Raw genomic sequence first — 205,996 nt, forward strand, 5'->3', positions numbered from 1 at the left:
TAGTGACGAGTTTGGATTTCCTTCCACATCAAGCGATATAACTGTTCATATATAGTTTATATACATTTAAATCATTTGCAGAAAGTAGACCGACTGCAAGATCGCGCATCAGCGCACTGCAATTAGTCGTCTGATATACTCCAGTGTCCAAAATTAAAGCAACAAACAGAAATCCTTTCCTCGTGTGATTTTTTTTTTAATATAAATTTTCCAAGTTTAACCTGTTGCTATCGTGATTTTTTTTTGATAAATCCTGGCACATTAAGGTTAGTTTAGTTTATATCTTAAACCAGTTGTCTGTGACATCATAAATATTACTATCACCTGATCGTATTATATGGTCAAATGGACACACGGGAAAGGATTTCCGTTTGTTGCTTTAATTTTGGACATTAGTCTAGAATCAAGAGATTGGTAAGTTTTACTTCTCTCCTTACGTTTTCTTTACTAATTTATATTTTCTGTGTGAAAGGACATAAGAAGACGGGACTAGAGACAGACAAGTATCGTTCCGATACACCATCAGTTCTCTGCCCTTTCGGGCTTTAACGCTGCAAACTTTGGAGTGTATGAACTACCTCCTCTCGCGGGAAGGGAGGAACTTTTATTTCTTGGCCATTTAGATTTAATAAAAGTTTACTGTTTTATTTTAAACGTCATGTTTAGGGCTGATGGCTTAGTTTTAGATCTCAGAGAGAGGTAACACCGTTCATTCTTATGTTCACGGGTGATTTATTTTTACGTTGGGGGGTTAGTTGTAGGTGGCAAGGTCGAGGCATGATCGATATTCTAGGCTTCTCGGGGTTGAGGGGTTGTGGGGGGGATCGCCTTCAGTCTTAGGTGGTTCTCTCAAATCTGAAACATCTAAAAGGGACCATTGATCTGAAAAGACATGTAAAGCTCAGACTGATTTCATTCAAACACAATACCAAGTAGCTACGAATAATTACAGATCAAAATATCTAATTTTAAAGCTGTTGGCGTAGCGTGGAGACTTGCCCCATATTTGACACCTCGGCCCTCTCCAACCATGCACTATATTTGAAAGCCTTCGTTGCAAAACTTTTATCCTAGAAATACTCTAAAATTACTGATAGTTTCATTTCTTAATCTTAATCTCTGAATACCAAATAAAATACCATATTGCCCCAATCTCATCGACTACCCTCGCGATCAGCCAAAAATTTGGAAAAGTGAAGTAAAATAAACTAAATCTATCATTAAATTATTTCCTTTTAACTCTTCCATTCATGTAATTCTTCTTTAGTATGCGACGTTTTTGTTAAAATTATACGAAAATTTATTACTTAAATGATGAAATGGTAAATGAGAATACGACCACGGGCAACTTTCTTTTTAACACATCAATCAGAAAGCTTCAGAAACATGGATTTTCTCAATACGTTTGCACGTGTACTTTCGCACCATTTTAGAAGTAGTGCCAGGGACGTTGGAACTTATTTCGGAGTGGGGGGGGGTGTAAGTTCTTAAATCCACCAACATTTCTCTAAATCTCTTTTCATATACAGGGTGATTGGCAATTCAACCTATTCCTGGAAAGGGGTAATACTAGAGCACATTTGCAACAAATTTGACGCTATGCACCGGGGATCGGAAATCAATGGGTTTCGAGTTATTGCAGTTTGTAGATTTTCGTGACATATTCCGACTTGCGACCAAAAAACTACTACACCCTGGGCACTTAATCGACATGTTGCTAACAGCTGACGAATGAGTGACTACTAGGGAAAAAATTCATGGGCAAAATTCCCATACCCACAGAAAGAAGCAGTCATTGGAGCACACGTCATGAAGAAATATCGAAATTATCGTTTAAGTCGAAGAGGATTACTCAAAAAAATGGTAACACACTTACCGTAAAAATTACGGAAAAAACTTCCTCGTTTCATAAGCGCTCCAAAAATATACAAATGTTGTCAACCGGCGCAGAGAAGGTCGGGCCGCCTCGACCAATCCATCGCAATCCATGGTAATTGTCGTCCAGCCACTGTCGCACACCCCGAAAATAGTCGGCTGGGTAGCCATCATGTTGGTAAATCATACCACCTTCTTGTGGCGAGCGACACATCCTCCAGCAGCGTCGTCAATTCTTCCCTTAGTTTTCGTAAGTAATGCCGTTTAGGTTTTGTGGCAGATAGAATGGCCCGATCTCATGATTGTGGATGATTCCCATTTAGCGAGAATTTTCTCTGGTGAGCCTTTTCTTTAGATTTTCTGGGGTTATGAACCTTCGGGGACCAAAAATGCGCATTATGAAAATTCGTAATACCATCGCGGTCGAATTTGGATTCGTCCGTCCACAGAATTCTTGTCGGATGATGGGGGTCTACAAAGCGCCTTCTCTGCTTTTTATTCAGATTTTTTCCCCAACCCGTGTGCCAGTTGACAACATTTGTATATTTTTGGAGCGCTTATGAAACGAGGAAGTTTTTTCCGTAATTTTTACGCTAAGTGTGTTACCATTTTTTTGAGTAATCCTCTTCGACTTAAACGATAATTTCGATATTTCTTCATGACGTGTGCTCCAATGACTGCTTCTTTCTGTGGGTATGGGAATTTTGCCCATGAATTTTTTCCCTAGTAGTCACTCATTCGTCAGCTGTTAGCAACATGTCGATTAAGTGCCCAGGGTGTGGTAGTTTTTTTCAGAATTAGTAGTTTTTTGGTCGCAAGTCGGAATATGTCACGAAAATCTACAAACTGCAATAACTCGAAACCCATTGATTTCCGACCCCCAGTGCATAGCGTCAAATTTGTTGCAAATGTGCTCTAGTATTACCCCTTTCCACGAATAGGTCGAATTACCAATCACCCTGTGTGTATATATATATAATTAATATAAATTATATTTATAATCATATATTTTATTTTTATATATTCATGTAATTTATATTACATTTTAGATTAAATTATAGATGCTGCTCCCATCGTCCTTTCCGCTCTAGGTAATACAATTGCACAAACAAGCGGTGATAAATACATTAACCAGCCAATCGATGCTCTGTTGACGTATTCAATTCCATTTATTCTTACTAAACTGTGATGGTATGTATACATTGGGGCAATACCAGCTTCATTGAGGTCAAATCACGATCTAGAGTGCTCCTTAATATATCAAAGTTCTTAATTGTTCAAGACTTTTTTTAATCATATCATTTAAATATAGAAAATCACCAATGGCTAGAACAAAGTTAAAAGGACGTAATGACTGAGAATAGAAAGCAACCATTTGAGAAGCCTTTGCATCGCGGGTTTGCGGGGTCGTTATAAAATATACTGTTCTGACTTCAACACGTTCATCGAAAGTGAGTTCCCTACCAAGACTAAGACCGATACAACTTAGAATCTCCATACCATTGCTTAAAGCTGATGCTAAGGACATAATAACAACACATAACCCCACAGAGGATGATACTGGCTGCGGGTCCAGGCGCCAGAGCCCTGATGGGAAAAGTACAGTAGAACCACAGGCAACGTAGACCCACGAGTCCGTACATCATACTACCGCGTGGAGGGGAGGGGCAGAGCGAAGCAAGCTTTGACAACTCATCAGTAAAACTGAAAAACTTTTCTCAGATAAAGAGTACAATTAAGAAAGTCCTCTTTTCAACTGCGGCTAGAAGAGGCAGCAAACTGTATTCTCGCCTTGGACTAAAAATCTCTAGATATGGATCTGTAGGTACATGAAACAATAATTGTATCGGTCACACGAACAATCAATGTGCTAGAATTCTGTATTAATAAGATGTGGAAAAATTATCGATCACTTAACGAGCTGATTGCATTACAATATTAAACAATTACAGCCCCGTAGCTGTGTATTTTGGCGCCCTAGACAGGATTGTGGTTTGCCCACCACCCCCTTGATCCATCTCATGCACTACCAACTACAGACATTTTATTTGCGTCCTTCGACATTTTCTTCTTACGCAAAACAAAGAAAAACTTATTAAAATAATATAGGTTGTATTTAGATTCGAAGTTTGGAGGGCCTCTCCGATGGCGCAGTGGTAGCGTCGTCGCCTTGTAATGAAGGGGTCCCGGGTTCGATACCTGGTGGAGGCCTTGATTGGTGTCCCAGTTTTCATCCCTCCCCTTCTTAGCCTATCCCTTTGCTACGGGTCTGACTGATCAATTACTACAAATGCATCGAAACATCAATTTATATTATTAATTAATATGAACGATTTGGGGGACTCCGTCCACGGTCTTTGCAGGAAAGGGATGGGCGCAACTGAACCATCTTGGTTTTCTGTCGCTATTTCATATGATTCACAGCAATAATAACATTAATTGGAGACATGCTGGACTGGGTGATAAATGAATGGAGGAGATGAAAATACTGATCAAATAATGACATAATTTAACTGTTTTCTATCCAACGCTAATTTCTCTACACTTTTGAAAACTTGTGCATTTGCATTGATTTCTCTCAACAGACAGCTTTGCATGCAGCAATAAATGCAGTTTTACACAATTTTGGTCATGCACCTGTCTGTCTATTTGCGATACAGGTTCCTGTGTTGGTATACTTGTACCTTGACTTTATACAAGGTGCGTCTGAAAAGTTCGGTGAATGGTCTCAGAAAATAAAGAAAACCAGAGTTTCAAACAAAATACCTTTACTGGCCTTCAAAGTAATATCCATTAGCTACAACACATGTCTGACATCGGTTGTAAAGCTGTTGAAAACTGGCAGCAAACGCTTCTTGTGTAATCGCTCGAAGCACCGTTGTCACGCGTTGTTGGATATCCGCAACGTCTGCGAAGCGTAAGCCTTTCAGTCTGCCGGCGCCAAATCTGGAGAATAAGGAGGGTGTGGAATAGCAGTCACCTGACGTTGAGCGAGAAAGTTGACCACGCGGATCGCAGTGTGCGGACGGACGTTGTCGTGGAGGAAAGTCCACCGTCCACTCCGGTACAGTTCTCGCCGAACCCGCCGGATGCGTTGCAGCAGCCGATTCAAAACTCCCTCGTAAACTTCCCCGTTGACAGTTAGACCCGCGGGTAGAAATTCATGATGGATCAAGCCCTTGCTGTCGAAAAAGGCGAACAACATCGTCTTAATCTTGGATTTTGTCAGCCGACATTTTTTTGGAGGCGGGGAAGACGATGAACACCATGCCATTGACTGTCGCTTGGTCTCCGGATCGTATTGGTAGCACCAGGTCTCATCTCCAGTAATGATGGTTTCCAAAAACTGCGGATTCTGGTCAGACATGTCGATGACATCTTGTAACGAGTGCACTCACGTTCCCCAAAATGACGTGTCAATCATACCCCGGCACGGGGCCAAACGTCGTTATGTGTACGGGAAACCGGTCGTGACTCACGGTCCAGTTATCAAGTTCGGTACTGAGACGGTCGTTTATTGTCATACTATTGCGAGGCGGAGATTAATACCTTGAAATGTTACACTGTTTTGTTTACCTTTGATATGTAGATTCGAACATTCATAAAACACTAATAGCATAATATCTGGTACCTGAAAAACGTCAAATAACAACACTGACGAACGGTAAAAAAGTGAATATATATTGTAACAACAAAGAAATATTGCAATCAACAACTGTTTACAGAGCCTCCTCAAACTCACAACATTCACTCAATCTCTCTTTCACACACATGAGGTATTTTTACATGTGAAGTATGGATACAAATCATGGATCTCATTAACATATCATTCCTTTTAATTTTTAAACCTTTATGTGAATTTAGGGCATTTGTCTGCCAGCTCCTGTGCTCTTTCAAATTAACTTAAGTGCCAGCCCTCGGAAAGCGGTTAACTAAGACAATTGGGTCGGCGTGGTTAAATCTTTCGTTCGAATGAACGTATGCGTTGACTCGTAAGAACGACATTATACAAGTTTCTCGGACGGGGGTATTACCTATAAGCCTCTCTCGTCCAATGAGAACAACTACTCAATTACATAGTGATGCAAAAACTTAATTGGCTCCAGCTGCCGGAAATACACAAATCAATCGTCGGCGCGAGCGAAAATTACATCAAAAACCACTAAGCAACAAATAATACTATTTCACGCACACGACCTTGCAATAAAAACAACTACGCTTTCCACAATTAAAAAGGACTCATCAGTCAACTATTGACAAATTAAATGGCGCGACGGGGCGGTCGGTTACACAAGAAATGGAGCACACTTTGACCATTTATACTAAATATTAAAGAAATGAATGGAGCTTCTAACGCTGAATGCAGACAATTAAATTAGAACATCTGGACATGAAATTACCCTTTTTTATAACAATACCAAAACAATTTTTAGACGCGGAAGTTAGGTTTGGGTTTTCCTGAGTAACTTTGCAAATAAGTGAGACTTCGGCGTTAACTGTACGGTGTTGATACTGGCGACGCACGTTTACATGTACATGAGACCCTCTGAAGTATACTGTACCAGACTCTGCTACATGGCGTGGTCATTCATCTCTCCTGGACGCGGGACTTGTACACGGTTCCTTTGTGGCGAAATTGTCCTCCGAGGTCGATCGCGACGAAGAATAATTGCGACGATCTGGTGTACTTGCACCTCCTTAGTACTTCGGGCGTTCCTCTTGCCACTAGCGTCGGGTGTACGTGGTCACGCGCCGGTTCGGAATATCTCTAGTGTCGGGCATCAATTGGACGTCGATCCGCAATCATCTCTCTCTGGTGCCGGGCTTCGTTTGAGCGTCGTTCTGGTATCATCCTTCCCTCTCTTTCTCTGGTAACTAGCTTTGGTTGGGACGTCGATCTGAAAGCGTCCTTCGGGCTTTGGGCAGTGTTTGGTTTTGGCGTCGTCTGACTGGCTTCGGCGTCGTTGCAGGCGTCAGGGAAGCGACGGCCTCCCTTCTCTATCTTCTTTAGCCCTCCATCCTTATGTAGTCCACGCTTGGCAAAAACAAATCACCGCGTAATCTTCACCAAAATAAGGCGCACACTGGTACCTCTCTATCTGCGATTCGCTCACGGTACGTAAGGAAACAAAGTTCACGGACACAAAACAATGATCACGCGCGAGTGTAGCGCGGAGATGCTCTCTCTGTGAAATCCGGGTCAAAACTGTGTTTGGGATGGTAGCACCGCCTATATATAAGAGATTCGAATTCTTCCGTTGAACAGGACGCTCTAGTGGCTTGGCTTCGCTTTCTCAGGGGATGGAAATGACCTCTCTCCATTGTCTTGAAACGCGGTCAAGTGCGCGTCGTCGATCCTTGCAGGCTTGAGCTCCAGCTGATCTCTCTGGTCATCCGTGAACATGGGTTCGAACGCCCGCTGCGACTCGAGCCCGGTAGCGGCGAAAATAATCTTTCCTTATCTCCGCGTTGGTGCAAATATGTCATGTTCTAAGCGGCGGCTGTCACTCAAGAAAGACCCGTCCCCAGTTTCCGACGTCTGGCTCGGATACGAGTTTATTCACAAAATAAGATCAAACCTCACACTTTCATGTTTGTGCATAAAATGAATCAATAAACAAAAAATAATTTATATCGAACTGCGTTTCACATGTCACTAGATACCGTGATAATCTCCAGACGTTTCCATCGGAGTTTGCTTCTGCTCGTCTGTCAGCGTGTGCGGAACAAACCGGGCACAAATCTTTCGCTTTTTCAAATGTTCGTGAACAATAATGCGTACACTATCTTTGCTTATCTGCAATTCTTGTGCGATCATTCTCAACGACAGTCGCCGATCATCCGCAAGCATCCGTCGCACTCGTTCGATGTTGTCTGGGATTGTGCTTGTTGACAGTCTACCCGAACGCGGCTCATCCTCGAGACCTTCCTTTCCGTCTCTAAAGCGTTTAAACCACTCAAACACACACGTTTTACTCACTGCTTCAACACTTTCACTAACATTCCATGAGTCTCCGTCGCCGTTTTCCCTAATTTGAAGCAAAACTTCATGTTAACGCGTTGCTCCATTTTGCGCTCCATGTTGCAATGACACGAGTTCGCACACTCACTCCGTTAGCTTGTTCGCAGCGTGCACCACTGGTTCACTTTGGTAATTTTCACGATAGGGGGCGCTTGTTGACATTTCTCTCAATGCGCACGCGCGGGCGCATCATCCTAACCAGCGCGGTTTTTCAAATATGGGACCATTCACCGAACTTTTCAGACGCACATTGTATTCAATGTATATAGAATATGTATGTATGTATGGATAATTTCACCAATGTGTAATAGCTGAACTTTTCGTAGAGTCAAGTATTTAGGTGTTACCTCCGTCAAACAATTACTAAAGCTGTTTTTTTTTAATTTGGTTAATATGCCACTTAAAATTCTACATAAAATATTAAACTTACCTTCTCTTTTTCCAGTATTCCTGTAAATATAGAGCTTTCCTCTTCTTGGGTTTCGCAGAAAGGTTAAGCCTGTTTTGACCTTTGACAGAATATCTCTAAGACATCCTGATGAAAACAGTGATAAGTGCCAAGTAAACGTCGTTTCAAGAGCCCCTTCTCCGAAAAACTAAAATCAGGAGGCTTTCGAATTTCCGAACAGATAGTGGCTCTTGTCCTTCTTGTCATGACCTTCGTGTCTGACCAACTTGTCAACATATCGTCCACAGATGTAACGAAATGCAGAATCCAGAGAGGAAATTACCCCACATACCCACTGAAATGCCTAAGGAAGGATCAATAATAACCAAAAATATGGTTAATCAGAATATCCGGAGATTCGGAGAATCCAGAACCAGATATTCGATAATTAGATAATTCACATACGTGGATTGCTATTTCCTTTCTCAAGTTCATTAAGTTATTGTGGTTAGTACAGTTTCTGAAATTGAAAAAATAGTTATGAAATAATGGTTGTATCATTCACAACAAGAGGTTGGGATGGTTTAAAACAGGGGTGGAATCATTATCATCCTGATCCCTCCTTTTAAATTACATCAGGCATTAAAATGGATACATGTAGAGGTAGACTTATATTTGTTCACAATTTCCATTAAATCCCTAATGAATGCAGAACGAGGCCCAAGATCTTCATATATTTCGGAATTATCTGTTTTTGAAATTATCAAAAAATCCTCAAAAATTAAGAAATAATAATTATAAATATTTCATTAACAAAAAGGAAATTCATGTGTGCTGTTCTAAAATAGAATTTTCCATGCCCCTACATTGTTAATCTTGTGCCCCCCAAGAAAAATATTCCTGCGGCGCTTCTGCTTGTCAGAAGTGCTTATGCAGTTGTTAACATTAAAGCAAGGAGTGAAATCTATATTAATCTAAAAAATAACCCACAAGAATAATTCCCCATACAAAGCGCATTTAAATACGTCAATTTAAATTGGTATTTTTTATAATAAATGTTGTTTTGAATTCATGGTGTGCAAAGAAATTTAGAATAATTTCCTTGCTCCTCACCACGTTCATACTTGACAGCATTGCAGTCTTAATACGAGGGTTACTATTTATATTTTGAGCCTAACAATGAAAAAACAGGAATTTGGCATTGAAAACTGCTATATTGTTTTTCCAAGTATTCTCCTTTATGGTCAATACACTTTTGCATTCGTTCGAACCATTTGTCAAAGCAGTTTTTCCAATCTTCTTGAGACACCTCCATAATATGGTTTTTGAACGCATCAACGGCGTCTTCCGCCGACGAAAATCGTTGTCCACGCAATTTATTCTTGACATTCGGGAACAAGAAGAAGTCATTGGGTGCCAAATCAGGACTGTACGGCGGATGACCCATCAATTCGATTTTTTGACTCTTCATAAAGTCGGTCGTTAGACGAGATGTGTGACAGCTGGCATTGTCTTGATGAAGAATGATCCGACGGCGTTTGTTTGTTTTCCGTATTTGACCTAAGACCTCTGGCAAACAAATTGTTGTGTACCATTCAGAGTTGACCGTTCTACGTTGCTCTAAAGGCACAGTTGCCACATGACCAGTTTTCCCGAAAAAACAGGCGACCATTTGTTTCGATGTGCTTCGAGCTCAAACAACTTTTGTTGGATTGGGTTCATCTTGAAACACCCATACAGTCGACTGCTGTTTACGTTCCGGCTCATATGCATATATCCATGATTCGTCACCTGTTACAATCTTATATACGTCTTTTGAAGCACCACGATTGTATTTATTGAGCATTTGTTTGCACCAATTGACGCGAGCGTCTTTTTGAGTTTTTGTCAAATTGTGTGGGATCCAACGAGAACATACCTTTCTCACAGCTAAATGATCATGTAATATTTTATATATACTGGTGGAACTAATGCCTATGTTTGCCTCAATCTCACAGTATGTCACATGACGATCTTGCAGTATTAGGTTTTACACAGCATCAATGTTTTCTTGAACAACAACTGATTTTGGACGACCTTCGCGAATCTCGTCGATGAGCGAATGGCGGCCACGATTAAATTCGTTATACCAGCGTTTCACAGTGGCAAAGGATGGGGCTTCATCGCCAAATGTGGAAGTAAGTTGATCGATGCACTCTTGTCTTGATAATCCACGTCGAAAATCGTAAAAAATCATCGCACGAAAATGTTCACGAGTTAATTCCATTTTATTGTTGTCGCGCAATCTCCAAGGCAACATAAACAACACAAATGAAGCTATTGACAAAACATTTGAAGTACGTTATGGTCAATAATGCCAGACGATTCCGTGCAAACATCAAATCGCGCCTAACTTCAATCAGTGTTGCCAAGGCTCAAAATATAAATAATGGCCCTCGTACCGCAGGTAAATTTTTTGCTGGGATGAAAGCAGGACTCGGTGTGTGTTTGTATGTGTGTGTGTGTGTGTGTGTGTGTGTGTGCATGTGTGTGTGTGTGTGTGTGTGTGTGTGTACACACGTGTTGATTGTCTTCGAACTAAAAATAGAACGTTTTATACAAGGAAGATAATATTTTATTCTTTACTTTGAGTTTCAACAAATTCATATAAATCGGTACGAATGTTTGAAACCTTCCCGCCTGAAAAGATTCTGCGAGTTCTGGACTTTCGAAGTATTTATAACTATATGAAGTAAAAAAGAAATGTCAAAATAGGAATCTCTGTCCCTTCTTTTCTACATTTTATTCAATTCGATTACTGCGTATATTTATTCCCATTATTGTGCTTAAAGTAAATATATAGAAACAAAAGTGAAGAGTTTTAATCACAATCACAAAGTAACTGAACGATGTAACTTGCCTTCTTCCTTCGGATCAGACTCATAAACTGCCGTAATTTGTGTGACTAATAATCTTGACGATTCACTGCTTCGACTTCCAAAACTGTCTGTCTTGTTTTTTGAAAGGAGCCTCTGAAGTAATGCAGTTCCCTGATTTCATAAAGGTCTGTCTCTGCCTGAACAACATAAACCCAGATGGCAAGAGTGAAACCTCCCTCCTCCCCCCGCGCTCTGAGGGGCACGTCCCGCAAACGCGAGTACCACAAGAGGAGGGTCACGTGTTGAAAAACGACAGCAGCGCTACAAGCGGAAAATCCTCGAACTTTCAGAAGGCGTGGGAACTAAATACCTGTATAAAATTATATAATTTTTAGTGAAAATATTGTGCAAACGCTTTGGAATTATCTATATAAATTCACGATACTAAGATCCACAATATTGAACCTAAACGGTATAGAATTTTAAAACTCTTCAAACTCCCCATTTAAAGCTGCTTTTCAGATCCCATTAATGCTGCTTCACTATTTTTTGTATGCCAAACTAGAACCCCAAATTGTTTTCTAAGAATCTACATCACTTCGTGTATCCTACTAGAAAAGCCTTGCAGAATATCACCGAAATTGGAAGCATATTATAGGAGATTTTGTCACTAGAAGGAGAAGCAGTTTTCAGCTGTTGAAATATCCAGCCGAGGCTTAAGCATTCAGGCTGCCGCGGTCCCATTACTTCCCCTGGGCGGAAAACCAAATAAAACCTGGAAGGGTGTTTAACAACAATGACGCAGGGTTGCCAACTTCCTAACATTTTTACTAGAACCTTTTGATTTTTTTTCAACTTTTCACGGTCTCTCTTAACGGTGTAGAAGTAAACTAGTCGTCTCGGTTGCCGAGCTCGCTATCGAAGGTCCCAGGTTCGAGTGTCATAAATAACATAACAATAAAATGCAAATAGTAGTAAACCTTTTGGTCCGGGCTTACGAAACAATACAAACAAAACCTGGGATTTAAGGAGTGTCCCTATTTGATGACGCCCAAATGTCTACCTATCTCCTCATCCATTCCATCGCATCTCGCGAATTGCCAAAAGTGGTAGATAAGCGATGTAAAATGAGCTAATTCAATCAATCAATCAATTACCCATCTCTTCCCCCCTCTCTCTCTCTCTTTCTCTCTCTCTCTCTCTCTCTCTCTCTCTCTCTGTGCCTTTCTCTGTCTCCTCTTGTATCACTGTCTATCATTCTTTCTTTCTTTTCTTTCTCTCGCTCTCTCCTCTTCTCTTCCCCCTTCCCTCTTCCCTTCTCTCTTGCCTTCCTGCCTATATTCTCTCTCTCTCTCTCTCTCTCTCTCTCTCTCTATCTTTCTCTGTTCCCTACTCTCTCTCAATTTTTCTATGTCCTCCAGTATCACTGTCTTTAAGCCTCTTGCAAACACCTATCCTGTCCTTCTCTCTCTCTCTCTCTCTCTCTCTCTCTCTCTCTCTCTCTTCTCTTTCCTTCTTTCTCTCTCCTCTCTTTCCCTCTCTCTCTCTCTCACTCTATTCCCTCCTCTCTCTCTCACTCCATTCCCTCCTATCTCTCTCTCTCTCTCTGTTCCCATCTCTCTCTTTTCTCCCCTCCCTCACTCTAGTCCATTCTTTCTCTTCTTCCTCTCGTTCTCTCTCAATCTATTCTCCTCACTTCTCTCTCTCTCTCTCTCCCTTTCGGTTGCCTTTTCTATTTTCCCCTCTCTTTCATTTTATTTCCTACTCTCTCTCTCTCTCTCTCTTTTCCCCTCTGTCACTTTATTCCCCCTCTCTTCCCCTCTCTTTCACTCTATTCCCTTCTCTCTCTCTCTCTCTCTCTTTCTCAATTATACCAAATTCAATTTCTCCTTCCCTTTCCTTTCTCTCCATTTCTCCCTCTCTTTTTCATTTTTCTATGTTTTCCCTCATTCCCTTTTATCTATTCCCTCTATTCTTCTGCCTCTTTTTCCCTATCTCCCCCCCCCGTCTTTCTAACTCGCACATTCAAGGTTTTTATTTCTAACGAATCCACTCTATCATCTAAACCTTTCAGAAAGGGCAAAACATTTTATACACTCTTTATTCTGAACGTGCGTCGACTTTGCATTCCAACTCCCGCTGCCACGCAGAACATTCTAAGACATTCTTGGCTGAAGGCTGTTCCTGAGAAAACTCATTTCTGTAAATTTACAGGATGTGCACCTGCTTAGAGACAAGATCTGTTCTACTATGCGAGATATGATTGAATGAATGTTGTCTGGGAAACAGTCTCTGCTCTTTCGAACGCTCTCAACAGAGATCGTTTGTTGCTGACGTTACTTGTTCGGATGGAGATTATTTGGTGATTATGCACAACAATAAGCTCCAATTTTATTTTATGGCAGCCAGTTTCTTATTTTCCTCAGCACCGCTCTAATCCTTGTCCTCCACTGGGAGGTGCTATGGGTTAATGATTTCAATGTTATTTACACACACAATCACACACACACACACACACACACACACACACACACACACACACACACACATATATATATATATATATATATATATATGTGTGTGTGTGTGTGTATGTATGTATGTATCTGTCTCTCTCTCTCTCTCTCTCTCTCTCTCTCTCTATCTCCCTCCCCTCTGCCATTGAATTTGTTTGACAGAATTTGAAGTTCACAGGGTGATTTTTCTCCACCAACATTGATTGTTTCATTGTCAATTGGTAGTTTAATTCTAAGAGGAATTGAAGTAGTCAGGAAGAGATATCGTCAAACAATATTTTCGTTCTTGGGAAAAACACAGATTTTAAAGTCAAAACGAGTCTACAAATATGCTTTAAACTGACATTTCTTCTGCCACTCGTACTCTATAGGTACAGCGCCTTGAATAACGTAGTGTGGAAAACAACCCAAGAAACTGGTTCCCGAGACGGATGAGAAACATAGATGGCAGTGCGATCAGTATCGGTGCTAATTTTCTCATGAAAGTAATGCGGCTTTGTTAGTTTTTGGAATATATTATTTAGATTTGTTTGTCTTGAAAGGCGGTACGTGAAATGATGGAAACAGTTATATTTGTGGAGTGATTTGCAGTCACGAAATAGCATTAATTTGGAAAGAAAAGTAAAATAAAATGAATAAATAAATAGGATGCGTGCGTAACACAAGAAGAAACATCGCAATGTGATTCCGGACGTCAGGTCTTGGACTGTGTATTAGAGTTTATTTTTCTATGTTATTAGAATATAAATAGTATCCTGAGAGATATTTCATACAGAGGTGACAAACCACAAGTGCTGCTTGGAAGCGAGCAGTCCGTAATCAATGCAGCCTTTCGAACCGTAGGGACACAAGCTCTGACTGCACCGTTTCCTCAAGGAGATTTTACACCAAAGCGACACGCGACAAACGATACGATGATTTCACACCAAAGCGTCACGGGTCCTTCGGTCCAAGGCAACTTTCATACCGAAGCGAGACGCGACACATGTTGCTTGGAAACGAGCCAATCAAGAGCAACATTTCACATTGTAAAGGCATGACGGGCAGCACAGGCCAGCGTTCGGTTGGTGAAATCCTCAAGCGATAAGCGTCGCGTGCCGCTTTGGTGTGCAATATCCCTAAAGCAAGACACTCATTGCATTGCGCATGCGCGAACAACAAACCACTGCAAGACGTTGCAAGCTATTGAGGAAATGGCCCAGTTTGAGCAACACACAGAAGCGACAAAGCGACACGTGTGGCTTATCGTGTCGCCTAGATCTGTTGTTCGCACAATTAGCAGCAAATGCTTGCTAATAGACTGAAGTGCAGCTTCAAGGCTGTCGCTTGTCACTTAGTTCGGAACTCCCCCTGTAGCGCGTCGCTTCAGTCTGAGCACTCTTCCTTTAAGGAGCTTTCCGACCGAAGTAACGAGTAGCATGCGAATACGACATATGAACGTGTCGTTTGCTGTTTCGACCCTCGTGCGCAATGAATGCTATTTTACAGTCTGGAAGTGTCTGTGTCACTAGTCACATCAGTGTAAACATCCCGTGTCGCTTGTCCCATTGGTCTGAAAGTTTCCTTACACTCATGTCGATGGCATTAAGGACGTTTTGTGGGTTTCCCCTTGTCGTTTCATGCAATCAGTAAATATAAAAAATATAAATGCTTCAGTGTGAATATCTTTAAAAGAAATGATGATGATGATGATAATTATGAACGTAATTCATACACAAAAATTTAGTTACCAAGAGCATTCCACGCGTATTTTTTCTCATGTATTATTAATGAAAGTATAACGATAACAGGACGTGGTCGACTGCATAGAATGTTCGTCAATATCTTCGCGACCACTGTACGAAATATCATATCAATTATCACATTCATAGAAATGCTTCATGTAAAACAATCAGACGTTGCATTGAAAACTCCATTTACTTCCATTATAAGCAGACGAATACCATGCACCGAGACCAACACCAGCGCCTCTAGCGGTATCATATTCAAGCGGAACCAGCCAGGGAGTCCAGAACCGTGCCGTTTTCCACACTACCTTATTCAAGGCGCTGTACTATAGGCTAAATCCATGGAAGAAAATCTGTCTTGAATGTCTATTAGGATTTTCATGCCATTTCATCTGAAATATCTTGGAAGTGCTTGATGGAAAGAAATATGAATTTGCAATATATCGCACCGACCCTTTCTTTGTTTCCATCATAGTAGGTGTAACACTAATGGTAACTGCCCCTTTAAGTGAATTCACACTTGACAAGGCTCTTCCTACTAACTAACTCGATACCTGGTGGAGGTACAAGTGGTTCGGATCCCACTTTAAATTGTAGGTACAGTCCCGATTAGCCTTACTGTGCATAAAGTGGACTTAAAACAACAAATACATTAAAATAAAACAAAATCCTACTAACAAACATAAAGCATTTTAAAAGTAGATATTTTGTGGATAAAGTTGGATACACTGGCACAAACGATGGAAACATTGCTTAAATTGAATAACAAGGGCCACAGCGAAACCCACTGAAAATAATTTTGGTCTTCCAAACGTGTTGCTAGCGGGGAAAATACGTCTCCCAAACGTCACGTAGAAAGAAGAAAGTCTTTCTCTGCTCCTCCTATCGCAGTTTGGGAGGAAGTTAAGAAAGGCCAAAGTTAAACATCTCGTTAAGATTCTAATGGGAATTCCACTGCTATCCAAGCTGCTGGGTACAAGTTGCTGCCATATATCTCTCAACTCCCGACATTTTTATGTGATTCCGCACATACTGAAAAATGGAGAGGACTTAGAGACACAAAAAGCAATCCTAAAGTACTGCCCTCACTTTTTTCGCACTTTATTCCCTCTCTCTCCCTCTCTCTCCCTCTCTCTTTCTCTCTGTCCATCTGGTTTCTGACCTTATCTCTCTCTTTTTCTCTATCTCCCTCTTTCTCTCTCTCTATCTCTTTCTCTCTCCTACTTTCTCTATTATATACCTTCCACTCCCTTCGCAATTTCTCTCTTCTTTCTCTGTCTGTATCTTTATCTCTGTCTCTCTGTCTCTCTCTCTCTCTCTCTCTCTCTCTCTCTCTGTATCTATCCTTCTCTTTGTCTATCTCTGTCTCCGCTCCTTTTTTCTCTCTCTCTCTCTCTCACTTACTTCAAATTCTCCCTTCTTTCTCTGTCTTTCTCTATCTTCCCTCCTTTCTCTTTCTCTCTCAGCTCTTCCTATCTTATCACAATTATCTCTGTATTTCTTTGTCGTTCCCTCCTTCTCTCTCTCTCTCTCTCTCTCAATCTCTCTCTCTCTCTCTCTATACCTCCTTTCCTCTCTCATCTCAATTTCTCTCTTCTCTGTCTTGACTCTACCTTCGCTCTGTCTTTCCCTCTTTTTTTCTCTCTCTCTCCGTTCCTCTATTATCTCGATTTCTCTATTTCCCTCTTTCTTTTGTCTTTCCGTCTTCGCATCTCTCTCTCTCGTTCTTTTCTCTCTCTTTCACTCTTTCTCCCTCTTTTTCTATGTGTGTTTGCTATCCCATTGTCTCTGGCTCTCTCTGATTCAATCTCCTTTCCTCTTGTCCCTCTATCTTTATATCTCTCTATCCCTTCATCTTTTTTCTCTCTCGCTCTCTCTCTCTGTTTCTTTTTCTCTCTTGTACTCTCTTCCACTTTGTGTCTGAACCCGATGGCGCAGCAGTACCGTCGTTGCCTTGTAATCAAGGGGTCGCAGGTTCGATACCCGGTGGAGGCACATAGTGGTTCGGATCCCACTTTAAACTGTAGGTCCAGTCCCGATTATCCTTAATGTGCAAAAACACCAAATCAATCTGTGTCTCATCTATTTATGTATTTCTGTCCCTCTTTCTATTTGGCTCTCTCTCTCTCTCACACACAAACACACACACAAACTTTCTCTATTTCTATGCTTCTCTTTCTCCCCTCCTCTCGCATCACTTTTCCTATATTACTCTCTTTCTCGCACATCTCTCTCTTCCTCATACACCCCTCCCAGCTCTCTCCTTTCGTAATTTGTCTATTGTTCTCTCTTCTATCGAATAATTGGCATGTGTCATCCTTGAATCCCTTCTTGTGTTGAAATATTGCGAATAATTGTATTATCAATATTACTGTATATCGCCTTTATAGCACTAGTTTCACAGACCCAACGTGAATGAATTGTCATATCAAGGAGTGTGCGAGAATACAACGATCACAAAATACATATTTTACATATTTCTAGGTTTCTTCCTAGAATTCAACATCATGTAGGAACAAGGACTATTGTCTTTCTTTTAAGGTAAAGGTGCAAGAAAGGTACATAGGGGGATATGTCCATCTCGGCCATTTTTGGAGGTGGTGTGATCAGTAACCCAGATATCAATTTATTTTAGGTTTGGTCGAACCCAGGAGCCTCTTTATGCAGGGACAAGGCCAGAAAAATGTCGCCCTTAGATCGTCCACGCCGGAAATCAAACTGTGGTATACCACGTGACAGTCAGTCACCCTACTACCACAGATCCCATTATATTCATGTAATACTTTATATTTTCCATCACCTTTTTTTGACTTCGGTAAATATTTATTCTGTCTTTAAGTAGCCACTATTATTTAATTGTCTGTGCAACATGCGTTTCTAATTTTCAAAACTCATCCTTTGCATAATAACTATGCTTAGCAAGCAATAAACACATTATGTTAAAGGTAACAGCTCGAAATTTTAAATTCTCTATGAAACAAGTTTAATTTAAAATACTTAAACAAGTTACCTTTCTCGTAATAAAGGTGACGCCTTAGAAAAGAAGAAAAGCAGTTGAAATGGTTCAACTCGAAACCAATGTAAAATTTATGTACAGTCAACGACAATAAAAAATGGAACTCTTATATCCTGAAATACTCGCTTCCCTGCAAAACGTCAAGTTTGTTTTTCCATTCAAAATTTGCTATTAAAATCCACTTATTGCCGTATAGTTAGGCATCACTCATAAGGGCATTGCAGGGAAGTGAGTATATCAGGATCTAAGTGTCCCATTTGTATTGCTGGTGACTGTACATTATACTGATAGAATCAATACTTGATACAAAGGATGGATATTAATAGACTACCATAATAGTGATATTAATAGTGATTTGGGTTTCTTTATCTTTAATGTTATAAAGAATTTAATCGTCCTTTTAACTCTTACGCAAATATTTCCATCCTCTTTATGGCCTTGTAGAGCGTGATTAGTAAATATAATTAAGTCATGTACTACTTTTGTAGGGTATGCTTTGACATTTACTGTAAAATACGGCAACCGGGGGTAATTTTAAGGCGGGTTTGCACTTAACACTAGAGTTCTTCACTGCTTCAATTTGAAAATGTTGATTTTCTCAAAATTTGGAGGGGGCTGTAGCCTCAGTGACGTGCGGTGACGTCGACACTTGGGGTAGCAGTCAGTGGCGTGCTCAAGGGGGGGGGGGTTGGTGTGGGTCACACCCCTCCTCCCTTTAGGGCCAGTATTCCTACAAAAAAGAAGAATGTCAATAACAGGAAAAGATTGCAAAATTATGAATGAGTACCAGAAAAAAGTACACGTAACCCCCACCCACATTCGAAAGTAAAAAACTATTTGATTTGACTCTAAGCCAGAGATCCTGGGTTCGAATCTCGGATTGGCCATTTGTGTTCTTTGTGTGTGTTCCTTCATCTATTTTGTTGTACCAAAGGTGGCGGAAAAGCGAAGTAAAATGAACCAAATTGAGCAATCAATCAATGATTTGATTTCATTTTTGTTACTTAGCGTCGCTTTTTTTGTCACATTTGGTTAATTGCGAAGATACGATGAAATTGATGAAGGGACGAGCACAGGGAACGCCCATGCCTGGGTCGGGGTTCGAACCCGGAAATCCTGGTGTCGTAGCGCGCTATGATAACCAGTCCCCCACGCTTGGTTGATTTGGTGACAGGTAACAAAACACAACACACTTTTTTGTAGTTTCTTCAATGATATTCATTTGACTTTTTGAGTTCTGAGATACATTTTTTATTCCAAATTATTTCATTATTCACTGCAACACATAGGACAAGAATGCGCACTCATCACGGGTTCGAATCCTGGCCTGGATTGTTCATATGAGGTCCCTTAACCAATTTCATCATATTATCACTCAATCCCTCATTTTCGCGATAACCAAATGTGGCAGAAAAGCGAAGTAAAATAAATCAAACCAACAACAATATGAACACGCGTTCTCTTGCCCAAATAAATACATCCGTATTTATGACTGTTAGAGACCAAGAGTAGTATATTTAAATAAAACACTACTAAAACGAGAGTCAGATAGAGCCTGAGCATATATTTGTAATTTAATCATTATATATTCCATATTTGTAAAAGAAAAAAAGAAAGAAAGCATAACATCATTGTCTGCACATAACACGTTCCCATTTCATAAATAATAAAACTACATCACATATTATACATACGCACATATTGTACAACGTGTAAAAGGTTGTGTAAATACAGAGAACATAAGTACTGCAGAAAATTTTACCCTGAGTTCTTTACAGGATTTACAAAAAATCTATGAGAAACCAATCCCCTATCTGTCCTATAGGAGATAGACTGGGGGACCTGAAAGCCTGGGCTTTCAACCATTGCAGCGGGGGGCGAGGGGACAAGAGAGGTAGAGGTAGAAATCTTCCTTTTCCTTGGGCCGGCCGTTTCTACCTGGAAACTGGTCAGGCGGAAGAAGAGCGAGCTAAAGTATCCAGCCAGCTTTGCCCGCGGAGAACACCGATGGGCGAGAAGAGCTTGGAAAAAAAGGTGTTGCATATGAGCTGTGGTGGCTTTAACAAGACAATAAATATTGTGATTTGAATATAATTCGAGATGTGAGATTGATTGATCTATCTCTGCTAGACTAGCTACTCCTCAGTGCACGTCACTGTGTAGCCTCTTCAGCCCCCCTTGCGTACGCCAGTGTAACATAGCATCATGGGATTCTGCTTAATTTAAGCCTGTTTGCATGCAACGATCCTGCGTTCATTGGCGCACAGAAATTTTTCATTTGGGTTTACAAAAATTCGTCCTCCATACATAATGTTGGGGGCATGGGAAATTGCATTTTACCAGAGGATACACGGATTTCCTGTTTTTTAATCGAAAGTGTACGTAAATATATATTATTCAGTATCTTTCAAAGTTTATATAAGGTACCTGAACCCAATATGGCCTACCTAAGGTTTACGACTGTTTCTAATGGTGTACAAAGTCAGAAAGGTAAAACTAATTGCAAGATTCAAAAGAGCGAACATTTCCGGACGTTTACTGAAAATTGGAGCCAGTTCCAAATAATAACATGGGTGCAGTGAAGATTTTGTGAAAAAGTCATGTTTAGGCTCTATTGGGTACATAGTATGTACCCAATATGGCCTAGTAATATATTTTGTTCTTTCGCATAAAATAATCCAACAGAAATTGTAAAGAAAGTATCACAATGTTATTTTTATAGGTAGATATTAATAAACTTACGTTATATTTACATAACGACATAATGAGATTATACAAAGAAATAACATTGTTTACTAACCAATAAACAAGGAAGTGACGTGTCATAACTTATCACCAGAAGACCATGGATTACACATCACAGTCTGAGCAAATGAAAGGTCCTGGCGACAATGGCGTCGCGTGCGATTCACATACGGGTGTTCACAATAAATTTACTCCTCTTCCTTGTAACTTCAAGTAAGAATAACAGTTCCAACTTATTTTCAAAAATTTCCCCCCAAAATCACGCTATATTTGAAGTAATACAAGATTTTTTATTCAATTAACAACCTTTTAATTACGTAATTTAGAATTAGTAATGGCTAGTGCTAACTACGTAATTAGTATAACATGCAATCTCAGGTATGTACAACGCAAGACTACCATACTTCGCAATATACTTTCTATTACACCGACCATATGTTAACCAACGACATTCATTCAGCGTTGACAGCACGTGCATCGTTATAGGGACAGAGGGGAGGACGCGTCCACTCCAGAAAAAATGGTTTTTTTTTGTGTATTAAGATATTTGGGTATTATACAGAATGTCCTCCCACTCACAATAACTCGGTTGCTATGCTTATGATTGAAGTATCAGTCAATGTGCCATTGCTCATATTCCTTCTTCCCTCGTGTTTCGTATTTTTCCTCCTAGCATTATTTTGCCATGGCTCAGAGAGATTGATTTTCGACCATTTAAAGCAAGGGTTCCCTAACTTCTTTGTCTCACGGCGCCCTTAGTGTTTCAAGATTTTTCCGCGGCGCCCAGAATGTAGCCCTCTCTAAAACTCAGTTACTTGTAAGATTTGTTACAAACAGTATATGTTTTTGTTTCTTTTTTGTGTTTTGTGTATAACTCTGTATGCTTGGGTTTCTTCCATGTTTCAGTGTAGTTTAAAAGAGCCAATAAGATTTGAACTTTCAGCCCTCCCCCATGCGACGAGAGAGGAAGTATAAATATGGCCTCTGACAGAGAACAGGACACGGTTTGTGTGAAACGGATAGAAGAAGGGAGAGTGATCTTCGGTCTCCAGTGGCCTCCCGAGGCGGTTCCGCCGATGCTTAGCTTCCACTTGGCAGTTCTGCCGTGGGGCTCAAGTTAGAGGAATGTAAATAATGTAAATTAGAGAATTATTGGATGAATCCGAGCCTTGTTTTGTTGAATTGTAAATAAATGTATAAAGCCAATTTCTGCGAGTTTTCAGCAATCCCCCGGAAACATTATTTCAGTAAGTTCTTGCCTGTGATTGATTCTTTGGTTCCGAGCGCTGTGGCGAGGAACCGGATGGGAACCCAGGACTAACGAGCCTATTTAGTTGTTTATTGGGGTTTTCCTGCCAGAAGCGGCCCGGTAAGGGTGGAGTGTTGCGGAACAGATTGCATGCCTTAAGTTAAAAATTAAACACGCATTTCAAATTCAGAAGCATTTCATATGTAAAAATATACTAAATAAGCACATATTTGAAACATTCATATCATTGACTAACAATTTAGTGAAAATATTGGAACATTTCGCAGCGCCCCATCTGTAAGTGAATCAGGGTGCCCCACGGTGCCGCGGCACACACTTTGGGAACCACTGATTTAAAGCGTATAGTAACATCTGTTCATCGTTGTCATTAACATGTTTACCCGTCGTGGCCTTGTAATCGAGGAGTCCCGGGTTCAATACCCGGTGGAGGCACATAGTGATTCGGATCCCACTTAAAACTGTAGGTCCAGTCTCGATTAGTCTTACTGTGCATAAAATGGACTTAAAACACCAAATCAAACATACGAGGTTTAGCTAGAAAAAACCCGGTCTGATGCTATGAAATCTTTTATTCGGCATTTTGTACAACAGGAATTTTATCTCCTTCAAAGTACTCCTCTGCACGATCTGTACACCGCTCCATATGAATTTTCCATTGCTGGAAGCAGTGTTGCCAGTCATTTTCGGAGATCATGTTCATTACATCCGCCGCTTTTCTTTGCACAGCTTCTACTGTCTCAAATCTGGTTCCTTTTAGGGCGGACTTCACTCTGGGGAATAAAAAGAAGTCACAGGGAGCAAGGTCCGGCGAATACGGCGGATGTTCTAACACTGGGATGCCATATTTAGCCAAAAATGTCTTCACTGACAGGGCCGTATGGACAGGAGCATTGTCTTGGTGCAGAATCCATGACTTCCGTTGCCACAAATCAGGTCGTCGTCTTCTTACTCGCTCACGAAGGGTTTTCAGCACATTAATGTAAGGATGTTGGTTTACAGTTTGACCCTCGGGTACCCAATGAACGTACACAATGCCTCGAATGTCGAAAAAGACAATCGTCATGGCTTTGAATTTGGACTTGCTCATGCGAGCTTTCTTGTGACGTGGCGAACTCGGGGTCTTCCAATGCATTGATTGGCGCTTTGTGGCAGGGTCGTACGTGAAAAACCACGATTCATCAAAGGTTATCACTCTCTCTAAGAATGTAGGGTCTGTTTCAGTGTTCTTCAAAGTGTCCGTACAAATGTTCACTCGAGCTTCCTTCTGTTCCAATGTCAGGTTCCTTGGCACGAGATTTGAACACACTTTACTCATGTTCAAATTCTCGTGTAAAATTTGTCGAACTCTTTCTTTGTCTATTCCTGTGATTTCAGCAACTGCTCTAATGGTCAATCGACGATCTTTTCGAATCACATCACTCACTTTTTGAATGTTTGTTTCCGTTTTCGACGTGCATGGTCGTCCTGAACGTGGGTTGTCTTGGATCATTTCCTGTCCTTCTTTAAACCGTTTAAACCACTCAAACACTTGTGTGCGTGATAAACACTCATCCCCGTACACAGATTTTAACATGTCGTACGCTTCTGTTGCGGATTTCCCCAGTTTGTAAAGGAACTTCATATTGACACGCTGTTCCATTTTAATACTCAGCATTTTTCCGACGGAGCACAGACGCTCGTTCCGCTTTGTCCAAGTGCCACAGCGAAACTGAGAGGCCTGCACCCAGGGCAATTAGTCATTCTGTAGGCAGGGTATGGTAGTACAGAATCATGCATTGCTCAACCTTCGCGCATTCGTTGTTTGCCAATAGCAACATCAATCCGGTTTTTTTCTAGCCAAACCTCGTATCTACCATCCTTGATCTTATGCATTGCAGGAAACGAACCGTTCCAGAAGCAGTGTTTTGGAAGCGAGTCGCTTGTATATGTGCAAATGGTAACAAACTCCCAGGATGTGTCTGTCCTTTGCCCGTCCATGCATTCAAGTGAATTGATCAATTACAAGAACTATCCGATGAAAAAAGAATAACAATTCTCTTTTATATATATTTATATTTTTTTAAATGTATCTATTGCAAACAAGACTACTTACTGATTTGCCCGAATAAGTGGCTAAAGAAGGTGCATGTTTAGTGTGTGTTCTTTAGCCACTTATTCGAGCAAATCAGTAAGTAGTCTTGTTTGCAACAGATACATTTGCACACGAACTCGCTCCTGAAGGATGACCTGCCGAAGCCTATAATTGAGCTCTAGATATTACACAAAGAATACATTTTTTACTGTGGGTCAAGTAATTGAACGCTACACACCGACGCACAATGCACTTAATAACGATAGCAAGAGAAATAATTAAAATGAAATTCTACATTATATAATGCAACTATGTAGCGCAGACCGTCTCGAGTCCCCCTAGACATCCCTTGTATATGCTGCGCTCTGGTGCCAAATGCAAGAAGTATTGCCGCTTTCATCAGGGCTCGCACCATCATGTGTTCGCACAGCTCAGTGAACATTTTCGGAGCATAGCACGGCCAGCTCCATTACAGGCCGGAATCATGAAATGTGGAGCGCTGTCTCGCCGGCCTAAACATCAAGCTACGTACAGTGATGGAAAAAAGTTCTTCCCCATAAGACTTTAATGGCAGTAAATAATGCCGGAAAGGTAGGCAACACACATTGCACCTTTAGGTGATCGGGTGATTCTGTCTGTCTCAAGGAGCAACTCGTCTTTCATGCAATAGCCAACAGACACAGGAAATGTAGGAAAGTCACGTGACATCAGGTGGAATGTTGTTCGTCATAAAATCGCCTTTTCTCAAGCCAGGTCGAAGAACCGACAAGAGTAATAACCTATGTCCGAAAATCATTCCCCTAAAACCATTGAACGAAACGCTAAAATAATTATTGCCTTAATTACAAAGGCTACTATACTATATGTGCCGCGGTAGCTCGGTCGTTAGGGAGTTTGATTACCATGCGAGAGATCTGAGTTCGATCTCCGACTGGGGAGAATTGGAATTTTGTCCACCTGTTCAAGTGGCTCCGGCGCCCACCCAGCGTCGTATAAAGTGGGTACCTCTAGGAAACTTGGGGGGGGGGGGGGTAAAGGCGGCCAGGGGCGTGCTGTTGATCACATTATCCCCTCCTTCGGCCGTAACAAGAAAGTGTGGGACCCTAACTCCACACCCCCTACACGCCTTCATGGCTTGCTGTAAAGCACAAGGTAGCATTTTGCTTTTTCATTTACTATACGTCCCGATTTTGTCGGAACAGAACTTTCTAATTTCTACGTGGACTTTCTTCCAAGTACCGTAGGGATGTGAATAGGCTCCAGTTTTTCTTGACACAATTCATCCATGTTATATTTCGTTATAAAAACCACGGCCGATATCCTGTGTGTGTGGGGGGGGGGGGGCTATAATTAAAACATGTGAGGTGATACTTTTCTCACTACTCCATTCTCCTAGTCTCCGTATCAGAAATAAATCTTAATTCCACACACTGAAAATGTAGCATTTCCTACATCTTAGCATGCAAATGTCTAGCAGCAAAGAAATGTGTAGGCACATAGTGGTTCGGATACCACTTTAAGCTGTAGGTGCATTCCCGATTAGTCTTACTGTGCATAAAGTGGACTTAAGACACCAAATCAACCAACCAACATAATCACGTTATCGTCCAGATTATCGAAACCAGAAGCTTTGTCGCGAATAACATAAGCAGGAAGACAATGTGAAATTACCGAACAGAAACAGAACCTAGAACGGCTAGATTAGATTAAATCGACGATACAGCACGCGTTCTGAAATGAAGAAGAATACGAGAGTTGAAGGACCTCGATACACACACACACTTTTCCTCCCCTCAAAGGTAAGATATCTTTCTTGCAGAGAAGCCTTTATGTAGGCCTTCAAGGCCACGACGAGAAAGTGTTTTACATGCAATGACGGAACCAAAATACAGGTCTAGTTTGATATGAAAGCTGTGTTCCTCCTTATTTCGTACGTCATTGATAACAGGAACACGGGCCTCGTCTGCTAACCCTAGTTTCGTAGAGCAGACGCCTGTTTGCCACACTTTGGTTCCGTGACCTTCGCTCGTAGTTAGCAAGAGTGAATGACTCACCAGATACCTGTTGCCTGTGAGCTTATACAAGAATAGATATTTCGTTAGAGTCTGTAAGTTTTGTTTCATCTGGAGTTATATCAGTTAACGTTCGAATTGTTTCATAATGGTTACGTTATTTATAAATTAGTTCTCGAGAGTGAGCTTTCTATCTATTTGTATGTGGGGGGGGGGGGGTATCCAGACTGCATGTATTATTTTTTTCCTGAAACAATAAGAAATTCCAAGACAAAAAAAGAGTAGTAGAAGAGTAGTTAACAAAAAAGTAAGAAGAAAACGAAAATGTAAATGTTTAAATAAATTATTGTATAGATCGAGTGAATAATATTTTCTCACGGGGCCTCCTCGATGGCGTAATGATAACGTCGTCACCTTATAATCAAGGGATCCCGGGTTTGATACACGGTGGATGCACGTAGTAGTTCGTATGTCATTTTAAACTGAAGGTCCAGTCCAGATTAGCTTATCTGTGCAGAAAAACTAAAAAAGAAATTGTCACAGTGTAAGAAAAATTCATGTTCAACCACATACAAAAGGGAATAATTTATTCCATGTTGGAGTTCACATTTATAGCATCTAACCAACACAATTATGGATCGCAACGTATTTTCTCAGATCCATTTTAATTATACATGCATGATAAAATAACAGGAGTTGAGGACAGAGAAAGCCAAGCGAAACACAGATGCCTTCTCCAGAATTTCAACTCTCGTTACGTAAGGTTCTGGGTTGAAGTCCCGTCCACGCATGACTCTCTTGTTCTTGCCCTTTTATCTGCTCTACTGTATTTCATCATAAATCGTCGTTATGGTTTACCTACAGGGGAGGAATAATGACAATAATTGCCAATACAAAGCAAATAACGAACAGAACAACAACTCAATTAGGAAGATGTCAAGAAAGAAACAAGACTTTACAGTGTCTCCGTCTGTCGGTTTCTCGAATTGAAAATTGCTCTCCCGTTCTCGGTCTCGGCTAGTTAAATATAGAAATCGAAGAAGTATGTGAAGATACATATATTTCATATTTCCCGGTTTTATAGGAGATTTCGTGAGAGATGAAATAAGTACTCTTCGATCATGTTTATTTTTATTAGTTTTGTTACGTAACATCACTTTTCTTCCTTGTCGCGGACGAGTGACCATTACATGAAATTAATGACGAAACACTCAAACACCTGTGACAAGGACGGTACTCAAATCCGGGAACTTTGGTGACGAGATCGAAGGTTGACCACTTAATGAGCTTGCTCACCGAGTCTGCTTAATGTTGCATGTGTCAGGTAATTCGAAATAACTGTCAATATCCCACATTCATTATCATTTGTTTCATAATTTATCTTATTGATGTTACTAACCTGAAGTCGAAGAAATAGTTGAAAGGCAATAATGCAAGATTGAATTTCTATGATGTTACTTCGTGCCGAATAATATGACGTGATATTATGATATGAATATATTAATAATATACTATGCCTAGTCATTCCATTGATTGATCCCAATTGCGCACACAAAATATGGTATAATGTCCACTCCTAACCAACCTCCGTGGTGGAGTGGTTAGCACAGCGCGCTACGACAGCATGAGCCCCTGGTTCGAATCTCGGCTTGGCCATGGGTGTTCTTGGTGAGTGTCCGTTAATCAATGTCATCATATCATCACTCATTACTCATCTTCATCGTCGCTATTTGCCAAAAGTGAAAGAATAGCGACACTAAATAACAAAAATCCAATCAAATGGAACATCTTCACCGATTTAATTCTATACCGTACCAAATTCCCAGTTTATTACTGCTTCTTGCTTCATTTTACTGAATCTTAATTGTTTTCCGATTCGAAAAAATTGGAATGTTGAGCAGTTGATTGTGCATTGTTTCGTTGTTTAGATTGTTTAATTAACGTCGCATTAATTAGTTTTAGACCAATCGTGACAGAGGGAATCGAGAGCACAAAGGAAGGGGAAAAGACAAGTTAGAGACCACGGCTCTCTTTAGAGGTAGGATTCCTTGAACACGACTGAAGTGACTGCAGAATATTATGGATAAAATTTGTTTCGCTTTTTCCTTTTATTTCTGTTTCAGTTATTTTACTTCGCTTATCTTCTACCACTCGTGTTAATCGTGTCGGTGAGGAAGAATTATAAACTCGTGAAATGGACGATGGGACAAAAAAATATATGACTCTCCAACGGTTCGAAACTGTAACTACAAAATATTGTCTTATTTTTAAAATTTACGTCAAATATGGTTTCACTCGTCTCTTTCTCAATGCGTTCCATTGCCTCTCCGATGGCGTAGTGGTAACGTCGTCGACATGTAATCAAAGGCTTCCGAATTCAATACCAGATAGAGGAATATTTGGTTCGGATGATGAGAACCATCATTTCAGTGAACCTTCTTGACAATGACTAGTATCACTCGAAAAATATTTTCTCACGAGTAGATCTTGTTAAGAAACCAGTTGCTGAAATGTTCTTCTTGAGGCCACGTAGCACCCAGCTGTTGTTTGTTGTTGCTGGGGCATGAGTCATGTGATTCATGCTATCAATGCTCAATCCTTCCCGAGAACTCAGATCCACCAGACAAACTTAAGCGAATAATTTGTTATTTGGGTTGCATAAACAACAGGCTTTAAGACGTTACGAAATTCTAGGTCCCGTGGCCCAGGTAATTCTTTCTCCGACTGTACATAACATGGGCGCGAATAGCAAAATTGATGTTGACTCTTAAAGAAACAAGGAAATCTGTGTCAAATGTTTTTCTTTTTCCAAATCTGGACAGCAGATTGACATTACAATGTAAGTGGAAAACATACCTTAACAATAGAAATATAAATTGGTCTTTAAATAACTGGAAATAAGCAGAAAACGCACGGCCAACTAACTGTGCATTTCATAAGCAGCATGGGACTCTCCAATAATGTGTAGTTTGCCCTTATTTTATTTGCTACATTTCGGAATGACATTCGAATCTCTTTAACAACTAAATATTTAAATAACCTAACACACTGGCCTTAAAGTTCCAAAAGTAAGACGTACAAAGTAGTTGTGGATGCTGTGGAGGCGATCGGGTTCCAAAACCGTGGGGGCAAGGTGCAAAACTGGGGGCAAAGACAGTATATTTCCCTTTGTAGATAAGGTTTAGCATAATGTGGGGGCAAAAGTGGCGAAAATTTGGGGGGCATTTTCTCCCCTCACCCCCCCTAATCGCCGCCACTGTGTGGAAGTGATAAACATATACCCATGTCATGTATGTACAAGGCTAGAATAATGCCGAGTGCTGGTGACAATGTACTCCCTGCGAGAAAGTGGATAATTTTGTTAAATATCCAATACTAATGACATCAATATTGACTATTTATTATATTTGATGATTCACCACATGTGAAACGAACGGAATGCTCCGTGAAATGCTGGTATACGGCTAAAAAATGTAGTGTACATAGGCGCCGACTCCATGGGGCTTCGGAGGGCTCGAGCCTCCCAATGTTAACGATGTGGGGGCAGAGTCCCCCAAATAATTTTGCTTAATAGGATCTAATGTATTATTTTGCTTCTCTTGTAAAGTTTACTCTGAATTGTGCCACGTGAACTTAACTTTAAATACATATTTGAAATGTTCTAGACAATCAACTTTGGGGGGCTGAGACCGCCAAACCATCAACTTTGGGGGGGCTATGACCAGAGACAGCAAAACACATGACTTATTACTATATACTAAGTATATAATTATTAGTATTGTTAACATTTTTACTAAAAAGAGTTTCAAAAGACGATGTGCATGAACTAGGGGAGTGGATGGGACGTTCGGGCTACAAATGGCTCTCACATGACATTCAGAACGAGATCATTGATATAATAGGGAGATCTGTTTTGCGCTCCGTGGTAGCAGATATTAAAACTCGGCAATATTTTGCAACATATTATGGTTGACGAAACTTGCGACATATCCATCCGTGAACAATTGACATTCTGCATTAGAACTGTGAATGCAAATTTTGATATTTTTGATGAATTCATGGGCTTTTACGAGGTTCCGAGCACTGAGGCCAAAACTCTTTTTGACGTTGTAAAAGACATTCTGGTGCATCTGGACTTGCCCATACAGAATCTGAAGGAACAGTGTTACGATGGTTTTGAGAAGTTCTGGTAGAAAAACACAGAGAGCAAACCCAGCCTCGTTGATGAGCCAGTATTGCCCCGGCAAAGTCACGTCACTAAGAAACTTGAAAATTCTGATGCTGCCAAACCTCACAAGTTCTACACTCCAAAAGAGTATTAAAAATCGATATGCACTGACGTGTGAGACACAGTAAAATCATGTGTTAAACAAAGACATGAATCTACAGCACTACAAAAAGTAACAGCCGTAGATAAAGAATGCATCTCAGCTGTGAACAGTTGCACAATAAACTTTGAGCAAACGCGAGAATTCTTTCGCCAAGATTTGGATGCCGATAGGCTCTCCTTACACCTGTCCATGCTTGGTGATATTGCCAAACAGAAGAAAGTGGTTCTGACTACCATGCGTGACATAAGGAAGTTTCTTTTGGAAGACAGCACCCTCCAGGAGCTTGTGCCTGAAGTTGCCAAATTCATGATGGTCCTCCACACTGTGCCAGTGACGACAGCCACAGCCGAAAGGTCATTCAGTGCTATTAGCCGACTAAAGACATATTTGAGATCTACAATGGGGCAGAAGAGACTAAGCAGCTTAGCGGTACTCCACATACATCGAACTGTGCTTGATAATTTGGACCTGAGACCACTCGTTAATGAGTTCATAAAGAAATAACCCACTCCGTAGAGCAACTTTTGCTTTATTTTTTAAATCATGTTCATATGTTTTTGTTGTGTATGTCACTTTATAGCTTAGTGTGCATGCTATGTGTTTTTTTTATTATTGCAAAATTAAATTTAAAAAGTAAAATATTGTAGCAAGAAACTTGTGTTAGCATTTGTGTAAATAATTAAATAAAACTGTTAAATATTGTAAATATTCGTTATTCGTACGTCAACACTTAGGTTATTTGCACCCGTCACATATCCTTTCTTTACAGGTCTGTTGCGGACATTAAAACACCCCACGCCCTCGCCGGGACTCGAACCCAAGACCTCCGGATCAAAGCGAGTTGAGCCGACCACCCAACACGCTCGGCTGCCGAGGCCGGCACAAAACTGTTAGGTTGGCCTCTTAATGTAAATACATACTTTTCAATAAAAATGTTAATTGTTATCTAATAAACTAATGAACAGACATAAAAGACAAAGAGACTTTGAAACATTTTCTAAACGTTTCATGTTACATTTCATTTGCATGAGGAATATAATAGCTGCTTAAAAACTGCTATACGAAGACATAATTTTTATTTTTAAAAAAGGGAGGGACTGAGTCAATCATTCATTTATTTCAGTGATCAGAGCCCCCCAATAATTTTGACAAGTCGGCGCCCCTGGTAGTGTATACGCATAACATACTGCTTTACTTAGGAGAAATAACGTTGAATACACTAGCGAATACAATATGAGCGAATGAAGTTATTACGGGATGAATAGGCTACATAAAATTATAATTTTTTTACGTCTGTAAGTTCATCCTCTAATGTTTTTTCCCGAGTAACATCGACCGGCTGATGTCACGGTTTACAGGGTTGCCAAATTGAAGGCTCCGGCCTGTAATGGAGCTGGCCGTGGGTATAGTCGGTATAGTGGCCAACAGCCCCTGAGCTGCCAGTTTGATGCAACACCCACAGCAATTGTGTTCAACGCAATCCGTGTAACACCGTGGGAGTCAGTGTTACCAACTAGCTAAAAAAGTCTTCAGACGGGAAAAACGTCGTGTCAGAGTAAATTGTGTGTATATACTCGAACATCAAAGAAGGATTTTTCTAGTAAATATACTATGTGTGTGTGTGTGCATTTACTATGTACGTAATTTAAAACATATACATGAGCGTTCACGTGCTCATGCGAACATTATCAGGCTTGAGTTGGGATGGTGTTTTAAATGGTTGCCATGACGAAAATGCTATCTGGTAAAGTGAAAAATCTTATGGCATTTCCGATGCCATGGCATATTTCATGGCATTTCTCAAGGATAGAACCCGTCCTTGAGATACTTCGTTCGGGAACACCCCCCCCCCCCCCAAACCGAAACATATTTTTAGATTCGTGCCTAGTTCCCGATCACTGAAAACCAGAAGTGTTTGACCAATTATGTGCAATTAATTATACATCTTTTTGTATAATTCTCAACTACAAGAGCAAAATGCTAATTGCAGTAATGGTCAAATTACATATATACGAAACTAAAGTAGAAAGGAGTGAGTTCAGCTCGGAAATTCATGAAAAATCATCAATTTTGAATGAACCTTGAAATCAATGCAGTCCGTTTCGTTTCAGAGAGAACCAAAAAAACATTGTGTTCATTTTGCATTTTCGGCCTTTTTTGGCATTTACTAGAATAATTTCCATGTTTAAATTTTCTGACATGATCCCATTCATCGAAAGTACTGTCAATAGAAAAGCACAATATTATATTTAACTGAAATGTTTGGCAATGGATCAAATACCTAATTAATTGTGGTAAATTTAATTTTCCTCCAGCACACCTAAAATGCTCTGTGTGAAGCCACTTGCTCGCCACTATTATAGCTTTAGTCTGTGGTTTTAAAGTAAAATTAGTCACAATATTAAAAAACTATATTCTGATGTTCGCGAAACACAACTTTATTTTCAGATGATGGCCACTACTGTATCGTTTAAAGACCACTCTCATAGAAGGTGAAGATACACATTGAGGTGGATTTTATGTAGACTTGAAATAAAAGGTAAAAAAAGTACATTAGCACATGAGCCACGGTAACTCAGTCGTTGTCGACGTCCGTGGCGGAGTGGTTAGCACAGTGTGCTATGATGCCAGGAGTCCCGGGTTCGAATCCCGGTAATGAGAAACAACCGAGAATATAGTAAAACTTGTTGTGTGAAAGTTTAGACAAGGTGAATGACGGGATACTACCGCTTAGGGGTATTCCATTAAAAAAAAAGTCGTTAGTAGTCTGACTACCATGCTTGAGACCCGGGTTCGATCCCCGGAAAGGGATTTTTTACACCTGTTCAAGCGGCCTCGGCGCCCACGCAGCGTCGAATAAAGTGGTTACCTGGAGGAAACTCTTGGCGTGGGGAGTGGGTGTAGAGGCGGTGGCGTATTCCTGATCAGCGGTGATCAAGAAAGTGTGGGGCCCTAACTCCACACCCCCTATACGACTTCATAGCATGGTGGAAAACACAGGCGAACAATTTTTTTTTACATTAGCAAATAATTTCATTTTTCCCTTTGCTTCGGTAATTTAAACCACCAAACAACCAAACAACGGGTTTTGTAGAATTATTAAACTACTATCTTGTATGAAAAATCAAGCTTTCATTTTCAGAGTAAAAATTAATTTAGTTTACTTTTTACCATTGTAAGTCATTTTTAAATATTTTAAAGGTCATTCTATAGGTAAATTTTTCTTACATTTTTAGGCGATAAACTTCCGGGGAGTTAGGTTAACATAGAGTATGCAGCGTGTATGCGAATACCATCTCCCCATCCAACTGAACACAAAATTACCATGTATGCATCATTATAATGATCTTGAATGCAAAAGGGCATTTAAATCGGTCACGGGGTGCCGCTCATCATCTTAGTCAGCGCCGTCGGTTGCTAGGGAACAGGTCACGTGACCAGTGACGTGTGGTCAACCACGCGGTTAGCGGCCGGGTCGAGGAAATACAGATATTACAGTTTCATTGCGGACGCAGACGCGGCTACTTTGTATTTTTTCCACCTCTCTGATCCTTCGCTCCGTGGCAACAGGAAACCGCCCTCCGTTGGGTAGTGGTTGCGGAAGAACTTACGGTGTAGCAAGATAACGTCCAGTTCTCCCCACCAAAAAATCAGTGTGTTCCGTTCTCGAAGAAGTCACTACCTCTGGACACATAAATGGTGAGTGTCATGAATGTATATGTGTGTGTGTACGTGTGCATAGGTGGATCTAGATTTCTTTCTTGAAAAGGGTGCAAGAATTTAATACGTGACTTTGAAAATGTAGCTAATCTGCAGATTTTTCTAGATACAGTAAAACCTCGTTAATCCGGAGTAATGGGGGGATAAGTTGACCGGTTGAACGAAAGTCCGGATTAACTGAAACAACCTAAAAGAAAAGTAGAAAGTTCATTAAAACTCCGTTTATAGCAACAAAACACGTTTATTATGGTGTCTTTAAAGGGCATAGGCCTAAACACACTATACAGTACAGTACAAAGTCTGGCGGAAACAGAATTTCAACAGTGGTTGACTGCCTTTTCTTTGGGAAGTTCAGTTGTTCACTTCTAGCAACATTTAAAACCTTGCATTTTTTTAATTTTTTTAATTTTTATTTTTATTTTTTTGCCTGTCCGGATTTACTGTATTAAAAAAGCATCACGATGTTCGCAGGAAGACTTTAGGTACAGTTTGTGGTCAAATAAACTATCGGGACTGGACCTTCAAAGAGGAACCAGAATCACTCACTGTGCAATATAACTACCAGGAAACGAATCCAGGACCCTTTGATGATAAGATTAGAAGAATTTTGTGTAATGAAAATAGTAGTTCTACATTTATTTATATTAACAATGGTTACCACAGACGGATCTAGAAGGGGGGGGGGGGGCACGGGGTGCTGCAAGCATAGGAGATGCAACATTGGAAATATCATGTGTAGATTTTTTCGACACATTACAAAAATAATGTGTGTGTGTGGCTATATATAATATTCAGTTCAAGACAGTTGTAATGGTTTGTTTTAGATCCAATATTGTCAGATAAACTAATCGGGACTAACCACAAAGTAGAATCCGAACCATTGTGCGATGTAAATACACCAGGAAACGAACCTAAGGTATCTTTAAAGTGATAAGATCGGTAGGTTTGTTATACAAGTAGATAAACGTTTATTTGTATCAAGAAATGGATAAGTTTTCCTCTGTTACAAACGTGAGAATACTTGACTTCTCTTTCGTTGTATCCATCACTATTGCCTAGATATTCGCAATAGTTTCGTTGCTACGTAAGGGAATATCCCAACAGTAGAAAGAGCAAACCATGTGAAGATTCACATGAATGCTATGAAAGGAACTCTATAGAAAAGTAAATTAATAATTTGAATTTGTAGTTCAGACCAAACGTTTTAGTGCATCAACGAAAAAGGTGCATCAAAACTCATGAACTGATGCATTAAAGTGCATCTCGACTGAAAGAAATCCTTGCATCATATGATGCACTTTGGTGATTATTTTACGACGTACAAAAATGCACTAAAATGCATCAAATATGCTTCGCAGATGCCATAAAACACACTTTAGTGCATCAATCGATATGATGCATTTAGTTTTCTGTGTGTAAGCATATGCAATTCTTCAGAATTTGGAATATCATAGCGGTTTTCAAATTGTGTTTGTGATATAGTTAAGATATGATGCTTTCAATTTTATTTTGTTTGAGAGGGATTAAAACATCCGTGGCAGGAATAAAAATAATTTTCTTTTGATGGGTATAACACTTTTTGTTGGGGTTTCTGTAATGATTACATTAAACAAGAGATGGGCTTGAGATTTCATTTCCTCAAGCTAAACTGTTACAAACGTTTGAAATATCTGACGTAGAATATTCTCTCTTTATGTCCTCAGTTAACCAGGCAATCTTTTTGCATTGTAAATAACAAGTTTCATTCCCGGAGTCGGCTTATTTTATTGTCTAGTAAATATATTTCCGACTAATGCATTCGTGCTGAACATTGTTTATTCTTTTACTATCTGGAAAAGGATTCCTCGAATTTTTCTTTCAATTGATTGATTGATTGAATTTTTGTTTAAAGTCCACTTTATGCACAGAAAAGCTAATCAAGACTGCACCTACAGTTTAAAGTGAGATCTGAACCACTATGTGCCGATCCCGGGACCCCTTGATTACAAGGCGACGACTCTACCACTGCGCCATCGGGGAGGCCTCAATTTTTTGTTGTTGTAATATGATATCTATACTTATTATAATATTTTTTGAGAGGGGCATTTGCCTCTGTGCACCTCCCACTAAATCCGCCAATGTTCATGCGTGTCTCTGGTGCCAAGTTGCGTGTACCGCAGTGCTATTGCCAGCGCTTGAAATGTAAAGGTTAGCGATTGTGGGGGTTGGTCGAGCCTTGAGGATAACTGGGCGGTGCTCCTAAGGTGACGGCAATGAGGCAACTATGGGGATGCTCTGAGAAGATTTTGCTAGCTGGAATAATACCATCCTCCGCATCCCTCTTTCTTCAAACGCTGGATATTGCGAAAAAGCGCTTTTCCTTTGAAGATGGACCGGGGACTAGGAAGGATGATTGAATTCAGAAGCGTAAAGTACACAAGTTAGAAAATAGTGGTAAATTTATTTTGTTTAGTTTTTCTTACCACAAACAAAATTTACAGTGGCAGTTGGTATAGCATTGACTCTTATTGTTGACTTTTATTATTATTATTATTATTATTATTATTATTAAGTGACGCAACAGTGGAATATTGCTGGGCTTCATATCCGAAATGTGGCCGAGCGCGTTAAGTGGTCCATTTTCAAAGTTCCCGGGTTCGAGTTCCGGCCTGAGCATGGGTGTTCTTTGTTGTTAATCCATCTGATCATCACCCACCCTCATCGTCGTGAGTGGCCAAATGTGGCAGAAAAAAAGACGTTATATAACAAAAATACAAACGTTTACACTGCTTTTGCATTTATATCTCTGTCTTCTATCTACCTCTCTCCTTTTTAATTCTGTTGAGCCACCCTCTATCAGTGGCGTACCCAAGGGAGGTTAGCGGGGGTCTGGACCCCCTTTGGCCCAGTATTCCTAAAAAGAGGACGCCAAAGGCAGGAAAAAATGACAAAATGAAGACTGAAAAAAGGTATATGTAACCCTACCTTCACGAAAATCCTGGCCAGGTTACAACTCTGTCAATTCTCTCTCTCTCTTTCTCTCTCTCTAGTACTTTAATACTATTTCTAATGAAAGAGCATACACATGCCACTTTTGTTGTCAATAATATTAACTTAATTATGCCCATGGACGTCCACCTAAAAATTATATATTTCACACATAATTTCCTTGCAGTCACAGTAATTTATGTTAATTATTATAAATAAGTTGAAGAAACATGAAAATTTCAGACTGAAATAATGTTTTCGAGGGGGACATCACTAGTATGGGGAAAATATGCCTCCTTTGCCCCCCAGGAAAAGAATACCTTTCTTGCCCCTCCCTGGAAAAAACCCCTACGATCGTCCATGATTATGCGTCATCCCATGGATCCGCGCTTGGTTACTTAACTAACAGCAAAGCTACAAGAGGATCAATGGTAAAAGCCGAGGCTGAAAAAAACATTCAGCTCAGGCACTGGCAGCACCAGAGTGATCTGATCTATATTTTGCTATATTTTCCAGGGCGTGATTTCTCATCTTGGGGTGTAAGAGTAAATTTTGTCCCCAAATGAACAACATTTGGGTCTTTTTGAGAAATTATAGTGGGTGCTTGAAAATTTTAGTCGGTGTGGGATTATGGATAAATCATTGCCCTGCAATGTACTAAAATAAACCTTCAACGATTAATATTTTAATTTGAATAATGCAAATAATATTAATGGAACATGAAATGCAATTTCTTAATAACTAGATATCAACAAGTCGAATAACATTTTATTGATTTATTCGTTTGGATTATTTTACTTCACTTTTCTGTCACCTTTGGCTAATCGCGAGGATGACGATGAGTGATGATATGATGAAAGGACTCACATAGAACACCCTTGCCCGGATTCGAACTCGGGATCGCTTGCGTCGTAGCGTGGTGTGATAACCACTCAGCCTCAAATAATATTTCATTCTCAATAATAATTTAATAAAAAAATATTCCACTTTTACCTTAAAACGAATTCATTAACCCCTCATCATTTGGCAGAAAAATTAATATTCCCTGATACAAAATCTCTTATTACTAAAACTATTATTTCATATATTTAGTTAATTCCATCATTTGCTGAGTTTTATATCACAAGTAACTTGGTAAGTTTGGAAATGTTAGTTTCCAAATTATAGTTTCAATCTTCCAACTTATCAATTGATTCCATGCGTGAGGTTGACAGAACTGGGGCGAACAACAATACAAATTACACCGTGCGCTTATCTTGAACAAACCAATCACATCACATCAAAGTGTAACCGTTCCACTTAAAAACTGCCGGGCTAAGTTTTCGTAATGTGATAACGCCAGTCGATGCTCTCAATGCAGAGAGAAATTGGCCCAAACTCCTCAAAACAACACAAAAGATTAAGCAACTTCGGAACTTCTTGACCGTATCGTGTAATTTAAGGGTGCTGAGGGGAGAGGGGCCATTTCGCTTTGGCTCTTTGCATGACGAGCTCTTGCGAGAAAGTTGTCGGCGATTCGAGACGATGTGTGAACTTGCAAAGTCGACTGTTAATTGAGGCCCGTTATATGGAAAGTAATAATGCAATGAGAATGAAATTACTACGGTAATTATGCAGGAGAAAAGGATATAGACCACGTATCCATGTCCAGTGGAGCGGTTGCTGCTGACCCTTGAGAATTGCAACGTTCTTTTTTGCACCTTCTCCAAGTTTGAATTTGTTTCGTTTTTAAGGTTATGTTACGAACGATTACCTTTGTACGCAAATTTCTGTGTAGAAAATGCCCTTCTAGTAATTAGACCCTTTCTGAGGCAAGACACGTCTAATTACAACGGCTATCCTGCAGAAAGGCTCACTGCCACGCCACGATTTCTATAGAAAATGTAACTCCTTTGCCACTGTTTTCTGCAGAATCCATAGCTCTATTTCAAAGATTCCTACAGGAGAGCTTATCTTAATTTTAAGGATTTCTACAGAAATGCTTATCTCCATTTCACTACAGGAAAGCTTAGGTACATGCCACAGCTTCTGCGGAGAAGTTCACCCTCATTAGTATGAGTTCTGCAGGAAAGCTTACCAACATTTCAAATATTTCTGCATGGAAAATTATCAACACTCTATAATTATTTCTGCAGGAGAGCTTATCTCAGTTTCGAAGTTTCCTCAGGAAAGCTTACATCCATGCCGTAGCTTCTGGAGAGAAATTTAACTCCATTACTGCAACTGCTGCAGAAAAGTATAGCTCCATTTCAAAGATTTCTACAAGAAAGCTGATCAAGATTTCAAATATTCCTCCAAGAAAGCTTATCTAAATTTCAGGGATTTCAGCAAGAAAGCTTATCTTAGTTTCAAGGATAACGAAAGGAAATCCTAGCTAAATTTCTAAAGATCCTTGTAGTAAAACGTAGCTCCATTTCAAAGAGCCATCTAAACTGTTACAGCAACACAATTTTAATTTAGCTAGTTCTGCAATCACCAAATACTGAATGAACTGCGATTTGAATACACGTACTGGGTAGAAATGTTGGACTGCTTTATCACTGCTCGTAATTGTTATGAGAATATACAATGGAATGAGATCTTCAATGGTGATAGACATCGGCGTGCGCAGACCCTCTGATTAGGGGGAGGGGGGCAAAGTCCTGATAAAAGTTCAGTCGGGAAAGAAAACCCCCACTTTATCTCACTGTTTTTAGTTTCATTGCATTGATGGGTATATATATAAATCGCAGTTCATTCAGTATTGGTGACTGCAAAACTAGCTAAATAATGCATCAACATAGGCGCACCATAACGAATAAATAAATTGTCTTTTAAATGTGCCGCGCTCCTTTTCCTCCCAACAATTGTATTCATGCATTTAAGACAAACTGTTTAGCAGCAAGAGTCTAAAATAGTTAGTAGCTATAACTTCTGTCTCTGGTAATTTACAACGCATCCAGAAAACAATACAATTGAGAGCGAGCGAAGCGAGCAAGAAAATTTTTAGATCCAAATTTTTGCAAACTGAAAACAATATTGATTTTATATCACAACAAATATCATGGAGCGCCGTGGAATTCTCTATTACATTTTTTTTTCATTTAGATCGTTCGGGGCCCAGGGTAAACTCCCGCCGCCCCCTAACTAGGAAATGTAATTTTATTTGTATAAAATTTGATATCGAGGGGGACAATTGCCCCTCTGTGTCCAGCTGCAGGGACTCTTGGTCGTCTGGAAGAAATAATGCAAGAAAGACGTGCAAACTAATTCCATCTTGAGTATCTTTTGTCCTGCTACTCTTAGATTCTACTAGTCTTGCTTTCTTTTACCTCAATGTTTGCCCCCCTTCGCCCCCTTGTATTGAATTTCCGTCCAAGGTTGGGGAGGGGCAATGCCCATTGCCCTCTTGTGGTTACGCCACTGCACCACCTTCCCCGTAGTTGCTTTGAACTTTAATCGGCTTAAAAATACTTAATTTTCTTTAAGAGTATAATATCGTTTAATACCGGCGATAAGATTCCTCTGCACTAAATTTCTAGGTCAAAGTACGTATAATAATGTAGGAACATGGACGTCTGGAAGGGGGTTAAGGATGGCCAAACCTCCCCCTTAGAAATCGAATGTCAACCTAAATATATATATTTCACACGTATAATTTGATTTCAGTCACAGTAATTTACATTATTGCGATAGTTTCAAATTCAAGTGTTGTTTTTTGAGGGGGCAACACTATTATCTGGTTAATATGTATGCCCCATGGAAAAATATCTTGCTTGTCCCTCCATGGAAAAATCTGTTGACGTCCATGATTTGGGCGGGCAGTTGACTCCCCCCGTGCGCACGCATATGGTGATAGAATTTAATTGCAATATACAGTCCTTGTGTGATGAATGTGTCTCAGAACTTCGTAATTATCAACTAGCTGTTAAATAATCATGCAACAAGCACTTTAGTTTTGGTTTAACGATTTTCAGTAATTTTACCTCTAGTTTTGACGTCATGTTTCTCAGTTCTCATCTGAGAACAATTTATTCCGTTTCATGAACTTGAACATTCACTTAAGCTGTTCTGCATCCGAAATGTGATTTCGCCCAATGAATTTATAATCAGGGGACGTTTGCGTGAAATGCCAGCCTGCACGTTGCGCCTCGTCACGAATTGGTCGAAATGAAAGCTGATTGCAAGATGTCTGCCGCACCATCAAAAGGGATTCATTATTGGCTGATTTAATTAAGTTTCAAGGTCCTTCAAAAGGGAGGATGCACGATTTTCAGAACTATTTTAAGTTTCTTATCCTTGTAGCCTGACTGCCAGAATGACGCTGTTTCCTGTTTGTAACTTGTATACTGTCCTTACTTGTGCTGGTACAAATTAAATGAAATTTTCATGACAGTAAATGCATGGACGTCCGAAAGACCTTTACGTGGAGGGGCAAGCAAGGTAATTTTTTCCAGGGGATCAAAGGAAGGAGGCATATTTTCCCACACAATAGCGATGTCCCCTCAAGAAACCACTGCTACAGTCTGAAATTGTCATGTTCCTTCAACGCCCTTATAATAATTAACAAATTAATGTGACTGAAATGAAATTTTGTGTGAAATAAACATTTTAAATTGAGATTCATTTTCCAGAGGGGGACATGCCCCTCCCCCTTGCCCCAGCCATGAGTAAATGTGATTCTAATTGGTTGATGGAAATTCTGAGTCCGTCAACGCCTAGGCTGCCGTTAGGAAACCCAAGGAAATATGTTTAAAAAATTAAAAATATAGATAAATTCTACACTAAAACCAGCATTGTTATCAATATCACGTACGTAATTATTACGTATAGTTTATATATCTAGGTATACTATAACATAGGTTCTTGCGTCAGACGTCTACAAAATTTGGCACTGTGTGTAGAGAATGTCAAGGCAAACAGCTTTCCTTAGTAACTTTTTGTTGTTGAGATCTAATTTCGGCGCTACAAGCCTTTGAAAAGCATAATTTATCCTTAGTGTACGCAGTCATGCACTACACATTGTCGTTGCCTTTGACAATTATCTTATCTGTCGTTTAAAAGCTTCATTGATTGATTGATTTGGTTCATTTTCCGCCGTTTTTTGTCACTTTTGGCCAATGAGGATGAGTGATGATATCATGAAATTGATCAAGGGCGATTAGCGAAAAGTGGCAGAAAAGCGAAGTAAAATTAACCAAGTCAATCAAATAAAATACAAGTGATATGTGTCGCTTGTCGCCTCGGTCTGAAAGCTCGATAACATAACCAGGAAAGTTCTTTATGGTGGCAAAGTTGTTCCTACTCTTCATAAGCATTGCAATTGCAAGTCGCCAATGTTGGTGACCATATACATGAACATGCAATGTTAATCCATTGTCTGGTGTTTTAAACTATACTTATTCTAGAACTATGTTTCGAGAGAGCGCCTCTCCTCTCGTCTTCTGGTGAAGTTTCTTTTGCCGGAGATGTATACATACGTTACATCCCTGGGTTATCGGAATAGATAAGTAGGATTCGTTCAAAATCCCAACAGGAGGCACGAATTGGAATCGAAGGAGAATCAATGAAGCAGCCTTCATGATAATGGCCCAAACCCATTAAGTCATCTCTGTAGAATTCAAGCATGTAGGTCCCCTCTCCTAAAAAATTACAAATAGTAGCATAAAAAGAGCAAAAATTAGTACAGAATTCTGGGGGGCGCCACATTTGTAGTAAAAATCACAGGTCTGCCGTAGAGAATAGGTATAGTTTAAACCAGTAGGCAATGGAAATTGTTCAATTAACATTGCATGCTGCTAATTATTATTATTATTATTATTTATTATTTGAAGTAGGGTTACACTTACGCTTACAGTATTTTTACACAGATTATCTTACTATATAAACAGCTTTTTGCCCTACATGAATTAATTTGTTAAGCTATAAAATTCTGCTAAATGTTTAAAAATGTATAAAACATTGAAAAATATAAGTGTACCTATATAATTGAAACACACAAGGAATAAAAACACACAAGAAATAGGAATTAAGTAAGTATGTGTGAAGGAGGCAATGAGGCAAATGAGGCACGGTGTCAGTATTCATAGATTAGCATCTTAATTTGTTGTCTAAATTTGGGCAAATTTCTCTCCTTTCTCCAGGCTACAGGTAGTAGGTTCCACGCCTTACTTGCCAGCGATGATATGGATTTTGATCCGTATCTTGCCTTGTTACATTTTGGTACTCGGATACTATTGGTGTTATTGGATCTAAGATTGGGATAATACATGTTACTGCATATAATTACCTTTCCGCTAATGTAGAACTATTATCACTAACATTCAGGGAACTATCATATACATTAAGTTAGGGGTCCCAAATTACAGTTGCATTTCGGGACTTGCTGCTGTCAGGTTCGGGTAATGCTTTGATCTTGTATTGAAACGTGGGTAGGCGTAAATGAATCACTGGCCTCACACTCTTGGCCACACGACAGCAAGTGATAGACACATCTTTGTTACATCAAGCGGTGTCGTGCTGCGGGACATTTTGAGACTTGACGAAATTGCACTAATCTGCATCCAATCTTCCAGCGGTGAAATCCATCGGTGTTGTTTGCTCACATACACTTTCTTTCCGCCTGCCGCTGGGCGTGACGCTGTTCCATGCAGAGGTGACACACTTTCAAGCTCTCCTCCCCACCCAACTCGGAGCAGAAGCTTCATCCTTCCATCCCGGCAACCGAGAGCATTAGTTCGTGGTGTAATGGCGCAACATTTTCATACCAGAAGGGAACAACCCCTCCATTAGCACAGTACGCTGTGACGCAAGAGGTCCCCGGTTCGAAGCCACGGGATGTTTAATTTCGTTTCCTCCTCGCTACGACGTCAGGGGTCCTGAGTTCGAATCTAGGCCTGGGCATCCTTGTTCTTTGTGAGTGTCCCTACATCAATTTCATTATGTCATCATTCATCCTCATCTTCGCGATTAGCAAAAAGTAGCAGAAAAACCAAGTAAAATAAACCAAATCAATCAAGCAAGCATAGATTCTATTTCGGAAACTTCGAAAGTCCCCTACTCTCTCGACTTCTGCTACTACTACTTGTACTACTACTATTAATAAAACTGAATACATCATACGAATTATATTTATTTATTTAACGCTTCAGATACGGTACTGAATGACCATTTTACATTGAAACTGTAACAGCACGAAAATAACCACATAACAAAACAATACAACATGGCATAGAAAAAAAATAAAAGTTACAAATACATTCTCAACGCTTGCCAGAAACTGTGTTCTGGCATGAACAGAGAAAAACTCACTCACACTCACTCTCTCTCTCTCTCTCTCTCTCTCTCTCTCTCTGTCTCTCCCCCCTCTCTCTCTCTCTCTCTCCAATAAGTCATCATTGCAAATCGGCTTGGGATTGGACACATGGTCACTTGCTGCAGGAGATCAAAAAAGTTGACATTGTTCTTGAAAAACTAAGGATAAGAACTCAAAATCTGGACAACATGAGAGGAAAACATTGCAGAAAAGCTCAGATTCTTGAAAAATGAATCAAAAAGACTAAATCGGATCAGATAACCTGTAGCGAACTGGACATAACTTGCTAGAGCAGCACGTGTCCATCACTGGAAAGCAAGTCCCAAATCTCTGCGTAGGGCTAGTGTCCAATGTGTCGTGCCTGTAATGTCATTTCAAGTGTTCAGCATAACCTTATTGCTTTCCTCACGCAGACTTTTGATCTTCCAAACTGTTTTATCACCCATGTTGGGATATAATGATAGTGTTTGAAGAAGAGCATATCTCTTCCGCTGCCTGTGAAGAAGTTTTTAGTGTAACCTTACATTTTTTACATGTTGCGTATGTTCTGTGTAGACCTCTTTACAACCTTGCATTCTTGCCCTTTCTCAAGGGGCTCTTTACACCCCCTTTTTAAGGATTTTAGATAAGGGGATACTTCTCCACGTACATTGAAGGGTGCAAAATGGCGATATGTGCCGACGCAGGAATTAAGGATATTCCGAACAAGTATCCCCCTTGAGCCCCTTCCACAAAACCGTAGCCGATCAATGAGCAATGGGGATGAGCCGATATCAATGCCGATGTATCGATATCTGAAAGTATCGGTTGGCATTCATGTACCGATATCAGCTGATACTTTCCCGGCATTTTGGTCTATCACAGGGTCCGCAAAAATGCCGTTCGACATTTCGCGGAGTCTAATTACCCTGCAAGTTGTGCTAAATTAGAAGTTTATTTCAATTTTGTACAGTCTCGGTTGTAACAATTTCATTGGAGTTAATGGGATTGTTACAACGCAGTAGTGTCCGTGACTGTACCAGTTTGTATGAAAAGAATTAATTTTGTGGTAACGTAACATGTAATTTAACATTCTGATGTAATTCTCACATATTTTAAAGCAAAAATCTTGGTACATTGATGCATATAATTAGCAGGGTCGGATTAAGGTGGGTGCTATTGATGCTGCAGCATTAGGCCCATTTTTAATAGGCCCAGATGAAAACAGACGAGAATTTTCTGAAAGCTGAACAGTTTTCTTTTCTATATTAACCTGAAAATAAATCTTAGAATGAAATTTGGAGCCCAAATTTCGGACGCCTAGACACAGCGTTACTTATTATACAGTTACGATTATTCTTTGCGCTGTGACGTCACTATAACGTCGTCGTGTTCATTGTTCACCGAAGATTTCAAGCATCAGGCCCAATTTTGTCTTAATCCGGCCCTGCTTACACACTAATATCGGCATGGGTTCAAAAATGTTCAAAAAGTTATCGGCTTAGCCCTGAAGAGCAATGAGATTGCCGAAGCATTACAACAATCGTTACATTGTCAAGAGGAGAGCCACATCACTGCAAATTTTGTGTATTGTACGTTTCCGCGGTAGGTAGTCGTTGACCTCCGAATCAAAGCATCATTGTTCACCGTTCATTAAATGATCATCCAAGTCAACAGCCTCTTCCGTGATGCTTCCCCATCACTTCCTAGTCCGCTATCTCCCAATTGTCCAATTGTCACCCGTCAGTTCACTGACATTGGTGAACCGGGTGTAAATGACTTTCGATTGGGATGAAACGTTTCCCGCAGGATTTCCCATAACTAAATAGTTCTCGGAAGTCGATGAGAAATCATTTTTTTCCTGGGTCTTGAACACAATGCTAAGCATTATAGTAGTCCGTTTCCATTCATTTAACAAAAAAAAAAAATGCTTTTATTTTGGATTTTCCGGCCTGTTTTGGCGTGCAGGTCATTTTTCAGTATTTTTTGCTTTTTTGTTGCATTTTTTATAACTTTGAGGTCTCTGTTTGCTTTCTCCTCCTTTGTTTCGTGAATTTTAAATGGCTTTCCTTTCATAACTTACATATTTCAATTTCATAATCGAAAATATGATCAATGAAAATGCAATAATATTTTTAAATGAAATCTTTGGCAATAGATTAAATAATTAATTGTCGTAAATTTATTTTTTCCTCCAGGAAACTTAAAATATTTTTGGTGAAGCCTACTTTGCTGGCCACTATTACTGCTTTAATCTGTGGTTTTGAAGTAAAATTTGTCACAACATTAGAAAATTATTACCTGATGTACGCGAAACACAATGTATTTGCAGATGCTGACCGACTACTGTATCGTGCAAGGCTCAGGTGAATGACTTATACAGAAAAACCTTGCAGTGTGTTTTATGCAACCTTGAGGTAAAAATAAGGAAAGCAACATAAGCAGCTAATTGCCTTCTCCCCCTTTCTTCCGTAGTTTAAACAACCAAAGAACAGGTTTTATCGAATTATTCAACTAATCTCTTGTAATTTATAAAAAAATGAAGCTTTCATTTTAAGAGCGAAAACTATTTTTTGGTCATTTTTAATAATTGTAATTTTAACATCTAAAACCGTACTTCACTAGACTACGTTAGTTCAAGAAGGACCCGAACAATTAAAATATTCAATAACCTACCAAATGAAATATCTCTCTCTCTCTCTCTCTCTCTCTCTCTCTCTCTCTCTCTCTCTCTCTCTCTCTCTCTCTCTCTCTCTCTCTTCTGGCTCTACAGCCATTGGTGGGCCTTGGCCTCCTCCACAATCAGCCTCCATTCCAATCTATCATCTATTCTTCTCCTCCATCCTTTAATTTTCATCGTCAGCAAGTTTGCAGCGACATTGTCTATCCATCGAAGTCGTGGTCTGCCCTTTCTTCTTGCGTGGTGAAGCTTTTCTTTCAACATTCATCTTGGCAACCGGTCTTCCATCATTCTCTCCACATGTCTCAACCACTTTATTCTCTGGGTTTTGACAAATCTCACTATATCTTGGCCTTTTATTAAATCATCTAGCTCTGCATAATATCTTATTCTCCAGTCGTCATCTTCCTTGACAGGTCCATATAGCTTTCTTAATATTCTTCTCTCAAATATTCTGAGGACATTTTCATCTGACAGTTTCAAAGTCCAATTCTCTGATCCATAAGTGAGAACTGATCGTACCAGTGTCTTATAAATTTTAAGCTTTGTATTTCTTGTCATCAGTCTATTCCTAAACAACTGCTTATTTGCAAAATATGCACAATTGCCTACCTGTGTTCTTTCCTTTATTACTTTACTATTTTTATGTCATTTTTTTAATAATTGTAATTTTAACATCTAAAACCGTACTTCACTAGACTACGTTAGTTCAAGAAGGTCCCGAACAATTAAAATATTCAATAACCTACCAAATGAAATAAAAGCAGAAAACAAGGTTCCAAAACAAATAAAAGAAACCATTTTTAATTCAGGAATATTTCAGCATAAGTGAATATTTGGAATGTGAATTATAGGAATTTTGTAGTTAATTGTCTTTTATGAAGAGAGTAAATTTTACTGAACCCTCCAAATACCAATGTATATGGTTTATGTGGAGTAATGAATTCGCTTCAATCTACAGGTAATTTTTTGAAATTTTTAGTCGTCAACTTCCGAGACCTAACCATAAACCACCCTTTAACATTCTCAAAAAATAACAAAGGAAAACATGGGACGCCATTCGTGAGGTTCTGATGGCAGCACACAGAGGCGGCTCTAGGATTGTTTCTGGGGGCACAGATTATGCTGTAAACATATGATACACATCGTAGCACTGGAAAGATAAGGCGCAATTTGTGTATATGTGTGAGGAAGGGTTGATTTGTGAACAAATAAACTAATCAGGATTGGACCTTCAAAGTGAATCCAAAAGTTTGCACAATGTATCTTCGCCAGAAAACGAACCCAAGACCTTTTGATAATGTTGCAACATTAGTAGATTTTGAGAAATAGGTAGTAACTTATTTGCATTAACAATGATTACAGAAAGAGATAAGCTTGAGTATTAATTACCACAGGCTGTGGCGTGCCCAGGATTTTTGAACGGGGGGAGGAGGTTACGTATACTTTTTCTTCTTAGTAGACAGTCTTCGTCTTGCCATATGTTCCTGCCTCTGAAGTTTTTTTTAAGGAATACTAGGTCAAAGGGGAGGGGTTATGACCCCACCAACCCCCTACCCTTGGGAACGCCACTGACCACATGCGAAACTATCACAAGCATGGGATTTTTTTTTACCTAGAATGTTCTTGTTCTGTGTCCGCCAGTTAACGTTACGCCTTGTAACCAACAGGGCCCGGATTCTATTTCCGGACTCGACTTACGCCTAGTAAATCTAGTCCCGATTAAGTGTATTTATGCTGAACTTTGTTTTATTCTTTTACTGTCTGTAAAAGGATTGCTTCAACGTTGTTCGTTATAATACAATGCTCTCAATACGTTTCAAAATATTTAATGTTCCATTTTGGGAGGGGCACGTATCCCCGTGCCCCTCCCGCTAAATCCGCCTATGGTGCACACACCTCGCTATTTCTACGTCCGTTATAGATACAAAACAAGACCCGGTGGCCATCTCTGACCCAGGAAGCGGGAACCTGGCAAAACAAAAGCAGGAGGGCGCTGTACTCTACCACCCCATCCACATTCCACACGCGCGTTGTCCGCTACAAAAAAGGCTCTTTTTTCCTGCTTCCTGTGGCCTAAGCGGAACCTGTTAATAAAAGGTCGGGCATGACGGACAATCGCCGGTTCATCGCTTTGGATTTGGGCTCAAATATCCGGTGTTGTAACAGAGAAAATGCCGTGGTACTTCCTCCTGCTGAAAAGTATCCACATAAACAATGCTAATACTGAAGTCAAACTCTCTGTGTTGTATTGTACGCTGGATATTTAACAATGTTTGTCTGTACCTTTATATTAATCGCGACGATGTATGATTGTAACATGAATTAAACACCAGACATGCCTTTATTGGAACCTGAGCACTTGTCCACAGAAGCATTAGACACAAATGCCCATGGAGGGCCTCCCGTGGTAACGTCGCCGCATTGTAATAAAGGGGTCCTAGACAGGCACGTATCCAGAGGGGGGGCTTAGGGGACTCGAGCCCCCCGAAAGTTTTAGGTTTATACTAGATAAAATGAGGTTTTTTGTTTCTTATGGTATGAAATAAAATAATGTGACAATAATTTAAGGAGAGAAATAATTATCGAGGCAAGACGGAGAATGTTCCGTTACCCCGTTATTGATAATAGCACGTATCCAAGATGGGGCACAGGGGGCTCAACCCTCTCCCCAGGAAATTTTTCAGCTAATGTTAGACAAAATTAGGTTTTTGGCTTCTTGAATAATGTGAAAATAATTTAAGGGGAGAAATAATTATCGAGGCAAGAAGGAGAATGTTTTATACCCCTGTTATTGTTAATAGCACGTATCCAAGGTGGGGATGAGGTGGCTCGAGCCCCCCCAGGAAATTTTTCAATTTACACTAGATAAAATTAGATTTTTGGCGTCTCTTGAATAATGTGAAGATAATAAATGTATAAATCTGAGAGAAATAATTGTCGAGACAAGACGGAGAGTGTTCTATAACCCTATTATTGTCAATAGAACGTATCCAAGGTTGGAATCAGGAGGCTCAAGCCCCCTTCAGGAAATTTTTCTGTTTACACTAGATAAAATTAGGATTTTGTCTTCTTGAATAAAGTGATGATAATTTGGGAGAAATAATTATCGAGACAAGACGGAGAATGTTCTATAACCCTGTTGTTGATAATATTGCACGTAAACTTTTCTTGCGCTTTCGGTGTTGTCGGAGCGCACTTGAGCACTATGTAGAGACTTGTCACCATTTGGAAGCTACACAAGAAAGATAGCACCACATGTAGGGCGATTCAATTTCTAAAATCTGGAAGGCGGGAGAGGGTACGTTCTTGAATGAGAGAAGTAGTCAACTAGTGGCAATATTAACGAATCGTTTTATCTGCGGAACGTTCTAGAATATAATGAGGATATAAATACGCGGATTCAATTTTTCGCTTGATCTGTAAAAAGAATCGGTTAATGAGATTTCAGAGGTAAGTGTGACAATTCATACAGTCGATTAGTGATCAGTCAGCGTCCTCTGGTTGCTTTATAAGATATAGTGATTCGAAAATGAAGACATTGTAGTGCTAGTTCGGTTCGAGGGCCGAAGAGATCGAGGCCTCTCTCCCTCTCTCTCTCTCTCTCTATAAAGTGAATATTTCAGCAGTACTGGATATTGGAGTGGTTTATTAGAACAGAAATAAGCTGCATAGATCAACTGAAAATCAAAGTTTTGCCAGAACTAAATTTAATATATGCAGTCCGAGAATTTCATGGTATAGAAAAATACTTTTGATTAAGCCTACTGGGTTCGAAACACATTCAAACACTTAACTACCATGAAGAGACAGCCGAAAATTTTATGAATGTCGAGAAGAGAAAGCAAGAAGATGTTGCATATGTAGACATTTTAGGCGGTAATTGCAGGCTCTACCAGAACCCGAATCAGGGCTCTACCAACTGAGCCACCTAGCCATCCTTGACTTCAACCGATTTTTCGTTAAATGTCTTCTACATAGTACAAATCGTAAGGTGTTGCCTGTATAGTGAACAAGCACAGAAAATATAGTAGAGAGAAGAAAACTGAAGAGCATTCCCATCGGTTGAGGATATTTTTTTTCTTCCGTGGTCAATAAGAGCTACTACTTTGAGGTGACAATGACAGTGGCCTAATAAGGGAGATTTCACACCTTGTCGCCTGAGGATTTCACAAGTCGAAATTAGGTTTGTGAGGCCTTTTGTGTCGCTACGGTGTGAAACGTTCCTGTCTTTGACGTTTTTTTTGTTTTTTTAATAATATTGGTCAAATGGGTTTATGACCTCACCAACCCTCCCTTGGCACGTCACTGGAGATAAATGAGCAAGCATTTGATCATACTGGGAGACGAAACATTAGATGTTTTGGGAACGGAAGGGTTTTCATTGTGCATTAATTGTTTCGTGATCCAGCTGCATTCGAGAAGACTTCCTTTGTTTCGTGCCGATATATGTCAAGACAGCGGAAGCTGTGACAGGCATTTTTGAACACTTGTGAGTGCTAAGCCCTGAATCTGAACAATTTGGTGGGTTTCGGCTTTTATAAGAGCTACAAACATGGGAGGACAAGGCACGTCAGTGGTGTTCAGGCTCGAATCAGAGATAAATATTTGATTGCTGTCTGCGTCCAGTTCGCAGCCCACAATTTGAATCTCGCGTTGCCGAGTGGATTGTCCATCTCGTGCATGTGTAACAGCTTCGTAAAAACACTCAAAGACACCATAGATGTTTTTATGCCTAATGAGAAGAAATGGACAATCACACATACTGAGATGGTTCCGGCACACAATGTTAATGCATGGAAACATAGTCGTCGAGTGGTAAAAAATGTTCCGATTTCACGTTCTGATTAAAATCACAGCCTTACAGTAACGACGATTTAAGGGATAGTTGCTCCCCATTTTTTTGCCTCAACATTATGGCCTCTTAATGTTAAGCCTTGTCTACCAAGAGAAAGTAAACTTTCCTTGCACAGCCCTCTGCCCCCCCCCCCCCTTCGTTTTGGAACCCAAATGCCACCACTGGTCTAAAACATACAATTGTGAGGTTCTTACTATACCCCTTAAAAATGGTGTTGAGCCCCCCCCCCCCGAAAGGAATTCCTGGATACGTGCCTGGTCCTAGATACGATACCCAGTGGAGGCACAGTGTGGTTGGGCTCCCACTTTAAACTGTAGCCTATATGTGAAAAAAATGGATTTAAAATAAACCCAAACGAACGCCCGTGTAAATAGTATACATGGAGTTCATGTTTGTACCGAAGTCTTCTTTATTTAAGTTTTCTAATGATATCAAGAAGAGTCAAATGAAAGCCTTAAATAGTTTTTGTTTTTTTATCTAGTAGACCAGTGCTTCTCAAACATTTTTGTCGTTGTACCCATTAGTCGTAACTAAACTTTACCATAGGTGGCGAATAGTGGGTTTTGGGGGATTTTTTTTAGCTGCCCGATTGCTGGAGCGTTTTCAATATATTGGAGACCTGTATCTGCAATAGAACAAAATGGCATTCGGGCTATATGTGGAAAGATGTTAAACAAATAAACATTAGAATCCTACGTTTACATTCTTTATAATTAGTTACAAGAAAAAAATGTGAAACACATGTATTCCAAGAAGTATATAACAATTAACAAACTTTAGTTTTCATAATTTTTTCAGAGTTATTGAAAAAAGGTAAAGAACAAATATAGGCTAAGTTTGTAAACAAACTGTCAAGCACGATTTTGGAGTTTTTATTGTAAATCGTCATAGTTTCTAGTAAGAATGATGTGCCTGCATAACCTGACACGGTCTCTTGATGTCTGCCTGTACACTTGAAACTTTCAAGTGGAGATTCGGCTCCCAAATTTAGTCTATTGTAGATTTGGAATGAGTATTTTATTTCAAAACACATGAAAAAAGATAAGAGTGTCAGTGACAAAATCAGCGTTATTCTCCTGTTGAGTGTCAAAGCTGTGAAGTCTGCTCTACATACCTGCAGCAAAAATGTTGTCGTGTGGGTATTCTCTGATCGCGTACCCCTTCAAATCATTCATGTACCCCTGGAGGTACGCGTACCACAGTTTGAGAACCACTGTAGTAGATTTCTTTATGTAAATCTGCACAAGCTTGCTGTATTTTAGCCTACACCTGCTGCTGATCTTCATATGTTTTCATATCTGAGTTAGTGTCTCCGTTCTTCAACAAGAAGAATCTATGTTTCACTTAGCGACTGTCATTTCCTTTGAGAACTGAGGCAATTGTCGAATTTCCTCCTCCATTTGTAAACTTGCTGCTGTGGAAACGTGCATAGAAGAATTGAATGTTCCTTTGCCAGAGATTTGCTATACGTTTTAGGCTTTAGAACACTGTAAAGAAGATCACTTGAGAAATTACAGTCCGCTGCTATCCAACTACCATAAAATAATAATGATCATGACCGTCATTAACTATTAACTAAGTTATTTTTTCAAATGCTTAACTATAACTGAGCTACTTTTCCAAATGAATAATTTTTACTTTAACTGAGTTACTTTCTCAAATGAGTAACTTTAACTATAACTGAGTTACTTTCTGGGTACCAGTTGTATAAGCCGGAGACACATTAAACTCTTTTATTTTCAAATAAAAATCATTTCTACTTACTTCATATGCATACCGGAACATTTTTCAAGCTGGGGATCACTTTTTTTTCCATGAAAAAAGCGTTATTTTTAACATTATAATAATTTATTGGTCGTTGCTAATTCGGCGGGCAAATCTTGACTCACGTTGTCTATCGTCAGCTGATATGCAGTATCGTCAGCTGATGTGCAGTGTTTCCAAACTTATGAACCGATAAATGCCACACAAACTATTCACAAAAGGTTTTTAAGCGAAAATTGAGGCTAGACTCTACTTTACGTCCTTATCTGCATGGCGATTGCGGTGCGCGATCGTGGTGCGGCACCCGGCATCTCTTCGGGTAAGTAGTACCTTTTTCTTTTTACACTTTCTGTTCAAGATAGCCCCACTATCCATTCACGGGGTCGAGGTATGCCTACGAGGTTAGGTTAGGCCTGTTAGGTGAGGTTCCATTAGCACTCATTTCACCCCTAAATATGTGCTTCATCATCTAAAAATTCCTCAGTACGTTCAATTACGCATATCCGGACAACATCGGTTTTTCTCGATTTATACCTTACTTACAGGCCAAATAAGTTGCACGATCCGAAAAAACAATTTCCCCGGCTTCAGAAAGTCCTCAAGAACGCAATTCCGTAAGTACTTTCTCGTCTTTTCTCCTGTAAATTTGAAGAAATCCGTCTCCGACTTATACAATCGTTACCACTTTCTGAAATGAGTATATTTGACCGTAACTGAGTTTCTTTCCAGAATGAATAACTTTAACTGATTTACTTTCCCAAATGAGTAAGTTTAACTGTAACTAATTTACTTTTCAAATGAGTATCCTTCACTGTAACTGAGTCACTTTCCCAAATGTGTAACTTTTACTGTAACATTTTCCGAAACGAGTAACCGTAACTGGGTTACTTTTATAATGAGTAGCCTTAACTGTAACTGAGTAACTTTCCGAAATGAGTAACTTTAACCGTAACTAAGTTTCTTTCCGAAATGAGTAACTTTAACTGCAACTGGGTTTCTTTTCAAATGAGTAACTTTGATTGTAAAGGAGTTACACTTTCAAATGAGTACCTTCAACTGAAGCTGAGTTACTTTCCCAAATGAGTAAATTTAACTGTATGTGGGTTACTTTCCTAAATATATAACTTTTTCTGTAACTGGGTTACTTTTTCAAATGAGTAAACTTAACTGTACCTGTGTTTCTTTCCCAAATGAGTAAATTTAACTGCAAGTGAGTTACTTTCCCAAACGAGTAACGGGATTACTCTATTTGCGAAGTAACAGTCCAAACATTGGCCTTGATACCGGGGCTAAGGGGGAAAAATATAAACAACCGTTCGTGCGATGCTGAAGGTGACTGCCGTTGTCCACCGCCCAAGGACCCTCCATCCCCTGGACCATAAACACGGGAGATCAGAGCGCAGATGTGCGTGCGGCCACCCCATTAGATGCCACCGGCGACCTTCACATGATGCTAATTTCCTTCCTCCATATGAGGCCTGTCAGAAAAAATAGCATTGCGAGAACGGACATTGTTTTCCAGCGCTGGATGCCTTCCTGGACACTCAATTGTATTCCAGATGGCCCTGGAGGAAAGTGCCTTGGATTCCAGATCCCGTGGTGCAAAGAAATGGTTGGAACAATGGTAATTTACCGTCAATTATGCTCAACCACCTTACCGTGAACTTACTATGTTGTTAAGGTTGCAGCACATGCTACAAGTTGCTTAAGAGTCAAATGCATAGGTTGTTGGGGTATAAAGGATATCCTTTCACACAATTAAAACTGAGTATTGTAGGCTAACGAGGCCATGATGCCTAAAGACACAGGCAGGCTAATCATCTCTCAGTCTTTGGAAGTAACTTATTAACTATTTACTTTTTTTAAAATCAGTAACTGTACTATAACTCAGTTGCTTTTTAAATTACTTATCTTTACGTTTTCGTGGGGAAGAAATTTTGGATTTTTTTTTACCTCTGTACTTTGTTATGTTCCTTTCTAAGTAAAGTTTACTACGTCACGGTAATTTACAACATCTCCTTGCGCGGATAGGATTATGAGAATATCCTTAAAATTATGACTGCACTGAGTCTTGTCAGAGAGTGAAGACAAAGATGACAACATAATCTCATACCTAACACCCAAGGTTTATTTAGGCCTTATCACTATAAAACACACACTCATTTCGTATTTCAGCTTTTCGGAAACCGGAACTACGTTGAGCGTCTGGTGTAGATGCTCTGATATCTTAGACCCGAGGTCTCCAAACTCCCTGAAAGATTGAACTACTTCCAAGATTTGAAAATATGTGGCGAAGTACCACTGATTCTTTTATGATTATTTTCTGGCGTACAAAAGGTTTGAGATATACAAGACTTGGGCAAATATGAATTATAATTTATACCCTGTGCAACACTGCCATCTGGTGGGTACAAATATGGTATTGGGAGGTTGGCGACACTGTCCAAAGTTAGTTGCACCACCCTTCAATTATCGTTGTGCTGAGAGTTAGTCGTTTGAAACATGTGCATCATTGGGGGTCGAACCCGGTCCCTGATTAAAATGAAATCAAAAGAGATAATTTCGGTGGACTGAAATGGGAAACATTTATTACGAAGTGTAACGCTGTATGTCAAATTTTGAGATCCATTTGTGTCTTGCATTTTTTTTAAATTTCAACATGTGGATGTCGTTAGTTTTAAGTCTCTCTGGACAAAAATATTTGGTCAATAATCAAAGTACTCTGCTGTGTTTTCTCCATTTGTGTCCACAAGGGAGAGCAAGCATTCCCAGCCGAGTAATTCCAAAATCTTTCTCCAGATATCATATCAAATAGCTGAATTGCGGTTTGTAGCTATCTCCCTACGAGCTACTGGAAATGACCCAGCGAGCTAACGGTTTGGCGATCTCTGTCTTAGACAATCCATTGTTCGCATGACAAAATGGTTCTCACCAAAATGAATCTTTGGTTCAGATTAATAATTTTAACCACTTGTGTCAAAGGAAAAAGCATACTAAATTCATCTCAATGCATTCCATTCATTACGTTGCTTGTTGTACTTTACCATTTCATGGTTTGTGTTCCTTACGAAGAGTAATCCTACACTGAAGGTTAATTGGTATCCATGCAAAACTTATAGACCTGCAGACATCGAGGGGAGCATTCAATTTCTACTAAATTGTGAACGCTTCGCTGACAAATGAGGATCACGAATTTGCGATATGTCACGAAATGTCACGGCCAGAATCCACGAATGATGAGCGTCTTGACACGGTGTCCTTGAGGACTGACAACAGGGACAACCGTCACGCAGCGCCTGCCACAACGGAGCTGACTTATGCACCAGAAACATCGAGGTCAGCGCAGTCAGAACTCACGCTGCTGGCCAGGTTAATTTTATGGAATTGTCGATCGGAAAATCTAGAAGACATGCAACGTCGAAATCTGGAGACGTTGGGGCCCAAGTTTCGATTGTTTAATTCCGAACTAATGGTGCACACGCATTTTTTTGTATGGTTCGATTTCTATGTCTGTTAACACATATTTCACTGGCTTAATGTTTACTTACTGTGTGTTTTCTAAATATTTTTTCTTCCTTACTTTATACTCCTGTGCGTTTGAATGAATAAATTAATTAAAATTTTGGCGTGTTTCAGCATATATGCAACCCTTTCACCCTTCAGAGTATACGAGGAAAACTCCGTTTTATAAAATCCTACCCTGAAAGTTAAACCTTTTTAACTCTTAGGTTCGAATCCCGGCCTGGGCATGGATGTTTGTGAGTATCCATTCATCAATTTTATCACGTCATCACTCATCCCCATCTTAGCAAATTAGCCAAAAGTGGCACAAACAGCGAAGTAAAATAAAGCAAATCAATCAATCAATCAATTAACTCTTCGGCAAGAATTGTACATAATATTTCCCCGTATGCACTGAAGAGTGCAAAATGGCCACACATGCTAACGCACCCAAAATAATTAATATCAATCAATAGTAGCATACAAGCAATAACATTATACAGGGTGTCATTTTAATGGCGCCCACGGACCACAGATTCGTATAGAGGACATTAAAGCAAACAACTTTTCTCAATAACATTTTTCTCGTTGGTGCATCATTTCGGCGCTACAGTCGTTAAAAAAAAAACAGTTTTGCCGCCTGAATGCTGGCAACCACACACATCATTTGATTGCATTTGTGACGTCATATCCCGTCGTGAAGCGATGCGTTCCAGGGTTGCCAGCAACACATATATTCTCAGAAAAATGACATAGCCACAGTCAGCCACATTATGTACCGCAGAACAAAACCAGAAAACATGTTCTGTAACCTAACAGGAAGTAAACAAACGATACGAAAAATGGTAGAAGTGGAAGTGGTCATATCGAATTTTGTCTCAGCTTACATGTCAAATATTTGCAAATCTATTTACCAAGTTGGCATCTACAATTTAGTCTATCCACTTCGTCCTTCTGATACTAGTTGTCTGTGACACACTGAACAGATGACAAAATAGAAATGAAAGAACTCAAAATTCCAAAGGTAAGCAACAAATACTGTAATGTATATGCAGGGCATTATGAGGCAAGTGACAAAGTAGTAGTAATACAAGCTCCCCGACGATTGTGTTTATCTACGCACCGGATACACATGTAATAGTTTGCAACTGTGAACAGGGCAGTATATTCGCTATTGATTCATAATTAGATTGTTACTGTGGTTGTACATGTTTTAGCCGTAATGTAACAACGTGAACCTCGGATACTTCCGTTATCAGCACAAAAGTACCACAAGGCATCTGGACACAAACCTGTAGATATCAACCTTGCAACGAGATTTGCAAATATTTAACATGTAGCTGGGCGTAAACAGCCACATGTAAGCTGTAAGTCCAATAAAATTTACTGTTGTTGATATTTGACATGTAGGCTGAAATAAAATCCGATATTGACACTTCATTTTGAATACGTTTTTACTATTTCTCATATCGTTGGTTCACTTCCCCCTTCCCCGGAGATGACTGCTGATAATCTGGCTGGTAGGCTATGATGTTCGGTCTACTGGACGCGTTTCTCGCTTCGTTTTACAGCTAATAATGTAGTTGGTAGTTTTGTCATTTTCACAAAATTTGTGTGTTCCTTGCAACCCTGCAGTGTGCAGTTTCGCAGCAGGAAATGACGTCACAGATACGATCAAATGTTGTGTGTGGTTACCAGCATCCAGGCGGCAAAACGGTCTTTTTTGAACGGCCGTAGCGTCGAATTGACGCACCAACGAGAAAAATGTTACTGAGAAAAGTTGTTTGTTTTGATGTCCTCTATACGAATCTGTGGTCCGTGTCATTAAAATGACACCCTGTATAACCAAGCACACGTATCTTGGCCTTCTACTTGGTGAAGAATCACTTTTCAAGGAGTTAGACACACCACCTCAACCTAAATATTTAGCAACCGATGAATGGTCCGACTACCGGCTGACAGCGCACGTTGAAATATGTCCCAATCTCCCCTACACCCCACAGCGGAGGAAGAGTGTGAGATGCAATCAGCTGCTTGCCATGTAATCCTAGCCACTGAGTAGCCAGAATGTGCGGTGTTCTTTTACACATTGTCCTCATCTTTATTAAGTGTCTGTTTTTGATTGATTGATTTATTTATTTTGCTTTATTTTGCTTCGCTTCTTGTGCCACTTTTGGCTAATTTGCGAAAATGGTGATGAGTGATGACGTGATGAAATTGATGAATGGACACTCACAAACATCCATGCCCAGGCCAGGATTCGAACCCGGGACCCCTGGCGTCGTAGCGCCAGACAATGGAGTAGGGGAAGTTTGATTCAAGTTTTGTTATTTAGCGTAGCTTTTCTTGCACTTTTGGCTAATCGCGAAGATGAGATGAGTGATAATATGTTGAAATTGACGAGGGGACACTCAGAAAGAACACTCATGCGCAGTTTGGGTTTCGAACCCGAGACCCCTGATGTCACAGCGCACTGTGCAAATCAGTCCGCCACGGAAGCCAGCCATTTGTGTATAAGTACTGCCATGTTGATACTGACGGAGTACTTGTACCTTCACTTTAAAGTACGGGGTTATTAACTTGGCTAGCACGCGACGATTTCCCGAAAGTGGAAAGTATATTATTTTGAAGGCGTGGAGGTGATCGTGGCGTGCGTGAGGGTCGTCCGTTAAACGGCTGACTCCGGACGATTTTCCGATCCGTTGGAGCTCGCAGCGGCGTGAAAATCTCCCGATTAGCAGCCGCTGACGATTCGTTCCGAAGCGCGGTTTTCACTTTCGTAAAGGAAAGTGATTTCCAAGATTACGAACTGGTAATTGCTCATTGTTTACGCGCGTGGATTGAATATTAAACAAAACAGTGATAAGTCCAATTGTTTGGTTTTATTGTTGTTCAAAACTTGTCTTGTTACGTCAGCGCTTGTCACAGTTCCGTAGTTCAGCGCTGGCTTCGTGAGGACGCTGTCCGGATTTTTTTTCTTTCAAGTCGAACTAGTAACGTAAATTTGGCATTTTTTGTCCAACTTCCTCCTGTTGTAACTTTGTTATCGATAAAATATCAAACTAAAAATAATAATAATAATAATAAATAAAAATACAGGCACGTTTTCTGAGTACTCCTCATGCTGTAAATATCAAATTGTGAAAGAAAGTTAAATGCGAGCATTTTCAAAGAGTTATAATTAACTCAAAGAGAAAACCAGTAACAGAACTCAAATATTTTCTGATAAAACTGTGGATGTATATGTTTCCTCTAAAATAATTATAGCTTTGATATAACATCAAAAATTCCGCAAGGCATGAAATAAAAATGGCCGCCATTTTAAAAGGAAGTCATTTTTTAAAAAAAACAAATTATGGCTGTTTTGAACTCCCCTTGCGTAGGGGTTACAACAACAAACTATTATTTTCAAAAAATTACTAACCAACCACTTATTGTCTTTTGGGCCATTTGGTATGGATTGGTCCATTAGTAAAATTTCAAATATATCTAGCATTGTTGACAATTATAAAATTAGGCCTAAATGACTTGTCAACAACTAGATCTAATTAACCTTTCGTGGTCCGGTATAATTGATACTAATGTCTGGTATCAGGACGCGGGCCCGCGGTTGAGAAGCACTGGTCCGTTAGCATAATGCACTACTAGTAAAGGAGCTTTCAGACTAAAGCGACACGCAATAGGTGACAATGAACACGTGTCGCTTGGAAGGCAACCTTCAGTAATAAATGCAAACTTTCGATCCCAAGCGACACAACACGTGTCACTTATCGCTTGCGTGTCGCGTGCATCTCAATTGCGTGCATCGTGTCGCCCCCTTCACCAATTTCATGCAATCATCATTCATCTCCATCGTCACGATTAACCAAATTATCAATACAAGTACAGATAAGTTGATGAAAAGAGATGTGAAGGGCGGTGAAAGGCTAAGGGGGCTGAAATCCTACAAATATCTAATGTAAATGTCATTTTTATTGTCAATAACACAAATAAAGTTAGCTATAACCATAGAAAAAATTGCATTACATTGAAAAATGTATAGTGCATAATAGAGGAAGAAGGTTCTATTTAGCTATATATTCTACCATTTAATCCAAAGAATAAATGAATACACAGCTTCCAAAACTTATAGTTTTCTTTGTGAGAGGCCACAGAAACTTAAACTTTATGAGTAAAATTTACCACTAACTGTTAAAGCCTTTTTTGAAAGATTGTCTAAAAGTTAATAACAAAATACAAAAACTATGATTTTCAGTACACTAACTGTACAAAATATAAGAAAAATAATGGACAACAATTGTGTTAGTTATCACTGATACGGTGGATTGAGTAGCAAAGTATCTCCATTCATGTAATAATAACATTACATTTAGATTGCAATTGGTAAATTGTATATAACTTATAATAGGTATTATTGTAAAATAACAATAATTATTATTGCCATTATTGTTTGTACTAATCAATTTTATCAGACGCCTACCCCTCTCTACAAATATTTCTGGCGACTCCCGTGCTGATAAGGGAAGAGTCCTCCTCCCCGAAATAAAATCCTGGCTACGGGCCTGGTGAAGGGGAAGAGAGAGAAAACAGAGGACGAGCAACATAGAAACAGAGAAACTACGATAAAAGTGACAGAGAGTAAATGTTAGATATGAAATTATTTAGAAACGAGGAACAAATAGTAGTAGACAAAGCAAAATGGAAAGGAAGAGGGAGAGATAGAGAGAAGAATAGAAAGGAGGAGAGAAAGAAGAATGTAGGGGAGGTAGAAAAATAGAGAAGAATAGAAAATATAGAAAAAGAAAGAGTTGTAGAAATGATAGAAGAAGAGAGACAAAATTATTGGTAGAAAGAGAGAAAGAAGCATAAAATAAGGGGAGAGAGAGAGAGAGAGAAAAAAAATGACAGAGAAAGGGAGAGCGGAACACAGAAATAGCAGAGAGAGTGAAAGAGAATGATAGATAATATATAGAGAAACAACATAGATAGAAGAATGGAGAAAGATAGACAAAGGAGGAAGATGGAAGGAGAGGAGGGATATATATATATATATATATATATATATATAGAGAGAGAGAGAGAGAGAGAGAGAGAGAGAGAAGTATAGAATGGAAGAGAGAGAAGGATTGAAAGAAATAGAGAAAATAAAGATAGTAAGAGGGATTTTTGTATGCATTACCACGGAGACATTACAGTTGGCGGTAATGCTTAGGCAAATTATCCTAATGGGGGTATGCTGTATGAAAATATTCTTAAGTGGGGGATAGCGTTCTCCGCCACCCCCCCCCCCACTCCGATTCATTTGGTTTATTTTACTTCTGCCACTTTTGGCTAATCGAGAAGATGAAGTGTGATGATATGATGAAGGGACAGTCACAAAGAAAATTCATATTCATGCCGGGATTCGAAACCGGAACCCTTGGCGCGGTAGCGCGCTGTGCTACCCACCATTTCTCTTGGGGAAAGAGTACCTATTGGAAATACTTATTGCACATTGAAACATAACGTCAGCTTCAAATTCAGCAAGGGACTTATACCAGTACATATCGTCACCGGGAATTGTGAAATTCATTTCATGTCGCCTCTGCCATTGTCCGTCATGTTCCCCTGGTTGTGTCGCGATGAGCAATCGGCGCTTTTCCCACATTCTTTTTGGAGGAGAATGTGGGTCGTTGGAAATGTGGCAACACTGATGATCAGGAAAGCATAACGATTGTCGACACCCTGCCGTTGTTGATGCTTGCAAAACAACCACCGCATCGCAATCCACGTCCGAAAACGAAAGGCAAGCAGTGGGCGTCTCCTGAGGATATTTGTCACTCTTTATGAATTTCAATTTATTTTCTTTTTGTGCGAGCCATAGTTACGCACCACATAGTTTTGATTTTTTCTACAATATTTTGTTACATTTAGTTTTCTTTTAAGCTGTCTCTTACTTTGTCCCCTATATACATATTCTTCCCCTCCCTCGGCAGTTCTTCTTCCAGCCTTTCTTCCTTCTTCCTCGCCCACTTCTCTTTTCCTGCACTCCTGAGGCGTCTCGTGAACGCATGTAGTGCATGCTACACATGCGCCAATTGTGGGAAAAAGGACAGCTTGCTCTGCGACGACATTCATGAAGTGAAAGAAAGTAATATTTTTTTTTCCCACAATTGATGCATGCGTCACTTCAGATCCAAGAAATGTAATATGAGCTTAGTTCATCGCTTTCGTGTAAAATAAATACTTCTCCTATATGAAGAAATTAGAATGTAGAAATGCTCATGAATGTCGTCGCAGAGCAAGCTGTCCTTTTTCCTACAATTGACCCATGCGCAGCATGCACCGCATGCGTTCACAAGACGCCTCTGACTCTCACCAAAAACGCATACATTTTACTTTACACACACTTACTCTATAAAGATGGCTCGTCTGGAGCATGATCACTCATTTCGTTGCCTTCTCTAATAGCTTTCCCCCGCCGTTCTCTTACTTCTCCCAGGTATTTCCCCACTTGCTGCGCCTTTATCTTTATTCTGTCGTCTACCACTTCTATCACCTCCCTCCCTGTAAAGTTTGTCCCTTTGGTCACGTGTAGAAGGGCAGTTCAGTAGGATATGCTCGTCCGTCTCCTCCCCATCGCACGAAGAACATGTCGTTTCCCCTGCTTCGTTTATCTTTCTTAGTTGTTTCCATCCCCCTAATCAGAACCATGCCAGCGCGCCTCTTTCATTTTTTCCCCACAACCTGGATATATTTCGCTTTCCCCCATTCTCTTACTCTTAGCTGTTCCCTGATTGAGGTCTTTGTTTGGCAGTCTGATATTATTTCTTGTCTGTCTATGCCCAGTAACCTTCCCATACCCAACCCATTCCGCTATTATATAAGAGATTTTTCACTTCCAGACCTCAGCTGGAAGTCTGTATTTCAAAAACATTGTCCCCTCAGCGTGGTTTGGTCCTCTTGTGATAATCGCATCCAATATTTAACTACCCTCATCCGCGTCTCTGTTGAGGTCCAAATCGTTGAGAATCCCACAGTTGGCCGTACCTCTGCTTACGCCCATTACTCTCTTATAAAAGTCGGTTTGTATGCCAATTATTGTGTTGTCCCCCCTTAACCCCCACAGTTTTACTCCATAGTTTAATGTACCTAATATTATTGATGAATTGAGGTTTTGAATGACCGGGAAAGGCATTTGAGGTGCCTTATTTATTGTCGTTATGACTTGTTCTATTGCAAATTCTGTTTTAGTTTTTTCTTGCTCTTATGTGGTGTGCCCAGCTCCCTGTCATGTAGAGTGTTGCCCCCAGGCATGTGAAGTTTTTAACCCGCTCGATTAAATCCCCCCCGTTTGTCCATGTCTACTGTCTGATAAATATGTAGCCATTTTTGAAAGCAATGATTTTTTTTAATGTTTACATTCATTTTATATTTGATGCATCCCTCATATATGCTATCTATGCCCCTTTGTAGACCCTCTGTTGTCTCGGACAAGATGACTATGTCGTCTGCATACATAAGGACTGGCATACTTTGCACTGCTATACATGGGATAGAATCCTGGTCCATTTTAATTTCATGCGCTACCCAATCTATGAACAGTGAGAATAGCACTGGTGATATAATACATCCTTGTTTGAGTCCCCTGAGCGAAGGCTGCAGTGCCGAGACTTGGTTTCCTTCGCATCTTACTCCGAATTCTACCCTCGCATATATTGCTTGCAGTGCTCTGATCATGCTCGCGGACATTCCCTTCTCATGCAATTTCCCCCACAAAATGTCCCTATGAACTTTGTCGAATGCTTTTTCAAAATCAATGAAACATGCGTATAATTTCCCCCTTCCGTTTTATTTTCCTCTGTACGAGAGTTTGTAATATGAATATGTCGTCTAACGTGCTGTACCCTTTCCTGAAGCCCGCTTGTAGTGGTGAGATTTTGTCGAACATTTCTGCCCATTTCTGAATCTTTCCCGCGTAACATGGAAGAAGGCAGCTTAAGTTGGGGCCTATTTTCGAAGACCTGAAATATGAAATTTAGGTTCCAGGAGGTTATAAATTTTAATACATCTGGAAATTTGGGGGTGAGTGCCCCCTTTGCCAAGTTGCGCCAATGGTGGACGAGAGATGAGGAAGCCGCTTGTTGATATCCCAGGGGCAAGGCGAGATCCTTTTGACGACGTCCAACTTTTTGTAATAAAAATCACACTTAAAGCAACATGGTTATTATTATTATTATTATTATTAATAATAATAATAATAACATCATTATTATTATTATTACTGGTAGTAGTAGTAGTAGAAGAAGAAGAAGTATCAAAGTCGTTATTATCCTCGTAAATCACGCAAAAAGAGGATGAAAGTCGGCACTAAAACATTTGTGTAGGAACAAACGATTTGAAATAATAATTTCATATTAGCTAATAATGGAAAACAAGTACACAAACTGCATATTTGAAAGAGAGAAAATGCATGACGAATATAATTCTTTTTGTATTTCATGTACAACATACGTTTTACACATATGCAACATGGAGCGACGTAAAATAAGAAAATACATGTCCAACACGTTAACACTAAACTGTGTACGTATTCAAAGTTTATTTCGTTGATTTGGTGTATTAAGTCCACTATACGCACAGTAAGGCTAATCGGGACTTGACCTACAGTTTAAAGTGGCATCCGAACCACCATGTGCCTCCACTGGATATCGAACCCGGGACCCCTTCATTACAAAGCAACGACGCTACCACTGCGCGATCGGAGATGCCTCAAAGTTTCCTTAATACATAGATCATTTCATCCGCCTCGTAACAAACCAACAGCATTTAAGACCAAACTGTTTAGCAGCAACAGTCTGAAGCAGTGGCAGCGATTGGGTTCCAAAACGGAGGTGGGGGGCAAAGTCAGTATTACGCTTTGTAGATAAGGTTCAGCATAGTGCAATGACAAAAGTGGCGAAAAATTTGGGGGCAACCGCCCCCCCCCTCGCGCCCCTAATCGCCGCCACTGGTCTGAAGTACATAGTTGGTCTTACTTTTCTCTCTGGTAATTTATAATGCATTAGAGAAAGAATCATATTGCGAGCGAAGCGAGGTAGAAAATTTTTAGAACCAAATGTTTGCAAACTGAAAATAATATTGATTTAACAATTTCACGGGGCGCTATTGCATTCTCTTTGACATGCTTTTTATTTAGATTGTTTGGCTTCCAGGGCCGACTCGCACCGCTCGTTATCTCTGAACTTGACGAAATTGTAAGAAAAGCAGAAATTGCGAGCGAAGAGAGCAAGAAAAATTTACGAAATATATTTGTATCCACGCTGAGATACTTTTATCCTGCAACTCGTCAATTCTGCTAGTCTTTCTCCTTTCACTTCAATGTTTGCCCCCTTGGCCCCCTGAGTTTTCCATCCTAGGTTGGGGGCAATGCCCCTCTGCCCTCCTGTAGTTGCGATACTGTACTGCTTACGTCCCAAACGTTCAGTGTCATGCACCACATCACATTTTCATTATTTCGAAATGAGAGAGAGAGGGGACTGGATATCTGGAAAGGAAGAGAAGACAGAGAAATATAGGCACCTGCGCACAAAGACAGAGAGAGATGATTGACAGCTGGAAAGAAAGGGAGAGAAGATAGAAACCTGAAATGAAAAAAGAGGAAGTGAGAAAAGAGAAAACAAAAGAAAATGATGCTTGGCTAGAAGAGAAATAAGAGAAGAAAATATTTTTTCTTGCTCATTTAGTTTATTTTAGGTTCTTTTTCTGCCACTTTTGGCTAATCCCGAAGATGAGAATGAAAGGTGATATGATGAGATGGATGAAGCAGGCGCGTATCGGCGATGGCGACGGAGGCGATCGCCCCTCCCAACTGCCAGGTTTTTGGAAATATTATTATGCGTAATATTTTTAGAGACTGTTCGATTTTTTTATCACTAAGTTCAACAAGTTCTGGAACAAGTTCGTTTAAGTGGTAGCGTCGTCGCCTTGTAATCAAGGGGTGCCGGGTTCGATACCCGGTGGAGGCACATAGTGGTTCGGATCCCACTTTAAACTGTAGGTTCAGTCCCAATTAGCCTTACTGTGCATAAAGTGGACTTAAAACACCAAATCAATCAATCAATCGAAGTCCACGTTATACTCAGATAGGCTAATCGGAACTGGACCTACAGTTTAAATTTGAATCCGAACCACTGTAAATGTGCCGAGATCGAACCCGAGTCCCTTCTAAGGAAGGATAATAGATTTTTGTTTACATTGTTTATTCACTTAACTTCTCATAGCTGATCGTTCAGTCTACCCTGGCAATGGGAGGGATTATGACAATAACAACCATCTATTCCAGCCCTGAACATCAATTTTTGCAAAACAATACGCTAATCTCTGGAACATGGAAGTCAGCTTGATTCCTGTTTAGAATATTACCGGTATCACTATTCACATAAAACAGTGCAAGTGTAGGTTAGAATTTATTGCCAGTGAGGTGGGCTACGGGACAGAAATTTGTCCCTCCCAACTGGGATGAAGGAACAATGACAAACACACACGGACAGCACACAACATGAATCCCACATAAGATTATTCTGTCTGTGAGTCCAGACGGCAGAGTCTCGTTAGTCTGCAAATGCAATCCAGGGTGTGGAAGGGTGTCTTCGGTGTCTCTTCACAAAGGGCCAACCCATATGCGTAACTTGGTGGTGGCAAGGGGGGGGGCATTTGCCTCCCCACAAAAAATCAGGTTTGTTGAAATTTACAAGTTAAGAATACTTTTGTTAACATTCTAACACCTGAGGAGTAATAAATAATAATATTTACGATTTCGCAAATGCAACAGTTATTTAGCAAGTAATCCTGGACACTATTTTATGGGATGAAAACTTTTCGAGTCTGCCCCCGCCCCCCCAAAGTTAAGCCTGAAGTTAAGACCATGGTTCAACCCTTACACAGCAGATGAACATGCTAGCAGAGAAGCTGGCAGGATAAAACTGAGATTAACCCTTTCTCCCAATTGATGCATTGCCGAACGGTATTTGCAGGTAGTAAAAATTCGCCTGTGATTAGGGGCTGAAATCCACTGGTCATCGCTCCATTAATCCAACCGCTGACTATTTCCAACCGGAGACTCGCTCTGCTGGGCTCCCGCCCTGTGCATGCACATCCGCTGTGTTGCCAGAACGCGATGCTCGCTTGTCACCTCAGGTAAAACCACCATTCGAAGAGATTCCAGCAACCTGGGGTGAAGAACCCCTGCGTTTGTCCAGCACTTCCTCGGCATTCAACTTGCCCATACCATTGTCGCACACACGTACAATACCACCTGGTCATTGTCTGCGAAATTTCCACCACACAATAATGCGAATTGCATATGTGATTTCATTTTTGCATTTTCTCCGAGCATTGTTTGCAAAAAAAATTACTGCTAGTTCTATTTCTCTCTTCTCGGTATGCTTCTGCTGCTTTTATTTCGAGCTGAACTTTTCTGCATATGTTTTGCTCCTGTGAACTTTCTTCGCTTAGTGGAGGCTCTTGTTTTGCCTTCACGCTGCTCGAACGCGTATGCTTTTGTGCCTGCGAGGCGAGGAGGTGTGTAGATAGCCAAGAGAGTTGTCAAGTGTTTGTCCCACTCGCCTGCCGATAGGTAAATAGCGGCAGCGTCTCTAGTTGATATGAATTATTACGAGTTCATTGTGTAATGGAGTTAGCATTACATCTTTATTCTGTACCGTTAACACATTCCGGCATTGAGACGAAGTCTTTCCTTTTTTTTCTATTTCTCCAACATTCAGGAATGTAGCTAAACAGATCTCTCTCTCTCTCTCTCTCTCTCTCTCTCTCTCTCTCTCTTTGTGTGTGTTTCCTGATTTTATTTCACTCTCTCTTTGTGTGCATGTTTATATTTCTATTCTCTTCCATTTTCTATTTATTTTTTATTTCTCTTTCCCTTCCTTCGTCTAGTCCATTGCTTCTTAATATCCTTTATTTCAATTTTTCCATTTTTATTTCTCTTCTCTCTCCTCTCTCTGTCCCTCTCACTGTAATTCTCATTCTCTGTCTTTCTCTTTCCCTGTCCGTCTCTCCTTACCTGTTTCATTCTTTCTGTCTCTCTCTGACTCTTTCTCCTTGTCTGTTTCATTCTCTATCTCTCCTCGTCATTCTCCCCCTTCCCCTCTCTCTCTCTGTCTATCACTGTCTCTCTCCTTGTTGTTTCTCTCTCTGTCTCTCAGAGTGTGCATGTGTGCGTAAATTTCATATATTTCTCTTTCCTTCTCTCTCTCCGCAGCTTTTTTTCATGTCTCGTCTTTCCTCTCTTCAAAGCGTTTATATCTTCTGATGACAAATAAACATTACGTCTTTAAGGTTTTCAATTTTGACCCTCATTCGTTTTGAAATTTCTATGTTTCTTTTGCGTCACCTTTCTTCCACTTCTGGCTAATCGCGACGATGAAAACGAGTGATGACTGGATGGAACTGATGAACAGACACCCATGCTCAGGCCTTGGATTCGAACCCGTGACCCATGGCGCCTCAGCGCGCTGTGCTAACCACTCCGCCACGGAGGTTGGCGTCAACTGCAAGTAATGGTATTTTTATCTATTAGTGAACAGTGTAGCATTCAACTCGCTCAGTCGCCGTGGAGAACTCCACAACAGGTAAAACACAAGTAATTGTTTAGTGCATTGCTACCAAATTGTGACACTTGAAAGTAGTCTGCGTCAATCACTCATAAAATACGTACAGGATCAATCAAACCCACGTGTATCGTTGCAGTGGCTAGTATTTCTTGTCTCCCGAAGGCCAAAATATTTCGAAACGAAATTCATTCCTTTAACGTAACCAATAACCAGCAGCTATAGACACGGCATATACTCTTTCCCCAATAGATCCATGTCCAACTCAAGGTAATTGAATTCCTCCATGTCTTCGTGAACACCAAATCCGTGCCGGACGGACGGACAGACCGAGTTTTCCTGGGAATCCTCCAAGGTTATTTTCTTCAACATCCATTGGGAGATGAATGACTCACACGAACGAGTCAGGAGATTCGAATCGCGTGCCGAAAACGTTCTCGATTCGAAAAGAATAAAATATTCCTTCGACATTTCCTTCTGAGATTTTGACCTATTTGCCCTGCGGCTCTGACCTTACTTCAAAGGTCACCCGTTACCAATTCATTACTCTTCACGTTGTAAAGAACGAATCCACGTAGGCCTTCAAGGTTAAGCATGACATTTAACAGGGTAGCGAATAATTGATAATTTCGAGTTCAGAATGGCTATATATGGCCCGATTCTTATCGTATAACAAATGCAAATGCTTACCTCGCGAAATTAAATAATAATCCAACGTGGGGAATAAGGCAGTCGGTATCTAAAAAAATGAGTAAGGGTAATTCCACTTATTTTTAATGGTGGCCTTTTCAAAATGCAGTCAAGCGATTGTCTCCTGTCTCGCATTGCACCCTGGGAACTCTATTACTGCACAGTAACTGGGTTCTGACATTTGAATGCAGGATAATCATGTAATGTTTTCTTCATTAGGCTTTTGCCTCTGAAAGAGAAGGAAATAGATATTGGTAAGGGTCATATAACCATATGACGCCGATTTCTTCCGATATTTGGGGGGGGGGGTGGCGGGGGGCAAAGTTAGGTATAGCATAAAAACATATTTCTTTCCGTTTGCGGGGGGAAGTTTCTTTTTAATATTAAGGACCTGGAATAAACACATTTGAGTTAACCTTTGCAGAAATGTAATTACAATTAACTAGCTCTAAAGACACAAACATTGAACTTTTAATAACTGGACAAAAAATTCACTATATTTTGATTACATAATTAGACATCATACTTTATATGTAACTTTTGATTGATTTTTAATCACATTCTGTTTATAATACTGTATCATCCTTTATTGGAGTTTCATATCTTCACACACATACACACGCACGGTGGAGGCACATAGTGGTTCGGATCCCAGTTTAAACTGTAGGTCCAGTCCCGATTAACCTGTCTGTGCATAAAGTGAACGTACAACAAAAACGCATCGTTTTGAAACGCTGGTTACGCATCTTATAAATATATATAAAACACTTATAATTCTTTGTGAATGTCCCTTCATCAATTTCAACATATCAACCCTCATCCTCATCTTTACGATTAGCCAAAGTGGCCCAAAAGCGAAGTAAAATGAACAAGAATCAAACCAAACAAATCCAGCCACAGCAATGCAGACACAAGTAACGGACAGATGTTTACAGGTGTAAATATAGAAGTAATACTAAAACTAACAAGCCCGTAGCAAGAATCTTATTTCGGTGGGGAGCTCGTCCCTTATCAGCAAGGGCGTCGCAGAAATATTTGTAGAGGGGGCTAAGGCCATAGATACAACTTGATTAGTACAAATAATAATGGCAAGAATAAGTATTGTTATTTTAAAATAACCATTATAAGTTATTAAAAATATACCAATTTCAATCCAAATCTATTGTTATTACTACGTGAATGGAGATACTTTGCTACTCAATTCACCGTATCAGTGATAACCTACACAATTGTTGTCCATTATTTTTCTTATATTTTGTACAGTTAGTGTACTGAAGATCATAGTTATTGTGTTTTGTTATTAACTTTTACACAATCTTTTAAAAAAGGTTTTAACAGTTAGCGGTAAATTTTACTCATAAAGTTTATATTCTGTGACCTCTGGCAAAGAAAATTATAAGTTTTGGAAGCTGTGGATCCATTTATTCTTTCGATGAAATGGTGAAATATAAATATATAACCTAATTCCTCTATTATAAACTTTTTCGATGTAATTAACGTTATTTCTGTTAATATAAAAAAATACATTTAAATTATATATTTGTAGGATTTCGAGGGGGTTCTGCCCCCTTAGCCCTCTCCCTGGCTATGTGCCTGAATACTGATTAAGTAAAACAATGACATGTTTCAAGACAAAATTCTTTCAACGACTACCTTACTTTTCCGAAGATGATGGTTCTTCTATCGTAGCGTTCGATGAAATCCTTCATTATATCTTTACTATTGATATTATACAGCTTTTCCTTGTGTACGTGACACAGAGTTAAGACGCTTTTGGGTCACTGTACTTTCTAAATACCGTTTGAGGCGACACAAAGCAATGGAGCTACGTTCAGCCTCGCAAGAAGAAACAGGAAGTGTCAAAAGCAAGCACACTAGTCTCTAAATAGTTCTCTTACTTGAGAACAATAATATTGCAAACAATGTCAAGCTCAATAGGAAGCTAACAATGAGCTTCAAAGTGACTATGGACAAAGCTGCGATAATGGAATCCATAAGACTATGCTGGGAGTGTTTTATGAGAAGCTCCAGTATAAAGATGACTAAATTGCAAGTAATAGTGAAATAAAATATTCAAATCTATATATATATTGAGTATTTTTATTTGATACTAATTTGAGATGAACAAAAGACATAAATTAATCAGTAATATATTTTCCTTCATTGTCTATGACCGACTGCCAACGCTGGGGCAGTTTTTCAATTCAACGCCTGAAGAAATCAGCTGACTCGGGGTTAAAAGCGTCGTCAAGCCAAGTTTGAAGACCATTTTCGTCACCAAAGGAGCTTCCTTGAAGATCGATGGATTGAGAGCTGAAAAAATAGCAATCCGAGGGCACAAGATCAGGGTAGTAAGTAGGATGTGGACCGAACCAAGCTCGTGGATAGCAGCTCTTGTCATGTTAGCGGAGTGTGGGTGTGCATTATCGTGTCGCAGCACATGATGCTGTCTTCCTGGCCTACTCGCTGATTTGGTTGTTTTAATTTAAAGCGTGCGGTATGCTGAACCTTGCCCATGGAATGCAAATGTCGCACGATGGTTGAATGGTCACAGTTCATCACATTTGCTAATTCTCGAATCGATTGATGCGGATCCTCGTGGATTAAAGCGTTTAAACTGTCTTCATGAAAGCCCGATGGTCTTCCTGAACGTGGAGAAACGCTTAAGACAAAGATGCCCTCTTTGTAATGACAAAACCATTTTCTTGCCCTGCTTTTTCCGTTGGCATTCTCCCCGTACAAGGGACAAGTGTTTCGAGCCGCATTCGCTGCTTTGGCTCTATGTTAAACTCAGAGAGAAGAATATGTCGGAAATGTCCCCCGCCCCTTAAACTGGACACTTATTGTTCTATAGCCCATTAAAAAACACCGTCTTTCTTCAAATCTGTAAAATTCAATGTGTATTCACAAGCACAACAATGCCACTACAGTTGATGAACATAAAACGATAAACAAACTTTAACACCACAGTGTTGCCATACCAAACACAAACGCTACGAATTTATGCATCAACCCAATGTAAATATTACATACAGGGATCATCCTGATTTAGGGTAAAACCTCTCATGTTACTTATTGATATTTCAATTGTTATACTTTGCATGTAAAACAGTGGGCAAATTACTTTACCTCTTTAGCCTATCTGTGCATAAAGTGGGCTTGAAACAATTCAAACAAACAATTACTTTTCAAGTACCAATAATTGGAACTCAGTTACTCTTAAAGACAACTTTAAGACACTGGAGACAACCTAACATAATCATTTCGTAGTAGTCTTGTCGGTGGCAGAAATTTGACTAATGCGATGCAAATAGCCAATAATCCATCACGCGCGGAACGACTCTCCCTAGGGTGGAGAACTACCGGAAGTAGAGTTTCCGCCGTGAGCAATATGTCGTTCTGACGCTGAAATCAGCGAGGTCACAGACGTAAATTCACCCGAACTAAGCATAGCATCCATCACAAACGGCGACGTGAATAGCGACCGGGACTTGTCATCGGCGAGAGCGAAGGTCACTGTATTACGTGTCATGTTGTTTCAATGTGACGTGTTGAAAGTATGCCCACTTTTTTCTAAAGTGACATTTTCATTGAAGGTATCTCGTCTACTCATACTCAACTTCTCGACAATGTAGGGAGCTTGATTTTTCAAAACGCGATTGTACCGAAAAATGCTAATAACTGCAAGAAACGTTTATAAATATGTAGTGACATAAAATAACCCACAGCGCGACAGCCCTTGAGAGCCTTGGCTTACCTACCGACTGCTGGTCTCCCTCCCACACTGTTCCTCCGCCACCTGTTATAGCGTGGAGATCTTAGACCAGTATTGGGGTGACGGGTGGTCAGCCCGACGAACCCCCAGCCGTTGTAGGTCTTCTCGACCGGGTATGTAGTGACATGCTCTGATCAAATTTTTCACCCATTCGAAATCACGAAATAACGCGATGTTAACGTAAAATGCGAATTGTCGACTTTTTCGTAAAATTTCAACACATTTTCTGCCTAAACAACGAAATATACCGCGATAATCCAAAGTCTTGTGATTTAGCCTTTTTTTTAAAAAATGTAGATATTTATGTATATACAGGGTGTTCAAAAAGAAATTATATAAACTTTCAGGTTGCTTGAATGAAACGACGATAAAGAACAGAGAACTTTTATGCCTCGACAAATGCCACAAGTGAAAGGTTTGTGCAACACAATCAGTATGTCTCCACATGCGCACCGTTCGTGAAATCGAGGGGGGGGGGGATACAAGCAGAGGGAAAATTGTGGGAAAGGTTAAATATGCACAGAGAAAAGGCGAAAAAAATACAAAGAAATTCGGAAGAGAGGGAGGAGAGGGCGAGAGAATGCATGTTCGTGAAACTCGTAAACGTTATATCTGCCCACCCTAATACTGTATAACAGTATTTGTCTCCCGTCTACCCGGCCAAATTTTTCTGGCGCTACCCCTGGTTTGTTGCCCGTAGGATATCCAGACGATAGTCCAGTTCCATCTATGTACGCTGCAGAACAGTGGTGGCGCCAGGATTAATCATCTAGGGGTGCTGAGGGGGTGCGATGTTGAAAATAAAGGAAGAATGAAATATTCATGCATGTTTTAGCAGAGGCCCAACCACGAATTTTTGTCTGGGGGAGCAAGTACCAGGGTAATAATAACATTATTATTATTATTATTATTATTATTATTATTGGTAGTAGTAGTAGTAGCGGTAGTAGTAGTAGTATCAAAGACGTTATTATCCTTGTAAATTACGCAAAAAGAGTAGAAGTCGGTGCTAAAGCAATTGTGTTCGACAAACGATTTGAAATATTTTTTCAACACATTCAATTTCACATTAGCTAATAATTGAAAACAAGCACACAAACTATATTTTTGAAAGACAGAAAATGCATGACGAATGTAATTCTTTTCTGTACATGTGACATGTAGCCTACAATTGCCATGTACGTACAACATATGTTTTACACATATGCAACATGGAGCGACGTAAAAAAATGTGCAACATGTTAACACTAAATTCTGTACGTATTCAAAGTGTTTTTAATACATATATATACCATATTATTTAAATGAATTACATAATCAATTCATCCTCCTCATAACAAACCAACAGCAAAAATGATATAAATCTCTCATATGCGCGCGCTCCTTATCATCCAAACAATTGTTCATGCATTTAAGACCAAACTGCTTAGCAGTAATAGTCTGAAGTACATAGTTGGTCTTACTTCTCTCTCTGGTAATTTACAATGCAATACAGAAAAGAATGATATTGCTCGCTTTGCTTGCAAGAACATTTTTATATCCTTATATCCATTATTTTGCAAACTGAAAACAATATTAATTTAATAGGGCGCCGCATTCTTTTCTGCAACGTTTTAATTTAGATTGGTCGCCGCCCACTAACTACAGCTTTGAAATTTTACGAATTTAAGAAAAAAAAGTACGGAATGTATTTTTATTTGCATAAAATTTAAAATCGAGAATGGCAATTCCCTCTCTGTGACCCCCCCCCCCCCTGTAGGTGCCCTTGGCCTTCTGGAAGAATAAATAAAGTAATACATGAAAACTTATTCCAAGTGAGTATCATTTTGTCCTGATAGCCTTGGTTTTCATTACTTCAACGTTTGCCCCCTTGCCCCTCATAGAATTGATTTCCGACCAAGGTTTAACTTCTCAGAGGAGTCAATTTTTATCAAAAATTTTACGTTTAATCAAAATATATTTATGAGAGTCTAAACAGTCAAACTCTGAAATTATACTGAAGCCCAGTATCAAACTTTTTACAGATTTTTGAAAAAAATATTTCTCCCATGACTCCGTTGTGCTGATGGTAACGAAAATACTCTCTCATTATGACCTAGAATGGTAAGCCAATATTCAGCAATTACCTTTTAATCCAGGGTAGTTTCTAGTTCAATAACTTTGATATCTATACCCCTTGCTTTAGAATCAAACTATTGAATAAGAATGGAAACACCTTGTTCCATCATTATAAACCCTAAGGCAATAAATTCCACTCAGGAAGAAAATAATGACGTCATCAGATGCGACCTTAATGTTCTAGCAGAAACCTCTATTTTCTTTTTGGGCAACGACTGAATCAAAATAAATTTCACCATTGAGTTTGGTAGCGAAGTTCATAGACTTGTGCTTCAGTTTAACAGAGAGAAATCATGCAAGTTACGTTTTTCCTAATTAATATTACGTGACTCTCAAAATGTAGGATATTTATAATATTTTTCAAATTCCTCCCCGACGCCGGACATAAGGCTAAAATGTAGGACATGTCCAGGAAAAACCGGACGTCTGGTAACCCTAACCAAGATCAGGACGCCCTTCAACGTCAAGGAATGACGACAGTGTGGAGAAAATTCGTGCACTGGTTTTGATTCCCATGGACTGATCCACCATGAATTTGTCCCTGAAAACCAAACAGTGGTCGACTCAGAAACAGGATGAAGCGGGTTAGGAAGAATCTCTGTGATTCTGGCCAATGGTTTCTGTTACACGATAATGCTCGGCCTCATACCGCATTGTCTGTACAACAATACCTTGCTAAGCATTCAGAAACAGTGATCAATCACCCTCCATATTCTCCGGACTTATCGCCTGCTGATTTTTTCCGTTTCCCCAAGCTTAAGATGGCTATGAATGGGCGAAGATTTGACGACGTCGCGGACATTAAATTAAATGTTACGCGTATTTTGCAAACACTTACTGTCAATGAGTCAATGACTATCAGCAGTGTTTCCAAGACTTGTACAAACGCTGGTCAAAGTGTATTGCCTCCTCTGGTGATTATTTAGAAGGTGATAAAGTCATTTGAATATAATTACTTGTTTTATTTCCTAAAAGAAAAAAAGAGTTCGGTTTTTTATGGGCGGACCTTGTATGTATGAATTTAGGTATATTGGCAGTAAATGTACTGAAAGAAAAACGCGAATTTTGGCAAAAAGGAACACCAAAAAATCTATGTCCCCAGTTATGTGTCTTTGAAGTTCATCCTGTTCAGCACAACAGGAAAGATCTTGTTTTTTGTTGTGTTTTGGGTCAACATTCCGTATATAGCACATGTGTTCAAGTTTTGTATAAAAAAACATTACATAATCATTCTTTTAATTTCATCCGAAGGTACCTCCCTCTGTTAACTTAGGGTCCGATACCCGGTGGAGACACATAGTGGTTCGGATCACACTTTAAACTGTAGGTCCAGTCCCTGGGCAAAAGGTGAACAAAACAAAAACTCAAGATACTCTCTCTGTGTAAACTTAATCTTAATGATATTGATAATTGGTTAATTTTATTGTTGGTAGCCATTGGTGCAAGTCGAGTCCTAGTTCATGGAAATACATAGATCTTGAGGTGTTGGAAACGAATTGTGTACTTTGCCTTAGCAACTACATATGATAACAATAATTTTGTTAATTACTAGTAAAGCAATAAGCTATATCATGTCCACGATTTGTAGTAGTCTACAGTGGCGGCATTTACGGGAGGCGTGGGGGAGGGTAGTTACCCCCACCCCACCCTTTGCCGCTATTGCCCCTGCACTATACTAAACCTTATCTACGAGAGAAAGTAAACTGTCTTTTCCCCCCTCCCCATCAGTTTTGGAACCCAATCGCCACCACTAGTAGCCTGTATACTCTTATCATAGGCGTAACGTGGGGGAAGGGGGGCAAGGGGAGCACTCGCCATCTAAAATTTTCAGGTTAATTTAAATTTACAAGTTACTCTTATCTTCATCTTCTGCGACCTGAAATTCATGTTCTGATCAAACCCCCCCCCCCCCAAAGTTAGGTCCCAATTTCTGATCGTATATACGAGGGACAGTCAAATGATAAACTTAATTTGTTTTTATGTTTTCAATCTAGTAGATTTCTGCATGTAAAGTGTGCTGCATTTTAGCATAGACCTATTGCTGATCCACTTATATTTTCAAGTCTGACTTAGTGCATGTATACCTAAATAAGTAGAAAATTTGGAATCTACGTGCAGTCACTTATGAGCCACTGCGAAGGTCTTTTCACCCATCTGCGTGCAGACCGAGGCCATTGTCGATCTTCCTCCTCTATTTGTAAACTTTCTGGAATGATAAGCATGCATGCACTGAATTTTCATTTGTCGTAGAATGTCTATAAGCTTTAGGCTTCTAGAGAGCAAGAAATCAGTACATGCGTATGCAGGAGGCGCCATCTTTAAAATGACAAGAATGGTGTCGTGGAGTTCATTTGCTCAGTGTTGCAGCCTTGAGGTCCTTGGACTTTTAAGGTTTGCATTTGACTGCAATTTTTATACACCACCGTCTCATCTTCTTCATGTTAAACCATGGATCCAGCAAACATACACCTACTACTTTCACCTCAAGCGTTGCATCAATCAGTCAATATCGTGAACGTAGCCATACTTTTTAATAACAGATATTAAGTAGTCTGCCGGATAAAATTCCTACAGATATTTTTCAAGCTGCAATGTTCAGTCTTTCAAAATCATGCCTTGCGCTTCTAATAATAACACTTCCATATTGACTTTGTAAGACTTTAAATTTTAATGCATGTCTTTTTATTATTACAGGGAACGGATGTATTTGGCGGAACGGCGGTCATGTGGACCGCTCTTCTCTTTCTTGGCCTGGCAGGTATGTGATAGCTTTCTTAACGCCTTCTTGCAGTGTTGCTACAATCTGAGGATACAATTACTCTTTGCAAGGGAAAAAGTTTCCATTTTTTCCTTAATTAAAGAAATAACAATAATATAAGAAATAATAATAGTAATAAGTAGTAGGAGCAGTAGTAATAGCACTAGTACTTTCGTTGGCCCATGATCTTACATGTGAAAAATGATAAAACAATTCATCACGTAGGCCTGCATGTTTATAGCCAGCCTTCTTGGTACAGGGCCAGATGTCTCAGGTTCAAATTTCCATGAAAAAAGATAAATTTCTCTTCATGTTGCAGCACTGCTTCTTGGTTTCCTCTGCACTTTGATTGAACATTTGCACTATTCACTCGCAGAAACAGACTGTCGCAATCCATCAAGTCTGAATGTCATGTAAAATTGGCACATTGGAAATATTAGTAAACAAAAATGACGTCATTGTTTACTGACTGCTCCCAAGAAAGTAGATGTCGTACTATTGCCTTTCCAGTTCGTACAGTCACCGGCAATAAAAACATGATACACCTAGATTCTGAAATACTCGCTTCACTGCAGGGCGTGATGTGTAGAAGTTTCCATTGAAAATTTGCTATAAAAATCCACTTATCGCTGTAGCGTTAGACAACTCACAGAACGCCTTGCTGGGAAGCGAGTAATTCAGGATCTAGGTGTCTCATGTTTTTATTGCCGGTGACTGTACGTCTGAGTCTTCTTTCTTCTTTATCTAGTAATCCATCACAGGATGCGGAATCACTGCAGATTGGTGGTGGGAGGAAGGGGATGAGCAGACAGACAGATAGACACACATACACACACACACAAACACACTATATATCAGTGGCGTATACTGAGTCCAAGATCTGGGGTATCTCACTATGTCACATGGTCCTAGGCTATGAATAGAAATAAATTTACCAACTCCTAAGAAATCAGGTTGCCAACTCATAAGAAATTAGGTTGCCAACTCATAAGAAATCAGGTTGCCAACTCATAGGAAATCAGATTGCCAACTCACAAGAAATCAGGTTACCATCTCATAGGAAATCAGGTTGGCAACTCATTGGAAATCAGGTTGCCAACTCACAAGAAATCAAGTTACCATCTCATAGGAAATCAGGTTGCCAACTAATAAGAAATCAGGTTGCCAACTCCAGAATCAGCATCATCAACTCACTGATATGAATAATATTATTTACAATTTGTGATCGATTTTTCTCCTGAATTTTATTCTCTAGACTTCAGGCTTCGCAGGTAGCCTAGCTACCCTAGATATACGCTCCTGCTATATATATATATATATATATATATATATAAGTATATATAATGTCATTAAATATGTGTCAATTATTAAATAATGAAATTATATTATAAAATATACAATATATGATATCGACTGGCTTTCATTCAAAATGTAATTGCAAATTGAAGATTTTGATGTACTACTGATGCTATGAACAATGATTTGTGTAAGGGAGGAGGGACAAAAATTAAGAGACATTAAGAAGATAATAGTTTCTTGTATAAAATTCACATATAAGTGTTATTACGTGTTTTATTAATATATTTATATATATATATAACGAAAGGCGATGAGAAATGGAGAAGAAATAAGTCGGTCTAATTCCTGTGTTCAGTGTCCTAAGAGATGAGGCTCTTTGTTGTTCGTTCTTTTTGTATGTTTTCGATATTATTCCAGTCAAGTACATTCGAACCCCAAACTAATTGTTTATGTTTGTTGTTAAAACAAAAACTCTCCCCCCGAAAGAGTTTAGTGGGGGGATTTCAGGACAAGATCGTTGGAGGGGGAATTCCCCCCCCCGTCCCCCCGGGATTTTGAACCCTGTTCCATCATTACCGTTCCGAAGCCTTCCCGGAACTTTTCCAACCCCCGTGTTCCTCTAAAATTATTACACTAGAATCCCCACTACTAACCGACCACTTTCCTCCTGGTGAGATATCAAATTTCATAAGGGGTGGCATAGGCATCAAATTATATTACCAGTACAAACAATACCAATATATTTAAATTGTCCCTTACCCCTGATATGTAATTGAATTAAATTAAGTATAAATTTCGATAAGACTACAGAAGTACATCACCACTATTCAGTGGCTGCGATTGGGTTCCAGAACTAGGGGGGGGGGGGGCAAGGACAGTTTACTTTCCCTTAGTAGATAAGGTTTAGCTGCGGGGGAACTGCCCCCTGCCCCCCTTAATCGCCGCCACTGCCACCATTGTTGTCTGACAAACCGTTAGCTGCAAGAAGTTCAAATTCGTTGCAACAATAGAAGCACATTCCAGGAGCCCTGCCGCTGTACACACAACCATTGCTGGGTTTACGGACGATATTTAAATTCGTTCATTATTTCCGCTTTTAATTGTAAAGAAGACTGAATCATTGTTTATTGTTACGAAATTAAAGTGAATGAAAGAAAGCCAAAGTGTACATGGATGCGAAATTTCTTAGCTATTGTTCAAATACTCTGCTAGGTTATTGAAATTTTCTGGGAGGAGGAATGTTCTATTTACGGATGGAATTCTTTGAGCCTGACATTTGGTTGTCTTCTTACACCCTTCTAACAAATGAAGAAACAGTAAATTGTGTCGCCTTACTCGACTACACGCTTTGTAATCGGGAATTGAATCATCTATCTGTTGACATAATCTGTGGTCGACTCCGTTTCTCGACAATATATTTTAAAATATTTTATTGTTATTATCATATATGTAAAGAATTTTTACTTTTTGCAGAGGAAATTGTAAAATATTGTAAAATACTTGCAACTGTGTGAATGTATCAACAACAATGGTGCTGTCTTGCATAAATGTAAACAAATTTTCTGCGTAAGAGGGGAAATGTTTGTGAACTCGCCTGGTCAAGGAATATAGAGATTAGGTAAAGCCATCCGAAGATTGCCGATCTTGCACGAACGCGTGACGTCGCCGGAGAAGCAGTGAGCTCGGCTGAAGCAGACGGCCCCTAGCATTTATATGGGAGATTCAGAAAGCGAAAGTATATTATTACTTTTAGGAGGGGAAAAATAATAATTGTCATCCTCCAAGATGGTATTGAGGCATCCTTTTAATGATTAGTAACATAATTGAAAACGCGCTACTTTTAAAAGGGGGCAAAGTACATGTGAAAAAATGTATTTTGAAAATCCATATTCCTGAAACTTTCTGACCGATGAGCTACAAAGAAATTTGCGTGTTCTCCTTTAGAATTTCGTCATTTTACAAATCGTAATATAATTTTAACAAAAACGTGGCATGCTAAAGAAGAATTAAAGAGTTTTAAAAAAAAATGATTAATAGACTTAATTTATTTTACTTCGCTTATCTGTTACATATGGCTAATCGCAAAGATGAGGATGCGTGATGATATGATGCAATTGAAGAAAGGAAAGTAGACCCATGGCCGGGCGGGGATTCGAACCTGGGGGCTCTTGGCATCGTAAAGCGTTGAGCTAACCACTTCGCCACGGAGGTCAGCATTACAAGGAAATAAACAGAAATTGGCATCTATGTTTTAATATGCGAGAAACATTTGCGAGGAGGTTATTGAAGTAACAAATAATTATTACAAGACGTTGTGATGAAAATTTTTAATATATCTGAAATATCGAGAGTTGACCTTGCAGTCTCTAAATGTACTTTTAGGGTTACGCCAAACCTTTACTCAAAATTGCTAGTGTAAATTTATAAGCTATTAAAATTTAAAACTTATTCCTGTTCGAAAAGAGGAACTGCCAAGTCAAATTAATATTTCGTAGAAATACATATATTTGAGTAGTGGTATTTGTGGTAGGGACAGTGCCACTTACAAGTGTAGAAAAGGCGAGGCTATTTGATTGAACAATCAGATTTGCTTACACTTAAAACAATGCCAAGATGGGGCCTGTACCCCAATTCTTCAGGTGTGATATGCTCTGATTTTTAAGAAATTCTGAATTTCTAGTGTAGAAAAGGCGAGGGCTCAACAGATAGATTTACCCATACTTAAGACAATGGCAAGAGGGGCTTATACCCTAATTTTTCAGGTGTGGAGGTTTGGGTTTAAGTCCTCATAAAATATGAAGCCTCCCCTGATGGCAAAATGATAATATTGTTGTCTTGTAAACAAAAGGCTCGGGGTTCGAGTCCTGATAAAATATTTAAGATTGAAATACATGTGGCAAAATAATATGTCCACAAGTGAGATTTTGAGAATAATTACTGCTAGTTGATAGCCCCCAAATCTGAAACCCCCCTCCCTCCTCTGCTCAGACAGATTCGGCCATGTGTGTAAAAGCTATATCTGTGTGATTGTTGTTTATAAACTTGTCAAAAATATGGCTTTTTTGTATGAAAACATACAATCCTGAATACAATTCTGGTTTTGTATTGTTCTGTTAATATAAACACAAGTGAGACTTACAGAATATTTATTGCACAGTTCAAAATCCAATTTTGAATTGTATTTAGTTGATATAGAGATGGGGTTTTAAACCTGGTGAAGTGTGTTGTACATCAGCAAAACTATCACCAAAACCTAGTTACTGCTGTTGTTTGGGTATAAAAGCACCAGCTCAGCCACTAACTGCTGAACCCAACTGATATTTTTTATTAAGTATAAAGTTTTGAATTGAAGCCCAGAAAATCTTATATAATAAACAACAAGAAAAAATGCCAAAACAAAAATATTGCAATCGGTGTAATAAAAATATATCTAGTTCTCATTGGGCTAGGCATTGCCGTATTTGTAACTCTAAGAAATGCAGAAAAGCCACAAAAATGTGTCCAAGATGCCATAAAATATTAAGCAAGGCATATTACAAATGGCATAAGTGTAATTCTTATGTACAGTCATCAGCATTGCCCTCACAACCATCCACATCTGGTCTGAAAAGAAAGCACGAAGCACCTCTTAATGCCAGAGCAGCAAAGCAGCCACGCTATGCACCTATCCGTAGCAGTTTTAACGGCCAATTAAGGGATCACCGGTTTGTATCAGAGCCAAGATGTGGCATTAAGAATTTTTTGAACAGTAAAAAACCTGATATACAGGCAATTCTAAATGCACAAAATGGCTCTTATAAGCTGTCCCTCAAATTGTATACTCAATATAAGAAACCAAATGGCACAAAATTTACACAGCCCCACATAACAGAAACTGTACCGGTATATTCAAATGCAAATTCAGACACAATAATAAGCAGTTTAATAGATCAATTGAATATTAAACACTCTGAATTTGCGGCAAAAGAGTCAGGATGGAGCCTATGTGGCTCTCCGCACAAGTTATATGTTAATATTTCTGAATTCAGCCCATTAAAAGGTTCTACATATTTGCCATTACCTGCCAATATCAAAAACAAAAGAGCCGTGGTTAATATAAAAAATAATGACCAGAAATGCTTTTTGTGGTGTATATTAGCTGCTTTGTATCCAGTTTCAAGGAATCCTGAGAGAATAAGTTATTACAAACAGCATGAACATGATTTTGACGATGCAATGGAGGGTTTGGAATATCCAATGTCTGTACAGAATATTGATAAATTTGAAAAAAGGGCCAGGCACATCAATGGCAAACAATTATCTATTAATGTATTTACTTGTTCCACTGGCAATTGCTTGATAGCACCTCTCAGAATCAGTACACTTGATGATGAATCTGCTATTCCAATTGATTTGCTCTTAATTGAAGGGGATGGCACACATCATTATACTCTGATACATAATCTTGAAGCTTTAGTGCGAACACAACTAGACAAATCCAATACAATATTCAAGTTGTGCAGAAGATGTTTAACTGTATTTGATGGTAGAAAAATGGTGAATGGTGTTTGTGAAGAGAATGCAGAAATTGCAAAAAACAAGTTAATTGAGCATCTGAAATACTGTGGGAACCATAAACCTGTTCATATGGTAATGCCTAATCTAAGTGAAAATTGCAAATTTAAAAAGTTTGAAGCTTTGTTGGAACACCCAGTGTATATTGTCTGTGATTTTGAATCGAACCTCAAACCTCTTGCATTCTGCAATCCAGATCCCGAGGAATCTTCAAGTACACCATACCAGCGACATGAACCTTCCAGCTTTTGTTGTGTGGTTGTACAGGATGGTGTTGTTATTAAAGAATATTCATACATGGGACCAAATGCCATCAAAATATTTGCACATATAATAGAAAATGTGTGCCGTGACATAGCATCTAACATCTTATTAATATCAAAGCCTATGTTGCCTTTAACAGAGAAACAGATTGAGGATTTCAACAATGCAGAAAAATGCCCGGTATGTGATTGTGAATTTTCAGATACAAATATCAAGGTGAAACACCATTCTCATACAGATGGTCGATATAAATAGGCCCTGTGTAAAAGCTGCAATATTAAGATCAAGAGACCAAGATTTATCCCCATATTTTGCCATGGAGCATCCAATTATGATTTTCATCATCTGATCAGGTACGAGGGGTTTGACAAGGAGAATTTAAATATTTTAGCTGAAAATGATGAGAAATATATATCTATTAGCAAAATAATTAAAGTTAATGGTGTTCCTATTCACATAAGATTTCTTGATTCCTACAGATTTCTATCGGCTAGCCTGCCTACACTGGCAAATCAATTATCTGATGATAAATTCAAAATCACAAGTGCCATGTTTCCAAATCAGGACCTGAAATTAATTAGGCGGAAGGGTGTATATCCATATGACTATGTTACAGATTTTTCTAAATTTGATGAGTGTTCCCTGCCACCACAAGAAGCGTTTTACAGCAGAATCAGAGGATCTGGAATCACTGATGAAGATTATCACCATGCCCAATTGATGTGGAACAATTTAAATTGCCAGACATTTGGTGATTATCACATGGCATATTTGAAACTTGATGTCACCCTCTTAGCTGATATAATACAGGCGTTCAGAAAATCTTCCATGCGAAATTATGGACTGGACCCAATATATTTTTACAGTGCCCCGGGCCTAGCATGGGCCGCAACGTTTTTGAACACTAAAATGCAATTGGATCTGATCCCAGATCAAGATAAGTATCTGTTTATGGAGAAATGTATAAGAGGAGGCATGGTGCAATGTTCCCAGAGATATGCCAGAGCAAATAACAAATATATGCCTGATTATGATCCAGCACGGCCATCAAATTATATAGTGTATGTAGATGCAAACAGCCTCTATGGTCATGCCATGATGCAAAAACTGCCATATGCAGGGCTTGAATGGGTTGAAAATTTCAATATTGAAGATCTTAAGGACTTTGATGACAGTGACTATGGCCTCTTCTTAGAGGCTGATCTGACAATTCCTGATGATTTGCACAATAAATTTTCTGATCTGCCCCCAATTCCCGAGGTTCAGTGTTCACCTGGCTCTAAACAGAAGAAGCTCATGATGACACTGGAGCCGAAACAGGGCTATGTCATATATTACAAAAACCTCCAGTTCCTGATGAAACATGGTGTCCAAGTGACCAAAGTTGGCAAAGTTTTGAGGTTCAGGCACTCAAGATGGTTGAAACCATACATTGATACAAACACAGAGCTTCGAACATCTGCAAAGAGCCAATTTGATAAGGGCTTGTTTAAATTGATGGTGAATTCAGTGTATGGCAAAACAATTGAAAATGTCAGAAAACATACCGATGTTAAAATAATTACTGACCCCAGCCTGAGCAAAAAATTGGTTGCAAAGCCTAATTTCAATTATAGAAGAATTTATGATGAGCACATGGCACTTTTCAACATGAAGAAAACAAAGATCAAGTTTGATAAACCTATTTATGTAGGGGCTGTGATATTGTAATTGGCCAAATTACATATGTTAAAGCTCTATTATGATGTGCTGAAACCTTTTTATGGTGATAATATAAAATTGATGTACATGGACACGGATAGTTTTATTCTTGATATTCAAACAGAAGATGTTTATCAAGATATGTCACAGCCTGAATTGTTTAAATATTTTGATACCAGTGAACATACAATAATTCAACCCCACAACAAAAAGGTGCCTGGCAAGTTAAAAGATGAGACACTTGGTGATGTTATTGTGGCATTTGCTGGGTTAAGTGCCAAGGTGTATAGTTTTAAAACATGTAGTGCTGTTGTCAAAAAGGCCAAGGGCATTGGCAAAGTAGCTGTTGAAAAAGATCTTGAATTTGAAGATTATAAAAATTGCATCAAATCCCAGAGTTTAATCAAAACATCAGAATCCAGAATTCAGAGTGAGGATCACTTATTGACTAGCAATATTGTAAGAAAAGTGGCTCTGGACCCACATGATGATAAGAGATTCATTTTATCATGTGGCATACATACTTTACCTTGGGGGCATTGTGATTTGAAAAATAGCAATCAATGCCCAATTCCAGAGCATGATTTGAAATAAACAAACATGCCTATGAACTTATTTGGGTTCAAAAAACAGGCTATTATGGAGCTGCCAACACCACAACCCTCTTCTGATATGCTGTCTAAACTGAGTGGCTTGTTAATTATTCATCTGAACAGCATACTTACAGATGTTGATGATGAAACAGGTAAAACATTGTACATATTTAACAATAATTTAAATCATTACCAATTACCTGTAGGTGGTCAATTACAATTTATTACAACCCCTGAGGGTGATGTTAAGATTTCAGTGGGGAGAAATATTTTTAGAATTAAGCACTCAAACATGATTTCTGGCACTGTATATACTGTTTCTGCTGGTGACTGCTTATATATTGAGGTCCCTGGATCTTATGACAAGCTTATACCTTTTTTTATAGAATTAAGAATCAGATACTCTATAATAAATAACCACTAAAACAAAAATGCCTAATGATATATTTGGCCATACAAGGCATGAAGATCACAGTGATGAGATTCTGATGCTTGATGTCAGAGTCAAGAAATTAAGAAGTGATTTACAAGCTTTACAGACCACACTCAATGCCAGTCTTCAATTGGAAATTACAAATTTACAATCACAATGCATGGACCCTCTTCTTAAAATTGATTCTGAACTCAAATTGCTGCTTCAGAAATATACTGATTTGGCCACATTGGATAATTTTCAAAGTTTGGAAGAAGCTGTAGCAGCTCTTCAAGCCAAATTTAAAACCCAGGCTACCAACTCCGAGCAATTGAAACAACAATTGGAGGAACAGATAAATAATGTCCAGGCACAGCTCCAAACAATTGTCAAAAGCATAAAATCACAAGAAGATTTTGATCTAGTGATTTCCACTCTAAAGGAACAGATTCAGTCACTCCAGATACCTAATCTGGACCCTCTGAACAATGCCATAGCCGAGGTTAAAGAAAAAATTGAGACACTTGAAAATTTTATGAACAACTTGCCATCTTCTGATGCTTTGAATGCAATAACTCGGAGTGTTGCCAACATTAAGCTGCAACTTGAAACATATGAAGATTTTGGAAAAATTCAAAGTACCATAACCCATCTTGAAGGTACAATAGCAGCAGTGCAAAATGATTTGGCAAATGTACTAGAATCCCGATTGCCTGGAATTGTAGACACACTTGTCAGTGTCCAGCAACAAATCACAAAGCTTGAAAACCTCAACACTGAATCTGAACTATCTCATTTTCATCACTTGATAGATGATATCCAAACAAAACTTGAAATTTTACAACAATCCACACCCTCTCAGGCAGATATAGCCCTGCTCCAAAATGCTATGCAAAATGTGGCTGATGCTTCTGAATTAAACAATGTAAAATTGGCACTTGAATCTTTGCAAAATACAGTATCAAATCTTCCTACATCACAGGAACTTAAAAATATTAAGAGGGCAGTGAATCGCATATTGAAATCAGAAGATATCAAGAATATCCAAGCAGAGATCAAACATCTCACTCAGACAGTGGCCACTCTTCCAACCAATCAACATATTAATGAACTGCATGCCATGTTTGAGGATATCAGAAGACAGGTCCATGATCTTACTGCTCAAAATTCAAAATTGGCAGTTGTTGAAAATTTGCAACAAATTGTAGCTAATATCAAGCAACAGCTAGGGACCATGGAATCCAATCAAGCAAATGCTCTGTCTGTTTTTGCCACCCAGCTTCAAGAAATTGTGCAACAATACAAGAAACTTGTTGTGGACATAAAAATCAAGCCAGGCCATGATGATGTTGTTAGGACCATCAATGAGCACCTTGAATCTGTAACAAGCAGATTGCTTACAGCAGAAAAGGAGATAACAGGCATAATCGAGAATCCAAAACATACAGTAATTCTTGAATTGTACAGCATCCCCAACAAAGAATATGATTCACCATTTACACCAGGTGGCAAAATATATATGCTGTCTCCTGCACAATTTTATTACCAGTTTTTTGTTGGGGGCACATTGAGACCAATCAAGATCAAATATTGGCTTCAACCACAGGCACACCACTACCCTACCTTATCAATAACAAATGCTGACAACAAACCAAAAATCACCAGTGTAGAGTTAGAGGATTTTACAGACCCCAATACATTAGAAACAGCCTATACTGAAGATGATGGCACTCTGGAATTTAATATACAAATAGGGGACAAATTATATTTAGAAAATCCTGCAGTATCAGCTGCTGAACACCCCATAGTTGCAATATTCTTGTTTACATATTATGTCTAGACAAATTATTGTTGATGAATTACACAGACAAGCCAGACATAATTTTAAGAGACTGCCAGTAGTCACAAAGGGCATAGATGATTTATGGCAGAGCGACTTGATTGAAATGGCAAGTGGGCAGTTGAAAAACTTAGACAAAATCAACAAGGGCTACAAGTATCTACTCACTGTCATAGACACATTTTCAAAATTTGCCTGGGCTGTGCCACTCAAATCCAAGACTGGAAAATGTGTTACAGAAGCCATCAGGACAATCATCAATCATTCAGGAAGATCCCCGCGCTATTTGCAAACAGATAATGGCAAAGAATTTTATAACTCAGTGTTTCAACAATTTATTAAAAGTCAGGCAATAAAACATTACTCGAGTTACAGTGATCTCAAAGCCTCAATTGTAGAGAGATTCAACAAAACCCTAAAAAATCTTATGTATAAACAATTTACCCTCCAAGGTAATTATAAATGGCTTAATATTCTTCCAGAACTTCTACATAAATATAACAACTCGGTCCATTCCACAATCAACATGAAACCCTCTGAAGTAACTTCATCTGATGAGCAAAAATTGATCAGGACTGTTTATTATCCTAGATACCAGCCAACAACAAGAAAGGCCAAATACAAGGTGGGCGATCAAGTAAGAATCAGCAAATATAAGCACTTATTCAAAAGAGGCTTTACGAGAAACTGGAGCACTGAATTATTTACAGTGGTTCAAGTTAAACCCGGGACCCTTAACACATATATAATAAAAGATCACCGAGGAGAAATTCTCAAAGGCCGATTCTATGAACAAGAGCTCAGCAAAACTAAACAGCCCGACACATATCTCATAGAAAAAATCATCCGCAGAAAAGGCAACAAGTTATTTGTCAAATGGCTGGGTCATCCGGAAAACAGCTGGATCGATGCAGACAAAATAATAATATAAGCGCCTGGGATGTTATAAAGAGGCTGCCAGAACCTGAACAACAAAATAAGAGAAATGGCAACTTGCTGCCTGATAATATTAGGTGTCTTATTGTTGGGCCATCTGCTTGTGGTAAAACTACACTAATGGTTGATAATTTTTTATTGGCACCCAACTGGTTAGACTGGAAAAACAGGCACTTGTATGTTTTTTCTAAGAGCTTGGAACAATTAAAATATCAGCAGTTGATGAAGCTATACGATGGATTGGATATAGCCACTTTTGAACCAGATGTTAAGCCACTTCATGACTGTCTCGATAATTCTGTTGTTGTGTTTGATGACATTATATTAGATAATCAAAACAAGGTTAGAAATTTCTTTACACAGGGGCGGCACAAAAACATTGATTGCTTCTACCTGGCACAGACTTTTTCTAAAATTCCGAAGCAGCTGATCCGAGACAACAGCAATTTTATATGTGTGTTTCATCAAGATCATACCAACCTCAAACACATACATGATGAATATGTAGGTGGGGACTTGAGCTACAATGATTTTTCCAAGTTTTGCAGCAAGTGCTGGAACCAGGACAGTTATGGGTTTGTCACAATTGATATGACAAGAACACCCAATAGTGGCAAATACAGAAATAAAATCAACGATTTTCTAGACGTTGAGACATAAATAAATAACCATGAAAAGGCCAATCATTGATGATCTTAAGTTAAGAGATTATCTTGTAAAAAGATTTAAGGGATGGAAATCAGAGAACCGTGGAATTTATGAAAAACACAAACAAACAGAACAGCCTGTAATTGATGCTATTAATAATTTAGGTAAGAATATCAAAACTGTTACAGAGCAGAATCAAAATTTGATCACAGAGCTTGTACCTGTAGCTGCAAGGAACATATTAGATTATCCATTCACCCCACTTTCCAGTATTCATACACCTAGTCCTGTTGCTCCTAGAAGAATTGAAGCTACTCAGGATCCTATTGAATTGGGTCTTCTTGCTCAAAAATATTTAACCACACCTAAAGACAACAAAGATGAGGTGTTTGGCTTATATGCTGACACAGAGCTTGATGGCAGCATCATACACAGAATTGGCAATTTCAGAGTAACTTTTATGGGGGATGATCTGATTGTTTATTCAGAATCTCGTCTCGGAGAAAAAGGTGCTTTTGTTAAGTACCCCGGCACACCTGGGTTGTGGGAACTGATGACTAGGAAGAGGCCTGGCAGCTATACAGATCAAGATTATGATTATTACAAAGAAATATTAATAAAATCAGATGCTCTATACCAGAACAATGATCCCACACAAAAAAGAGTCAAGTCTAGCAGTGGAGCAAAATACAACAATTTAATCAAGCCCATATGGTCACAGATCAAGACTGGCAGTGGAATCAAACAATACAACACCCTGCCTAAAGAATTTGTGTGGGTTGATGATGTCAGGAAACTTGTAGATAGGTTGCTGGTGATAGCTGGGGAGGAAAATGCTGGCAACCACAATTTTTACAATGAAAAGGTTGGAATTATGGACATGATAAGCACTAAATTGTCTAATTTTATAGTGAATGACACTAAGGGGATTGGATATCTTATAAAAATTATTAATACTCTACCACCTAAATTTTGGAATATTTCTGAGGGTCGGGGGTTGGTTAATGACATTATAAACAAGCTGCCATTTGAACTACATATTCCAGGCTATCAGTATTGTGGTCCCGGTACAAAATTGGACCATAGATTAAACAGAGGGGATCCTGGTGTAAATCCCCTAGATGCTGCTTGTAGAGACCATGACATAGCATACAACACACATTCTGATCTTGACAAGAGACATGTTGCAGACAAGAAATTAGAAGAGGCTGCATTTGGCAGATTTGTAAGCAAAGATGCTTCTTTGAGTGAAAAAATAGCAGCATTGGGAACCACCATAGCTATGAGCACCAAACAAAAACTGGGGTGGGGGTTGTGAATATGTATATAATAAACCTACAATGAAGGCCAAGGGTGTTATGTATCAAATACCTTATGCAGGTCTCAAATCTCTTAAAACTATTGACAGTCTTTTAACCAAAAAGCAGCACAAGAAAAAAAGCTCTTGTCTTGCAAAGGGCCATGGTATGAAATTGTTGCTTAGTACCCCCCAATTAAAAAAATTACAGCAATCAAGAAAAAAATCACATGTGGGGGGTTTCATATTTACCATCCCAGCCATCTTAGCAGCACTTGGGGCTGTGGGGAGCTTGGCTGGGGGATCAGCTGCCATAGCAAAAACAGTAATAGATGCCAAGAAAAATAGGGCAGAATTAGATGAGCAGAAGCGCCATAACCTGGCAATGGAGAAAAAAGGCAAAGGTGTTATGAGTGCCATGAATAAGTTTAAAAAAAACAAGAGCCGCTTACAAACCAAGATATTGAAGCTTTAATCAAGCCACTGGGCATCAAACATTTTAGAGGTGTGTACATGTCTGATTCTTTACCGGAACAACCACTCAACAAAGAGTGTGGCATTGTTAATTTGGATGAGTACAAAAATCAGGCCACTCACTGGATTTGTTATCTTAAATATTTAAACGATGAGGCATTTGTGTTTGATTCATTTGGAGGTGTTCCACCTGAAAATTTAATAAAATATTTAAAATCAGCTAATCTTTATTACAATAATGCCCGTGTTCAAAACTTCAAAGATGTTAATTGCGGACATTTGTGTTTATCTGTTCTCAGATATATGCCTCAAATAAATAAACCATCAATTGAAAATTTTCAAAAAGTCCTGTGGTATCTGAAACATCATGGGGGTATTCCATCTCACCAGCCAAAATTCAATATTGAAACTCAAATTACATGATGACATAGTGTATCCCAAAACAATAGCTCTCAGAGCATTTTACGGCATGTACTTGATACCTAATATTACACACCACAACAACACAATTGCAGTAGGGGATCAAAAAATTGTCATCACTCCAGGGCAATATAATCTATCCACTCTAAATGCTCAATTACCCAGAGGTGTAGTGTTAAGTCAAAATTCTGTCACTCACAGAGTAGAGATTGTATCTGCTACGGAGACAGTGAATCTGGGTACTATAGCAGAGCTGTTGGGCTTTGAGAACAACACAAAACTTGAACCAGGCATCAAACACACTGCTATGAATATACCTAAATTCTTAGCCATAGAGACTCTGAATATTCACTGTAATGTAGCTGAGGGTATGATCACCAAATCAAATTGCATAGGTACTCACAAACAAACTGGCATCATTGCAACATTCAAACCTAATTCTGAATTTATGGAGCCCATCATCTACAATCCATCCCCAACATTATATTTTCCTGTGTGCCATAATAGAATAGATTACATTGAGTTGATGGTCACTAATGAAAAAGAAGAATTAGTTGATTTTGCTGGAGCCACAACAACTGCTATCATAGAGATTAACATTTAAATAAAAATACATACAATGGAAAATATTGAGAGTTATGAGCTACAATCATTCCCCCCAAACAGGAGGACATTTGCAAATTTAAATCAACCCAACACAGAAATAGAGGTTGATCTTGATGTAGGGGACGGCTTTATACACCCCCACAGAGCAGATCTATACATCAAATTTGATGTTGTAAAGCTCGATGGAACAGATTATCCGGCAAATTCAAATATAAGATTGGTGGACAATTTTGTGCCGCATCTCTTCTCTGAAATTGAGATCAGAAAGCATGGCGTTGTTATAAACAGAGTGGATTATCCCGGCATTACCTCTACAGCTTTGGCCACATTAAAATTATCCAAAACAGAGGCTTCATACTACAAAATAGGTGGATTTGAAGCTGGTGAGAAAATATTATCTAAGAACCACACTGTGCTGTTCCCGATGCGCCTATTGCCAGGATTGTTCTCGGATTACAAAGAAATTATGTGGAAGGGTGGGTTAAGAATTACATTTAGAAGAGCTGCAAATGATAATAATGCTTTGATGAGGTACAGTGCAATAAACCCTACAGGGGAAGCTCTGCCTAATACCCTACCTGATGAGGGCAAGTGCATTATTCAGACTATGGAGTTAAGAATCCCGGTTGTTGAATATGAAGCCGGCTATGCTCTTAAATACAAAGCTGATATCCTAAAAAATCCACAGGTTCCTCTGCAATTTTATACATATCAATCTGTACAGAAGCCCGCATCTGGTACTTATTATGAGTTTGATGCTACAAATTCATTCTCCAGTATACAATACGACATGCCTGATTTTGTGGTGGTACTGTTTCAGACTGGAAGACACAATAATCAGGAAAAAAATTCAAGTAAATTTGATAACTGTAACATCAAAAACATATATCTTAAAAATGGCAGAAATGAGGTATTTCCTAGAGAAAATTACAATTTAGACATGTCCAAGAATGATTTCCTCAAATTATATGAGGCTTTTTCGGCTTTCAAAAGGGTCACTACAGGCAATACTGACATGTATTACACACCAGATGAATTCAAAGCACAGAGACCCATGTTTGTAATCAACACTTCAAAAAGGAAACAAGTTGTGGTGAATGACAGGACAAACATTAAAATTATCTGTGAATTCCACGAGGCATTACCCGATGACACCATATGTAGTGTTATTCTCATAGGTGAAAAATCATATGTTTATGATGTAAGAAATGAGAGAGTCACGGAGCAATTCTAGAAGCCGATTCAAACACAGAAGCCCTTTGATTACAAAGCAATAATACCAACACTCTGCCGTCAGAGAGGCCCCAGACACTCTACCAGCTTTGAAACCTCAACTGTATTATCAGCTAGCAGTGAATATCTTATGTATGGGCAGTTGTATATATTTCAATCTTATATCAGGACTCGAACCCAAAGCCCCTGATTACAATGCAACAATATTAACACTTCTCAATATGGAATATGCCCACATTTTACTAGGTTCTGAGACCTTAATACAGACAAAATTGGATTTTGAACTGCCATAATATTTTCTAAGTCTTTGCCTAGGCTCATATTATCAGAATAGAATTGCTTTTAGCATGAAGGGGGTCAGTTCATTGCCACTGTGTGAAAATATGTATTTTTATCTCAATAATCTTTGTCACACTTTTACATGTTGCAGACATGTTACACTTTTTCCCCCTGTCGCACAGAAAGATTAATGGCCCCTTCAGTGAATCGTACAGAAAAATCATTAATGCTCCCTTCTAGCGTGTAGATTTTATCTCTTGCGTGCCGGCAGGACATGGAGGCAATTAATTATGCCTACCCACTATTCTTCTATTGTATTGAGCAAGTGGTTATAAAACATGAGAAAATAAGAAAATTGAGAAATTCAGTTTTTGTACAATATATTGTTGTAAAACATTTTTTTACCAGGGTTTCAGATTTGGGGGCTATCAACTAGCAGTAATTATTCTCAAAATCTCACTTGTGGACATATTATTTTGCCACATGTATTTCAATCTTAAATATTTTATCAGGACTCGAACCCCGAGCCTTTTGTTTACAAGACAACAATATTATCATTTTGCCATCAGGGGAGGCTTCATATTTTATGAGGACTTAAACCCAAACCTCCACACCTGAAAAATTAGGGTATAAGCCCCTCTTGCCATTGTCTTAAGTATGGGTAAATCTATCTGTTGAGCCCTCGCCTTTTCTACACTAGAAATTCAGAATTTCTTAAAAATCAGAGCATATCACACCTGAAGAATTGGGGTACAGGCCCCATCTTGGCATTGTTTTAAGTGTAAGCAAATCTGATTGTTCAATCAAATAGCCTCGCCTTTTCTACACTTGTAAGTGGCACTGTCCCTACCACAAATACCACTACTTATTTGTCTTTCATGAGGCCAAGAGAGTATTTGGAGGGGACGCTGGCTTGGGAAGGCTATAGCCCCGGATCTCGATCTGCAAAGGGGCTTCCAGTGGGAAAACATACCTATGAAATAGTCCAGAAGAAGGGGCGAAATGATTTTTTTTAAATGGCTCAAGAATACAAAGATATAAGTGGATATTTGACAAGCTTAGTCTAAAACTTACAACTGAAGTTGTACGTGTGTGTGTGTGTGAGGGGGGGGGGGTGGCTACGTGAGGTAACACAGTGGAATATGATTCACAATACTAAAATTAAAATAAATATGTGGGAACAATAGAAATCAAAATATGTTGTAGGTAGTGACAGCGCAATAGTAAAGATGGAGGGGTAAATCATATTTTCCCGGGGCAATCATTTTTATTATTCCGTCGTTTTACTGGGGGCAGATAAGAGAGAGAGAGAAATTGTCGAACGAGAATTGGGGGGCGTTCCTCCCCCCCCCGTAGTGTGGTCACTGCCTATGGCTATGCTGGAGAAGAATGCACCAATTAATACGCTATTAAGTAAAATAGATACTTTTAAAACTTTTAATCAAATTATTTGTGAACTATGATTTAAATTTAGAGAGAGCACATACCTGTTTAATTTAATTTGGATGAGTTAACTTCTGAAGCCTGCCATTTCCGAGCCTTCTTCCGGTGTAACTACACTGCCCTTTGAGCCGTAGCTGCTGCGTTCAGGTGGCGGAACGAGCAGAATACTAATTAAAACAAATATGTGACAAATATATATATAAAAAAAAAACAACGTGTTGAAGCTATTGACGGCGCCAAAGAAAAGACAGAAGAAGAAGAACGGAGAGTTCAGTGATATTTTACGGGAAGCAGCAGGCACGTATCCAGGAATTCCTTTCGGGGCGGCGGCTGAACACCATTTTTTAAAGGGGTATCACAATTGTATGTTTAAGGCCAGTGGTGGCAATTGGGTTCCAAAATGTGGGGGCGAGGGTGGACAAGGAGACAAGCATTAAGAGGCCATAGTGTGATAGTGTGGAGGCAAAAGAATGGGGAGCAACTATCTCCTAAATCGTCGCCACTGTTTAAGGCTGTCTTTGTTTGTTTGTTTTATTTTACTTCGCGTTTTGTGCCTCTTGGCTAAGTTGCGAAGATGGGGATGAGGGATGAAATTATGAAATTGATGAATCGACATTTACAAACAACCATGCCCGAGCGGGATTCAAACCCGGGACCCCCAGCGTCGCAGCGCGATGTGCTAACCACTCGACCACGGGGTGCGGCGTTTAAGGCTGTCATTTTAATCAGAACGTGAAATTGTGACATTTTCTACCACTCAACTCCTCTGTTTCCATGCATTAACATTGTGTGCCAGAACCATCTCAGTGTGTGTTGTTTGTCCATTTCTGCTCATCAGGCATCAAAACATCTATGTACCAGAAGTATTTTTACGAAGGTATTACACATGCACGGAATGCACAATCCACTTCGCAACGCAAGATTCAAACTGTGTGCTGGGAACTGGAATCAGACAGTTCACGAATATTTATCTCTCATTCGAGCCTGAACACCACTAATGTGTCTTGTCCTCCCATGTTTGCAGCTCTTATAAAAGCCGAAACCCACCAAATTGTTCATATTCATGCCTAAGCACTCGCAAGTGTCCAAAATTGCCTGTTGACTGTGTGTCGAACCCAGTAGCCTTAAACAAAAGTATTTTTTTATGCCATGAAATTCTCGGACTGCATACACAAAATTTGGTCCAAATCATCACTCAAAACTTTGATTTTCAGTTGATCTGTGCAGCTTATTTCTTTTTTAATAAATCGCTCCAATGCCCAGCCCAATACTGCCGAAATATTCACTTTAGAGAGAGAGAGAGAGAGACCTTCGATCTCTTCGTCTTTCGACCCGAACTATCGTAGCACTACTCGAAGTTCCGCTGTCGTCAATGTCTTTAGCTTTGGGACCGAACTGGAACTAGTGGTAGACTTCGTTACTTTACGGTATTTAGTCCATTTCATTTTCGAATCACTAGATCTTATAAAGCAACCAATGGACACTGACTGATCACTAATCGACTGTATGAATTGTCGCACTTACCTCTGAAGTCTCCACCTATTCTGTTGTACAGATCAACCGGGAAATTGAAGCCGCGTATTAATATCTTCATTATATTCTAGAACGTTTCGCAGATATCACGATTCGTAAATATTGCCAGTAGTTCGACTCCTCTTTTTCAAGAACGTTCCCTCTCGAGCTTTCCAGAGATTAAAAAATTACAATGAATCCGAATCGCCCTACCTGTGGCGCTACCTTTGTTGTGCAGCTTCCAAATGCTGACAAGTCTCTTCTACATAGTGTTCAAGTTCGCTACGACAACACCGAAAGCGTAAGAAAAGTTTACGTGCAATATTATCAACAACAGGGTTATAGAACATTCTCCGTCTTGCCTTGATAATTATTCCTCTCCTTAAATTACCGTCACATTATTCAAGAAGTCAAAAACCTAATTTTATCAGTGTAAACTGAAAAATTTCCTTGGGGAGCGGAGGGGGGGCCTCGAACCACCTGATCCCTACCTTGGATACGTGCTATTAACAATAACAGGCTTATAGAACATTCTCCGTCTTGCCTAGATAATTATCTCTCTCAAATTATCACCATATTATTCAAGAAGCCAAAAATTTAATTTTATCTAGCGTAAACTGAAAATTTTCTGAAGGGGGGCTTGAGCCCCCTGATTCCCACCTTGGATACGAGCTGTTACCAATAACAGGGTTATAGAATATTCTCCGTCTTGCCTCGATAATTATTTCTCTCCTTAAATTAACGTCACATTATTTTATTTGACACCCCAAGAAACAAAAAATCTCATTTTATCTAGTGTAAACCAAAAACATTTGGGGGGCTCGAGCCCCCTAAGCCCCCCCTTGGATACGTGCCTGGGAAGCAGTCACGTTTATTACACCCTTACATTTACATACAATATTATAAAGTTCTACTTTTAGATCTCGCACAATGCCTTTTTCACAAAAATGGGCAATCTCGCATTTGTTATATCAATCAAGCTGTGATATTTTAGATTTCTTCCGTTAGTTTTCTGATAATAGTTTTCACAGCTTTCCATAGCATTTAGGCATGATTTCAGTTGACAAGAACAAATTAATCTTATTTCAAAACGTAGAGCAAAGAGAAATCCAACGCGCTTAAGTTAAAACTCCCTTACATTGGAAGCCTGGAGAGAACAAAACAGGGGCTCCTTCGTAACACGATTTCTTGAAAACCATTTTACACATTTGAATCAACTTTGTGATAAATTGATTAGAAAGGATGAATCTTAACAGTAAAAGTTGTAACTTTTCCCTTGCTACTATATTTTAGAAGATATTCGTTGTCAAATTTCTCAATATTTGCATAAGGAACCAGCCTTTTCCGTGCCGAGTGTTTCGATGGTGACGTCATGCATCCACGGACAACTGCGCACACGATCTGCGCCGCCGAACGAGCACCCCCTGTCGCCTGGTTACCGTAAGGCTGGTGTTTCAATGGATGTCTGGGAAGTAGGGTGTTACACTTCGGAGCGGGTTTTGGGGCAAACCAAGGCAGGTAATTCGAAACCAGAAGCCGTAGTGTGGTTCTCTGCATCACCAAAAAGACCAGGGGTTTAAATTTCGATATGCAGATAATTGTTTCCCCCTACAAGCTATATCGGGTGAAAAGTCTGTTTAAAGTTTATGCATACCGTCGGAAGCTTCAGTAAATAAGATAAATTAATAACTTTTTTCCCCCCAAGTAACTCTAGGTAAAACAACAAACCCTACACGACTGACCACGCAGGGACTGAGTCCTACAAGAAACTGTTGATATCTCCTGAGAAATCCGACAAACAGGAGCGGATCCAAAGGGAGGGCGATAGGGGCGATGGCCCCTCCCAACTGCAAGGATTTTGGGTACCTAATACTTTTGAAGATTCGAATGTTCTGTCTTTTATCATCAAGTTTAACAGGCTTGAGAATATTTTTTTTTAAAGTTTGGTTAAAATTCACTTTATGCTCATGATAGGCTGATCGGAACTGGACCTACAGTTTAAATTTGGATCCGAACCACTGTGCAATATGCCTCAAAACGGGATCGAACCCGAGACCCCTCGAACAATAGTTTTTTCGTTGTTCATTTACGAGGGTGGTTCAGCATGCTCCGCCCCTGACATAGAAGGAACCCTCGTAGGAAAACCAAATCACTGTCACTTTTCAACATAGTCCCCTGCATCATTAACACACTTTTCCAATCGGCCTTCCAGTGCTTCAATCCCAGCAGAAAAAAAATATTTTGGTTGGTCCTGCAACCAAGCATTTACAACATCCATAACCTCGGAATCGCTGGCAAAATGTTTTCCACGAAGGTGTTTCTTCATGTTCGGGAACAGGTGGAAGTCACTGGGGCCCAGATCTGAAGAATAAGGGGCATGAGGGACAATTTCGAACCCTGCTGCATGAATTGCAGCCACCGCAACTTGGGAGGTGTGGGCGGGAGCATTGTCACAATGGAACAACAAACCACGGGCGAACATTCCGCGGCGTTTCTCCTTGATGGCAGTACGTAATTCTTCAATTAGGGTTGCAGAATAAACACCTGTGATTGTCTTTCCCTGTTGGAGATAATCTATCAAAAGAATTCCTTCTGCATCCCAGAACACAGATGCCATCAATTTGCCCTTTGATGGTTGAACCTTGAATTTCTTTGGGGGTGGAGAATGGGGGTGTTTCCATTGCATGCTTTGGCGTTTACTTTCGGGATCGAAGTGGTGAACCCACGTTTCATCCATTGTAACAAATGTCTTCAGAAACTTTGGCTTGTCAGCCTTTATTGTCCGCAACAGGTTCAGACTTGTCACACGACGTGTCCTCTTTTGGTTGACCGTCAGCATTCTCGGGACCCAACATGCAGAGATTTTTTTCATTAACAAATGATGATGAATAATTGAATGCACACTGCCAGTTGAGATGCCACATGTGTCTGCTCTATGGCGGACAGTCACTCGCCAGTCTGCCAAAATCATGTCATGCACTTTTGTAATCATTTCTGCTGTGGTCACCGTTGCAGGTGAGCCACCACCATGCTCGTCTTCACAGGTCTGCCGACCACATTTAAATTCACGGCACCATCTCTTCACTAGATCATATGAAAGGCTAGAGTCTCCAAGAGTTCCCACCATATCTGCATGGATGTCTTTCGGTGTTAGATTTTTCTTGAGTAAATATTTTATCACTGCTCGGACCTCAGATTTTTCCATTGTTTCACATGTGGCTACACTTCTTACTGATCATCAACGTGTAACGAAAAGAGAAATTGTTGTAAATTCTTGAAACTTTGTGAATATTAGTCTAAAGAATGAACAATGTTACATATAAAATTACAGGTCTCTACTATCACTGGAAATGGGTCAGGGGCGGAGCATGCTGAACCACCCTCGTACTTTACTCTTCTTGTCTGTTAGTTCAGTCTTCAATGATAATGGGGGTAATTATGATAAAAAAAGGTAAAGTGTTCCCCTGTGCTTAGCACCATGCCATGAAGGCGTATAAGGGGTGTGGGGGTAACGCCCCACACTTTCTTGATCCGGTCGTGAGTGGGGGTGATGTGATCAGCACCACGCCCCTGGCCGCCTTTAACCCCCAGGGTTTCCCCCAGGTACCCATGTTATTCGACGCTGGGTGGGCGCCGGGGCCGCTTCCAACGTTAGAAAAGTTTCCGGATTTGAACCGGCCGGGGATCGAACCCGGGACCTTGAGCATGGTAGCGACATAAAATAATAACAATCAATTTTAGCCCGGGTCCTCTATTTTTGCAAATCAATACTCTCATCTCATCAATACTCTAAAACATGGAAATTTGATTCTTGTTTACGGTAGAATGTGTTGTTTATATACAACAGCGCGACTGTAGGTTAGAATTGATTCTCGGTGGGATTAAATAACCAAAGAAATTCGCCCCTCCCAACTGTAACTTCTGCATCCGTCATTGGATAAACGGTTATAAAAGGACTAACCCAGAACCCCAAAAGCAGAAGGTGCGTGACAGTATTCTCATGCAGCAAAATGTGTTGGTCCTTTTGCCACAGAGAATTCATGCCACTTATCGCAACCGCGATTAACCTCAATGCTCGAGAATGACTAATGAAATTTTCAGCACTCCTGAAGACACGTACATGGTGCCACCCCGACCCATGACTTCAACGAAGTCTCATCAAAATTAAATTCGTCACCGTACTTCTTTGACGTTGTAATTGCCCACCCTAGCGTCCAATTACTTGAAAAGAGACATGGTGTCTCAAATGAATAACCGAGGAGCCTGTCCCCTGGATTAAAGAGACGAAAAGACTTAAATTACAGGTCCAGAAGTCCATTTCTCGAAAGGACTTCCTCTGAATTATTCACACGGCCTCCTACTCAAACCGTGTCACGGAATCATGGAATTAAACGGATGCAGAAGGTTCACGTGGCCCTTTCCCAAAGGGAGTAATTATTAGGTGGTCATCCTTGTCCTGGAAGAATGTATGACGCTGACATTGTCACAATTTTCGCAACGTTGCCTCGCTTTCCATGGCGCCTATGCGAAGTTTCAAACAAAAATCTTAAAGTCCAATACAAATTGTAGGCAGACTGCATACAGCTCACATTTACAGCTCAACTGTTATTTACAAAGAGATCTGAAGGGTGCAACACTAATCAAGTGAGCTTCAAAACGCCATTTTTGTTATTTTAAAGATGGCACCAGTGAAGAGAAATGGTATCTTGCCCGCTGTCAGTCTAACACTTACAGAAATTTCTCGGCAAATGAAAATTCAATATCTCTGTGCATGCTTACCACACCAGCAAGTGTGGCTTCCCCGATGGCGCAGTGGTAGCGTCGTCGCCTTGTAATCAAGGGTTCCCGGGTTCGATACCTGATGGAGACACATAGTGGTTCGGATCCCACTTTAAACTGTAGGTTCAGTCCCGATTAGCCTTACTGTGCATAGAGTCGACTTAATACACCAAATCAATCAAATCACACCAGCAAGTTTACTAATGCAGGAGAAAGTTCGACAATGGCCTTAGTTCGCAGGCAGATGGGTGGAAAACCCTTTGCAATGGCTCGTATAATAGGAATTATATTTTTCCTTTTTATATATTTTTATTGTTGTTGTTATTATTTCTACTAATCAAATTTTATCATTGGCTCGATTCCCTTGCAAAAATTTCTGGCGACGTTCAAGATCAAAGGATATTTTTATCTGCTGTTCGTGCGATGCAGTAAATGCATCACTTCACACGTTTAACTGTGTCGATTGATTTACCGAAAATGCATCAACGTGGAAGAGAGGTTGGTATTTGAGTGACTACCCATAAAGACACCTTCACGAGAACTCCTGGTTTATTCTGTCACAACAGCCAGTTTATAGCTTATGACAGCCACAACAACGCGAGAGGTATTTAATATTATACGAGCTGTTAATAAATTATAATGGTGTCGTTTTGACAATATTCCGCTTTCTGCTCTCATCTTATTGCATTTCTGGCTTTCTTGCACGCGCGCATAAAGAGAGAAGTTCATTCTGGGAAGCATGATGTCAACTTTCTACATTATCGGAAATCAGGGAAATGTGGACGAACGGACATAAAGCGTTTATAGTGTTGTTACAAGGCGGTCTGACGTCACAGAATCTCTTAGAACCTCATGCTTTATGAGCTTTAATGTTGAACTGCATGATCTGCCTGCTAGAAGCCATGGGCGTAACTTGAGACCTAATTTTGAGAGGGGCAGAATCGAACTTGGGACTTAACTTTAGGAGACAGAAAAGTAGTGTCCAGGACTATTGTGCTAATTAAGTGTTACTACATTTGCCAAATAATAGAACAATCAGGGTGCGAAATTATTGGAGACTGGTGGGGGGAGGAAGATCTTAATTCACACACACACACACATACAATATATTGAAGAGTGATATATACATGACTTATTACATGTTATATATATTTATAATTACATATAAAATTAAATCACTAAATATTTAATGTGCATATTGTGAAATATATTTAAGAGGATTCAATTGTTACTTTTATATATAGCAGATATTTATAAAGCAGGAAAGTAATTCCTTCACCTACTGGTCACAAATTTCAATAATTTACAAAATAATTGAAATAGTTTTATTACATGTAAGTTTTTTGCTTTCTATTTAAATAAATCAATTAGATTTATTTGTCTCGTTTTACTTCTATATTAGCGATTAGCAAAAAGTGGCAGAAAATCGAAATAATATAAAGCAAAAATAAATCAATTGCTTTACTTTTACTGTGCATATATTGTTAATGGTTTAAATCTGTTAAAAGGGAGAGAGAGTGAAAACATTCAACACTCACATGCAGGTTTTTCAAATTTTTCCTAGTAAAGTATATTTGAAGCCAAAACTAATTGGTTAGCTATCTTTGTTGTTATTAAAAAAAAAAAACTCTCCACCCCGGATATTTTTGGTGGTGGGAATTTTTAGGCCAAGATGGTTTGTGGGGGGGGGGAATCCCCCCAGGATTTCACACCCTGAGAACAATTGAATTGAATTAAATTGTTTTTTAAGTCCACTTTATGCACAGAAAGGCTAATTGAGACTGGACCTACAGTTTAAAGTGGGATCCGAACCACTATGTGCCTCTACCGGGTATCGAACCCGGAAAAATAATAGAACAAATACTCTTTACTTTGCTTCTCATGTCCGAGCAAATTAAAAAAGTACCAAAAATTTGTAAATTTTAATAAACCTGCAAATTTGGGGGGGTAAATACCCCCCTTGCGCCAGACATGTTACGCCTATTGTAGAAGCCATTCTAAATTGTGGTTTTACAACAACAAAAGTAATATAGTGTACTTTTTAAGATACAACTTACATTTCCAGGATTACCCTTTTCATCGAAAAGATTTCACATGCAGGTACACACAGAACTCGAAATGCAACAAATCAAGTTTGAACACTGGTGTACGTGGGGGGAGGGGGAGCTGCAGCCCCATCAGCTCCCTCCGAAATGTTGAGAAAATCAATATTTTCAAATAAAAGTAGTAAAGAACTCTGGGAAAAAACAGAGTGGTAAATGCAAATTCGCCTCAAAATGACTCCCGATTGCTATTTTTCAGACTGGAAAACTTCTAAAAATACCAAATACTTATATCGTGTTTCATATGAAGCTTACAACGAAATCATTTTAACTATTTTGTAATTTATTGACATCATTAACTAATTAGTAATTAGTCTATTAGGGTGCTTCAAAAACGCATGAAAAAAGCTAATGATATACCTAATAGGCACAGAAGTGCATAGAAGGGTGCATATTTGTCTTGAATTCTTGCTTTACCTTTATTGTGAACAGGTGGGTTGATTTAAATCAGGTTGATGTAAGTCGCGATTTAAATCACTCTAAATTAATACTTTTTAGAGTAATGTACATAAGGATTTCGTATATATCAGAAACAATTTTCGTGAAAGTACATTACTCTTGTAATCATTTAATGGTGATTACTAGGTTCTAAGATAGGAAAGTAAAGGATGAAAAACTAAATATGCTGACCAAGGCAGTAATTTATTTTATTATAAAACATAAACTAACGTAACGTTTCAACCTTCTAGCAAGGTCTTCTTCAGACTCTGTATCAAGTACAAAAGTAACCAGATACAACAAGAAGGGTAATATATATACACAAACATTACTCCCTCCAGACTATTTAGAAAGTTGTTAGGAACTTTCTAGCAGATGACTTTCACTTTCCAACTTTACTTTCACCTAAAAGGCTAAACACAATTACTTCCATATAGAATGTGGTTGGACTTTTTAATCTCACGCTCTTTTCCCTTCATTTTTCTTCCTTCTCCTCTCCTCTTTTTCTCTTGTCCTTTCCACTCTTTCCAACATCTTCTTCCATTCTTTGTTTAACTTCAGTCCCCCATTCCAGTTCATTGTGTCTTCTTCGCCTTTCTTCTCTATTTCCTTGGCTTCCTTCCATTTTCTCACTAGCATTCTCTTCTCCCTTCCTATCTGCTTAGCCTCATCCCACTCTATGTCATGTCCTGTTTCTCTCGTGTGTTTAAATATTGCATTTCTCTCTCTCTTAAGTCGTACATCATCCCTATGTTGTTTCAACCTGTCTTTCAGCCTCTTTTTCGTTTCTCCTATGTACACACTCTGACATTCTTTACATTTTACTTCGTAGATAATCCCTTCTTCTTCCTCTTCTCTGTTTTCCTTTTTCTTGTTAGCCTTCCTCGCTATTCCTAAGATGCTTCTCCCTCCCTTCCTGTAAGTTTTAATTCCTGCTTTTCTAAGCACTTTGCATATCTTTTCTGTGGTCTTCCCCATACTCCTTATTCCAAACCTTCTCTCCTCTTTTTCTTTCTCTTCCAATTCTCCCCTGCCCGTTTTCTTACTTCTTCTGTTTATGTCCAGTCTATCCTGCTTCTCATAGCCATTCTTTTCCAGCTGTTTCCATAGGCTATTTATTTTGCCTTCTTTTTCACATTCTTTCATGCATATTTTCTTGATTCTGTCCTCCATATTCTTTATAAAATTTATTTTTGTCACCTCACTTACATCACTTCTTTTGTGGCAGAATACCCCTGCTGCACACTTCTTCTGATGCCAAGCGGTTTCAATTTCTTGTCCTCTTTCCCTTTTCATCAATATATCTAGATAGCTTAACTTGTCTTCTTCTTCTATTTCAAGTTCCAATAATATCCCTCTTTCTTCATCTTGAATTTCTTTGGCAAGAATGTCAAGCTGCCTCTTCGTTCCCTTCCAAATGCCAAAACAGTCGTCCACATATCTGCAAAACAGAACCATTTTGTCACCTCCCTTTTCTATCACTTTCTTTTCCCATTCATTCATAACCAGATATGTGGACGACTGTTTTGGCATTTGGAAGGGAACGAAGAGGCAGCTTGACATTCTTGCCAAAGAAATTCAAGATGAAGAAAGAGGGATATTATTGGAACTTGAAATAGAAGAAGAAGACAAGTTAAGCTATCTATATATATATTATATTATATTATATAAAGTTGGAAAGTGAAAGTCATCTGCTAGAAAGTTCCTAACAACTTTCTAAATAGTCTTGAGGGAGTAATGTTTGTGTATATATATTACCCTTCTTGTTGTATCTGGTTACTTTTGTACTTGATACAGAGTCTGAAGAAGACCTTGCTAGAAGGTTGAAACGTTACGTTAGTTTATGTTTTATAATAAAATAAATTACTGCCTTGGTCAGCATATTTAGTTTTTCATAATCATGGAAACAAGGCTTAATGGAGTTATAAGTAAAGGATATAAAATATATGTACTGATGATTTGAAGCTCATACGAAAGAAAATGTAAACACATGATTTCTCTTGATTTAAAATTCAATAATTTTATGGGCAAAAGTAGCAAAAATACTAATCATGTTAAACCATAAATAGTGTCAGTGTCAATATCATTCAACTGTAAATAAACATAGTAGCTGATATTTTTTCAAACTATCATTAAAGAAAATCTCCAAAATTTCAGCTACAAAGACTTTAAAAACTATTTTAAGTTCAAATCATAGAGTACACATCCAGAATAATTTATTTTCACTGGAAGAAAAGTTACTGAAATTATTATTAGTTTCATTAACACACTCAACAAACATTTCCATACTAGTTACAGTATCAGAAAAATGTATGTTTACGTATCTTTTTTTTTTTTGCTTTAATCAAATTGTTCAAATATTTTACAGGGCTGTTTACTAGAAAAATCATTTATATAAAATACATATACATGGTGCCAAAAACCATGCAAGCAATTTTTTTAAAGTGTTTTTTTAAAAAATCCAAAAAAATCAATAAAAATGAATCTTTAAATAAAAATCATGATCTTTATCCTCCCTGATTGTGTATATATTGTTGATTGATTGATTGAATTAGTTTATTTTACTTCGCGTTTTGTGCGTCTTGGCTAATTTGCGAAGATGGGGATGAGTGATAAAATGGAGGACATTCTCAAACAACCAAGCCCGAGCGGGATTCGAACCCTGGACCCTTGGCGTCGGAGCGAGATGTGCTAACCACTCGGCCACAGGGTCCGGCGTGTATATATTGTTATTAGTGAAAATGTGTCAATGATCTCTTAAAGCATGCAACATTCACAACCACACTAGCTACTATTGTGTGTTTCAGATATTATCCTTAGTGAAGCACTTGAAGTCAAAACTACGTAATTGCTTATCAAACTTAACGGCGTACGTACATTATTTGTAGTTGGCCAATCGGAAAGATGAGGATGAATAGTGAAAATATGATAGAGGCTATGTATTATAAACCTTTATTCGCCGGTGAGTTTGATATAATTTTGGTGCATCTGTCGACAGAGTTAAACATACAATTTTGGTATCTTTGAAATGATCTTGTATGATCATCTCAGTCGAGGCATTGTTAGTGCGCCACACGAAACAGGAGCTGATAAAAGTGTCTGTTAAGTATATCATTAGTAGTTTAGTTACGTGTTACTGAAGTCCAGGCCCGTAGCAAGGGGAGAGCTGGGGGGGCTGAAGCCTAGGGCGCCATTTCCAGACGGCACCACACAGTCTTCTTTTTAATACAAGAATTTCAGAAAATGCGGTGGAAAAATTTACACTTGACAGAGGTAAGGAAAACATACATGGTGTTTATTGAACCCTTGTTGCCATTTAAGGGCGAGGCCCTGGACCCTTGGGCCTCGCCCTTAAATATGTCCTTGCCAGTCCGGTAGAATAGTTTTGTCTCGAGTTTCCCAATAAAATAATTATGCAACAAGGGAGTCATTGTACTACGTTAGCTTTAGTTTACATAGACACATCAAATTAATGTTAAATAAAGCAGTTGAAAAAACTAAATATTTACTGCCTTCAAATAAGTTCAGTGGAAATAAATGTCACTCGATTATACAACAAATGTTAAACAATGTATAAATTCATTATTTAATTTTAGTATTTAGTAAGTCTTTCGGGGGGTTACGGACCCCCTGGACCTCCCCCCTTAATACGCTCTCGGTCACCGCGTGAAAATAGATGTCGCCATTCAATTCGGTACCATTATTGTTCATAACCTATTATTTATTATTATACTTGTAGACTTATATTCTGTTAACATACTGCTGAAATTTTCCGTTACGCAAAACAGTAGTAATAGTACGTTTAAAAAATGTTCTTCAGACACTAAGATATGAATTAAATATGCTCAACTTCTTTTTAATCAGTAATGCAAAGTACGGGTCATATAAATATAACCTATTTTTTTATGAGTTTTCGTTTTTTTACTCATTTCAAAATGTGTAGGATGTAAATATCACAAATCATGGCACAAGAAAAATATCGAATGACGCACATAAAATATTGGTATTTGGTAGGGCGGGAGAGGGAGGGGAGAAACCACTATCCTGCCTGTGGCGCCAAAATGTCTAACTACAGGGTGGCTAAAATCAACATCTCTTGAGTTGTGACAACTGCACTGACTTGCAATGGGGACGTTGCAACGCACCCTCTGATTAATTCAGTCGGGGGAAATTTAGCTACATTCCCGTCTCACCCTTTCACAAACTCTGAATTGATGCGTACAAAGCAAGGGCGTGCGTAGGGTGGGTCCGGACTCCCCCAAAATCCCTTCTTGTGTGCATTTAGCGTAACTGTAGGCCCAATTATGTATATACGTCATACCTCTGATGCGGAAATGATACTTCTGTTTACTTCAAGTAAGGGAAAGCCGAATCTAAACAAAATTCGGGTTCCTCTTACACGAAAACCTTCAGCGCACACACCTTTAGGAATTAAATGAACATATAGGAAATATTGAAATGAGGAAACAAAGAAAACCCCATTAAATTAACACTGTTGGTTCAATATTAAAATGAATTTCTGCAGAGTTACGAAAATAGCTTATCCCACAATGTTAGTCTTCGTTCAATTAGTACAAGAGTTTTGATCACCAGCCCCATATTTTGGCGGCTCAAAAGTGTACTACCAAGCGCCGACATTTTATTAATAATAATTAAAGTAAATAGTACCATTTCGAGTCAAGTTGAGGTTGACAATAAGTAAGCAAGCATAATGTAGAACATATATCTATATACAATGGTATCTCTGTAATTTTTTCGTGACCTAGCCGAACAGGGAACGTCATGCACCGAGTTGAATGCCGACATATTTCACGTGATGATCCGTCCCAAAAGCGGGTCACATTACTTGGAAATCTTCAATGGAAACAAGTGTCGAGTAACACCTTTGTTTTCCTTCTCCCTTTTTCAATGCCAAGTGTGCATTTCTCCGTCATACATTCCTTGTCTTTCTTCTTACTTAAAAAATAGCTTTGGATGGCGCCCTCTGTGCTTTGCGCCCTAGGCTTTAGCCCCCCTAGCCTACCCCTCGCTATGGGCCTGTTAAACATTTCCACTCTGTTACTAACACATCCAATTACATAAGCAATAGTTTCCCCTCTCCCTCCCTCGTTGATTGAAACTTTTATCTTTTTAAAGAGTGTAATATTGTTGATTGATTAACGGCAATAAGACTCCTCTACACTAAATTTCTAAGTGAAAATATTAGGGGGCAACTATTCCCCCTTGCCCCCCCCCCATCCAGAGTGTTGAACCACACAATAGCAACCTCCCTCCATGCAAGTTAGAAGAACAAGAATAGCGAGCGACTGATCACGCAAGATTTAGAGTCGAGGAAACAAACTGGTCACTTTTTTGTAACCGAAATAGTTTCCGCTCTGTTTGAAATTTCCATTGGGCTGTCGTTATGCAACGGAGACATGTCTGCGTGACCTTGTGGCAGGAGAAACATTTTTCGTGACGGATGGTGAGCCTGAAAATACATACAGACGTCTTCAGCGCGGCGGTCGCTTACCTTTCCTTAGATCCGTTCTTCCAACCGTTGCGAAATTAATGTTCTCGTAAATTTCGATGAGTCTACAATTCTTGAATGACTTCGGCATTCTGTTTGTTTTACCTGGTAAACTTATGAAACCAGATGCTTTTCGTACATGTATCTGCCGGTGTTTGAAGCAACAGTTACTTTTTTTTAAGGATTCTTACTGCAACTAGCTACTTTTAAAAGTGAGTAGAGATAGTTTACTTTGCAATACAAGTAACGTCATCAACAGTTGTTTTACGACCCTTTAAAATGTTAATTTGTAGCGGAAGAACTAAATTAGGTAACTTTGTTCATAATTATGTCTTCTCTGGATGCTAAGGCGAAAAGATCGTGAAATCGCCTAAGGCAAGGAAGCTAGGTTTCGTCCCATGCTAAATGTAGATCCACACTTTATCGCAATTTTATTTGTAGTTACACTCGAACATTTCAGTTCCATCTTATATTTTACTTTATCATTTACTTCTGTTATCAATCCCAAAGGATCCTTGCTATGTGGATGTGCTGGTACTTCTGGCCCAGCCTATTCAATTCGTCTTCTCTGTATGAAGACTCTTACTCGTTTCCCCTCACTATTTACTCTTCCCTTGACCACTTAGTACTCTAAATAACCTAACAATTTTCTAATGTTGCTTACTCTCAGGTGCCACAATTGAGACATATCCACCTAACAACGAAAATTTCCCAGAACTTATGACCTGGCACAGAATTGTTCATAAAGTTAGTTCAATGGAATCGTTACTAAGGTTAAAGTGGAGTCTAATACCTTCACATATAATAACTTGTCATGTGTTTCATGGCATGCTTTTACACGAGCATATCCAACATTCCAAATGTCTTATTATAACGCTTACATTTATTCTAAATTACTCCTTATGGTTCCACGCTTTCTGCTTGTTTTAGTTCCAACTTTCCGCTTGCGTTTTTTTGAGTCTATCGTGCTGCCATCTCTAGTCCACTTTTACACTTACTCGTGGCTTTTGAAAAAGGAAAAGGGAAATAAACATAGGAGCAGCAGCGGAAGAGAGAAAGATGAAAGGAAACAGAAATAGGAAATAGAAAGGAAAAGAAGAAAGGACAGGATGGAAAATACAGAGAAAAGAAAGAAAGAGAGATAAAAACAATAAAGGAACAGCAAGAAATGGAGCGAAGTAAAGAGAGAGAAGAACACATAAGGAAAGAAATAGGGAGAGGATATAAATAGAGGAATAGAGTAAAAAGGAGAGAGAGAGATGGAAAGAGAGTTAGACAAACACAGCACTAAAGGGATAGAAGTACATATATAGAATAACAGAGAAGAAAGAAAAGAGAGATAGAAAAAGAGAGAAACAGAGCACGAAAGAGAAAAATGAAGCGGTAGAAGAACAGAGCAAGAGAAAGAGTGAATGATAGAAAAACTAGAAGAACATAAGAAAAGAAAGAGAGATGAATCTAGAGAAAGAGCTAGAAGAACACAAAAAGGAAGAGAGAGGAAGATACAAAAATAGAGAGAGAAAAGAGCAAGAGAAAGAGAGAGAGAGAAGGAGAAGACAGAAAAATAGCTAGAAGAACAGAAGGAAGGAGAGAGAGAGAGAAAGCAAGAAGTAGAGCAAAAATAGATACAAGCAAGATCAAAGAAGTGTGAGAGAAGTAAAGATATAAAGAATACGGAAGAAAGGAAAGAGAGAAGAAAGACAGATAAAAGGAAAGAAAGAGAGAGGGAGAAATAAATAGCCCAGTCAAGGAGGCAGAGACTGCGGAGATCTTGATAGACGGACGAATGCGCATTCGGAAATATAGAACGCGAGCGGATTGCTAGTAGCTTGCCAAAGGAAACACCATAGCCTTGGGCCAATCAGGTGCTATAGCCACACAAAACAGTTCCTTAAATCAATATTCCATTGACCTTGCCCCCAAAGATGTTTTCGCAAGAAGTTAATGAACTCTTTTCTTCCTCGCTCCAGCGAGTGGTCCTCCTTATCTACAGCATTCAGCTCCGTCCTTATCAGTGCACGAGCATAATGTATGAAGTTCAATTTGCTTATCTCCTTATTTTCTTAACGGCTACAGGCCACACATACATGCAGTGTTGGCAACTCATAGTATTAGTATCTAGAACTCTGAATTAACCGTAGAACCAATACACACTCCTAAATAATTAAAAGATTAATACAGGGTGTACACAAATGAATATCGGATTCTAAACTTGTATATTTTCTATGCTATACACATCACAAATATGAACCATATATGTAATGAAAGAGTAACTCACCAAGTTTCGATTCTACGCATGCGACCTCGCGAGTTCCAACACACAAAAAGACTTACGCTCGGAAGTTGCCATCTTTATGAATGGCTCCCCCAAGCGGCAGAGTTAGTAAACAAATTTTCCGCATGCATAGAATCGAAACTTAGTGAGTTACTCTTTCATTCATATATGGTTTGTACAGAGCATTCCCTGACATTCGCTACGAGACTCGGCGGCAAGCGGCCCGGCATCAGCGCTTGTCTTTCCCGGTGAACGGGTCCGCGACAGTCGCTTATATTAAACCTCGTAAAAAGTTTAGAGTAACAGGGTCAGTTCTGAATAAAAGTGGAAAGAAAATGAGGAAATAAAGTATACAAAGACAATCCGCACACCATCCGTGCGTTAAAAGAGAGTATTGTACGAGAAATCGGGAGAATTACAGTAGACGAACTTGCACGTGTAAATGCCAATTTCCTTGGGAGATGCCAGGAATGTGTTGCAGCAGAGGGACATCATTTTCAACACCTTTTGTAGTCAAGGTTAGTACACAATATGAAAACTGTAAATTTAATAGCCGACTCTAGCGACTGTCGCTGACCCGTTCACCGGGAAAGACAAGCGCTGATGCCGGGCAGCTTGCCGCCGAGTCTCGTAGTGAATGTCAGGGAATGTTCTGTATTTGTAATGTGTATAGCATAGAAAATATACAAGTTTAAAACTCCGATATTCATTTGTGAACACCCGGTACAATGTAATGGGAAAAGTTAGTTATTAAAGTACAACATTTGTCACAAAAGTTCCAGGACTGAGCTCCTAAAATAAAAATAAATATTCAACTTACGAACTAATGATCCTAGGGCTTGTCAAAATAGTCACTTCGGCTATCTATGCACGGCGACAGGTCGGGTGAATATGGGGGATGTGGTAGAGCAGGGATACGATGCTTGGCCAGATATTCCTGGATTGATAAAGCAATATGGGGCCTTGAATTGTCGTGTAATAAGGGTTTCATCAAAGACAGGGTATTCGTGTCACCGATATCGCCGCCCTAGGGGAGCATATCATCGCAGCGACAGACACTATCGACAGGCCCATGTTGATGTGTTGGTGGTACACACATTGAACGTTTGTAGGTGTAAAAGAAAGTTGTTTGAGTTCCTCGTTCGCTCTGGACTGGTTTCATTAAGTTGAATACTTTATTTGCATTGAATTTTTGTAACTCCTCAAGTATTTATGAAACACCCGGTATATTTGGTTTGCTTTTACAATTGTTATTTATTTGGAGCCAAAATTGATACTTGTAGCTGCACTTCACGGTTCTACGAGCTGAGTAATAGTGCAAAAAGAACCAGACCTGGCTGCAAAATGTTGATAACAGTGCTAAACAAGTTACTCATTCACTAAGTGAGGTTGGAAATTGGGTCACTTTATCAAAGGATACTTCGTGTGTCGTCTTGAACTGTTCCCTGAAGTTTCCAGAAAAAGATTCCTGGAGAAATTTCCCCCGAGACTTGGTTCTGGGTATTGAATCGGCTCGCGAGGGACAAGAGGACGTTGCGTCATAAGCGGGAGGTTCCGCCAGAGACCCCAAGACACGTCTTCAACCCGCGACCTTCAGGAGACAAGTGTCGCTCTCCAGGGACTTTCTCCGCGGCACCAAGTCTTGATCCCAACCAATTATTTCGCAACGGCGGAAGGAGCGCGTTACGTCATGGAACTGTGTCAATGGATGTTACACTGTCACGGTGACCGAATGGTGCTTGCTCTTAATTAACGTGAAGGGAGAAGCTTTGAATGCCACGACATGAAACTGCACTACTTGGAAATGTGAGCAACATTAGGGGTCAAATGCAGGGCTAAGCTACACATGTGCGCACGGTTCAGTGATTGTGATTTGTTTTATTTCATGTCGCTTCTCTTCCACTTTTGGCTAATCGAGACTATGAGGGTGAATAGTGATATGAAGTATAGATGAGAGGACAGGACAATCACAAACACCCATGGATAGAACAGCGCCTCTCCGATGGCGTTGTAGTAACGTCGTTGACTCGTAATCAAAGGTTCCGGGATTCGATATTCGGTGGAGGCACATTGCACTGTAGTTCGGATTTCAAATTAAACTATAGGTCCAGTCCCGATTAGCTTATCTGTTCATAAAGTTTACCTAAGAAAGAACTCAGTCAATCATTCAATCAAACATGAAGAGACGCCAGAGTCTCGTTAGTCTGCAAAATGCAATCCAAGTTGTACTACGTGGAAGAGAGATTGACATTTCGATGTCTTCGGACCCACACCCCCACAAGGAAATATTACTGTTAATACTTGTTCTTTTAAGAACCGAACGAAGAAGAAAGTCAAAAAAATAGCTGATTAGAAATTTCAGCGAGAAATGCAAGAATTCAAACTCAGGTCTCTATACCAACTTTCTTCGTGACAAGGAGAAAACCCTAAGCGGGAGTCCATCCTGTTCTCTTTCGCCTTTTCTCATACAGGACATCACAAACGTCCATGTTTTATACTGATTCGAACCCATGGCTCCTGGCGTTGTAGCGCCGCGGAGGCCGACTGCAGAGCTACCAGGGTATGTCGGAGACTCGAGCTCGTGACGTAGTGTAGCCTGCATTGTTCGCTTATGTGTCTACATAGTACATCTAGATTATGTACAAAACCGTAAGGTAAATTGAAACATTAAGAAAGTTAGTCATTCGTCATTTATAAAAGCCACGGGCGTGGACAAGGCCCAGGCACCAAAGCATCAATTTCATCATAGCATCACTCATCTTAATCTTCGCGATTAGCCAAAATTGGCAGGAAAGCGAAGTAAAATAAACCAAATCAATCAATCAATCCAATTCTCACCGTTATCGATACCGATGCTTGAAAATTGTAACATTTAAAAGTTATTCAAAATATTGATTAATACGCGTAAGTCAAAATGATGTTCCCGATTTCAGTGTCTATTTTCTTCATTGTAATGACGTAAATGACACACACAGATTGAAAAACTCAAAAAGTTTATCCTGGCTTATTATAAATGTTCTATGTGCGATCCACGTGTTACACGACACACATCTAGTCTATTATAAGTTCCTGCCACATGCGCTCACGCAATTCCACCAATGTTGTAGCAAGTGGTGGCCCAAGAACTCGATCCTTGATGAAACCCCATAGGAAAAAAACACATAGGGTGAGATCTGGGGATCGTGGTGGCCATTTCATTAAGTCTTTGGCAGGAAATTCATTATAGACTAGATGTGTGTCGTGTAACACATGGGTCGCACATAGAACATTTATAATATGCAAGGAAAAACTTTTTGAGTTTTTCAATCTGTGTGTGTAATCTCAGTCATTTACGTGTCATTACAATGAAATAAATAGACACTGAAATCGGGAACATCATTTTGACTTACGCTGATTAGTTGGTGAGTATTCCACCCCAGTTATAAACATCAATTTAGCAGAGTTTGGCTTCAAAATATTCAATAATTACATCAGAATAATTGTTATGCAATCACATAATACAGATTTTGCACACAATATTGGAGCAAATTCAACTTAAATTGGAATTTTGCATAACTTCCAGGATAATTAAACTCCGCGAATGATCAAAACGCCGGAAAAGTATTTGTCAAATATCTATCCGATATTTTCCGATGCCGATATCAGTGGTATTGGCCGATATTGATAGATCGGCATCGAATTGCCTCAGCACCCATGAATTAAATTTGGGATATTTCTTGATTCGACGCAAATTCTGAGAGTGAATTCAGGAAGTAGAAATTGGATTATTACCTCTATTTCACCTTGCAGTGATGCCTAAAATATAAGATTAAGAAGAGGCTGCGTATCCTTTCCTGTCCTGCTCTGCCGCGTGCTATGCTCGAAGGATTCCAAAGGAAGCAGCATCTTTGGAAATAAGGACGCTTGCGCCACCGTTCTCTATCGGCGATGTCCCGTAAATTAAAAATTCCCCAACCGCTCCGACGGCTCCTAAACTGTTACACGAATTTTGCGCAACGGTTCCCGAAGCACGTCGGGCATGTCTTGTCCGGCGCCTTCCTCGTAATGCCAAGGTTGCGGGTAGGACAATGCAGGTTGCGGGTAGGTCTGAGTGACCACTTCCGCCCTTGCAACAGACCGCGTTGGCCAGAGATCGGCTCCATGCGATTTCTGGAGAGTTTCAAAAGAGAAAACAATAATATAGTTTACTTATTGCAGGAGTACATAATATCCATGGTTTTTTATTAGATTTGATGTTCGTTGTTTAGCGTAGTTTTTCTGACACTTTTGGCTAATTGCAAAGATGAAGACTTTGATTGATTGATTTGGTGTTTCAAGTCTACTTTATCCACAGTAAGGCTAATCGGGACTTCATCTCCAGTTTAAAGTTGGATCCGAACCACTATGTGCCTCCACCGGGAATCGAACCCACGACCCCTTGATTACAAGGCTACGATGCTACCACTGCTCCATAGGGGAGGCCCTACATAGATGAAGACCGATGATGAATGGTGGTAGGATGAAATAGATCAAGGGACAACCACAAACAAAACATATGGACAACACACAACGCAAACCCCATAGAGGATGATACTGCCTGTGAGTCCAGACGCCAGAGCCTTGTTAGTCTGCAAATTGCAATTCAGGGTGTGCTACCCTCGGTGGGACTTTTGCCTCAATAGATATTATGAGCGTAAATTGAAAAAAACAAATGGTGTGTTAGATTTTCATAATCGTGCATGGTCAGATTTTTTTTCATTGGTTGTACAGTCATAGATACTTCTGGGTTGTAACAATCGTATTGACTGCCAATGGTATTGTTCCAACCCAAAAGTGTCCGGAACTGTTTTATTGAGTTGAGTTGAGTTTTATTGAGTAATATTCACACCGAAAGTACCCCTGAGGGTCATTGATGCATGTACATTACAAAATATAACATGTTGACATCGCACATAATATATATCTATACATCAATTTGGTAGAATCTTTTTAATAATAATATAACATAATATAATAGTAAAACATACAATGACAAATTATTTCTTGAAGTGAACTAGTGCTGTAAAAGTACATATTATATAGTGTATGCAATCTAAATTTATTTTATAAAGTTATTTAATTCCTAAAATTCTTGAACTGAATATAATATGTATTCCAATAACATTTTTTTCACTTTACTTTTAAAGATTGTGGTAACTTTTTGGTAACATATTGTAAAACTGGATGCTTGAGTAAAAAGGTCCTGTTTGGAATGCAGTTAGCCGCACTTTGGGAATGTGGAAGTTATCTTTTTGTCTGGTATTGTAATTATGAGTGTCTATGTTTTTGGATAGCTCGATTTTGTTTCGTTTATGAAAGTAAGTGTTTCAAGTATGTACAATCTTGGAAGTGTTAATATACTGATTTTTTAAAAAAGAGGTTTACATGTATCAGTTTTGTGTGCATTTGCCAAAATACGCAATGCCCTTTTTTGAATTTTAAAAATCCTCTGCGATTGAGCCGAGTTCCCCCAAAATTTGATACCATACCTCAAAATACTTTCGAAGTTTGAGAAATAGATATTTAGCATACGCACTGTATTGAAACTATTTTTTAAAGTTCTTAATTGGTATCATACGGTGTTTAGCCTCTTGCATAAATGATCTATGTGAACTTTCCAGTTTTGACACTCGTCTATAAATATTCCAAGAAATTTTGTATTGTTAGTAGCTGTTTCGACTCCGGTTCGAAAGCGAAAAAAACAGCGGCAAATGGTCAGGCCCTGGCTCTTAGAGGGTTGTTACGCCATGGATTTTTTTTAAAATGTTATACATACATAAATATGCATATATGAACACACACGATATTGGCGGATTCAATACCATCTCCCCATTTCTTTGGATGTCCGTGGATAATATTAACTACCATTTTTTCAAAGGAAAAACAAGTTCTGAAGGTGAAAACATTCAAAAGGACCATAATTCATCGACCACAAGGGAGAATACTTGTCTAGGCCGCTTTGATTTGCTGGAAATCCATTCTCCTTGTTCCAGCCTCTCTCCAGTGAGATCGGCGACGCGAGGACCAGCTACGGAAGCGAGGACATCAGCCACGCAGACGAAAAAAAGGAAAGAGCTTCCTTAGGACCACGCCACCGTGAATGGCATTATTGTTCCGGAAGCGGCAGATTAATTACGTGAAATTCTCCTCACTCAAAGCTTTCACCCCGGCGGTTTTCGAGAGACGCAGAACAAATTCTGTAAAGGCGTGTCGCTTCGGTCTGAAAGCTCCCTTAAAGACCAACAGAAATAAAGCGAGAAGGATAAAAATGGACAGAGAGAAAGAGGAAGATTGGAGTTAAGGGAGTAAAAGACAAACAGACCAAAAGAAATAAAGCGAGAGAGAGAACGTTACAGACAAAAGAAGGAAGAAAGAGAAAAAGAAGTTAAAGAAACTAAGAAAAAACAGATAGGAAAAATAAGGAAAGAAAAAGAGAGAACGCAATAGAGAAAAAGGAAGAGAGAGAGTTAAGACAGCGAAGGAGAAAGAGAACGAAATAAATAAAGCAAGAGAGAGAGAGAGAGAGAGAAAAAAAATTATGGACAAAAGGAGGAAAAGAAAGAGAGACAAAGAAGTTGAAGACACTACAAGAAAAACAGAAAGAAAAATGAAGCAAGAGAAAGAGAGAGAGTGATAGACAGAGAAAAACGAGAGAGAAAGAGTTAGAGAGAGAAAGAACGTTATAGATAAACGAAAGAAATGAGAGAGGAAAAGTTAAGAGAGTAAAATAGTAAGAGAGAGAGAGAGAGAGAGAGAGAGAGAGAGAGAGAGAGAGAGAGAGAATGGTAGAACGTGATAAAGAAAAAAGAGGAACAAAGAGACTAAGGCTAGAAGGAAGTTAAAGAGAAACAAAGGAAAGAAAGCGAGATAGATAGAAAGAAATAAACAAAGGAAGAAAGAAGAAGGCTAAAAATAGAGAATGTTAGCGCCAACTATACGACGCACGCTTTTAGAAGCGATATCGGGTGGGGTCACGCAGAGGGTGTGCGTGGCGATCAACCAATGGCAGGAGTGCAACGTTGTACAGTTAGGAGACTGCAGCGCGGAAGTTAAAAGCAGTGTTCTGTATTTTTCTTGCGCGCAAGAAGTTTTCATAAAACTCGCCACTTTAAGGTTCATCATAAGATGGGGAAAGACATTTTGAACCTGACTGTCCAAATCCCATGAATTTCCGTCGCCTACAGCCGGAGTTATCTTTTCTTGAAGAAACAAGGGAAGCACCTTTCATTTCCTTCAGCCTGTTTTTTCCGTTGCCACCGTGTTGAAGCAGCTGAGTTGTTGTGTCTAGGGAAAACTGTGGGTGTTAAATTCGCCTCGATATAAAATAAACAATGACCCTTCATTGTTCTGGGCGTTCTCGAACATTGAAAGCCTGGGTCAGTTTGAGTTCAGCGTTTTCGTAGCAAGGCCGGTGTAAAATTATTCGCTCATCGTTCACTCGTGCGCCAGAAAGAACAGTTTGTAAAAAGACTAAATACAGCCCTTTCGTGCGATAGTGTGTGTTCCGTGTGTCCTTTTTATTTTAAATAATGTCACTCTCAAAACTTAGCACCAGTAGTACAGGCACCAAGGGTGCAAAATCTAATCATTAATCTCCAGGAGAGTGATTCGGAAATGAGTGAAATCAGTGACACGGAGACCCATGGGCATCCGGGAGGGGGGGAAATGGGGCCGTGGTCCCTCCTGGAAAATGAAAGCCAACCAAAAATTATATATTTTTCACATATAATTTCATTACAGCCACAATAATATGTGTTAATTATTGCATGAATATGATATTCTAATTTAAGCAATGTTTTTGAGGGAACAACACTATTATGGAGGAAAATGTGCCTTGTTTCCTCCCCCCGGGAAAAAAAAAACACCTTCCTTGCCCCTCCGTGGAAAAAATCCAGCGGACGTCCATGCGGAGACCGAGGAAGACGACGAGAGCGGTGATGAATAAATACATTCAAGCTTCTTTCAGGTATGGGTTTCTCGTATATACTACAGTGATATGATATTATAATCCTGTGTAGAAATATTCACTATATTATTTCACTGTACTCATATATACCGTGCATGCATTATCAAAAATAATGAACACATCGAGAATTTTCTGTCCCACCTTGCGCTAGCAGTTAGTTTGGCAACAGCGCAGTAGCACTGGCTGGGTATTGGCCGAACTCATGTTCCTTGTAAAAGCGTGCGCCGTATAGTGTAATGGCCAAGAGATGCAATAAATTTAAGTTTTCGTGAAGTGTATATGTACGTACGTACTGAACATCTTAGTATAGTGATTAGGTTTTCATAGATATCTGATCGCCTACATGGCCAAGTACTCGACTCAACGAAGTTCCCGGGTTCAAGTCTCGGTCCTTTCATTAGGTAATCTCCTTCTCTACGATTAGTCAAAACGCAGGACCGCCATAGGCGTGCGCATGGGGGGGGGGCAATTGCCCCCTCTAATCATGTACGTCCGCAGATTTTTTCCACGGAGGGACAAGCAAGGTATTTTTCCAAAGGGCATCCCGATAATTGTATATTTTTAGTTGACATTCGATTTTCAAGGGGGAGGTGTGGCCGGTCATCCTTGCCCCCCTTCCAGACATCCATGTCTCTACATTATTATACTTTCACCTAGAAATTTAGTGCAGAGGAATCTTATCACCGGTATTAAACGATATTATACTCTTAAAGAAAATCAAGTAGTTTCAAGCCGATTAAAGTTCAAAGCAACTACGGGGGAAGGGGATGCAGTGGCGCAATCACGGGGGGGCAATAGGCATTGTGCCCTTCCCCAACCTTGGACGGAAATAAATTCTCGCGGGCAAACATTGCGGTAGTAAAAAGCAAGACTAGTAGAATCTAAGAGTAGCAGGACAAAAGGATACTCAAGATGGAATTAGTTTTCACTAAATTAATTTCGTAAAATTTTCTTGCTCGCTTCACTCGCAATGTCTGCTTTTCTTAGTCTTGTCAAGTTCAGAGGCATAGCTAGAGGGTGGCAGGAGTTGGCTTTGGGCGCCGAACGATCTAAATTTAATATGTTGTAAAAGAGACTGCCATGGCGCCCTATGAAATTTTTTGTGCCATGTTAAATCAATATTGTTTTCTGTTTGCAAACATTTGGATCTAAATATTTTCTCGCTCGCTTCGCTCGCATTTTTCTTGTTTTCTGTAATGCAATGTAAATTACCAGAAAGAGAAGTTATAACTTCTAAGTACATCAGACTCTTGCTGCTAAACAGTTTTATCTTAAATGCATGAACACAATTGTTTGGAGGAAAAGGAGCGCGGCACATTTCAGAGACAATTTATTTATTCGATATGTTGCCTCTATGTTGCTGCATTATACATATATAAAATTATATATATATATATATATATATATATATATATATGTGTGTGTGTGTGTGTGTGTGTGTGTAGATATATGTATGTACGTATATGCATATACCCACCAATGCAATGAAACTAAAACAGTGAGATAAATTGAGGTTTTTCTTTCCCGACTGAACTTTCATCAAGGCTTTTGCTCCCCCCCCCCCCCATGAGGGCCGCCCTAGGTGCGTGCGGGGCCTGCGTAGGATCTTAAACAAAAGTTAAAATGTTATAAATTACCGAACTGTTATCTTCCCTATAAAAGTTGCAATTTTTAGTCATAGTATGTTACAACATTTTCTATCATAATTATATATATTTTTTACTTTTCTCAGAATGTTGACACTGTTTCATGGAAAATGATCTTTTCACTTCATGATTTCATTACATTATTAAGGGAATAATGCATATTAACTATTTTTTTACTGAAATATTTGAACACGATTTTTATGTACTAATTGAGAATATAATTTTAGTGCCAAAACAATCCATGAAGTCAGTAAAAGTCAGATTAGTTCCTCAATTGGGAGCACCAGCACTCGTAATAAACCATACACAAACAATTAATTTTACCTGTGTCCGAGTGCTCCCTCCCTAGTGCTGTAGTCCTGAAAGTTTCACAGGGTACACGCAAAGTTTCTTCAACTTAGTGTAACTATGTAACTTTAGGTAGAGACCATTAACGTTGGATTAAATAAATAATTAATAACTGGTGCTGCAACAGCCAGTGAGGGCCAGGGCCCACCTGTCAACTGCCGGCCTCACTTCCATCTGCCGAGGTGGGAGATCATTCAACCAGTTACGGGGTGACGTGTGGTCAGCACGACGAACCCCCAGTCGTTGATGTAGGTTTCCGTGACCGGGTTACGCTAGACTCGAACCTGAACGCGTTCCGTAGCCGGAGACCAAATCATGACTCCTTAGGCCACGGTGCGGGGCATTAACTTTGTATTATATTCCATAAATATATGGCTGAAATAATTTAACTTCTAGAAATATGTCATTGATGGTAGAATAGTGATGATGATACACCTATACTTGGCACAAAAGAGGTTTAGCGACGGTATTCTTGTAATGAAAAATTTTTGAAAGAAGCTTTTTAGTGATCTGATTTAAACATAGAAAGCTACAGTGATCGAAAGTGGAATGTATGAGTATTGAGCAGAGTATTGAGCAGAGGGTACACGGCGTATATAGCCCTGCTGGGGCCTGCTGTAGGTTGAAGAAGCGAGGAAGTTTCGTCCCAATGTTACCTGAAACTTTCCTAGTTTCGGCTCATTAAGGTTGAAGATTGATTGCGACGCTTTCACAAGGTCCACAAAGACATCTCCGCCGCAACGACAGAGGCCGGGAACTTTATTAGACATGGAGCCTGCGAGAGAAGAAAGGCAGGAACAGCGCGGCGTTCTTCAGACGAGGAATCGGGCTGTGACTCAGAAATTGCACTTTCGACCTACGCTTCGTGCATCTCTGTTCGCATGTGCATAAACTGAGAACGGAAAGTTCGTTCGTGAGAAGTTTTCTCCATCTGTTCCTTGTTTGGGAGGGTATTTTTATAAAACACTGCTTTGCAGCATACCCTTACCCAGAGGGGGGGCCAAGGGAGTCATGTCCCCTCTAACCATGAAATATTTGAATGTGAACCTATGAAATCAGCAAAAGCGACATTGGCGATGTTTCAGATTTTGCAAGAATTTCGATTTTCTCCTTGCATAAATTAATGGGTTGTTTGTGGGGACAGGTAGCCTCCAGAAGTCTGCAGTCGGCAATATTTGGTATTTTTTCTTTTATAATCCTTGATACAAAGCTACCAGACGTCCTTATATAGTCGGGACAGTCCATAATTGTTTCTCCATATCCCGACATCTTTCGAACTGTAGTCATGATGCAAAGGTCTCCCGGTGTTTTTGGTTAACTCACATTCAGACATTTTGCTAATACGTATATATAATTTAATTTATAAATATATTATTTTCTAATCACGGCGCTGTTCAATGGTGCTGCTAAGAGAAAATTAAAGGAAATTTGAAACATTGTTGAGGAGTAAAGTACTATTGGAATACTTCTCAGAATTGGAGGCAAACAATAACCACTAAGCTGCTCGTAGTGTGACTGTCTTTGCTGTTGTGATATTCGGATAAGGGGTCTATCAGCGAGTTGATTTTTTTTCCGTTACGTGGACCATAATATTGCAACTCTATAATTGTATGTCTAGCTGTAATATAACCATACCGTTCGTAGCCACATCTTAAACTCCAACACCATTTCCAATCTTCTCTTTGTTCCACATTTTCGAGTCTGCTCCACCCCTCTTCAAAAACTATGGGCACGGGTCTGCTTTGTATATACATAGTCGCTTTTCTGCCACTTTTGGCTAATCACGACGATGAGGATGAGTGATGATATGATGAAATTGATGAAGGGACACTCACAAAGTACGTCCATGTCCATGACGGGATTCAAACAATTAAGGTAGGGGGCCCAAATACCGTTCCCTAGTCGAACCTGGAGACCGTATCAAATTACGTAAGAGCTCCAAAATATTATATTACCTTCGTCAACTATCTCTTTACTTGGAAATCAAGCCAAAGTGCCTGTATACTCAATTGTTAGTACCAAAAAAAATTATGTCAAAAGTACTCACATATCGCAAGAGCAAACAAAGGCGTGCTTAATTTCGTCCCCCTAAACAAGATCGAAAAAAAGAAGGTAATAATTACTTGCCAAGGTATTCATACTACTGACAAAAGTTCATTACAAAAGTAAACATAATAAGTCGAATGTAGGGAACTGAAAACATACATTTAGAACAACTCAGAAACAATATCATGCTTAGTTGAAAATACAATGAACTTAAGTTATTATTTGTTTGTAAGATGATCCTTTAGTCTTCCAAGCAAGTATCACAAATAAATTGCACACGGTTATTTGAGCCGGAGCATGTTTCGTGGAAACATATGTAACATTTTGTGCAGTGGATCTATGTTTCGCCATGTCTACCTGCAAAATATGCTTTCCCCACAGAAGGGACATTCAGCATCATTATCGTCAATGTTGTCCTCAGTTGAGTCGTCATATTGAATGTCGTCACTGTCGCTGGTCGTTTCTGCTTTGGTTTTACTGGAGGATGGTTTGACACCCTTTTGTTTGGAACCCTTCGGCAGCCCAAGTTATTTTCTTTGGCGGAGCCCTTTTCTTTGCACAGGCCTCTGCAATTTTTCTTTTTTGGGGAGAGCCCACTGTCTCCGGGGCGCCATCTGCAAAGAAGATACGACACGTAAGAGTTCCCCTGGACGAAATTAGGAATAACCCTCAAACTAATATGGTGCTTCCTAGCTCTTCAAAAAAGTGACCTTGTCGGAACACAACGCACAACGTGCCTACGCCAAATGGTATGCAGCGAATATAAAACCTACGCTCACTCACCTGTTCACGACCGCGGAGGAGGACTGTTAGTAACTATTACAATCTAATAAACAGCCATTTTTCTAAATTAATTCTTAATCTTATTGTTAATATTGTATTTTTGGGAGAATTTTCAACTCGATTTACGGAATTAGTAAATATTCAGCACACCTATTTTTTCATTATCTTCATACATTTCATACAGTTATTTTTGACCTCTCACATAAAACTCTAATTTTTGGAATTTTAAAAACTGTGGATGTGGAACCATTTATTCCTTGGATTTAGTGGTACAATATGAAAAATATAATCTGGTTCCTGTATTCTACACTGAGTTTTCTCGATCATATGCAGTTTTTACTCTGCCTATTCTGTTCGAATACTAACTAACTGAACTTTATTTCTGTTGTTAGCAATGAGAATAGCAAGTTTTCTGCTTTTTTGTAACTTGAAATAAGTGATTTCAGATTTGATCCTCCCCCCTTCCCGATGTTTCGATGAAGGCAGTGTTTCCACATGAAGGGAAATTTCGCTTTTGCAGGAAAATTTGAAGATATTAGACTCAATATTTATTTTTGGCTGCTACTTCTTATTTCCACTCCTTTGAGTACATGCCTAATGTCTATTTATAACAAGGACAAACAAGGTTAATTCATTTTTATTGCAAGTATCACTTATTATGTATGAAATTAAATGGAAAACTATGCAGAATTTGGAATTATTAATACATGTACAAACATTAGTTTCATGGCTTTTAAATAACATCATTGTTTCAAACCTATTACTTTTTGTTGTAAAAGTGGGATTTTATGTGTGGTGTCCACTTAATATAGTTTCATTACCATAAGAAAACTAAATTAAGTCTAATTTCGTTCTAATTGTCACATTGATTGTTTCTATAACTTTAGCTCTGAAACATCCTACTTCATTCCTGATAGTTTGAAGAATCTATTTATGATCATTTTCATAGCCTTACATAATCCTACATGTGCATGATGTCGCACCCGTCACAGGCAAAAAATGTTTATAAGAAAAGTATGTAGTAATATTTTTAGAAACTAAAAGAATCCAAATGTCGAGTCAAGTTTGATTTGTGAAAAAATAATGAATTTGTTTCAGTAAACCCATATATTTCACAGAGTTTTCTGAAGGACTGAGGATGGTCATAAAGTCATGTCTCAGAAGTGTCATACCCGTCACAACTACAAAAAATGTATTATTTGTAGCCAGGGTTGGATTAAGACGAAATTGAAACGGATGCTTGAAATCTTCGGTGAACAATAAACACAACGACGTTATAGTTACGTCACAGCGCAAAGAATAATGGTAACTGTATAATAAGTAGGCGTCCGAAATTGGGGCTCCAAATTTCATTCCAAGATTTATTTGCAGGTTAATATAGCAAAAGAAAACTGTTCAGCTTTCGGAAAATTCTCGTCTGTTTTTCATCTGGGCCTATTTCAGGAATGGGCTTAATGCTGCAGCATCAATAGCACCCACCTTAATCCGCCCCTGTCTGTGGCTGAAAATTGAGATCGGGGAGGAATAATCTGAAATTAAATAACTCTCATCAAGGGAAATGAAATTACATGAATGATAGAGTTACATATTTGAAGGTGCTAAGAAAATAATTTTAATATGAATGTAAATTTGTCTGAATGTCACACCCGTCAGAATTGAATTGCCCATATTCGGTTAATAGCGCAGACGACGATAAATGATGAACTTATGTGATAAAGTTTTTCAACATTTTTCATACGTAGGAACATGGCCAACAAAAGTATTACTTCTACTACTACCATAATACTTATTATTATTATATGATTTATTTAGATGAAGGGAAATATTTGGCAAGAAGGGAAATTACACCCTCAGATTGTGACAACACTGCATGACGGTCCAGTTGAGCACCTCTCACTGGCGCTCTGTCAGCGAGGTTTCTGGTAATTATCAGTTCGTTTACTCCTTAGTAAGGTCATGTGCATCGAGGAATCCGGCGACTGCGTGCAGAAACTGGTAATTTGCTGATCACGTGACTCGGTGGATGCTGGCAAAGCCCCACCCCCGATCACCTGAAGTGTATCCCCTGCTGATCGATGGCGTTCCGTGACTTCTTCCGGGGGGTTCAAAAAGTTTCAGGCGGGTTGACTCACGATACGGTTTTAGAAATCCTCCTGGATGTATCTGCAACCTGCACGTGGTTCCTGTGAGGTCCTTGTGCTGACCGAGCACGTTAAGTGGTCGTCTTTCGATCTCGCCACCGAAGTTCCCGGGTTCAAATCCCGGTGTGGGCATGTACAATTTTTGGGAATGTCCCTGCATCAGTTTCATCATATCATCGCTCATACTCATCTTCGCGATTAGCCAAAAGTGGCAGAAAACTATAAAATAAATCAAATGAACCATTGAGGGATGTAAGGTGTGACCTTTTGAAAAGGCAACCAAGTTCTCATTGCTTCCACCATGTACTTTACGTCACTAATTGCAGTCTTGTAGACCAACGAGGCTCTGGCGCCCGAGCTTAGAGCCAGTATAATCATCTGTGGGACTTGTGTGTGTTTGTCAGTCTCCCTTCATCCATTTCATCTTATCACAATTCATCCTCATCTTCGCGATTAGCCAAAAGTGGCTGGAAAGGCACGCCAAATGATACAAATACATACATAGCCACCCTTACACGAAGTGTTTCACTTTGGAGTGGGGCAGAAAGGAAAATTCCGTCCTCAAGTGGTATGCGCTGAGTTTGAGTTCTGAGTTTTTGTTTTGAAGTTCACTTTATGCACATATAGGCTAATCGGAACTGTACTTACAATTTAAACTGAGATCCAAACCACGGGCTATCGAACCTGGTACCCTTTCACTACAAGGTGACGACGACACCAACACGCCATCAGAGGGAAATGTGTTTACCTGTCTTCGTAAGAAACAGGTGTTTTAAGGGAAAAAGAGGAGAAGAAATATGAAAGAAGCTACAGGGAATGGGAGAAAGGAGAGAACTGAAGAACCCAGACACAGAGAATGAAAGAAGAGAAATAGAGAAAAAGGAAATAGAAATAAAGAAGGGATAAATGGAAATATAAAGAGAGAGAGAAAGAAAGAAGGCGGAAAGAAAAATAAGAGGAAATATACAAGATAGAGAGATAACGAGACGAGGAAAAGAAAAAAGAGGAATAAAAGACGAGACAAAGAGAGAAAGAGAAAGAATGGAGAAGAAAATGAGAGAGAAATTTGTAGGAAAACATGGAAAAGTGTAAGTAGATAGGAGTAAGAACAAACAAAGCCCGAAAACTAGAAAGAAGATGCAAGAAAGGAGTAAAGAAAAGAAAAGTTACATACAAAGACAGAAGGGAAGAATAAATAAACAAGTCTCCTTATCCTAGGGTACCACGTGGCCTTCCCTTTTACCATATTAAAATAATCGATGAGTCAACACTTAGCCTATTTACACCAGGGACAACTCTTACGAGTAACGAAATATAGGATAGGTTTAGAGAATTAAAACAATATCTAAATTAAAACTCGTTTATTTAGTTCGAATATTTAAAAATAATGTGTCAGAACCCCTCTCTTGATATGACGACCAACACTTTAGCAATAACTAATCTTTGTCAGAAAATTATTTTTGTTTACTATCACGAAGTTTGCGAAGGTTTACTCTGTATCAAGAACGATGCAAACACATCCGAATAAGCTACTTCCTGTGTACTCCGCAGTTCCATTATGGGACACAGGAGGTATGTAGATAGAGCTCCACACATTCTCGACCTCTGAGCAGCTTATGTAACAGCATTGCCCAGGTACACATTGATGAGTGACTGAGTGAACCCCAGAGCTGCTAGAAGCTGATATTGCGTGTGAGCACACATCACACGCATGGACAAGGCACAGACTAACACAAAACCCTTGTGGGTTCAGGCGCCAGACCCTCGTTAGCATGCAAGAATGCACTACAAGGATGAGAAGTTGACATTTGTGTTCTTTGAAAAAGGTTATCAATTACATGCAGTGTGCTGCTTCAGCCGAGCTCTGTGGCTCAGTGGTTATCACAGCTCGCCACGACGCCAGGGAGATCCAGAGTTCGAATTCCGACCTGGGTGTTCTTTGTCCCTTCATCAATTTCATCATATTATCACTAATCTCATCTTCGCGATTAGGCACAAATGGCAGACAAGTGAAGGAAAACAAACCAAATTAACCAATGAATCAACCATTTGCTACTTCAACAAGTGGGCAATTTGCAACTCAATCTCGTCTCTTGTTATCTTGCTTGGTCAGCTTCCCAACGGAGGAGGCTGAATGGACCCTAAAGAGAACCTAGCACCTTGATAGTTGTTCCAAAAAGGAAATGGAGCCACAAAACCGTAAATTAGGGGTGATACTCCGCAGTTGAAACCGGTCCAAAAATAGCTTCTGCATTTAAACCAAACAATAAAATCCGGAACATAGGCACCTCATAAAATTTTATGAGATTTTGAAGCTTCATGTCACTTGATCTTTCCATCTACATGTGCGCATGATAATTCATGGCGTGTCTTTTTGACCTAGTTTCCAGAAAGTTTCAAACTTGAAGGAAAATGAAACCATCACTTTTAATGCAGACTATTCTAAAAATTACCTCAAGCCATTACTTATAATTGCTAATTACTAACAGGATCAACATAATCGCGAAAGGTAATGAGGCTCAACAGCCGAAAAATCCTTCAGCGATCCTCGGCGGTTAAATTAGCCACAAGAAAGCTGCCAGACGCCGATAAAGTGTTTGTTCTTCTTCTTCGGTCACGCGACCACAAGAAACCTGCACGCAATGCATTCTGGTAACGATCTTCTTGGCCCTTCCCTCCCATAAAGGAGTCTTCCGTTGCGAGATGGGCATTTTTTCTAAATATGGACTCGCCGCGATGTGTTTTTGTTTGGTTACGTTACACCTCTTCCCCTCTTTTTTCCTGTAGGTCGTGATAAATGTATCGTATTACGCGCTTGGGCGCGTGCCTTGTCGGCGGAACGGAAGAGCTGAAGAATGGATTGCGTCATTCTTGAAGGATGTTGTGCTCGAAGCTCTGTGTACAATAGAGAATTGAATATGGAGGAGCCCTTATGTGCTGTATCTGCACATGGCCTTCTGGGATGGACACTTTTATGTTAATGTTGCTCGTATGCACTTTCTAGTATATTGTAATTAGTTTGCCTTCACTTCTCTCATCTTCCTTGACTTAGTTGTTAAATTTAGACAGATTGTACGATATTGCTTGCACCCATCACACAGAAAAAGTGTATTTATAAATCTATTTGATGCACCAGAAATGCAGGATATGTCATGTAGGGTGCTAAGAGGGTGCGGAATGAAATTTAGGGGGTTCGATGTTGAGAATAAAGAAAACAATAACACCTTTTATCAACCATATCAAGGGGTCCCGGGTTCGAAACCAGGTGGAGGCACATAGTGGTTCGGATTCCACTTTAAACTATAGGTCCAGTCCCGATTAGCTTTTCTGTGCATAAACTAATTCAAGCAACCAATCATTTAAAACCCCAAACAGGCCACTTGAAGAAACAATTCTTAACAACAATGTTGACGAAGGAAAGACAACTGCGATGATCTTTATAGAGATATCCGCCAGAACAAGGAAGTAAATGCGTCTTCTCTTTCACGGCAGGATCAATGCTTGCCTGTTGTATTTAGTAACAGAGATCTCAGTTCAATACCTAACATTCGATGCTCGACATGACGTGATATGACATAATATGACACTGTAAGAATTACTGTTTTCGGTCGAACGTAGCTTTAAACAAAAGAGGTGCTGAAGAAAGTGAGGAAGAAAATCGAGGGGTGCGCCAGCACCCTTTCGCACCCACCTGTAGCCGCACCTGATTGATGCAATAAATACTTTAAGTATTACTGTTAAAGAAAATGTCTATTGTTGGTATGCATTTATTCAATACCTACATACAGTGCCTTTTTGATCTTTGCCAAGAATCAAGTTTTGGGTTTAATGCATTTTGTATATCATTTGTAAAAGTAACGCCACAGTGAATCATATGATGCAAGTGAGTTCTTTCTGTGTCGAACTGCACTTTAATGCATCAGCTGATGCTCCTTCCTGCATCTTTCTCGAGGATGCACTTAATCATTCGGTCTGACTTATAGATTTATGCATCTTTTTTCAACTGTTGCATCTACCTTCCTGCGTGACTGCAAAATACACACTGTTAAAACGATTTCGTCAAAACTAAATTTATTTTGAATACATCAAGCAGTCAGAAGAAAGAAAAACATTCAGTCACAGAGTTCTTTCACGAGCAATGTCTGTATCCTTCCGCTATTATTACTACCGTACTGTCGCTCCGTGTAAAAAAATAGTCCCCATTTATTTCGACATTGGTTGCATGACAAACGGGGAGTTTAAAAGATTGGAAGAGTTTACGTGCTTTGCTCGTATACGTACACTTTACAGATATATGAGCCATACTGAAAGCAGAGAATGCCAAAACAGTATTTCACGGTATAATCGTCGCACCCTGCTTTTCAGTACAAAAATTGGTTTATAACATTTCATCGCGTAATCATCACATCTGCATGTCAGATAACGAAAGCAGAAATAACGGCGCAGAATCTTCGGACACAGAAGATTCAATTTGTCATCCATACTTCACAACACTAGCAATTTTTTCCAAATGTAATATTTCTATTATAATGCACAAATCAATGACAATTAGTTTTCTCGGACCGGAATAATATTCGTTATTTAGTTTTAAGTGTCACGAAAAAATGATTTGGGTCGATTTGGATGGTTCAATTTTAACATAACTCACAAGTAGTGCGTGCATTATCTTCTTGAACTAGACAGTTTACTTAACAGTTTACTTAGTAATAAATTATTTTCAAGTAACGGTAATAGAGGCTTCATATAATAGTCGCACCCCACATTTTTTGCAAAAAAAAAACAAACATAAAATTTGCCAATTTTGACTCATTTTTAATACTCTTCCCCATATGCATACTACATACGACATAATGTACATTTATGGACCTATAGTTTAAAGTGGGATGCACCTCCACTGGGTATGGAACCTGGAACTCCCTTGATTACAAGGCGACGACGTTACCACAACGTGCGAGGCATCCAAAACAGTTTACACTCACAGAAACTGCACCAAGTAACATGACGGACAGACAGGCAGAAAGCCAAGATTTTCTGCAATGTCACGTGTTATCGATCAAGGTGGCGGTGTGTCAGAGAGCGTGGCACCAACTGCAAATGCTTCCTTTCCCACGGCCGTTTCGGTCCTTCCAATGTTTTCTTTTCGCTCTCATCCTGTCATGGGAATTCCATCGCCCCTTGCCGGCAACCACCGCCCCCTACTTACCAAGAACCTATTCTACTATTCTAACATACGAGAATTTGTTTGTGTCTTTGTTTGTTTCTTTCATTTGGCTTTCTAAGTTCACTTTGTGCACAGATAGGCTAATCGGAACTGTTCCTAAGGTTTTAAATGCGATCGGAACCACTGTGTGCCTCTACCGGGTATCGAACCCGGGACCAACAGAGGCGGAAACAAAGCTTAGAGCGTCACTTGAGAAGGGCATACACTTAAATGGTTTCCTTCACTGCCAAAGGGGGGATTTATTGGGCGTCTTAACACCCATCCCCTTTTGGCCCAGTATTCCTAAAACATAAACGTAAAGTATTAAGAGATGGCAATATTAGGGCTGGCTACTAAAATAATATATGGAACCTCCCTTTCGAATATCCTGTGTACGCCACTGTTCCCAGTACGAGGTAGGGTCAACTGAAAACTAGGGTTGAGCCGATACCGAAAGAAACAAACTCTGGTAAATTGATGCTTATAATTGGACTGGAATACTTAGTCACTAAACAATATTTTGAACAAATTTTAATTGTTATAATTTCCAAGCAGCGGTATCGGTGAGAATCGGCAAGAGCAGAGCTAGAAAAATCTTCATCAGAGCTAGGCGCCAGCTCCGAAATTCAGGCGCCAGGAAACCACATACTGGCAATTGTTCATACTGTAAGAAGTTGAGCATCACCATATTCAAAACATTGCTAAATCATGTGAGAAAGCAGATAATTAGAGGTTGGGGGATTAAGAGTAAGGAGTAGTCACTGATTCTATGAAATGTTCACAACGTTGATAAAAATATCATAACACCATTAAGCCTTGTTTCCATGATATGAAAAGCTCAATATGCTCACCAAGGCAGAAATTTATTTTATTTTAAAACAAACTAAACGTAACGTTTCAACCTTTTAGCAAGGTCTTTTGTACTGGGTACAGAGTCTGAAGAAGACCTTGCTAGAAGATTGAAACGTTACGTATAGTGTTGCCCACTTTGGCCTGTCTCGTCTCGTGGAAATGCTGTGAAATGCTGTCTCGTCTCGAAAATATTCGTTTGTCTCGGGACACATGATCAATCTCGAATTTTAAAAGTCTGTCCCGTCCCGCAACACTAGTTACGTATAGTTTATTTTTTAAAATAAAATAAATTTCTACCTTAGTCAGCATATTGAGTTTTCAAAAAAATAATTTGCTAACTTACGCTGTACTCCAATTTGAACTTTGAATCTTCAAAATTTCGTACATGCAAACTTAAGAGAATGGCAATATTACAGCAAAAGATCACAGTCGCCAGGCTGAAATTTTTAGTCGCCATGGCGATCTGGCGACTGGGATTTCTCGAGCCCTGGGCAAGAGGATCAGTATTGGTATGGGCATCGATTCAAAGTGGTATCGGCTCGGCACTAATGAAAACCTTCATTTTATATATTATATTTCTACATGTACGGTTGCACAAGTTTGCTGCATTTTAACACAGACTCATTGCTAATCTACATATATTTACAAGTGCGAGTTAATACCTCTGGACTTCAAGAAGAAGAATCTTCGGGATGTACATGAGCCGCAGCGAATGTCTTTCCGCCCATCCGTCCACGAACTGAGGCCATTGTCAAACTTCCTTCTCCATCCATTTGTAAGCTTGCTGGTGAGGGGAGCATGCATCGAGTTATTGAATTTTCATTTACCAGAAAATGTTTATAAGTTTTAGGCTTCCAGAGGGCAAGAAACCACTGCTATTCACTGGTGCAAGTGTGTGGAGGAGGTGCCATCTTTAAAATGACGAAAATGTCACTTTGAAGCTCACTTGATCAGTGTTGAAATCTTGAGTTGGTACTCGTGAGCTGTATGCAGTCTACCGTATATTTTCCTCGGTCTTTTAAGATTTCCATTGAATTCTCCTTGACACGCACCTTCTGCCTTTAGGGCTTTATGTTAGTCGGTTACAACCCTTTTATCGGACTTCTCAAAGGCTTCTAAGGGTTAGTAGGACCAAGCACTTGCGAGGTCTGTGGTGTAGGATATATTTTTAATTATCACCTATGTAGGTTTGAAATGAAAGATCCTTAAGATCTTTTACTCGAAGATTTATTTATACTTCCGATGTTATACAAACACTTTTTCAAACAGACAATTCACCCGATACAACTTGTAGGCCTAAACCTATTAGTTGTACCGAAGTTTATAACCCTGGTCTTTTTAATGATGCAGGAGAACGCCTTATTCAGAGTTGGGTTTGTGGAATATCTGCCAAATGGAGCACAAGTACACCAGCCAATCCGAAGATTGAAGCAAGATATTACCCAACGTCCCCTAAACCATCAGCCTTTCGGCAACCAGGAGAATGTCCCGTAGGCTTACAAAAGTCTAGCTCTTTTATATCATAATTTTGTTTACAATTTACCATGGTTACTACATAGTTGTTTTATATTTCCATAGTTTCAGCATTTTTCCTGATTTAAGTTAAACAATTCATTACCTATTGTAACATTAACAATAACATTTTTATGGAAAGAAATCTAACAATCTTTAGAGAAAAGATTCAACACTAATTCTTAACAACATAGATTTTTATAACATAGACTGAATAGTTTAGTGCTTAAAAGACACCTGTTGACAGGGGCGACACATCCTTCGTAAATAGAGTTAATGGTGTTAGTAATGAAAGGTCGAAGTCGTTATCTGGCACTAAAGGCAAACTACGTATCTGAGGACATATTTTAAAACTGTGTGTAATAAAAGAAATACTCTAAAAGTGCAAGCACGCAAATGTAATGTCTGAGAAGTCCCCGTACCCCTTCTTGCATGTATGCTGTTGTGTCCGTGTTGGAAATTGGCCGGTATTCGGTTGCTTAGGAATCGTTTCGTTTTCGTGGTTGGCATCCCTGCTGTGAAGGTCACATGGCACGCCCGCTTAAATTCGTATGTCCGTTGTTGCCCTATGGGTGATGCGAGCGGATATAGTTACGGTGCTGAGGGACGACTAGTGACGTGTGTGTGAGTGCACGAACGACAACGGGTGGGGCAAACGATGTACTGTAACGTAATGTAAAGTTCGCAAGTATAAAATAATGTAAATAAATAGATACATACGTGTTAATAAATAAGTATGTCACATACATTTATGGATAATATGTGCTATGTAATATCGTAGTATGAGAATCTGAGGAACCCAACTCCAAACATGCGATTTTCGGTTTTGTTATACGTATCTCCTCTGAAGAGCTATATTTGGAGTAAGATCGACATAACTGAACTTCTAATCCTTAGCAGTGAGATGGAGTCACGTTTCTCCAATTTACTGATTATTTTTAAAAGTCAGAAATATTACTAAGAATGCATTACTTCTCTCTCCTGTATATTTGATAAATTGGAGTTAAGTTAATGTTCTGGGACTTTTCGCACACCCTGTACAGTGTTCATCTATGCGGTAGCTCCGGCACCAATAAATATCATCTGTATAGTGAGTAGTCAGGAAAACACATTTCCTTGTTTCCGCTAACGCATGACTTCTCTGTCTCTTCATCTCTTGCAGGTCTCCCGCGAGCGGAAGGTGAGCGCTGCACCCAGGCGGAGTACCAGCGGTGCGCGGAGATGGCGGAGCCTCTGCTCAACGACCCCCGATTCATCTTCCCCGACACCCAGCAGGACATCCAGCTGGTCTGCAGGTACGTTCGCTACAGGATCCCTTAGGCTACTACAGCCATACTAACGAAAAACCCAAATTTCCAAGCACAACCGTATCACTAATATCGATTTGAATTAAGATTTTGGCTGCGTCAGCATTTAGGTCATTTGCACACATCGCGAAATGTGAGGACAGTGGCGTACGCAAGGGGGGTTTACGGGATTTAAACCCCCCTTGAGCTTGTGAAATGTTATGAAAAATGCTGTGAAAAAAATGGCCAATTTATCACAGTCTAGAATCTGGGACAATACTATCACTATTACTACTACTACTACTACTAATAATAAAAATAATAATAATTTGAATTATTATTTCCATGCAGCACGGAGAAAAGCACAGCATTCCAAACACACGCGTCTTTCAGAGTGAATGCCTATTAAAATTGTATTCAAAGACAAAAATGATAATGGGGACTCACTTAAAAAGAAGTTTCGCATTTACACATTTTGATTTTTTAAAGTTCTTAACAGATTTTTATTTGAAAATTCTGATTTTCTCAAAATTTTGGTATGGGCTGTAACCCCATCAGCCACCCCTCTACGTACGCCAGTATTTAATGAACATGTATTTTTTGTGTTAACCATGAGAATTAACTAAAGAAAGTTCTTGGTTCGTTGTATACGGCTAATGTCTAGACAAAGGCTAGGCGGACAAGAACACAGTCACCATTCCCTCCTTCCCATTTTTTACCTCAGCACGTTTGAATGTCTCTCTTTAAAATGTCTCACCTTGTTGACTACACAATTATGCAAACGACAATAACCTTAACTATTGTAAAATGTTTTATTGGTAAGAACAGAGAGACAATCCAGATGTGAATTATCGGGGACATTTATGCGGGGAAGAAGTCGGAAAAATTCCAACCAAGTTCGGGAATCGAACCCGGATCTCCCACGTGGTTGTCAGACGCTCTACCTACCAGACCACCGCAGCTCCTTGGATGAGTTCCATACTTTGATTATTTCAATTTATTGTAATATATTTTCTTGTTTTTATGGATTTTCTTCACACTTAAAATGTCTCATCTCGTTGACCAGACAATTATCGTAACAAAGAAACAAAAAGATGCTCCCAGAATTTGATAAAAATCGAATGACTAGAAAGTGATATTGTTCTATTGCTTTCGTAAATACTATATTTATGTAGATCTCTACTACTTAATAGTAGTATTATTAGTAGTAATTCAGCTAATCAATTAATTATAAGTATTAATAATTAATTGTGATTATTATTATTTAATTAAAGTATAATAAAACAATGGTAATGTGAATTTAGATAAAGTTTTAGAAATAACACCCCTCCCCCTCCTTGATAAAATTCTGCGTACGCTACTGTGTGAGGGCAACACTTGACAATGAAATCTACGAAGTGCTCACGAATTATTAAAACTTATCTTATGAAAAAGAACTCCTTTTAAGATTAAAAGCAATACAAGTCTATGAGGACTAAAATATTCTAAAAGCCGAAGTCGATAGGGGCACTCTCTACACGCAAGGCACAACCTTCAACAGGGTGTGCTCCGTGGTGGAGTGGGTATCACAGCGTGCTACAATGGCAGGGAACCCTTGGTTCGAATCCTGGCCTGGGCATGAGCCAGGGTACCTTCATCATTTCATCACTAATCCCCATCGTCGCGATTAACCAGAAAAGCGACGTAAAATAACCTAATTCAATAAGTCAACCAATCCAGAGAGTGTGGAATAAGACGGCAGAACGCCGCTAGCTTAAGAAAACGTCCTACGAGGAAGAGATTGACTTTTCAGCGTCTTTCACTGTCTCACTCCAATAGAGGATTTGAATAGCAATTGCAACCGCACCAGAGATTATTTCTAAAGACCACTCATCAAACGGTCGAGTCACACGAAAGTACCTTCACAGTTTCTCCAATGAAGCGCGCAAGACCTCAGCCGTGGTGCTCCACCACCCGCCGAACAGTGCCGTTGTGCTGGTCGCATACGTTGCAGGATAATACAGAAAATCTGATCGACCATAACCACCTCTCATTAGCAGGGCGTGGTCAAAACATTGGAGATTTCCACTCCAATGGCCGTTCAATCCACTTCAACAACTCACTATAGTTAAGAGACTTCCATTACGCTACAATTCCGTAGATACATGTTTGTTAACCTCCGAAAATGGAGTCCAGACAGGAATTTGAAATTGCAGAAGAATCTAAAATGCCAGAAACGTAAGAAAAGAAATGTTTTTTTTAAAATATATTTTTTAATCGACTCAATAAAATGTGTCAAATATTTTACAAACTAACTTCCACATTAACTAGGTAATTTTGAATTCTTAAACTATAATTAGTACCTCCTGATGTGTATAATAAAATTTCGTTCTACGAATGAAATTGTTATTATTAAATAATGGATTAAATGATAGTAATTTTCAACTTGTTCTTTGAGAGCACTCTTTTACAGACATTTTGCAACCAAATCAGCAAGAATAAGTGTCTGCAAAGATTAACAGAAAAATACACGAAAAATAAACCAGTCATATGAACTACACACAGAAAACTAAATGCGTGCAAGTGCCATCATAAATTATGATGCAAGTGAGTATTTCATTCTATGTCGAACTGTGCTTGAATTCAACAATTGATGAGTTTTTATGCAACTTCCTGCATCTTTCTCGATGCCATTTGGTCTGAAATGCAGACTTTATGATTTTTTTTTGTTTTCAAGTGATGAAGTTACTTTTATGTGCATAATGATACCATGAAAAGTATAATTGCTAGAACATGCCTTAAATTTTTGATTCAAGTACAAAAATGCATTCCAACATGTCTCTAGATTCATGTTAAAACTTCATTTTCTCTTGATGCTTTCAAATAGATCGGGTCAGAAGATTCGCTCAACAATGAAGAAAAAGGCCCACCAATTGATGCGTTTGAAGTTTATAAATTAAATATGATGGCTGCATTTTCCTTTCCGTGCTTAAGTTTATTGCAGTTTCTGAAGGTTGGAAGGTAAAACTCTCGGCAAGGGGATTAATTTGAGGCCTAACTTTGGGTGAGGAGGCCAGTAGTGGGTTTTATGCTACGGACAGGACGAGAAAGTACGAACCTCTCTCCAGCAGCTTTGGCCATACTTAAAACTTGGTCAACATGCCCATTTGAGTTTTTTTGCTCAAGTGTAGAGCTCTTATAATTTAAGATTTTTGTAAAAATGCCCTCGGGAATTTTTCAGAAAGTACGAACCCCTCCTCAAGCAGATTTGCTACACTTAAAACTTGCTCAACATGTTTATTTGTTTAAGTGTAGTACCTGCCTAAGCCAAGAATTTTATAATTTGGAAAATATCAAACTCCTCCTCAAGCAGATTTACAAAAATTGCATTAGTTTGTCTATAAACTTGTATCCATACCTACCTATACATATTTACTTCAGGTTTAAGTTCAATTGGATACTGTTCAATTTGCTTATCCAATATTAAAACAATGCAATATGCAGAGCCTACCTCTAGAATTGGTCCGTTTTTGCATGTTTCCCCTCTGTGGCAATGTGCGCAATTCCCGAGACGGTAGTATTGATTTTTTTCCTCAGCGCCAGTATTTACAGAAATTCCCGATTATTGCATCAGCCAGTTATGTGAGAGTGACTGAGGGGAACAGACGTGTTGATACAGTGCTTCTTATACTTACAGGCCTGTTTGGTTTAATTGAACAATATAAAATCTGTTATTTGTTGTAATCCAGTCATATTTAGAGTCAAGCTTATATTTGTCCCAGCCTGTTATACATAACAAGGTTATTGCCATTCTATAGATGCATGTTCGTGCAGGCATTTGGGTCAGTGTGAATGATTTTCCACTTGTAAGCTATTGGCTTTACAACCTGTCATAAGATTAATATTATTAATATTAATCCATAGAGATTAGATTTGAATCCCAGGAAATTTTATATAAATACCAAAACCAAAAATATTAAGTGTATATATACATATATACATATACACATACAAATCACAGTGCTGAACCCAACTGATATTTTTTATTCAGTATAAAGTTTTGAATTGAAACCCAGGAAATTGTATATAATAAACAACAGCAAAAATGCCGAATCAAAAATATTGTAATCAGTGCAATAAAAATATATCCAGCTCTAATTGGGCCAAGCATCAAAAAATTTGTAATCCAGACAAATACAAAACTCCCACAAAAATTTGCCCCAAATGCAATAGAAAATATAACATGGAATATTTCACATATAAACATAAAGATACTTGTTCTGCACAACCATCTACATCTGGTCTGAAAAGAAGGCACGAAGCACCTCTTAATGCCAGAGCAGCAAAGCAGCCACGCCATGAACCTATCCGTAGCAGTTTTAACGGCCAATTAAGGGATCACCGGTTTGTATCAGAGCCAAGATGTGGCATTGAGAATTTCTTGAACAGTGTAAATTCTGATCTGCAGGCAATTCTTAATGCACAAAATGGCTCTTATAAACTGTCCCTCAAATTGTTTGTACAATATAAGAAGCCAAACGGCACAAAATTTACACAGCCCCACATAACAGAAACTGTACCTGTATATTCAAATGCAAATTCAGACACAATAATAAGCAGCTTGATAAATCAACTGAACATCAAACACTCTGAATTTGCGGCAAAAGAATCAGGATGGAGCCTATGCGGTTCATCACACAAGTTATATGTTAATATTTCTGAATTCAGCCCATTACAAGGATCTACTTATGTACCATTGCCTGCTAATATCAAAAACAAAAGAGCCGTGGTCAATATAAAAAATGCCGACCAGAAATGCTTTTTGTGGTGTATATTAGCTGCTTTGTATCCAGTTTCAAGCCATCCTGAGAGAATAACTTATTACAAACAGCATGAACATGATTTTGACGATGTAATGGAGGGTTTGGAATATCCAATGTCAGTTCAGAATATTGATAAATTTGAAAAAAAGGCCAGGCATATCAATGGCAAACAATTATCTATTAATGTATTTATTTGTTCCACTGGTAATTGTCCGATAGCACCTCTCAGAATCAGTACAATTGATGATGAATCTGCTATTCCAATTGATCTGCTCTTAATTGAAGGGGATTGCACATACCATTACACTCTGATACATAATCTTGAAGCTTTAGTGAGAACACAACTAGACAAAACTCATACAATATTCAAGTTGTGCAGAAGATGTTTGACTGTATTTGATGGTCAAAAAATGGTAAATAGGATTCCTGAAAAAAATGCAGAAATTGCAAAAAACAAGTTAATTGAGCATCTGAAATACTGTGGCAACCATAAACCTGTTCATATGGTGATGCCCAATCCAAGTGAAAATTGCAAATTCAAAAAGTATGAAGCCTCGTTGGAACACCCAGCATATATTGTCTGTGATTTCGAATCGAACCTCAAACCTATTGCATTCTGTAGCCCAGATCCAGAAGAATCATCAAGTACACCATACCAGCAACATGAACCTTCCAGCTTTTGTTATGTGGTTGTACAGGATGGTGTAGCTAGTAAAGAATATTCATACATGGGAGAAGATGCCATCAAAATATTTGCACATAGAATAGAAAATGTGTGCCGTGACATAGCATCTAACATCTTATTAAAATCAAAGCCTATGTTGCCTTTAACAGAGGAACAGATTGAAGATTTCAACAATGCAGAAAAATGCCCGGTATGTGATTCTGAATTTTCAGATACAAATATTAAGGTTCATCACCATTCTCATACAGATGGTCGATATAAACAGGCCCTGTGTAATAGCTGTAATATTAAGATCAAGAGACCAAGATTTATCCCCATATTTTGCCATGGAGCATCCAATTATGATTTCCATCATCTGATCAGGTACGAGGGGTTTGAGAAGCAGAATTTAAATATTTTAGCTGAAAATGATGAGAAATATATATCTATTAGCAAGATAATTAAAGTTGATGGTGTTCCTATTCACATAAGATTTCTTGATTCTTACAGATTTTTACCTGCTAGCCTGGCTACACTGGCCTCTCAATTATCTGATGATGACTTGAAAATCACACGTGCCTCGTTTCCAAATCAGGACCTGAAATTAATTAGGCGGAAGGGTGTATATCCATATGACTATGTTACAGATTTTTCTAAATTTGATGAGTGTTCTCTGCCACCACAAGAAGCATTTTACAGCAAAATCAGAGGATCTGGAATCACTGATGAAGATTATCACCATGCCAAATTGATGTGGAAGAGTTTAAAATGCAAGACATTTCGTGATTATCACATGGCTTATTTGAAACTTGATGTGACCATCTCAGCTGATGTAATACAGACATTCAGAAAATCTTCCATGCAAAATTATGGACTGGACCCAGCATATTTTTACAGTGCCCCGGGTCTAGCATGGGCCGCAACGTTTTTGAACACCAAAATGCAATTGGATCTGATCTACGATCAAGATATGTATCTGTTTATGGAGAAATGTATAAGAGGAGGGATGGTGCAATGTTCCCAGAGATATGCCAGAGCAAATAACAAGTATATGCCTGATTATGATCCAGCACGGCCATCAAATTATATACTGTATGTAGATGCCAACAGCCTCTATGGTCATGCCATGATGCATAAATTGCCATATGCAGGGCTTGAGTGGGTTGAAGATTTCAATATTGAAGATCTTAAGAATTTTGATGACAGTGACAGTGGCCTCTTCATAGAGGCTGATCTGATATTTCCAGATCATTTGCACAACAAATTTTCTGATCTGCCCCCAATTCCCGAGGTTCAGTGCTCACCTGGTTCTAAACAGAAGAAGCTCATGATGACCCTGGAGCCAAAACAGGGTTGTGTCTTATATTACAAAAACCTCCAGTTCCTGATGAAACATGGTGTTCAAGTAACCAAAGTTGGCAAAGTCTTGAGGTTCAGGCACTCAGAATGGTTGAAACCATACATTGATACAAACACGGAGCTTCGAACATCTGCAAAGAGCCAATTTGATAAGAGCTTGTTTAAATTGATGGTGAATTCAGTGTATGGCAAAACTATTGAAAATGTCAGGAAACATACCGATGTTAAAATAATTACTGACCCCAGCCTGAGCAAAAAATTGGTTGCAAAGCCCAACTTCAATTACAGAAGAATTTATGATGAGTACATGGCACTTTTCAACATGATGAAAACAAAGATCAAGTTTGATAAACCTATTTATGTAGGGGCTGTGATATTGGAATTGTCCAAATTACATATGTTAATATTGTATTATGATGTGCTGAAACCTTTTTATGGTGATCGTGTAAAATTATTGTACATGGACACGGATAGTTTTATTCTTGTTATTCAAACAGAAGATGTTTATCAAGATATGTCACAGCCTGAATTGCTTCAATACTTTGATACCAGTGAACATACAAGAATTCAACCCCACAACAAAAAGGTGCCTGGCAAGTTAAAAGATGAGACACTTGGTGATGTTATTGTGGCATTTGCTGGGTTAAGAGCCAAGATGTACAGTTTTGAAACATGTAGTGGTGCTGTTGCCAAAAAGGCCAAGGGCATTGGCAGAGTAACTGTTGAAAAAGAGCTTGTATTTGAAGATTACAAAAATTGCATCAAATCACAGAGTTCAATCAGAACATCAGAAAATAGAATTCAGAGTGAGAATCACTTGTTGACTTCAAATATTGTAACAAAAGTGGCTCTGGACCCACATGATGACAAGAGATGTATTTTGTCATGTAACATACATACTTTACCTTGGGGGCATTGTGATTTGAAAAGTGGGAAACAATGCCCAATTACAGAGCATGATTTGAAATAAATAAACATGCCTATGAACTTATTTGGGTTCAAAAAACAGGCTATTATGGACCTGCCGACACCACAACCCTCTCCTGATATGCTGTCTAAACTGAGTGGCTTGTTAATTATTCATCTGAACAGCATACTTACAGATCTTGATGATGAAACAGGTAAAACATTGTACATATTTAACAATAATTTAAATCATTACCAATTACCTGTAGGTGGGCAATTGCAATTTATTACAACCCCTGAGGGTGATGTCAAGATTTCAGTAGGGAGAAATATTTATAGAATTAAGCACTCAAACATGATTTCTGGCACTGTATATACTGTTTCTGCTGGTGACTGCTTATATATTGAGGTCCCTGGATCATATGACAAGCTTATACCCTTTTTTATAGAATTAAGAATCAGATATTCAATAATAAATAACCATTAAAAGAAAATGCCTAATGATATATTTGGCCATACAAGACATGAAGATCACAGTGATGAGATTCTGATGCTTGATGTCAGAGTCAAGAAATTAAGAAGTGATTTACAAGCTTTACAAACCACACTCAATGCCAGTCTTCAACTAGAAATTACAAATTTACAATCACAATGCATGGACCCTCTTCTTAAAATTGATTCTGAACTCAAAGTGCTGCTTCAGAAATATACTGATCTGGCCACATTGGATAATTTTCAAAGTTTAGAAGAAGCTGTAGCAGCTCTTCAAGCCAAATTTAAGACCCAGGCCACCAATTCCGAGCAATTGAAACAGCAATTGGAAGAGCAGATAAATAATGTCCAGACACAGCTCCAAACTATTGTCAAAAGCATAAAATCACAGGAAGATTTTGATCTAGTCATTTCCACTCTAAAAGAACAGATTCAGTCACTCCAAATACCTAATCTGGATCCTCTGCACAATGCCATAGCCGAGGTTAAAGAAAAAATTGAGACACTTGAAAATTTTATGAACAATTTGCCATCTTCCGATGCTTTGAATGCAATAACTCGGAGTGTAGCAAACATTAAGCTGCAACTTGAAACATATGAAGATTTTGGAAAAATTCAAAGTACCATAACCCATCTTGAAGGTACAATAGCAGCAGTGCAAAGTGATTTGGCAAATGTACAAGAAACTCGCCTGCCTGGGATTGTAGATACTCTTGTTAGTGTCCAGCACCAAATCACAAAGCTTGAAAACCTCAACACTGAATCTGAGCTATCTCATTTTCATCACTTGATCGATGATATCCAAACAAAACTTGAAATTTTACAACAATCCACACCCTCTCAGGCAGATATAGTCCTGCTCCAAAATGCTATGCAAAATGTGGCTGATGCTTCTGAATTAAACAATGTAAAATTGGCACTTGAATTTTTGCAGAATACAGTATCAAATCTTCCCACATCACAGGAACTTAAAAATATTAAGAGAGCTGTGAATAGGATATTGAAATCAGAAGATATCAAGAATATCCAAGCAGAGATCAAACAACTCACTCAGACAGTGGCCACTCTACCAACCAATCAACATATTAATGAACTGCATGCCCTGTTTGAGGATATCAGAAGACAGGTCCATGATCTTACAACCCAAAATTCAAAATTGGCAGTTGTTGAAAATTTACAGCAAATTGTAGCTAATATCAAGCAGCAGCTAGGGACCATGGAATCCAATAAAGCAAATGCTCTGTCTGTTTTTGCCACCCAGCTTCAAGAAATTGTGCAACAATACAAGAAACTTGTTGTGGACGTAAAAATTAAGCCAGGCCACGATGATGTTGTTAGGACCATCAATGAGCATCTTGAATCTGTAACAAGCAGATTGCTCACAGCAGAAAAGGAAATAACTGGCATAATCGAGAATCCAAAACATACAGTAATTCTTGAATTGTACAGCATTCCCAACAAAGAATATGATTCACCATTTACACCAGGTGGTAAAATATATATGCTGTCCCCTGTACAATTTTATTACCAGTTTTTTGTTGGGGGCACATTGAGACCAATCAAGATCAAATATTGGCATCAGCCACAGGCACACCACTACCTTACCTTATCAATAACAAATGCTGATAACAAAGTAAAAATCACCAGTGTAGAGTTAGAGGATTTTACAGACCCCAATACATTAGAAACAGCCTATACTGAAGATGATGGCACTTTGGAATTTAAAATACAAATAGGGGACAAATTATATTTAGAAAATCCTGTAGTATCAGCTGCTGAACACCCCATAGTTGCAATATTCTTGTTTTCATATTATGTCTAGACAAATTATTGTTGATGAATTACACAGACAAGCCAGACATAATTATAAGAGACTCCCAGTAGTCACAAAGGGCATAGATGATTTATGGCAAAGCGACTTGATTGAAATGGCAAGTGGGCAGTTGAAAAACTTAGACAAAATCAACAAGGGCTACAAGTATCTACTCACTGTCATAGACACATTTTCAAAATTTGCCTGGGCTATGCCACTCAAATCCAAGACTGGAAAATGTGTTACAGAAGCCTTCAGGACAATCATCAATCATTCAGGAAGATCACCGCGCTATTTGCAAACAGATAATGGCAAAGAATTTTATAATTCAGTGTTTCAACAATTTATTAAAAGCCAGGCAATAAAACATTACTCGAGTTACAGTGATCTCAAAGCCTCAATTGTAGAGAGATTCAACAGAACCTTAAAAAATCTTATGTATAAACAATTTACACTCCAAGGTAATTATAAATGGCTTACAATCCTACCAGAACTTCTACAAAAATATAACAACTCGGTTCATTCCACAATCAACATGAAACCCTCTGAAGTAACTTCATCTGATGAGCAAAAATTGATCAGGACTGTTTATTATCCTAGATACCAGCCAACAACAAGAAGGGCCAAATACAGGGTGGGCGATCAAGTAAGAATCAGCAAATATAAGCACTTATTCAAAAGAGGCTTTACTAGAAACTGGAGTACTGAATTATTTACAGTGGTTCAAGTTAAACCCGGGACCCTTAACACATATATAATAAAAGATCACCGAGGAGAAATTCTCAAAGGCAGGTTCTATGAACAAGAGCTCAGCAAAACTAAACAGCCCGACACATATCTCATAGAAAAAATCATCCGCAGAAAAGGCAACAAGTTATTTGTCAAATGGCTGGGTCATCCGGAAAACAGCTGGATCGATGCAGACAAAGTGATAATATGAGCACCTGGGATGTTATAAAAAGGCTGCCAGAACCTGAACAGCAGATTAAGATAAATGGAGTGCTGCTGCCTGATAATATTAGGTGTCTTATTGTTGGGCCATCTGCTTGTGGTAAAACTACACTAATGGTTGATAATTTTTTATTGGCACCCAACTGGTTAGACTGGAAAAACAGGCACTTGTATATCTTCTCTAAGAGCTTGGAACAATTAAAATATCAGCAGCTGATGAAGCTATATGATGGATTGGATATTGCCACTTTTGAACCAGATGTTAAGCCACTTCATGAATGTCTCGATAATTCTGTTGTTGTGTTTGATGACATTATACTGGATAATCAAAACAAGGTTAGAAATTTCTTTACACAGGGCCGGCACAAAAACATTGACTGCTTCTACCTGGCACAGACTTTTTCTAAAATTCCGAAGCAACTGATCCGAGACAACAGCAATTTTATATGTGTGTTTCATCAAGACCATACCAACCTCAAACACATACATGATGAATATGTAGGTGGGGACTTGAGCTACAATGATTTTTCCAAGTTTTGCAGCAAGTGCTGGAGCCAGGACAGTTATGGGTTTGTTACAATTGATATGACAAGAACACCTAATACTGGCAAATACAGAAATAAAATCAACGATTTTCTAGACGTTGAGACATAAATAAACAACCATGAAACGACCAGTCATTGATGATCTTAAGTTAAGAGATTATCTTGTAAAAAGATTTAAGGGATGGAAATCAGAGAACCGTGGAATTTATGAAAAACACAAACAAACAGAACAGCCTGTCATTGATGCTATTAATAATTTAGGTAAGAATATCAAAACTGTTACAGAGCAGAATCAAGATTTGATCACAGAGCTTGTGCCTGTAGCTGCAAGGAACATTTTAGATTATCCATTCACCCCACTTTCCAGTATTCATACACCTAGTCCTGTTGCTCCTAGAAGAATTGAAGCTACTCTGGATCCTATTGAATTGGGTCTTCTTGCTCAAAAATATTTAACCACACCTAAAGACAACAAAGATGAGGTTTTTGGCTTATATGCCGACACAGAGCTTGATGGCAGCATTATTCATAGAATTGGCAATTTCAGAGTAACTTTTATGGGGGATGATATAATTGTTTATTCAGAATCTCGTCTCGGAGAAAAAGGTGCTTTTGTTAAGTACCCCGGAACACCTGGATTGTGGGAACTGATGACTAGGAAGAGGCCTGGCAGCTATACAGATCAAGATTATGAGCATTACAAAGAAATATTAATAAAATCAGATGCTCTGTACCAGAACAATGATCCCACACAAAAAAGAGTCAAGTCTAGCAGTGGGGCAAAATACAATAATTTAATCAAGCCCATATGGTCTCAGATCAAGACAGGTAGTGGGATCAAACAATACAACACCCTGCCTAAAGAATTTGTGTGGGTTGATGATGTCAGGAAACTTGTGGATAGGTTATTGGTGATAGCAGGGGAGGAAAATGCTGGCAACCACAATTTTTACAATGAAAAGGTTGGAATTATGGACATGATAAGCACCAAATTATCTAATTTTATAGTGAATGACCCTAAGGGGATTGGATATCTCATAAAAATTATTAATACTCTACCACCTAAATTTTGGAATATTTCTGAGGGTCGGGGCCTGGTTAATGACATTATAAACAAGTTGCCATTTGAACTACACATTCCAGGCTATCAGTATTGTGGTCCAGGCACAAAACTGGATCATAGATTAAACAGAGGTGATCCTGGTGTAAATCCCCTAGATGCTGCTTGCAGAGACCATGACATAGCATACAACACACATTCCGATCTTGACAAGAGACATGTTGCAGACAAGAAATTAGAAGAGGCTGCATTTGGCAGATTTGTAAGCAAAGATGCTTCTTTGAGTGAAAAAATAGCAGCATTGGGAACCACCATAGCTATGAGCACCAAACAAAAACTGGGGTGGGGGCTGTGAAGATGTATATAATAAACCTACAATGAAGGCCAAGGGTGTTATGTATCAAATACCTTATGCAGGTCTCAAATCTCTTAAAACTATTGATAGCCTTTTGACCAAAAAGCAGCGCAAGAAAAAAAGCTCTTGTCTTGCAAAAGGACATGGTATGAAATTGTTGCTTAGTACCCCCCAATTAAAAAAATTACAGCAATCAAGAAAAAAATCACATGTAGGGGGATTTATATTCACCATCCCAGCCATCTTAGCTGCTCTCGGGGCTGTTGGGAGCTTGGCCGGGGGATCAGCTGCCATAGCAAAAACAGTAATAGATGCCAAGAAAAATAGGGCAGAATTAGATGAGCAGAGGCGCCATAACCTGGCCATGGAGAAAAAAGGCAAAGGTGTTAAGAGAGCCATGAGTAAGTTTAAAAAAAACAAGAGCCGCTTACAAACCAAGATATTGAAGCTTTAATCAAGCCATTGGGCATCAAACATTTTAGAGGTGTGTACATGTCTGATTCTTTACCAGAACAACCACTCAACAAAGAGTGTGGCATTGTTAATTTGGATGAGTACAAAAATCAGGGCACTCACTGGATCTGTTATCTTAAATATTTAAACGATGATGCATTTGTGTTTGATTCTTTTGGAGGTGTTCCACCTGAAAATTTAGTAAAATATCTAAAATCAGCTAATCTTTATTACAATAATGCCCGTGTTCAAAACTTCAAAGATGTTAATTGCGGACATTTGTGTTTATCTGTTCTCAGATATATGTCTCAAATAAATAAACCATCAATTGAAAATTTTCAAAAGGCCCTGTGGTATCTGAAACATCATGGGGGTATTCCATCTCACCAGCCAAAATTCAATATTGAAACTCAAATTGCATGATGACATAGTGTATCCCAAAACAATAGCTCTCAGAGCATTTTACGGCATGTATCTAATCCCTAATATTACACACCACAACAACACAATTGCAGTAGGGGATCAAAAAATTGTCATCACTCCAGGGCAATATAATCTGTCCACTCTAAATGCTCACTTACCCAGAGGTATAGTTTTAAGTCAAAATTCTGTCACTCACAGAGTAGAGATTATATCTGCCACAGAGAAAATAGATCTGGGTACTATAGGAGAGCTGTTAGGCTTTGAGAACAACACGAAACTTGAACCGGCCATTAAACACACTGCTATTAATATACCTAAATTCTTAGCCATAGAGACTCTGAATATTCACTGTAATGTGGCCGAGGGTATGATCACCAAATCAAATGGCATAGGCACTCACAAACAAACTGGCATCATTGCAACATTCAAACCTAATTCCGAATTCATGGAGCCAATCATCTACAATCCATCCCCAACATTATATTTTCCTGTGTGCCATAATAGAATAGATTACATTGAATTGATGGTCACTAATGAAAAAGAAGAATTAGTTGATTTTGCTGGAGCCACAACAACTGCAATCATAGAGATTAATATTTAAATAAAAATACATACAATGGAAAATATTGAGAGTTATGAGCTACAATCATTCCCCCCAAACAGGAGGACATTTGCAAATTTAAATCAACCCAACACACAGATCGAGGTTGATCTTGATGTTGGGGATGGATTTATACACCCTCACAGAGCAGATCTATACATCAAATTTGATGTTGTAAAGCTCGATGGAACAGATTATCCGGCAAATTCGAATATAAGATTGGTGGACAATTTTGTGCCGCATCTGTTCTCTGAAATTGAGATCAGAAAGCATGGTGTTGTTATAAACAGAATAGATTATCCCGGCATTACCTCCACAGCTTTGGCCACATTAAAATTATCCAAAACCGAGGCTTCATACTACAAAATAGGCGGATTTGAAGCTGGTGATAAGATATTAACCAAGAGCCACACAGTGCTGTTCCCCATGCGCCTGTTGCCAGGATTCTTCTCAGATTACAAAGATATCATGTGGAAGGGTGGGTTAAGAATTACATTTAGAAGAGCTGCAAATGATAATAATGCTTTGATGAGGTACAGTGCGATAAACCCTACAGGAGAAGCTCTGCCCAATACCTTACCTGATGAGGGCAAGTGCATTATTCAGACTATGGAGTTAAGAATCCCCGTTGTTGAGTATGAAGCCAGTTACGCTCTTAAATACAAAGCAGATATCCTAAAAAATCCACAGGTTCCTCTGCAATTTTACACATATCAATGCGTACAGAAGGTTGCCACTGGTACCTATTATGAATTTGATGCAACAAATTCATTCTCCAGCATACAATTTGACATGCCCGATTTTGTGGTGGTACTGTTTCAGACTGGGAGACACAACAATCAGGAAAAAAATTCAAGTAGATTTGATAACTGCAACATCAAGAACATATATCTTAAAAATGGCAGAAATGAGGTATTCCCTAGGGAAAATTATAATTTAGACATGTCCAAGAATGATTTTCTTAAATTATATGAGGCTTTTTCTTCCTTCAAGCGCGTCACTACTGGCAATACTGACCTGTACTACGCACCAGATGAATTCAAGGAACGGAGACCCATGTTTGTAATTAACACTTCGAAAAGAAAACAGGTTGTGGTTAATGACAGAACAAACATTAAAATTATCTGTGAATTCCACGAGGCTTTACCAGATGACACCATATGTAGCGTTATTCTCATAGGTGAAAAATCATATATTTATGATGTGAGAAATGAGCGGGTCACAGAGCAATTCTAGAAGCACGATTCAGGGCTTCCCCCATGGCGCAGTGGTAGCGTCATTGCCTTGTAATCAAGGGGTCCCGGGTTCGATACCCGGTGGAGGCACAAGTGGCTCGGATCCCACTTTAAAACTGTAGGGCCAGTCCCGATTAGCCTTACTGTGCATAAAATGGACTTAAAACAGCAACTCGAACTAGAGACACGATTCAAACACAGAAACTCTTTGGATATAAAACAATACTTTACCGTCAGGAAATATATTACTTACCCATTTTATACCACCTCTGCTCGTAGCAGATACCTACCTAAAATACTGCCAAAAGCTGAAATACAGAAATATTGCAATAATTATTCTGTAAGTTACAGACTTGTATACAACAAGACCAAGCCTAAATGCAATTCAGTTTGCAATGACAATATCCAGGAATTTCCTCAATATGATGGATGGTCCCTGAAAAGGGGCATAGTATAGATAAGAATTTCTCTTTGAGTTCCATGACAAATAACATGTAATTTCCCCTCGGAAAAGGCACAATAGAGGTAATATCAATAGATATAATCACTCAGGCAAACAGAATGAAGGCAATTACTCTTTAATAATAAATAACTCTCTGAAAAGACGCAGTATAGATTATATCTGTTGGCATACAACTCCCGGGCATGCATAATTAATTGTTGGCCGAAACATGGGACTGATCAAAAGATTGGAAAGAGCATGCAATATTTACATGACCTCCATTCTATTGTATTGATTATGCAGTTTTGCCCCCGTATTGTTGAGCTCCCAGATAACAAAACTCTGGTGATTCTTAATAGAGAATAATTTTGCTCTGTTGTATAACATTTTTTACCAAATTTAAGATCTGGGAGCTATCAACAGGGCAAAATCTCACATATGGAATGCCACATCTATCAGGACTCTAACCCAAAGCCCCTTTGTTTACAAAACAACAATATTAACATTTTGCCATCAGATTTTATAAGAACTCAAACCCAAAACCCTCCTGATTACAAGGCAATGCACCACACTCCACTCGGTCTCAGAACCCAATAGATATCAATTCAAGATTCCTGGGATTTTGACAGAAAAACATACTATAAGCTTAATTTCTGGTGTGGCCAAAAATATATCAATTTTTGACAAAAATCTGGCTAATGCAACTTTTGTAAGTATAGCAAATCTGCTTGAGGAGGGGTTCGTACTTTCTGAAAAATTCCCGAGGGCATTTTTACAAAAATCTTAAATTATAAGAGCTCTACACTTGAGCAAAAAAACTCAAATGGGCATGTTGACCAAGTTTTAAGTATGGCCAAAGCTGCTGGAGAGAGGTTCGTACTTTCTCGTCCTGTCCGTAGCATAAAACCCACTACTGAGGCCAGACGATTTCCATCCTGTAGAAGTAGGTGAAAAGGTAAAGTTTCCCCTCCACATTACATATTTAGAGGTAGGGCCCCACACATTGTCAATCTCAGCCAGTTGTGGAGGTGAGGGATCAGCACCACGCTCCGGCCGCCTTTACCCCATAGGGTTGCTTCCAGGTACCCATTTATTTGAGGCTGGGTGAGCCCCGGAGCCGCTCTATGCAGGGACAAGGCTGGAAAATTTCCGACCTTAGATCACCCACCACGGGAATCGAATCTGGGTCTCCTGCGTGGCAGTCAGACGCCATATTGACTTTTTATTAAAGGAAATCTGCTAAGCCACAATTTTTCCCATCTCAACATCATATTAATTTAACTCATTCAGGACAGACAAACAACACAAGCATCCATGTTTTACCAGGATTATAACTATTAACAACTCCGGCAAGGTGTCGACTATATATGAGGTTTGTTTGTTTTTATTAATAAAAGTCGGATACTTTTTGAACAAACCTTATATATTAACTAGATCACGCGGATACTTCCACAAAAGTTGCGTCCAGGATTATTTTGCTAATAGCTCTTTATTTCTTCGTTCCTCAGGTCTCAGGACGTTAACAAAAACTTATAAATTTTAACAAACCTGAAAACTTTTTTGGATGGGCAAGTGCCCCCTTTTCTCCCTCAAGTTACGTACTGAGCCAAGAGAACCAAACTGATCGATTCCCCCGAGTCTCCCCAATCTGCATTTCACAATGGCACTGTACATCCCGATGGCGTGAAACGATACACCATGAATTAAACAACCAGATGAACATCACGCCATCCGCAGAGGACAGGAGGGTGGCCTACATTCGACCCCATCACTCATCGATCTTCGGACTGACTGCTAAGCACACGTGGAGCACATCCTCTAAAATATTCAGCGCCTCTTTGAAGTCCTCTCCTGGCGAAATCTATCACATGTGGACTCTCGTACAACATGGAACGACTTGACGTTTGGTAAAGCTTAGACGAGTGTGGATTCATGTGTGCTCCCTACAACTTCCGCTCGGCCCAGATTTACAAAGAAGCTCTCGATCGAATGATTCATTCCTTATAATGGCTCGTGTTGAGGAGATATTACGTAAATAGGTCGAAGTTTCCTACCTATTCTCACCCAGTCAATGTTTAGCATTTATGTATTGTTGAAACTTTACGATAAGTTAGCATCCAAGAGAAATTGAATGGGGAACGTTCTACATAGCACACGCAGCCACCATTCTTCACGATACTATAGCAGTGAAAGATGTTTTCTTTTTCATTGTGGTTATGGCTACAACCAGCGCGTCCTCATTTACCCTCAGTACCCTCAAAACGTTCCGAAAGCAGTAAATCAAGATGGCGAGAAATTCACTGACTCATATGTGAAGGTGATTCCTTAAAAATGATACTAATATGCAACTAAACACTAACAATCTGTTGTGGAATATTGCCCTTTACTATAAATTCTATCCATCCTCAACTACACGATCCTTCTCTTCAAGTTTTAGTACAACTCTTCAGTACTAAACTCTTGTCACTTCTTCGTATCCGTATCCTTCGTACCAACAGCAAATGCCACAATTTATTTTGCACAAAAGCTCCAAAGGTCACTTCTCCATAAGCCGTAATTTCATGACCAGCTTATTTTCACTGAAAAAGGACATTATACTGATGAAACAGCAATATTAAAATGCCTATTTTCTATCTGGTTCCATTTAAGGCATTCATTCATTCCCAAACTATTTCCGTTTTCGAACTTAATCAACTTGCACCTGTTCCAAATTTCATTCATAATACATTGTCAGTGTGTATACATTGGCAAGAAGCTTCATGACTTTTCGAAAAATAAAATTTCTTGTAAAGTACAATTAAACTTTACTTGCATGGTAATATGCACTCTTCTTTAGAAAAATAAATTGAGTAGACTCATCCATTCTTCTCCGCAATTAAATGCCGTATTTCAGTATTATGCTCTCTTCTGTCAATCAATTCTGTTTTTCCTGATTTATTTGCAAATTTCAATTTGTTGATTCCGTGGTGGGTAAACGTATGAAAACTTTTCGCATGTTCTGACCCATAAACCGATTTAGAACAAAAAACTGAGCAGTCGACGATACTCTGTCGCACATTTTCCATGCTTTGAACGCCTTCAAGACAGCATAGTGTCATACTGTATAGGTGTAGATTGTGTATTTATGCGATTTACACCTCGCATCTATTAAAAGATGTATGTATTACATGAAGTTCTGTGGAAATGTAGCAGTTAAAATTGGCAATTGCAATATAGAGGTATTTCTTCAAATCATTGTAAAGCCCATTTTAATTTAGATATATAGAGGTTTATTCATATGAGCGTATTTACATAAGAAGTTAAAACTTGGCCGTTAAGCAGAAAAAGCACCATCTCAGTGTACCCTGCCCCCCCTTCCCGAAGAGAGTGTGTAGACTCGTGTAGCCACTGACTTCATGAGTAAAAAAATATAATAATAACCCTTCAGTAACAAAAAAAGTGGCCAAAGGTATGTGTGTTGTGTACCCGGTTTCCCACATGGAATAAACTATTGAAATAGTATGAAGACATGAAGTGTGTGTATTAGATGAAAGAAAGTTACGATCCCCGTCGGGTTCACATAGTAAAAGGAAAGCTCTCCCAACCCCTTCCCTGTAGAGAAAGGATACCTCTTCACATCGCAGTACTCCGCCAAACATCTGAAGCAACATCTGAGGCCCACTGCTTCGTTCGCTTCCTACTTATACGTCCCGCTAATGACGTAACCAGTTACATGAAACTTCCGCTGGTCGGCTGCTCAGCGACACACCCGCCTACCCCAACGGCCAAGAATTCAAACGTACAGGAATATTCACAAAAGTTACACGTACATTAATATAAATGCCACTAACATCACCAAACACATAAATATAAAAAACGGCCGGTCCAATTAAATTAATTTATAAACATATAACATAAAAAGTATCCAGTAATGATTGCGTCATTACATCGTATCATTCAACTGAATGATGGGATCGAACCTGCCAATCCCAATGGGTGATGTAGCTAATCATCATTCATCCTCATTAATGATGAGAGCACTTGTCATAACGACAAGTTAAATGCTTGCTAGCAAAAGGCACAACTGAAATAAAATACCTAAATCAACTAGAAATGGCAAATAGTCACTCGTTGGATTTTGGAACCTTCGAACCCGAATCATACATGGTAAGGATTAGGATAAATAACTGTCTAGACTGTCCTTCTCTACTCTCCAAAGTGCTCTTGCCTGTCTCTAATCAAATCGAAAAGTGAGTCTTCTACCAGTCTGTCCGCTCCTCCAAACCCCAGTCAGAGGAGACTTCCCATGCGCTGATACGTGAGTTTTTACCTTCCTATTATTGTAAACAGCTTACTCCTTGTTTAGCTGTTGGAAACCTTGTAGCCTCAATATATCAGGAAGTGGAAGTCTGCTTAACACTCGACTGTGCATAATTCAAATACCTGAGAGGACTGCACAGCTGGTGTAAACAAGTGAATGAACCTATGTGAAAGTTAAAATAAAATAAAGAATAATCCTATGGATTGATTCGACACTACAAACAGTAGACCCCAAAAATCTCACCAGATGGCATATCGGATAATTGGCATCGCGAATTGCGTCAGGCTTCTCTTAAATGTGGTTCGGTTATTGACAGATTTCATGGAGGTTTAATGCATTCCATTCCCTGGATAAAACTATTTTTCATGAAAATTTCGAAGTTTCTTTTTTATTGTATGATGTATACAGTTTCGAAACACACCTTTTGTGGCACTGAAACACCAGCAGTGTTGCCAATGCACAGTCTTAATTTCTAAAAACAACGATTTTCCTAGTTCCCCCTTAAAGACGCCTCATCCGATTGGCTATCGGTAGAAATGAACATTTCTTTTTTCGCTGCCATAGATGCCGAGCTAATCCACCTAACCTAACTAAAAATTACCGAAGGCATGTCCGTATATGTGTTTTTGTGCCATTTTTCATGCTTTGTAAAAAAATTCATTTACACTTCCCGTTACATCTGCTTGGACACTAATGAAATCCAATCATTGTTTCCCGGCTTAAAAATATATGCATGAACAAGGCTTCAATTTGGTATAAGGATTATATGTGTTCCACTTCCGGTTCAAAAGTTGTACTATCCCCAACTCCGGGTTGCGTTGTAAATGGAACACCCTGTACAACAGTCCCACACGGAGCCAGGATTATACTGGTTGTGGATGTAGGCGCCAGAGCCCCGTTACCCTCCAAGAATATGTTGCAGTGTGTACTTAAAAAAAATGTTTTGGTTAAGTTTTTCGGTAACTGTAAACAATAAAATTGACAGTTCTTTGCTAAATTTGGTAATTTTGGTTAATCTTTTGGTAATTAATTAAACAATTTGGTTCTGGTGAACAATCATGTGTTTGTCGCCTATTTAAATAAATATTTTGTTACGATAAACTATTCCACTTATCAGAAGGAAACTCGGATTTGTTTTGTCTCGGATTATACGGAACATCAGATTATCGAGACTACTAATTATACACTGGAATTGAAACCTGTGGTTTGTCCTTCGTCTATTGCAGTGGTTCTCAAAGTGCGGTACGCGTACCTTCAGGGGTACATGAACGACTTGAAGGTGGTACACGATCAGCTCGGAAGAGAAATGTCGAGAATATCCACAAGACAACATTCTCGCTGCAGGTGCGAAGAGCAGACTTCGTTGTTTCAGACTTCATAGCTTCAACACTTAACAGGAAAATAAAATTGATTTTGTCACTGACACTCTTACCTTTTGTTTGAAATCTAAAATAGACTAAATTTGGAGCCGGATCTCCGCTTGAAAGTTTCATGTGCACAGCCAGACATCAAGAAACTGTGTGAGGCTATGGAGGCACATCATTCTCACTAGAAACTCTGAGGATTTACAATAGAAACTCCAAAATTGTGATTGACAGTTTGTTTACAAACTTATTTTTGTTCTTTACTTTTTCTTCAACAACTCTGAAAAAATATATGAAAATTAAAGCTTTTTATATTTTCTGTTGCATAATTTTTATTTTTGAAATTAATCATAAAGATTATAAACGTAGGAACAACCAATAAAATAATAAACATAGGATTCTAATGTTTATTTATTTACCATCTTTCCACATACAACCCGAATGCCATTTTGCTCTATTTCAGATACACGCCTCCAACATATCAAAAACACCTAACTAATCAGGCAGCCAAAAAAATTCCCCAAATCCGACTATTGCGGAGAAAAGCTATGGTGGGGGTACTTTAGACGTTTAGTTACGACTGAAGGGTACAATGAGAAAAAAGTTTGAGAACCACTGGTCTATTGCATGCACAGGGAGAAAAAAATTGTTTGAAATAAACCAAAATGGGTCTATTTTCTTTCAAAATGCATTTCGTTAGTCCACTTATTCTTTACCTTGTTCTCTGTAAAGTATGCGTAATAATATCTACGTATTTTCAGAAATCTGATCTTTATACAGGTGTATGATACACGCAACAATTTTGTTTCAAAACGGCTTTCAATTATAAATGTTACATCTTGGAATGGAAAATCCAATGCTATCGCATAAGGAAACTCCACGTGACGCGTTTCTTTGTACTCAATATTTCTCAGTTGTCTGCTCGTGACGTCACCACTAATATAGTCCATTGACTGTGGCATCAATCACCAAAGCCTCATACAACGCGAGAGGTTTGCATTTGTGGTGAAAGTTGAGCGATGGCACATATCGCGTTCATCTGCACAGCACAAGGTCACTCGTAACGGGCGTTTACCGCTGCTTCAGTTATGAGGCCCGAAATGCTTTTCCATGTGTGGTTCCCCAAGGCCAGCTGCATCGGATGGAAGCAATTTTCCCTTTTGAATCTTCCTGTAACTCATCTCCCTGCAATTTCCCGACCTTCCAGCGCTGGGAAATTTGAAGGCGACCAATTTTTTTCGCTGCAATTGTTGCCACACTTGGCTCTGCACGGAAGAGGTAGGTAATCGCAGGAGCTGCTGCTCTGCCTGAGCAGGATGGAGCTCTTTAGGTTGTGCATCGGGAGGGGATGATTGATGAAGTCTCCAAAGCTAACGAGGCTCATTGCGAGAGTTCCAAAAGCAAGCACATTCATATTCCGTATCAGAAACCTGTGCGTAGTTTTCCCCACTTCTGATGATGGTTATAGGATTTATTGATACTTCTTCCCAATTTTGTGTTTGTATTAGTTATTTTACGTTGCTGATTAGATGAAACGGCGAAGGAACAGGGAGAGAGGTTGATATACTAGAGGCAAGACTTCCGAAACATCGAAAAATATGCGAACTTCAAGCTTCCTCATGACTTACCCCCTGTATTTTCGACACTACGATGGTTATGGTTGAATGCTTGATATGAACACATACCTGATGGTAGTCCGGAATATCGGTATGGAGACCGTCTTTTTCGTAACACGGCCGAACTCTGCATCATATTTTGGCACACTTCGCGATGCAAGGGTGAATAACACCTTTTTCCTGTCGGTGAAGTTACCTTCGATAACGTTCTGAAGGGCCTCCAAGAAGTCCCAGTCGCGGTTAGTCAATGTTTCATATCAAGCATTCAACCATAACCATCGAGTGTCGAAAATAAAGGGGGGCTACGCCCACTTTGTGACCACCCTGTATATCTATCTATCTGCCTATCTATCTATCTATCTATCTATCTATCATATATCCTATATATATAGTAATAAATAAAAATAAACCTTGGGCGTTTTTTCTGCGAATGTTTAAGGATTCCTCTGATTTTTACATAAACCTTTTCTCCTTTATTGTATAAATATAATTTATATTTTAGTTATACAAATTTGAACGGTACAGAAATGTTCTACTGAAATCAGAATATATATCGTTAATACATTTTAGAGTACAAGGAAAAAATAATAAACTAAAGTAAAACAAGAAATATGAACAATTATAATAATTCATGTTTTATGAAGAATACGAACCTGGGACCTTGTACTGTGCTAGCCAGTCCGCCAGAACACCCACCGAAAATCCATTTACAAAACACAGGCCAATTTTCATATACTGTGAATTATTATAGTTTCCGCTTAACACCCCCCCCCCCACCTCCTCGCCCGTCATTGCCCTCAAAAACAAGGGAACATTACTAAGGTAAACAATACATTTTTCCCGTTTAAATTATTGAAATGCCTTATTTCTCTCCTCATTGGAATTTCATTTGCCTGTTCCTAAGAATTAACTTCCACCATTTCCACTAAACATGATATCCACGAATATGTTTGATTTTTTTTTTAAATTTCAATAGCCATTTGTAATTTCACAGCAGCTTGGTAAGTAAGTCTCTGGCAATGCTCAAACTTCATGATGCGAAATTGCAATTTGCAAGCCGGCTCCGGTGGCGAAGTGATTGTCGACCTCCGTGGCGGAGTGGGCGTAGTCTGCCTGCAGCTCGTGCAGGTATCAGTTCGTAGCGAGCTCCGCTCGTCGCGTGAGAAGGCTTAGCGATCGAACTGTCCGAGTTAGCTAGGGCCGTATACGGTTTGCTAGTGTTGAGTTAGTTTGTTTTTTTTTCCTTTGAAGTGTAAGCGAGGTCTTGACTACAATTACCGTGCGCCAGTGAAGATACGATGAAATAGATCACGATGAATACACAAAGAGAAAACACCTTGAAATTTGTTTTCATTGATGTCAAAACGCGACCTACGTCATTGGATTTTCATCGATGGTTTCATGATGTCTACCAAGTGCCTACGAACCAAGTGCTCAGTTTTGAAATAGATTACTTTCGTAAGTGTTTGTACGTGAAATTTGCGACAAAAGTGGTAGGAGAACGGTTACTAAATGATTTTGGTGCTGAGGTAATCTATAGTGACGTAGATGGTGATCATAAGGTTGAAGTAGAATGGGCCCACCAGCGACATGTAATTGTCAGAATCCATGTAGTCCCAACTGAATTAAGTGCAGAAGTGATAAGTCGTGTCATGAGGTCTTATGGGGAAGTGTTGAAAATCGAAGACGAGACATACTCTGCCGATCACATTTACCCTACTCGAACTGGACGTGTATTGATTAAAATGATACTACGTAAACCCATACCTTCATATGTAATCATGAATGGAGACTCCTATTGGGTAACATACCCTGGGCAGGTTCGTACCTGCCTCGCGTGCTCCGGAGAGGGTCATGTAGTGGCTGAGTGTCCTAAGCGTCGTTCCACTGTCAACCAGCCCCGCAGGGGACCGGTTAATATACCCGCTGACAATGTACCGATGGTATATGAACCAACTGTGCTACCCGTACGGACTAAACCTAGAGATTCAGCTCCATCAGTTGCAGAAGTCCCTGCGTCACGAGATAACAATGGAGGGAACACGGATAGCCCCAGACTCACCGACGAGGAGACAGGTACCAGACACGAAGGTAGTGAGAAGAATGCACCAACAGGAAGGGAAGAGATGGAGCAGCCAACATTGACCACTGCAGAGGAGATGCATCACATACCCCCGCCCCCACCTCCAAGTGCTTTGTTCGCGGAGGCAGAATTCCCCGTAGTTACCTCTCCTAGGAAATCACGGTCAAGATCTGTATCAAGGTTACGGTCAGTGGCGGAAGAGTCCATGGTGCTACGTAGAAAGAAGAAGAAAAATAATGCATGCGTAAGTTCCACAAAAGTTCATAACGAATTTAGAGTAGAACCTGATACCCCAAAACAAGAGTTTTCAAAGGTCAGTTTAACCAGTAATTCAGCAAATGTAACTAAAGAGAAACCTTCGACGAGTAACAAACTTACCCCAGATTTATTTAGTGGAAAGCATAGTTAATGCATTAAAGGCAGAAATTAGAGATCAGTAATGTTGAAGAATGTAAGTAAGTTTAGTTTTCTTTTGTGGACAGTTATAATCATGCAAACATTTACCTTGGCATCTATAAATTTGAATCAAATGCAAAGTAAGACCAAAATAATTGCTCTCAATGACTTTCTCATTAAATCGTCTATTGATGTGGCCCTCTTACAAGAGGTCGCCATAGACGATTTTTCTGTACTGAGCATGTTTAAAGTATACAACAATTTCACTCCCTTTGCACAAGGGACTGCCTTAGCATGTAGGCGACACTTGGATTTACGTAATGTAGTGCCCCATCCCACGGGCAGACAAATAAGTGTCAAATTAGGCTCAGTGTTTCTCTGTAATGTGTATGCTCCGTCAGGAAGCCAAAACAGACGGGAAAGAGAAGATTTTTTTTCAACAGTTGTAGGGCCCGAGTTGACATCCCACACACTAGACACTATACTAGTGGGAGATTTTAACTGCGTAATTCGTTCACAAGATCAAAATCCAGGATACAACTTCTCACGTGCGCTCTATGAATTAACTCAGGGGTTACAACTGCGCGACGCTTGGATACACGCCAACGGCGACAGTCAAGGTTACACACATATCACCTCCAATAGTGCGTCTAGGATCGATAGGTTTTATGTCGCACCAAGATTTCAGGACTATATAATTAGTGTTCAAAATTTTCCAGTATGCTTTAGTGACCATAGTGTTCCAATTCTCAAAATAAATTTAGATTTGATCAAACCCCGACAAGGTAGCGGATACTGGCTTTTAAACAGCACATTATTACGCAATGGTAGTTATGTCCAGCTAATCAGGGAAACGTGGAACGAACTCAAGGCCTCTCGGCCAGTTCAAAAGACACTAATCGAGTGGTGGGAAACTCGAGTTAAGCCTAAATTTCGCCAGGTCAGTAAATTCTTCAGTGCAGAGGTTGGTCGAGATCAAAGAAACAAATATAATTTTTTGTATGCAGTCTTGCATGATCTCCATCGTTTAGCACTGCAAGGTAATTTCGATCGTCCTTATGCAAATGAAATAAAAGCGCAATTACTTGCTATACATAGGAAACGAAAATCTGCAACAATAATAAAGAGCAAGATTCTTCCTATAGACCCAGACAAGCAAGCCACCCTAAGTCACATTCTTCAAGAACATAAAAACGCCAGGAGTCACGTTATTCATAAATTAACTTTAGATTCCGGTGAAGTTGTCACCAGCCCTCATAGTATACGCGACATGTTTTTGCAATACTATAAAAATCTTCTAGGTCAAGCCTTTAATCCCACAGAAACGCAATGTAATTTTTTGAACTACCTCCCTGCATCACTGACGAAAAATGAAAGAACTGAGCTCACACAACCGTTTTGTAAAAAGGAGGTTCATGATGCAGTATTCAAAGCTCCGAGGAATAAAACTACAGCCGAAGATGGACTACCATCAGAATTCTATCAATGTTTCTGGGATCTAATAGGAGACGAATTAACCGCATGGGTCAACGAAGTGTTGACAACAGGGACAATAGGGAAGACCAGTAGCACGGGAGTTATAGTGTTAGTTCCCAAAAAGGCAAATCCAAAATTCGTTACAGATTTTAGGCCAATTTCCATATTGAGTAGTGATATCAAACTTATAAGTAGGTGCATAAATCAGCGTCTAAAAAAATATATGGTTAAACTTATTAGGAATTTACAGTTCGCTTGTAATACGTCTCAAAGTATACATCACTTGCTGCAAACGATACGAGACGTAATTATTACCAAACAAAATAAGAATGCATCAGAGGCAATTCTATCTTTAGACTTTTCCCAAGCTTATGACAGAGTGAGTCACGAATATCTGTACAAAGTCTTAGAAGCATATGGCTTCGGAGACACTTTTATGAATTGGATAAAAACATTATATAATCCTATGCTGCTAAAACTCAAAATAAATAGTTTCTTGACAACAAGTTTTAAAATGCGACGGGGTGTACTACAAGGTAGTCCCTTGAGTAGCACATTGTACGTCCTCACAATAGCCCCCTTTTTGTTTAGTATCCAGCATCATTTACAGGGTATTTCTATGGCTTCCACCACAATACAAGTTGGCAGTTTCATGGACGACGTCACGATTTTTCTCAAGGATGAAAGAGATCTGTACAGTGTTAAAAGCCAAATACATACTTTCGAGCTCACATCAGGAGCAAAACTAAACAATCGAAAGTCATTCCTGATGCCCCTTGGCAAGGAGAATCCTTTCACAAACAATACGGAGATCCCTGTAGACAAGAAAATAAAAGTTTTAGGTATAAACTTCTATGCAAATATCGATGAAACGATCGATGCCAATAATAAACTTACGTGCGAAAGGGCAATCTACGTCCTCAGAGCGAACAAGATGCGCTCTCTGAGTTTAAAAGCACGAGTCAGATTTATTAACGTTTTTGCTCTCTCTAAACTTTGGTATGTAGCAAAAGTCCTGCCTTTCAAACCACAGCACTTAGCCAAGGTCAACAAAGCTGTTGGCTGCTTTTTGTGGCACGATACAATTTTCCGGGTGGCAATAAATGAGGTCACGTTATCAGAGAAGACAGGTGGGTTGGGACTAATACACGTGAACACACAGGCAAGATCATTGTTTGTACAGACTGGCCTTCAAACAGCTTTCTCACTGCACGAGTCAACGACCCAAGAATGTATACAGACGACAATACGAAACATTCCATTAGAAGCTCCCATCGATATCCAAAGTATCCCCAAAAGGTTTTCGTTTTATAAGGACATCGCTTTACAGGTATGCTACCAGTTATTACGACATGAGACAATTATACCATCTGTTAAAAAGTTATATAGCGAAATCAATAGTTTCAAGCACGCCGTACCACGAATAGTCAGGGATTTCAATACACATAATTGGCCACAAATATGGGAAAATGTCTCCGCCAAACACCTTTCAAAAGCGGGCCAATCAATATGGAACAAAGTGGTTCATCGTGTTATAGTGACAAGAGATAGGACATACCAATATGGAATCAGTGACTCTCCTAACTGTGTATCATGCAACGTGCCTGACTCTTTAGCCCACAGGCTAACGAAGTGTCGAAACTCCTCCACGGCATGGAACAAATTGCGAACAATGCTCAGTCGTATATGCCGCACCTCATTAACAAAGTTTACGGATACAGATATAGTTTTTCCTGATTTCAATTTTTTTCCACCAACAAAACAACGAGCAGTACAATGGTTGATAACAGAATACTTATTATATATATTTCACAATGACGAGAGCAGTTTTCAGAAACAATTCAGGATCTTCTTGCAAGAACAATACGAAAAAATTCCTCTCCAAGCAAGGAAGAAATGGTATGCAAATTTCTTATTAGTGCTTTATACTTAATTTAGGTCAAACAAAAATGTAAAGGTTAACCAGATAGAAATATAAATTGTAATAGCAGTAATACACTTATGTAAAAACAATGTAATTCCATAACATGTATATCAGAATGAGACAATAAAAAAAAAGAGTGGTTAGCAGAGCGCGCTACAACGCCAGGGGTTCTGGGTTCGAGTCCCGGGTAAAGTATGGGTATTTGTGTTCGTCCAGTTGATAAGAAACAAAGAAAATGTAAGAATTGAAAAGTGTAAAATTGAGAAAAAGAGTGATTGCTGGGGGATACCTCCGTGTAGGGGGTATTTCCTTTTTTTTTTTTTAAAAAAAAAAAAGTGGTTAGCACATCGCGCTACGACGCCAGGGGTCCCGGGTTCGAATCCGGGCCTGGGCATGGATGTTTGTGAGTGTCCATTCATCAATTTCATCATATCATCACTCATCCCCATCTTCGCAACAAATTAGCCAAAAGTGGCAGGTAAAGGAAATACAATAAAGCAAATCAATTCGCGAAACTTAAAATTATTGTTTTAATTTACCTGTTGGAGTTTATAACAATTATAATATATTTTCAATATCCATACTCGTTACAAGTGTGCCAAGATAAATATATAAGTTTCTACTAGCAGTGTCTTCGTCTTCTTTCTTTTTGACTCGTCTACATGATCTGAAGGATTAAGCAACAATTTTAAATGTCGATGTTAAGTGTAAATCTGCTCATTTTGGTGATATAACGTTTCAAATCATAAAACCTTCTCCATGCAAAGTTTTGGGTGCGCGACAACTATTTGAAATGTTGTTGAGGAAGTTTGCGATCTTAATTTCTGGCGAAATGTATTGGAAATTAAAGATAGGCTATTAGGCTAAAACATCGAAGATCTTAGGAATTACTATAACAATACATGCAAACACTGCTTCCATTATAATATCTTGACGACTGCTTACTTTTCCCCAATACAGAAGCTAAACGAAACTAAAAATAAAATACCTTGCACCTCGGCCGCTATCGGCATTCTCCGAACAGTTGCTGCCATCTGTTGAGTGTTTTTTTCGGAAGGGCACGTGCTCCGATTCCCCCTGCTTTTTTCCGGCTTCTTCCGTCGAGCTAGATAGAACAGGGGAAGAATACAGCAGAGGGAGTTCATAGTGCCAGAGGTGCCCCGGGCTCTCGCTGCCTAACCTGGTGAGCTTTTCTTGTCAACATTCGGGGAAATTTGAAGCATTGTGAAGACCTTATGAACGAAAATAGCTGCTTAGTAAAATAAGTATATTCAAATGTAGTGTTTTATTCTGCAGAAAAGAAAACAAATTGAAATTTTTCCGTTTTCGGTTGGGGGTTCGTGTGCTCCGTGAACCCCCATCAGGCGACGCCTCTGGCGGAACTATATTCTTGCGCGAACGTTTAGATCTACATATGCGAAAACCTGCTGCAAAGTTAACTTGACGCACAGCTTAATTTCTAACTGGTTAAATATGTCACTACATTACAAGATAGTTCAAAAGGTTTTATTTTGTATAGGTTTGTTTATTTTTGCTTTTTGTTAATATAAATCAATTAGATATCATAGGTATATTTGCCTTGCTTTCTTCCATTAATTTTATTGCATTTGTATTGTTATTGGTGTAGATCCGCCAATGACCAATTTAAAGAGAGAGAGAAAGCATGGAACACACAACCACACTACTACGATGTGTGTTTCAGATATTATCCTTAGTATACTTGAAGTCAAAACTAATTGCTTATCTTTTGTTGTTGAGGAATTGTAATTTGTGGTTTTAATCTATCTTGCAGCATGTGGAGCAAGTTCGTGGACTGCGTGAAGAGATACACGGAGAAGTGCTTCAACGACGACCGGCGCCAGAAGTTCAACAAGGCGGTGGAAAGACCTGTCGACTCGGTGCACCAGATGTGCATGGTGTCACAGTATCAGACAGGTGGGTTCCTTTGGGAAGAAGAGAGAAGGAGTGTTCTCTCTCTTTTCAACTTACCACTTCTCTATTTTCCGTATTTCTTTCTCCTTTTCACCTCTATTCTTCTTTCTTTACCTGTCTGCATTGTATCACATACAAGAGAGAGAGAAGGAGAGAGAGGGAGAAAGAGAGAGACGGAGAGAAAGAGAGAAAGAGGGAGATATAGAAAAAGAGCGAGAGAAAGAGAGAAAGAGAGAAGGAGAGAAAGAGGGAGAGAGAAAGAAAGATAGAGGAAGATAGAGAGAGGGAGAGAAAAAGAAAGAGGAAGGGAGAGGGAGACAGAAAGGGGGAGAGAGAGAGGGAGGGAGAGAGATTTCCAATACAGCAGAAGCAATTTTATACTGGAAAGAAAGAATAGTAAAACAGCAGACTAGTGTTAAAATATCGAAACGAACAAACCAAGACAAGGCAGTACCAAGATAAACAGAGTTCCGTTTCACAGTAGCATTACTTATGCACACATTTTTACAGGTTGATGATGAAAGACGAATAAGAGCTAAAGATATATTTTTGGTTTGTGATGTTGTTGAACTAATTCGGTAGCCTATGGAATAAGAAACGTTGTGTGAGTGAGAGTCTGGGAGTTACAACATGAAAACTTTCCTTGCTCCGTGTTTTATGTCTAGGCACTCTGAGGGAGAGTTCGTGGAGTGGAATCCTACATCTCAAGTTTCCATTTATGAACTTGTATAGTAATTTCGTATTTCCAATGTATCTACGAGATTCTTGGGTATTGATGTGTAAGTGTACAAGCAGATCTCTCTTTGGTAAGTGTACTCTTTATCGAACGAAAGAGCTGAGAACACTGTCGCTCTTGGAGGTATGAGAGTGGACACCCATGTTCCAGATGGGTGAACACTATTCTAGAATGGGGGACAGACCCAAGGCCAGAATTTTATTTCGGGAGCTCATTCCTTATAAGCAGCCACCATGTAAAGGCGAAAAAAGTGGGGGGGTAGAAGCCCTTAAGATTAATTTATCAGTATATTACAACTTTTTATACATTATATTTAATCCTCCTAAAGAAGTGAAATTAATTACCACCATGCACTATTTCCAACGAAACATTTGTAGGATTTAAGGGGAGGCCTCAGTACTAGAAACCACCCCCCTGGCTACGTGCCTAACGGGGGACACCAATAATTTGAATTATATGGAAAGTGCTATCGGGTTATTGATTTCGGTGAATCTGAACAATAGGCTTAGCATACTCATTGCCTTATTTGTTATGGATATATATATATATATATATATATAGATACAGGTAATGGACAAAATAATATGAACACCAATGCAATTGCAGAAAACTTGTATTAGTAGGGGGTTGCCCCCCCCCCCTTCTTGCCTGAATGGCAGCTTGTATCCTACGTGGGATAGACAAATAAAGGGCCTGTACAGTGTGAACTGGAATACTTAGCCACTCCTCGCACAAAACAGTCTCAAGTTCCGAAAGTGTCATTGGAGGTGGAAACCGATTACGCACTTTGGCCTCCAAAATACCCCACAAAGGCTCAATGATGTTAAGATCGGGGGACTGTGGACACCAGATGAGATGTTCTACCTCATCACTGTGCTCATCAAACCATGCATCAACGCACCTAGCAGTGTGAATAGGGGCGTTATCATCTTGGAAGATGGGGCATGCATCGGGGAACAAAGTCTGAACCATGGGATGGAGGTGGTCACCCAGGATGGTGCAGTACTTCTCTGCGTTGATTCTCCCACGCAGGACGACAAGTGGGCCAACACCATTCCAAGATATAGCCCCCCAAACCATCACAGACCCCCCACCATGTTTCACGGTAGGCACTAAGCAGTCAATATCAAATGCTTCAGCAGGAGTTCTCCACACATAAACACGTCCTGTGGTCTGAAATAATGTGAAAGACGATTCGTCTGACCATATCACATGTTCCCATTGCTGCTGTGTCCAATTCTTGTGCTCTTGGCACCACCTTCTTCGTGTCACTGCATTACGTGGAGTCACCAACGGTTTGGGGATGGCAACTCTGCCATGAATGTTCACAGAATGCAGCTCCCTTTGAATGGTTTTCGTTGATACAGGGTCCTGGAGGTGATTTTTCATCTCTGCGGTTATCTGGGACGGTGTTGTCTTGTTCTTTCGAGTCACTATTTGCTTCAACACACGTTGATCCCTGTTGGATAACTTTGTTTTTAGCCCACTATTCTTTGCAGACGTTGCAGACGTTGTCTTTCCATGTTGTCTGTAGGCTGTCAGAACAGTTGACACTGTGCTCCGTGCTACACCAACAAGTGTAGCTGTTTTTGTCACAGATGCTCCAGCCAGGCGGGCTCCTATGATCATGCCTCTTTTGAAGTCTGAAAGGTCGGACATACCTGCATTTGACGGATAGCTGACTGCTCGCATGCAACTCTCACACCAGCTTCTGATAGACTGATATGTTTGCTTTCATCGCCACTAGATGGTTGAAATCTCTGCTGAGTGTTGTTCCTTTTCCACGACGGCGTATATAGGCCTTTGCAAACCAAGGTGTTCATATTATTTTGTCCATTACCTGTATATATGTGTGTGTGTGTGTGTTTGAGAGAGAGAGAGATATAGATAAATATAGATCTCTATTTCCTTCTCTCTCACTTTCCTCTATGTTTAAGGCATAGAGTTAGTTGTGCCTGCCTCTAGCGGGAAAATTAAACACCACACACTGTTAGTAGTCTCCGTGCAATTTACAATATTATACCGGTTTCCCTATTAATTAAAAAGAACGGGACGCGACCTAAATCTGTGACGATTCAATCTACTCGGAATTGCATTTAGTCCCATCCAGGATTCCTTCTGAGCATGTTTTCCATCTTTTCAGCAGTGGCGGCTCCAAGCTCTCAAGGAACTCTCACAAAACCTTCCTCCACTTCCGTATCTATGTTGACCGCTTCTATCAGGAGGATTGCTCAAGTTTCCATTGTTGCCACTTTCCTAGGTAGGTTCCCAGCTGCCACAGCTCTCGCCACCACGCCATTTGCACCCATCGCACCAGAGCCGGTCCTAGGGAGCCCCGCGCCAGATACAAATCATTGTTTGTGTACGGTTTGTTCCTATTTTCAAGAAGACGGTGTTTGCAATTAAGCAATTGATCTAATTTTTCGTGACTTCATGGATTGCTTTCACATACTTAAAAATATCCAAAATTGCTGATCATATCTAGACAAAGTACTACGTAAAAATTGTGTTCAAGTATTTCAATCGAAAATAGTTAATATGCTATATCCTTTAATTGTAAAATGAGATCATGAAGTGAAAATATCTTATGTAAAACAATGCAAATTCACTACAGCATCAAAATTGAATGAAATTAAACCGTATCGTACCCAAGGTATTGGGTAAGAAGTTACAAGTCTTACGTTATTCTTAAAGGAATGCGGAATAAGCAATTAGGCAAACGTTAGGTGATTGACTTGAGAGACGGCTATGGAATGGACGTTGGAATCGTGAGCGAGCGAGATCGGTTGGTGAGAATACGAGAGAGAGTAAGGACTGCGGATTGTGTGTGAGAGAGAGAGAGAGAAGGGAAGTGGGAAGCGATTATTGGACAAAGGTGCGTCAACAGATTGAATTCTGACAGGAAGGTTGGACAAGTGACAATTGAGAGGACAAGTGTGCGATACGAAATAAAATAGAATTATAGTAGAGAATGTTGTTGAATATGATTAAAAATTGCCAACTTGATAGGTAAAGTAATAGTTTGATATCGAATAGACCCAGTTTGGTGCGCCACGTTGCACCAGCGACACATAGGAAATGACAAAACACTAATTTAGGATCTCTTATTAGCCTCTGGTTTTAACCTTCGACACATTCTACTTATTTCTATTAGGTAATAATACGAAATATAAATTAATTGTACTTCAGATGTAGGAACAAAAATCTCTGATCTTGCTTATAGGCCCCACCGCACCCACCTAGGACCGGCCCTGTGATCACACAATACAAGAGCAATTCCTTAACTGAAGCTGCCAAAAGGAGTTACGGCCATATCCTTATTAAAACACTATTATATTATCATTTTATGTACACAAAGTGCTTCAAATCCAGAAGCTTGTGTGTGTGTGTGTTTTATCTAATCTCACCAGACGCCAGGTGTCGTAATTTCCCTGGGTTCAAATCCTGGCCTGGACATAGGTGTTCTTGTATGTCATCAGGTTTCATCGTATCATCACTCATCCTCGTCTTCGCGATTAGCCAAAAGTGCCAGAAATAATACGATGTAAAATAAACCAAATCAATAAACAATAACTCATATTACCAACTCACGTGGAAATCAACTATAGGCCTAAATCAAATTCCATTTTCTTCATAAGGACGTCAAACATAATTTGTTTAAAAATAAATCTACTAATTGTAGACTGTTATACTTGGAGTGAGTCGCCAGAACCTCCTTAGCCTGCAAGTGTTGCGAGAAAGAAATGTTTTGTTTCGAAGAAGCCGTGAAAGATACACTCCGTACACCTGCATGTGTTGTCAAGATCGGCGTATGTTGCTCACTACACACACCAGCTTTCACGCAATGGACACTGTTAATACAAGGGGAAGGATTCATGCGCGCTGAAATGACAAAATATGCACTTTTAAATGCCAACTTATGCACTGAAATATGTACTATGTATTTCCGAAATATATTAAAATGTACATAATGAATCAGTAAAATTTTTGAGTGCACCGATCAAAATATGTGAAGACAATCTACTTTGACAATAACGAAGATTATTCCAGGTTACGAAAATTGAGACAGGGTGTCTCGATCTCAGGTGGTTCAACCATGACTACTTTTGGGCGATCCTGGAGAAGGGGTGGGGGAGCGGAGCCGGTTGGATCGTGGTGCTGATCACATACGTCGTAGCCATGTTGATGTGCTTTAGGGGGGGGGGGTAAATTTGGACATATATACATCCTGCACATCCCTACAAGTTCGTAAATAAATAATTTCGAGGGTTTTATAATATTAAAGTATTAAAGTAAATTTTGAGCTACGCCACAGAAAATTATACTGAAGAACATGCAAGTTTCGGAGGGGCCCGTACCCCAGTGAACAGAATGAAAAAGACAAGAATTAAAGAAAGAGATATAGGTGTCCCAAAAGAAACGCGGAGTTTCATTTAAGAAAAGAAACATTTTAATTATTTATTAGTTGCAAAAGTTATTACATATTTGAAAGGATAGACATTGCCATTAAATGTGGAAGAGGATATCTGACAAATGTCCTCTGCGACGCATTTAACACACTTGAATTCTTCTGACAAAATTCTGGATCACTTTCTCTCATAACTTCATCTCAATGGCGTCGATAACTCTTTGGAATTTCTGCTTTCAATTCAGGAATCGTTGTTATCTTCGCAGCATAAACTTTGGACTTAATGAATCTCCAGAGGAGAAAAGTCGCACGGTGTGAGGTCGCACAGTTGTTTCATTTGGGGCGCTTCTCCTATCGAAAATGTCAGGTAATTTGCCCACAGTCTCCGAACTTGTAATAAATTTGAACGATCTTCATTCGCTCATCCGTCATGTAGCGCTTCATATGGACTAACCGCAACGTATTTACTACAACATGCGGGGAAAATGGAGCACAATTTATATCCTGTATTAATTTTGGGACACCCTTAATATATAGATAGAGAGAGAGAGACAAGAGATAAAGACATGGAGACAGAGAGAGAGAGAGAGAGAGAGAGAGAGAGAGAGAGAGAGAGAGAGAGAGAGAGAGAGAGGCGCCTGACACAATCTCGGACACGGAACTACAAACAAAAACGGAACTGTAGAATCGTGCCAGGAAGGGAATGCGCATCGTGACTGTGTCGTCACGGTCTCCCGCCACGAAGATCATCCGCCTTGAGATGCAATTTCTGCCACGCGACCTTCCTTCGACCCCCGGAGCTTTACGCCAGGCCCACTCAAGGGCAGGTGGCCCTCGTGCATCAGCGCTGTTCTTTAGGCCCCGTCCTTGCATTGTACTCCGCTGACAAAGCAATTACTTCTGGTTTAAGACGGACAGGGTGGAACAAGACGACAGCACGTACAATCTCAACTCCATTACATAACTAGGAAGGCTCGAATTCAGGTCCTCTTTTCTCATTAATTGTATCCCTCTCTCCGGTTTCTAGACACCATGGACGTTGTTAAGGGGGTCTTGGGGCACTGACCCCCCAGATACTTCCACATATCCCCACTTATCCGGTGGCTTAAAGTAAATTTTACTTTCAAAATTTAAAAAAAAAGCATCAAATTAAAATTTATGAAAAATTGCATTGTACAGGGATGAGCATAATTAACCGGACGGTGTTAAGAATAGCAGAAATAAAGCAAACACGTTTCACTAGAGCATATTATGTAAATTTAACAAATTCTACACTTGTTGGAGATTAATTCAAACAGACACACACGCAAACTAATACGAACCAAAAATGATGTTTTTCAAGTGGTCACCTTGTGATGTTACACAGTATTGGAGTCTCTTTCTGAAGTTTAACATCACATGTCTCAAGACACCCTTCCCAATACTAGGGCCTCCCAGATGGCGTAGGGGTAGCATTGTCGCCTTGTAATCAAGAGGTCCCGTGTTCGGTAGTGGTTGGGATCCCACTTTAAACTGTAGGTCCAGTCCTGATTACCCTATCTGTGCGTAAAGTGGACTTAAAACAAAATCTCCTGCTCCTTCCCATACTCTCAACTTGCTTGCTTTTATTCACTTCGGTCTAGTGAGGGGGGATACAGGGGCTAGCCATGTGCCAACTATTTTTAAAAATACAACTTTCTTCTTCTTCGTTTAACACTAATTATTGGGAAGCACAATGTATAAATTTCACCTCCGATAAAAGCGCTGTCTTTAAGAAAGAAAACAAAGTAAATTTCATCTGTCTACGACAATTAGTTCTTGACTTACGACTTTTTTTGTACTTCGCGACAAGTTTGAAAAGCGCGCGCTTGAAAATGCGCCGGCGTGAACGAGAATACAGGCGTGCGATAGGCCCGGCGGCTAAAGGTTAAAACAGTCTGCTAGTTATGCTTATCCCTGTAGATCACAATCGGATTCATCTTTTTACTTAATGCACTTGTTGTGATATATGTACTTACTTACTTACTTAGTCGCGTCCTCTTCTACCTGCCGGTGTCGAGGGGTTACAGAGAGTTCTCCAGACGTTTCTGTCCATCGCCTTTTCCTGTGCCTCTTTCCATCTTATGCTTCGTTTCTCCAAAATCTCTTTGACACTCATATTCCATGTCTTTCTTGGTCTTCCTTTTGGTCTTGTTCCTTGTGGACGTGCTTCCCATATCTGTTTTGGCAGTCTCGTCTCACTCATTCTGCTCAAATGGCCGAACCATCTGAGTTGATTACGTTCAACTGTTTCTTGTAGTGGCTGAGCATTTAAAGATTGCCGGATGGTTTGATTCCTTATCCGATCTTTCCTGGTTTTCCCACTTATTCTTCGAAGGTACCTCATTTCCATTGTTTGTACATTTTGCAGGTGTTTTCCAGTCATTGTCCAATTTTCACTGCTATATGTAAGTGTTGGTATATAAATTGTTTTATATACAGTGAATTTTGTTTGGGTAGATATTTCTTTTTTGCCTATAAATCCTCGGTTTATCATTTGATATAGCTTTCCTGTCTTCATGATTCTATCTCTTATTTCTTCCTCTTCTTTTCCTTGACTGTTTATAATTACTCCAAGATACTTGAAATTTGTCACTTGTTCTAAAGGTTTGTTATTCAGTTTTAACTTATGGTTTGTCTTTTCTCTGCTAATTATCATTGTTTTAGTTTTCTCCGTATTTATTTCCATATTCTTTTTCTTTAATTCTTCATTAAGAATATTTAGGTTATATTGTAAACTAGCCTGTGTATTAGCTATTAGTATAATATCATCAGCGTATATGAGCTCTCTTAGTTTAATTGATTTCATATTCCAGTATCCTACATGAAATTGTTTCATTTTTATATGGCATTCCTTTATTACTTCATCTAATAGGATTATAAATAGATATGGTGATAGTATATCTCCCTGTTTAACTCCTGTTGTTATTTCAAATTCCTCTGACTGGTGGTTTCTCGTCCTCACGTAGCATCTGCATCCTTTGTACCAACTTTGGATTGCTTTTATTAGGTTTTTATCCACTCCTTTCTTCTCTAAAGATTTCCATATCTCTTTCCAAGGAACTCTATCAAAAGCCTTTTGTAGATCTATAAAACATACATGTGCCTTTTTATTGTATTCTATTGTCTTGTCTGTTATTTGTTGGAGGGTGAAAATATGGTCTTGTACACTTCTTGCTGGTCTAAAGCCTGCTTGACTTTCTTCCAATTGCTCTTCGACATATTTTCTGAGTCTGTTCTCCAGGATTCTTGAATATATCTTCCCTGGCACACTGAGCAATGAGATTCCCCGATGGTTTCTGCATTCTCTATTATCCCCTTTCTTGAAGATTGGGATTATTACTGATATCTCCCATTCCTTTGGTACAGTTTTCTTTTCCCATATAGCATTCAATAGGTTCAAAAACAGTTGCTCTCCAGCATTTCCCATGTATTTAAGCATTTCTGGTGTTAAACCATCATGTCCACTGGCCTTACCTAACTTCATTTTCTTTAATGCTGCTTTTAATTCTTCTACTTTGATATCATTTATTTCCTCTTCTTCATCCTCCATTTCTGTATTTTCTGTTCTTTCGTTTCCTATTTGAACCTCCGTCCTGTTAGTTTGTGTTTCATCCTTCAGCAATTCTTCGAAGTATTCCTTCCATCTTTGCATGATTTCTTCTGGTTTTGTTCTTAGTTTACCATCTTTTCCTTTTATGTATTTTAATGGGCTTTCTTTATCTTTTCTCATGGTCTTTAAAACTTTGTAGAATAGTTTTTGATTTTCTCGGCTGTTCTCTTCCATACTTTCCCCAAATTTTCTCCACGAGTTCTTTTTAGCCTCTAACACTTTCTTTTTGACTATATCCCTTTGCCTCCTATACTCTTCGAAGCTTTCTAAATCATTAACTGATAGGTACTTTTTCCACAGTATTTTCTTGTGCGTGACTTCTTCTTTCAGCTCATCTGTCCACCATGCCGTTCTTTTCATTTTGTTTCCGATGTATGTTGTCCCGCAGCATTCCTCTGCAGACTGTAGCAAAATCTTCTTAAATTCATCCCACAATTTATCTACATCTCTTTCTTCCTTTTCATGTTTCTCTTGTATCTTTGCTTCTATTAGTTGCTGATATTTTTCTTTAACTTTTATATCTTTTAATTTATATGCCTTTATTCTTATTTTATTTTGTTTTTCCTGTCTTTTTCCTTTAGTTTTTAGCACTCTACTTTTTTGTACTACTCTTTCCATTATTAATAGTTTATGGTCACTCCCAATTTCCGCCCCTCTTTTGACTCTGGCATCTCTTATCTTTCTCATCGTATTTCTCTCTACTATGAAATAGTCAATTATAGATTTTTCCCTTCTTGTTGGTTCTTCCCTAGTGTATTTATGGATTTCTTTATGTGGGAAGTTAGTATTTACCACTACCATGTCATTTGTTACACATAGTTCTAAGATTCGTGTACCATTATCATTTAATGTCCCTTCTCCATGTTGTCCTATTACCTGTCTCCATTCTTCCATATTATTTCCTACTCTTCCATTTAGATCTCCTACTATCAATACTTCTTCCTTTCTTTCATCTATGATTTTCTGTAGTGAATCATAGAACATGTTTTTATTCTCTACTGTATCATCTTCATTTGGACCATAAACTATTATCATTGCTATATTTTCTTCTTCTTCTTTAATGTTAACAATCATTATTCTCTCACTTATGAATTCCCAATCTATTATATTGTTTTTCTTTTCTTCGTGGATCAGAAGTGCCACCCCTCCTCTAGCTCTTTCCATTCTCGATACTCCACTATATATCAGTACATATCCGTCATCTAACTCAATTTCTCCATTTCCTTTTTTCTTGGTTTCAGTTAGGGCTAAATATTTTACTTTGGTGTTCTTCATTTCTTTTACTATTTCAACTTCTTTTCCATTAAGGCCTCTGATGTTCCAAGTTCCAAAAGTCGTATACCTTAGTCCTCGCCAATTATCTTTCCTATAGATCCGTCCGGCCAACTCTCTGTCTTTTCTTTTAATCATCTTTATTTAAGAAGTGTAGGTGATTGGCCTGCAGCTTCCTAGCATAGTGAAGGGGCTGCCTTCTTGTTGCTGCTATGCCAGCAATGGGGTTTGGATGTTTCTCCCCTTTTTCTTTTGTGGGCTCTATGCTCCAACCTCCACTTCCTTGGAGGACCTGGGATTTTCTGATAGGGGTTTACTCCCCTTAGAAGGATCGGCTTCTCTATGCCTAAGAGTTCCTTCCACCCTTTGGTTTTCTGTTGGGGTGACCTTCCCCTAGCCTTTGGAGATCCCTCTCCTCCCTGCAAGGCAGCAGGGACAGTGCTTATTTAATGGCGGCACTTTCTCGCCATGTCATAGTGCTGTTATGGGGCTTTTCTGGGATTTTATGAGGATGATCTTGCCATAATCCTTCCTCCCCAGACCTCAACAGCACTACCGCCTCGGTCCGGGACTGCTTATTTGGTATTTCCTTATTCGCAGCTAACCACCATATCTGATGGCCGTTCGCTATCCGCCACCTGCGACCCGCCCAGTAGCTGAGGCTCGCCCTGGGTGTGATATATGTACTAACATATAAATAATAATAATAATTACTACTACTACTACATATATATATATGGATCTGGATTTATCTTTACACTCTCCTAAAAAGTCTCCTGGATACACTCCTGCATCTAAGATAAAACAGGGTGTATAGGGAAGTTCAGTGCAAATATAGTGGATAGTGTGAAAAGAAAATCCAGAGACTGTCCTGGTTCTAGTTCCAGTCGTCACAGCTTCGCTCGCTTGCATTAACTGCAATTACCAGAGAGCAGGGTGAAGAAGGAAAGCTGACACTCGTGTACTCATCTGACAGAGCTTACACCCTTTGCCAGTGGCGTACGCAAGGGGGGGGTCTTACGGGGTTTAACCCTTCCCCCTTGAGCTTGTAAAATATTATGAAAAATGCTGTGGAAAAAAATTGAACTGGCCAATTTATCACAGTCAAAGATGTGCAACAATACAATTACTATTATTATTACTACTACTACTAATAATAATAATAATAGTAATAATAATTTGAATTATTATTTCCATGCAGCACGGAGAAAAGCACAGCATTCCAAACACACGGGTCTTTCAGAGTGAATGCCTTGAAAATAAACACGAATTCTTGAAAACAAAATATGAGGGCAACTGTGATTTAACAGAAAGAAAAAAGAAAATGAAAAGTTCAAGAAAGAGAGAGGGAGAAAATAGGAGAAGAGAAGGCAGGACGGGACTAATTCGTCTCTCAAGAGACCTCTCTTCTTCTTTTCTCTTTTTTCATCTCTCCTTCTATCTCTCTCTCTCTCTCTCTCAATCCCCCTTGCATCTCCCACCTTCTTATCCTTCTCTCGTTTCTCCGGGGGAGAAAGGCGGAGGGAGATAGAGAGAAATGAAGAAAGAGAGAGAGAGAAGGGGGTTCCTGACCCTCTCTCTCTGTCTTCCCCCACCCCTCCTCTCTCCTGGGGGAGGGAGAAAGTACAGGGGTCCTATCTTTCTTCTCTCTCCTTCCTCCTTCAAACCTTCTCTCTTTTTCTTTCTCTTCCGGTATCGAACCCGAGAGAGAAGTAGGACACCTCCCTGTCGAGAAGAAGCGGAAAGAGAAATGAGGAGAGGGAGAGAGACCTTCCCCTTTCACCCAGAGAGAGAAAGAAAGAAAGAAAGTGGAACTTAAAAAATAAAATAGTTGTTTTGTGTCTCAGTTGCAACAATGTTCGTACGCAGGATTTTTTTTCGGGAGGGGCTGGAATAGTAAATGCAGGGCCGGCGGAAAGGGGGGGGGGCGATCCGTGCCACTGCCCAGGACGGCAAAATTTGAAGAGAAGAAAAAAAAATAATCCTATTAAAAACTTGGAAGTTATATTATTGTATTATATAACTTGGAACCCACCGTTTTGAAGGATCATATCAGTAGTCTCACTTGAAAACCACTGAGTGCCACAAGGTGGGAAAGCAAATTCGATGCCTTAACTCCGTTGAGATATCAAGTGGGAGAGGTATATGATGCGCTCCTTCAAATAAGTGGCGACAATAAAACCGTCCAAATGGTCGCACATGAGACTCAATGTATTGCAAACCAGTTGTGTGGCTTTACATTCCTTTGCTCACTAGTTATCTGGTATGACTTTTTACTCTACGTAATGTAAAGAACAAATATATTCAAAACATTAATCTACGATTTCTTAGATTCTGTTTTATTTCTTGTAAACATATCAGCGCTTTGAAAAAGGCAGGAGTGATGAAAAATTTCAAAGTTTCTTAGACGCCACTTGGCAGCCTGGCAGAGCCTCCCTCCCTCCACTCTTGGGGGCGTTGGGGGCGGCGACACACAGATGGGCAACACTGTACAGGACCGAAATCGAAAGAAAAAGAAGTTTCATTATGATGAAACTGTTGAAGATCCACAAAAACGGTACAAAGTTGATTTTTATTACCAGGTCTCAGACGATTATTTTAGCTCTAAGACAAAAATTTGATCAGCTTAAACTTCATAGTGAATTTTTCAATTTATGTTATGATATTAGCATAAAGACATGCCATCTGATCTTTCGTCTGAAAAGTGTAGAAAACTTGCCTGCCGGAATGTTAACACATGAAGGCTACTGAATTAGAAGATGAACAAAAGTGTTTTCGTCTACAATAAAATAATTACTCCAAAGGAGACCTTAAACTGATAAAGGGTCATGATTTTTGCACCTAATGTGAGGGTAGAATTTCGAATTTATTAACTTTGTCGGTAACCGTGGCAATGGCAAACGAAGTTGTTTTTTTTGTTTTTTTTTTTGGAAATTGAGGCTATTAAAAATATTATATTCGGTCAATCATATCTGAAACACGTTTGTTTCCATTTTATGCAAGATAGCATTATACGAAAAAGAATATTACATTCAAAGGTAAAGGGGTAAATTCCCTGTGCATATAGCACCATGTCATGAAGGCTCAATTAGGGGATGTGGGGGGTAGGGCCACACACATTCTCGATCTCGGCCATTTTGTTTGATGTTATCAGCACCACCCTCCGGCCGCCTTACCTCCCAGGGTTGCCCCCCGGTACCCATTAATTTGAGGCTGGATGAAGCCCAGAGACGCTTTATGCGGGAACAACGCGGAAAGAATTCTGACCTTAGATCAACCACATTTTAAAAATCCAATCATTAGAGGAATGCAAATTTCGTTTATGATGAAAACACGAAATATGAAATAAAATGCTGTAATGTTCATTTTTCATGTTTCTGAAAGGTGTGAGGCACATTTTTCTACCCTGTTTTGTCACGAAATAATGCGAAATGAACTGCAAAATGCGAAATATACTCTTAAACACGAAATTTACCGTTTATATACCGACGCGACCCTTTCTAAAGTCTGAAGTAAGTATCCTGTGAGTTATGCAATTCACGGAAAATTGATTAATTCTACTGTGAATCTTTGAGAAGCTAAAATTGACCCCTTTACACAGGAATAAACTTAATATTCTGGTAACTACATGAATGTGCTATTAGAAGGGATAAGTTTATTTTGTGTAATAAGTGCAGTTTTTAAATCAAATTTAGGATTATATTCACAATTTTAAAACCAAAATGTCATTTTATATACCACTTTTGATGTGATTATTCACCGCTATAACACCGAAATTTTATTTTATTTACCGCTTTTGAACCCGAAATCGACTCTGTTTTTGTACCGAAATTTTGCTTTTTTATTTACCAAAAATATGTGCCCCTACCAATCCACAGACTTACAACGGTAAACATATGAAGTCAAGCCTTCATTTCTATGGGCTGTTGCGCAACGGATTATTATTATATATAAGATACGTTTAAGAGAGAGAGAGAGAGAGAGAGAGAGAGAGAGAGTTTTCATAAAATATAATAATAATATGAAATTAGTGTCGCATTTTCTATACTTTAACTGTGGTCGAGCGAGACATCCTTTTGTGCTTAGTAGTATAGAAATAGCGTAACAAGTCTCATTATTTATTTTATAGTTTGACGTTTTACTTAGGAATATATTGATTTCAATATCCATTTACTGCGTAATGACGGTGGGGGGGGGGGGAGGACGTTCGAAAGGAAGCGGAATCTGCCGCCGCCGCCCAGTGCGGCAAAATGACTAGCGCCGGTCCTGAGCAAATGTGGGTAGTACATAAAATATTTCGTATTTTTAGAGCTTTTCAGTCTATTAAAATTGTATTCAAAGACAAAAATGGTAATCGGGACTCACTTTAAAAGAGGTTTCGCATTTACATATTTTGATTCTTTAAAGTTCTTAACGGATTTTTGTTTGAAAATTCTGATTTTCTCAAAATTTCGGTAGGGTCCACCCCTCTATGTACGCCAGTGTTCAATGAACATGTTTTTTTTTGTGTGTGTGTGTGAACACTGAGAATTAACTAAAGAAAGTTCTTGGTTCGTTGTAAGAGGCTAATGTATAGACAAAGGCTAGGCGGACAAGAATACAGTCACCAGTCCGCCTTCCCATTGGTTACCGCGGCACGTTTGAATGTCTCTCTTTAAAATGTGTCACCTTGTTGACTACACAATTATTCAAACAACAATAACCTTAACTATTGCAAAATATTTTGTTGGTAAGAACAGAGAGACAATCCAGATGTGAATTATCGGGTACATTTATGCGGGGAAGAAGCCGGAAAAATTCCAACCAATTCCGGGAATCGAACCTGGATCTCCCACGTGGTTGTCAGACGCTCTACCAACCAGACCACCGCAGCTCCTCGGATGAGTTCCATACTTTGATTATTTCAATCTATTTTAATATATTTTCTTGTTTTTGTGGATTTACATCCGAACCAGTATGTGCTTCCGTTGGCTATCAAACCTGGGACCCTTTCATTACAAGGTGACAAAATTTCCACTGTGTATTCAGTTAAGCATTCCCAACAGGAAGACTTACACAAAGGATCGGTCCACCTGTTTTACATTTATATCATAGAAGAATATGCCAGCTATTCCTAAGGTTCGAGCAAACACCCCCCCCCCCTTCCCACAAATTAACATTCCGTTTAAGGGCTAAGAAGATAAAATTGATAAATATCACATTTTTATGTTATTCCCATTTTGCACAACACATTATAGTTAATTTCAATACAAATGATAAATTCCAATTAATTTTTAAAAAGTAATCAGTGAAAAATATTTTTGATATGCTTCATGAGACCTCTCCGATGGCGTAGTGATAACGTCGTCGCCTTGTGATCAAGGGGTCCTGGGTCGAATACCCAGTTGAGGTGCATGGCACAGTGGTTCGGGTTCCACTTTAAACTGTAGGTCCAGTCCCGATTAGCCTTTCTGTGCATAAAGTGGACTTAAAACAACAATTCAATTCAATTCAATGTTATGCTTCATGAGAACACGCACGTGTGTAAGACCTCGTTTCATTAATCTTCCACGCGTGGGCAGCAAGAATATTTAATGAGAAAAATGATCAGCAGCAGGAATATTTAATGAGAAAAATTATAAAAAAAAGAACACTAAGTTGCTGACCAAGGCAGTTTATTAAGACATAAAAACACTTAACATGTAACGTTTCAACCCTGTATCAGGGTCTTCCTCAGACAGTCCTTATCTTGGACGATTTCGTCCAAGATTTCATCCTATCGTCCAAGATAAGGACTGTCAACATGATGTGTTTTTGTATGGCTAGTCACCCTGCTATGTGTATAAGCTATATCTTTCTGTGTGTGTATTTCTTCATTTTAGTTTAGTTCTTCGTCTGAGGAAGACCCTGATACAGGGTTGAAACGTTACATGTTAAGTGTTTTAATGTCTTAATAAACTGCCTTGGTCAGCAACTTAGTGTTTTTTTAATATGGAAACAAGGCTTAATTATATTACAAAAGAATAATGATCATTACAGAGCATAGTTTGCCCTCCAATCATTGCTCCTTAATATTCTCAAGAAAAATATGTTGATATATAAATATAAATTTATTTGTGTATAGTTGTAATTATTAATTTCGGTAACACTCTAATTGCAATGCTCATATATGAAATTTGAATTTATATACCACTTACATAGGTAGAATATTCTTAAACACAGTAAAAATAAGTAACTGAAGTAACACTGCTATCAACATTACCGAATGAATGAATCATGATAATAAATAACAATCTTTTTCCAGTAAGCACAACTATCATACTAGGGGCTTCTCTTGTATAACCATGTGGTTGCTTAAGTATTTTATGCAGAAGTAGCGCAAAAGTAGCGAGTAGCGAACAGGAATAGCGTAGCGAGCTACTTTTTGGAAAATATAGCTGTAGCTGTAGTGAAGCTACATTGTTGGAAGAGTAGCTGTAGCTAAGCTACTTTTAAAATGTAGCATTCTGATCACTGGTAAATACTATATTTATGTAGATCTGTAGTACTTAATAGTAGTAGTGGTATTAGTATTAATTCAGCTAATTAATTAATTATAAGTATTATTAATTAATTATGAGTATTATTATTTAATTAAAGTATAATAAAACAATGGTAGTGTGAATTTAGAGATTCATAAAATCCTGCGTACACTACTGCCCTTTGCAATGAAGAAAGGGTCCCAGCAAACACTATAGATGCATTTTACTCTCTCTCTCTCAAATGATTTTCAACTGGAGAACTGAACATCTATACAAGAACGAACTTTGCACTTCGAAGGGGAGACACCATGGGCACTGGCCCCCACCCCAGGAACAGCGCCAGAAATTTTCGACCGAGTGGGCAGAAGCTGTATATTGATAGATTAGGGTGGGCAGGTATAAATGTAAATATACGGGGTGTCATTTTAATGGCGCCCACGGACCACAGATTCGCATAGAGCACATCAAAACAAACAACTTTTCTCAGCAACATTTTTCTCGTTGGTGTGTCGAATTCGACGCTACAGCCGTTCAAAAAAGACCGTTTTGCCGCCTGGATGCTAGCAACCCAACACAACATTTGATTGTATCCGTGACGTTATTTCCTGCGGCGAAACAGCGTACGACAGGGTTGCAAGGAATACACAAATTTTGTGAAAGATGACAAACTACCAACCACATCATTAGCTGTAAAACGAAGCGAGAAACGCGTCCAGTAGACCAAACATCATAGCCTACCAGCCAGAAGATCAGCAGTCATCTCCGGTGAAGGGGGAACTGAACCAACGATATGAGAATGGTAAAAATACGTATTCAAAATGAAGTGTCAATATCGGATTTTGTCTCAGCCTACATGTCAAATATCAACAACAATAAACTTTATTGGACTTACAGCTTACATGTGGCTGTTTACGCCCAGTTACATGTTAAATATTTGCAAATCTCGTTGCAAGGTTGATATCTATAGGTTTGTGTCCAGATGCCATGTCGTGCTTTTCTGCTGATAAGGGAAGCATCCGAGGTTCACGTTATTACATTACGGCTAAAACACGTACAGCCACAGTAACAATCTAATGGTGAATAAGTAGCGAATATACTGTCCTGTTCACAGCTGCAAACAATTATTTATTTATTTATTGAGAAAATTTCAGATACATCACGTAGCCATTTTACACTCAAATCAGTAACAATGAAAATAACAAAAACGAACAAAAATAAAAATAGCAAAATAAGACAAATATTAATATAAATAAGTCAAGATAGCACAATTAAATATTATTTAGCAACATATCTTCTGATGGTTGACCGAAAGGCATATTCTGTGGAAAATACATCAGCACTTGATGGGAGGTCATTATATTGAGTGGGAAGTCTGTGGAAGAGCGATCTTTTTTGAATTTCCAGTCTAGGCTTTTTTGTGTAAAATAGATTTGTGTTGAGTGTTGAGCGCATAGGCACTCGAAAGTTGAATTCCTGGAGGAGCGTGTTGCAACGGATTTTGCTATTGACAATTTTGTAAAGATACCTAAAATCGTTCAGTAAACGGCGCTGATAGGGAGTCTGTAGGTTTAGAAAGGACAGGAGATGTGGTGTTGGAAAGTTGCGTAATGAGGGAACCCTGTAACGAACTATAGACAGGAAAAAGTTAAGAACAGAATCAATTCTGGAGAGCTGAGTGGGACATGCCATGGACCAGACGGGAGAGCAGTATTCTATTATTGGGGAGATGAATGATTTGAAGTACAAGGTGAGGGCTGAGATGTCACTAATTTCGGTGAAACGATACAGTAAACCTAAGAGACGCATAGCCTTTTTGTCGTGCCTGTAATATGTTCTTCAAATGTGAGTTTCTGGTCGAAAACAATGCCTAGGTCTTTATGGGAGGATACTGCTTTGATGTTATTGCCAAAGATGGAGTAAGATGACTTTAACAGGTTCTTTTTGAGAGAGATGGTGAGAGTAGTACATTTTTCAGGATTTAAAGTAAGTTTCCATGTCAGGCACCATGTGTATCCGGTGCATAGATAAACACACCCGTCGGAGAGCTTGTATTACTACTACTTATATCCCTGTATTTTCAACCATTTTTGCCACTTGCCTCATAATTCCCTGAATATACATTATATTAACCTATGTGTTGCTTACCTTTGGAATTTTGAGTTCTTTAATTTATTTTTTGTCATCTGTTCAGTGTGTCACATACAACTAGTATCAGAAGGACGAAGTGGATAGACTAAATTGTAGATGCCAACTTGGTAAATAAATTTGCAAATATTTGACATGTAAGTTGAGACAAAATTCGATATGACCACTTCCACTTGAATTCGGTTTTCATTCTACCATTTTTCGTATCGTTTGTTTACTTCCTGTTAGGTTACAGAACGTGTCTTCTCGTTTTGTTTTACGGTACATAATGTGGCTGATTGTAGCTATGTCATTTTTCACAGAATATGTGTGTTCCTGGCAACCCTGGAACGCATAGCTTCACGACTGGATATGACGTCACCAATGCAAACAAATGTTGTGTGTGGTTGCCAGCATTCAGGCGGCAAAACGGGCTTTTTTGAACGACTGTAGCGCCGAAACGACGAACCAACGAGAAAAATGATACAGAGAAAAGTTGTTTGTTTTGATGTCCTCTAAACGTTTCCGTGGTCCGTGGGCGCCATTAAAATGACACCCTGTACATATATGCATGTAAGACACATATATGTACGACATGCATGCATATGTATCCCCTTCTCTCTTACACTCCCGAGTTCCCTTCTGTTTTCCTTTTCCTTTTCATCTTTTCTGTTTTACTCCCTAATGCCATCTTATATCTTTCTTTCTCAGCTTGTTACCTCTTTCTCCCTTTCACTTTCTCTCGATCCATTCTTCAAATGTTTCTCTTAACTACCATGCACAACACATCACATGTATGCTCCTCCTAATCGCCGCCATCGGACACACACACGAAAAACCCAATTCTTTTTTCATTCTGCATAAAGTATCCCCAGGGTTATGAAAGGCTATTTTGACAAAAGACCGCCCCAAAGTAATAAGCAAGTAACATTGAAAAATCTGTTAGCTAAGTAGTTATTCTGTTTCTGAAGTAATATTCGTTAATCATGTGGGAGAAGTGATACACGTAGGGTTAGATGAACACATACACTGAGGTAACGAACAGTTTACATTTTGTAGAATGTGATTTTGGGCACAAGGAATTAATCGAAATTGGTCACTATACCGGTAACTTTTCGAAAGCGCTCAAATGTCAACCTCTATCCTGAGCAGTATACCTGGAAACTTTAATCTTGCAGGCGAACGAGTCTCTTGCGCTTAGAACCACAGTCAAAATAATAATTTGTGGGGGATTGTATTTTTAATGTCTGTGTGTATTTGTTTTCTCCCCTTCGTCACTTTCATCTAATCACGATCGAACCTCATTGTCGCCATTAGCCAAAATTAGCAGAAAAGTGACTTCACATAGAACAAATCAGTCGAATCAGCAACAACTTATTCTTCCAAAAGTGGAGTTTCATTAGTTCATACCACTTCGAATGTTGAGGTGGTAGTTTCAGTTTCACAGTGTTTAATTGTTGAATCAAGGCAGCTAACTCCGTTAAAAATAACGTTGTTTTCCGAAAGTCTCAAATATTGTCTCTGGTAATACACCCTCTTAAATGCACACTGGTTCAGACTCCACTTTAAACTGTACGTTTAGTTCCGATTAGCCTATCTGAGCATAAAAGTAGACTTAAAAACAAATAGACAAAATTTTCTTCTTTACTTCATCTGCATCTACAAATTCTGTTGATCTTTTCGGCTAAACCTCTGATGCTTCTAAAGTTTAAACCATTCTCATCGTGACTGATTAGTTCTCTGACGCCCTCAAAACAAAGCTTTCCTTCTTCTCTTAATTCTACGTAAGTTAATCACAAGAAAAATCGCATGATTACGTAACTGATAGGCAAAATTTATGTGTGGAACTAGGATTTCTAAACAGAATTAGCCACCCATTATCAATTCAATAATTCTGTTGCGTTTTCCAAACCCATAACTGTTACATCAAAATTAATATACCTCGGTATTATAGTGGTTATTGTGATTGCTTCTTATTAGTAGAACGAATATCAATGTAGACCTAATTCAAAAGTCGAAATAATTTATTGTGTTGCTGGAGGAAGGAACGCTGAGATCTTTATTTGTTTATTTAGAGATTAATTTAATCATACGCAGGCCGGGATTTATATATGTGAAGACCCGGAGCTTACAACACCAAGACCCCACCCGAACCCCCTTCACAGTTTCAGTTATATCTTTTCGCCAAGCTACATGAGGTGGTTAGTTATACCTTTATCTACATTTTTTTCATCACATCCAGTGTACCTATTTTTTTCTATATGCGGTAGCCTACTTTTCAAAGCAGTTTTTTCCCCAGTGAAGACGGCGACAGGGGAGCAGCAGCCCTCAAGCTCACCCTAAATTCTGATCTCATTTTGACCATACCCTGTATAATCTTGCGCCTCCTAAGCCCACTAGCTGCTTCTAATCATAGAAGTATTCAATTGGTCCCAGTTTTCTTGTTTCAAGATCTCTTGTAATTCCTTATTGCTTTCTAATGACAAAGTTAAATCAGCTTTTTATGGGATGATGATATGTGAACATTTCTAGTATAGATCATATTCGTTAGTAAAATATATATGTAATGAACACCAGAATACACTTATTTATTGCAACATTCACATATCTCTAAGTATGTGTACTTAGTGAATTTGATTGGGTGGGCAATCGGGTGAGCACAGCGCCCACCCGTGCCCACCCCTGTCGCCGTCCCTGCCCCACCCCCTTTTACAAGAAAGCAGAAAGCTTGTTATTTTTATTGTTAATAACAGACGCGATGTTCAGTTAGTTGGTATTCTAACAGATTAACTTAACTAAAAGCTCTGTTAGATCGAATAATTGAGCGCAAAATATGGGAACCAATTTATGTTGTCATATTCTAGGATTTAAAGCAAATAATAAATGGTTTCACAGGTTCCAAAATTTTAAAAAAATGAGTGTATGTGCGAGGTCACACAACATGAACACTATGACCAAAATTTCTGCCTAACTTTTAATTTTGTCCTTGAACGATGTGTGTAATAGGTAATAATAATATATAATAATCATGCATTTCAGTACACTAACTGCATGAAATGAAAAAATAATGAAAAATAGTTGTGATGGATCTTGACTTATCTGGTTCATGGAGTAGCAGTCTCCCCAAAGATATATAATACAATAATAAAAATAATTTGAAATGTAATTTGTTTAATTTAATTAGTTTGTAATAGTTTTTATAATATAATAATAATCATGGCCATGACTATAATAATTATTATTGTTATTATTTTTTCCACTATAGTGGATCACCCCTACAAACATTTCTGGCGATGCTCATTGTCGTCGCTAGAAATTTCTGTAGGGAGTCAGGCCATTGATGAAACTTGAATAGTACAATAATTACTGTTACGAAGCAAATAAAAACAAATTTAATGTTATTACTATATCCTTGGGGAGACTCCTCTACTTGATTCATCAGATGAGTGAATACCTAGCACAACTATTTTTCATTATTATTTTTTTACATTTCAAGTCAGTGCATTGAAATGCATATTTACACTATTTTGTCATTAGATTTTACATTCCTCGTTCAACACAAAGTTTATGTCATGTGGCCTCTCACATAATATTCTAATAATTTTTTTTAAATTTTGGCGGCCATTTATTCATTTCATTAAATGATAGAATATGTAAAGTTAACCTGGTTCCATAGGCGTCACCAGAAAATTTTCAATTATATTCTGAATTATGAATAATAATAATAATAATAATAATAATAATAATAATAATAATAATAATGATTATTATTGTATCATTGGAGTGATAGTTTTACTCAATCCGCCACAAGACTGATAATACAGCACATTTCATACAGTTAAGCCCACATCACACGGAACTGGATTTCCAGTAGGTATGCCCTAGTTGGCGCTGGACTGGCTACCAATTTGCTAGTTTTCGCCTCATATGGTACTTATCAGCGTACTTGTCGATAGACTTTTGTTCCCATATGAGGGAAGTTGTAATAGCGGCTGCGTGAGATGTAAACAATGTAACACTTCACATTTTTAAAAGCCGATAACTATTCAACCGAGAGGAATAATGTTTCGCATAAAACGTTATTAGGTACAAAACAATGGCGCTGTTTAAATACATACTTTACAACGTTTACTGTACACGTATGGAAGAATATTTTAGTTGTTTCAAATGTAAACACCGTGTACTCAGCATAGATGATGTAACTCAATGTGCCTATCATGCTGTATACGTTATACATTGCTGGAGTAACACTCGGAAACCACAGACAAAAGCGCTCCTTTGCACACTCACAGATTATCTTCACATGGCCAAACTTTGCTCTGATTGGCTGTTCCACAGAATCCAGTCGAGGATAGCAAGTACAATTAGAACATGTCCTATTCCTTCAAACCAGTCAAGCAGTCAGCCAGGCGGCCATGATTGCTACCTAGAAAGTCAGTTCAGTGCCAACTAGGGCATTCCTACTAGAAATCCAGTTCCGTGTGATAGGGGCTTTAGTGAAATGAAATGCAAAGTTATTATATTTTGTTATTAAGTTTCAGGATAAGCTTTAAAAATCAGGAGATTAGTCATAGAGTATACTCTCTGTGACCTCTGAAATAAAAATCTCATTGTTGGAATTTTGAAAATGGTGAAACTTGCAAAAATGCTCAATTTTTCGATCTAACACACTTTTCTTTGTACTTTAGTTATTCTGTTCGAAAGCTAACTACCTGAACTTATTTATGTTATTGACTATAAAAATAACATACTGGCTGCTCTCTTGTAACTTAAAACGAAGTATGCCAATTTCCCAGGAGATGGGGTGGATGGACCAGTTCGACTCCACCCTCTCAATGACCATGGGACAGACAAACTGAAAATGGATTTGAAATTAATGCACTTTTATCGGAGCACTTTAGACAACCTCACTGACCTCTCTGCTCTAATGGTATTGTTACAGAGTATCTGAAGTATGCCACTTGCATCAAATCTACCCTGACAGAAGAAGCGCACTGCGGAAGGCACTACAACCACCTGGTGGAGCAGGTGTCATCACGCGATGCAACGCAGCAAAAGATGTGCTGGTGAGTTAATGGCATTTACTATTAAATAATTTCTTCCTTCCATGTTGTTTTCTATCCTTTGTTTACTTCCACCACTACATGAATTGCAAGGATAAGAATGTGTGATGGTGATGAAATGGATGATCTTAATGGCTGTTTATATACAGAAATAAAGGATGTGGGTTCAACTTACTGCAGAGGTAGTAGATCAGCCTACAGCTGAACATTACTCACGGAATACGATTATTATTATTATTATTATTAATACAGAGCATTCCCTGACATTCGCTACGAGACTTGGCGGCAAGCAGCCCGGCATCAGTGCTTGTCTTTCCCGGTGAACGGGTCCACTACAGTCTGTTTTTTTTCGCTCTCCCTGCCTTCGCTCTCTTTCCCTTTCTGTTGACGTTGCAGACTGACGCCAGTATAATCCTCCCTCGGAAGTTGCGTTGTGTCGTGTCCGTGTGTTGAAGATTGTGGCTTAATATTCCACCACAGAAGTTTACATTACAACAAAGGATTTATCTTGTCGAGTGTTACTTCGGAAAGAGGAATTGTGGAGAAGTGCGACGACGTTTTGCAACGAAATTTCCTGGTGTTCCCGTTCCACATAGAACCACTATATTAAACCTCGTGAAAAAGTTTAGAGTAACAGGGTCAGTTCTGAATAAAAGTGGAAAGAAAAATGGGGAAATCTAAAAAATAAAGTATAAAAAGACAATCCGTACACCATCCATGAGTTAAAAAGAGAGTATTGTACGAGAAATCGGGAGAATTACAGTAGACGAACTTGCGCGTGTAAATGCCAATTTCCTTGGGAGATGCCAGGAATGTTTTGCAGCAGAGGGACATCATTTTCAACACCTTCTGTAATCAAGGTTAGTACACAATATGAAACTGTAATTTTAATAGCCAACTCTACCGACTGTCGCGGACCTGTTCACCGGGAAAGACAAGCGCTGATGCTGGGCCGCTTGCCGCCGAGTCTCGTAGCAAATGTCAGGGAATGCTCTGTATTATTAGCATTATTATTATTATTATTATTATTATTATTATTATTGTGTGTGATGATAATATAACTTCCAAAACATTTTCAACCAATATAGTGTTTTGACCAATTTTGAGATATTGTTTATTTCATTACATAATTAGTGCAAAATGTCTACTACACCAATGGGATAGATACACCTCTTATAGATAACATGGAGAACTTTCATATCTGGGGCCCACCAAGATACTCATCAATGGGCACTTTGGGCAGGGAGGGGTAACAGTGGCCAGAGCATGGGGCTCATCACGTCATCTTCACTATGGACAAGATCGAGAACGTGTGGGCCTGTAACTCACACCCCTTATGAGCCTTCACGGTACAGCGCAATGTGTAGAGGATGATGACATTACCTTTTACTTACCAAGTGGTCTACTAGTGACTTGAAATCTAAATGCACTTGTGAGAAGATGGTGTTTTCAGTCACCAGTTGATTGAATAACATATTCAAAAACAAAAATGGAATACTTGTGTCAAAATACAAACTAATGACTATTTTTATGGACTCCTTGTAATCACAGGGTCCAGGTTCGATACCCAGTGGAGGCTTACTGCACAGTGATTTGGTTTGATTTATTCTCAAACAGCAAAATGTACTGTAGCATAATCTGGAAACCATCTTCCTTCATGGTGTTAACAAGTAGTCATTAGTTTCTAATGAGCATAATAAACTTATATAGGGTGCGGCAATGAATCGGGCAATTTTAAATACTGCACACTTAAGACAAAATAATACATAACACACACAAAATAAACATAATTAAGACAAAAAGAACTACTTTATTTATTGAAGAAGAAATACCAAAAGAAAATACAAATGCAATCCTTATATTGCAATTTATTTGAAAACAACATTACTACGATGACCTCCAATTTGTTCCACGCATTCTATCAGTAAGACAGGAATTTGAGTCACCTCTTCCCTGTTCCCATCTTTAAGTTAATTGAGGGCGAGTAGGGGTTGGTTGGAAGACTTTTGATTTCAATTACTCCTAAAAAAAATCACGTGTGTTAAGATCTGGTGATCCGGCAAGCCAAGGAATATCCCTATTGTTGTTCTTGTAATACGCTTTCACAGTGAATGTTTGCTCTGCCCTGTTTTTACAACTCCATCATAACAAAATGGTAACGAAAGGGCTGCAAGATGGCAGTAGTCACGTGTTACCTCTGGCGCAACAACTAGGTATATCCAGTGTTGCAAAATCGCTCGATTCGTTGCACCACCCTGCATATTTGAAAGCCACGATATACTTTTATTGTGATTGCCATTGAACAGTTGTGTTGTATTTTCTTTCAGCTACCACCACAGATTCAGAGAATGTGTTCTGGACGAAACAAAGAGACGATGTGACTCTGCCAATGGGAACAGCCAAGCATCCAGATTTGCTCGCCAAATGCTGGACAAAGCTCTTAGCTTTCTTCTTGAGGAATGCAAGAACTACATGTAAGTGCAAGAAAATACATACTAGTTTTAGAATTAGTATTTAAATGAGAAGAAGGTTACACATAGAATGAACTCTATGTTACATCAATATGCTTAATCTGGGTGAGTTAGTGTTTGATATTAAAACCATGTGGGCAGTCCGTACATAGCCTCTTTACACCTGTATCAAGATACTGGGACACATCCCTTAATTCAAGTAAGGTAGCAATAGCTAGTTCATGAAAAAAAAATGGCCTTTTTATACAATATATTCAAAGACAGGGTTGGACAAAAGTATGAACAGCCAAAGAAAGTTTTCTTGCATGAAATTGTGCACTATGAAGAATTGAAGTGAAATAATAATAATAAAAAAAATATTTTACACTCCTAATCAGTGCTTGAAGTGGAAATTGCTAGCTGGAGGGATGTTTAGTAATGTCTTGGGTTTAACTAGGGGATGCACTTATATTTTAATATGGTAGCAATGCAACAGCTAGGGGATACCATTTCCAACATCCCTCCTCACTTTGAGTGAGTGAGTGATTTGTTTTAATTTACTTGACCTTTCTGCCAGTTTTATCTAATCGCATAATTGAAGGGGTGTAAAACATGGTAAGTGACATTTTGGTTATTTTTGGGTTACAAAGTAAAATGTGCCATCCTTCAATTTTCGAGTGAAATTGTCATGTCACACAATTTGCATTGGACTCAGTGAAGCCTTCTGAAATTGGGAAACACAACATGAAAAGAATTTATCTACCTTTTTTCTTAATAAACTCAGAAATTACCAAAATGCCACTTAACATGTTTTACATCTGAGCCCTTCAATTATGAGAGATTATATGATGTAATTGATGATGTGTGTGGGACAGTCACAAAGAATGTCCATGCTCAGGCTGGGATTCAGACCCAGGATCCCTGGCATCATAGCAAGGCATAGTTCTATATTTAGTATCCACATATACCATTTAAGTCATAAAACGCATTTACAAGTTGATTTTTAGACTCTGACACACTATTGGATATTTAGCATTTCTGTTGTTTTACAACATTTCTCTCAATCTCAAGGTTGGTTAATGCTGAAATATACGATTTGATTTGATTTTGATTTGATTTAGTTTATTTTACTTCGCGTTTTGTGCCTCTTGGCTAATTTGTGAAGATGGGGATGAGTGATGAAATGATGAAATTCATGAATGGACATTCACAAACAACTAAGCCCGACCGGGATTCGAACCTGGGATCCTTGGCGTTGCAGCACGATGTGCTAACCACTCGGCCACAGGGTCGGGCTGAAATATACGAAATAACATAAACAAACATGGCCTAGCTTTACAGCACACTATTCTAGCAGTAGATCCTAAATCACTACAACATAAATATTTTTATTTATTTATTTATTTTGACTTTATATACATGGCGAAGTTAAGGCTATTTTGCCTTTTCTTTCACTTAACCATCTACTTCGATTTTTCTTACATTGCTTTTCTAATAAAATAGGAAATTAAAGGAAACAAAATAATTTAAAGGAATACAAAAAAGAATACAATTACTATTCGCACACACAGACACGTGCTCACCATTTCACGGACATAAACAAAAAGGCAATACAGTTTATATTATACACACATACATCCTTACACAGTCACATGTACAAGCAAATATATAATGTTACGCTTAAAATATAGTCCCAAAACGGTATACATTAATGATAACACTAGCCTGCAAGTGAAAACATTCTTTCTGCAATATGAACCTCAATAGGTGACTTTTACTAATTGCGATACACTGATTTCGAAAATGTATTCTGTTTTGTTGTATCACGTCAGTATATTTCACAATATGTTATTTCATTATTATATCAATTCATCGATAACAGCAAACCCCCCCCCCCCATTTAGAAATACTGTAGAAATTGCAAATACATGATAAATACAATAAATTATAATAATATAGTAACATAATACATAAAAAGAAATATAGTTATATTTATTATATAATATGTGTGTAAATACATAAAATAAATGATATATTCTATTTAAATGCAAGGAATAGCAGTAATATAATGTGTACGAGAATGTCATAACAATCAAACCAAATTAAGAATCATAAGTATATTGATTGATTTAGTTTATTTTACTTCGCGTTTTGTGCCTCTTGGCTAATTTGTGAAGATGGGGATGAGTGATGAAATGATGAAATTGATGAATGGACATTCACAAACAACCAAGCCCGACCGGGATTTGAACCCGGGACCCTTGGTGTCGCAGCACGATGTGCTAACCACTCGGCCACAGGGTCGGGCGAAACATAAGTAGAAATTGACACACGTTTTAAAAGCTGATATATCTATGAGGATCGATATTAGATGTGTTGGTTTCCCTTTTCCTCTTGCCATGGAAATGGAATGTAAATGATTTCCTAGAGTGTTCTCTGGAAGGCTCATCACGTGTAGTAGACCAACAGAAATTGGCCATCATATGTACATTTCAGCGTATCTGATAACGCAGCTCCAATTATTTATAGTCTTGATGGAATCTCTCACCTTGCTCTTCAGTGACATCAGGGAATGAAGCTTCAGGCTCATATTACAACCAGGCACTTTGAACTTGTCCAAAATATTTCTCAAAATGTCTTTGTACAGTGGATCCTTCATATTACCAAGAAATTTCCTCACAACTTCTTTGAATGCTTCCCATGCATCTTCAATTGAAATCGTCATCAATCATCACTTATGAATTTGCAGTGCATCAAATACACCTCTGACTTTAGCTTGTGATAATAAAGGAAATTTCATGAATAGGTATTGGAAACATGGGCCACTCTTTTGTCTAGTGCCTTTACACAAAACTGTTTCATAATTCTAAGTTTTGTGTGTAATGGGGGCAGGAGAATTTTCTGACGGTCTACAACACTCGCTTTTGTAGCATTTCTGGATCCTGGTTTCAGTTCCTCTCTTTAAGGCCAATGTACAGTATTTCAATGTTTGTCTCTGGCCCTACCTCACTCACATAAAACAGGGAAATTTATTGTATCTTCTCTATTGTCCCAGTAATAAGCCAATGACATTAAGGTCACCGCATATTTTCCACTGATGCTCCTGGTACTTTATTTTGACCAGAACTAACTTAAGTGTTTCACATGACTCGGCTAGGCATGTAGAATGTGCAAGAGGAAGGGATGTTAATTTATTGCCATTGCATAGCAAAACGACTTTAAGGCTTTGTTTGCAGGAGTCGATAAAAAGGCAGCCGGAACTGGGATCATATGCTTCCTCTCCAAACTGTTGCACAAGGTTAGGGATATTGGTACAAAATACCAGTTGACCTTCTTGTGTGTAGTATTGCCGAAAATGTTAGTCACGATTTTTATGAAAAGAAAATTTAACCCCAGGAGCTAAGAGATTATTTTCGTATAGTTTGAGTTAAGTAATTCCCTCTTTTCTTTTGTGAGCTCTAGGTATCCTACCAAATCATTCAACTCAGGTTGGGTAAATAGTTTCGGTAAAGTGCATAACTCTTCTGTTTCGGGATACATTTCATCACTGCTTGAATATGACAAACTGCTTTCAAATTCAATGTCACTTAAGTTTTCTGGTGGTTTAGACACTGGCAGGTCATGTCCATGCAGAATAGGCCAGATGGCAGATCATATGTGAGGAAATTACTTCATTTTTTGTTGTAACCACTAACTTGGGACAAACAAAAATAACATAATCACAATAATTTTTCTGTTCGCACCACACCATAGGTATTGCAAAAGGCATTGCCATCCATTTTCCTTCATACCAATAATGTAGTTCCTCGACACAAGTGTTACATGCACTACGTGGAGCAAAAAATTATCCTCATCCCATACCTTCACTCTGAAATACATTTTCAGTAACTTCCCATTGATCATATAACACCCACAAATGTTTCAACAGTACCATTGTGCATCATATCTAATGTATTTCTAATTTAATTTTTGTTTCCTTCAAGATCTTTGTTCATATTCAGTGTAATGTGGAAAAATGTGATAGTATTACTACGTTGAACACATATGTACAGCTCACCGCTCACGAGAAGATCCCCAAACGAGGGGAGACGGGGAGCAGGGGTGAAGGGAAGGACTGGTCCATTTGCAGATTTGAGGGGTAGCAGAAAGCCTTCCGCTGTGGTCTAGTATCCTTTTCGAAGTGCGTGGGAGTTGATTTGCGTCAATCACGCAGAGCGTGTGTCCGCAGCAACATTTGCTGCTTTTCTTTCAGTGGCCAGAATACTTTTGTATTGCTTATCCTGTGTATTCTTAGACTGTATGTCAAAGAATTTTAAAAAGAATATACGGCAACAACTTTAGGTACCAGTTGACAAACTTTAAAAATGATGGCATTTTTAGATTGCAAAAAGTTAACAACTTTCGACGAAGATGCAGCACTTTGAACACACGTTTTGTACTTATTGGTGCTCTGGTGAGCTTATAGATCACACCTCTTGTAAAACAATTTCACACCCTTTCCGTATAACTAATAATATGCCTCATTATAGGCATATGTCTGAATATTTTAATATTTATTCACTATGCCCGTAATATTATACAGTTCCGGTTGTGAAACTCGGTCTCTTACTTTAAAATAACAACATAAATTGACATTCTGCAAGACATTCTGCCTTGGAGTTGTTTTTTCCTCGCCTAAAGTCAGGAAATGGTTTTTGTAAGGTAAGGCGTTACTAAAATCACATTTGCGTTACAGCATGGTTCAGATTGCTGGTCCACAGAACTTCACTTCTCCACTGCCATGTAACAACTAAGAGTACAGCAGTTAAAAGCTTTTGTTTATTCTGAACTCTGATGTCGTGAAACTCAAATCAAAGAAATCTGCGGCATATCGCATATTCTTACCTATTGTTAGAAACTTGCTGATCACCATGAGCCATGGTAGATGTCGCAAATGCTTTGTAATCAAAACCATACATGACGAGCGGCGACAACAGAAGAGACGCAAAAGTCCAACAACTTTTCTTTGTTGGAAGAAAAATTTCTTGGCTTTGCGCTTGCAACTGAGAGTGTCGTTTTTCTTTACTTCAAAATTGAAGACGAAAATAATATTAACAATTATTATTAAGTAACATTTTGTTACTAATCTTGAAGTTAAGCAGTTGTCTTTATCCCAGAAAAGAGAACATTTCCATATTTTCCTAAAAATCTGCCCGGACCATTATTAGGACTCGAAAAAGAGGATTAGTCCAGGTAAAACAGGACGTTTGGTAACCCTAAACGACTTGTATCGCTGCACCGGTTACAGCAAGCCCACATGTGTTTCTCACTCAGGGTGCACTCCCCCAACCATTATTAGGGAGTCGCCTGTCATCGCTACGTCACTGCACTTCTGTTGGGGATCATCTGCTGAGCAGTGAGCTGTAGCTATTAAAAAGGACGAAATTACATTGTGCAGCAACTGGACGTGATACACAAAAAATGTTGTTATTTTCGGATTTAGGTCACTGATGTCAATTTGAATCACCCATTTTTCATTGTTACCACAGAACCATTGGAGGCTAGTGTAATTCATCCTAAGTAGCTATTACATATTATCATCTTTTGCGTCTTACTTCTTCTGTCATTTTCTGCATCTGCTACTTGGTGTGAGATGTTTGTAAAAAAATGCTGTTATTTAATTGCAGCAATTGTGAATAAAACATGAGGCTCTATGACAGTGTCGTTGTCTCATGTAATTCTGCATTACATTGAATTTGCCATGTATGTAAAAAACTCCAACTGTAGGAATGCATTTGCTATGTAGCTACTAGTTTGTAGTTATTAATTACAGATTTTTCAACCTCTTTATGTTAATTGTGACTATGAGGATGAGTAAGGATTAGATGAAAGGACAAACAGAATGGAACACGTATGTCCTGGGTAGGACTCAAACTCACAATGTCAGATGCATGTAGAAATGTATGCACCATAGAAATTTTAATGTTCTTCTGATTCTAACTGTGCTGTACACAAGTTAATAATTCCATTTTTACAGACCTAACTCTGCAGACTGCCCGGCATTTGAATCAACGAGAGGACCAGGACTTGGCCGAGAAGGAACGACAGGCTCAGATCTTGATGCCATGCAAGACACCCAGCTTGGAGGAAATCGTCCGAACCGCAACAAGAACAACCGGAACAAGGACAGGAACAGGCCTCAAGGCAGCCGGCCGGACGGGTTCTGGAACTCTGGGGGAACCAGCCAGCATGGAGGTTCCGCAACCGGCTGGAGCAATTCACCCGGCTCTGGAGGCCAAGAAGCTGGAAGTTGGACACCAGGAAAGATTGAGCCAGGTGCCTCGAATCCCAGCAGTTCAAGCTCGCACAATCTGAACGTCGACCAGCCACCCGTCAACAACAACTCTCCGGGATCAAGCTCTGGGTCCTACAGGCCACCGTACGGCAGAGGAACGAGCAGCTCAGGGTTCGAGGCTGGGTCGTGGGTTCCGAAAGGACACTCGGATTCCTCCACGAGAGTCACAGGAGGTTTCCAGACAACAGAGACTTGGTACCCTAACTTCAACAATGCCGTTGACGTTGATGAGCCAAACCAACAGGGTCTGTCAGGCAAGAACAGTGGACACAGGAACATCCATGCAATATCCTCACTTCTACTTCTGTTAATAGTCAGTGTTAGTTTCTTCACATGAAGTTATGATAAGTATTAGAGACGAATCCATATTAGGTTTTCCCCAAAACTTCCATCCAACAAGTTTGGCCGAACAACAGCGTGTATCGTTTTTATTATTTTCTTGCAATATAGTGCACAGTGTCAAAAATGTGTTTTACTTGTTATGTCAAGGACACTAGTGCTGAAGGAGAAGCCAAGTTATAATTGTGGCCATACCAAGAGATCATAATGTTCAGAGAGACCATTGCAGTATTTACAAATAAGACAAAGACCATTAGAAATCAATGTGTGAGGATAGGTTTGATTTTGCAAGTGCACCAGTTTTTTTTTTTTTTTATAGTTTAATATTATCTAAGAGAAACACAAGGCAAATATAAGGACATAAGAATTCTCGACTTTACATAGTGAAGTCAGTTAAATTAAGTCAGGAGTGCCTAGCAAATGAAGAATTTACATAATAAATAATTAAAATATTTTTCTTACAAAAGAAGCATCTAGTTATTCAATTATAGTTAACTTTAGCTATGTATTAAAATTCATTATGTACATGTTGAATGATTGTTGATGTTTTCATTAGTGAAGTGTTTGGATTATATTATTAGGTTTAGAAACTACTTATGCGTTAACACCATAAAAAATAGTTTGGCATTAACATTTGCAAATTACAGTTGATGAATTTGAAAGGAAACTTACAAGAAATGTACATTAGAACTACATTATTCACAGTTCATCAGCAAGTTCTGAAATCTTAGGTTCAGAAATGAATACATAATATTAATTTTTATTTCATTTTTGTTTCTGTTGATATATTCAAATTGAATTAAAAATCATAAATTCTCAAGAGCAGATTAATCTCAATGTGTAAAGCCTCTGGAGGTCATTAAAGGGAGCAAGGTGTTCTCTTATTTAATTTAAATATTTTCTTGTATCCATATCTTCAACTGTTGAAGAACTCATCCATAGTAAAAGTGTTAACACTTTTCCAGAATTATTCTAAGAAGCCTATACTGAATAAATTTAAGTTTACAAGAATAGTATTTCAAAACAAACCTAAGGAAATATTTAATTAAATCAGTTTGTTTATAAAAGGCATTATAGATTGCAATAAATCTGAAAAGGAATATATTAATATCTAGACGTTTTGTTCAGCTTGAAAGAAAAGTTACATAATAACTATGTAAACGCTCAGATTTCTTAAATATGGTAAATAAGAATAATGTGAATGTGCAGATAATACAGAAAAAGGTCACTGCTATTGACAAGCACCCGAATGCATGGCATTTAAAATGATTTTAGAAAGATATCATTAATTGGAGATATGTTATAAAAACACTTTTTTGTACTTTTCCCATTGACACATCATTTGCATAAGTTTCATTTAAAATTCTATATTTCATTCAATATTTTCTTTCAAAAAATACCTGTTGCTTTTTCTGACTTAATTGCTATAGAATGTAAGAAATTTTAGCTAATAATTTAATTAATATATTTATGTGCATCTAAATGTAAGCTTACTTACACAGATAAGAGAGAACTGTACAGGAGAAGTGCTGTCATAGAAGAAGGAAACCAGTTCTTTCTGACGCCAGTGGTGATATAATAATTCAGAGAAGAAAGTATACGCATATGTGAAATACGTAGAGTAAATCACTTCATTATATGTAGAAAACCCCTTTATACATAATTAATTGTAATGATGTCTGTATTGAGATTATATGAGACACCTGCACTTCAGACTCAGGAACAAAAATCTCTGATTTCTTCAGACATTTGGAAAATTTGGTTATAGGCCCTGTGTATATGCATTTATGTTGTTCTTAAAGGTTCGCATAACCACTTTTTACAGATGCAAAATAATTTAACACAGTTATTTTTAGTGGTCATTATTTTATTTTATTTTACCACTAAAAATAACTGTTAAATTATTTTGCATCTGCATTTATAACGTAATTACTTCAAACATTAATGAATCATTTTTCTCATACATAAAAAAATATAGCTAGTACAACAAGGCTTCTTCAAGAACATAATTGTATCAGTATTCAGTTGCCAAATATAAATTAGAAATTTAACCATACAAGTATCTTTCTTTCTCATTACGAATAAGTAAGTACAGAGCCGGCCCTAGGGATGGGCAACTTGGGCACTTGCCTGAGGCCTCGCATTACATGTGATCCTGCACCATATGTAAATAATTGTTTGTTTATAGAATGCTGGTGCTTCCAATTAAGCAACTAATAAGACATTTCTTGATTTCATGAATTGTTTCGACATATTTGAAAATATCCAAAATTACTGCAATTACATTCTAAACAAAGTACTGCCTACAAAAAAAATCGGATTGAACAAGAAATAACAAACATGCACTAGTCATGTAATTATAGAATTAAATCATGTGAAAATATTATCTCATATGAAACAATGTAAATTCAGTATGGCATGACAATTAAACAGAGGAGAGTTACGACAGAAAATGTTATTGGATATGATTGAAATTTGCCACCTTGATAGGTGATATACTAGTTTGATTTTTAACCTGTAACATGTTCTGCTTGTTGCTCATAGATGATAATACGAAATATATATAAATTAATTGTAATGATGTCTGTATTGAGATTATATGGGACACCTGCACTTCAGACTCAGGAACAAAAATCTCCGATTTCTTCAGACATTTGGAAAATTTGGTTATAGGCCCTGTGTATATTGTATGCCCCAGGTCCTATGTCCCTGAGTAAGTAAATCAGTTTTTTTGAATATATACAAACAGCAGGTGTTCCAAAAGCATCAGAGAGAATAAAACAATAAAAATTGGTACATATATTTACTTCATCACATGGAAACACATGCGAGTATACCAATTTAGACTTTTGAAAAACATTGTTTTACTATCTTGATGCTTTCATAGTATTCTGATCAAGATCAAAAATACTGGTCAAGAAGACAGTGTTTCTAATGGCAGAATTCAGTTCTCTAAGGTTACCCTGCAACTAATAACAATGTAAATCTAAAATAAATAAATTTAAAAAAAAAAGTCATTTTGAACATTTAGTGTAAGAAAGCCATATCCACAAGGATTTGTAACATTGGTTTTAAATGGATGAAGATTTCACTCACTTTATTTTGTTATAAGTAGTACAGTTATGCCATAACATTTGTTTTAATTTCATGACATCTAGCTTGACATTTTAAAAATGATGTAATGTGTGTTCTTGAGATATAGTTTCCAACAACCCTAGTCATAAGTTACCTATTAGTGTGTATATTTTAAAGTTCACTGACAAATACTTTATGTTGTAATATATAAAAACTAGAATTTGTATTGTACAAAAAGCAATGACTGAATGTTTAGTAAGAATAGTTTAAAATCATTAATGAGCAATATTATCAGAAGCTTCAAGAATGTAACACATATTTTTTGAAATAAAAACTTTTTAAATGAAAAACATTCTTTGAAATCTTTTAGTCAATTCACGTCATGTGATTGTATTTCATTAGCTTTTAAATAGTGGTGTGTTGAGAATTTCCTCAGGTTAGGTTATATATTTTTGTTGTTCCATATTTGCCCAATCCTAGTCTGTCAATTCCTGCTTTAAAGATGCAGCTTTCCAATCTTCCTACAATTTGCATATTACATTTCCTTGTTTGCAAGGGGTCCCGGGTTCGATACCCGGTGGAGGCACAAGTAGTTCGGATCCCACTTTAAACTGTAGGTCCAGCCCCAAGTAGCCTTACTGTGTATAAGGAGTAAGGTCCGTCGAAGCCCACTTTCCCCTGCTCTAGAAGGTCTGGTCATAACATGCCTTTTTGTCAATCCTTGTGTTTACAACCTCGGCTGGGTTCTGTGACTTCATCAGCATGATACTCTCTGCGTGTCTGCTATTTTCAGCACTGTAAAGCATGCAACGCTCTTGTTTTTAAGAGGAAAAACACATACTGAAGAGCATTGCAAAACAACTTACACAGAATACATGAAAGTAATGGTGTATGGAAGAATTATAAGTATGTAAAAG

General features: G+C 38.9%; 1 protein-coding gene across 1 annotated transcript; it reads left to right on the top strand.

Annotated features, from left to right (window-relative positions):
* Positions 1-34,340: 34,340 nt before the first annotated feature.
* Positions 34,341-205,414, top strand: LOC145996580 (uncharacterized). Its single transcript, XM_083133100.1, has 7 exons — positions 34,341-34,530; positions 79,480-79,543; positions 137,832-137,964; positions 169,008-169,150; positions 192,761-192,884; positions 195,209-195,355; positions 201,348-205,414. Exons 1-7 carry the CDS (start codon positions 34,528-34,530, stop codon positions 202,000-202,002), a joined length of 1,269 nt encoding a protein of 422 aa, XP_082989226.1. The 5' UTR covers positions 34,341-34,527; the 3' UTR covers positions 202,003-205,414.
* The last annotated feature ends 582 nt before the right edge of the window (positions 205,415-205,996 follow it).

Source organism: Lepisma saccharinum, chromosome 12 (assembly GCF_977018435.1).
Source record: "Lepisma saccharinum chromosome 12, izLepSacc3.1, whole genome shotgun sequence".
NCBI lineage: Eukaryota > Metazoa > Arthropoda > Insecta > Zygentoma > Lepismatidae > Lepisma > Lepisma saccharinum.

Bases quoted from the DNA above. Each gene is read 5' to 3' on its own strand.
- LOC145996580 (XM_083133100.1), top strand. The intron at 79,544-137,831 runs GTATGTGATAGC...CATCTCTTGCAG, and splicing joins TCTCTTTCTTGGCCTGGCAG to GTCTCCCGCGAGCGGAAGGT. The intron at 137,965-169,007 runs GTACGTTCGCTA...TCTATCTTGCAG, and splicing joins GACATCCAGCTGGTCTGCAG to CATGTGGAGCAAGTTCGTGG.